We start from the raw sequence: 237666 nt of genomic DNA, 5'->3' as shown, positions 1-237666 counted from the left end.
GCCACTGCTGACTGGCAGCATCAGAGACTGCTGAGAACTAGACCTCCTTGCTCTGGTGGCCAGGCTTGAAGAAATCAACGTCCAGGAGTTCAGGCCACACCCAACGACATTCGTCTCCCTGTCACTTCTGACCTTGACTTGGAGGATGCAGTCAGGAAGGCTGTGGCCAGCAAGGCAAAGAAGTCTTTTCTTTCTTTCTAATCCACTGGGGATAGAAGTCTCCATTCCTAGGAAAAGGGATAGTTATCATTAGGGAAGAAAGTAATCCCAGAGACTATGCATTTATCTTAATAAAGCAAACACATCCCCCCCCACCCCTATTTTGGAAGGGTGAGTTGGTAGTGTACTTTTAATAAATAACATGAATAGATTTATGAGTAGATAGGTAAGTAGATGGATGAGTGGATAGATGGAGGGGAGGAAAGGATGTTGAATGAGTAACATGGGTAAAGCATTCATCTGTCCAGAATTTTCTGAGACTATCCACATTTCAAATATTTACTCTCATTGTCAAATTGTATTTCAAATGATGTGTCAGGTTTTTTCCCCCACAGAAAAGATGTTAACTGGCAGCATCAAAGACTGCTGAGAACATATATGGAGACATTTATCCTACTAATTTAATATGAAAACTAAAAAAGATTAAGATTATTGTAACATTGTCTTTATTCAGTGCTTACTGAGTGGGTTGTGATGTTATAAAGGAAAATAATGTGGAGCCTGACCTCAAAAAGCTCACAGTCTATTAGCAGAAAGGTTACAGGAACAAATAAATTTAATGCAAGAGAGTGTTACACTGGGGATGCACAGATTTCTGATGGGAGCCCACTAGGAAGAGTGTCTGTGATATATTTTTCTTTAGTATGCCCAGAAGTATCCTACACACAATGAAAATATTCCACCGAGGAGTATGTCTCCTCTTGGCACAGTGACTTGTCAGTACAGTGCCTTGTCACTCACCCAGTACAGGTATGCAGGTCATGTCAAAGTCTGTTGCTTTACATTTCATGCACCACGTGTTTAAGTGTATTACATAGTTACAATGTAAGAACAGCCTGCAGTGATGTGCCCTTGAAAGTTTGACTTTTCAGCTCCTGAAATTCCGCATAACAGCCAGGCTTAAAGTACCTATTCTTTCTTTTGTTACTGTAGAAAGGGCATTTCTTCTATGAAGCATCTTGAAAACTAAAAAATATTATTTCTATATTCACAATCCATTAACTTCCTTCACTACAACAAGACACATTTCTAGGGGAGATTCCACATATTCAGGTCCTAAAAATTAATCATAGCTCAAGGATAATAATAAGAACAACTGAAGATCATAAAAAAATAATGATGAAAATAACATACCTCCACATTGCTCCCACTGTGTATCAGGCACTGTCGTAAGCACTTTACACATTAATTCAACGGAAACGACATGGGGGCTCTCACAAGTCTCTGACTTCAATTTCCTTGGTCTTGGGAATAAAGGAGATGAGAAATTGTGTTTGAATGTGTGAGAGGATAAAGTCCTCTGTCAAAATCCCCCTTTTATTTGCTAGATCACTTCAGCCAGTTTTTCCTTAGAGCAAGTATAGAAGGAGCTGTGATGGATGGCAGAATTATCAACAAATATTAAAGGCAGAGGAGCAGCCGATATCTGGGAGAACTTTTGAGGCTCAGAAGCCACAAGAAGGTGAAATAGTGTCCTTTTATTTATAACATCTACCCTTTTATGAAACTAAAAAGTTAAATAGAACAGGATTCAATTATATTTTTCCTGTTCTGCTCTCATCTCTAGATTTAAGGGCTGAGTGGCTAGGATGCCTCCTCTATTGACGTAGACAAGTACCCAAAAATAAGAAAGTAGCGGAAAAGCATTCAAGAGAAAAAGAAAAATTCCACCAGCAGTGCCATCATGCTTTCAGCATCCCAATGTAGAGTCAGCTTCAGGTGAAGAAAGTGAGTCACAAAATTATCCACAAATGTTGTTTTGTTTCTCTCATTAAAATGGCAGAAAAACCCACTAGTTGCTGGTAGCTCAATTCTAGTGGAATTTAATTTATAATTCTGTGATTATGTTATGAGCATGAACTGAAGACTTTTTCTTCTGCAAGTGAAGAATTTGGAAAGATGCCCTGGTCGGTTTCTCAGTGGTTAGCGCGTCTGCCCATGGACTGAAGGGTCCAATGTCTGGTTAAGGGCATGTACCTTGATTGCAGGTTCCTCAGCCCTGGTAGGAGCGTGGGAAGTAACCAATCTATATATCTCTCTCATGTCAATGTTTTGTTTTGGGTTTTTCTCTCTCCTCATCCCTTCCACTCTCTCTAGAAATCAATGGAAAAAATATCCTCAGGTGAGGTTTAAAAAAAAAAAGAATGTGCTAAGAAATTTCTGGTACACCTAGTTATATGAAGAGTACCATCAAAACTGTGCGTGGGCTTTACATTCTAATTGAAACTGATTTTCAGGGAATGGGAGGAATACCTGGAACAGTAGTTTTGCCTAAGAATCACTTGTGTAACCATTTTCCAAAAAAACATGCCAAAACAGGTCCTAGGACGAGTGACTCAGAATCCTCGGGGATTTTGAATTTCTCCCAGGTGATTCTAATATACACAGCTGATCAAGAACCACACAGGAATAAGCCAAGGTCTAAAAAACATCAACTGCAGCTCATTTGTTTCATATTTTATTATACTCCTGCAATAAAATAATAAAATTTGTATGTTGCTTTCGTCTGAACCTTCTAAACAGGCCTATTGTGAATATACTACGTTGTGATTATTTCCCTTCTTTGCCTAATAGGCCCTAAGTGAACCTAGTGCTTTACTAGCACAACAGCAAGAGTATTTACTAGCCACTCCACAGAGGGAGTGCTTGCCACTCACACGTATCAGTCTGTGGTCGGCATGGTAGGACCACAAGGAACTGGGCCAATTCATTTACAAAGGAACATGATGTAGCAGATAGTGATGGGGCAAAGCTCTTAAGGCAAAACATTTTTAAGAATAACAGCCAACATTTACAGAGCCTTCTTTGTGTCAGGCCTGATGCCGAACACTTTACTTGCATTATCTCATTTCATCCTCCCAACAGCCCTAAAGGTGGATTCTGTTATTATCTCCACTTTAAAGATGAGAGACCTGAGACGGAGAGGTCAAGGTCACCAAGCTAGTAATGACGGTCACAAAGCTCTCATGATTCCAGGCAGTCGGGCTGCAGGGCCCACATTGGAACTATTATGGAATACTGTGTCTCAAAGTCATAGTAATTGGCTACTATTTGGTGAGAAGGAATAGAGTGCACGTTTTATTGTTTTGTTTTTTACTAGATTGTTAGTCAAAAGCAGCCCTGTGCATAGTGGCAACTGGGATGTATTTTAAAGAAGGGGAAGAGGAGTGGATATCACCATACGCCGAGAACAGACACACCTCCCTCCTCTTTCATCCTCTTGCTCTCCCTCTCTCCTTTTATCTTTTCTTTTCCCTTTCTTCTCCTCCATCACTTCTCCTTCTCCATTGCTTAGGTCATTGGTCTAAAGACATCATCCACAGAAATTTCTCAGTGTTCTTGGGAAAGAAACCTCAGGTATAATAGACCGGGGAGGGGTACAGGGTGGGGCGGGCGGGCGGAGAGCCAAACATTATACCAGGTGAAGAAGGAATGGTAAGAAGTCTGAAGTGAGAATGCTATGAGGAGAAAAGCCAAAAACAACCTAGGGATGTATCCAAGCTGAGGGAGGAGGGGTGTCCCAGGTGGCTCTCCCAACAAACAGGACACAAGTTAGGTTCGTAGAATACTGGAGGAAAGGGAGAAGATGGCACATTTGAAATGACTGAGCTGAGAAGTTCCAAAGAGGTATGCAGTTAGACACAAACAACACAGCTATCTTTATTTCCTCTTTGCCAAAGTGGGAGATGCCACCAGAGGCTGGTGAGGGCAAAGGGTCACCCAGTTTTTAAACTGGGAGGGGCTATTACTTAATAAGACACTTGTCCCATGTAAATGTCAATGGAATTACAAAACTGACATCTAACCACTGTTTTATGCCTGAAGCAAATATAATATTGAATGTCAACTGTAATTGAAAAGTAAAAAAAGTTTTAAAAAATACGTATTATGTGTGAAAAGCAGTAAAAATGGAATTTCAAAATCATGTGATGTTATAATGAAATGGAGTTTTGAAATATTTGAATCGGGTAATTTATTTATTTTTAAAAATAGGTTCTTATTTATTTTAGAGAGAAAGAGGGAGGAAGGGAGGAAGGAAGAGAGATGAAACATCGCTCTCAACCAAGCGGTCATGGACCAGCGTCCCTCTCCCCTCCCCACTCCCACAGTGAATAGCAACTATTTGAGGCATCTCTAAGAAACCCAACAGCTTAAAGAAACACAATTTAAGAACCAACATTTTGGTCCCACTGCCACATTTTACAGAGAAGCAACTGAGGTGCAGAGAGGTGACAAGAAGGAAATACCCCTTGCCTCTATCCGGTGTAGTGTGTTCTCTGTAGGGCCATGCTTTTAAACCAGGGAACAGAATAAATCAACAAATATATATGTATTAGCACTATTTATGTGCAGTTCTTGATCCTGGTTGCTATAGTACACATACAAAAGTATGGGTTTCAAAGAGTTTATGGCTTAATTAGAAAAAGCTGAATTAACAATATAAGTTGACTGGTTGATAGAGACTAGGAGGTGGGACCTAACTGGCCACTGTGGGAGTGGGATACATCAGGCCCCACAGGTCTGTTCCCGAGGGTTTGTTTTTTCCCAACAGTGAGAACCTTTTGAGCACATCTGGAGTCCCTTGACTTCTCATCTGTAGGATCAAACCTGCTCCAGCTGCCCCCCAGGAAGAATTTAAAGCCCCCACAGGCCACCTTCCTGCCTCTCAGTCTCAGGGTTAGTCTACTAGAATGAGCTCTTTGGAAGTGCTTTCTGCCCACTACTTAGGAGCCCGTCATGGGAACTTGCCTTGCCTGAGAAGTGAGACCATGCTTTGCTTCTGCGAGTTCTTCTCCTGCCCTGAACTCTGGTGACTGGGGCCTTTTATCTCCTGGGACTTCCCTGAAGATGCTTGCTGGAATTACAAGAATTGCCTGCTGTTGGACCTCTCTTACTCTTTGTCAACGTGTTTGTGATGACTTTGTTACCTTATGTTGCTTGCACGTCAAGTCCTAGTCTGTTCTGCTTCCTGGCTGTACTGTTTTCTGGCAACAGTGGTGGATTGGTTTTATGTGTAGTTCTGCATCTTCCCTTTGGGTTCACACAGACTGAAGAGGTCATGACTCTTTCTGGTGACTTCTCCTGGTCTTGGCTGCCATCAGACACACTGAATATATTCTGTTCTTATCTAAGTGCATATGTCTCTTTCAGGCCTTTCTGTCCACTAAGGAGGTGGGTTGGAGAGTTATTGTTTGTTTGTTTTTTCTTCCTCTCAATGTTTTTATTGAATTCAGAGAGGAAGGCAGAGGAAAAGAGAGATAGAAACATCAATGATGAGAGAGAATCATTGATTGGCTGCTGCCTCCTGCACCCCCCCTACCAGGATCGAGCCCACAACCTGGGTATGTGCCCTGACTGGGAATCGAACTGTGACCTCCCGGTCCACAGGTGGACACTCTACACTGAGCCACACCGGCCGGGCTAGAGAGTTGTTTTTGACAACCTGACTTGCAAATGGGAACATGAGTGAACTAACAACCTCCCTGCACCTCCTAGGCCCTGACTTCGCCCTGGTACTGCTGTGTCTCTATGGCATCTAGACCAGGAGCTGCTGGAGGAGAATGTTGCTCTGAGACCTTGAGGAGGGCCCACTCTTGAAGACCTAGTATGTGGGATATGTCATACTGTGGGGCCCACCTCACTGACAGTTTGACATGTGTGGAGGAGTTACAGAAGTTCTGCTTAGTTATCTGATGTGGACTTACCTTTTACTAGTTTTCTAGAGCCTAAAACCTAGTCATGATCTCTTCTATTGATCACGCGAAAATCAAGATGAAGATCATTCGACTTAAGGAGTAAGCAACCTGCTGTGTAAGGCCCCCACGACAGCATTGATGGACAAGCCCTGACAAATCTGTGTGGAGGAAAACAGTGGTGGCGTGAGAGGGAAGCAGTAAACCATTTTTCAATTCCAGGATAGAAGTCTTTTTCCAGTGGAAAGTGAAGTGCATCACAGCAGAGAGGCGCCACACCCTAGCCATTTACTGCAGACCTGTCGATTGTGGCAATATGAGAACTTCCCAGCTGTGTCCCCGGGTACACCGAGGGTGGGATGGCTCAATTCCATATTAAAGGCTGCTTTATGTTGGCGCCCCCAGCACCTGCACATGGCCTGCAGCTCTGACTTCCTGACCAGTGCTTGGTATGGAAACCACCTTATTTAGAGAAATAGGGGTTGCGCTTTTCAGGCCCCAGTAGGGCTGAGTTTTTATCAATCTTGACTAACTGTTCAGTGATAGGACTATTGATTGGCTGTAGCCTCAATCACCTGCAGTTACTTCTGTCCATCACACTCGCTAGAGCTTATTTGGAGTGGCATAGCTAACCTGATATACCTGAGCACTGGGCTTTCCTTAATGCTGCCTCTTCCATGGTCTGGGGCCGTGGTCGGCAAACTGCGGCTCGCAAGCCACATGTGGCTCTTTGGCCCCTTGAATGTGGCTCTTCCACAAAATACCACGGCCTGGGCGAGTCTATTTTGAAGAAGTGGGGTTAGAAGAAGTTTAAGTTTTAAAAATTTGGCTCTCAAAAGGAATTTCGATCGTTGTACTGTTGATATTTGGCTCTGTTGACTAATGAGTTTGCCGACCACTGGTCTAGGGCCTTTGAGTGTGGCGACCAGCATTCCATAGCTAATGGACAATATTCTCAGTCTCCCACTCAGAGTTTTGGGAGCAAGGAGTCAAAGTCTGAAACCCAAGTCCTTTAGGAATTCCTTCTTATAAGACTGTGCCATTTGTGTCAGAAAAAAAAATCAGGGTATTTGGCTGTGGGGAACTCTGATTTTGCCTGCTTGCCACCCCTTAACTTGGGACAGTCTCTGCCAAACACTTGTTCCAAACCTGATCTGACCAGGAGAGTACAAGCTGGGTCCTAAGAGGACGAGGACTGTCGTGGACCGAGCAGGCGCTCTCTGAGCCTGTGCTGTGCATCTGATGCTGAGTCCTAGACCTTGAAACCTAGCCTTACTTTAAAAAACGGCACAGCCAAGAATGCAAGCACTGTACTAGACGTGAACTCCTTACTGTAATACCTCTCCTTGTGGTGATTAGGTCTGATTCCTCCCCTCCAACCAGCTCTTTAATATATTGGGAAAATCATTCATTGAACTTCTTTTATCTGACTAATTGACACCCTGGTTTCAGTCTTCATCACTGTGTTCACGTTAACAGCTAATGAAAAGGAAGGGGGCATTAGTGACCGACAGCCTTCCATTTTAGCTGTTCTCCTAAACACCTTCCGTGTGGCCCAAGGACTGCCCTCCAATACATGATAGCTCCCCATTGCCAAAAAACCTCCTAGCCTAGACCCCAGCCCCCCTAGGGAGGCCTGCTCCCCACCACTACTTTATTAATAGGCAGAACCAGGGACCCAGCTTAGATCTTTGGCATTGGCCACTGTGTCAACATTTTTTGTTTCCACTCAATTTATTTGCTCTGTGACTTTGTGGCTCCTTTAAAGCCCGTTCAACTTTCTGTGTCCTATTGTAGTGCTTTGGATCCTGTAATTTCTAATTTTTCTTGGTGTAAAATGGACTGATTTCTGAGTGATCCTTTGTTATCAAGGCTTGGTAACATGTGCTCAGTACTTCCCCCCTTGATTTTAGTTTTAGACTCCTGTTTGGACTCTGATTGGGAGAAGCCTGGAATGACGTCAGTGATGTGGTACCCTCAGGGCTTCCACATCAGCCAGCCGCCTCTGGTGATTCAAAGCTCTTTAGGCAGAATTCTGATTTTCCCGTTTTGGTACTTGCCCAGGATGCCTTTTTCTGGAAGTTCCTGCTTCCACTGCTGCCACCTCCTGGTCCAAGGTGCCTGCTACATGGAAAGGAATGTGCCTAGGAACTTACTGTGTTTCTTTAGGTCCTAGACCCCCATTTCTTATCAGTTTATCCCTAATACTTGTTGTTTTCTGAATTCTCAGGCAAGGCTTGTCTAATTGCCTCACCCCTCCCCAGTCGCCTTGGTTAGATCAGAGTCAATGAACACAAAACCAGTGTCACAGTAACATTTGTACTCAATGAACTGAAAGAGCATTTAAAACTATGGAGGAATTTATAATAAAGGGGATGACATAAGGAATCTGTCAGAGACTCAGAAATCCAACCAATTATTTTGATAGACATAGAAAATAGTTTTTTAACTTGAGATCATGGTCTACCTTTATCACCACCTCAATAATTCAACTTCACCAAGTTTCTTGTTTCAAATGATTTTTCAAAGCTATCTATTTCCATTATGGTGTGTTAAATTTCATGAAGAGTTCCATAATCGATGCTAATTAATTGTTAATTCCTCATCCTGAGAATGTCAACAGGCTTCCTAGAGATGTTGAAAAGTAAATTCTAGGTGTAGTTAGCTTCCTTTAACTGCTCTGACTCCTATGCCAGCGTTTTCAATCTTTTCATCTCACGGCACACATAATCTAATTACTAAAATTCTGCATCGCACCAAAACACAAATTTTTTGCCGATCTGACAAAAGATAGGAATATTTGCTCCAAAGTGACTTTTAAAAAATCAGGTGCCACTCTGGCCGGTGTTCTAACGTGCAGCATAGACGACTTGGGTATCTGGAAAAAATATGTTGGAATTAATCTCCACTCACATTTAGTGTACTGGAGGCTCATTAAGTCTGCATGTCTGATTGTCACATGTCACAGACTAGGAGAGGACTTCTAAAAGAAGAGTGGAGTGGGAGTACGTAGGCAGGGGAACGCCTCTGGCATCCTCCCTCCTTTGCTTCAAGTAAGCCATTTTTGTGTCTGGTAAATGCTTATATAATAAAAAACTATTTTTGCAAGAAGGATGAGTAGGTTAGGAAATTCTAAATTCCCTACAGTGAAGATGAATAAAGATAATAATTCAAGTACAAATGACCAATAGAAAATGGCAAAATTGATGCTCCTCGAATGAGGTCTTAGCCATAATGTAAGTACTAGTAAAAGCTAAGACCATCTAATCAGATCTAACTCCCCAAATTAGAGAAGATCATGAAGATATGAAATAAGAATGGGCATCCAGTATAGTTAGGAGCTTGCCTCTTTGGGCAAGTATCTTTGTGTATTTTTTAATTTAATTTTTTCCATCACCATTTATTCCCTCTATTCCCTCTTCCACCTCCTCCCATCCATTTCCTGCCTGTTATCACCACACTGTTTCCTTGGATTTTGGGATCTTTGAGAGATTAAAGACAGTATGAAGCCATCAAAGTAGTTAGACATTTTTTTTTTTTTTTTAATCCTCACTGGAGGGCATGCTTTCATCAATTTTCAGAGAGAAGGGGTGGGGGTGAGAGGGAGCGGGGTGGGGAGAGAGGGAGAGAGAGAGAGAGAGAGAGAGAAGAGAGAGAGAGAGAGAGAGAGAGAGAGAGAGAGAGAGAGAGAGAGAGAGCGCCCCAACAGGGGAGCAAACCTGGGTATGTGCCCTGACCAGAAATTGAACCCATGAACTTTTGGTGTACCAGATGACGTTCCAATCAACAGCCACACTAGCCAGGGCTTAATGAATTGTTTATAAATTTTTAATAGATTTTTTCTTGTAGAGTTAAAGAAAACATTTTTTAAAAATTGTTCTATTTCATCATAACCTTTAAAAATCCACAAATCCCACTCCTCTGGCCACCCCAAAGATTTACCTGCATCCTGAGTTGTCTCTTTATTCACTTCTACTTGAAAGTATGTTGCAGAAAAAATTATTGTGAAGTAAGCAGGTCTTCAGCCTCAAGAATGAATAAACCATTTTGAGGGAGGGGTTAATGATTTACAGCTAAATCTTGTTTTGGAACTGACCAAAACAAAATCTTCAAAGCAGAGTTTTTTATATTTTGTATTACAAATTATAAGGCTGGCCCCTTTTCTTTTTTCATGTATACATTTGGTTACTTTGCCTCAAATTACTGCATAGGACTACTTTTACCATATGGCTAGTAAAACTGCAACTTTTTAACTGAATTTTTATCACCAAAGCATGAATAATACATTGAGTCTTGAAATGTCGCAGTGAACATCAATTGGTTTTACACAATGCATTCCTGTTAGTTTTAGAAGCTCAACAACCCAGGAAAGCAGCAGAGAAGACAAAACTTTGAAAAGGAAATCTAATACTAGTTTTCATTTACCCAGGAGGGATAAAATAAGTAGCAAAATAATAAGTGGAGATGAAAAACTGAGAAATCAAAATGTTTTATTTTTAAACTATAAATAGAAAAAAAAAAAAAAAGCAAAATTAGTACACTTGCCACTGGGGACAAGTGGGGGAAAAAACAGAAGGTAGCCAAAAGCAAACATGATCTGGGTTGAGAAGGGAAGGGAAATTAGAAACCTCATGAGTGTAGGAATTGAATTGAAACTGCAGTGCCAAGGTATCACACTTTGGAACCAGAGTAAAAATATAAGTTTTTAAGGGTTGTTGGGAACATTTTGGATCTTTCCTGATGGACGAATCTTGAAGTAGAAATATAGTGGCTATTGGAATTCTCGCTTTGAATGCTTTGTTAGTTATGGGAGTGCTCATCCTTCTAGAATCCTTCTCTTAGGTTTTGAGATCATATTATGATAATCCAGACACATGTTGTTCAACCCCCTTATGAAACATTGTTAATTATCTACCCAATAACTATTCTCCCATTTTTCTTGCTAACAGAACCCTAATTTTATTTTTCTGCAGATAGAATGTAGGCTATCAAAGTATTTTGATCTCAGGGATCGGCCTCAGCCCAGACCTGTGGAATTAATGATTGTCCTAAGCAGTCGCAGCAATTCTACTCTCTTTAGCGAGTGACTGGTCTAGAGTAAGCATGTGTAGTAGTTTTCTATTGCTGCTGTAACAAATTAGCACCAATTTATTTCAGTTCTGTTGGTCACTGGTTTGGGTTGGCTGGCTTGGTTTCTCAGCTTTGAGTTTCATAAGGACAGAATCAAGGTGTTCGCTGGCCTGGCTCTTACCAAGATGCTCTGGGAAGGATCTGCTTCCAAGCTTTTTCAGGTTGCTGGCAGAATCTAGTTCTTTGTGGTTGCAAGACAGAGGTCCCCATTTCCTTGCTGGCTATCAGCTGGAGGCTGCCCTAGCTCACAGAAGCCTTTCTCCAGTCCTTGCACATGGACTTTGCATAACCGTGTGCTGAATCCTTCACACCTGGAATCTCTCTGCTTGATCTCTCTTGCTCCAGCCAGAGTAAATGTTCTGCTCTTAAAAAATTGTGTGGTTGTACTGTGCCCCTAGAAAATATTTGCAGTCTTAATTATACCATTATCTGCATAGTCACAGGCTCCAAGGATTAGAGTGTGAATATCTTTGGGGACCCATTATTCTGCCTATAATGGTATGCAATCCATGTGTGATCAACGTAACAAGGTGCGGGTGTCCATCTGGAGCTTCATCTTTTGGATGAAAAGATGGAGACTCTGCTGCTTTGTTCTAGTTAGAGATCCTAGTGCAAAAGCCACCTCATAACCAGCAGACATCAAGAATGAGGATAAAAAGTTAATATACCAAGGATGGTGGAACAGGAGACTAGAAATGTATTGATGACGTTTTTGAACAGCAAAACCAAGGCCAGTGATTACTTTTGCCTGATAGCTGGTCATTTGAGGAAAAATAGCTATTTATTTAAATAATCAGATCAATTTTCCATCACTGGTAACCAAAAGCAATTCTAAATGACATGCTGATCCTAGCCTTAATTTCTAGGACTCCACTGTGGGACAGACCTCAGCTTTTCCATGCTTTAAAATGTAGTGTTAGCTAATCCAATTAAATTCATTTATACTGTAATCCTATATAATAGAAGGCTAATATGTAAATTGTCCCTTTGACCGGGAGTTCGACCAGGAGCCAGCTGGCCAACTGCCCGCAATCCCTCCTCCCCAGACAGCCCCTCCCCTCATCGGCCCGATTAGGGAGGGCTGGCCAGACCCTACCCGTGTACAAATTCGTGCACCAGGCCTCTAGTTCATAAATGTCTTCAGTGGTGGTGCTAATCTTAGCTTTACCTTGACACTGTGCTCAAGATTATAGGGTTCAGAGGTCACCAAACTAGAGCCCATGAGCCAAATCTTGCTTGCATATATATGCCAAGGGAACTAAGAAAGCTATAATTTTACATTTTTAAAGGGTTGTTAAAAAAATAAAAAAGGAAAACCAAAACAGACTACGTGACCAGAGACCATGTCTGACTACAAAGCTGAAAATGTTATCTGTTTCTTCATAGAAAAATCTTGCCAACTCTGCAATAGTTGCATAGAGGACTGAAGCAGAGACCAGGGTTTTCCTAAGAAAAGTTATTAGGTGAGCATGTAATACCTTTCAAAAATTATTATAGATCACCATGTAAAGCTTGAGGCACAGGTGAAGATACATCCTATCTTCAAATTAAATTTCTTTTCAGTTCAATATTTATTGAATTCCTATTATTACAAGACTATGGAAGACACTGGAATTAAATAATGAATCAAACAGGATCTTAATGTAACTGGAAATTGCTTCAGGGAGTCATCTTCTTTGAGAGAAAAGATAAAGACTTGTATAAAAAGAATTGCATGCAAAATTATACAAGTATCCACCTTTTCCTAAGGTCACAAAGGCAGGGCTAGACAGCAGGTTGTTGGAAACTTGGGCCTGTAACTCAGAAATGAACAACCATTTAACAGCTACTTTATGAGTGGTAATTATTACATCAATCCCTAAAGGTAAATGCTGTTTTGCAGTTTCTACTTCAGGTCATATTCTAATGCCCATATTGTTTTCACTAAACCAAACTGCCTCTTAAATGGAAGCCAGGGCTGAACAAAGAGAAGTCAGGCCTGAAAATAAAGATTAGGGAATGATTCACAAATCTCTTTAAACCTCCAGGAGGCACACAGGGAAAAGACTGTAGAATAAGAGAAAGGGTCAAACACAAAACCTGAAGCATTGCCTGCATTTAATTGTGGAAAGAGGGAGGGAAGCTAGTGAAAAACTCTGAAAACAAGTGATGAGAATGTGTGAAGAGAGTTAATGATAGGGGGGATCTATAACCTGATAGATAGAGCCCCGGAATTAATCTGAAAAGTAATCACATTATTTTAAATCTTAGAACACAATTACTTATGTGAATAGGGGGTTACGTTTTTCTTAAGTTTATTTTTCAAGGCCTGTGCAAAGCTATTGAGGAGGTGACTCAGCTGTGAATCCAGTAAGCAGAACCAATAAGCAGGGTCAGACTGACCCACCAGGAGTCAAAACATTATCTCATCAACATCATCTCATTGCCTGATGCAGTAGTCGGCAAACCGAGGCTCGTGAGCGACATGTGGCTCTTTGGCCCCATGAGCGTGGCTCTTCCACAAAATACTATGTGCAGGTGTGCACGTACAGTACAATTGAAACTTCGTGGCCCATGCGCAGAAGTCGGTTTCGGCCTGGGCAAGTCTATTTTGAAGAAGTGGCGTTAGAAGAAGTGGGGGTGTCAGTCGGTAGGGCGACGGGAGACGCGGCGCAGGCGGGCCGTGGGATACACAGCACCGGGGAGGTGCGCGCGATTCATACACGAGTTGAGTGAGCCAGTCAGTCAGCAGTCTCATGTGCAGTGGTTAGTGCTAGTCGCATCCGCAAATCACGCGCGGGTGACAAAAGTACCTACTCGAAGCATAAAGTTACCTGTATTTTTCCAACCAGCTGCAAATCCTACAGGTATTTTTGTCATCAATTTAAGAATTGTAATTATTTTGTGTTGGTGGCTTTATTATTATAAAATGAAACTTATTTTTAGGTGCCCTGTTTGACATGGCTGCAAAGAAGAAGCAAAGAAAAATGGAAGACGAAAACTGTGAATTTAAAGTTGAATGGACCGAGATTTTCGCGTTTATTCAAAACTTAAATGGCCTTCCGACCTGTCTTATTTGTCAGGAAAAATTGGCACATAACAAGAAATCAAAATTGGAGAGACACTTTACAACTAAACACGTGTCATTTAGTACTAAATATCCTGTCGGTGATGCAAGGAAGAAAGCAGTTGAGGAACTTCAGAAGAGTCGAGAAAAATCAAGTTCTGTATTTAATTACTGGATGCAATCTTCCAACAATGTTAATATTGCAAGTTTTACGGTTAGTCAAGAGATTGCTAAGAGAGGAAAACCATATACAGACGGTGAATACATAAAAAGTTGTTTTATAAATGCATCTGAAGAGCTATTTCAGGATTTTAAGAACAAAGCAGATATTCTAAAAAAAAATTAAAGAGTTACCATTGTCTGCTAAAACAGTGAAAGATAGAACAGTCAAAATGTCTTCGAATATAACCGACCAGCAAGTCGAAGATCTTAAATTGGTTTCAGCTTTATCAATAGCAGTTGACGAGTCTTGTGACATAAATGATACAGCTCAAGTTTCACTTTTTGTACGATTTATTTCATCTACAGGTCCTAAAGAAGAAATTTTAGGATTATTGCCACTCAAAGGTCAAACACGTGGAAAGGATATAGCAAATGCTGTAATTGAGTGCATTGAAAAACATCATATTCCACTCGATAAAATTTTCTCAATTTCAATAGATGGGGAGAAAAGTATGACCGGCATAAGAAACGGGTTTGTTGCAATTTTGAAAGAAAAAATTAATCACGAGCTACTTACTTACCATTGCATCATTCATCAAGAAGCGCTTTGTGCGCAGACATTTCCAGAAGAAATTTGCAAAGTTATGGAATTGGTGATTAACATTATCAACTCCATTATAGCTAAAGCTCTTAATCATCGCCAATTTAAAGAATTTTTAGTTGAAATGGAAGGTGAGTACGCAGATCTTCTGCTGCATAACAAGGTACGTTGGTTATCAAGAGGAAACGTTTTGAAATGTTTCGCTTCCTTATTAACAGAAATTAAAGCATTTCTCCTTGTGAAGGGTGTTCACTATTCAGAACTAACGAACGATCAGTGGATCCAAAATTTTATAGACGTTACGTCTCATCTAAATCAGCTTAATCGTAAACTACAGGGGAAAGAAAACACAATTTTTTCGATGTTAGAAGTTATTTCATTCGAAAACAAATTATCTTTTTGCTCAAAATTTTGAAAGAGAAACTTTGATTCACTTTCCAAGCCTGTTGAAACATTGCCAAGAAAATAATTCTGATATTGACATTTGCTATTTCAAAACAACTTTTAAATATGAGGGAAGCTTTTCTCAACAGGTTTCTGTAATTCAGAAACAGCAAAGTGACGTTAGCCTTTGTTAAAAAACCTCTTAATGCTACTGTAACAGAATTAAATTTTTCTCCCTATAATATTGACATCAGCAACTTTGAAATGCAATTGCTTTGAAATGCAAATGCAAACACATTAGTGTTTGTCAGTCATTGTCATGATTTAATTTTATGGATATTTTAAGGTAAACTGTAAGGAATTTAATTTTATCAATAAATAATATCGTTATTAAGTATATCAAGTTTTATTCAACGTACCTGTAGTTTAACTAAGACTTAAAACTTTAAGTAAAGTTTATTAAGTTAATTAGGGAACGTTGTGGAGTGAAAGAAGATGTAGTGTCGAGGATTGAGAAAGGTATGTTGAGATGGTGTGGACATATAGAGAGGATGAACGAAAGGAGATAGACGAAACAAGTATACAAGACGAGTGTGGATGGGAGAGTTGGAAGAGGTCGACCTCGGCGAATGTACCTCAATCAGATTGAGGACGTTTTTAGCAAAGGCCAGCTTAGGAGTACCCTAATTAAGTTAATAACAATGTACCTATCTATATAGTTTAAGTTTAAAAAATTTGGCTCTCAAAAGAAATTTCAATTGTTGTACTGTTGATATTTGGCTCTGTTGACTAATGAGTTTGCTGACCACTGGCCTGATGACTGAAGGACAATAGCTGAGGTCTGTTCCTAGCCTCACCCTAGCTCCTTCCCCTAAATAATCCTGTCCCCTGCACCTTGCTGGAAGACAGGATTTGATGCTTGTAAGCGCCCTGTCTCCTTGATTGGCTAGACTTCACAATAAACGCCTAATACGATTCAACCCTGCCTTCATTATTGGACACAGTCTCAGGCGCAGGGGTCCTTAAACTTTTTAAACAGGGGGCCAGTTCACTGTCTCTCAGACCGTTGGAGGGCCGGACTATAGTTTAAAAAAAAACTATGAACAAATTCCTGTGCGCACTGCGGGCCCTGCGCTGCTAAGCAGGACAGGCAGCGGCACCCTGCGGGCCGAATAAATGTCCTCAGCGGGCCACATGTGGCCCGAGGGGCCGTAGTTTGAGGACGCCTGGTAGAGGCTTCCCAGTAACTTAATTAAGAGACAGTAGTTTCAAGAACTCTAAGGATTTTGAAAGTTTTAAAAGTACCTTCAAGTAGGATGGATACAGAAATAAAATAATTGAATTTGTCCAATAGGAGATAAGGGGATATTTAATATTGTTCAATTTGGTAGACACTAGCCACATGAAGCTATTTAAATTTTTAAAATTCAAACTTCAGTTTCTTAATTGTATTCGCCATACTTGAAATGCTCAAGTGCTACATGTGCCTATGGCTACCATATTGGACAACTCATATTATAAAACATTCCCATCATCACAGGAAGTCCTACCAGAGTGTTTTTGAAAGCATCTAGTAGTGTAGGAGCAAGACCATGATGGGTGAACGTGTTCCCTCTTTGCCCTCTTCAGAAGTTTGCAAAGTCTGGTGGATCTGACCTCTCTAGTTTGCATTTGCCTCTTCACTTCTGCTATTCAGTTTTAACCTCACTGCTCTTTCCTGGACTACTGCAATGGCTGCCTATCTGCCTCCCAACTTCTGTTCTTTACTACTTCTAACCTGTTTTTCATACAAATCATTCCTCCAAACAGCAGTCTCTTTTCAGTGCCACTAATGGCACTGACTGGCCAGCCGGCCCTAACTTTTACTGGTAGTCCACTGTTGTGGGGGTGTGAATAGGGGTATTGTATCAACATACAGGGAACTATTTCCTCTCCACTCCCAAGTTTCCTTCCCTGCACTTATGTACTAGTAGCTCATAATTCAATGTAGGCACAATGATTATATTTATACCACACAAGTAACAGTAGAGCAGGATCAATGGCTAACCATCACCCTCTCCTGCGTCTTTTTATTTCAAATGTTTTTCCTTTCTGTCTGCCACTGCTGTGTCCCAGTTAATAATTTATTACTTTTCACTTTACCATTGCAACAGCCTGTTAAATGGCCTCCTTACTTTTATTTTTTTTTTAAAAATATTTTTATTGATTTCAGAGAGAAAGGGAGAGGGAGAGAGAGCTAGAAACATCAATGATGAGAGAGAATAATTGATGGGCTGCCTCCTGCACGCCCCACACTGGGGACCGAGGCACAACCAGGGCATGTGCCCGGAGCGGAATGAGCCACTCGGGCGGGGTTGGTCTCTTTACTTGTAGTCTCTCCTTCCACCTTCCACGAGAAGCTCCGGTCCTATTACTCCATTCCTTTCAGGGAGCCCCTTAGCCTACAGAGTAACGATATGCGAAGTCTTCTATAATCTGGCACAGCCCACCTTTCCTGTCCCACCTGTGTCCACATTCTTCCACACATCCTCCATCACTCTGCAGTACTCACCATTCCCCTGGCGCGTTCAAGCATCTCCTGTCCATCCGTCCCCTCCTTCCCTCCCTCCCTCACTCCCTCCCTCCCTCACTCCCTCCCTCCCTCACTCCCTCCCTCCCTCACTCCCTCCCTCATGCGATGTCATCTTTCAGACCCCAGGGCCCGAGGGACACAAACCTGCTTGACCGTGCCCATTTGGGAGCTACCCCAAATAAGCGGCTCTCCCAACCCTTACTATTTCCCCAAATAAGAATTTTCACTGTAAAGGAGAAAGATTTACTGGCCAAAGCCTCTTTGCAGAGAAAGACAAGATCGGGAGCTCAGGGAGGCGAAGGGGATTGTGGGAGCGCCCTGCGTCGCCCGCAGGCTCATGGGAAATGTAGTGCGGTCGTCTCCAGCATGGCTGCGCCCAGGTGAGGTGAGGCGCGAGTACTCGCCGCACTTTCTGGGCCAGATGGGAGGGGCGGGCGAAAGGGAGAGCACTCGTGGGGCGGGAGCCCTGCCGGAGCCGAGGCGGAGGTTTGTGGCCCTTGTTACTGGCGGGCACGATGACTGCAATCGTCGCTTTCGCTGGTCGGCCTGTGCAGGTCTTTTTCGGCCTCTCCGCGCTGGGCTGAGAACCCGGGGAGAGGAGGGCTGTCCCCAGCGTTTCCGGGTGCGGTCCCTGGGCAGTAGGTTGTACCGTTGGTGGCCCTGTCGGTGTTTGAAGGGCCTGTGTTTGTGTTTGGCGCAGACGCTCACGTGATGTCTGTGTCAGTCTTAGGTTTCCTTTGGCAACTGACGGTTGTAGCCTGGGGAATGTTAGTTCGGCGCTTCTTGGGGTTTCTGACCCGTGCCAATCCTGCAACGGAAAGACATTGCTGGAGGTCTGGTCACTCTCACAGCTGCATCTTACTGTGCTCTTTTTTTTTTTTAAATTATTGTCTAAAGTTTTACATATGTCTCCTCCCCCCATCCATTGACCCTCTCCCCCGCCCCCTCCCCCGCTTCTCCCCCCTCCCAAACCCACCCCGGGCAAGCCCCCACCGCGCCAGTGTCTCTGTCTATTGGTTATGCTAATATGCGTGCATACAAGTCCTTTGGTTGCTCTCGAACCTCCCCTCCCCTGCCATTTGTCTCTGGATCTATTCTTGTTCATCAAATTATGTTGTTCATTATATCCCACATATGAGTGAGATCATGTGATATTCATCTTTCTCTGACTGCTTATTTCCCTTAGCATAATGCTCTCCAGTTCCATCCATGCTGTTGCAAATGGTAAAAGTTCCTTCTTTTTTCATAGCGGCATAGTATTCCATTGTGTAGATGTACCACCGTTTTTTAATCCACTCATCTGCTGATGGGCACTTAGGCTGTTTTCAAATCTTAGCTATGGTGAATTGTGCTGCTATGAACATAGGGGTGCATATATCCTTTCTGATTGGTGTTTCTGGTTTTTTTTAGGGATTTAGTCCTAGAAATGGGATTACTGAGTCAAATGGGAGTTACATTTTTAACTTTTTGAGGAAACTCCATACTGTCCTCCACAGTGGCTGCACCAGTCTGCATTCCCACCAGCAGTGCACGAGGGTTCTTTTTTCTCCACATCCTCTCCAGCACTTGTCATTTGTTGATGACAGCCATTCTGACAGGTGTGAGATGGTACCTCATTGTCCCTTTGATATGCAGCTCTCAGATGATTAGTGACTTTGAGCATCCTATCTAATAAAGAGGGAATATGCTAATTGACCATCACTCCATCACAAAGATGGCTGCACCCACAACTGTGTTGGAAGCCGCCCATTGCCTTCACTAGTAGAGAGGTGTGAACAAGGAACCCGGAAGGCTGGTCAACCTTGAAGCTCTGAAAGGTCAGAGCCAACCACCCACTGTTTAGTTGAGACAATGGTAGCTAAAGCAACATCCACCTTTCAGTCTTATGTAAATTCTTGCTGATTGGCTATTATTGGAATTGCCTACCTAAAGGCTATGGGTGTATCCCATAGTCTTAATAAAAGGGATAGCAAGGCCAGAGCAGGGTGGAGTCCTTCCCCTTGAGTTGGGCTCCTGCCTGGCCCCCAATATTTCCAAATTAATATTTTCTAGTCTCTTTCATTTGCGTGCGGCCTCCTCCAGAGCCCAAACCCTGAACCTGAACCCTGAACCACACAGGGCGTGAAAGGGGTTCACTACAAGCTGAGGCCAGGTTCCTGTAAGGAGCCTTAACGAGCAATCAGAAGGGACCTGAGGCTACTCCTGCACCCGTGGGGCTTGACAGGGACCTCAGGCCTCGCCCTCCGCCCCGGTGCCAGGCCAGGGGACCTGAGGCCATGCCCCCCTGCCCAGCAGGCTTGATGGGGGATGTTGCTTCCCATCCTGGTGCTGGGCTAGGGGACCTCAGGCTGCTCCCCCCACCCCAGCGCCAGGCTGGGGGACCTGAGGCCACGCCACCCACCAGGTGGGGCTTGACAGGGGACTTCAGGCCATGCCCCCCACACGGCACCAGGCCGGGGGACCTCAGGCCGCACCCCCCGTCCCAGCACCAGGCCAGGGGACCTGAGGCTGCAACCCCCTGCCTGGCGGGGCTTGACAGGGGACCTCAGGCCATGCTCCCCACCCAGCAGGGCTTGACGGGGACCTCAAGGTGCACACCCAGTGCTGGGTCAGGGGAACTCAGGCTGCGCCTCCCGCCCAGTGCAGCTTGACGGGGGACCTGAGGCTGCACCCCCCTACCGGTGGGGCTTGATGGGGGACCTGAGGCTTTGCCCCCCTCCCGGTGGGGCTTGACGGGGGACCTCAGGCCATGCCCCCCACCCATCGGGGCTTGACAGGGGATCTCAGGCCGTGTCCCCCACCTGGCGGGGCTTGTCGGGTGACCTCAAGGTACACCCCCCTGCCCTGGCACCAGGCCAGCGGACCTCAGACTGCACCCCCCGCCTGGCGGGGCTTGACAGGGGACCTCAAGGTGCACCCCCAGTGCTGGGTTGGGGGAACTCAGGCCGTGCCCCCCACCAGGTGGGGCTTGACAGGGGACTTCAGGCCGTGCCCTCCACCTCAGCACCAGGCCAGGGGACCTCAGACTGTACACCCTGCCCCAGCACTGGGCCAGGGGACCTGTGGCTGCGCCCCCCTGTCTGACTGGGTTTGACAGGGGACCTCAAGCCATGCCCCCACCCAGCGGGGCTTGACAGGGGACCTCAAGGTGCACCCCCAGTGCTGGGTCAGGGGAACTCAGGCTGCGCCCCTCGCCCAGTGGGGCTTGACAGGGTACCTGAGTCTGCACCCCCCTGCCGGTGGGGCTTGTTGGGGGACCTGAGGCTGTGCCCTCCCTCCCGGTGCTGGGCCAGGGGACCTGAGGCTGCATCCCCCCGCCTGGTGGGGCTTGATGGGGGACCTCAGACCATGGCCCCCACCCAGCGGGGCTTGATGGGGGACCTTGAGGCACCCCCCCCCCATCCCGGTCTGGCCTGGGGGACCTCAGGCCACACGCCCCGTCCTGGCGCCAGGCCAGGGGACCTGAGGCTATGCCCCTTGCCCGGCAGGGCTTGACAAGGGTGGGACTGGCTGGGTCTAAATCTAGCCCAATGGGGGAGGCAGCCAGGTCTGGGTCTCATGTAATTTTGAGGTGCATGTGGGTGGGCGGAGACTTGACTCTGGGTCCCGTGGTATGCCCCAGACTCTGACAGGAGGAAGGTTTTCATATACATTTTACTAACTTTCTTTCAACTCTGACACTTCTATTATAGAGAAAGGGCAAATAGCAATATTAAATTATTTCCTCTAATTAATCCCCTTTTAATGTGCACGAATTTCGTGCACCAGGCCACTAGTGTTTTCATATGTCTCTTGGCCTTCTGTATGTCCACTTTTGAAAGTGTCTATTTAGGTCCTTTGCCCATTTTTTTTACTTGATCGTTTTTCTTCCTTTTGTTAAGTTGTATGAGTTCTCTGTAAATTTTGGAGATTAAACCTTATTTGAAATATCATTGGCAAATATGCTCTCCCATGCAGTGGGCTTTCTTGTTGTTTTGTTGATGGTTTCTTTTGCTGTGCAGAAGCTTTTTATTTTGATGTAGTCCCATTTGTTTATTTTCTCCTTGGTCTCCATTGCCTTAGGAGCTGTGTCGGTAAAGATATTGCTATGACATATGCTATTTTGCTGCCTATGGAGTCTTGTAGGATTTTTATGGTTTCCCATACATTTAAGTCCTTTAGCCATTTTGAGTTTGTTTTTGTTTATGGTGTAAGTTGGTGATCTAGTTTCATTTTTTCGCATGTATCTGACCAAATTTCCCAGCACCATTTATTGAAGAGACTGTTTTGACTTCATTGTATGCTCTTGCCTCCTTTGTCAAATACTAATTGAGTATAATGGCTTGGATCGATTTCTGGGTTCTTTGTTCTGTTCCATTGCTCTATATGTCTGTTCTTGTGCCAGTACCAGGCTGTTTTGAGAACCGTGCCTTGGAAATATAGCTTGATATCTGGTATTGTGATCCCTCCAACTTTGTTCTTCTTTCTCAGGATTGCTGTGGCTATTCGGGGTCTTTTTTTAAATTCCAGATGAATTTTTGGAGAGTTTGTTCTAGATCTTTGAAATATGCTGTTGGTATTTTAATGGGGATTGCATTGAATCTGTAGATTGCTTTGGGTAGTATGGACATTTTAATGATGTTGCTTCTACCAATCCATGAACATGGTATGTTCTTCCATTTGTTTATGTCTTCCTCTATCTCTTTTTTCAGTGTCCTGTAGTTTTCTGAGTACAGGTCTTTTACCTCCTTAGTTAAGTTTATTCCTAGGTATCTTAATTTTTTTGGTGCAGTGGTAAATGGGATTGTTTTTTTCGTTTCTCTCTCTGTGAGTTCATTATTGGTGTATAAAAAGGCCATAGATTTCTGGGTGTTAATTTTGTATCCTGCTACATTGCCAAATTCATTTATTAGGTCTAGTAGTTTTTTGATGGAGTCTTTAGGGTTTTCTATGTATAGTATCATGTCGTCTGCGAATAAAGACAGTTTTACTTCTTCTTTTCCAGTGTGGATGCCTTTTATTTCTTCTTGTCTGATCGCTATGGCTAGCACTTCCAGTATATTGAATAGGAGTGGTGAGAGTGGGCATCCCTGTCTTGTTCCTGTTCTTAGGGGAAACAAGTTTAGTTTTTGCCCATTGAGTATGCTGTTGGCTGTAGGTTTGTCATATAAGGCTTTTATTATGTTGAGGTATGATCCCTCTATTCCAGCGGTGGGCAAACTTTTTGACTCGAGGGCCACAATGGGTTCTTAAACTGGACCGGAGGGCCAGAACAAAAGCATGGATGGAGTATTTGTGTGAACTAATATAAATTCAAAGTAAAGGAGCGGAGGGGAGAGCAAGAGAACCGGATAGAACAGCCGGATCCGGCCCGCTGGCCGTAGTTTGCCCACGGCTGCTCTATTCCCACTTTGTTGAGAGTTTTTAATCAAGAAAGGTGTTGGATTTTGTCAAATGCTTTTTCTGCATCGATTGATATGATTATGTGATTTTTGTCTCAATTTGTTTGTGTGATGTATCATATTTATTGACTTGCGAATATTGTACCATCCTTGCATCCCCAGAATAAATCCCACTTGGTCGGGTGTATGATCTTTCTAATGTAATGCTGAATCCGATTTGCTAGAATTTTGTTGAGGATTTTGGCATCTATGTTCAAGAGGGATATTGGCCTGTATTCTCTTTTTTTGTGGTGTTTTTATCTGGTTTTGGGATTAGGGTGATGCTGGCTTCATAGAAAGAGCTTGGAAGTGTGCCTTCCTCTTGAATTTTTTGGAATAGTCTGAGGAGGATAGGTTTTAGTTCTTCTTTGAATGCTTGGTAGAACTCCCCTGTAAAGCTGTCTGGACCAGGGCTTTTGTTTGCTGGAAGATTTTTGATCACTGCTTCAATTTCTTCAGTAGTTATCGGCCTATTCAGGTTTTTTTATTCTTCCTGAGTGAGTTTTGGGAACTTGTATTTTTCTAAGAATATGTCCATTTCGTCTAGGTTGTCCATTTTGTTGGAGTAGAGTTGTTCATAGTATTTTTTCATAATCCTTCGTATTTCTGTGGGATCGGTTGTTACTTCACCTCTTTCATTTCTGATTTTGTTTATTTGGGTCCTCTCTTCCTGTGCTCTTACTTGAGTAATCCGAGACCATTGGGCCAGTGATTTCAGTTCTGCTATATGCCAGGCATGCAAGTCTGTGCCCTCAAGTAGATGTCAGCCTTAGGGATGAGTGCAGCACACAAACAGGTAAAATTATGCCATGGTGTGACAAGGGATGCACACCAAGTATTAGTGAAAACATTAACCAAACCCAAAATTCTGAAGAAGTGGTCTAGGAGGTAAGATGGCAGGGTTAGTAAGTTTAATAAGTTTAGGTTTACTCAACAAATCTTCATTAGGTGCTAGATCCTGTTCTTGGTGCTAAGTACTACAAGGTGAAAAACCCAGACAGAATTTCTACTTTCATAGAGCTAACTTTGTAATCAATTAAAGAAATAAGATGGAGAATAAACAAATTAATGAAGGCATAAAAATATAGCATAGGTGTTCAAAGAATTAAAATGGGGTGATATGAAAAGTATGGGGTCAGTTATTTTTTCTAATTTTAAATTTTAAAGAATTTTAATAGGTAATACAATTTGAATAGCCACTAAATTAAAAAGTTACAGCCCTAGCCAGTTTGGCTCAGTGGATAGAGTGTCAGCCTGCGGATTGAAGGGTCCCAGGTTCGATTCCAGTCAAGGGCAAATGCCCAAGTTGTGGGTTCAAACCCCAATAGGGGGCATGCAGGAGGCAGCTGATCATTGATTCTTTCTCATCACTGATGTTTCTATCTCTCTCTCCCCCTATCCCTTCCTCTCTGAAATCAATAAAAATATATTAAAAAATATATAAATAAATTAAAAAGTTACAAAAGAGGAGAGCTCTCTTTCATTGCCATGCCGTTCTACCCATTTCCCCTTCCTGGAGGCAACCTGTATCACTAATTACTTGTATGTCCTAGAGATTTATATGTAAACCCTGTATTTCTTTGCTATACTTCATAATCAGGCCTCATTTGATAGGAATTTTAGTTCTTTCTAATCTTTGCTATTAATTAAGTATAATTTATATATAAGCACAGGAACATTTGTTTACAGTGCTTGTTCATTATAGGTATTCTATTATTTAAGAATGGTATGGACACACATACTACTATTAGCATACTACTATTACACATACTACTATTGCCCTATTACCATTTATTAGGGCAATATCCAATTGGATATATTGGGGTTTAACTTACTATCAGAGCATGTATGGTCTCTAAACTTTTGTTATCCTCCAGGGAGTGTGCGTAGGCTGAACATGATTAGACTTGACTCTCATGGCTAGTATTCCAACAAAGTGACCTCACTTCTGTAACATCCCATAGCACTCCTATAACATGGCAAGGAGCATCCAAGCCTTTGTGCAGTAGTGGAAATTCCTTGGCCAGGGAAGTGGCCTTGTTAGAAAGGGAGCACCTCTAAACCTCAACAACTGGTAGCAGCCTATTCCTTGTTGAGGTGACAGGCCTGCTGGGCCAGTCCATTGCCAGGTCACTGGAATGGGGAACAAATGAGCATCCAGAGCTATCTGGCTTTGTTTCTTCACATGTGATAGCAACATTGCATGACTGAGTAAGGAGAAGGGAAAGGGAATGATAGAAATGTGATTATGAAGCTCCCTCTGCTGGTGCTGGACTCTTAATGTCAGACTTTTAAAAATATATGCAACATCTTTCTCATTTCTTCCACTTTGCAGTTTTGCTCATGTGAAAAAATTCTCAGCTCATTTATCCCCTGTTCTCCACTGTGTACCGCAAAGATGCCATTCCAAAGGTGATGACCTTGGAATGGAATGACAGTAAGATAGTTCCTTTGAAGGTCCTCGCCTTTTCTTTTCTTCTTAAATTATTCTAACCTGGTTCTTCTGGAAATTGACAGTGATTTAATAATAGACTTATTTAATCCTTGTAACAAAGTTATAAGATAGTGTCAAAAATTAACACAGCCAGACATTAGTGACAGTGAAAACATTTTATGTAGTAACTACTGACAGTAGGGTTGTTTTAAAGGGAGGATGGGGTTGGGATAGAAAGGGGTGCTCAATAGAGTCAGACAAGTGAAAATACACAAAAGGTTGGTCAGTGCACATGCATCTAGGCCAGCTTTGTTTGCTACTTGCAGTTATCTGGTTTGGATTCTGTCTTGCCACAGAGACTGGGAGACAGGCCCTATCTCTCCTAATGATTACATTTCAAAGCAATGGCTCTCAGAGATACATAGTCACAATTGTAAGCCCTTTTTATAGTAAGTGCTCTAAGAAAGGGAGGTCAGGGGCCTATAGTCAGGTGTTGCTAGAGTAAATAGTAAAATGTCCAGGCAGCATTTTGAGTTTTCTCAGGCATTTAAATGTGTCATCCTAGGGACATGGCTTTATGCTGCTAGAAACCACACTACAGTTTGGTGAAATTTTTTAGTCCAGGATTTGGATGGAGTTATGTGCCAAGAATAGGCGCTATTCCTATTTTATATGTGAAGAAACCTAAGCACAGAAATAAATAATTAACTCACACAGGGTCAGCTTAAGTGATAGAGCTGAAATTTGAACCTAGAACCTAGACCCCTAAACACTGTCTCATAGCACTGGGTGCTGGGGAAACAGACAAAAATATACAATTTAATCCCTGTTTCAAGAGCTCATAGTTCAATGGAAGGGGACAAATATTAGAATAAACCATTATAATTAGTATAATGTTAAAAATATTGATTTAGCTATCATCCCCTTCCTGTCTAATGATGACTCCTAAAACTTTCTAACCTCATTCCCTCTCCTTTTTAAAAAATTTATCTTTATTATTGAAACCCTCTCCTTTTTATTTTTAGAGAGAGGAAGGGGAGAGAGGGAGAGAAACATCAATGTTGCCTCCCACACATGCCCGACCAGGGATTGAACCCACAGTTTGGGTCTATGCTTTGACTGGAAATGGAACTCGCCACCTTTTGGTATACAGTACAGTGCACCAACGAACTGAGCTGCATTGGCCAGCATGTCCTCCTTTTAACACTACATAGCTTACAAAATACCACTGATAACTTTATATGTCCCTTTCACATCACATTCCTCTCTTCCCTCCCAGAAAAACTTATTTCCTGAACTTTGTGTTAATCATTTTCTTGCCTTTATTTGCATTTTGCTATGTATTTCTAAACAATATATGCCTTACTTTTGGATTTTGAACTGTATGTAAATGGAATCATACTGTATATTCTTCTTTGAAATCTTTGTTTTGTTTCTCCTTTTTTCTTTCCTAACATTATGTTTGTGAAATTTGTTTATGGAACATTTTACCTAGAACTTCGTAAGTAAAGGGATACATTACCTATAGTGAAAAAGCTTACTTAACAGAGGTAGAGTATTGGGATGTTTTGTAGAATCCCAAGACATGCTATTAGATGTTCTTGCTTCTTTGTAAGCTTCTTAAGTATTTCTTTATTGTCCATGTACCTGTTTATTCTCACTTCTGTTGGTTGGTAAAAGGTCAAGTAAGAATTTAAAAGAATTGTCACATAGAACTATTTATAAACTATAGAATATATGAATAATATCTTTATAACTATCCCTTTAGGACTCTTAAAGTTGACTTTTTTTCTTTTTTTTCAGTATTGCCATGGATAGCAACCATCAAAGTAATGGCAAACTCAGTAAAACTGAGAAGAAGTTCTTAAGGAAACAGATTAAAGCCAGGCATACTTTGCTGAGACATGAAGGCATTGAAACAGTATCCTATGCCACTCAGGTGACCTAAAACTATTATCATCATTTGAATGTAAACGTATTGTTATGTTAACGTGCTAGAGTAATATTTGCTAAAAATTGCTCAGAGAAGAGGGCTGTTATTGTTCAGTCATGTATTACATCTGTATTAAATATACTTGCTAACTTTCTATTTTTGGACATAGCCTTAGTGTAGTTTGAATCTCCATTGATTGTGTTGGTTGAACTAGAGGAAATTGTGGGTATATATTAACTGTACAATTATATATAGTTTATATAGCATACTTACATTCATTATTTTATTTAATTCCCTAAAAAAACCCTTATGAAATAGATGAGAAAACAAAGGTTTCAAGTGGTTGTGATATGTCCATTCATATTTTGGTAGCTGAACCTAAAGCTAGATTTTTTTGTAGTCTTCTTTCTTAACTTCATTTGTATTATAAAGTATTTTGATTATATGCTATAAGACATTTTTTATTTATTAGATTTTATTTACAACACCTTTTCATTATCTTATGGCAATAATTATATATATGGGACTGTGAGACTTCCTGGCCTATGAATTAGGAAAAACCTTACTTTGATTCTTAGATTCTCCACTTATTTGGACATGAGCAGCATCCTTTGATCTTAGCTTTCATCATTTGTAAGGACATAGCATTGCATACTTTTTTATCCCACTGGATTGTTAGTCAGTACTTATTAGTCATTGAAGTACCATATGGATAGGAAGTATTCTTATGATATAAGAGTAGGAAGGAAGCTTAGCCATCATTTAACTGAGGGCTAAAGACAAATAATTGAGAAGGTGAAGCTGGGATTAAAATGTAGGTCTCTTGACTCTCAGACCAATACTCTTCCCTTATATCACGAATATGCTATCTTCTGTGCTGCACCATAGTTTAGGAATGACTACTCTGTTGAGGGAGATTGAAATTTAGCAGGGAAAGACCCTTATTTAGATTTTGTTACATATTAATGACTTCAGAGAATTTAAATCAAATACCTTTAAAAAGATTGGGATAGATCATATATCAGGGTTAATATGTCTGCATACACTTCATGCCAAGAGCCACAGAGGCTGTGCAACATTTGGAAAATTATACCCTTTTCTCATTTCTTCCCAAGTGTAATTTGCTTTCTTTTCCTTGCATGGAACACAAAGAGAAGTGGTAAGAAAAGAAATGGGATCCCTCTGAAGCATGTTTTTTGTTTGGGTCTCCCTTTTCATTTGGATCTCTAGAAGTTTTATTCTTACCTTTGTGTCTTCCAAAGTGCCATCTTATTTAGGCTTGATATTTTTCTCCACAATAATTTTAAGGAAAAGGAATAAAATTATAGATGGACCTCTAATTATATATTATCTATCCCTGGGAGAACAAATGCTCTTTTCACCAGGTGTTATAAATATGGGTGCTTTGTGCAAATCTATAGCCACTGTGAGATTTTTCTAGAGTAGTGATCCTCAAATTGTCAGAATTGAAGATAACTTTAAAAAATTTTTCGAATTCTCTACTTCATATCATTGGGAAAATTGCTTAGCTGGAAATTATAAATAAAACAATTATTACATTTAATTATATTGTATAACTCACATGTAATAGGAAATAAATTCCTCCCTTCCATCCCCCACTGAACTTAGCATTTTGAGGACCACTAATATTCTTCAAGTCACACCTCACATCTTCCTCAGTTCCTCAGTGGACCCTGGCCATTTATAAAACCTTTGCAGTTCCTTAGATTTGAGAATATGGAAATGTTTTTATAACTATGGCTGCATATAACCAAACTGGAGGCCCAGCGCACGATTGAAATCACGCGAGGAGGCGCCCGCCTTCTGCCTCCCGCCGCTGCGAGGAGTGCTAAGGATGTCCGACTGCCAGCTTAGGCTCACTCACTGAGGGCTCCCAGACTGCGAGAGGGCGCAGGCCAGGCTGAGGGACCCCGCCCGCCGAGGGCACGAATTTCGTGCACCGGGCCTCTAGTTTTATTATATGTTTTTTAAAAACAAGGTTCTAGATAGCCCCATTTTGTGTATATGAAACTAGTACATTATGTTCCAATCTCCAGTTTAGTATAAATCAGACATTGGCAAACTACTATTCTCTGGCTTGTGAGGCAAGAGTGAGTTTTACATTTTTAAAGGTTGTTAAATAAAAATAAGACTATGTGACAGAGTCTTGTATGACCTGTGGAGCCTAAAATATTTACTATCTGACCATTTTCAGAAGTTTGCCAATATCTGCTATAAGTGATGAGACTGATGAAAGTATGCCATCAGTGGTTTACTTTCATTATGCTATAAAATTTTTAGGAGTCATGAATCAAAGATCTTAACACTATGTAGAATGTTTTTAAGTACAAAGACTAGAATCATCAGAATTCCTTGAATAAAATTGTGTGCAGGACTGTAAATGACAGGAGTCAGCATGAAACTTAAAAAGAAAAAAAATTTACAAAATGAATGAATTACTCAGGCACAGAGGAAAAAAAATTTTCCTATTTTATATTTAAGGAATCTGTAATTGGTTTTCTGAGTCATTGTCTTTACTTTTAGTTTTTAGTAAACACTGTATGGTGGTGATACCAAAAGTGAATTCTGAAAACGGACAGAAATAAGTTTGAGGCCCAGCTCCTCCTAAACACTACCTTCACCTAATACTGTATTTCTCATCTTCAGTTTCTTCCTTGATGAAGTGAGGCTAATATTATCCACTTTATAGAATTGTTGTGAAGATTATGTTAATGAGGATTAAGTAGGTAAAAGCATGTAGCCAGTGTCTGGAAAAAAGCAAGTATCAGTAACTCCTTGTTCCTTCTCCTTTCTCCCTTTTCTTTCTCTTTCATTATGTTTAATTATATTTATGAACAGTAAAAGTTATATTTTAATTTGTATGTAGGTTATTAAGAAATGAATATTTTACTGAAATGACTATTTCAAAATCAATATTATTTACAACATAGGAATAATTTTTAATTCCCAAATACTGTATTTAGTAAATTGATTTACATTGAAATTAGAAAACGAAATAACAACTATAAGGAGACCCTTTTTTCTTTCATAATTACACCTTTGTAGAAATGTTATTTAAAAATAATCTTATTTAAAAAGATATTTTAAAAAGAAACAGGTTGATATCAACTGTTCATGTTAACTTTCTTTTTGTTTTTTTAAGATCCTGGTTGTTGCCAATGGTGGTTTGGGTAATGGTGTGAGTAGGAACCAACTGCTTCCGGAATTAGAGAAACTCGGACAGGTGGATGCTCTCTTAATGCCACCTAATAAGCCCTACTCATTTGTAACGTACAAAACTATAGAGGAATCCAAGAAAGCCTATGTTACCCTCAATGGACAAAAAATAGTGGATGATTTAGGACAAAAGATCATTCTGTACTTGAATTTTGTGGAAAAAGGTATTATCATACAGGTATATTTTTCAAACTAGTTCTTGCTTTTGTTTGAGTTTACTTTTCACATCGAAGTTGGGATTTTAATTTGTACAGACAATCTGACTTGTTTATAGAGGGGCATATTGTAGATATTATGAGAAAAACTTGTTTCTTTTTTTTTTTACTTTCAATAATTTTTTTCAGTTATGGTTGATGTACAATATTATATTAGTTTCAGGTTATATAAATGTCTAATCACAACCCAGTGATTAGACATTTATATAACTTACTAAGTGATCGCCCTAATAAATCTGGTACCCATCTGATACCATACACAAAAACATAGTTATATGTTTTTATTGATTTTTAGAGAAGAAGGGAGAGGGATAGAGAGATAGAAACATCCATGAGAGAGAAATATCATAGATTGGTTGCCTCCTGCACACTCCCTACTGGGGATTGAGCCCCCAACCTGGGCATGTGCCCTGATGGGGAATCAAACCATGACCTCTTGGTGTCTGGATTGATGCTCAACCACTGAGCCATACAAGCCGGGCTAGAATATTATTGACTATATTCCCTATGCTGTACTTTACATCCTCATGACTATACTGTAACTACCAATTTGTACATCTTAATTAAGCCCTATACTTTTTTTACCCATCCCTTCAACCTCCTTTCCATCTGGCAACCATCAAAATGTTCTCTGTATCTAACAGTCTGTTTCTCTTCTGCTTGTTCATTTAGTTTGTTTTTTTAGATTCCACATGTAAGTGAAATTATCTGGCATTTGTTTTTCTTTTTTTTTTTTTAATATATTTTATTGATTTTTTACAGAGAGGAAGGGAGAGGGATAGAGAGTTAGAAACATCAATGAGAGAGAAACATCAATTCAGCTCTCAACCAATGTACATGCCCTTGACCGGAATCAAACCTGGGACCCTTCAGTCCACAGGCCAATGCTCTATCCACTGAGCCAAACCAGTTAGGGCGGCATTTGTTTTTCTTTGTCTGACTTATTTCACTCAGCATGATACCTTCTAGGTCCATCCATTGTTGTTGCATATGGCAAGACATTCTTTTTTATGGCTGCCATATTCCATTGTATATATGCACCACTTTTTTATCCATTAATCTATTGATGTACACTTATGTTGCTTCCTTATCTTGACTACTGTAAATGCTGCATTGAGTATATATCTTTTTCAATTTAGTGTTTCAGGTTTCTTCAGATAAATACCCAGAAGTGTAATTGCTGGGTCCTTCTTTGTCTCTTGATATAGCCTTTGTTTTAAAGTCTATTTTGTATGGTATAAGTATTGCTACCCTACCTTTTTTTTTTGTTTGCTTGTTTCCATTTTCATGAAATTCTTTTTCCATCCCTTTACTTTCAGTCTGTGTGTGTCTTTTGATCTGAAGTGAGTCTCTTATAGACAGCATATGTAAAGGTCTTGTTTTGTTATGCATTCAGCCTTCATATGCCTTTTGATTAGAGCATGTAAACCATTTGCATTTAAAGTAATTGTTGGTAGATATGTATTTATTGCCATTTTATTTTTCATAATTTTAATCATTTTTTCTTCTTTAACATTTCTTGTAAAAAGGGATTGGTGGTAATGAACTCTTTTAGCTTTTTCTTGTCTGGGAGGCTCTTTATCTGTCTTTTGATTTTAAGTAATAGTTTTGCGGGGTAGTGTAATCTTGGTTGTAGGTCCTTGCTTTTCACCACTTTAAATATTTCTTGCCAGTCTGCAAAGTTTCTGTTGAGAAATCAGATGACAGTCTAATGGGAGCTCCCTTGTAGATAACTGATTACTTTTCTTTTGCTGCTTTTAAGATTTCCTTTTTCTTTAACCATTGTCATTTTAATTATGATGTGTCTTGGTTTAGGCCTCTTTGGGTTCATCTTATTTGAGATTCTTTGTGCTTTCTGAACTTGTATGTCTTGTTTCCTTCACCAGGTTAGGAAAGGTTTCCATAATTATTTTTTTCACATAGGTTTTCAATTTCTTGCTCTCTCTCTCCTCCTTCTGGCATGCCCATGATGTGAATGTTGGTACACTTGAAGTTGTCCCAGAGGTTCCTTACACTATCTTCATATTTTTGTATTCTTTTTTCTTTGTGCTGTTTTGAATGAGTGTTTTCTGCTTTCTTATCTTCCAAATCTCTGATTTGATTATCTGCTTAATCTATTCCACTGTTTATTCCCTATAATGTATTCTTCATTTCCGTTCATGTACTTTTCATTTCTGACTGGTTCTTTTTTATGTTTTCTGTCTCTGTTTTTATGCATCTTTGTAGAAGTTCTTATTAAGTTCATCTACTCTCATTCTGAGTTCATTGAGCATCCTTATAACCAGTGTTTTGAACTCTGCATTTGGTAGATTGCTGGAGGGAGAGAGAGATAGAAATATCCATGAGAGAGAAACACAGATCAGCTGCCTCCTGCATACCCCCTCCTGGGGATCAAGTCCACAACCTGGGCATGTGCTCTGACTGGGAATTGAACTGGCAATTTCTTGGTGCATGGGACGATGCTCAACCAATTGAACTACACTGGCTGGGCTGCTTGTCTCCATTTTGTTAGGTTCTTTTTCTGGAGTTTAGTTCTTTTCTTTCATTTGGGATGTGTTTCTTTGTCTTCTCATTTTGGCAGCCTTCCTGTGTTTATTTCTGTTAGGTAGAGCTGCTACATCTTTCGTGCTTGGTAGAGTGGTCTTGTATAGTAGGTGTCCTATAGGGTCCAATGGCACAACCTCCTCGATCACCCGAGCTGGGCACTCCAGGTGCGGCCCCCACCATATGGGCTGTCTACACACTCCTTTTATAGTTGAGTCGTGATTGCTGTTAGCATCTCAATGGGAGGAATTTAGCTGTGATTGAGGATCAACTGTGCAGGGGCCCACTCCACAGAATAGGAATTACTTCAGTGGGGATCTAGTGCCTGCTGAGTTCCCCCCTTGAGTGTGTTGCTCATGGAGGTGGCTGGGTATTGCTTCAACATAGTCTGAAGCCATCCATTGGGTCACTGGGTCTGGAGCCTCCTGAGTGGTGCAGGCCAACGTTAGCTGCCACCTGTGCTCTCCCTGGAGCCATCTGGCATGAGCTATAAAGTGATCTGCAGATGGCTGCTGCTTGTGCTGGCTTGGAGGTGCCCAGAGAATCCAAGCTGAGAACCAAGGCCAACTGTTGCTTGTGTCAGGCCTGGGGTAACTTAGCGAGAGGTATAGGGTATGCTAAGGCCAGATGCTGCTAGTTTTAGGAAAGTCTGGAGCATAAGCCAAGATAGGTTATTTGTATAAAAAAGCCCCTGGAAAGGGCTTGCATGGGCCTGCATATTTGGTGGGGTAGGGCAGTGGTCGGCAAACTCATTAGTCAACAGAGTGCCAAACCGCAGCTCGCAAGCCGCATGTGGCTCGCGAGCCGCAGTTTGCTGACCACTGGGGTAGGATATCAGGGAATCTCTAGGGTGGGGCCAACAGTGTTAGCCAGGTTGATGGAGACTCAGATATGGTGCCTATCTACCAGCTCTGTTGGGGGAGGGCTCAGAAAAGGAACAATGGCTTCTGCCAGCACTTCTTACTGGGTGAAAGCTGCCACTCTAGCTCTTGCCCTGATGCCGGACAATTCACTTCCTCCCCGTATTTCTCTGTTGCCTTTTGAGTGCTGCCCCAGCAGTGAACTCAAGCCAGTGAGTCTGAGTAAGTCTATATGTGGGCTCTATGAGAGTAACACCTGGGACTCCAGCAGCCCTCCATTCACTCATCCACAATCCCCACTGGTTTTCACAACCAGAAGTTATGGGCCCTTCTCTCTCTCTCACTGGAAACCTGAGCTGGGGGCCTGGTGTGAAGGTGGGACCCCTTGCTCCTCAGCTCAGGTGGGACCTCTGCAGCCAAGATATCCTTCCCAATTTTTTTTTTTTTTTTTTTTGGTGTGTGTCCATGGATTATGCATATATGCATATTAATTCTTTGGTTAATGACTTCCTATTCTGCGCTCCTTCCTCTTCCTCCCCCCCCCCCCCCCCCCCCGTTCCCTCAGATTCTCAGTCCCTCCCAGTTTTAACTACCACTGTGGGTGTAGGACCAGCTCGTTCCATGACTATGCCCCTTCTACCAGTCTTGATGTAGCTTCTTACTTATATCCTTAGTGGTAGGACTTCTGTTTAGCTAGATTTTGTCAGTTCTGAGTGATGGTTATTCTGAGGGTTAGTTATAATTTTGATGTGGTTGTAGGAAGATTCAAGTACCACATTCACCTATGCCTCCATCTTGACTGGAACTGAAAAACATTTTCTTAGTGAGATTTAAAAAAATTACTCCATTATGTTCAAACAGAATATTTAAGTAAATACTATTCTATTTGCTGTTGGTAATTGCAGTGGATAAAACGTATCATAATTTTTATCTTGGTTTTTGTTTTGCACTTTTAGTATGTTGTGCCTTTTGGCATTCTTATTTCATAAAATGAGGATTGGGGGTGTTTTGAACTGATAAATGGCTATTGGGCAGAGTTATGTATATATAGGAACTTTAAGTTTTGTATGTGACTATTTTAATTTGGTTTTCCACAGCACAGTGGAAAGAGTTGGGGCTTCAAGCCTTACCTCCAGGCCTCAAAGTAGTAGAAGAAATTATTTCTTCTGAGGATGAGAAACTGCTTTTGGAAAGTGTGAACTGGACAGAAGATTCAGACAATCCAAATTGTAAGTAAAAACTTTAAAATTTGATTTTCAAAAGTGTCTGCAAAATGCTATGTTACTGATCCTTCTTTTCTTCTCCCCATTTGGCTTATTAAAACTGATAATTCCTCAAAATTACTTAGAAGTAGCCTGGATCCAATATTAGGCAAGCCACACTGACAAATCTTAGTAGTATTAATAATAAATAATATTTATATAGCTATTAATTTTAAACTCCAAACTGGTTAATATTGATTAGCCCACATTTGTAGACCTAACATTTATAAGCCCTTTTACATATATCATCTTATATGATCCTCTCCTCCATAAGGCAGATTTCCTCTGAGGAATCAGCAGTTCATTGTCATACCATCATCATGTCTTGAGAGCCTCCTGGAGATATTTGCAAATTAGTTACTGTGACTCTTTCCAGGTCATTAGCTGTCTGTGAGTGGCAATGTACGTGTTTAGTTAGCTCTCTCAGATTGATTTGAAACTTTTTAAGTGTTTGTTGCTACTTTAGACTTAAAAGAACAGCAGATATGAGGTAGAATGTTGATGTCATTAAAGACAATGACTTAGCAGTTAACAAAAGTTACTATTACTAATGTAATCCTTACTCATAATGTTAATTTTGAAATACCTGAAGGAATGAAATTCTTTTTTACCCAAATAGTTTACTTTATTCTCTTCATACAGTTCAAAAATCCTTAAAACACAGAAGAGTAAAGCATTTTGGTTATGAATTCCACTATGAGAATAACAATGTACATAAAGACAAGCCATTACCTGGAGGTAAGTAATTGTTAATAAATGCTGATTCAGAAAAAAAGATTTAATGTATTAGAAGTAAATCATAGTTGAGGCTGTTTCATTGTCATTTTTAGATAAACTTTCAAAACATTTTAATTAGCTAAATAGTGCAATTTTGTGTTAAAAAACTTCATAAAAACAGATAAAGCTAAAGTTTTTCTTGAACACTATCTGTATTTCCATACTTCTTAGAAGTAGTACCAATAACAGTTTAGAATATATTATTCCAAACCTTTACTATATGAGTTTACATCCAAATTTAAGAGTGTATAGTTGTTAATATGAGTATTATATTGTTTAGTATATTCCATGTATTACTCCAACTTGTTCTTGTCTTTTTAGAGACCTTATATAGTTTTTCATTTTTTAAATGATGATAATAGCTTATTCAGTTAGTTCCCTTTTGATAGACATTTAAGTTATTTCTAGTTTTAGCTTTTATAAGTAGTGCTTCAGTGAAAACCATTGTACATGCCTCTTCATGCACAAAGCAAGAGTTTCTAAAGGGTGATTAACACATTAGAATTGTATAAAGTTATGTTTATTTAGAGCAACTATACCATGATGTTCTTACCAAGTGTGTACAGCTTTCCCCTACCCTGACCAACATGTGGTAATTGTAAAATTTTTAACCTTATAATTACCTGATTAGCAGTGAGGTTGGCCATTTGTATTTCTTTTCCTGTGAATTATTTTTCATATCCTTTATCAGTTTTTTCTAATGGTTGTCTATATATATATAAAAGCCTAAGCGATGGTTACAACCGAACGACCGGTTGACTGGTCACTATGACATGCACTGACCACCAGGGGGCAGATGCTCAATGCAGGAGCTGCCCCCTGGTGGTCAGTGTGATCCCACAGCCAACCTCCCCGAGCCAGCCAACCTCCCACAGTCCCTTCCCTTCCGGCCAGCTGGCCCCAATTGGGACTGGGTCAGACAGGCCCCAATCAGCCCCGATCACCAGCCAGGCTGAGGGACCCCACCCATGCATGAATTCATGCACTGGGCCTTTAGTTTATTAGTAAGAACTTACTATGTAATATAGATATTAATCCTTTGGTAAAATTCTTTGTTGAGTTTATTTTATCTATATTTTTATGACTTTTGTCCTTTTTAAGTGTTTCTTCCAGTGAAAGTAAGTTAGTCCCACTTTTAAAAGTGTGTGTGTGTTTTGTTTTTTTTAAGAAAAATAATGTAACATAATTAGATTTAAAATAAATTGAAAAATTTTAAATTAAAGGAAAGTGATCAGGATAATTTCTAGTATAGAATATAGTAAATTTATAATTTTATTGCTATTTTGCAAAATACCAAAATTATGGTTAACAAAAATTGTTATTTTTTGATGTTTAATTTTATAAAATCAATATAATAACTTTGAAAGATTCTTAGGGTTTTTTTATATTTTGCTTTGCTTGTGTGTTTATTGTTATATTTGGATCTGACTACTAAATTAAAAGCTGTATGATTTTTATCACGGTGACTGTTTTTATACTTGGGCAAAACATGCAAAGTAAATACTGTGATATATTTCACCTTTATGAAAAATTACCTCAGGTCTTCCTGACATTTGTGATAGCATGCTGGAGAAATGGTTGAAAGAAGGCTTCATTAGACACAAACCTGATCAGTTGACTGTGAACCAGTATGAACCTGGGCATGGTGAGTATTTCTTCTTTTAAAATTACAGTCAAATTTCATAACTAAATAGATTATGTAACCCTCTATGATCAAATATATCATTTTTTTTAATATCAGGAATATCAAACTCTTATAGTAACTGCTTATGTTTTGCTGTGTTGACTTTAATCCCTTGCAAATCTACGTCACTCTCTTGAGACACTTGCATCTCAAAGTGTAAACTGACACAATTGCTATTCATGACTCTTTTTTGTTCCCCTCTCAATATTTTATTTAGAGATGGAGAATATTGCATTAAAAACATAGGAGACATGTATAATGGAAGAAACCAAATAATTTGTAAATACAGGCACACCTTGTTTTATTGCGCTTCATTTTATTGCATTGCACATTACAGATGTTGTACTTTGTGCACATTTTTTTGTTTTGTTTTTTGCGTTTTTAAAAAATATATTTTTTTATTGATTTCAGAGAGGAAGAGAGAGGGGGAGAGAGAGAGAAAGAAACGTCGGTGATGAGAGAGAATCATTGGTTGGCTGCCTCCTCCACGCTCCCCACAGGTGATTGAGCCCAAAACATGGACATGTGTCCTGACTGGGAATTGAACCTTGACCTCCTGGTTCATAGGTCAACGCTCAACCACTGAGCCATGCCAGTTGGGCTTGTTTTTTGGGTTTTTAAATTTTATTGTGCACGTATATTCTAAAAAGTACTAACTTTTTTTAAGGGTGGGAATTTAGATTGGACATTTTTGTTATCATAAACACTGTGTAGACTTTTACATAGTTATGAAAAATTTTATAAAATAAATTCCTAGAAGCAGAATTGCCATGGCAAAATTGCACATATTAAATTTCAATAGATAGTGTGAAATGTTCCCCCACCGGCCAAAAGATTATGACTTACTTTATTGTGATACTCACTTTATTGTGCTGGTCTGGAATTGAGCTATGCCTATACAGAGAAGAAGGCTAATTGGTTGGATGATCTTATTCGTTTTTCTCTGTTGAGAATGTAGAAGACAATTCTAGGATGACATGTTATGGAAAAATCTTTAGGTTACTGATTTTTTTTACACTTGTTAGCAGCATCTCCATCTAATATTTGTAATAATTGAATGATCTTAAAAGTGTTATTAATGGCAAGAGTTCTGGATTATTTTTCCTGCATGTATCACCATGTATTACGATTGCCTTTTTACCAATCAATCTTAACATTGATCTATAAGCTCCTTGGGAACAGGAACTGTCTTATTTACTTAATATACTCTCACCATGTAGCAAAGTTCCTTTCACTTAAGACATGCTCAGTTGCCAAAACCGGTTTGGCTCAGTGGATAGAGCGTCGGCCTGCGGACTGAAAGGTCCCAGGTTCGATTCCGGTCAAGGGCATGTAACTTGGTTGCGGGCACATCCCCAATGGGAGGTGTGCAAGAGGCAGCTGATCGATGTTTCTCTCTCATCGATGTTTCTGACTATCTATCACTCTTCCTTCCTCTCTGTAAAAAAATCAATAAAATATTAAAAAAAAAAAAAAGACATGCTCAGTTAACCTAGATTGAGAGATTGGTGGGGGAAACCATATCTTAATTATTTGTATACTTAGTCTTCAACACCTGGCTATTGTTTGTTTTTGGGAATCTAGTGTTTAAGGGGGAACATGACTTTGTTATTTATCTTTCATATCTTTTTCTTGGGCTGGGGTTGAGTAAATGTCCTAATTTAGCAGTGACTTTCAAGTCTTGATTTTAGAATCAAGTCTCAATAGCACTTGAACATGCAGTTGAGAGATTTTTAGTGTAGGTTTAGTTTAATTTTATTTAGTCACATTGACCCTAAATGTTCCCTTTTAACTAAAATGATAGTATATTCCTTATAATCAGACAGTGTTTTCACCATAATAGTGTGAGGCTATATTTAGAGTTGTCTTGAGTCTATTGAAAGGAAAAATGAAGTTACGTGTTTTTCTATCTTCCATCTCAGGAATTCCTGCTCATATTGACACACATTCTGCTTTTGAGGATGAGATCATTTCTCTCAGTTTGGGGTCAGAGGTAAATATTTAGACATTTTTATTAGCTATAAACAAATGTCTTACCTTATACAATGCCTTTTCATAGGATTTCCCACATTGTTGATTCAAATGAATTAAGATTTTTTAAAATGGTAAGTAAAGGCACCATTAGCACTTACATTTCTTGCAGAATGTGAAATTATCACAGCTTCTTTTAGATGTTGAAAGTTTTATCTATAAGCTCATCAAAAGCCAGGAAAAGCCCTGCAATTTAATTTTTTACACATTTATTTTTTATTTTTCTATTTTTAAAGTTTATTTTTATTAATTGAATTTATTGGGGTGACATTGGTTCATAAAACTATAGAGGTTTCACATGTACAATAAAATATCACTATGCAGCCTCTGGCTTCTACAATAAAGACTCATTCTTATACACCCCCCAAAAAAATCATCTGCATACTGCATTGTGCACTAATCGTCCAAAGTAAAGTCTCTTTCTGTCTCCATATATCTCTACTTTGCCCACTTCTGCCTATCCCACCTCTAACATTTTACTTGTATTTTATTTATTTATTTTTAAAATATATTTTTATTGATTGCAGAGAGGAAGGGAGAGGGAGGGAGAGAGATGGAAACACCAATGATGAGAGAGAATCATTAATCGGCTGCTTTACCTGGGCATATGCCTTTGACTGGAATTGAACCCTTCAGTCCACAGGCTGACACTCTCTACTGAGCCAAACTGGCTAGGGCACACACTTTACTTTTAAAAGTTAAATAAAATCTAAACTTCCCTTTGTGCAGTAATTTACTGGAGCAGCATTGCCATCTAGTGGCTAAAGGTAGTAGCTGCAGGCTATAGAAAAAGGAAACAACTAAAATGTGCATGTCCTGAATTTTGATAAACTTTTTCACGTATATTACCTGATCCAGTCCCTTCAAAAACTTTGAGTAGTACAGGGAAATGCCTATTTTTACATATGAAGAGTAAGATGTTCATGTTTATTCACTGACTTGTTTCTGTAGCTGCACTTTACTTGAACTGCTAAAGAAGCTCTAAAAGAGCAAAAATGAACAACAAAAACCAAAAAACTCATAGACAGATAACAGTATGGCAATTAACAGAGGAAAAGGGGGTGGAGGGAGGTAGAAGAGGATAAAGGGGAGATAAATGGTGATGGAAGGAGACTACCCTTGATGTAGAGAACACTACAATACAATATATAGATGATGTATTATAGAATTGTACATCTGAAACCTATATAATTTTATTAACTAATGTCACCCCAATTAAAAAAAAAGACGCTATCAAAAACATGATTTAAAATGATCTATGCAAGCCGCATATACAGTTTTAGATAGAAATCAATTTTAAATCTAGAAGAATCCAATGTGAGATCTTCTAATCTAACTAGAGTTGCTTCAGAATGTGATTTTGTTCCTAGGGGTGAATACTACTTCATTATATATTTTTTGTATTTGTGTAGTTTCCACCAGTAGGCCTTCAGTGCTTTGGCTTTTAACCTTTGCTGAGCTTGTGCGATCATATTGATAATGTAACTAAAGAGTAGTGCTATTTTTTCAATAAGACAAAACTATCTTATTAACTACATGTGTGAATTCTAATTAAGTGCTTTCAAAAATAATGTGGATGGGAAGAAAAAAGAAAGAGCTCTTCTCTGTCTGGTTTATTTGCATTTTACCTCTTGTCCTGGTTTGTAACTTTAAAGGGCCAGTAAAAAAAATCTTTTTTTTTTCTTCTCAAGAAATGAAACAAAAGTTAAATGGAGGTTAGAGTATCAGCTTAACTACATTAAACATGAAAGAGCATGGCTTTAGAACTGTTGCCAAGTGGACTTGTTCATAGCTCACCAATGGCACAGGCAGGCAATGGGAGACTTCCCTCATAGAGTCAGAGGCTGCCCCTACCACACAGGACAGGAGGAAGCATATATGGGCTTCTGCAAACCAGCTGGATCTGAAAAGAAAGAGGAAAGGGCTCAGCCAAGCCAGTTTGGCCTCAGGGTGACCAGTCAGCGAAGGCATGCCTTCTCTTCTGGAAGGAGTGGGGAAAAGTGAGGTGCTCTTGCTATCTATCCTTTCACTCCTAAGGAAATTCTCTCCCCTTCTAGGGACATATGAGGAAAGGGAACTAAGGGTTCCTCCCCCACCCTACAAGGTCATTATGTAGTTTTTAATTAAAAGTTGTACAGAAGGGAAAACTTACCCTTTAGTTGCACTGAAAATCTGCTGTAATCGTGATCTCCATTTGGTGTCTCTAGAGGCATAGAATTTTTAACTGCCAATTTGAATTATGGAGTTTTTTGGTTAAAGCCATCTTTATAATAGCAGGGAAGCATGCATTCTATAAGTTATGACAAGATCAGTAGATTTTCCTATAAAAGAGAGCTTTTGGCCTCAGAACCAAGATGGCGGCGTAAGTAAACACTGATACCAATACTCACTGCCTACCACAACCACTTCAAAATTACAACTAAAATACAGAACAACCATCATTCAGAACCACCTGAAATCTGGCTGAATGGAAGTTCTACAACTAGAGAAGTAAAAAAAAAGTACATTGAGACTGGTAGGAGGGGTGGAGTTGTGGAACGGGCTGGTCTAACACCCATGTGTGGTGTGTTTTTAATTGGGAGGAGTATCTCTGCTGTGAAGGACTCCCGTGTAAGGCAAGGGGGTCCAACTCCACACTAGACCCCCCCATACATCATGCCTGTATGTCCCTGATTCCCCTCCCCTCCAAGTTCAGTTTTCTATAACTTCAGGCTGTAAAAACCAGCGGGATTGTAGCTGAGTGACATGGAGGCTGCTGGAGACCCAGGCAATTCCTCTTAAAAGGGCCAGCGCATGGACTTACTCAGACTCAATCCCTTTGGGCTCCAGCAGTAGGGCAACAGCTTGGGGTGGGGGGAATCAGGGACATACAGGCATGAACTGGATTGTCTGGCATCAGAGCAAGAACTTGGGGGTGGCTTTCTCCCAGACAGGGGTGCTCACAGGAGTCATTGTTCCTATGCTGAGACCTCCCATGTAGCAGAGCTGCCTGGCACCCATATCCCAATTTCCATCACTGTGGCTCACACTGTTCCTTCCACCCTGGTGATTCCCTGAGATCATGCCCCACCCAATTTGCAGCCCCACCCAAACTGTTTGTAGTGGCTTTTCCATATGAATGGCCTGTCCTGGCTCAGGCTTCAGTCATTCCTAAAGTCTCTCAAACAAGCAGGGCTGGAGTCAGCATGCCTCATACCTATCAGCAAGAGGCCCAAGACCTGGCACTAGCTTCAGCTAGCCTTGCTGTACAGCTTGGCCTTGCCTGGGCACTTCCAAGCCCAATACAAACAGCAGCCATCAGATCTCTCTGTAGTTCCTGCCAGGTGGCTGTGTGCAGTGGCTGACTTTGCACCTCCTGAGAGGCCCCAGAGCCAGTGCACCCAGTAAATAGCTTCAGGCCATACCAGATTACAACTCTACATATCCACAAGCAACACACTCGAGGGCAAACTCGGTGAGCACCAAAGCCCCATTGAAGCAAGTCCTGCTCCATAAGGGTGTCTCCTGCACAGCACCTCTCCCACTGTAGTTGCAGCTGGTCTTCACAGCCAATTGGCCTGAAGGTCAATTCCTTCCAGTGACACCAACAGCAGTCAAGCCTCAACTACAGCAAGACTGTGCACACAGCCCACACAGGGGTGTACCTAAAGTGTCCAGCTCAGGTGACTGGGGAGGCTAAGTCTCTGGGCCTTACAGGACACCTACTATACGAGGCCACTCTACCAATTCCAGGAAACATAGCAGCTCTACTTAATACATAGAAACAAACACAAGGAAGCAGCCAAAATGTGGAGAGAAAGAAACATGTCATGAAAGAACAGAAGAAATCTCCAGAAAAAGACCTAAATTAAATGGAAGCAAGCAAACTACTGGATACAGAGTTCAAAACGACAGTTTTAAGGCTGTTCAAGGATCTTAATGAGAGCTTTAAGGGACTTAGTGAGACTTTCAAGGATCTTAGTAAAAATGAAAGACATGAAAAAGGTCCAGTCAGAAATGAAGGATATACTAACTGAAATGAAGAATAATTTATAGGGAATTAACAGTAGAGTAGAGGATGCCATGAATCAAATCAATGATTTGGAATATTAGGAAGCAAAAGAAACCCAATCAGAAGAGCCAAAAGAAAAAACAATGTAAAAATATGAATATAATATAAGGAGCCTGTGATACAACTTCAGGTGTACCAACACTCACATCATGAGGGTGCCTGAAGGAGAAGACAGGGAGCAAGATATTGAAAAGCTATTTGAAAAAATAAGACAGTAAACTTCCCCTACCTGGTGAAAGAAATAGACTTACAAGTCCAGGGATCGCAGAGAGTCCCAAACAAGAGGAACCCAAAGAGGCCCATACCAAGACACACCATAATTGAAATGCCAAGGGTTCAGTGACTGTTGGCCCAGAAAGAAACTCACTACAGACTGATTCATTTGCCTCCCAGCATAACCATTATTGCTTGTCTCATTTTCAGTTCTTACAAGTGTATTTCTAGTATCTCACTCATCTAGGGGAAATAATGAACAACATAAACTGATGAATAAAAACAGACCCCGAGACAGGGAAGCATCGATGAGACTGTCAAACCTCAGAGGGAAGGTAGGGGAGGGTAGGGGTAAGGGGGAGAGATCAACCAAAGGACTTGTATGCATGCATATAAGCCTAACCAGTGGTCACGGACAACAGGGGGGTGGGGGCATGTGTGGGGAGGGGTTTGGGATGGGAATGGGGGGATGAGGACAAATATGTGATACCTTAATCAATAAAGAAATTAATTAAAAAAAATAGGTATGAATGCTCAGAAAGATAGGCCCAATGTTGGAAGAAGCTGTGTTGTCTTCCTGTTAAAATGCCCACTGATTAAACAGGATGCCTTGCCCCAGGTCAATGAAGGTATATTGTTTTATACTACACTGTACAGAGCAAAACAGATTAAGAAATGGTGTTAGGCACTCCTCCTATACATTCCCCCAGGATCCTCTCTATTGTGATTGTCTATTGACCTGTTTCCCAAACTGGACTGCAAATTTCACAGGGGCCAGGGGTATACCTGTCTTATTCATCCCATCGCAAGGATTCAATAAATATTTGGTAAAATAAAAAATAAATAAATAAAAATAAAACAAAAAAAAGAAATGCCAAGGGTTAAAGACAAAGAGAGAACCTTAAAAGAAGCAAGAGGAAAGCAGTAACTTATCTACAAGGGAGCTCCCATGTGACTGTCAGCTGATTTCTCAATAGAAACTTTGTAGGCCAGAAGGGAGTGGCAAGAAATATTGAAAGTGGTGAATAATAAGGACCTACAACCAAGATTACCCAGCAAAGCTATCATTTAGAATGGAAGATCAGATAAAGAGCTTTACAGACAAGAAAAAGCTAAAGGAGTTCATCACCACTAAACCAGTATTACATGAAATGTTGAAGCGTATTCTTTAAAAATTTTTTTTTAATTCTTTATTGATTAAAGTATTCCATGTGTCTCCTTTTTCCCCCATTGACCTCTCCCTGGCCACTCCCACCCCCCAGCACATGCCCTCACCCCTCTAGTGTCTGTGTCCATTGGTTATGCTTATATGCATGCATACAAGTCCTTTGGTTGATCTGTTACCTCCCACCCTTCCCTGCCTTCTCTCTGAGGTTAGACAGTCAGTTCAATGCTTCTCTGTCTCTGGATCTATTTTTGTTCATCAGTTTATGTTGTTCCTTATATTCCACAAATGAGTGAGATCATGTGATATTTATCTTTCTCCAACTGGCTTATTTCGCTTATTGTAATGCTTCCAGGTCCGTCAATGCTGTTGCAAATGGTAAGAGTTCCTTCTTTTTTACAGCAGCATAGTATTCCATTGTGTAGATGTACCACAGTTTTTTAATCCATTCGTCTGCTGATGGGCACTTAGGCTGTTTCTAAATCTTAGCTATTGTAAATAGTGCTGCTATGAACATAGGGATACATATATCCTTTCTGATTGGTGTTTCTGATTTCTTGGTATATATTCCTAGAAGTGGGATTACGGGGTCAAATGGGAAGGGTATTCTACAGGGGTCCTCAAACTTTTTAAACAGGGGGCCAGTTCACTGTCCCTCAGACTGTTGGAGGGCCGGACTATAGTTTAAAAAAAAAACTATGAACTAATTCCTATGCACACTGCGGGCCCGAGACGAGTCGGCTGCTAAAGGAGGAGGAAGAAGAAGGAAGGAGGAAGACGAGGATAAAAAATATGAACAATAAAATGGCAATAAATATGTATCTATCAACAATTGTATCTAAAAATCAAAATGAACAAGGAATCTAATGATCAAAATAAATTAATGAATAAAATAGAACTAGAGGCATGGAAATGGAACAGACTGAAGAATCTGAGAGGGAAGCGGGGAGGAGGGGGGAAGATATTAACCAAAGATCTTATAGGCATCTGTGCATTACCTGTGGACACAGACAATAGGGTGGTGAAGGCCTGGGATGGGGCAGGAACCTGTTGGACGGGGGACATCTGTAATACTCTCAACAATAAAGTTAAAAAAAAACCCACAACTTTCTAAACAACAAAAAACACCAAAATAAGATTGCAGTACACTATATCAGCAATTTTAAACGACTGTGCCACAAGAATTTTTTAAACATGCAATACCTGTCTTTTTAGTTGAGGCACTGATATCTTTTCCATTAGATTGTCAAATAAAAAAATGACAGCAAAAATAAAATAAAAGAGCTTTTAAGTGGAAGTGAATCTTTTTCAATTTTGAAAAAATATTTACTAAACTTTTAAATTTATTATACTATTTAAAACAGTCTGTTATATTTGGGACCCTTTATTCCATCTGTAAAGTGGCATTAATAATACCTCTTGCCTGGCTGAAGGATTGTGATGGGGATAAAATGAGTGAATGAATGTTAAAATGTTTTTCAAAGTCAGAGCAATCCATACATGTAAAGGCTTATTGAAGTCTGCTCTTCTTGGGCTCTTTACTTGAAGGCTTCACGTCCATAACAAAGGGAAGCTCATGTTCCCATGGCCTTGAAATTGGATTTCAGAGAGTTACCAGAAAGGTGGCTTTCCTGTTTTCTTCTTGCATTTACCCACAGTTGCAGCTTGTGCTATTCTGATTTGTTCTGATGCTGTGTAATTACTTTCTCTCCTAGCTTTTTGCCCCAGATCTAGAATCTGGGTCTCATACTTTTATCCCCTTTTCTTTATTTTTTCTCATCCTTGACCCCCTTAATTATTTTAAGAAATTTACGATAGTATCTACTCTGGCTTCCAGTTCATTGTAATATTTTTTCAGTTGCATCATTGTTTTGTTTTGTTATTAGTGTTTGTTTTGTTTTTTTTCTCCATGGCTGAAATCCTTGAGGTTATGTTTATTTACTTTTTCAGCAAAATTTCTAAGATCTTCTAACTCTTAAATGCTCTGATATAAGGTATATCCATGTAGTATTCTTAACTTTTAGATAAATATTACTTGAATGCCTTATCTTTTTAACTACTTGAGCATATTCTTCTTAATACACTTATAGTTCATCTAAAATATACTGTACATTTGACTTTCAAGTTTATTAGTTTTCCTCTACAATTAGATTATAATCTTATATAATGCTTTTGTGCCTCCAAAAGTATTACCATTACATGTGTATATGTTATACTAGAGGCCCGGTGTATGAAAATTCATGCACTGGAGGTGGGGGGTGTCCCTCAGCCCGGCCTACCCCCTCTCACAGTCCGGGAGCCCTCAGGAGCGGGAGGCGACCCGGCGATCAGGGGAAGGCAACGCTCCCATCACACCTCTGCTGCTGCCACTGCCGGCAGTGCAAGCCTCGGCCGGCCCTGGTTACCTGAGCTTTGGGTGGCCCTGGGTGGCTGGGCAGCCACCATCCAAGGCTTGCCTGTGCCTCGGGCCGACCCTGGGCGGCTGGGGGGCTGAGGGGACTGGGGGACTCTGGAGGCAGGCGCGCGGCCCCAGTGGGGATGAGGAGACTGGGCGCCGCCATCTTGAGGCTGTAGGCACCTCCATCTTTGAGGGCATGGCAGTCAATTAGCATATTCCCTCCTTATTGGCTGTGGGCGCCACCATCTTTGAGGGTGGGGCAGTCAGTTAGCATATTCCCTCCTTATTGGCTGTGGGCGCCACCCTCTTTGAGGGCATGGCAGTCAGTTAGCATATTCCCTCCTTATTGGCTGTGGGTGCCGCTATCTTTGCAATGGTGTGAGGGTCAATTAGCATATTCCCTCTTTATTAGATAGGACTAGAGGCCCAGTGCATGAAATTCGTGCATGGGAGGCAGTGTCCCTCAGCCCAGCCTGCACCCTCTCCAATCTGGGACCCCTCGAGGGATTTTTGACTGCCCATTTACAGGGATCAGGCCATGGGGGTGTGGCCAGCCTGGGTGAGGGGCTGATGGCTGTTTGCAGGCTGGCCAAGCCCCCCAGAGGGGACCCTCACCCCATGGGGGTGTGGCCAGCCTGGGTGAGGGCCTAAGGGCTATTTTCAGGCTGGCCACAGCCCCTTCAGGGTGGGGGGGTCCAGGTGGGGTGCCTGGCCAGCCTGGGTGAGGGGCTGATGGCTGTTTGCAGGCTCGCCACACCCCCTTCAGGGTGGGGGTCCCCATTGGGGTGCCTGGCAAGTGTGGGTGAGGGGCTGATGGCTGTTTGCAGGCTGGCCACACCTCCTGGCGACCCAAGCTCCCAGCCCCTCCTTTTTTTCTTTTTCTTTTTTTTCTTTTCAGCACCTCCTTGAGCAGAGGCCAGGGCCGGCTGGAAGCAGGTATCTAGGATTTATTTATCTTCTATAATTGAAATTTTGTAGCTTTGAGCAGAGGCCAGGGCTGGCCAGGGCGGGCGGGAAGCTTGGCTTCCTACATCACCAGGGGCAGCCCAAGCCTCCTGCTCACTCCAGCTCCGTGGCTTGCGCCATCTTTGTTGGGTTAATTTGCATACACGCTCCTGATTGGCTGGTGGGTGTGGCGGAGTGATGGTCAATTTGCATGTTTCTCTTTTATTAGTGTAGATGGTATGTATATGTTAGGATGCTTTTACCTGCAATACCAGCAAAAAAATCCAAATAAAATGATTATACAACAAAAACAAGTTAATATCTAAAACATATAACAAGATGTTTTAGAGAAGGCTAGTTCCAAAGTTTCAATTTGTTGGCTTAGATAAGTGATTTAATCAAGGAACCAGGTTCTTTCCCTCTCACTGCTTCCCCACTTAAGGACTAGCATAGGGAAATATCCAACCAGGGGTAGGATGCATCAGGATGTGAGAGAATAATGTACATCCTGTGAAGTCAGGTGGGCTTTTGCTGTTAAGTACTCTATCTCCGATAGGTTTGTTCTGCTGTAAAATGCAGCCTGCCTTGCTTGCACATGCATGTCTAGAGATACACCCTTGACATAAACCTCCTTGTGATGGTGAGCTAGTAATGTTATTGGACAAATAATTAGTTCAGCAAGTACCATAAGACTTGGTCAGCTAAGGATGAAATGACTACTTAATGTGCATCTATTTAAAACCAGGAACAAATTTATTGTAAATAAGGAAAAACTTCTTTTGATTAAGACTTATCTGGAAAAATGAATCTAAAAATTATGACGATAGTTTAGATTTTTTTAAATTTAACAACATTTAGATATTTCAAATATGCACTAAGTTTTTGAACAGAGAATGAGTCATCTACCTTTGTTTTAGTATTGTTTTTCTGATAAAATATGATAGTTAACTTTTATGACTTGATTATAAAGAGCCTCTCCCCCACAAAAAAAAATTATTATAGTCTTCATCAGTTTTTCCAAAGTTTCTCTTAATCTTTTAATAATCCAAATTATTTCATTTTGAAGCACCGATAATATGTTGTTTTCTTTACTTCAGTTATAAAAGCCCTGGCTCTGCCAGATCTTCAGATGTTAAGTGCTTCATCAAATTCAGGAAGTCTTCTATCTTTTACAAGAATTGTGATTTCAGTTTTTTTGTGTGTGTTTGCATTGCATTGGCTAATACTTGTAGCATCAAGATTCACCAAAAGACTGACCAAAAGAGTTACCATAACGGGTAGAGATAGCTGGTGGTATTGAACAGAGAAATATTTGGGCAACCACTAATTTTGTAAGTTTGTTCATCAATAAATATTTCTTATGACTTTTGCTACTGAGTGGCCAGGGTAATTAGGTATTTTGCTAATGAAGACTCTTGTCTATTGAATGCCTACTAGAGGGCTACATCTTTCATTATATTACCTGTTCTGTCTCCTAGTCTCATGCCAGTAGTTATTGAGTCCTGCTTGATCTCCCAAAATAGAACATTGAATAAAAGTTCTTTGTGAAATTTCTTGAGCTACCCAGTTTCTCTACTGCCAGGTGAATGGTTTTATAACTTCTTTGGGCTTTTTTGAGCCTGATCTCTGTGTAGTTTACTCCAGAGATGTTCGGATGCACATCTTTCCTATTTGTCAGAAATGACTCACAAAGTACTTCCTGTTTATTTATTTGTTTACTTTTTCTATTAATCCTCATCCAAGGACATTTTTCCATTGAATTTTAGAGAGAGTGGAAGAGAGAGGGAGAGACAGAGAGAAACATCGATGTGAGAGAGACACATCGATTGGTTGCTTCTTGCATGCATCCAGACCAGGGCTGCAGAACCTGCAACCAAGGTATATACCCTTGACCAGAATTGAACCCGGGACCTGTCAGTCTGTGGGCCGATGCTCTATCCACTGAGCCAAACAGGCTTGGGCAGAGTACTTCTCTTTTAGGAGTATATTGCTTTAACAGACAAATGTTTCATTATTTTCTGTTATTCAGCACACACTGGGGGAAAAACTATTTTGTTTATAGAGCTTAAAACAACAAATACGGTCTGGACCCTGGACATACTGACCGCATCTCTAACCTCAGATTCAGCCCTCAAATTTTCATATAAGCAATACAGTGTTTTATAGCCTCTGAAGCCAAGTAACTTTTCCTTCTCATTTTTATCTTGACTCCAGGCCCCAGACTTCAATATTATCTGCTAGTCCTTGGAATATTTACATTTCTGAAATTCTGTCAAATGGATTGTCTTTGCTGTGTAGCTTTGATCTCCCGTCTCTATCCTTTACAGCTTATTTGTGATCATTTCTAACATCTCAGTAGAGCCCTTACCATTAAAATGATAATGATCTGCCCCTCTAGTGGGAATATATTTCTTTTACATTTGTGTGTGTGTGTGCATGCACATGCTTTGTATCTGCCATGGTTATTTCTATGTGGCTGTGTATATTGATGTAGATGTGGAAAGAAAGCATAATTCTGTTATGGGATATTTAGTTGCATCATAATACAATCAACATGGCATTGGGAAAACTCTTTCTTTTTATCCAATAGGTCTCAAAATTTAAACACTCAAAATTTCTGTGGACAAGTAGATCTGTTGGTTTGTGGGCCAGAAATAAATGCTGTACTTTATTTGATCACTAGAGGCCCAGTGCATGAATTCGTGCTGGAGGGAGGGGCCCAGGAGGTTGGCCGGCTGGCCCCGCCCCCCAGTCAAACTCCCAGTCACACTCCCTGTGGAGGGGACAATTTGCATATTAGCTTTTATTATAAAGGATGTTTACTTTTGAACATTGAATTTATTTTCACTCTTCATCATTTTCCCTACCAAGTTATGTTCTGATGATCTGTTTCTGTATAATTTTCTCATCTTTCAAAATCCCTTGGAACCTAAAATTCCCTTTTGTGTAAATTTGACTATTGAGATTCTGCTGGCAGTTCTTACAGTGCCCTCTTTATCTCCTGTATATGGAGTAAGATCTTTATTCATGCTCCTTCAATGAGGATAATGGCAGAGATATTTCAGCCAGCAGTCAGTACAGTCTGTTTCATAGTGTAGCATCATCAGATAGAACATTTTGCTTTATTTGGAGCTTTCAGAGTACCAATTCTTCTGTCAGTTAGAATTTGTGTGTTTACTTGGTAACAAGTCAGCAGCATTGTACCACCCCACCTATACTGTAGAACTAGAATAAAATTTAACATTTGAATGTAGAAAACTACAGTGAAAGCCCATGTAGGAGATGTAGCTAGAACCAGTGGTTGGTTGTTAATTAAAAAGTCACTTGACTTGGGGAATAATAATAATAAAATATATATGCAGATTTCAAACATTTTATGTTAACTTACAATAAACTTACCAGTATTTTGATGTACAGCCTTTCTTTCTATGGGGGTCCACAGTCTGCCCTGTCTTTTCAGTTTTGATTTCTTTAAAGTGAAACAAAAGCTTAAAGACATCCAAATTTTTATTTTTATTTCCAAGATTTTATTATTGAATTGCATCAGTTATAACAGTTTATTAATTTGTTCACTTTCATTGAGTCTTTCAACAACATGCAATTTAGTTTATATAGAAAAAAAACCCTATTTTTTCATACTCAATTTTCATTAGTTTACATAATGTTAAATTAAATTAAATAATTGCAAAAGAAGTGTAGCCAGCACAGAGAGATTGGGAAATGTACACAATTAACTTATGAAGTATATAGCTCAGTGAGAGGAGAAGTGAGAGGAGTAAGTACCTGAACATATTGGAGAGTTGCCTATCCTATCTAATAAAAGAGTAATATGCAAATTGACCATATCTCTGCAACACCCACAAGCCATGCCCCCAGCCACGCGCACCAGCCAATCAGGAGGGAATATGCAAATAAACCCAACCAAGATGGCTGCAGCTACAGAAAGCAGGAGGGAGGCTTGGGTTTCCCTGGCAATGGAGGAAGCCAAGCTTTCCGCCTGCCCATGCCGGCCCAGACCTCCACTCAATGCTACAAAGTTTCAATTATAGAAGATAAATAAAGCCCAACAGAAATGGCGGCAGCCACAGAGCTGGAGAGAGCAGGAGGCTAGGGTTGCCCCCGGTGATGGAGGAAGCCAAGCTTTCCTCACACCCTGGCCAGCCCAGGCCTCCGCTTAAGGCTACAAAGTTTCAATTATAGAAGATACATAAATCCCAACAGAAATGGCTGCTGCCACGGAGGGAGCAGAAGGCTTGGCTCTGCTCCAGGCTACAAAGTTTCAATTGTAGAAGATAAATAAACCCCAGATACCAGGGCCTCCACTTGGGTCACCAGGGGGCGTGGCCGGCCTGCAAACCACCACAGGCCCCTCACCCAGGCCTCCCCATACCCCAAGGGAACCCCCACCCTGATCCGGGACACCCTTCAGGGCAAACCAGCTGGCCCTCATTCATGCACCGGGCCTCTATCCTATCTAATAAAAGAGTAATATGCAGATTGACCACCACTCCAACACACAAGATGGCTGCCCCCATGTGGTCAAAGATCCTGCCCCCATGTGGACACAAGATGGCCACCACAAGATGCCCAGCAAGGGAGGGCAGTTGGGAGGGACCAGGCCTGCAGGGGAGGGCAGTTAGGGGTGACCAGGCCTGCAGGGGAAGGCAGTTAGGGGCAAACAGGCTGGCAGGGGAGCAGTTATGCATCAATCAGGCTAGCAGGGGAGTGGTTAGGGGGTGATCAGGCTGGCAGGCAGAAGTGATTAGGGGCAATCAGGAAGGGAAGCAGGCGAGCAGTTGGGAGCCAGCAGTCCTGGATTGTGAGGGGGATGTCCGACTGCCTGTTTAGGCCCGATCCCAGTGGGATCGGGCCTAAACGGGCAGTCGGACATCCCTCGAGGGGTCCCAGATTGGAGAGGTTGCAGGCTGGGCTGAGGGACACCCCTCCCCGTGCACGAATTTCGTGCACCGGGCCTCTAGTCCTATCTGATAAAAGAGTAATATGCAAATTGACCATCACTCCAACACACAAGATGGCTGCCCCCATGTGGTCAAAGATGGCTGCCCCATGTGGACACAAGAGGAGGGAAGTTGGGGGTGACCTGGTCTGCAGGGAAGGGGAATTGGGGGGGACCCAGGTCTGCAGGGGAGAGCAGTTGGGGGGGACCAGGCCTGCAGGGGAGGGCAGTTAGGGGCAATCAAGCTGGCAGGGGAGTGGTTAGGGGGTGATCAGGCTGGCAGGCAGAAACGGTTAGGAGAAATCAGGAAGGCAGGCAGGTGAGCAGTTGGAAGTCAGCAGTCCTGGATTGTGAGAGGGATGTCCGACTGCCTGTTTAGGCCCAATCCTATTGGGATCAGGCCTAAACGGGCAGTCAGACATCCCTTGAGGAGTCCCAGATTGGAGAGGGTGCAGGCTGGGCTGAGGGACACCCCCTGTCCCCGTGCACGAATTTTGTGCACTGGGCCTCTAATTATCAATAAACATTTAGGGCATGAGTGTGCTCTACAGAAGAAATGGAGTATATGGTTGGTTAAATGGATATTTGTTAAAAGAGCTTTTGTTTATATGACGAGCATTGTCTCAGGCAATGTGGAAATACAAAAATATTTCCAGCCTTGATTATTTTCCTCCTCAGATTTTGGACCTGAGTATGTCCAACTCTCTAAAAGACATTTTCTCTCCTCTAAATCAAACTTATTATCTTTCATTTTCAGCCATTTACCACTCACTTCTATTCTTCCATGCAAAACAAAACAAACTTTTGGTATTCCTGGATTTCCAGCTCTGCCTAAATCTCCAACAGTTGATTAATTTAAAACCTGGGAAATATTCTTGACATGTATTTTGAAGATTATAAATTTTGCTCTCAAGCACTGTTTTAACTACATTATATTCACACCATTTTCTTTTAAAAACAACATTCTAGAGGTATAATTGTCATATTATAAAATAAACTGCACATATTAAATACTTTCTCATTAAATCTTCACTACTCTCAAGACAGTGATATATCCCCTATCTCAAAGGTTTTCTCATCTCCCTCTGTTCCTCAACACCTTAGTATTTCCAGAATTTTTAAATACGGGAATCATACAATATTCTGTGTGGCTTCTTTCATTCAACAAAATTATTTGAGATTCATTTAAAGTTTAAGCTTAATTGTTATCTTTAGTTTTTTGACAAATAATACAAAACTTTAGTACATTTTAACTCTATTGTTCCCTTCTAATTTATATCCTATTGTATATTTGAATTCTCTTAATTTTTAAAGATATTTCTTTGGTTTATATAGTCAATATTTATTTAGACCTATTTATCATCTTCTTTGCTCTTCATTTTTTTAAATTTAATAAATCTTTATTGTTCAGATTATTACAATTGTTCCTCTTTTTTCCCCCATAGCTCCCCTCCACCCGGTTCTTACCTGCCCCCCCCCCCCCGCCCACTGTTCTCATGCATAGGTGTACGATTTTTGTCCAGTCTCCAGTCTCTTCCCACAACCCCCCACACCCCTTTCCCCCTGAGAATTGTCAGTCCATTCCCTTTCTGTGCCCCTGATTCTATTATATTCACCAATTTATTCTGTTCATCAGATTTTTTTATTCACTTGATTTTTAGATTCACTTGTTAATAGATATGTGTTTGTTGTTCATAATTTTTACCTTTACCTTTTTCTTCTTCCTCCTCTTCTTAAGGAATACCTTTCAGCATTTCATATAATACTGGTTTGGTGGTGATGAACTCCTTTAGCTTTTTCTTATCTGTGAAGCTCTTTATCTGCCCTTCAATTCTGAATGATAGCTTTGCTGGGTAGAGTAATCTTGGTTGTAGGTTCTTGCTATTCATCACTTAGAATATTTCTTGCCACTCCCTTCTGGCCTGCATAGTTTCTGTTGAGAAATCAGCTGACAGTCGTATGGGTGCTCCCTTTTAGGTGACTGTTTTTCTCTTGCTGCTTTTAATATTCTCTCTTTGTCTTTTGCTCTTGGCATTTTAATTATGATGTGTCTTGGTGTGGTCCTCTTTGGGTTCCTTTTGTTTGGGGTTCTGTGCACTTCCTGAACTTGTAAGTCTATTTCTTTCACTAGGTGGGGGAAGTTTTCGGTCATTATTTCTTCAAGTAGGTTTTCAGTATCTTGCTCTCTCTCTTCTTCTGGCACCCCCATAATTCTGATGTTGGTATGCTTGAAGTTGTCCCAGAGGCTCCTTACACTATCTTCATATTTTTGGATTCTTTTTTCTTTTTTGCTTTTCTGGTTGAGTGTTTTTTTCTTCTTTGTATTTCAAATATTTGACTTGATTCTTGCAATCCTCTAGTCTGCTGTTAGGTCTCTGTATAATAATATTTTTTATTTCAGTCAGTGTATGCTTAATTTCTAGTTGGTTCTTTTTCATATCCTCGAGTGTCTCGCTAAATTTATCGGCCTTTTCTAGAAAATTCTTGAAAAACCTTATAAGCGTGGTTTTGAACTCTATATCCAGTCATTTGCTTTCCTCCATTTCTTTCATTTGTGATCTGTTTCTTTGTCTCTGCATTTTAGTTGCTTCCCTGAGTTGCTAGAGTGGCTTTGTGTGCGAGGTGTCCAATAGGGCCCAGTGGCTCAGCCTCCCCAGTTACCTGAGGTGGACACTCTTGGTGCACCCCTTTGTGGGCTGTGTGCACAGTCATGTTGTAGTTAAGCCTTGATTGTTGTTGGTATCACTGGGAGGAATTGACCTCCAGGCCAATTGGCTGTGAGGATCAGCTGTGTCTACACTGGGAGAACTTCTGTGCTGGAGACACCCTTATGAGACTAGACTTGCAAAAGCCTCTGTGCTCAGCTTGGATGGGGCGGAGTCTCAGGACGGAGCAGACAGCATTGGTTTCCTGTCAGCCCTGCCCTAATAGGCCCCTGTTTCTCAGTGTCCTGTGGTAATTGCTGCAAGCACTACTGAGAGAAAGCTGCCCTCGAGTTCCGTCCGCTGACAGACAGTCCAGTTTCTCCCTGAATGAGTCTGGGTCCCCAGAATCTCGCCTGGAACTGGAGTTCAGTGCATTCGGGAGCTTTTGTCTCCCTCCTGCTTGAGAAAGACAGCCGTGTACTCAGTTGCCCGCCCTCTCCATGCGCGCGACACGGTACCTCTGCCTTCTGCTGTTCCTCTGAGTCTCAGTGTGCTTTTCTCTTTCCTGAAAGTCCAGTTTCACCCCGTATGAGTCTGGGTCCCCAGAGTCTCGCCTGGAACTGGAGTTCATCGCAGTCGGGAGCTTTTGTCTCCCTCGCGCTTGAGAAAGCCAGCCGCGCACTCAGTTGCCAGCCCTCTCTACGTGCGCGTCTCAGTACCTCTGCCTCCTGCAGCTCCTCTGAGTCTCAGTGTGCTTTTCTCTTTCCTTCTAGTTGTAGAATTTCCACTCAGCCAGCCTTCCTGTGGTTCTGGATGATGTCCGTTTTGTCTTTTAGTTGTAGTTTTGAAATTGTTGTGCAAGGCAGCAGTTTAAGTGTTTACCAATGCCGCCATCTTGGTTTCTCCTGCTCTTCTTTTTTGTATCTCACACCTTCCATCTGTACATTTTCCTTTTGTATAATGTACAGCATTTAAATCTCCCTCAGTTTAGGTCTGCAGTTGGCTCAATGTTGTTTTTGGTCTGTGAGTGTCTTTATTTCACCTTTATTCTTCAAGGCTATTTTCACAGGGTATATAATTTGAGGTTTGCAGTTATTTTCTTTCAGTGCACTATTTTGGATTACATTATTGCCCTTGTTACCTTTGATGGTGGCCTTTATTTATCTGGCTTTTTTAAATATTGTTTATCTATTGTTTTCCATAGTTTTATTTTGATGTTCTGTGTTATTTTGCATATTTTGATGAGTTTGTTTATTCTGTTTAGGATTTATTGGATTTCTTGAATCAATGGATTGTTTTTTTCCATCAGTTTTGGAAAATTCTCATCCATTATCGCTGTAGATTTTGCCTCTGTCTCATTCTCACTCTTCATTTACCTTTTCTCTGTATTTTTTTTTTCAAATTGTTTATTTAAAATATTTGTTGAGTATAATCTACTAGACAGAATCTAACAAGTAAATAAGAATTAAATCTAAAAAAAATTTAAGTGAAAGTGTTTCAATCTCTGTAGCATTATCATAGACAAAGTAAAACTTTAATTTTACTGAAGTGGTTTGTGATTGACTTTTGAGAGTCCATTTTTTGAATGATGGTGGATTTCACTTCACAGGTCCTACAAACAAATGAAACTACATTGTGATAAATAAGAGCTGATAGCAAGTCTCTGAGTGCAAACACATGAGCATGATAGTATTATCTCATAGGCATTTAAGCTTAGCTTTCTACATATGAATATTGAGTATTTAGTGGTGGCTAAAGTGTCTCCAATTTAGCATCTTTTCTTTACCAGCTTACTTTTCTGTTATACAATGTTTATTTTTCTCTCTATTGTGCCATTTGGCATGTGTTTAGACTCAAACTAAAAGATGCCTTCTCTTTTTATTTTATAACTAGAGGCCTGATACACGAAATTTGTGCAAGGGCTTTGGCCCTGGCCCCTGCCCGCCGCCGCATTGGCTGTGGCCCCGCCCACCACTGCTGTGGCTTTGTCCAGAAGGAAGGACGTCCGGGAGGACATCTGGTCTAATTAGCATATTATGCTTTTATTATTATAGATTTACTTGAGCTCAGCCAGATAAAGCAGTTCAAAATCATCTATTCATTCAGCAGCTAGGACCTATTTTTGTTAGGTGGAGTTCTGTTTGAAAGGTAGAATTTGCTGACATGTGCTATACAGTAGATTTGTTTGTGATGTTTTCTTTTTAAACTTTTAGCCTAATCTAATTTTGCTTGTTTCACATATGCAGTACTATAGACAAGTTCCCAGGTGTGCCCTAAATATGCTCATGGTACCTGATTAACTAGGAAAGTTTTCACACCCGAAACACAAAATAGTGATCTGCTTCTCACATCCTCTCAGAAGCAATGGAAAATAAGTTTCTTTGGGCTACAGTGGTATTTAGCTGCTGCAGTTAATACTTGCTTGATCACTCTTCTGTGTCATAAGGTACCATCTCATCTTCATGTTCTAATGTGAGACTTTTTCCCCTTCATGATAAGACTATTAAGGCCTCTACTTTACGAAAGCGCTTCTCACTGCAGAACAAGGGAACAGAGCTTGTTTTGTCATTTCAAATGGGAGGTCTTGTGTCCTGTATGTTGATTTCAGGGTGTGTTGCTGCCATTGTCTCCTTCCTTTGAGTTTCACAAGATTCCATTTTGAGAAATTTAGCAAATGGATTCAAGACTCTTGTTTTTGTTGTTGTTTTAAAACATACTTTGTTAGAAGTGAGGGAAGGGATATTGGCTAGTAGTTTTTTATTTTTGTGTTTCTTCAAGGATAGAAACTAAGCAGGCTTATATGGGATAGGCAGATTTAAGGGTCACTGACATTAGCCATTGGTCTCCAAGGTATCCTAGGCAAAATTTATATTAATTCCTCTCTCAGAAAAATATGGCATACCAGCAAGCTTGTCTTCCAGCTACTTGTCAACTTAGCAAATGTGCTTCTAGGAGTATCATCTTTTGTAGAGAAAGAAAACTATATTTGTCTTACTAAAAATGTTCAGAGTTCCTCTTCTCCCCCACAATAGACTAATTATCTCATGACATGGTAGGATTCTACATTTGTAAAACCAGAGAAAGTATATAAACAGACATTGTTCACATTGCTGTATTTATTCTTAAATGTTGTGTAGCTTCACTCTTGTGTCCTTGCAATTGTGAATCTGTCTCCCTTTTTCCTTCTTTCTTTTCCCACTTTTTCAAACATAGTAGACATGGCCATGATGAGGTATGTGGAATCATTTGTTTGCTTTTTAACATAAACTCAATTCATTTGAGACCAGTGAAGGCATTAGTGCAACAGCAAATCATTTATATTTGGCAGGCTATGGGAAACAGGTGGACATCTGTCTATTCTGCTAAATTCTTAGCTATGAAATATTTTCTGCATTATCGTCACTTCTGTCCTCTCAGCTTTCATCATTCTCTATGAATCACATACCATTCTTCTCATTATATGGTCTCTTGCCTATATCCTCTTTGGGATTTCGAAAGGTTAATGATCGCAGCCTACTTCTAAGCAAATAGGTTCAGGATTAAGTTTGTCTTCTTTCTCAGAAGTGTTCCTAGGAGCAATACATTCTTCGATTTCCTGTTCAGCCAACATGGAGATTGTTATGAATCTTATCTTTATTTGAGTGATAGAGTGATAGCTGTGTCTGGGGCTTTATTCTATTGTATTTTGGATGTGTAAAGGTTTTATAAGATCAGAAGTCTGGAGTTTTATGTTTGTTTGCTTTGAACTGAACATTATCCTCAGTCATGCCCCATGAACTTTCTGTAAACTTGATCTTTATTGACTCTGCCACCCCAGAAAATAAAGAAAATAGGTAAAGCCAAAACAAATAATTGGAAAAAACTCCTGTGGAGCAGGGCTAGCACATGGCAGAATGAGTCAGCAGTTGCAGCAGAGCATTACTGATTATGAATCTTTAGTGAATTTTCTTTTAATCTCCTTTTTTTTGTTTATTTTTTAACTATCATTATTTAAGATACAGATACTTTAAGTATGATGATACTGATAATTCTTTATTTTTGTGATGGGATATTTTAAGAAAACTTTCATAGAAAATGTATATGTAATTTCATAAGTAAAACTTATTTTCTAAATTAAAAATTATACTCTCACATTATATAGCTGTGAGATAATAGAAAAAACATATATTAGTCTTTGCCCAGGTTCTTGGCACAGATCTTCTAAAACCATATGATTTCCTAAGTGTTTAGAGCCTAGTAGCATCTTTTGTTCTAATATTTTTGTTTTTCACTCCAGTTCCTAACACGGAATTCTTTCTAAGTCCCCTTGAATTTCCTGGGTAATAGCAGTGTCCTTTTTGTAATGAAATGACTCTTGTTGGGCTTCTGGCTGGGGGCTGGTCACCAGAAAACCCAAGCAGTGATTAGCAGCTTAGAATTTTCAGCCCTGCCCCTCATTTTTCAGATAGGGGAATGGAGTTAATAATTGGTTAACGTGATGAAGCCTCCATAAACATCCCAATAGTATGGGGTTTGGAGAGCTTCCAGGTGGATGACCACTTGGAGGTGCTGGGAGAGTGGTGTGCTCAGAGCAGCATGGAAGCTCTGAGCTCCTTCCCACATACCTTGCCCTGTGCACCTCATTCATCTGGATGTTTATTTTATCCATTGTGGTATCCTGTCATAATAAACTGGTAAACGGTAAGTAAAGAGCTTCCAGATTAATTAGTGTCTTGTTCACACTTCCGTGTCAGTTCTGATCATTTATTGAAGCTGAGATTTTCCTATTTTGAAATTACTACTCTCTGTTGATAGGAGAGAATGTATTTGAATTTAACAAATATGTAGGAATTGTGTATCTGTAAAACATGTTGACTATTAATTAGCCAGAAACTGTAATCTCTAAGTGGGCAGAGAACATGTCTCTTATTCACTATTGCAGCCTTTGATGCCTCACACAATATATACAGCATGGGCAAAAGTAGGTTTACAGTTGTAATACAAATAAATAATACAGTAATTAAGAAATAATAATACAAGAATAAACTCTGTGTTTCACATATTCACAACTCTAAGCCTACTTTTGCCCTGTATTTGTATACTGAATGAATTAGAGTCTAGTCTTTCAGAATATTTTTCTCATCAACAATTTTCATCCCTTTAAGCCACAAATGATTGTCTTTAATAAAATAATTAATAAATATGCTCATTATTCTTTCCTATATGTAGACCTCAACATCTATTCAGAAAATTTAGACCTATATATATTGGTTTAAAAATGGGCTACAGGCCTTGGTTAGTGTGGCTCAGTTAGCTGGGCATTGTCCTGTGCATCGAGAGGTTGCTGGTTTGATTCCTGGTCAGGATACATGCCCCCTTTGGAGCTCATTCTCTAGTAAAGATGAGGTGTGCAGAAAGCAGCCAATTGATGTTCCATTCTTACATCAGTGTTTCTCTTTTCTCCCTTCCTCTGTCTCTAAAAATCAATAAATTATTCTTTTTAAAAATGATTTAAAATATTGGGCCACATTTGATTTTTATTCCCAATATTTCATTATGAACATTTTCATACAGAATATATCTACCACTGGGATTCTACACTTACTTAACATTTTAACATTTATGCTTTATCAAATATCTGTCCTATCAGTATTTATCTTCTTTTGTTCATACACTTGGGCAAGTTGCAGGCATCAGTATACTTACCCCAAAACTTCAGACTTCAGCTACAACATTTATAAATAGAATTCTGTTGGAGTAAGACTATTTGAAATCATATGTGGTCATTTGGAACAGATAATTGTTGGAAGATTAAAGTCTATCATCTTGCTTTCTTTTCTTTTTTTTTTTTAAATTTATCTTTATTGTTGAAAGTATTATAGATGTCCCCTTTTTCTCTCCACTAAGAAAAGTGTAAACCAGCTTAGACCTGTATAATTCTTTATATTTCAAAAAAATTCATGTGCATTATCTAATTTGATATAGCATTATTATTATTAACGAGAGGCCCAATGCACAAAATTCGTGCAAGGGCTTGGCCTCGCAGCCGCAGTGGTTTGCTTCAGCCCTCGCAGTTCCAGCTTCGTCAGGAATGTCATCTGGAAGGTCGTTCAGCTGCCAGGTCTAATTAGCATATTACGCTTTTATTATTATACTAGTTAAGTTATTGAATGCTTACTTCATGCAAGGTATTGTGTTATATTTACCTTTAACAAAAGTACTGTGCTAAATTCTCTTCATCCCACTGATATTTTTCAAATGACTGATTTATTCACTTAATAACATATTTATACCCTGTGGCATGCCTTTTAAATTCACATTTATCGCCCTGACTGGTTTGGCTCAGTGGATAGAGCGTCGGCCTGCGGACTAAAGGGTCCCGGGTTCGATTCCAGTCAGGGGCATGTACCTTGGTTGCGGGCATATCTCCAGTAGGGGGTGTGCAGGAGGCAGCTGATCGATGTTTCTCTCTCATGGATGTTTCTAACTCTCTAGCCCTCTCCCTTCCTCTCTAAAAAATCAATAAGAAATTAAAAAAAAAATTCACAGCTACCTGCTGCTGTTTTGTTTAGACTGAATTCGTTTGGTGTTGGGTGCTGAGAACAAAAACATTTTCTTGAGTATTGTCTCCTTATAAGTTGCTATTCATAATAATACTTGAGCACACCTGTGAAGAATGATTGAAAATGTTCATGTGTTCTTTGATTATCTCTTGTAAATTAGCCTCTAATATTCAAAATGGTGCATGACTTTAAAGGCAAAATGGATATGAGAATCTGTAACTATTACTGATTTCTCCTTGGATTATTAATTATTATAATTCTATTAATAATGGTCACTAAAAATAATAATGGCCAGTATTTTTTGTATTTACTGTATGCTGGTATATTTATATTTATATCATTATATATTTAATTTATTATATAATTTATTAAAAATTGAGGCACAGAGGGATTAAAGGGCTTGCTTGTCCCTTAGGTCACATGGCTAGTAAAGGGAAGAACCTGGATATGAATGTTCAGCTCCACATTCCTTGCATTGGACCACTTACCGTAGTGTTTTGTGTAGTATGTATGATCCTCGGACCACCTGAATCATAATTTTCTGGGGTGCTTGCTAGAAATGCCAACTCCTGAGCCTCTCACCCTAGACCTGCTGAGTCTCTATGGATGAAATATGTTTTTTAGTCATTCAGTTGATTTTTATGTGCACCAAAGTTTGAGTGCACATAAATTCTCTAAGCATTGTCATGTTTTAATCTCCGTTAGCCTAGAAAGATAGTCAGAATCAGTGAATATTCTTCTCCTTGGAGTGCATCTTGGGTTAATCTTTATGCTTTTTCCTTTACTTCAAGATCGTCATGGATTTTAAGCACCCAGATGGTGTCACAGTGCCAGTCATGTTGCCTCGTCGGAGTTTGCTGGTGATGACAGGAGAATCTAGATACCTTTGGACCCATGGGTATGTATTGAAATGACCTTGACCACTGATACCCTTTGCTTTCTGAGAGTTCTCATTCTTTCCTGTGAGCCACCAGAACCATGCCCCAGGCCTGCACATTGAATCCTCTGGGTTTAAAACCCCAGGGACATCTATTGCTTTTTATAATATTAACCTTTTCTTTGAAAAGAATTAAAATTTAAAGAAAATTGCAAGCCTAGTCCTGTGAACTATCTTCACCTTTCACCTAGATTTATCAAATATGAACATTTTGCCTTGTGTTTTGTTTGTCCCTCACATGTTATCATTATTATTGTTGTTGCTGAATCTTATGAAGGAAAGTTACTTCATTTTATATTTCCTAAGAGCAAGACATTTTCTGTATTAGAGGTTGACAGACTATGGTTTATAGGCCAAATTCAGACCTCAGTCTGTTTTATATAGCCCTTTAGCTAAAAATGGCTTTTACATTTTAAAGGGTTGTAATGAACCAAAACAAAAACCAAGAATATGCAACAGAGACTGTATGTGGACCCCTGTGCCTAAAATATTTACTGTCTGGCCCTGTTACAGGCAAAGTTTGCTAACCCCTGTTCTTTAAAACTACAATGCAATCTTTAAATTCAGGAAATTCAATATTGATAAAATACTCTTATGCAGTCAATTTTTAACTTTTGCTAGTTGTACTTTATAGTCCTATCACAGACAAACCAGAGCCTATCAGGAGTTAGAGCAGCAAAACCAGATTTTACTCAGGAACTATTGCAACATGGAGGAGAGAACTGAACTCAAATCTAAATATGACAAGGAAGAGTGGGGTTTATAGCCAGGAAGCCCAGGGTTGGGGATGGGGCTTGATGGATGGAAGTGGGTATTCTGTCCAAATAACCATAGGATTCGTGCTGAAGGCAAGTCAGGGTGACCAGATAGTGAGGGGTAATGGGGAATGAGGACTTTGGTCAGCCATCAAAGATGGGGGATTGTGGCTAAAACACTTAGCAGGAATCTCATTAAAATTGGGCTCTTGGAGGACAGGCCCAAATATGGAGCCTAGTCAGGCTCAGAGGAGTCTGACTAAACTTTGGTCAAGCAGAGAATCATTGTCGGTAGTTCATGGTTAGTTTTCCCTCTCTTCTAGGATTCTGTCCATGATCCTGCATTACCTTTGGTTGTCAGTTCTCTTTAGTCTTCTTTAATTTGAAGTAATTCCTCAGCTGTTCTTTGTCTCTCGTGACATTGACACTTTTAAGGAGGCCAATTGTTTTTTAGAATGCCCCTGAATTTGAGTTTATTTGATTGAATCTAATCCGAAAGAAATGGATTATGCACTTTTGGCAAAAATACATCTTTAGCCTTTTGAGAAGGAAGCATCGCACTGCTAAAATTTACATATATTATACTTTATTTTCATTTTTAAAATCTTTATTGTTGAAAGTATTACAGATGTCCCTTTATTTCCCCGCCACTGGCCACTTCACCAGGTTCCCACCCCACCCCAGGCCTTCCCCATCCTATTGTCTGTGACCATTGGTAATGCATATATGCACATAGGTTATTTGGTTAATCTTTCCCCCCCTCCCCTCCCCACTTCCCTGTGAGATTTGTCAGTTTGTTCCATGTTTCCATGCCTCTGGTTCTATTTTATTCATCATTTTATTCATCAGGTTCCTTGTTTGTTTATTTTGATTTTTAGATTCAACTGTTGATAAATATATATTTATTGCCATTTTATTGTTCATATATTTGATCTTTTTTTCTTCTTCTTACTAACTGCTTTTCTCTTGCTGCTTTAAATACTGCTGAATTCTTTGCTTATAATCTGATGTATTTATAAGAATTCTGGGAAATGAGCATGTAAATGAATTTGTAACCTGTCCTAAATGTGAACCATAAAAACAAATTTTGTGCACTGAGGCTTAAATCTGCCTCATTCTTTTTCATGGCCATTTAAAAGAGAATACTTATATTTTCTCTTTTTAGGATCAAGCATAGTAACATTTAAACTTAAGAATAATGATATTATAGCAGATACAAAATAACCAATTACTTTTTATAGGCCTATGTTTTGAAAATATTTTAGTTTATTCTGGGTAATGGTACAAATTAGTTTTCCTGAATCTCATTTTGATCACACTATTCTCCTGTTTAAAGCATGCTGTGAGTAGTATCTCTATAAGATTGAATTGCAGGTAATTTTTATTTTTAAATCTCTCACTTGAATCAATATTATCTACATTAGTTTCAGGGGGGAAAACCCTCAGTATTCCATTAATACTCAATGCCTGTAATGTGAGTGAGTGTGCGTGTGTGTGTGTGTGTGTGTGTGTGTGTGTGTGTGAAGAGAGCAAGGAGGAGGAGGAGGAGGAGGAGTGTAAGGGTGGATGGGGCACAGATAGAGAGATAGGAACAGAGAGCGACTGACCACACAAATGATATACTAATTATTGAGCTCTTCACCAGTGTGGAGAGGAGAATAAATTGAAAAAAACACACATTTAATACACTTAAAAATACATAGGGTGGGGCAAAAGTAGGTTTACAGTTGTGAGTATATGAAACAGTTTATTCTTGTACTATTATTTATTATTGTATTATTTTCCATATGAACAACTGTAAACATACTTTGCCTAACCTTGTATGTATGAACTATAAGAAATAAGTTTTGATAAGAATATTTTTATCTCACCCTAGCCAGCTTGGCTCAGTGGATAGAGCATCGGCCTGCGGACTGAAGGGTCACAGGTTCAATTCTGGTCAAGGGCATATGCCTGGGTTGCGGGCTCGAGCCCCAGTAGGAGGCATGCAGGAGGCAGCCGATCAATAATTCTCTCTCATCATTGATGTTTCTATCTCTCTCTCTCCCTCTTCCTTCCTCTCTGAAATCAATAAAAATATTTTTTAAAAAGAATATTTTTATCTCTGTACTATAAAAAACATCAGAAAGCACTGTTGATGGATATGAATTGAAGAAGGTTGATTAACATGGCCCTATAATATTCCCAACACTTTTAATTTGACCTAGTTCTAGTTTAGTATTCTAGCCTCTGTGCCCTAAATCAAGGGTGGAAAACTGGAAACACATGGGTCAGATGCAGCAGTCAGACTATTTGGCAGGGGCAGTGGTGGTCCACGTGGTAGCATTTTTTTAAAAAAATTGCCTACATATAAAAATAAGGAACAGTTACATAAAAATCTGAATGTCTTGCTTCTTTTCAAAATTGGAAAGGTCTGACAACATGGCCACAGTATCATGGCAGCAGTAGCCAAGACTACCAATGACCGTCTTTTGATGAGGCCAACATTTTCAAGTTCTCTACAGTTCCTACCACTTTCTATGACTCCCTGAACTAAGGCTCAGTATAATTTGTCACTTATCACTGTGCTTGTACTATTGTTTTTCTCTTATAATGGAGTTAAATGGAAAATTAAATATTTCTTGAACTCATGTTGGTATTAAAAGTAGGAAAAGGAAAGCTAGAATGAGCGAGAATGTGTATTTTAAGAAAAAAAGAAGAGAACACTATGTGTGTTTTTTTAAATGACGACTATCCCTATGTGTTTAATGGCAAACAATATATTTCTAAATAGGTCCATCTGCTTCACTCATTTATGTTATTTGGCCTTGGGAGGCATTATTTCATGAATTTATGTGGATTCTCCTTTTAAGTTATTTTTGGGGCGTTTTCTTTGTGCCAGGCATTGTTGTAAAAGCTTTACCTATATTAAACTCTTTTAACTCACAGAGTAGAAAGTTTCTTCCATGACTTATCCCCATTTTTTAAAGGAAATTGGTCCATAAAGAGGTTACATAACTTGTACAAAGTCACAAACCAGTAAGTGGCAGAACCAATCTGGAGGCCAGGCAGTCTGGCTTCAGAGTCTGTCCTCTTAACCATATTATAGCTAACCTCATTTGCTCCCTTTCCTCTGAATTTATATGTGCCTCTAGCCTTCACACTTTTGACAGCTCTTAATGCAGTAAATTTCCTTTTTCTTTCCATTTACTTTTTTAAAGATACTATACAGCTTAACTTTTACTTTCTTTATAATTTATAAAACTTTTTCTGACTACATTAGCCTGAAATTTCTCCTGTTTCTTAACTCCTAAGACTAATTTCTCATACTACCTTGCAATGTCTTTTATATGAAACTATAATTTGATTTATAAAAAATGTTTTTATTTATTTAATATTTTCCTAACTAGATTATAATTTGAGTGCGGGGGTCGGGGGGAGGAAGGATATTCAGAAATGTGTAAAGAATTCATTATTATTGTTATTTTAATGTTTGTTTTTTTTTATTGATTTCAGATTGGAAGGGAAAGGGAGAGAGAGAGAAACAATGATGAGAGAGAATCATTGATCAGCTGCCTCCTGCACACCCCCACTGGGGATCTAGCCCACAGCCTGAGCATGTGCCCTGACTGGGAATCAAACTGTGACTCCTGGTTCATAGGACAATGTTCAACCACTGAGCCAAGCCCACTGGGCAAGAATTCATTATTCTTAACATGGATTTACCTATTCCTAAACATCTGAGATTGGTGTCAAAAGTAGTTTCATACTGTTTGACCTTTAACTCTAGGTAAGTGAAGTAATTGACTTCAGAGAACAATCATAGAGAACTAGTCCCAAAGAGAGAAATTTGTTTGGTAATAAGAGGTTCAAGATACTCATTGTTCTGAAATATCTTGGCTTTGTTCAGCACTGTAGTATTAATCATTTTAAGCTATCAAGCATATAAATTCAGACAATAATTGCTTGCTTTTACTTCTAAAAAAATTCCTTTAGTGCAAGTTCTTTTAAAAAAGCCATTCTCATAACTTGTTTTATGAGGTCGGCATTACCCTGACACCAAACATGTCAGGAACATTACAACAACAAAAAATTATAGACCAGTTTCTCTCAGAGAGGCAAAAATTATTTAACAAAATGTTAGAAAATGCAGTCCTATGATATATGGAAAAATATATCAAGACTGAATGGAGGTTATCCCAGGATTGCAAGATTGCTTTAACAACTGGAAACCAAACAATGTGATTCACCACATTAAAAGAACAAAGGAGAAAAATATATAATCATCTTGATTGATGCAGAAAATGTTTTTGACAGAACTTAGCATCCTTCATGATAGAAAATTGGAAGACTAAGATAAGAAGGAAATTTCTTCAATCTGATAAAAGGGCTTCTGTGAAAAACCTACAGCTAACATCAGACTTCATGGTGCAATATTGAATGCTTTTTCCTAAGATATTGAAGTAAGCAGGAATGTCTGCTCTCACCACTTCTATTTAATATTATGTTGGATGTCTTAGCCAGCATAAGTCAAGAAAAGGAAATAAAAATCATACGGATTTGAAAGGAAGAAGTAAAACTCTTCATGATTATCTATAATAATAAAAGTGTAATATGCTAATTAGACCCGACAGCTGAGTGACCTTCTGGACAAACCTTCCGTGGTGAGGGCCAAGGTAGAGGCAGTTAGGGGCGATGAGGCAGGCAGGTTAGTGGTTAGGGGCAATCAGGCAGACTGGCAGAGTGGTTAGGGGCGATCAGGCAGGCAGGGGCAATCAGGCAGGCAGGCAGAGACAGGGGCGATCAGCAGGCAGGCGAGCAGTTAGGGATGATCAGGCAGGCTGGCAGAGTGGTTAGGGGCGATCAGACAGGCAGGCAGGCAGGTGAGCAGTCCCTAATAGCGAGAGGGTGCAGGCTGGGCTGAGGGACTGCCCTCCCTTCCCCCCCCCCCCCCCCCGTGCACGAATTTCGTGCACTGGGCCTCTAGTAGATATAGAAAATCCTAGGAAATCTACAAAATAAGTGCTAGAACTAATAAGTGAACATAGCATGGTGGTGGCATACAAGGTCAATATTCAACATTTAATTTTTGGAAAATGAAAAAAATGCTTTTTAAAATAACATCAAGACTTGTAAAATACTTCTTTTCACTACTCTGAATTAATTAGGTAGCTGTGGCATGGTTTAAAAAGCTATCAGTCTGGGAACTCTGATTCTTAAATTGAGAATTAATTCTTACACAAACACACACATATAACATTGTATTAGTCTCAGATGCACAACTTAATACTTTCTGTGTATGTATTGTGAAATGACCATCACAGTAAGTCTATTTAATACCATCAGTTACAGTTTCTTTTCTTGTGATGAGAACTTTTAAGATTTATTTTCTTAGCAACATTCAAATATACAATACAGTATTATCCTATATAATAAAAGCCCAGCGACCGAAACGATGCAACGACCAGAATGACCACGACTCCTAATCTCTAGCGCAGGACAATGTCAGATGCTGTTTGTGACTGGCCCTGATTACCCTTTAGGAGCTATCAGCAATCCACGGCTTGTGGCTCCCTCTGCCGGGGCTGGGTGCCTTTGGGAAAGACCAAGATGTGCACCAATGTCTGCCTTTCCTAGCCCGGACCCAGAAGGAGATCAGGCAAAGACTCCAGAGATCCATCTCTTCCTGAAGACTGATTGTTTTTTTCTTTTCTTTTCTTTTCTTTTTTCAGTTTTGATTAGCCTCAGGCTATCAACTACAGGGTGGGATGAGTTTTCCAACAGGGTGGGGCAATTGCTTTCCCCCCTGTCTAAAGCTGCCTGGATGGTAAAGGTCTGCTGGAGAAATATGCCCTCTGCAGTATGAGGGAATGACTCAGCAAAGGAAACTGGGGTGGCTGCCTTTCTAACAAGCCCCCAATTCTGGGTTTTGTTCACACAGCTCTAACCCACTCTGCTCTCCCTCTGCTAGAACCCAAGGTGAGTGACTGCACATGAAATTTTGTGCATTGGCTCTTTAAGAGGGTGCCTGCATTACCAGCTGTCTCTCCCTGGCAGACAGCAACTCTGTTGCTTTTCACAGCCAGATGTTATTGGGCACCTTTCTCAGTTCTGGTGCTCTGGGCTGGGGAGCCCAGCTTGAGGTTTAGACCCCAGAGTTCTCAGTGGGAGCCCCCACAGCTGAGATAACCCTCCGGAACTTCAGCTGCTGTGTGAGCCTTTCATGCCTCTACACTTTCTACTAGTCTCTATGCAGTCTCCACTTTCCATCCTTGGTTATCATGGTTATCTCCAGCTAGTCTTCACTTGATTATTCAGGACGGTTTTTCTGTATTTTAGTTGTAATTCCAGTTTGGTCCTGGGAGAGTGACCAGTGTAGCTTCCACTTACCCCACCACCATTTTGGAACTCCTATTTTTAATTTTTTAATCCTCACCCAAGGATATGTTTTTTATTGATTCTAGAGAGAGAGGAAGGGAAAGTGAGAAAGAGAGAAATAAACGTCAGTGTGAGAGAGAAACATTGATAGATTGCCTTCCATACGTGCCCTGACCAGGGATTGAACCTGTAACTGGATATGTGCCCTGAGGACTGAACTCGTGACCCTTCTGTGCATGGTACAATGCTCTAACCAACTGAGCCACACCAGCCAAGGCTATACATTATTATAATATGATTACCTTGAAGATAACCTCTTAAAAGACATAGACTTCTATTTCTTTGTTTTTTTCTGCTTGTGCTTAACAATTCAGGGAATCCATAGATATTTTCAATACATTCTTCTAGATTTACTCTATCTTCTTTAATGTTTTTAAAGGACCTGAAATGTTTTTATGAATGCCGTGTTAAATAAATTATTTCGACTGTTCTTTTTAGAATAACACCAAGAAAATTTGATACTGTTCAAGCATCCAAGGGTCAAAAAAGTGGAATTATCACTGGTGATGTTGGAGACTTAACTTTAAGCAAGAGGGGAATACGGACATCATTTACATTTAGGAAAGTGAGGCAAACACCTTGTGACTGTAGTAAGTATATAATTTTGATTTTATTGTGAAATGGAATAAAATCTAGTATGAAAATTTCTTAAAGTCCAAACAGAGCCAAGGAGAGCTTTGCTTTAACCTTATTAATGGCATTTCCACATTTTGCCTACTATTTACATATATTTTTAAAATATAAAATATATTTACATATATTTTTCTTGACAACCCTCATTAAAATGAGTTTATATTCTTTGAACATAGGGACTCCACCTAATTCATGTTTATTTTGTACAAATAGTCTTGAGCATAGTTCGATGCCAAATAAATATTTTTTATTAAAGTCACAGTAAGCATGCTATAATTATAGCACATTAAAATAACCATAAAATTAGATTTTGTTGGAAATAGCTTGTGAAGCTTTTAAATTACTCCTCATCAATCCAAAGGGGGAATTGGATATGAGAAACTGGAGATAACTGTAGGAGGGCAAACAGTGGTTTATGTAAATTTGGAAATCTATTAAAGAATAAAAGAAGTACTCAAAAAGCCTGGCCAGCGTGGCTCACTGGTTGAGCATCGACCTAGGAACCAGGAGGTCACAGTTCAATTCCTGGTCAGGGCACATGCCCAGGTTGCAGGTTCCATCCCCAGTGGGGAATGTGCAAGAGGCAGCCAATCAGTGATTCTCTCTCATCATTGATGTTTCTATCTCTCTCTCCCTCTCCTATCCTCTCTAAAATCAATAAAAACATATTTTTTTTAAAAGGTACTCAAAAACCTTGTCAAGAGGATGCTATTTTGAGCTGTCTTTACAAGTATGCCATGACCTCTATTTCTTAGAGTCAAGAGCTATAAACCTTTTTCATTTTATAAATAATATTTTTAATGACAGTGATATAAGATCTTATTTATATCCTGCGGGGTTTAATTATGGGAGTTATCTAGGATTTGCTTTTGGATCTAGTCATAATCTTAAAAACATTTAAAATGAAAAACCTTTATTATATCTACAAGTTTTCCTATTAGAAAACTTGAAATGTCTACTATGGCACCTGTTCTAAAGGAACTTAAAGTCTAGTTAGACAGACAAGCTAGTTTTCTTATGCAAATGTTTCTTTGTTATGGGCATTAATTCAATGTAAGGGATCCTATAAAAAGCTCTGATTGTATAGTTAATTCACAGATTTTTTTTTTAAGTTCAAGGCCATTTTTAGATACTTTTGGTACAAATTTATAGATTTTTAAAGATAAGGGTTGCTATTCCCTTTCGACAACTTAGATCTTCATAATTTCCAAGAGAGTGAAATTTTACTAAGACCAATTTAGAATAACTATAATGTATATTGTAGAGTGATTGCAATTCTGATGTAACCAACATAATGTAACCTATCTGTTTCCACATATATGTTTTGGAGTCCTCAAGCTTTCTGGGGCCACCCTTTTCTTAAATGTCCACTTAAAATGTTTAGAGCTTCACTTTACACATTGGTAAGGACTAGATGCTCCCACCCCCATTTTAGGCTTTCTCAAGGTTTGGCATACTCTAGTTATATCTAGGGAAAATATCTGAAGCCATCAGTGCTATAGCCCAATGCTGTTTCTAATTATTGTCTTAGTCTTGTCTCCTTCTTTCACTCTCTAGAATACTACCCTTAAAAAAATGTGTGTCACAAACTTTGGCTGAAGACAAAGGAGAATTATAGCATAGTACAGAATGGGCAAGGATTTAAAATGAGTATTAGACTATTGCAGAGGACAGGGGACAACTTCAAAATTAATTTGAGACATTGTATCCTAAATTTCCTCTGTCATGTCCTCTACTTGATTTTGCTCATTCTGTTGAAGAAGGCGATCTATTAAAGAAGTGTAGTCATTTAGAATATGGACTCTAGAGTCTCCACTGCTTGGGTTCAAATCCTGGCTCTATGACCTACTGTCTTTGTCACTTTGGGATTATTATTTAACATTCTGTGCTTCAGCTTCTCATCTATAAAATGGGTGTAATAGTACCTATTTTATAGTGTGAGAATTGAGACGAGACATATATAAACTGCTTCAGATAGTGTTTATTAAATACTTGTGATTATTACCAAATGACATTTTGCTTCTAGGTTTCATTCTTCTAAGAGTCTTAGTGCCCCCAGAACTCCTATCACTTTCACCCTAAATCTTGTTAATGTAGCTAAATATCTTCTGCTTAGGCCTGGCCCATCAAGATGCTTTCCTGAATGAGGACCTTTAATCCAAAGGTGAAATAGGCATCTTCATTTTAAGACATGCAGAATTGCAGTCATGTCTTGTTGCAAATGGGTTTTCCTCCTTCTGTTTTTTAACTGATAATCAGAGGCTTCTTATCCCTAGTCACCAAATTCGAACTGATTTACTTTTTCCTTTTAAGAAAGCATAAGACCTTATGAATCATTTGGATAAAAAGAAAAGGTTTATATTACCTTATTTTTTCATTAGGTTACCCTTTGGTCTGTGACAGCCAAATGAAGGAACCTCCTCCATCATTTCCAGAGAGTGATAAAGAAGCCTCGCAGTTGGAGCAAAAATATGTCCATCAAGTGTATGAAGAGATCGCTGGGCACTTCAGCAGCACGAGACATACTCCTTGGCCACACATTGTGGAGTTTTTGAAAGCCTTGCCAAGTGGTTCCTTAGTGGCCGATGTTGGATGTGGAAATGGAAAGTATCTTGGCATAAATAAGGAGTTATATATGGCAAGTAATTGTTGCTTCTGGCTTTCTCTCCACTTTATTTGTAAGGATATTATCACCTTCTTCCCCGTGATACAATGATTTTTTTTTTTTTTAGGTTGCAGAAAAATTATAACCAGTCCTCACAGAGAAAAGTGTACATGAATATTTGCAACAATGCTCTGGTGCAGGGAGCACTTCCTACTTCCTAGCACAGGGGAAAAAAAAAAAAGTGGTCCATAGAAAAGGAAGTTATAGCTACTGAAAACAGAAAACTCTAGCATCAGGCAAGATGTGGGTGCATATCTTGGGTCTAGCCCTGCAGTCTTAGTCATGTATCCCCTCCTGTCTGCATATATTCCTTCCTGTCTATTGTTCCTGGAGCCTACTTGTCTGTTTGTAGTTCTCATTTTTATTTTACCAGAAATTGAATTATTTATGATAAAAGGGAAGCTTGTTTGTTTGTTTTTTAATCCTCACCTGAGGATATTTTTCCCATTGATTTTTAAAGAGTGGAAGGGAGGGAGGAGAAGAGGGGTGAGAAAGAGAGCGAGAGAAAGAGATCAATTGGTTACCTCCTGCAAGAGAGACGCATTGATTGGTTGCCTCCCACATGTGCCCCAATTGGGGATCGAACCTGCAGCTGAGGTATGTGCCCTTGTCCAGGGATTGAACCCGCCTGAGGGTGGACACTGACCACAAAACCAAATTAACCAGGGCGTGAAGCCTGCTTTTTTAAGCTGCTGAGGCTTCAACTTGGATGTAGCCATAATACCTGAGTATTTTGAACAGCCTTCTTCAAATGTGAAAATATGTGCATTTGATATTCAGGGGATGTGACCTGAGATAGTCATTCTGGGTATTCAAATGTAGGATAATCATAGAATCAAAAAAATTACAAATTTACTTTATATATAATTTCTTTAACAAATGCATTTTTAAAATACCAGGTTGGGCTTTCATGGAAATAGTTTTATGAACTGCTTTCCATTTCTGTAAGAAGTTTATGTGGTGAATTTGTTCTTATCTGATCTCAACCATGCCTGAGCTTACTCTTTTCTTTAATCAAAATTTTTACATTCTGACTAAGAACCATTTCTTTTTTAGACTTCTTCAGTTACTCTTTATTTCTATCTAACTAACTTTTGGCTTTATTTTCAGAGGTAAATTTTATAAGCAAAGATTTTATACTTTCAAGGCACTTACTCCCTTTATAGTAGCACCCATAATAGATGAGACATATGTAGCCAGCCTCATTCTCTAAGTGATTGTTCTGTGCATTGATCTCAAAACACATTCAGTCCAAATGTGTTTCTTAGACAGTTACTTAATATGTGGTATAGACTTTCTCGGTTGCTGTAAATAGTTGAGATTACAAACATAATAATATTGTCAGGAATCTATTTATAATTGTAAGAATTGGAGATGTGTTAATATTGTACATTTCTGTTGTGTGCGTGTGTGTGTGTTTTAATTGTTGACTATCCCAGTAAAGGAAAGGACAGAAAGGAAGCTAACAATGTCAAGTACCTGCTGTGTGCTAGTGCTGTGCTGTGTTTTCTCACATAGATAGTCCCTGAGATTGGTGTTACTGCCTCCATTCTGCAGGTAGGAAAACTGATGTTCAGGTTTGACATGCCCAAGGTTAAATGGTATCAGGGCAAATATTAGAATCTTGTCTCCAACTCCCAAGGCCATACTCTCTGGCGCTGTGCCAAGACAGACTCTAAAGGCTAGCTGTGGCGACAGAGAACACACAGGCTGTGACCTCAGATTGGCAGGAATCGTGTCTGTTTCATTATCCACTTACTCGGCAAATAATAGAAGTCTGTTTATTAATTGTTGAATGGTGAGGAGCAAACCTGTAAGTTTATCTTTAGTTTCTTACATGAAATCGCAATATGCACAGTGCTGTGCTCTGCAACTTTGAAGGAGATGTGACAACCTCAAATGGGTGGGCCTTCACTCAAGGTAAGGAACCTTTGGGTTCCTTTGGGTTCATGGATTTCTCTTCATATCTAGACTGCAGGACAAGGGTTTGGGGCCACCCCTTCTTCATGTACTAATAATAACTAACATTTGCATAACACTTTTATGGTTAGTGAAATATTATACATCATTTTTATTTGATTCTCATATTAACCCTGAGAAGTAGGTATTTTTATGATGAAGAAAAAGAGGCTCTCAGATAATTAAGTAGCTTTCCTTTGTGGTTCAGCCAGTAATTGTTAAAGCCGGAATTAAATCTGTATTTTAGTATGCTCTTTTTACTGTACTTTACTGTCTTTGCATATTTCTCTATACTTTAAACTATATGCTACCAGTCTGATTTCTTATAATTGCATATTTGTTAATAGTTTAAAAATATAACTTTTAAGGAATAAAAATAATATAGCAACAATACAGAAAATGAATGTGACAAAAAGGAAGAATATGAATTTTTGGAGTGAGAAAGACTTAGGTTTTAATTCCTGCTCTACCACTTAACTACTGTTCAACTTGGAACAAAGTACTTATTTGAGTAGTACTTATTTGAGTAGAACTACTCAAAGTAGTTCTTTGGGATGAAGTCTCCGCATCTGTAATATGGTGGTAATAAAACCTGAGGATTAGTAATTCCTACAAAGAAACCACTTTAATACATAATGGTGTGTTATGAGGATTAGTAATTCCTACAAAGAAACCACTTTAATACATAATGGTATTCAGTAAAAGGCAATTATACTAGCCTGTTTAGCTTTCTCCATATTTTGGACTGTCTTCTTAGGATAAATTTTTAGAAGAATAATTATTGGGTCAAAAGTTGTGAAGATTTTTTTATCTTCCTTTAAAAATCGTTTGCCAAATTGCTTTTTAAAATTGGGTGAGCCAATTTGTATAGTCACCAACACTTTGAGAGTAATTTTTATCACATTGTTATCACTGTAGTGTACCTAGGTTTTAAATGTTTTTATACTTGACTAGAGGCCCGGTGCACGAAATTCGTGCACGGGGGTGTGTGTCTCTCAGCCCAGCCTGCACCCTCTCCAATCTGGGACTGCTGGCTCCCAACCGCTCGCCTGCCTGCCTGCCTGATTGCCCATAACCGCTTCTGCCTGCCAGCCTAATCACCCCCTAACCATTCCCCTGCCAGCCTGATTGATGCCTAACTGCTCCCCTGCCGGCCCGATTGCCCCTAACTGCCCTCCCTTGCCAGCCTGGTCACCCCTAACTTCCCTCCCCTTGCCAGCCTGGTCACCCCCAACTGCCCTCCCCTACTGGCCTGGTAACCTCCTGCCGCCACTGTGCTCGCCAGCCATGAGCCCAGCTTCTGGCTGAGTGGCGCTCCCCCTGTGGGAGCGCACTGACCACCAGGGGGCAGCTCCTGCGTTGAGCATCTGCCCCCTGGTGGTCATTGTGCGTCATAGCGACAGATCATTCTGCTGTTCGGTCGATTTGCATATTAGGCTTTTATTATATAGGATTTTTACCTGTACTTTCAGAATTACATATCTATGTTTTATATAAATTATATAGGAATATAATTATCCATTTAAAGCCCATCTACTATGTGTTTTTATGTTATTGATCTCCATCCAACATACAGAAGTGTGAGTCTTTTTATATCTGTGAATATTTATAAATAAGACATTTTCACCTTAGCCGGTTTGGTTCAGTGGATAGAGCATCAGCCTGCAGACTAAAGGGTCCCAGATTTGACTCTGGCCAAGGACACATGCCCAGGTTGTGGGCTCAATCTCCTCCCACCCCGAGTAGGGGGCGTGCAGAAGGCAGCCAATCAGTGATTCTCTCTCATCATTGATGTTTCTATCTCTCTATCTCTCTCCCTTCCTCTCTGAAATCAATAAAAATATTTAAAATAAATAAGACATTTTCTGTCCTGTTGTTGACATTATACAGTATTTTAGGGAGATTTAACACGTTAAGCACCAAGCCTGTTTTGTCTTCCTTTCTGTTTAGCCCGTGATATCCGATTTCACCGTTATGCTGGCAGCACCAATGACTGATGAGGTCCGGACGGAAAGTACAGTGTCAGTCACCAGTGACTGACATGGTGCTTAACATGTTAAAGTACATGGCATTGTCCTTGGTAAAAAAAAAAAACAAAACTTAGGGAAATTTAAAAACAGGGAAGAGAAGAAAATAGCGATGCTTTAACTATTATACATTGAAGACTCAGTTAAAATAAGTGGGAGATGGCCCTAGCCAGTTTGGCTCAGTGGATAGAACATCGGCCTACAGACAGTATGGTCCCGGGTTTGACTCGAGTCAAGGGCACATGCGGTTGTGGGCTCAATCCCCAGTAGGGGGTGTGTAGAAGGCAGCCAATCAATGGTCCTCTTTCATCATTCCTCTCTGAAATAAATAAAAATAAAATAAGTGGGAGATGAAAGCCCAGAGTCAGGCATGGCCAGGTCATCAGTCAGTGGGACCTTCAGTAGACCTGGTGCTTTATGACTAAAATTGCCCCTGCTCTCCTGTTGGTGACAAGGGGTGAAGAGAAAGGACATTTTCTCTGATTTTGTTTGGCTGCTGTTCTCCTAGTTCTGTTTTATCTGTGGTTCTCAATAGTAACTTTCCTCCTTTGAGTAACTATGCAGCTCTATCCCTGGGGACTTGTTTTATAGGCAAGTTGGATTTCTTCCTGTTTGACTTTTAGCAAAGTACAGCCATCTGTCAGAATTGGGCATACTTGAAACTTCTATTCCCATCAACTGAATTTTATTGTCACAAAAGCTAGCAAGCACCAAAATCTAATGTACATGTTACTTGAGTAGTAGTGTTACCTTGATGATGTGACTATTGGCTCAGTGGCACAAAATATGGATGGAAGTAAATAAAAGTAATAAGTCAGTTATATACCTTACACTGGTAAAGGGAGCAATTAGTTGGGAATCATGCCACTGTTGTCATTAATGGGCCCTTAGTACTTTTTCATCTTAAAACATCCAAGGGAAATTGCTATACTTTAGCTTGGTACATGGTATACCTCAGAAACGAATGCAGCTCTGGGTTAGAGTAAGTAGCTGTTTAATGCCATTTAGATATTGAGCATATTCATATTAAGTATGACTCATGGCAGTGTGATTTAACTCAGTAAGAATTGCTTTGACATGAAGATTCATATTCTTTATTCTGCAAAGGATTGAGGGAACCCAAATACTACATCACAAATTCAAGTGAAGAACTAGAAGCTTGAGGTGGCTACTTCTGTTTTCTCTAATGTAGAGGTTGGGTTAAGAAGAAATATTTGGGCATAATTATTAATTAATGTTTTAAAATTTCTTAAATCCTCCCATTCTTTCCTCAGTTTACACGTGCTCAGGCATATTCCCCCCCCCCTCTCTCTCTCTCTCTCTCTCTCTCTCTTCCTCTCTCCCCCACACAACACCACACAAGCACACACAGGATTGTTAGTATTAAACAGAAAAGCTCTGTCCAACAATATCAAAAATAGAAAATAGCCAGTCCCAACCCCCAAACACTTCCCACAGAACATGCACTAAGTATGTTAGACCTCACCTGCTGGGGAAGATGAAAGAATGCTGCCAGCTGCCTTCAGTGTTGTCATTCCCATGGGATTGTTTGGTTATACTGAAAGGTTTAATTAAATATCATTTATAAATTTTGAATTCCGTGCTTCATTCTTATATATAGACTAGTATCCTGGTGCATGAAATTCTGCTTGCCTGCCTGATCTGCCACGGAGGCTGCAGATCAGACCCTGCCTCTCTCTCTGGGCCTCTCTCCGTGCCTGATCTGCAGCCCCCTCAGCAGTTAGTGCTGCAGGACTGACTTCTGGTGTTCGGTCAAGCCTTTAGTCATTTTGGACGTTATGGACCCTGGGTTTTTATATATTAGGATTAGGTGTTTACCAGAACAAAAATCAATAACTAATTAATCAGCCCAGACTGCACCCTCTCCAATCAGGGACCCCTTGGGGGATGTCCGACTGCCTGTTTAGGCCTGAATCCCACTGGAATCAGGCCTAAACTGGGAGTCGGACATCCCTCTAGCAATCTGGGACCGCTGGCTCCTAACCGCTCACCTGCCTACCTGCCTGATCACCCCTAACTGCCTCTGCCTGCCTGCCTGATTGCCCCTAACCCCTCTGCCTGCCTGCCTGATCACCCCTAACTTCTCTGCCTGCCTGCCTGATTGCCCCTAACTGCCCTCTCCTGCCGGCCTGATCTTGTCCCCAACTGCTCTACTGCTGGCCTGATCGCCCCTAACTGCCTATGCCTGCCTGCCTGATCACCCCTAACTGCCCTCCCCTGCCGGCCTGCTCTTGCCCCCCAACTGCCCTCCCCTGCTGGCCAATTTGGTTCTGATTGGTCGGTTTCTATGCCAGTCAGCGTCAAAAGCTCTGCCTCCTAGGCAGCCATTGGCTCCTCACAATTCACCCAGATTTGGTTCTGATTGGTTGGTTTCTATGCCAGTCAGTGTCAAAAGCTCTGCCTCCTAGGCAGCAGTTAGCTTTGGTTCTGATTGGTTGGTTTCTATGCCAGTCAGCATCAAAAGCTCCACCTCCTAGGCAGCCATTGGCTCCTCACAGTTGACCCAGATTTGGTTCTGATTGGTCGTTTTCTATGCCAGTCAGCGTCTCCGGGCCTATCTCCAGGCCTGATCAGAGAGGTGGGGCTGATCAGCAGCCCCTGCAGAGGCCTGGAGAGAAACAGGCGTGGCTGCTGGCGAATCCTGGAGAGAAAGGGAGAGGCAATGGCTGATCAACAGCTGCCATGGAGGCTGCAGATCAGACCCTGCCTCTCTCTCTGGGCATCTCTCTGTGCCTGATCCGCAGCCCCCTCAGCAGTCAGTGCTGGGTTGCCGCGCCCGCCACTGACTGCAGGGACTGACTTCCAGTGTTCGGTCAAGCCTTCAGTCATTTTGGACATTATGGACCCTGGGTTTTTATATATTAGGATCAGGTGTTTACCAGAACAAAAATCAATAACTAAAAAAATGAAATTACTTTTTTATTATTTGGGGATTTTATTTTCTGATTACACAAGTAAGTATAAAGCAGGAAAAAAATCAGCTATTTTTCTACTCTCTGGGCCATCAGAGTATAGTTTATTAGTAATGACAGATACCTTAGATCCTCTTATTTGTAGCTCCCCTCAAAAGACTGACGGTCTCTGTTTATGGGATAGTTTTCATTTTTAAGTGTGTGATATTACAAAGAGATCTAGATTATGAATGGTGATCACTTAGGTACCCATTAGGGCCTCACATACCCACTGCTGTCATTTTTATTCTAGTCATTTGTTTACATTCACTAATTTGAGTTCTGTTTGATACTTGTTAAGGTAATAAATGCTGTCCAGTGAATTATATATTCTGACGTTGTACTGGCTGTAAAAACTGATAATATCATGCTCTTAGACCATTTCACCATATGAAATCTGTCTCATAACTTTATGGTAAGGAGTAAATCCATTGCTCTTAATTTCTCATGCCATTTAAGTAAGATGTTGTGACTTTCTCTATTATAGATTGGCTGTGATCGTAGCCAAAACCTTGTGGACATTTGTCGAGAGAAGCAGTTTCAGGCCTTTGTCTGTGACGCATTGGCAGTGCCAGTCCGCAGTGGGTCTTGTGATGCCTGCATCTCCATCGCTGTTATTCACCATTTTGCGACAGCAGTAAGTACTGTCTTTCTCTCTCCCAGAACTTGTAACTAAAGTGGCAGGAAATGTTCATGGATTTTACTAGTTGGGACTCGTATTAGCTTTTCTTTTCTTTCCATTCTCTTGTCACATTTTGCACCACTTGTTAAGAGAGCATGTGGAAGGGAGATGAGTTACATGGGAGTTGTACTTAGTTAAACAGAAGCCTAATGGACTGTATGTTGTTATTGATGCATGTTTCTGCCTTTTTTCCTACCTTGAGACTTACTCATCTTTAAATTTTTTTCACCATCTGATTATTTTTAATGTCCGAGTTTGTATAGGAGACCCTGTACTTTCTCCTAGCCAGGGGTGGGCAAACTTTTTGACTTGAGGGCCACAATGGGTTCTTAAACTGGACCGGAGGGCCAGAACAAAAGCATGGATGGAGTGTTTGTGTGAACTAATATAAATTCAAAGTAAAGGAGCGGAGGGGAGAGCAAGAGAACCCTCCGCTCTTTCGGCTCCGCGGGCCGGATAGAACAGCCGAATGGGCCGGATCCGGCCCACGGGCCGTAGTTTGCCCACGGCTGTGACCTAGACTCAAGTTTGTAAATTCTCAATTGGCTTGGGAGACCAGTAGGGATGCCTCTTGTCTAGTTTTCAAATCCTCAGTGGTCATCTGATCAAATGGAATTATGTTCTTCATCTTCTCCAGCTCTTTCCCATGTTGCTCAATCCTGGCCGTTAAGAGAGACCAAAACTCAACACAACTTTTCACATCTCCTCTTTCTTCACCATCCACCAGGGTACTATATTTATCCTTTGGCACAGGAACCTTCAGGGCCTTAAGCTTTTCAAAGTCACCTACCAAGCCAGCCTTCGCTACCTTGGCCTTGTAGCAAGTGCTAGCAGGTAGATTCTCAGGTGGAGTGGCCAACTTGGAGGTGAGGGTCTCATTTCAGGAGTTCAAGGAGTTAGCAGTGGCCTTCGGTTTTGGGGTGTGATCTTCCCCAAAAGCTACCCAGTCATTGTCCTTTAGAGCAAGTTTTTGCGCAGCCATCCTAAGATCCTTCAGACCCCAGCGGCCTCGGTCCACAGCAGCCTGCTCATCTTTAAAGTTTAGCTGTAAGATTTTAAGAGAACTCTGTGCATCTTGAGTAGACTCTCTCCTCAGCCTCTGAGCCTCCTCTCTATTTCTGTTTCCATTTTTCTTTCTCCACTCTCACTCATCCCTGACATCAGAATCTCACTTCCTTCCCATTCTATTTTTTTCCCTATTTTTTTCAAAAATAAGGTACTTGCCCTATCTGGTTTGGCTCAGTGGCTAGAGCGTCGGCCTGCAGACTGAAGGGTCCCAGGTTCGATTTCGGTCAAGGGCACATGCCCGGGTTGCGGGCTCGATCCCCAGTAGGGGGCATGCAGGAGGCAGCCGATCAATGATTCTCTCTCATCATTGATGTTTCTATCTCTCTCCCTCTCCCTTCCTCTCTGAAACCAACAAAAATATATATATATAAAAAGTAAGGTACATAACTGGTAGTAGTATGTCACTTATGCCTTTAATTAGTCACATATTTCTAATTTTAAAATAAGCGAATTTTATATTTTTTTATAGGAAAAAAAATCCCCTTTCTTGGGTGTCATTGATTTCTCCCCTGATCTAAGCAGTAACTCTATAGCTCACCCTGTGCTGGAGTCTCCAGCAATTTTAGTTAGTATACCTTATAACCTTAGCTGAATTCAAAACAAAACAAAATGGAAAACACTCTATGCCTCTATTTTATTAACAGAAATAAAAATTTCCTTTTCCTTCTTCAACACTAATTTTTAACCACTCAATAATAGAACAAAATTCCCCTTACCTTTTTTCCCCTTTTTTGTTTTATAGAAGATATTTTGTTAGATTTTCTGGGCTATTTATCTTAATTGAGAGCAGTCCTACAGTCAGTTATATTTTTGTTTTCTCTCTGTCTCCTCCTGGTTCATAAATGGCAACATGTTTTTTGCTAGGAGCGTAGAATGGCAGCTCTTCAAGAACTTGCCCGACTCTTGAGACCTGGTGGGAAGGCACTCGTTTATGTGTGGGCGATGGAACAAGAGTATAAGAAGAAGAAGTCCAAGTATCTCAGAGAAAACAGATCTAATCAAGGAAGGCAAGAGATCAGCAGTGATCCATCAGTGCAGGAGCTGTTTGTGGAGCCAATGCCTGACACGGGCCATCAAGATTCAGCATGTTCCGTCCCCTCCATTAATGACTTTCAGAAAGGAAGATGTAATTCAAGGGAAGATGCTAATTCCAAGCTGCCTATTCACACTAACAGGACTTCTTTTTATTCTCAAGACTTACTGGTTCCCTGGCACCTTAAGGGAAACGCAAGTAAAGAAAAACCTACTGAGCCATTTGGTCCAGCAGGAACCCATGACCCAGGCCCTGTGCTTCATCGTTACTACCATGTGTTCTGTGAGGGAGAATTGGAAGCTGCCTGCCAGACTTTGAATAATGTCAGCATTCTGCAAAGCTACTATGACCAGGGGAACTGGTGTGTGATTCTTCAAAAGGTCTGATTATCTCAATGATCATATCATAGTCAGGAAAGAAATGCTCAGCTTTTTTTTTAAAAAGCAGACTAAATTAGCAGTCTTTTTTTCTTGTTGCTATTGTTAATCCTCACCCAAGAATATTTTTTCCTTTGATTTTTAGGGAGATTGGAAGAGAGAGGAAAAGACAGAGAGAAACATTGATGTGAGAGAAACACATCAATTGGTTGCCTCCTGCACGTGCTCTGACCAGGGCCCAGCTGGGGAGGAGCCTGCAACCAAGGTATGCATCCTTGACCCTTTGGTCCGCAGGCTGACGCTCTATCCACTGAGCCAAACCAGCTAGGGCAGCAGTCTTTTTAAAGAGAAAACTTGTGGTAAAGTATCAAAGGAGTGCACCTGAGAGAAGTTTGAAAGTGGAGATTGGTTGGGAAACATTTAGTCTACTACTATTGCTGACCTTGTTTTATCCATAAATGTAGGCTTCTCCTATAGGGAGGAATAGGGATGGTTTTTTATAAAGTAATTGTAGTTTGTGAAGTATTTGGGATGCTGGGATAAGTGTATAGCATTTTAAAGATAAACTTTTGTTATAAAGTTTTACTAAATGAATTAAATTATGTAGAATCATGTAGAAGAAATTATACACTTTAATAAAGAAAATTTCTGTTTAGTAGAAAGTTATCTGAAATTTTATCTGTGATTTTTTTTTTTAGCTCCATATAGTCATGGACAATAACTACTCTGCCATCACTCCTGACTAGCATAGGGCTTGACACATAGTAGGTGCTCAGTAAATTTTAGTCAGTCAGATGATACCCAGACATTAGTAGGAGCTTCATCCAACAAATACTTGCTGAACCTCTACTGTGCAGCAGTTACTGTTGTAAGTACTGGGAGGGGAGCAGTGGACAGACAACAAAGAACAAAGTCCTTGTCCTCGTGGAGCTTACGCTGTAGAGGGGAAGACAGACAATAAGTAAACACATACATAAATGCGACTGCCAGATAATGATAAATGCCATGGGGAAAGCAAAACAGGACTGGGGGTTACCCAGCAACAAAAGATTAGTTTTAAAGGGCTGAAGTAACTACTAATTCTGCCTGAAGTTTTTTGCCAAGAGTTAATTGGTATTCCTAATGCATTGAACTGGGTGCTGAAGGGAACCCAAATATGCTCCTTTATTTAAATAGCAAAAGTTAGAGTTGTCAATCTGACCTAGTTGTGCCCTTACAGCCAAATCTATGGTGTCATTATTGGGTATTTCTAGTTTATTCATGGTTTGTTCCAGTCCAGGAGCAATAAGGGTTATTTTCCACCTAAAAATATTTCATAGTTACCAAATTAACTTACCAAGTAGTCAAGTTTCCAGGAGGAAACAAGGTTAGAAAGTTAACTGTAGGTCAAATAATCATGCAAAAGAGAAAATCGTGGGTGCAGAGCTTTTATAGTAGAACTACTTAGATTACTTAAAGAAAAATTGCTTTGGTACTAACATTTAGTGATGCTTAATAGACAAATCCACAGTTATAGTTGGAGATTTCAATAATTGATAGAATAACTACATAATAAATCAGTAAGGATAAAAGTAGCCTTAAACATAATTCACTAATTTAACCATATTGACATTTATAGAACATTCTAGCCAATGTCAGCAGAATACACATTCTTATGAAGTACACAAGGAGCATTTACTGAGAAAGACCATCATCTGGGTCATAAAACAAGACTCAATACATTTAAAAGAATTAAAGTCATACAAAATATGCTCTCTGGCAACAATGAAAATAAATGAGAAATTAATAGCAAAAAGATCTCTGGAACAATTCTCAATAATTTTGAATATAAATAACCCATAGATTAAGTAAGTATTCAAAAGGGAAAATAGAAAGTATTTTGAACTGAATGAAAATGAAAGTACAACATATTAGAATTTGTGCAAAAAGAAATTAAAATAGCAAGCCTGACACTGCTATCCTTGGCTAGAATCTGGGAACTTAGATTTTGGGGGCGGAGTAGGGGAGGGGTGTTTCCCACCACCCTAACTACTAGGAGTGGGTCACTGGAATTTGGGTATATGCCAAGCAAAGGGTGCCTACCTGGCCAACCCCCAATAAAAAGCTGGGTGTTTTCTCTAACCGCTTCCCTATTTGGCAACAGTTCACATTTTTTGTTATAACTTCTTGTTGGGGAATTAGGCATATCTTCATGGCTCCACTGGAAGAGGACTCTCAGAAGCTTGTGCCTGGCTTCCTGTGGATCTCACCCCACGTACCCCTGTGCTGACTGTGCTATCCTCCTGCTGTAATAAATCTTAACACTGAGTATGGCTATATGCGGAGTCCTGTGAATCCTAGTGAATCACTGAACCCGGGGGTGGGCTTAGGGCCTCCCAACACACTGCTAAAATAGTACATAGGGAGAAAGTTCTATATAGCACTAAATGCCTATGGTAGGAAAGAAGAAAGATCTCAAATCCAAGGACCTCAGCTTTCTTCTTAAGAAACTAGAAAAAGAAGAGCAAATAAAATGCAAAGCTGCTCTAGCTGGTTTGGCTCAGTGGATAGAGCGTCGGCCTGCAGACTGAAGGGTCCCAGGTTCGATTCCAGTCAAGGGCATGTACCTTGGTTGCGGGCACATCCCCAGTAGGGGGTGTGCAGGAGGCAGCTGATCGATGCTTCTCTCTCATCAATATTTCTAACTTTCTATCCCTCTCCCTTCCTGTCTGTAAAAATCAATAAAATATATTAAAAAAATAAAAATAAAACAAAATAAAATGCAAAGTAGGCAAAAGAAAGGAAACAAGAAAGAGCAGAGATCAATGAAATAGAAAACAGAAAAACAATAGAGAAAATCAATGAACACAAAAGCATATTCTTGGAGAAGACTAATAAATTGATAAACTTCTATCCAGACTGAGTTGACCAGGGACAGAATTCTATGATTTTTATAATTTCAAAATGCAATCAATAAAACATAATGAAGATAGAGTCTCATGGACCGACTTTTCAAGACAACACTTGTTTGAAAAAGGTTTATTATTTAGCAAAATTTTTTTTCATAAATATTTGCAATGGTATTACTCCAAAGGACAACCCAATATAATTACATAATTTTCTATAATAAATGTGTTGAGGAAAATAAGACACTGCTTATATATTAAATAATTATGATTTTAGCCAGTTCCTAAATGTGTAAATATTGTGCTTGAGAACTGAGATTCCAGGTAAAGTCAGTAAGCCATGTTGACTAACTAGAAAGATAAAAATTCTTAACATGTATCTTTCTGCTAATTGGAATGTTTTTCTATTCTCTGACATTTTAAAAAGAAAATTAAGAGAAGTTCTTTCTTTGCATCAGTCCCTTCATTGCTTTTCTGCTTTGAAATAGCAACCTCCACTGTCAGTCAGGAATTCACTGAGCAGTAAGGCCATTGTTCTTGCCAGGGCATTAAGTCAACTCACAGAATGTGTTCCACTCATGGAAGTAGACAGAGAGTATGTTACTTCTCTTTACACTACCCATTTTCAGTGGCTGCCAGATGTCTGGCTCCATCTGTGTAGTTTGTCTGCCCTTGAAGCTGAAGAGGAACTGTCAAGGTACAATCTTTCTGGCCTTCTCTTCTTTAATATGAGTCTTGATTTTGCCATAAAACAATTCTCATGGGAGAACATATTTGGCAATGATACATCTGATAAGGGGTTAATTTCCAAAATATATAAAGAACTCATACAACTTAACAAAAGGAAGACAATCCAATTAAAAAGTGGGCAAAGGACCTAAACAGACACTTCTCCAAAACAGACATAGAGTTGGCCAAGAGACATATGAAAAAATGCTTAGTCACTGGTCATCTGAGAGATACAAATTCAAAGACAATGATGTATCACCTCACACCTGTCAGAATGGCTACCATCAACAAATCAAAAATAAATAAATAAACAAATGACAAGTGCTGGAAAGGATGTGGAGAAAGGGAACCTAGTACACTGTTAGTGGGAATGCAGATTGGTGCAGCCATTATGGAAAACAGTATGGAGTTTCCTCAAAAATTTAGAAATGAAGCTGCCATTTGAACCTGTGATCCCACTTCTAGGAATATGTCCTAAGAATCCTGAAATACCAGTCAGAAAGAACATATGCACCCCTATGTTCATAGCTATGTTATTTACAAAAGCTAAGATCTGGAAACATCCCAAGTGCCCATCAGCAGATGAGTGGATAAAAAAGCTGCAGTACATTTACACTATGGAATACTATGCAGCAGTATAAAAGAAGGATCTCCTACCCTTTGAGACAGCATGGAGGGACCTGGAAAGTATTATGCTAAGCAGAATAAGCCAGTCAGAGAAAGACAAGTATCACATGATCTCACTCATATATGGAATCTAATGAACAAAATAAACTGACAAACAAAATAGATCCAGAGACATAGAAGCATGGAACAGACTGACAAATCTCAGAGGGAAGAGGTCGGGGGCGGGAAGAGATTAATCAAAGAACTTATAAGCATAACCCATGGACACAGACAATAGTGCACTGGAGGCCTAGGGAGGGGGTAGGAGCAGGGTGGAGAGGGTCAATGGGGGGAAGGGGAAAGGACATCTGAAATACTTTCAACAATAAAGATAAATTTAAAAAAAAATTCCCATAAAGGAAGAGAGTATGTAAGATGTGACTTCCAATTAACTTTTGTCAGTTATGACTATAGTTTTGAAGAATTATTCTCTAAGTTAATGAAAGATCTTAAGTTTTAATAGATGGTATTAAAGAACCATGATGTAGTGTGCCTCATAATTCTTCACTCCTCCCCATGAAGAATTCCATATGGTATGATGGAATGTGGTAGAATAGCCAATAAGCCACATGGAACAGACTGACAGCTGTCAGAAGGGAGAAGGTGAAGGAATTAGGGAAAGAACATATGTGCATAACCCATGGACACAGATAACAGTGTAGTGATGGCCCGAGGCAAGGGGGATGGACTGGGTGGAGGTGGGGGAAGTTGGGGGGAGAGGGGATAGGGACATCTGTAATCGTGTCAACAATTAAAGTTAAAAATTATTTTCTTCCAAACTATGGATTTTTCTTTTAATTTTTAATTGTCTTCCAAACACAGCAGTTCTTAATTTTAATGAGACTTAATGTACCAATGTTTTCTTCTGTGAATTGTGCTTTTGTTCTTATATCTAAGAAATCATTGCTTAACGCAAGATCACAAGGATTTTCTTCTATGTTTTCTTTTAGATCTTTCATAGGTTCATGTTTTACACTTATTTCTTTAATTAATTTTGTATAGTCATTTGTTTATATGTGTGTAGATCTATTTCTGGACTATAGTAAATTGATCTATTTTATTTTTATACCAATACAACACTGTCTTCATTACTGTAACTTTATAATAAATCTTGAATTGCAGTAGAAAAAGAAGTAATGGAGCTATGATGACCTGAATCATTATATGCTATAAGAATTATAGCCAAATCTTTGAAAATTAGTTGTGTTTAGCAAAGTATGGTGGCAACTATGTGCCTGCTTTATTTTTTAGCATCTGCCTTGCTAAACACTCTTACCTGATGTACTTCTAACCTGAGGCAAATTAGTCTAGTGGTTCTAGAAAGAATAAAGCGTTTTCAAGTCAAACATGGATTTAAAACTGAACTTTACCATTTACTAGCCTAGGAAACTTGGGGCAATCTGTATCTGTAAAGAGAGGATAATATTACCTTACCATGCAAGTTGTTGGGTGGACTGTGTGAGATAGCATGTAAAATATCAAGATAGCATGTAAATATCAAGTACTTATTACCTAACTAGAGGCCCGGTGCCAACTGCCCCCCCGCCGCCCCCACCAGCTTGGTTGCCCCACGCAACCTGCTGTTCAATCGTTTGGTCATCAATCACTACCCCCCCTGCTGGCCTGGTCGCCCCACTCAGCCTGCTTATTCATTTGTTTGGTTGTCCCTCACTAACCCCCCTGCTGGCCTGGCCATAGGCAGCCATCTTGTGAGGGTGTGAGGGTCAATTTGCATATTACCTCTTTATTATATAGGATAGATGGCCAAAATACCAGTTTGTTCCTTCCCCATCCCCTGCCCTGAGAGCAATCTGGTCTTTTTACCCTCTTGTGAGTGTGTGTGTGTGTGTGTGTGTGTGTGTGTGTGTGTGTTGTAAATTTGACAGGCATTAATGAATTAATTCATTCAATGTATATTTACTGGTTGCTTACTATGTGGGAGGCACTATTTTAAATAATAGATACATTAGTGAACACAAAAAGATCCTACCCCCATGGAGCTTACACTTACTGTGGAGGGAGTGGTATGATGGAATGTGGTAGAATAGACAATAAGCCATAATTATGACCAGTAAAACATCTATAATAATAAAAGAGTAATATGCTAATTAGACCGGACATCCTTCCGGATGAAGCTGGGGCTGCGAGGGAAGCCCTGGTCCCTGGTGCCTGCCAGCAGCCAGAGGGAAGCCTGGGTCCCAGGTGCCAGAGGAAGCCGGTGCCAACAGCCGGGGGAAGGAAGGCCTACTCTTGCACGAATTTCATGCATTGGGCCTCTAGTATATTATGTTGTAAAATGATATATTTTTGTTTGTTTGTTTGTTTTTGTTAATCCTCATCTGAGGATATTTTTGCCATTGATTTTTAGAGGGAGAGAGAGAGAGAGAGAGAAACATCGATGTGAGAGAGACACATCAATTTGCTACCTCCTGCACATGCCCCAACTGGAGCCAGGAATTAAACCTGCCCTTGACCAGGAATCAAACCCGCGACCCTCCGGTGCATTAGCCGATGCTCTAACCACTAATCAGTGCCTGCCAAGACATGATACATTTTTTCTCCGCAGAGAAAAGACGAGGTAGAGCAGGGAAAGAAGTTAAGGGTGGATGGCAGATGGGTTCCAGTCTTTTAAAAGCGTGGGCAGGATGATTCTCTGTGAGAATGTCATTTGAGTGAAGACTTGAAGGTGGAGGAGTTAACTATGTACATATCTGGGAAAGAACATTCCAGACAGAAGAAAAGGTCAATGCAAAGACCTAAGGTGAAAGGCCTAAAATGAAGTACTGACCGCCAGAGGCCAGTTATTGCAGCACAGTGAGTGAGAGTGGTTGGAGATAAGGGGAGAGAGTTATTTGGGAGGTGAGAAAGACCACCGAGACAAGCCAGAAGTCTAGTCTTTGGTTTTCTCTCAGATGGGAGCTGCATGAATGGTTTTGAGTGGACAAGTGACAGCATCCCAGTTCCTTTTTAAAGGGATAGTCTGGCTGGCCTGTGGGGATCAGACAGGAGGGTGATCTACACACCCCAGAGGACAGATGCTGATTGGCTTGCAGCAGGGTGGCAGTGGTTGAAGTGGTGAGCAATCGCATGCTTTTGGATATGTAATTCAAGGGTAGAACTATCAGGGTTTCTAGGGGTTGGATATGGACTGTAGGTGAATAGAAGGCAGCAATGTCCCACTCCTGAGTGTGGAACTTCTCTGCCATTCTTGGGATCTATCCCGTGGGGCTGCTGCTGCCCTTTAGTTCAAATGCAGTTTTGGTTTGCCCTTTTCTTCCTCTCTTGCTTTGAGGCACGAGTCCACCAGGGTGCTGCCCTGTGCAGATCTTCCTGGCCATCCATGCAGATAAACCCAGCAAGTACTGTACTTTGAGCTCAGATCATGCACTGCTGAGCAACTAGATGGTCAGTCAATGTATGAAAATGGAAATAAACAGAATGCAGGATTATGTATCATAGATTTCCTTTGGAGACCATTAGACCAAGACAAACATATCCAGGGATTCCAAATCATTGTAAGCAATGGACAGGCAGGTGATTGCTGGCACTCCATTTTTAGTAAATTACTAAAAAGAAAACATTTCCACAAGAAGAGCCAGCATGCATGAGCATAACCTTCCAATGCTCTTTGCAGAAGCAAGGGGGAAGGGGCAGGGGATGGGAGGATAAGTGGTGATGAAAAGAATGAGTTAGGAGCTTTATTGCTCCTTATCCTCTATTGTGGCTCCACTCCAGGCACTGACCTTCTGTTGCTTATGCTTATGAGACTTAAAGGCAGCCCCAAAGTCTGAGCACCAGAAGCATTGTTACTCTAGCACACAAAGGTGCCCCAGGATTTGTGCATCATAGTGTCCAAATGTGTGATAGGTGTGTGTGTGTGTGTGTGTGTGTGTGCGCGCGCGCACGTGTGTGTGTGTAGGGGGTAGTATATCTGGATGCCTATTACTTGAATTAGTCCTTGATCCAGCCTTTGGATACATATTTGGATCCCATATGGAGGAAAGACTAAGTGAAAACTAAAAAGAGTATGTGGCATATTCTTGAATTTGTGATTGACCTTGGGGCAGGGATAGGAAAGGTGAGATAGGTGTTAAATAGGATACCAGGGATTTTCCTACAGATAACTTACTTCTTTTTTCTCTTGGGCAAAAACAAAAGGAGCCAGACTAAAAGTATCCTTGTCAAATAGAGCAGTTGAACCTGTAGCAATGAAATCCTCACACTTTCAGGCAAACTAATGGAAACATTAAACCACTTTTAAAAACCCATTTCATTTATGTGGAATCTAAAGAACAACATAAACGAACAAATAAAACAGAAACGGACTCATAGATACAGAGAACCGACTGATGGTTGCCAAAAGAGACAGGGATTGGGGACTGGGTGAAAAGGTGAAGTGACTGAGAAGTATACATTGGTAGTTACAAAACAGTCATGGGGATGTACTAGGTATACTGGGTGACCTGGACGTTCTTTGTCTTTTACATTGAAATCATCACTTTAAAGAGTTTAAACCAGCTTTCATAATTATCTTAAGATGGAGCATGTTTACCATAAGCTTCCCGAAATATACGATAACTTTTTTTTTCAAAATAAAGTAATGAATTAAAACTTCCTGCAAATGCTCTTTTTTTGGCACGAAATTTGACATTTTTAAGCATAAAAATATCTATGATGTTAACACCTTCAGAAAATTTGACATATGATGTTTTGAAGCTTTATGTCAATACAACAAAATAGCATACATATCAAATCGCATATATATCAACATATGTGTAACTCCATCTAGTGAAAAAAATCCGCATTATTAACTGGTACACCTAGTAAAGTGCAACATAGGAAATACAGTCAATAATACTGTAATAACTATGTATGGTGCTAGTTGGGTACTTGCAATATCAGGGAGACCACTTTATAAAGTATATGATTGTCTAACCACTATGCTGTACTGAAACTAACACAAAATAATATTAAATGTAAACTATAATTGAAAAAATAAAAAATGTAAACAAAAATATAAAATGTTAATTTAAGTTTAAAAAAATCCGTATCACAGATTATCACTGGTTACTGGACCACATAGTCTTAAGACTAGTATCTAGGATTATCTCTGATCTGTTGTACTATTGCTGTGGCCAGGAGAATGGAGTTCTGAATGGGCTTTGTGCCATACTCTGCACCTAACACTGTGGTCAGAGGAGTGGGATACCTTGTTTGGCTTTAAACAAGCAGGGCCCTCTTGTGTATCTTTTTATTTTTTTAAATATATTTTTATTTATTTCAGAGAGGAATGGAGAGGGAGATAGAGCTAGAAACATCAATGATGAGAGAGAATCTTTGATCGGCTGCCTCCTGCATGCCCTCTACTGGGGATCGAGCCCACAACCCCGGCATGTGTCCTTGACCGGAATCGAACCCAGGGCCTTTCAGTACACAGGCCGACGCTCTATCCACTGAGCCAAACCGGCTGCAGCCGTGGGCAAACTACGGCCCGCGGGCCGGATCTGGCCCGTTCGGCTGTTCTATCCAGCCCGCGGAGCTGAAAGAGCAGAGGGTTCTCTTGCTCTCCCCTCCGCTCCTTTACTTTGAATTTATATTAGTTCACACAAACACTGCATCCATGCTTTTGTTCCGGCCCTCCGGTCCAGTTTAAGAACCCATTGTGGCCCTCGAGTCAAAAAGTTTGCCCACCCCTGGCTAGGGCCTCTTGTGTATCTTTGGGAAGCATTAGTACTACACGAACTGTGGGACTGAGAAGGGGGAAAAGGATTCCCAAAGGAAATCTGGCCTATGCTAACCAGAATTGCAGTGGATACTGGGCTGCAAACACCAGGATTTTGCTGTTGCTCTAGATCCCCTCTAAAAAAAAGGTACAAATGCTTCTGCATCAGATTTGCAGCACTGGCACCACGGGGCATCTAGTAGGGCAGAAAAGATGTAGCAGCATATTCTGGCCGAGACCATTATACCCATGGGATTAATAGGAATGTGGACAGTGATAGGCAGAACATTAGGGACTCTCTTGATTCTAAGTACTTGCCAGAGAGAGACTTCAGTGCCACTTAGCGCCATGGTGCCATTGGGAATAGGGTTGGCAGTCGGGTACCTTCAAGGAGATCTCAAATTTATGAGGAGCTCCTAGGATCCTTGAAGAGCTCTGTGGCCACAGTTCTCTGAAACTGCAGTGGGAACTGCTGCCAACAAACGGAGATTCCAAATGCAATGGGGTAATTAGATTTTTGGGTGGCAGGGCTAAGTGGCTGCATGTTACCATAAAGGCAGGGCAGGTGTGGGTACTGTAAAGGGCAGCAGGGTCAAAGCAGCAGTCAGAACAGTCTGATTCCCAGAGACCAGTGATGCTGGCTGGCTGAGTACGGTGTCCCTAGAAGACAGTTAGATGAGAATCTATTATTTTTTAAAATCAGTATAAGCATAAAAGTTATAGTTCAAGTTTATAACTTGAATCACCAAAACAGTCATGGCCCCTCCATTAATTCCAAGACATAAGCCAGTTTACAGAGGCAGAACCCCTTGAATGAAGGGGAGGCTGGGTCCCTTGAGGAAGGACCCTGGTGCACTGCTAAGAACATGTACTGTGAGTCTCTCCCAGCCTTCCTGAAAGGGACATACAGCCGTAACCAGGTGACTGCACACTGGGGAAAAGGAAGTCATGAGACCTTATGAGGACTCTGGCTGTGAACGGACACTGAGGTCCAACAGGCAGAGCGGGGGCTTCTGGCGGTCAGGTGGTCAGAGGAGTTTTGGCTCAGGTCTGTCTCACTGTGGGCCCGGTGGGTCCTCAAACCCATCTTGTGGTTATGGTTATTTTCCAGTTCCAGAATGAATAATTGGAATAGACATACTCAGCAACCGCCAGAATCCCTGCATTGGTTCCCTGTGGAGTAAGGGCTATTGTAGGAAATGCCACATAGAAACCACTAAACCTGCCTCCCTAAGGAAAACGGTAAGCCAAAGGCAATACCACATTCCTGAAGAGCTTGCAGGACTTGAAGGATGCAAGGGTAGTGATTCTTTATATATATATATATACTAGAGGCCTGGTGCACGAATTTGTGCATGGGTGGAGTCTGGCTGGCCCAGGCTGATGGGGCCTGGCAGGCAGGGGGGAGGGGCTGCAGGCGGTTGGCCAGCGGGCCCTGCCCCCGATGGGGGGGGAACAGGGGCGGGGCTGACCAGGGGAAGGGGCCATGGGCAGTTGGCCGGCTGGCCCCACCCCTGGTCGAACTCCAGGTTGAACTCCTGGTCGAACTCCTGGTCCAGGGGACAATTTGCATATTAGCCTTTTATTATATAGGATTTTTATTGATTTCAGAGAGGAAGGGAGAGGGGGAAAGAGAGAAACATCGATGATGAGAGAGAATCATTGATTAGCTGCCTCCTGCACACCCCTTACTGGGGATGGAGCCTACAACCTAGGCATATGCCCCTGGCCAGAATTGAACCTGGGACCCTTCAGTCCTCAGGCCGACGCTCTATCCAATGAGCCAAACCAGCTAGGGCAACGGTGGCGATTCTTACCATATGCTCATAAATTCACCATTTTGGCTGGTGTAGAAAACATGGATCTTGGAGAATGTGGATTATTGTAAACTTAATCAGATGGTGACTACAATTGCAGCTATTTTATTACTAGTTTTTAATTAAAAAATGTTTAACCACCACAATGGTTTTATCACTGACAAAAGGCATAACACTGTGATTGTGTCACTACTTTATTTGGTGTAAATATCACTTAACTATGCATTAAAAATATATGTTTACATTTTAAAAATGTAACATTAAAAAAGTCCCCTGGATAGTAAATCCTCAATATATTTCCCAGTTTTGTTTCATACATGAATAACTTAATCTACAAAGTCATAAATAAAACTATTAACTCTTATGGCCTAAAAGTATACACAAATTTTGGGGCTTGACAACAATGCCCTATAATTTTATAAATAACAACATGGAGTTATCAAATAAATGACTCATCATCACACATTCTTAATGTCTCCCAACCAGGTCCAATAAGAGACCTTCCAGTGCACTTGGTAAAGATACCATGCATTTAAAAATTCAAAATAGTCTAGATGTTTAAAAAGGACAGAAGGTTGCCGTTTAAATATTACTAAACCTTACTAAAATCACTTCAGTTTGTCTGAAGAACAAAAAATGCTGCTAAAAAATAAATGCTTGCACTATCATTTAAATGGAAGCTAACAACATCTAAAATAAAACAGATTAAATTTGTATTAGTGTTGGGGAAAATATTCCATTGAGACTTTGTTATAGAAACAGAATCAATACTATTTTAAATGTTCTTATATTTATTTTGAACCAAATTTTTATTAGTTAAAAGTTTCAGGGTAAAAATGATGACACAAAAATGATCTTAGACATTATGGAACATTTGATTATTTGGTTCTTCTTTAATGACTGGAAATCTTTACTCCTTCAGAAAATCCTATATAATAAAAGCCTGATATGCTAAGTGTCCAGTCATCCAGTCAGCTGTTTAACCAATCAAAACATAATATGCTAATATGCTAAGGCCACTCAACTGCATGCTATGATGTGCACTGACCACCGGGGGCAGACGCTCAATGCAGGAGCTGCCTCCTGGTGGTCAGTGCCCTCCCACAGGGGGAGTGCTGCTCAGCCAGAAGCTGGGCTCACAGCTGGTGAGCTCAGCGGCTGTGGTGGGAGCTTCTCCCACCTCTGTGGCAGTCAGACATCCCCCAAGGGATCCCAGACTTCGAGAGGGTGTAGGCCGGGCTGAGGGACCCCCTTCCCCCAGCCCCAGTGCATGAATTTTGTTCACTGGGCCTCTAGTAATAACATATTTGTTGAATGACATCTGTTTAGTGCTTAGATAGCCACTAGTTAGCTACTGAGTTATTAGGTAAGCACTCAAGATACATTAGATAAGCACTTAAATTATTTTTATGTAATAAAAATGAAAATAATTGGGCATTTTTTTTCGGCTGCCAATTATAAAGTATAAAACTTAGAAAGAAAAACATTCTTAATATGCTTAAACTTAAATGATTCAAATGACAAATAATACTAAGCACTATCATTACTTTTGAAACCTGAGTTTGTAAAAGTTTAATTTTTCAGTCAATTCAAAATTGACCTGGTTCACACTATTAACTGCCAGACAAACTTTATGTTTAAAAAACTATTCTTTGTTAAGGAAGGTTTTTTGTGCTCTTGTAAGAGACAAGATTCTGGTCTACATAATGAATCTAAATAGAAACTCACAAATGGTGGTTGAAATTCTGTCAACTCTGAGCCCAGTGTAATATAAATCCAGTCATTTTGCATAAACGATTCAACATTAAAGTTTATAATGGAAATGTCAACATGTCATAACTAGTACATCACTGATGGGTTCCACTGTACTGCTGTTACAGAAAACCGGAGAAGAACCAAGCAAAGCTTAGAGAGATGGAGTTACACTTTATTATAGTTACGCGTGGGCCGAGAGAAAACTGTATTTCAAATTCTGGGCCCCAACATGGAGGAACTTTCCCTATTTATATGTTTTTACCTTCTTTGTCTCCCAAATATGGGGTTTTTCCGCTCCCCTTTGCAAGTTCTTAAAGAGCCCCTATGTGCTGGGGCTTTGAGACCTCAACCAAAGGCTTGGCCTGGCGCCAGCACTGATAACTTCGTCTGGGGAAAGTTTATGGCCTCTCTGAAGTGGGAGTAGTCTTATTTCCTTATTATTTAAGCAAGCAAGCATTTACAGAAGCCAAAATAGCAGGGTTAAAATTTCAAACAGCAGTTTTTATATAAGATGGATGCTTCACTGCAGCCACACAGCAGATGTGCACAGTGGCACACAGACTGCTTAGAAAAGTAGAGCTTTCAGCACTGTACATAGGAATGCATAACCATGGACACTGCAGTGCCAAAGCATTCACGATGCTTAAAAAGGAAGACGTGACTTCAACACCTCTGATAGTCCTCTCTGCAGGCCGCTTTTCATTCATTGGTAAAGCCATGGTTTCATCATTCTTTCAAAAAGGGGAGTGTTGCTACACTGCTGCAGGCAATAATTTCATGGATCCTCTTTTATTTTCCAATTTTTTTTATTGATTAAGGTATTACCTATGTGTCCATATCCTCCCATTGCCCCTCATCCCCCACCCCACTCCCATACATGCGCTGGACATCTCGTTAGTTCTCCGGAAAGTCAATTTGTCATATTTCCACAGCCTTGGGAGCTTAAGAACCAGTGATAACGCTTCTGGATTAATTAATTCCTGTTCACAAAGCTGTACACAAAGTCTCCATATCTAAGCCAGTGTTCCACATTCTTAAAACCTTGAGCAGAACGTCCATGGTCTTCCTCAACACACTCAGATTCACCGCAGCCACTACTGGGTTAGGTGTGGTTTAATTCCTTGGGCAAATAACCCATCCCCTGGTACCTGGTTTGTAGCTGGATTAACTACCAACATACATTTCCAACTCGTTTTACTTTTTCATAGATTACTCTAGCTAAATACTGTATTATTTGAGTAGCTCAAAATATTTAATAAATAACGAGGAGCAAGCCAGATTTTGAAGTCTTGATCTGTGCTTGAATGAAAAGCTCAGTTCTTTCACAGGGAAACTGTGATTTACATAGCAAGCAGCAACCTCTCAAGGACTCACAGAAGGCACGACTTCATAACTAGATATTCAAAAATCTTCCCCGCTTCTCAAGCTTTTATAATTATCCCCTGGCCTGAACTCCATTCCACATACAGCCTGCACCTCAGAATTTATCACAGTAAATGATCTGCTTCATGCAGTGCACAATCATTTCTTGCATTTTAGGTCAACAAGTCCTGTTGATGACTGCTTCTAAACGTTTCACACATTGATTTCTTCACCCCTGTCTTAAGCCTCACCTCTGATTTTCTTTTCTTTTTTCTCTTTGAAATCTTTATTGTTCAAAATATTACGTATATCCCCCTTTTACCCCCATTGACCCCTTCTAGCCCACCCTCACCCGCTGCCCCAGACCTTCACCACCCTATTGTCTGTGTTCAGGGTTATGCCTCTATGCATACAAGTTCTTTAGTTGCTCTGTTCCCACCCACGCCTTCCCTCTGAGATTCTGATTTTCTGCACTGCTACCAAAATGAGTTTCATGAAACTTGCAAATTGGTCTCCTTAACTGAATTTCATCAGTGACTTTCAGCAATGAAATCCAGACTCCTGTTCATAGAAGTGTGACTCTTTCAAACTGTTGTCTGCTAGTTCTCTCTTCTCAAATCTCTGTTCCCAACTCACACCCAGGGCACCATTCATACCGAATTATTTGCTCCTTCCATGCATGCTTCACATTTTCTCTGTATTGATCTGTAACCACCTAACTTAAAAATTTTTTTAGTACTCAGAAATTGGAGGCTTACTGGTGTCACCCCCCCTCCCTTTCTCTGTCCCTTCCTTCTAACAGATTAAAGATGTTTGGCACCTTTTAATCGTTTCAAATGCTTCTTACACATTGTTCAGATAATTATACTTCGGAAAACAATGATAACTGAAAATTAAAGGTGAATTTTAAGTGTATTAGTTGATTTTTTAATTGTAAAAACCTACTAAGCTTTTCTTGAAGGGGCAGGGTATTCATGATTCTGAGTTCCATCCATTGTCTTTGTAGTGTTCAATGAACAGTTTATCACAATAGAGATAAAAAATGATTTCAGAAGCATTCCTGAATCTTAAACAGGACAGAAAACTTGTTTGCTTAACTGTCTTTGACAATCTATACTATAATAGGGGAATATGCAAATTGTCTGGGATGCCATCACAGTAACAGTAATGACCAAACAGCAGGTTGCGTGGGGCGACCAGGCTGGCAGGGGGGTTAGTGAGGGATGACCAAATGACTGAACAGAAGGCTGTATGGGGCGACCAGGCCTGCAGGGGAGGCAGTTGGGGGTGACCAGGCCAGTTGGGGGGGGCAGTTGGGGGGAACCAGGTCAGCAGGGGGGCAGTTGGGGGCAACAAGGCCGGCAGGGGAGGCAGTTAGGGGCAATCAGGCAGGCAGGCAGGTGAGCAGTTAGGAGCCAGTGGTCCCAGATTGTGAGAGGGATGTCCGAGGGGTCCTGGATTGGAGAGGGTGCAGGCTGTGCTCAGGGGACCCCGCCCCCCATGCACGAATTTCATGCACCGGGCCTCTAGTGAAATGATAAGAAACTAAAGTGGTTGGGTAGCAATGGGAAGGAAAAGAAAGGAATGGTTATGAAAATCCTCTGAAAGAAGTCCAGATATTTGAAAGAGACGTTAGGTGCCTAGAAAGATAAATCCAGTGTTAGTTACTCCACATGTAGTTAGTTATGCCACCTCCCTTCCTCATTTCCACCTGTGTCTCTTCTTCCTTCTTGAGTCAGATAGAGAAATGAATTTTATTGCCCCATAGGAAAATAACCAGTTTTGTATCTAATTTAGCAATCTTAATTCAGCATTTCTTTCCTAACAGACTAAAATCTCAATTGTTTACATGCTTCTGCAAGCAATGATCTTGTCCCCCTGCTGGTTCTTTCCTTAATGAGTTGAGTAAAACTTTGACATGTGCTAAAAAGTAATTTTGTCTGAGTATTTTGTATTATGGTATCTAACTGTTGGTAAACCCAATCTGTAAGTATAATCACATTTAGAGGACCTGTTTGATGTAAGCCACGCTTTTGTTAATGAGCAGCATCCATGGATCATAAACATACCTAGATGTTTGGCAGCTACTGGTCTCCTTCTGTTCACTGAATGACAGAAAGAAATTGCAAACCATTGTCACCCCCGGTCCTGATCACCATGAGTGACATTGTCATTATTCTTCAATGGGGAGTGCTGTAGAAGCAGTCAGGGAGCTTCCCAGTGGTTCTCTAACACAGATAATTTTTTGAAGTCCCTTGTTCTTTTACAGCAGCATTGTCCAATATGGTAGCTACTTAACCACACGAGCTACTAAAATTTCAATTAATTAAAATGAAATAAGCCCTAGCTGGTTTGGCTCAGTGGATAGAGTGTCAGTCTGTGGACTGAAGGGTTCCGGGTTCAATTCCAATCAAGTTCACTTACCGGTTGTGGCTTGATTCCCTGCCCTGGTAAGGGTGCATGTGGGAGGCAACCAATGATGTGTCTCTCTCACATTGGTGTTTCTCCCTATCTCTCCCCCTCCTTTCCAAGCTCTCTAAAAATCAATGGAAAAATATCCTTGGGTGAGGATTAACCAAAAAAAAAGAAAAAGAAAAAAAGAAGATTTAAAATTCAGTTTCTCAGTTGGACCAGTTGCATTGCAAGTGCTTGGCAGCCACATGTAGCTTTGGCTACCATTTGGGAGAGTGCAGATATGGAACATTTACATCTTTGCAAAAAGTTCAATTGGACAGTGCTGGTATAGGAAATTTCAACCTTAAGTGAAAAATGTACAATAAAGCAGGCTGTCCCAGTCCCAGGAGCACTTCTCTAGAATTCTGGCTTAAGGGATGAAATATTTAAAAAGGCATCGCTATTCTACACCATGCTATGATGTCCTTTTCACATCCTCCCTCCTTTGTTAAATACTATCTTTTCCAGGGACACTTATTCATGAATGCCATCGGATGTCAGCTGCAGCATGAGCTCTGCGTGTGCCCCATAACCACTTCACGTGAGCTGAGGCACTTGGAAGGGAAAATGTGCTCTAACTTAGCAAATAGGATGGGGCTTTCTTTCTTTTTTTTTTTTTTAATATATTTTATTGATTTTTTACAGAGAGGAAGGGAGAGAGAGGGAGAGAGAGTTAGAAACATTGATGAGAGAGAAACATCGATCAGCTGCCTCCTGCACACTCCCTACTGGGTATGTGCCCGCAACCACGGTACATGCCCTTGACCGGAATCGAACCTGGAACCCTTGAGTCCACAGGCCGACGCTCTATCCACTGAGCCAAACCGGTTAGGGCTTTCTACTGATATGATTGTTCTCCTTACATGTATTCTACTTATTTTCTAGAGATACACTGACACTGAATTGTACAGGCTTTTGTGGTCTGTGGGAAATAGTCCCAGAATAACTTAGGTGAAAGGAAAATAATGCAGACCTTTGGGTGTTCCTTCAAGATGATAAGTCATGATGAAAAATTAGCTAGAATTCAAGGAAATAAGCAAAAGCCATAGAGAAGTGGCTGCTCAAACCTCTGCAGCCTAACCCTCCTAGCATATGGCTCTCTATGGCACCATTGATAGCTTTGGAGAATTGCCCCTTTAGATTACAAACTTCCTGGGGGATGACCATGTTTACCTTGTGAGATATTTAGCACCTGATAAATGGCACTCAACTAATATAACCTAATATAAAGTAGAGAATTATAACAGTTGTTGCAGTTTCAGAACAATGAGGAGACTTGCTGCCACTCAGGGCCTCCTACTTGAGGTGGAAGGTATGCTGGTGATGACCTAGGCTTTGGCTTCAGGTTTGCAGGTCCAGAAACTGAATTGTGATAGGGAGGCCAGAGTTGGTCAGGAGCTCAGTACCCAAGGTCGTAAGACAGTGATCTAGTCCCTTTGGTTCCTGTATAATGGAAGACATTTCTTTCCAGAGACTAAACTTTAACAAATAACACTCGTTACATGTTCTTGCTTGCAGTTCCAGGCACTCCTTTGTTAGTATTAAGGCTCTGAGGAGGTAGCATTAGTCCTCAAAGGATTCTGTAGAATCCATAGAATAAAATGCAAATGGTGTCCCCTGGATTTGTGCCATGTGGCAGCCTGGGAATCCTAGCACAGATAATTGAAGAGTTTTGAGGTCTATATTTTTTACTCTGTGATAAGAATTGACAAAACAACAGATCACTTCTCTCTGATGATTGGCTTGTCAAAGTCTTAGTCCTTTCCTCTTTGAGAATGTGGCCAGTGCTTGTTCTTAGCTTTTTCCTTTTCTAGGCTCCCAAAGACTGTTCACTTTCTAGCATCTGATTTTTGCTCAGATGTAGTTCACCTCAGCCCGAGCCGGGACACTTTTAAAAACATAACATGTTTTGCCCTGTCGTTGTAAGTAATCAAGATTGGACTAAAGTGGATGTAGATGTAGAAATATAAATATGTTTTCCACTATCTACCCCTACTTTCCATTTAACATCCCAAGTCATCTTTATCCAAGATTAAAAGGGCTTAATCATTGCAAGAAATGTTTTTTCTTTGATGTTCTATTAAAGTTACACGTAACATCACTGTTTTCTATTGTGAAAGGCAGTAGAAAAGAAAACGTGGGTAATGATATTGTTGAAATCAGATTGCCTGGGGCTCTTATATATCTTAACCTCTCTGTATTGCCCATCTATAAAATGAGAATAACAATAGTGTCTTTTTTTATAGGGTTGTTGCAAGAACTGAAGAGCTATGGCATGTAAGTTGCCTAGAACAGTTCTTGGCATGAATAACACACTCAGTAAATGTGAGCTTTTCTTCTCCCTCTCCCTGTCTTTATCCTCACTCTCCATCCTCTCTCAAAGTTTTGATTAACTATTTTAGTATAAAATTATTTTTACTATGAAATACACAACCATGGCTTCTAAACATGTGAACATTGCATCATGTTGTAACTGAATAAATGTATTCTTGAATTTTTTCCTTTTCAGCCTTGGGCAAACTATGGCCCACGGGCTGGATCCGGCTGTTCTATCCGGTTCTCTTGCTCTCCCCTCCGCTCCTTTACTTTGAATTTATATTAGTTCACACAAACACTCCATCCATGCTTTTGTTCCGGCCCTCCGGTCCAGTTTAAGAACCCATTGTGGCCCTCGAGTCAAAAAGTTTGCCCACCCCTGCTCTAGGTTGTTCTCCTATTAGTGTTTGGTTACCATAACTACATGCATGTTTAATGCCTCACTCCAAATTATACCCCACTTCCACCCTAATCCCACCAAGATCTTGTTATCTGATGTCTAAGCTCACAATGACTGGCTCTTTAACAGATGCATGGGATTTTTCTATAGTAAGTAGCTAGTCAAAATATCTAAGCCAAGACTGACTGGCTCCTGCCACCAGTCTTTTGTGATGTCTCCTCATATGATTATAAGGCACAGTGCTCAGGGAAAGCAGACTCATTTTAATAAAATTATAGGCACAGCATAACTAGCAAAGTAAATCTGCTGGGGAAAATAATTGTGCTCCGAAGAATACGTGATTTAGGACAATGTTGCATAAAAATATGTCATTACTCCCCTCCATTACTATGGATAATTAAGAGTTGATTGCTACTTAAAACACAGTGAACTTTCTGCATGTGAAAACAGGAATTCATAGTTTGTTATTCCCTACTTTCCTTGCTTAGAAAACTAAAAACCAGCCATCCCAGGTCCTGAACCAGTGAAAGCCTCAACTGGCAAAAAAGTGGGGTCTCAAACCTAATGAGATGGGAAGAATCAATTACCTTTTTGTTTTTTAAAAATTTTTATATATTTATTTTAATACTCACCCAAGGACATGCTTAGAGAATGGAACAGAGACAGAAAAAGAGAGAAACACAGATGTGAGAGAAAAACACCGATCAGTTGCCTTTCGTACATTCCCCAACTGGGGATTGAACCCACAACCCAGGTATGTACCCTGACCAGGAACCGAACTGGCACAGGGTAACGCTCAACCAACTGAGCCATTCTGGCCGTGCAGATCAATTATCTTGACCCCTTGCCACACAACATATTAGTGTTTCTACTGAATGGGGAGTGCAAGTCAAATGCTAGCAAGAGCTGGGAGAAACTAACAGGGGCAGAGGATATGGCTACCTCCATGAAGAAACAACACTGTTATGGAGATCAAGGAAGTGTAACCAATTCTTCTCTGGTTAGGGCAGGTGTTACTATTCAAGGGATTCAGGCCAAGGGGAACATGGGGCTTCGTAGTAATCTGGTAGGAATCAGAATCATATAGTTTGGGAGATCCTTTCAAAATAGTGTGAGAGAGAACAAAAGCAGGGCCTCGCCCCAGGAAAGAAGCTGTCAGGTAGGGGAGATTCCAAAGCTCCCTTCCAACTGAGCTGGGGCTCAGGACCAGGTTTCAGCCTTACAATCCAGCCTCAGTTGTACTCCATCGGAGGGAAAACTGGAAACAGGAGAGGACTAGTCATGCAGATAGACCGCAGAGAGTGGGGATGTGAAAGGAGAGCATCCACTGGGCTAGATTCAACCAGAACCACCAGATGCTCCATGAAACAGTGGTCACCTAATTCCTTTGTACACAAAGTGCTTCCAATATCCTCTTATTTATTTAGCCTCACCTGAGAGTATTTTACAAAAATCTTTACTATTGAAAATATTACATATGTCACCGCCCGCCCCCCCTCCATGGACTCCTTGTAGCCAGCCCCAGGCCTTCACCACCCTATTGTCTGTGTCCATGGGTTATGCATATATACATACTAGTTCTTTGGTTGATCTTTTCCCACCCACCCATCCACACACCCACACCTTCCCTCTGAGAGTCATTAGTCTATTTCATGCTTCTATGTCTCTGGACCTATTTTGTTCATCAGTTTAAATTTGGTCATTAGATTCCACATATGAGTGAGATCATGTGATACTTGTTTTTCTCTGACTGGCTTATTTCACTTAGCATGATACTCTCCAATGCCTCCATGCTATCTCAAAGGGTTAAGAGATCCATCGTTTTTACTGCTGCATAGGATTCCATGGTGTAAATGTACCACAGCTTTTTTATTCATTCATCTACTGATGGGCACTTAGGCTGCTTCCAGATCTTAGCTATTGTAAATTATGCTATGAACATAGGATTGAATATATTCTTTCTGATTGGTGTTTCAGGTTTCTTAGGACATATTCCCAGAAATGTGACCACTGGGTCAAAGGGCAGTTACATTTTTAATTTTTTGTTCCATACTGTTTTCCACAGTGGCTGCACCAGTTTGCATTCCCAGCACCAGTGTACTAGGGTTCCCTTTTCTCCACATCCTTTCCAGCACTTGTCACTTGTTGATTTGTTGATCATAGCCATTCTGACGTGTGTGAGGTGATACCTCATTGTAATTTTAATTTGCATCTCTTTGATGATCAGTGTCTTTGGGGATTTTTTTCATGTCTCTTGGACATCTGTATGTTCACTTTGGAGAAATGTCTATTTAAGTCCTTTGCCCCCTTTTAAATTGGATTGTTTTCCTTTTGTTAAGTTGTATGAGTTCCTATACTTTTAGGATATTAACCCTTTATCAGATGTCAAAACCCGTTATCATTGCCAAATATGTTCTTTCATACAGTGGGTTCCCTTTTCATTTTCTTGATGATTTCTTTTGCTGTGCAGAAGCTTTTTATTTTGATGTAGTCCCATTTGTTTATTTTCTCCTTAGTTTCCCTTGCCCTAGGAGATGTATCGGTAAACATATTGCTACAAGAGATGTCTGAGATTTTGCTGTCTATGATCTCTTCTAGGATTTTTATGGTTTCACATTTTACGTTTAAGTCTTTTATCCATTTTGAGTTTATTCTTGTGTATGAAGTAAGTTGGTAGTCTTGCTTCATTTTTTGCATGTATCCATCCAATTTTCCCAACACCATTTATTGAAGAGATTGTCTTGACTCCATTATATGCTCTTACCACCTCTGTCAAATATTAATTGAGCATAATGGCTTGGGTCGATTTTTGGGTTCTCTGTTCTGTTCCATTGATCTATATGCCTGTTTTTGTGCCAGTACCAGGATGTTTTGATTACAGTGGCTTTGTAGTATAACTTGATATCTGGTATTGTGATCCCTCCAAGTTCGTTCTTTTTTCTCAAAATTGCTGCAGCTATTCATGGTCTTTTTTGGTTCCATATAAATTTTTGGAGTATTTGTTTTAGATCTGTGAAATATGCCAAACCTCCAAGGTTGCTACATCAGAAGAAGGGATCATTCTAATTCACTCCTAGATAACTTGTTAGATGGAGGGGCAGTCAGCTCACGTGTCCCCCCACCTCCCACTGAATGTGCCATGTTTTCTCATGCCTCTGCACAGTTAGTCACACTGTGCTCTCTTCCCAGAAGTCCCCCTCCCCATCCCATCTCTTGCCCTGCTAACTCTTAAAGGTGTTCCAAGATTCAGCTTAGGATGACTGCGAATGGGAAACCCTTTCAGAAACCTTAACACTGACCTCGGAGCTTCCCTCACTCTGCCCCACTATCTGCAGTCCTAATCACCCCAGGGATTCATCTGTCAGAGCCTCCACATGCTTTGAAATAAATGCCTTCAACAAAAATGTATTTATTGTAGATACTGTTTTAGGCACTGAAGCAAAAACAGACTAAAATACCTGCTCTAATAGGACTTATTTTTGGTGAGGAAAACAGTCCATACATGAATGAATATATTCTTGTAATAGTATACTATGCTATGAAAGAGGTATGAATCTTGCTATGATTTCCAGGATGTATTATTTGTCCAGTGTAATTCTGGATTCAGTCAATCCCTTTCTTATGATGCTACTTAACCTAGATGGATCTCTAGATTCCATGTTTCTGATAAACTAGTTAGATATAGACATTGAATTGAATTCATAGTGTTTTGTGTTTTGTTTTTGGCAAAAATGCCTTGTCAGTGATGCTATGTACTTCCTATTGTATCACATCATAAAGAATATAATGTCTGGCCCGGATGGCCTGGCTCAGTGGCTGAGCGCTGACCTATGAACCAGAAAGTCACGGTTCAGTTCCTGGTCTGGGCACATACTCGTGTTGCAGGCTCGATCCCCAGTATGGGACATGCAGAAGGCAGCTGACCATTGGAAAATGAGTGAACAGTGGCTGCACCAGTCTGCATTCCCACCAGCAGTACACGAGGGTTCCCTTTTCTCCACATCCTCACCAGCACTTGTCGTTTGTTGATTTGTTGATGATAGCCATTCTGACAGGTGTGAGATGGTACCTCATTGTCATTTTGATTTGCATCTCTTGGATGATTAGTGACTTTGAGCATGTTTTCATATGCCTCTTGGCCTTCTCTATGTCCTCTTTCGAGAAGTGTCTATCTAGGTCCTCTGCCCATTTTTAGATTGGATTTTTTTATCTTCCTTTTGTTCAGTTGTATGAATTCTCTGTAAATTTTGGAGATTAGACCCTTATCAAATATAACATTGGGAAATATGTTCTCCCATGCAGTGGGCTTTCTTATTGTTTTGTTGGTGCTTTCTTTTGCTGTGCAGAAGCTTTTTATTTTGATGTAGTCCCCTTTGTTTATTTTCTCCTTAGTTTCCATTGACCCAGGAGCTGTATCAGTAAAGATAGCCTCGGGTGAGGATTAATCAAAAAAGGAAAAAAAAATTTCATTATATATTACTGGTGGGCTATATTAGGAACAAAAATAATCTTTATATATAAAACCCTAATGTGCAAATAGACCGAAAGGTGGAACTGAACTGGTTACTATGACGTGCACTGACCAGCAGGGGGCATGCGGGGAACATGGTGGGCATCAGCAGCAGGCAGCAGAGCATGGCACATGGTGGGCGTCGGCCGCAGCGGGATGGTAGAGCAGGTGAGTGGGGGTGTGAGACTAAGGTGGGGTGCCAGTCATTGGGGCGAGCCTCTGGTGGTTACTGAAAATTCTTTGCTCCCACATGCTGTGGTCCTGCTGGGTGCTCACATCTGCTGCTGATGCCAGCCCTGCTCGCACCTGCACTCGGCACTGTCGGCAGGTGCAAGCTGCAGCTGCCGGCCCCGATCGCTCCTCAGGGCTTCTCCACCTCACCCTGCTCCTGAGGGGCGATTGGGCAGCAGCTGCTGCTCGGACCCACTGCCAGTGCCAGAGCCACTGCTCGCACCCACTGCTGGCACCGGCCCCATTCACACCCACAGCCGGAGCTGCCGCTTGCTCCTGTTGCCAGAGTCTGGCGCCGGCCCCGGTTGCCCCTGAGGGCTTCTCCACCTCACTCTGCTCCACTGCTGGTGCAGGCCCCAAATGCTCTGTGCTGTCAGTGGGTGTGAGCAGGGCTGGCGCCTCAGCACCCACTGAGTGCTGAGTAGGAGCGGGGTTACTGGCAGAAAGGAGACTGGGGGCTGCGGAGGATGGGCCAAGACCTGCCCCTGTGCCCACTGCAGCCTCACAGCCCAGTTCCTTTCAAGGTGCACGAATTTGTGCACTGGGCCCCCACTCATAAATAAATATCAAATTGCATTTAGTTGTGTTGTTGGCAACATTATTTTTTAAATATATTTTTGATTTCAGAGAGGAAGGGAGAGGGAGGGAGACATAGAAACATCAATGATGAGAGAGAATCATTGATCGACTGCCTCCTACATGCCTTCTACTGGGGATTAGGCACACCTGACCTGAATCAAACCCTGATCTCCTGGTTCCTGGGATGATGGTCAAACATTGAACCACACTGACCAGGCGTTAGAAACATTGATAAATATATTTCAAAATATAGATATAAGGATAAAACAAAGTTATGCTAATAACATTATGAACCAGAATTTTAATGAGTAATAACACAAATAAAAAATCAAAGATAAATAAAAATCAAATTGGAAGTACCTGTATGAATTCATAACATTTTTTCTTAGAAAACATACATATTTACTAGCTTTGTCCATTTTAATTGCCTAAGAATAATGACCACCTCTTAGCAAGGACACCATTAGTGCCAAAATTGTATCCAGATATGATTTTCCACATGACTGATTCCAAATCTGGAATAGAAAATGTAAAAGATGAGAGCCAGCGAAGGGGCTCTCACTGGTCAAACCTGGACAGACAGTTTAAGCATCAAGATAAATATTGATCATAACATATATCCCTCTGAATAAAAATGACTCTACTGAATAAAATAGAAATGAGTCCATACTGATATTAAAAATGAATAATTTGAAAGTTTGATGAGGAATTTGTATAGTTTTAAGAACTGCTTCAAAAAATACTTAATTACAAAATGAAAAAGAGTAACTTTGTAGTGGAGAAGCTTGGCAGACACACTTTATTTAATTATCAGAGTTAACATCACTAGCATTGGAACGAATGTATACTGTGTTGATAGGATGCAATGAGAGCAGTCACACTTGTGTAGTAGTTCTGCACAAGATGCCTAACCTGAGTCTAATCACAAAGAAACCTCAGACAAACACTCCTACTTGAGTGTTATTCTGTAAGGTAACTGTCCTGGAATCTTCATGACTCTTTTATAGTTAGTTGTGGTCAGGTGATCTACTTCTGGTTTATAAGATTTAAATGGAAGAAACTGGACTAGGTGTTAGGAAAAGTCATGATTTTTCTAATAAAAATCAGGGAGGCTTAATTGGCCCGATTCTGCCCTTTGTTATACCCTCTTATTTCTACAGTTTTTGTCTTTATAGATGCAATGCATAAATGTGGAAAAACGCAGTGCATTCCTTGTGACTATGAAGACTTAAGTCACAGATGAATGTTACAAAGCAGAAAAGAAGAAACAATCCAATTCCTTCAGCAACTGCAACAAACCCGAACCAGCTACCTGCAGGCTCCTTATTACAATATCCCTCATTTAATTAACCATGGATTTCTATCAGGTGTGGCCACATGCAAACTAGTCAAAACAACTCGCTGTTCCCCCATTTTTCTTTGTCAACCTGTCTAGTTCCATTCCCAGACCCCAACGTTTTTTGTTGGTATTGCATTATACTTAGAAATTAATTTATGGGCAACTGATTTTTTTATGATGTTGAGCCTTCTTCAAGCACATGGTATATGTCTTCATTTGTTCTAGTCTTTTTGCCTTGAGTAGGATTTAAAAGTTTTTGTCATATACTTTTGCATGTTCTGCTATAATTGCCATTTATTTTTATTTGCCTCATAATAATTGATGCAAGGGGCGAACAGATGTTTTTCTGAACGCCCCCCCCCAAAAAAAAAATCTGAAAAAGATTTTTAATATCACTTGAGTTATAAAAATCAGTCAATGTAGTTAGTGGATTAAATATTCCAAGGTCAATTAGTAAATTAAAATTCACTTTTCTATAACAAAAATACGAGTACATTCTATTTTATATATCAAGCAAATAAAGATTACATGTTCAAGGTTAAGATTGCCATAGATAGTGAAGTAGAAACTCCTGAGAAAGTTTTTTTGTAAACACAAATTCAATTTTACAAAACCTGGAAAAAAGTCTACTTACCTAATCTGGATTATCTTTATATTTGTAATATCTTTCAGGTATCTACTTTATAATTATTCTCCAGCTTTCTTTACCTTTACGATTATAAATATAATCTCAAAGCCTTTGATCAATATTTCAGAATGTCTTCTTAATGCAACTTAAAAGTTTGGGAGACACAAACATAAAACCACAAATACTGCACAAATAAATAGGTAATGCCCACTGTAATGAAAAATGCTGGATGAATAAGTGTGAGCAAATAATATGAGGTCAGAGAAAAAAATAGTGTAAAATTTATAACGGCTTAGTTTAAAAAAGCAGCGATAAATTATGGAATGCAATGCAAAGTTCACATGACTTTTTCAGCCCTCACCAAAGCAAAATACCGAATCTTCAAAGTAATTGTGCCCGACCAGCTACCTTTCAGGCCAGTCTCCCTGCAGCCAGGGAAATTCTTTGGCGAGAAGGGCGCTTTTGTGGAAAGTTGAGAGATGAACGGATTTAACCTCTGTGAGTTTCTACCTTACTCCGGTGATTTTAAGAGGAAATAGATTAGAATGCTGTTGGTATCGTGCATGTACAGTGACATTAATCCTGGCCAGGGGACCCCAATAAGCGAAGGAGAGCAGTTCCTCAGTGCAGTCTTCTCGTCCCCCCTGAAATCCTGTGCGGGAGTTCCCATCGGAGCCGCAGGCGTCACTCTGACCCGCGCATGCTCTCTCGGTGGAGCACGCCCGTTCCTTCCCAGGTAGGAAGTCCTGTTTGTTTATTAAATTACGACAGCCGTAAACTGAGCCTTTGCGACGGCTTCCTAACTTTACGACGTCAACAACTATGGCGGCTGCCGGGGGTCGATTTGAAAGTGCGAGGAGTATCGAAGAACGTAAGGAGCAGACCCGGATCGCCAGGGCCGAGGTGTTGCGCCAGGTACTTCGGTTTTTCGGCTTTTAGAACCATTTAGAGTTGAGGGAATGGAGGTCTCTGGGAGCTAAGGCCTGGCCCTCCTCCCACTCTAACGCCTCTCACCACCTCAGTGTCATCTATCTGGGCGGAAGGGGTACTCCCTGTGGGATGCGCGCAAGCTTTTGGGCATCTCCCGTCTCCTAGATGCGCTGGCTGGCTCCGGTTGTTCATTTTCTTTCTAGGAAGCCCTGTTTCTGTCCTCTTGAGTTTCCTTACCTTTTACATGGTTCTTCCTTGACATTTCTGGCACCTTGCCTGCGCACTTTCCAGGGACTCCGCTGCTGGAGACGAGTCTCCCCGGCGTATTTCACAGCCCCATTCCTCGCTCCTGATGTGAAATGAAAATTTCCATTTTCAGGAACACATGTAAGACGCATTGGAGTAAATTGTGTTTGACCGTTTCATGCTGTCTTACTATTGGTATCAATTCCTGGCTTATTATATATCCTTACTGATCCCAACGAGGGTTGACAGTAGAGACCCAGAAAATTTAGCTCCTGGAAAAACGTTGAGGAACACTGTATTTCTCATTAAGATGGAGAGAATGGAGGAAGTAAATTGTATTGAATTATCCGAAAAGAGGTAAGAAATGTGGCAATGAAGGGGAGATCATCACAGAGTACAAGTGAGGGTTTTTATTTTTATTTGTTTGGAGATAGAAGATTTTAAACGGCTTTAAGTGCTGATGAGAAGGAGCAGGTAGAGGAAACAGGAAGAGAAGGCATAATAGCCAGATTTGAAAGGGAGGTGAGGAAGAAGAGTGGATGGTTAATCTTGGACAAGTGAAAGGTCAGTGTTCTTTGGTTTCAGCATATGTAACAGATAGGAATAATAAAATATTTTTTACCCTTGTCTCTGGTATTTCAGGCAGTTTTTGGAGGGAGTAGTGTTTGTAAGCTCTGATAAATTTTATAGTAGAGAGATACTTAGAGATTGAGAAGGACAAGCCCAGATTTGGAATTTGGGGAGAGAATCGAAGGGCAGGAATAACCTCCCAGGAAGAACTTACTTTATTTGACTATTGTTGAAGGATGAATAAAAATTAGCAATCTGATCATTTGTTTTTAGAAAGATGATTCTTCCTGAAGTATTTTGGGGTTGTGGGTAGAGGGTTATGGGCATTGCAGATAGAAGTTGGGAAGTCAGTCACTTCTCAGTGACAGAAGTCTCAGGCAGTAGCACTTGGATGGTGAAAGGGAAAGAGATTCAAGCCAGACTTTAGATTGGGAGCTTAAGGAAAGGGAGGGTCTAGAATAGGTCCCAGGATTCTGTCTTTGATTGGTAGCTCAATTCACTAGAAATTGGTAATTTGATTGGTAATGTGGAAAGGGAGGTGTTTTTTTTTTACTAAAATGTTTCCTACATTTTGATAGAAGCAAATTCCTGGCAAGGGACAGTTGATTCATGAGAACATGTATGAAAGTGAGAGAAGATTTTGTTTTACTTTTTTTATGAAAAGCAGTTGACTCAGTGTTAATCCCCGCCCCTCCCCCCCCTTCCCGCCCCATCATTTTAGGCTAAGGCCAATTTTGAGAAGGAAGAAAGGCGTAAAGAACTTAAACGACTTCGGGGTGAGGACACATGGATGCTACCTGATGTGAATGATCGGATTGAACACTTCTCACAGGTGAATACTAACAGGTTTATTTGATGTAAACCTGTTACATGTCTGACTTTTTTTGCATTTACTAAAATTAATATTGGAGGAGCAGCTTTATAGACTATTTCAAAAGTTGCAGAATGAATATCACATAGTGGGCATTACAGAATAGTTTTGTCTCTGGAAGAAATAATACATTTTAATATTTTGGACATTATGACATTGGACAGATTTTGTTACTTGAATTGGCTGATAGAAAGCTTAGCTTCAAATTTCTGACCCACTTGTAGCAAGCAGATGCATTTTAAACTTAATGTCATGTGTTGTGTGTTTTTTTTTTTTTCTTTCAATACTTGTTTTCTCTTTCCATAATTTTAATTTATGCCATCTTGTTATATTTTAAATGACCTAATAATCTTCTATAAATTCTTTGGGGCCATAGAAGGATATTTGCATACCTATGCATACATACATAGATATGTTTGCATATATATGTTTATTTGATTATATGTGTGAAATGAATCTGCAAATAAATTAAAACTTTACTTATTTTTGATAAGATATCTCAGCTCTATGATTTACTAGTACTGCATATATTATAGAAGCGTGTTAAGGTTTCTTTGAATATTTTACTCATTTTTGTCATGTTTCTTGTCTCATTTTCTGAAAAATTTAAAGTTTTTTAGAACAGAATTTTTTTCCCTTAAAATACTTCCTTTTAAGGTAAGATAAAATTTATTTCCCTATTTACTTTTTAAAAATGATTATTTAAAGGAACACTCTGTGAAGAAAAAGAAGAAAAAAGACAAGCATTCAAAAAAAGTAAAGAAAGAGAAGAAAAAAAAGAGCAAGGAACAGAAGTATGAAAAGAACAATGAGTCATCTGATAGTTCATCAGTAAGTATATGCTAAAACTAATCAAGCATCTACTTGAGAAAATTTTCTTTAAAGAAATAATATATGAAAACTTAAACTATATGAGAACTTAAAAAAAAAATACTACTAGTTAGGATATAAAAATGCCTGAGAAACATCTACTTGGAAATATTCAGGAGATAGGAAGGTAAGAAGATGGAGATAAGATTTGGGAGTCGTTGCTTATTGAAGCCATTAGAATAAATGAATTGCATAGGGAAACTGAAAAGAAAGAAGAACACCAGCACTGAGGAGCCAAGAAAGGACACTAAGCAGAAACGGTTGGAAAGTTAGGAGAAGCAGGGGAGTACTGTACAAGTAAGGGAAAGGAGTTCCGAGGCATTGGAGTCTGTTATCCCTATTTGTTTTTTCATAGAAATTAATACTTAAGTCTTTAAAGTATAATATCCTATATAATAAAAGCCTAGGTGGTGTCGCACGAGGGTATCGTGCGACATTGTCACAAGATGGCCACCACAAGATGGCTGCCCTCACGTCGTCACAAGTTGGCCACTACAAGATGGCTGCCACAAGATGGCTGTAACAAGATGGCTGTCAGGAGAGGGCAATTGGGGGCGAGATCAGGCTGATAGGGGAGGGCAGTTGGGTGCGACCAGGCCTACAGGGGAGGGCAATTGGGTGTGACCAAGCCTATCTTACATGAGAATGTGGTACATTGCATAGTGAGCAATACAACTGAATAGTTTTGTCAAGTAGCCAGTATATCCTCCTATATAATAAAGACCTAATATGCAAATGGTCATCATGCCCTCATGCCATAATAGCTCAGACTCTCAACACTGGGGAGAGAGGAATGGGGACCAGTCAGGCACAAATGAGCTCGTGAGATGGGAATGGGGATAAGCCAGGCTGCAGACCGGGAGAGGAACAAGCCTCCCGCCCTGTGGTCCTGGGCGCCAGTGGCTGCACCTACACCTGTGGCCCAGGAGAGGGACAAGCCGCCTGCCCTGTGGTCCTGGGAACCAGCAGCGACCGTGGCTGCGGCCTGGGAGAGGGACAAGCCGCCCACCCCTCGGTCCCGGCGCCTGTGGCTGCAGCTGGCCCGGGTCCTGGGTGCCTGTGGCTGGCCAGAGAGAGGGAAGCTTGGGTCCCGGGTGCCTGGGACCGGCTGGAGGAGGGAATCCTGGGTCCCAGGTGTGGGGTGAGGCAGAGGCGGTTAGGGACGATCAGTCCAGCAAGGGAGCAGTTAGGGGTGATCAGGCTGGTAGGAGAGCAGTTAGGGGCGATTAGGCAGGCAAGCAGAGGTGGTTAGGGACAATTAGGAAGGCAGGCAGAGGGGTTAGGGGCGATCAGGCAGGCAGGCAGGCGAGTGATTAGGAGCCAGCAGTCCTGGATTGTGAGAAGAGTTGGACATCCCCCGAGGGGTCCCGGATTGGAGAGGGTGCAGTCCGGGCTGAGGGACCCCCTCCCATGCACGAATTTCGTGTACCGGGCCTCTAGTTGGTATATAAAATGCCATTGATTTCTGGGTGTTAATTTCGTATCCTGTTAACGTTGCCAAATTCATTTATTAAATCTAGCAGGTTTTTGGTGGAGTCTTTAGGGTTTTCTTTGTACAATATCATGTCTGCAATTAGTGAGAGTTTTACTTCCTTCTTTCCCAGTTGGATACCTTTTTTTTTTCTTCTTATCTGATCGCTGTGGCTAGGGCTTCTAGTACTATGTTGAAGAAGAGTGATGAAAGCAGACATCCCTGTCTTTTTCCTATTTTTGGAGGAATTGGTTTTAGCTTTTGTCCATTGAGTGTGATGTTGACTGTAGGTTTGTCATATATGGACTTTATTATGTTGAGGTATGATCCCTCTATTCCAACTTTGCTGAGAGTTTTTAAGAAAAACAGGTGTTGTAATTTGTCGAATGCTTTTTCATTGATTTGATCAATTAGTTTATGTTAAACTCTCTTTTTAATGGCTAACACAAAGCGGTAAGAACCAGGTCTTTGTAAATTGATTTGACAATCTAAATATGAGTAGACCTAAATATGAGAGAAATATATTTATAGTGATTATCCTAAAACATTGTAACTGTGTGTGTGTGTGTGTGTGTGTGTGTGTGTGTATGTGTATACTAGAGGCCTGGTGCACGAAATTCGTGCACTGGAGGGTGGGGGTGGCAATCCCTCAGCCCAGCCTACGCCCTCTCTCAGTCTGGGATCCCTCTCGCAGTCTGGGACCCCTTGCTCCTTAATACCCGCCTACTCGCTGCTCCTTAAGCACTGCCGTGGAGGTGGGAGAGGCTCCCGCCACTGCCACTGTGCTCGCCAGCCCTGAGCCCAGCTTCTGGCTGGGTGGCGCTCCCCCGTGGGAGCACACTGACCACCAGGGAGCAGCTCCTGCGTTGAGTGTCTGCACCCTGGTGGTCAGTGCGCATTATAGCAACTGGTCTTCCTGGTCGTTCTGCCATAATGGTCGCTTAGGCTTTCATTATATAGATTACTAGAGGCCTGGTGCACGAAATTCGTGCACGGGGGAGGGGTGTCCCTCAGCCCAGCCTGCACCCTCTCCAATCTGGGACCCCTTGAGGGATGTCCAACTGCCCGTTTAGGATCCTACTGGGATCAGGCAGTCGGACATCCCTCTCACAATCCAGGACTGCTGTCTACCAACTGCTCGCCTGCCTGCCTTCCTGATTGCCCCTAACCACTTCTGCCTGCCAGCCTGATCACCCCCTAACCACTCCACTGGCAGCCTGATTGATGCCTAACTGCTCCCCTGCAAGCCTGATTGCCCCCAACTCCCTCCCCTGCAGGCCTGGTCACCCCTAACTGTACTCCCCTGCAGGCCTGGTCACCCCTAACTGCCCTCCCCTGCAGGCCTGCCCCCCCCCCAACTGCTCTCCCCTGCAGGCCTGGGTCCCCTGCAACTGCCCTTCCCTGCAGGCCTGGGATCCCTGCAACTGCCCTTCCCTGCAGGCCCGGTCGCCCCCTACTTCCCTCCTCTGCCAGCCTGGTCACCACCAACTGCCCTCCCTTGCAGGCCTGGTCCCTCCCAACTGCCTTCCCCTGCTGGCATGATCCCTCCCAACTGCCCTCCCCTGCGGGCCATCTTTGGCGGCCATCTTGTGTCCACATGGGGGCAGGATCTTTGACCACATAGGGGCAGCCATCTTGTGTGTTGGAGTGATGGTCAATTTGCATATTACTCTTTTATTAGATAGGGTAGAGGCCTGGTGCATGGGTGGGGGCCAGCTGGTTTGCCCTGAAGGGTGTCCTGGATCAGGGTGGGGGGTTCCCTTGGGGCATGGGGTGGCTTGGGCGAGGTGGTTGCAGGCTGGCTACGCCCCCCGCAACCCAAGTGGAGGCCCTGGTATCTGGGATTTATCTTCTATATTGAAACTTTGGAGCCTTGAGTGGAGCCAAGCCTCCTGCTTGCTCCGTGGCTGTAGCCATTTTTGTTGGGATTTATTTATCTTCTATAATTGAAACTTTGTAGCCTTGAGTGGAGGCCTGGGCCATGCAGGGTGTGCAGGAACCTTGGCTTCCTCCATTGTCGGGGAAACCCAAGCCTCCTGCTCGCTCTGTGGCCATAACCATCTTGTTTGGGTTAATTTGCATACTCACTCCTGATTGGCTGGTGGGCGTGGCTTGTGGGTGTAGCAGAGGTACAGTCAATTTGCATATTACTCTTTTATCAGATAGGATATATATTTACACACACACATATATATGTGTGTATGTGTGTGTGTATATATGTGTGTGTGTGTGTGTGTGTGTAGTTTCTCTCTAAATCGAAAACAATACATAAAAGAATAAATGAATAAAATCTACTCTGCTTTGGGAAACTGTTGGCAGTTGAAATGCCAGAGACATATATGTTTGCACCATGTGGATTTTACCTTTTACAAGACATATTTTCTGTTCTCTAGTTAGGTAGTTTTTAGAAACTTTGTGGAATGAAGGAATACTGGTTTAATTCAGGAAACCCACTTTTTCCTCATTGGCTTCAGAGTTTCTCTGCTGTGTACTAACAAGCAGTTTGCAGTGGGTGATTTCCAGGATCTTTCCTACACTTGAGTTGTACAGCTCTAAAGAATGGATTTTAGAGCCAGACAGACTTACATTTCTATCCTGGTTTTCCTATTTGGATGCCATTAACCTGGGAAAGTTATTTAATTTCTTTTTTTAAAAATATATTTTATTGATTTTTTACAGAGAGGAAGGAAGAGGGATAGAGAGTTAGAAACATCGATGAGAGAGAAACATTGATTCAGCTGCCTCCTGCACACTTCCTACTGGGGATGTGCCCACAACCAAGGTACATTCCCTTGACCGGAATTGAACCTGGGACCCTTCAGTCTGCAGGCCGACGCTCTATCCACTGAGCCAAACCGGTTAGGGCTAATTTCTTATCTGTAATACCAAAATAATATTTCATGTCAGGTTGTTTTAAGGAGTCAACATGATAGCATATGTAAAAACACTTATTCTGGTACTTAACATAGAAGAGTTGGTGGATATATTTGTTGAAAACAAAACTCAAAACCTGTTGAGCACATAGGTGATGTTGACTGACTGCCACTTTGTTGATTTAACAATCTGTTATTTAAACTCAGTAACTCTAGCTGTTAACTGAGATTTGTGCATTTTTGGATCTAGAAAACTCTCAACACTTGAAACTTTGAGCCAAACTCATTTAGTTGGATGTTGATTCCTTTGTTCTAGTTAAGCAAAGATGTTAGTAACACTTGATGTGCGTAGGAACTGCAGTTCAGGGTTGAAGTGAGTTCTCTATCCAGCATTCTGATCTCTGTGTTTGCCTTCCTTTGGCTTGCTAATATACTACTAAGAACTTATAAGTGATTTGATTGGTGCTTCATGAGCACATTCCTAAATAGTTAACATGTTCTTTCTTCAAATATTCAATGTATTTGTTTAAAGGGGAATTACAGTATATGAATTTTCTCTAGGAAGTTGAATTTCTGCTATTTAACAGCACACAATTTTCATATGAAAGTATGCAAATTTGAAAATTTACTTATATGCTAAATATTCTTAGAGCTCTGAAGATGAGTGGGTTGAGGCTGTTCCACCCCAGACTTCTGGCAAGGAAAAGGCCTGGAAACGGAAAGGTGAAAAGTCAGAAAAAGAAGACAACCAAGGTATTCAGGTAAGCCACCTGATTTTAAACAAAGAAGTGTGAACTTGTAAGAATAGATTAATACTAAATGAAAGATGATTATAATTTATTAGGTAGAAAAATTAGACTTTGAAAACCATTCACTTTTATATGGTTTGGCAGTAATGCTGTTTGCTGAGCCTTTAGACTCCCCTCCTCCTCCTGTGAGAAAGTAAGTGCTTATCTCTGTTCTAGTTCCTCTAGAAAGTTTCCTGCCTCTGGTTCTTGATAGAGCAGGGGCACTTTCTCCTGTGTACTTGAGGCCTGTAGTATTATCTTTATCTGTCCTTTCTATCATGCGTAGCGTTTCATCACAGTTTTCCTTCTCCTCATGTTATAATTCTCATAGCAATACTTAGAATTGCCTAGTTCACAGATTTTGGGTTATTGTTCATTTGCTTGAGGAAGAATGCTGCTTATGCACTATCAGCCACAGGGAAGAAAGAATGGTGAAAAGCAACTAATGTTGGAGTGTCTGTTGTGTGTCAGACTCTGATCTGGATGCCTTAAACTTGTTTTCTTGTTTATGCCTAAAACAGTCCTGAAAAGTAGGGGTTTTATTCTATTTTACAGGGGAGAGAATAAGGCTTAGAGAGACTAAGAAATTTGCTTTAAGTTAAATAGTCATGTAGGATTTAATCTAGGTTCAGCTGCCTCCAAAGTGCCTACTCTTTCTAAGTGTTTAGTATTAACTTTTAATTAATTTAGATCAAAATGACTTTTTTTTAACAGAGGGATGAGTGGATGACTGTTGATTTTATGTCTGTTAAAACTGTGTCATCATCATCACTCAAAGCTGAGAAAGAAACAAAAAAGAAAATAGAGCAAGCAAAAACCCTAGCACTTGAACAGGTAAGATACTTAAAATACTTTAACTTTCTAATTTGCCTCAATAAATCGATAAAATATTTATACGAATGCAGTTTTACTTGTAAGATATTATTTTTTTGTGGTATTTTATAAAAATTAGTGGGAGCAACTGTGAATTATAAGTTCTTTTAAAGTAAGTTTTCTGTAGGAAGTAAGTTTAAAAGTATACTAGATTTATAAATCTGGGCTTATTTAGTTGAGTAATAATTGAGTTTGATTTATGGCTTGGATTCATAAAGATTTAGGGCTTGAACTGTGCTACCTTTCAGGTGAGAATTTATTTTAAAGTATTCTTGAGTTGGTAGTGCCTTGAAGTGCTTGGCAGAAGTAACCACCAGTCCTTTCTGGAGGAGGATCACACTGTCAATTTACACATCATATGTTTCCCAGAAATAAGTTCTATGGATTGTATGCTCACAATCCAAAATCATAAAATACATGAAAATACAAGGATTGTCCATGAATAAGAGTTAATCTAAAACAGTAAACAGCAGAAACCTTTATCTGTTGGAATATTGAAGAGCTTTATATAATAACAGGTACAGAAAATATGAATGAAAGATTAGGAGACAGATTTGAGAGTCAATAAGAGCTTATAGAAATGAAAATTATTACCGTTCAAATAAAAAAGTCAGTAAATGGTTAAACAACATATTGAATACAGCCAAAGAGAGAATTAGTGAAAAAGAGGAGTCTAAGAATTTACTCGGGGTGCAGCAAAGAGGGACTAATAAAGGAAAAATATAAAAGAGTGATAATAAAATATGATCAGTGATGTTTTTTTCCAGTTTAATTTTCATTCTGAAAATGTAGGTGTGGTTAATTGTATTGACTGATAATTAAGCAGCTATCCATAAGGAACATTGGAAGCTAAGGGTTTTTGGAATACTTTGACTAAGTTCTGTACAATGTCTTTATCTCTGAGTTAGACCTGAAGGTGTCGGACTTCCTGTACAAAAAGGAAAAGGGAAAGTACAATAGGGGGATAATCAGTGAATAGTGGAGCAAGAAAGGGGAGCAGTGTAAAATATGGAAGTTGATCTTACCCATTGCCATTACATACGTACTTCTGAAATAATGCTGTGCTACTTGAGAGCGCTGATAGTCTGCTTTGCTAGTCTTTTTTTGACTTGTGGTCTGATGTTTTGCTGATATTCAGGCCTATTCTCCATATCAAACAATAGAACATAGTAAACTCTTGAATATCTTTAATAGATTTAAATAGTGATTAGATTTTCTTAGAAAGACTTTTAATAAAAGTGCTTTCACTTTCCTAAGAATCTAATACTTTTGTTGTAATAATTCTTTATTGTTGAAAGTATTACATATGTCCCTGTTTTTAACCCATTGACCCCCTCCAGCCTGCCTCTGCCCCTCACACAAGGCCTTCAGCACCCTATTGTTTGTGTCCATGGGTTATGCAGATATGCATACAAGGTCTTTGGTTGATTGCCCCCTCCCCTGCCCCTGAGATTCTGCACTCTGTTCCATACTCCCATGTCTCTGGATTCATTCCATTCATCAGTTTATTTTGTTACTTAGATTCTATATATGAGTGCGATCATGTGTTACTTGTCTTTCTCTGACTGATTAACCAGTTAACCAGGTGTACCGGTTAATAATACAGATTTTGTAATCAAAGAAAACACGATAATTTCAAGAGAAACATCAACAGTGCTTTATTCAAAGTAATGTCCGTTTCTAGCTACACATTTCCCCATCTTTCAGGTAATTTGTGAATATCGTCCCAATAGAACTTTTCTTGTTTTGAGGCAAACCATTCAGAGACCCAATTTTCCACTTCTTCGTATATTTTGAAGTGCTGCTCAGAAAGTGCCTGTGCCATCGATCAGAACAAGTGGTAATCTGAAGGAGCAAGGTCTGGTGAATACAGAGGGTGGGTTAATACTTCCCAGGCAAGATCTTTTAACGTGTCTTTAACTGGTTTTGAAGTGTGTGATGAAGCGTTACCATGAAGCAAAATTACTTTGCCGTGTCTTCTGGCCCATTCTGGTCGTTTCATGATCAAAGCCTGGTTCAAATTGATTATTTGTTGTCAGTAGCGATCAGTATTAATGGTTTCATGTGGTTTTAGAAGCTCATAATACACCACACCTTCCTGATCCCACCAAACGCAGAGCATTGTCTTCTTTCCAAAGCGATTTGGCTTTGCAGTTGATGTTGATGGTTGACCTGGATTAACCCATGATTTTGTGCATTTGGGATTCTCAAAATAAATCCACTTTTCATCGCCAGTCACAATTCCATGCAAAAAAGACTCTTGTGCCGTTGAAGCAACATTTTACTGATGACTTTTCCGTTTTCCATTTGTCTTTCGTTCAGTTCATGTGGCACGGCACCCATTTTCCTTCCTTTAAAATCTTCCCCATTGTTTGTAAATGATCTGAAATTGTTTGCTGAGCAACATTTAATCTTTCTGCAAGTTGTTTTTGAGTTTGACAGGCATCTTTATCCAATAATGCTTGTAATTGTTGGACTTCAAACTTTTTCAGTTAACCTGGACATTCTTTGTCTTTCACATTGAAATCATCACTTTTAAAGCATTTAAACCAGTGTTCACAAATATCTTGAGATGGAGCATATTTACCATAAGCTTCCTGAGTTTATGATAACTTTTTCTTCAAAATAAAGTAATGAATTAAAATTTCCTGCAAATGCTCTTTTTTTTGGCACAAAATTCGACATTTTTAAGTGTAAAAATATCTTATTTGTTAACACCTTCAGCAAATTTGACATGAAGTTTTGAAACTTGCTGTCAATACAGCAAAATAGCATACATATCAAATTGCATATATATCAACATATGTGTAACTCCATCTATTGAAAAAAATCTGCATTATTAACTGGTACACCCAGTATTTCACTTAGCATAATACTTTCCAAGTCCCTTCATGGTGTCTCAAAGGGTAAGAGATTCTTCTTTTTTACTGCTGCATAGTATTCCACGGTGTAAAGGCACTGCAGCTTTTTTATCCACTCGTGTATTGATGGGCACTTGGGCTGTTTCCAGTTAGCTATTATAAACTGTGCTGCTATGAACATAGGGGTGCATATATCCTTTCTGATGGTGTTTCTGATTTCTTGGGATATATACCTAGAAGTGAGTTTACTGAGTCAAATGGGAGTTCCATTTTTAAATTTTTGAGGAAACTCCATACTGTTTCCACAGTGGCTGCACCAGTTTGCATTCCCATCAGTAGTGCACGAGGGTTCCTTTTTCTCCACATCCTCACTAGCACTTGTCATTTGTTGATTTGTTGATGATAGACATTCTGACAGGTGTGAGGTGGTACCTCGTTGTCGTTTTGATTTGTATCTCTCAGATGATTAGTGACTTTGAGTATGTTTTCATATGTCTCTTGGCCTTCTGTATGTCCACTTTCAAAAAGTGTCTATTTAGGACACTAAAATGGTCCTTTGCCCATTTTTTGATTGGATTGTTTATCTCCCTTTTGTTAAGCTGTGTGAGTTCCCTATAAATTGTGGAGATTAGTGCCTTATTGGATATAACATTGGCAAATATGTTCTCTCATGCAGTGGGCTCTTTTGTTGTTTTATTGATGGCTTCTTTTGCTGTGCAGAAGCTTTTTATTTTGATGTAGTCCCATTTGTTTATTTTCTCCTTAGTTTCCATTGTATTGGTAAAGATATTGCTATGACATATGTCTGGTATTTTGCTGCCTATGGATTCTTCTAAGATATTTATGGTTTCCCGTCTTATGTTTAAGTCCTTTATCCATTTTGAGTTTATTTTTGTGTATGGTGTAAGTTGGTGGTCTAGTTTCATTTTTTTGTATGTATCTGTCTGATTTTCCCAACACCATTTATTGAAGAGACTGTCTTGACTCCATTGTATGCTCTTGTCTCTTTTGTCAAATATTAATTGAGCATAATGGCTTGGGTTGATTTCTGGATTCTCTGTTCTGTTCCACTTGTCTTTATGTCTGTACTTGTGCCAGTACTAGGCAGTTTTGAGAACAGTGGCTTTGTAATATAACTTGATATGTGGTATTGTGATCCCTCCAACTTTTTTTATCTTTCTCAGGATTGCTGTGGCTATTTGGGGTCTTTTTTTATTTCATACTAGAGGCCCGGTGCATGAAAATTCTTGCACTGGAGACGGGGGGTCCCTCAGCCCTGCCTGCATCCTCTCACAGTCCGGGAGCCCTCAGGGGCGGGAGGCGACCTGGGGATCAGGGGAAGGCGACGCCCCATCACACCTCTGCACCTGCCACTGCCGGCAGCACAAGCCTTGGCCGGATCTGGTTACCTGAGCCTCGGGCGGCCCTGGGCGACTGGGCAGCTGCCATCCGAGGCTTGCCTGTGCATTGGGCTGGCCCTGGGTGGCTGGGGGCTGAGGGGACTGGAGGACTCCAGAGGCAGATGCTTGGAGCAGCCAGGACTGCCTGGGGGTGGGCCTGGCCTTGCCGCAAGTACTGCCCTGGCGGGGCTGAGGGGACTGGGCGCCACCATCTTGTGGCTATCAGCACCGCCATCTTTGAGGGCGTGGCAGCCAGTTAGCATATTCCCTACTTATTGGCTGTGAGCGCCGCCATCTTTGAGGGCGGGGCAGTTAATATTCCCTCCTTATTGGCTGTCAGCACCACCATTTTTGCGATGGCGTGAGGGTCAATTAGCATATCCCCTCTTTATTAGATAGGATGAATTTTGGAGAGTTTGTTCTAGGTCTGTGAAATATGCCGTTTGTATTTTAATGGGGATTGCATTGAATCTATAGATTTCTCTGGGTAGTATGGACATTTTAATGATGTTGATTCTACCAATCCATGAGCACGGTATATTCTTCCATTTGTTCAATGTCCTCTATCTCTTTTTTCAACGTCCTGTAGTTTTCCAAGTACAGGTCTTTTACCTCCTTAGTTAAGTTTATTCCTAGGTATCTTAATTTTTTTTGTTGCAATGGTAAATGGGATTGTTTTTTTACTTTCTCTTTCTATGAGTTCATTATCCTAATATATAAAAACCTTGGGTCCATCACATCCACCGTGATCTGGGTCAACTGTGAGGAGCCAATGGATGCCTAGGAGGCAGAGATTTTGATGCTGACTGGCATAGAAACTGACCAATCAGAACCAAATCTGCATCAACTGTGAGGAGCCAATGGCTGCTTAGGAGGCGAAGCTTTTGATGCTGACTGGCATAGAAACCGACCAATCAGAACCAAATCTGGGTCAACTGTGAGGAGCCAATGGCTGCCTAGGAGGCGGAGCTTTTGACGCTGACTGGCATAGAAACCGACCAATCAGAACAAAATTGGCCGGCAGAGGAGGCAGTTGGGGGCGAGATCAGGCCTGCAGGGGAGGGCAGTTGGGGGCGAGATCAGGGCGGCAGGGGAGGCAGTTAGGGATGATCAGGCAGGCAGAGGCAATTAGGGGCAATCAGGTCGGTAGGGAAGGTCATTTGGGGGTGAGATCAGGCCATCAGAGGAAGGCAGTTGGGGCTATTAGTCCGGCAGGGGAGAGCAGTTGGGGGCGAGATCAGGCCATCAAGGGAGGGCCGCTGGGGGTAAGATCAGGCTGGCAGGGGAGGGCAGTTGGGAGGGACCAGGCCTGCAGGGGAGGGCAGTTGGGGGGGGACCAGGCTTACAGGGGAGGGCAGTTGGGTGCGACCAGGCCAACAGGGGAGGGCATTTGGGGGCGAGATCAGGCCAGCAGGGGAAGGCAGTTGGGGGCAACCAGGCTGGCAGGGGAGGGCAGTTGGGGGCAATCTGATTGGCAGGGGAGCAGTTAGGTGTTAATCAAGTCAGCAGGGGAACAGTTAGGGGGTGATCAGGCTGGAAGGCAGAAGCGGTTAGGGGCAATCAGGCAGGCAGGCAGGCAGGCGGCGAGTGGTTAGGAGCCAGCAGTCCCGGATTGTGAGGGGGATGTCTGACTGCTGGTTTAGGCCCAATCCCACAGGGATCGGCAGTCAGACATCCCCCAAGGGGTCCTAGATTGGAGAGGGTGCAGCTGGGCTTAAGGACACCTCCCCCTCCAGTGCATGAATTTCGTGCACCGGGACTCTAGTTGGTGTATAAAAAAGCCATAGATATCTGGGTGTTAATTTTGTATCCTGCTACATTGCCAAATTCATTTATTAAGTCTAGTAGTTTTTTGATGGATTCTTTAGGGTCTTCTATTTACAATATCATGTCAACTGTGAATAATGACAGTTTTACTTTTTTTTTTTTTCTGATTGGGATGCCTTTTATTTCTTCTTGTCTGATCGCTATGGCTAGCACTTCCAGTACTATGTCGAAGAGGTGTGGTGAAAGTGGGCATCCCTATCTTGTTCCTGTTCTTAGGAGAAATGGTTTTAGTTTTTGCCCATTGAGTATGATGTTGGCTGTAGGTTTGTCATATATGGCCTTTATCATGTTGAGATATCTCCCTTGATTTCCACTTTGCTGAGAGTTTTTATCCAAAATGGGTGTTGGATTTTGTCGAATGCTTTTTCTGCGTCTTGATATGATCATGTGATTTTTTGTCTTTCAATTTGATTATGTGACGTATCTTGTTTATTGATTTACAAATATTGTACCAGCCTTGCATCCTGGAATAAATCCTACTTGGTCATGGAGTATGATATTTTTAATATATTGCTGAATCCAATTTGCTGATATTTTGTTGAGGATTTTAGTATCTATTTTCATCAGGGATATTGGCCTGTAATTCTCTTTCTTTGTAGTTTCTTTATCTGATTTTGGAATTAGGATAATGCTGGCCTCATAAAAAGAGTTTGGAAGTGTTCTTTCCTCTTGGATTTTTTTGAAATACTAGTTTGAGGAGGATAGGTGTTAGTTCTTTGAATGTTTGGTAAAACTCCACTGGGAAGCCATCTGGATCAAGGCTTTTGTTTGCTGGGAGTTTTTTGACTACTGCTTCTATTTCATCATTTTGCTATTGGCCTATTCAGGTTTTCTGCTTCTTCCTGATTCAGTTTTGGGAGATTGTATTTTTCTAGGAATTTGTTTCATCCACATTGTCTAGCTGTTGGCATATGGTTGTTCCTAGTATTTTCCTTTGTATTTCTGTGGTGTCAGTTACTTGTCTGCTTTCACTTCTGATTTTATTTATTTGGGTCCTCTCTCTTTGTTTCTTGATGAGTCTGGCTAATGGCTCATCACTCTTGTTTATCTTTCAAAGAACCAGCTCTTGGTTTCATTTGTTGTGCTTATTGTACCAATTTTCCAGCTTTGAGTTTCAGGTTTTCTAAATTAACATATCTTTTTCTTATAAATTCTTTTATAAACTTTCCTGATTTAATTAAAGCAGCTTCTGTGGGAACCCCTTTCACGTCCCGCGTGGTTCAGGGTTCCTGTTCAGGGTTCGGGTTCTGGAGAAGGCCGCACACAAATGAAAAGAGACTCGGAAAAGTATTAATTTGGAAATATTGGGGGCCAGGCGGGAGCCCAACTCTAGTGGAAGGACTACCCTTTGCTCTGGCCTTGCAATCCCTTTTATTGAGACTATGGGATACGCCCATAACCTTTAGGCAGGAAATTCCAATAACAGAAATTTACATAGGAGAAACAGAGTTGGAGGCTGCTTCAGCTAACAATGTTTCAACTAAACAGTGAGTGATTAAAACAATTAAGGTTGTTGACCAGCCTTCCCAGTTTCCTGTCCACATCCTTCCATCAGTGGTAGAATGATTGGCCTCCGGCATCTCCCCCGTTTCTTTCCTTAAAAAAAATTTACATCTCCAGACCAGAAATAAACACATAAGAACAAAAATGTTTGAGTCCCAATTTCAATGTCCAACAGTTCTGAGTTCCAGTTTCAATGTCCAACAGTTCTTTATATGTACATGTCAGCAATGACATCTGGATAGTGAACAAATGGTGGTAAGGCAGGTCTGACCCTCTCTGGTTTGGTCCTGGGCAACCTGCTGCGTCACACAGCTGCTTACTGCTAGCATGGCAAGGCATCATCAGCGTCTTCCGTCTCTAGATTGTTTCTCCTCTTTGTCTTCATGGCTGGAGGATTACTGTCAATTCCTCTCTGTTGTAGGAATCCACATGGTCTTGGAGTTGTTTTCTGAAAATATACAAACATACTCTCGACCAAAAGTTAATAAAGGAATCTTTTCTATAAATTTTACTTGGGATCCTTTTTATTTTTTGCCCAGACGATTTTCCTTTGGCCTATTTTGATACCATGTATGTTTTTCATTGGTGTCTTGCTGTTAGCATTACAAATGAAAATGAAAATTTTTTAAAGTAAAGATTTTCTAGATGTAATTTTCTTGCAGAATATTTTTCCTTACATGCTATTTTTCCACTACATTATCCCCCCTTTTTTTGATTAATGGAGGCTTTTGGAAATTTTTTTTTTTTTTATAAATTTTGGTTAATACTTTAGGAACAGCCTCTTGTACAATTAAATTTTCTGTCAAATTTAATACTTTAACAACAATTTTAGTTTACTCTGTAAAAATTAATGGAAAGAATTATATGCATCCTTGAGAAAGCCCTGAGCACTCCTAGATTTAGGTTAGATTTAGATATAGGGCAGTCACCATTAGCCACTTCTCTGTTGCTTGGGTCTCAATATGAGCTGGGCCAAGTCTCTTGTTTGTAGCTGGATCTCAATCTGAGCTGGGCTCTGTTACCTGGGTCCCGATCTTGAGCTGGGCATGGGAAGCGCAAAGCAGCCATGGGGGCAGGAGACGTCCCTCAGAAGGGGCGAGGATTCAAGCCCCTGCAAGGCTGGGGGGGTGAGGGACTATGCCCCACCTCTGTTGATCCCCAAGTTCTCTCCTGATGGCCCCCTGCGACTGTGCCTGTCTTAGGTTGCCCCTCCCTTGAGGAGTCTTACCCGTCATTGACTAACCAGCCATCCTCCGGGGCCAAGCAGGGTGATGTGAGGTTCAGTTCTGTCTCCTTGGTAGCCTATGCCCCTATGGCCTCCACGCCCAGCACTTGCCTTGGGATCCCCTCGCCTGCTGGCGGGGCCCCAGCATTGATCACATATCTTGGGGAACCCAGGTTTATTCTCCAGAGAGGGCCCAGCTCACGCCATTGTGCGAGAGACAGATCCATGGTGCCAGCCACCATGAGGCTTCAACTTCAGCATGAACTGAAAACTCAAGCAACAGCTATGGGCAATTGGATTGTGAGGAGAGGGTCCCTCTTTGCAAATAAGGCAAGAAAGGCCAATATAGGATGCTCAAGTGCCTTCCCAGTGAGGCTTTCCACACAGTGGAAGGGATTAAATCCTTTCATGTCCTTTTAAATTGCTGCCATACATAAAAAAAAATTTTAGATTTTTAAGTTTGGATTAATTGTACAATATGCTGTTGTAAAATATCAAAAACTATAATGACATTGTAGAATAATACCATGCAATTTTCAAGTATATTAGATCTGTTTTTAAAAGGATTTCCTTTAAGAAGAGAGAATAATTTTCTTGTATCACTCTGGGCCCTTGGAGTTTTACAAGAATCATCTCTGTTAAGGCCTTGAAATTTTAACAACCATCAAACAAATATTTATATCCATATATGATTTACTAGTTTTTGCATCAGCCATTCATATGCAAACTTGTTATCTACTTCCTGCTGGTTATTTGCCTTAGGGCGGGAATTTCAAAAAGGGGCTGCTTAAAATGCCTTGGTAAACTAGCTTTAATTTGTCTCCTGGTTCATCTTTGCCATCTTTAAAGCTAAACATCTCTAGGGTTTTTATTCTGTACACAGAAAAGTGTCAAGCCCAGCTCAAAAACTATGCGCACTCGTTTTTTAAACTGGCCCTTTCACTTTACATGAGCACAGAAATCCCCGATGCATCATGAATTTGTAAAAGCTTTAAGTCATTAGCTGGAAAAAGGAAAAATGGCTAATATGAGGAAAAATACCATGTAAGGATATTCTTTGCTCTAAGCCAATGGCAATTCAAATTTAAACTGTACATTCTCTGCACCTCTCCCAGGAGCAAGTAGTGATAGTCCCCTACTTCCTTGCCCCACCCATGTTCCTCCTGGATATTACATTAGGCAGGGAATCAGCACACATAAGGGTTCTTACCCATGAAGGGTCAGGAAACATAAGTCCAAAATACTTCCCATTTTGCCCCAGGTAATATTACCGTACAGCTGATTACTGCTAGTATGGTAAGAAAGACGTTCTCAGGCATCTGTACCGTCCTCTTTACCATGCTCCAGGTGGTCTCCGGGCTGTTTGTTGTTCGGCTTGTCCTCCTCCTGCTCCTCATCTTTAGTGGATTGCTTGGAGTTGCTGTTCTCTGTAGCTGAAGTAGTTGATTTTCTGCGGCTGCATGGTGTGGCTCCAGGCGCAAGGTCTTCATTTGTCTGGCTAATTTCTCTCGTGGATTCCTGTTGCAGTTTAATATTTCTAGCAGGAATCCACACGGGCTTGGAAAAATTCTCTGGGAATATACAAGCATACCCTCTGCCAAAGGTTAGTAATGGATCGGGTCCCTTCCATAAACCAGATTCGGGATCTTTCCATTTAACTAGACCATTTTCTTTTGTTTTATTCTGATGCCAATGTATTTCCATAGGCGTCCTTCCTTCATCATCACAAGTGAAAAAATTTAAAGTAATTAAGGCTTGGTGCAGTCTACCTGTAGGTGATTTCTCCATCATCCCACCTTTTTGTTTTTCAAGTTGGGATTTTAGCCGCTGATGCTGTCGTTCAATAATGGCCTGTCCTTGGGAATTATATGGTATTCCTGTAATATGCTGAATTTTCCACCTTTTACAAAATTCCTGGAATTGACAGCTCGTGTAAGCAGGCCCATTATCAGTTTTAATAATTTTTGGAACTCCCATGACGGCAAAAGCAGCTAGGCAATGATTAATAACCTGTTTTACTGTTTCTCCTGTAGATGCAGTAGCCCATAGGACTTTTGAAAAGGTATCTACGGAGACATGTAATGCCCCAAGGCGTCCAAAGGAATTATAATGCGTTACATCCATTTGCCAGATATGGTCTCTTAGCAAACTTCTGGGGTTGACTCCTGTGTTAGGCCCTTGAGGTAGATGTAACATGCAAGTTGGACATTCCTTAATAATCTGTTTTGCCTGTTGTCGAGTGATTGAGAATTGTTTAGACAACATTTTGGCAGGCTGATGTAAAAGCTGATGAGATTCTAAGGCTTCTTTTAATAAAGCAACCAGTTGATCAGCCTGTGCATTTCCTTTTGTTAAAGGACCAGGTAAGACACTATGAGCCCTGATATGGGTGATATAAAAAGGATATTGTCTCTGTTGTACAATCTGCTGAACTTGTTTGAATAGTAAAAATAAACTTTGGTCACTAAGCCATTTCAACCGGGCAGTTTCAATTCTATTCACTAAGTTTGCAGCATAAAAGGAATCAGAGACAATATTAAGAGGCTCTTGGAAATCCTGCAATGCAGCCTTAATAGCTTCTAGTTCAATTCTTTGTACAGAAGTATGACTGGTCAGTATGACTCAGTCTGAATTTATTGTATGATAGGCAGCTTTCCCATTTGATGACCCATCAGTAAAAACAGTTAAAGCTCCAGGAATAGGTTCCTGCCTAGTATTTTTTGGTATAATGATGGAGGTATTATATAAAAATTGTAGTAATTTATCTTTTAATAGATGACAGCTAAGTTTCCCTGAATATCCACTTAACCCAATTTGCCAATTTATATCAGTCTGAAATAAAATTTCTACTTGCTTACCAGTGAGGGGGAGGTAGATACACTGGGGCTCTTCCCCTCTAAGCTGTTTACAACGTTTTCTAATTTGAAATATTAATTGGGCCAATAGTTCTACATAAGTAACTGCAGTTTTAGAGGATTGATGTCCTAGGTAGACCCATTCAATAATGGCGGGAGAATTTTTATTTTGAAAGATGACTCCAGTGGGACTATTTGCAGTAGGGTTAATTTGTCCCAATAAAGGTAATTCGGGCTGTACCCGTGCTACTTGGGCTGAGGAAATTGCCTGCTCAACCCTTAGCAACTCATTTCTAGCTTCATCTGTTAAAGTTCGGGGAGAAGAAAGATTAGAGTCACCTCTAAGTAAACTAAATAAATTTGTCATTTCTCCTGTAGAGATCTTCAGATAAGGTCTTAACCAGTTAATGTCTCCTAATAATTTCTGAAAGTCATTTAAGGTTTTAAGACAATCTTTTCTTATCTCCACCTTCTGAGGCCTAATGCTTTGGTTTTCAATTATGGTTCCCAGATATTGGAAAGGCGTTTCTTTCTGTACCTTCTCTGGAGCAATTCTTAAACCCCATTTAGGGAGCTCCTCTTCTAATTGGGAAAACATGGCCAAGGTCTGTTCTTCCCATGGGCTTGCTAAGAGCAAGTCATCCATGTAATGAATAATGTAAGATTGGGAATATTTGTCCCTTAAAGGCTGAACAGCTTGAGCCACATATTTTTGACACAAAGTAGGGCTATTGGCCATTCCTTGAGGTAAAACCTTCCATTGATATCTTTTCATAGGCTCTATATTATTAATAGATGGCACTGAAAATGCAAATCTCTTTTTATCTTGAGGTGCCAAGGGAATGGTGAAAAAACAATCCTTAAGATCTACTACTATGAGGGACCAATTTAAAGGGATTTGTGAAGGCGCTGGGAGTCCAGGTTGTAAAGCTCCCATGGTATGCATAGTAGCATTAACTGCTCTAAGATCATGTAACAATCGCCATTTTCCTGTCGCCTTTTTAGGGATTGTAAATATAGGCGTATTCCAAGGACTATTGGAAGGTTCTATGTGACCAGCTTCTATTTGTTCTTGTATTAATTCACGAATATGACTTAATTTCTCCTTGGTTAATGGCCACTGATCCACCCATAGAGGTCTATCATCTTTCCATTGTATAGGATCAGCATGAGGGTGAGGAGACTGAGCAGTGACCACTCCTAAAAAGGTTGATATCCTATCTGAGTCATTAACTGCCTTCCTTTACCGGTAATAATATATGCCTGTAAACCTTCTAAAACATCCCGGCCCCATAAGTTGACTGCAATTCCAGAGATGACGTAGGGCTGAAACCATCCTGTCTGTCCTTCCTCATCTTGCCACCTTAACACTGCAGCACTACATTGTGTGTCATCTGGAACTCCCACCCCCTTAACTGAGCCCATAGCTTCTGCTGTGGACCAACTTGGAGGCCAGAATTCTTTGCTGATAACACTAACATCCGCTCCAGTGTCCACTAGACCCCTAAATTGTTTTCCCTCTATTCTTAAATTAATCATAGGACGGGTTTTGCTAATTTCATGTATCCAATAGATGTCCGAGCGTCCAAATCCTTGCATTTCTCTTTTCCTACTTATAACCTCACCTTGCTGAACATAAGGTAGAAGTAGTATCTGAGCAATTCTTTGTCCTGGAGTAATTTGCATAACATGATTACATTCTAATATAACTTTAATTTCTCCTTCATAATTTGAATCAATGACACCAGGCAGAACAGTTAGTCCTTTCAGAGTGTTTCCACTCCTCCCTAAGATTAATCCTAAAGTTCCCAGTGGAACAGGTCCCCAAATTCCTGTAGGAATAGCTTGCCGAGCAATATCAGGGGTCAAAGTGACCGCTATAGTGCTGTTAAGATCCAGGCTTGCACTTTTTGGAGTTGCTCGGATGAGGGAATCCACTGTGGGCCTTGCAGGGCAGATTTCCCCTATTGATGACGGGGCTGGGGGGCGCCCCTCTGGCCGTTTCCCGGCGATTGACCATGCCCTCCATCTTGATCTAGAAGTTGCCCGTTTCTATGAAATCTCGATCTACACAGACTGGCCCAATGGTTCCCTTTCTGACATCTAGGACACCGAGGGATTGAATCTCTCAGCGGCTGAGTGTTTACACCTCTCCCTAGAGCGCTACCTTGTGCCCTTCTTAATTGCCTACATTCCTTTTGGAAATGTCCTGCCTTTCCACACTTAAAACACCTCTTATTTCCCACTGTTACTGCAGCAGCGAGTAAATTTGCTTGAAAAGTGCCTGATCCCACATTCTGACATGCTCGAATCATCTCTGTAATGGTACTATTTCTTCTCAGAGATGTCAGGCATTTCTTACAATCAGCATTGGCATTTTCATAAGCCAATTGCTGAATTAAAATATCTCCTGCTGCCTCATGTTGAATCTGTCGTCTCACTGCTCGAGTGAGACGAGCCACAAAGTCAGAAAATGACTCTGTAGGTCCCTGCATACATTTACTAAAAGCTCCCTGAGGGTCCCCTTTTGTTGGTAAAGCCCACCAAGCTTTCCTTCCACAAAGTCTAATTTGCTCATACGCCTGTTGCACATAATGTAGCTGATTTTGTACATCCATATACTGCCCCAGTCCTGCCAGCATTTCATAAGTTATTTGAGCATTTGGCCCTCCGTTTGCGCGGGCTTGCTCTTGACATCTCTCCAAATATTCTCCCTTCCATAGTAAATAATCTCCTCCATCCAGAGTTGCACGAGCCAGAGAATACCAATCATAAGGAGCTAAGAATGCTTCAGAAATATTGTTCATAATTTCTCCTGTAAAAGGAGCCGTTGGGCCGTTTTGAACAACACTTTCTCGCAAAGCTTTTATCATTTTAAAATCTATTTTTTCATGTTGTCTTATTATCTGATTTGGGAGCTGTGGGTCAGCTACTTGTATAATAGGAAAAGCAAGCCTTTCTTCCACCGACATGTCCTTCATTCCTTCTCTGATGGCTCTGTGTATAGATGATTCTATTGGTGGTGAATTAAATGTTTCAGGATTAGGACATGGAGGTGGAGGGGGCCATAAAGGCCATTCCTCCAATTTTTCTTCCTGCTCCTCTCTAGGAGGAGCGGAGGGAACCAGGGGAGAAGGCTCCTCCTCAGCCTTTCTAAAAGGCTCTAGCAAACGCAATATTATGTTCCCCATGGAGAAACAGTTTTTTGAGGTGAGTTTTTTTTTTTTTTTTCTGCTGCTGAGCTTTTTTTTTTTTTCTTTCAACTTTTGACCAACTTTTTGCCAAACACTCAAGATCTAATGTACCTTCTTCAAGAAACCAAGGGTTATATTCTAAAACAAAAACTATAAAAGAATACCTTCTGAAACTTTTGATACCTTAAGCATACAAACCAAAATTCTAATAATAAAGTTTATTTTATATTTATAGCCTAATTCTTCCCCATTAGCCTGGCTGAAAAAGACGTTCCCACCCTACTTACAGTTCGCGACTCTGCAGCTAGTCCGTGGGCTTTGTGTACGGTGAACCTCCCTCACCTTTTTCTAGGTGAATTTTTTCCTTTCCTTCGCTCTTAGGCGAAAAATATCATCTCCTCCAGAAGCCCCGAGTTCAGGCGCCAGATGTGGGAACCCCTTTCACGTCCCGCGTGGTTCAGGGTTCCTGTTCAGGGTTCGGGTTCTGGAGAAGGCCGCACACAAATGAAAAGAGACTCGGAAAAGTATTAATTTGGAAATATTGGGGGCCAGGCGGGAGCCCAACTCTAGTGGAAGGACTACCCTTTGCTCTGGCCTTGCAATCCCTTTTATTGAGACTATGGGATACGCCCATAACCTTTAGGCAGGAAATTCCAATAACAGAAATTTACATAGGAGAAACAGAGTTGGAGGCTGCTTCAGCTAACAATGTTTCAACTAAACAGTGAGTGATCAAAACAATTAAGGTTGTTGACCAGCCTTCCCAGTTTCCTGTCCACATCCTTCCATCAGTGGTAGAATGATTGGCCTCCGGCAGCTTCTATTGATCTAATTTGCTGTGTATTTTTTGTCTTTTGCATCTGTGTCATCTTTTTAATTTCTGTTGCTACTGCTGTAGTTTGAATGCCACTTTTTAGATGTATGTCTTCCCTCTCTGATCCTCATTTATGTCATCCATACTGGAGTTGAGTTAATATCTGTAGTGAACTGAGGACAGTCCCTGGAACTAAGAACCGTTTAAGGTTAGATATTATGGTTCAGTCTCTAATTCACTCTTGCCTGGGCAATTACAATAATCTCTTTGTTTTTCAGCATCTTGCAGCTGATGTCAGGTTAACTTTTTCAAAGTACAGCTTTGATTATGGCATTCTTTTTAGATGTCTTCAGGGATTCAGTTAAAAAAAATTGTCTTTGCCATTTCTAATGTTTCCTTCTGATGGAACAAGCTCCACTAGTGGTATTTCATGCCACCCCTTTTTCTCATTCTGTCCTTGACAATATGGAGTAAATTATCTATTTTGAATTTGGAAAGAATAACTGGGCATACTTTGCTTAGTTCTGCCTTTTCTGCTTGTGGGACAGGCTGCCTACAGAGAACATGTAGGGATTGTTCAGTGCTGTCAATACTTGGGAAGTCTGCCGGGGTCAGTTAACAGACCTATTTGGCTTTCATGGAAAGAAAAATTCTCTTCCAATTTAGCCTTTATCAACAATAAAGGTAATTTTTTTATTGTAATTTTTAACTTGTTCAGGGCCTGGATATAAATAAAAAAAAGGTGCTGCAGTTTTTTTTGTTCTCTTTTAAAACCCTCCCCAAAAGCTGCCTGCAAATAGAGTCCAAACATATTAGTTTGAGCTCTTTCTCTTAGGTAATTTGTACCTCAACCAAACTAGGTTAATGACTTTCCTTCATTTCTCTGCAAATTCCTGTCTCTGAATTTTTATTCATCTGATTCTTTCTAAGTCAGTTCCCTCTGTCTCTGAATGTCTACATCTTGTTTATCCTTCAGTATCCTATATAATGAAGAACTAATATGCAAATGGTCATCATGCCCTCACGTCATCACGCCTAATGGCTCAGATACTCAACACTGGGGAGAGAGGAATGGGGACCAGCCAGGCACAAATGAGCTCGTGAGAGAGGAATAGGGACCAGCCAGGCTGCGGCCCCAGAGAGGGACAAGCCACTTACCCCGCGGTCCCTGGTTCCAGCGCCAATGCCTGTGGCTGTGGCCTGGGAGAGGGACAAGTTGCCTGCCCTGTGTTCCCAGGTGCCTGCAGTTGCAGCCTGGGCAAAGCTGCATGCCCATGGTCCCCTGTGGCTTCGGCTGGCCCGGGCGAAGCTGGCCTGGGTCCTGGGTGCCTGTGGCTGACCAGAGGAAGGGAAGCCCGAGTCCTGGGTGCCTGCAACCGGCCGAAGGAGGGAATCCTGAGTCCCGGGTGCAGGGAGAGGCAGAGGCAGTTAGGGGCGATTAGGCCAGCAGGGAGCAGCTAGGGGCGATCAGGCAGGCAGGTAGAGGTGGTTAGGGGCGATTAGTCAGGCAGAGGTGGGTAGGGGCGATCAGGCAGGCAGGCAGAGGGGTTAGGGGCAATCAGGCAGGCAGGCAGGCAAGTGGTTAGGAGCCAGCGGTCCCAGATTGCGAGAGGCAGTCGGACATCCCCCGAGGGGTCCTAGATTGGAGAGGATGCAGGCTGGGCTGAGGGACCCCCCTCCCGTGCATGAATTTCATGCACCGGGCCTCTAGTATACTATGAAATTCTTCCTATTTTTCTTCACTGATATCAATTTCTTCTTTCTTTATATTTCCATAGCACTGTATTTACACCTTTCTTTTAAAATACTTGTAGTTTTCTGTAATTTAATAGTCTTAATCCTTTTTCCCTCCTGAGATTATAAGATTTTTGAGAATCTGTTTTGTTTATATTGTATCTTCCTTAGCAGCTAGTATAGAACTCTGTAGATAGTAGGTGCTATTTTACTTTTTGTACTTTTGAAATTGTAGAAGACTTATTCTTTTCCCCATGATTTTACCTTGTTGCTCTTTAAATCCCTGGATTTAGTTCTGAAGATCATAATCTGTAGTAATTTTTTATTTTTGTTTCAGTAAGAATTCAGGTTATTGTGTGCAGAAGTAAACCATTGAGACTAGTGACTGAGACTAGCCAATTGTCAAATATCTGCACATCAGTTTGAGTGTGTTGGTTTTTGCACATCATCATATTCTTAACATTTAGCCCTAGCCTACGATGATGGCCCTTAGCTGAAGCTTTGATGTGAAGCATGTTGATTTTATATCTCTTCTTGATTTTGAGTATATCATTTCTTTGGTTTTCTAGGCTAGTGTTTTTCAAAATGTGTATGGTGAAATTAATTTATTGCAGTCAATATTTAGCAATATAAGGTATCAGTATGTATTGATATAATAACGATACATTTTGTTTCCTTAGTTCTGGAGATAGACAGATGCGGCACACACACACACAATCTCTCTCTGGGTAAAGGTCACAAAAAAGTTTGAAAACCAATGCTCATGGTTGCGTCTGTGTCCTCTGGGCTTCTTATGCCCACATTGTGCGGTAGGTTATAGACCTGTAGCGCATACCTATAGACCCTGTCTAGCATTAAAGAAATGCATACCAACTTTTCAGTCTTCTTTTACAAGCAGGAGATCACCCCACCCCAGGCCTTGGCTTTGGTGGTGAGACTAGCTTCATTTTCCTGTTTTAGCAGGAGCACATTTAGTGTTTACCTTATACTAGTGCAGCCGTGGGCAAACCCGTTAGGCTGTTCTATCCGGCCTGCGGAGCCGAAAGAGCGGAGGGTTCTCTTGCTCTCCCCTCCGCTCCTTTACTTTGAATTTATATTAGTTCACACAAACACTCCATCCATGCTTTTGTTCCGGCCCTCCGGTCCAGTTTAAGAACCCATTGTGGCCCTTGAGTCAAAAAGTTTGCCCACCCCTGGTCTAGACCAAAATTTCTTTGATGGCAAGGGCTATGCCTGGCTTATTCATTATAGCCCCAGTGCCCAGACTAGTGTTGGGAACACAGGAGGCCCCAGAATTGTGACTAGACTACCAGCATGTCTTTCCTAATTTTTGCTACTATCATCTGACTGAATTCCTACCTCTAATCTTTTTTCTTTTTAAATTTAAATTTTGTATTGTTTAAAGTATTACATAAGTCTCCTTTTTCCCCCATTGACCTCTCTTTGGCCACTCCTAGCCCCCAGCACATACCTGTTCCCCCCCCTCCCCCCGCCCCCGCCATGTCCATTGGTTATGCTCATATGCATGCATACAAGACCTTTGGTTGATCTCTTACCCCTTCACCCCTCACCCCCCACCTTCCCTCATAGGTTGGACAGTCTGTTCGATGCTTCCATGACTCTGGTTCTATTTTTGTTCATCAGTTTATATTGTCCATTATATTCCACAAATTAGTGAGATCATGTGATATTTTATCTTTTTCTGACTGGCTTATTTCACTCAGCATAATGCTCTCTAGTTCCATCCATGCTGTTGCAAATGATAAGAATTCCTTCTTTTTTATAGCAGTGTAGTATTCCATTGTGTAGATGTACCACAATTTTCTAATCCACTCATTTGCTGATGGACACTTAGGCTGTTTCCAAATCTTAGCTATTTTAGATTGTGCTGCTGTGAACATAGGGTTGCATGTATCTTTTCTGATTGGTGTTTCTGTTTTCTTGGGATATATTTCTAGAAGTGGGATTACTGAGTCAAATGGAATTTCCACTTTTAATTTTTTGAGGAAACACCATACTGTTTTCCACGGTGGCTGCACCAGCAGTGCAAGAGGTTTCCTTTTTCTCCGCATCCTCTCCAGCACTTGTCATTTGTTGATTTGTTGATGATAGCTATTCTGACAGGTGTGAGATGCTACCTCTAATCTTGCTCTTCACTCTCTCCTCTGCTCTGAAATGAGTTTGTTCTTTGTGTAATACGAAGCCAGTCTTCTTCATGGCTCACTGTTGCCCCAGCATAAAACCTTAATAGCAGTTTAAAATGGTTTATGTGGCCTGGTCCCTGATTATTGTACAACCTAATCTCTTAACCATTGTTTGTTTATGCTTCTCAATTTCAGTCAGTCTGAATTACCTTAAGTTCCCTCAAAGTGCTATATTTTCCTTTTCTCTGGGGTTTTGTGAGCATGCTGTTGTTCCTTTTATCTGGAGTGTCTTCTGTGCCGTTTCCTCCCACAAAAGAAAATTTGGCTTATTTCTGCTCATCCTTAGTCTAAGATTGCACATACAAACTTTCTAGGAAGTCTCTAATCCTTCATTGTGAAAGGTGTTTTAATTATGTGTGGCTTTAGTGCTCTGTATTTTTAGCTTAAAAGCATTTGGCAGTTACTTGTTCATTGTCTGTATTCCTATTTTATAAGCTAGCAAGGGCAGAGTTAGGCATATTGATTGTTATATCGTCTGTTTCCAGCACAGTTCTAATTCATAGTAGGCTCTTTTTTTTTCATCTTCACCCAAGGATATGTTTTTATTGATTTTTAGAGCGAGGAAGGGGCAGAGAAAGAGGAGAGAGCGAGAGAATCAGAGAGAGAAACTTAGATGTAGGAGAAACACCGACTGGTTGCTTCCAATATATGCATTGGTCGGGGATCAAACCTGCAACATTTTGCTGTATAGGATGACGCTCCAACCAACTGAGCCACCCAATCAGGGCCAAAGGAGGCATTTAATAGTAGCATTGGGTAAATATTACTTTAGACATTATTTCCTAAAATATGCAGAAGAGTGTCTTAAGAATGTTTTAAATATTTGTCCAAGGTTGCAACTGAGTCTCAGATATGTTATTTATGGTGGGATTATTTTTAAATTATGACCTCTGAAAATATTTTGTTTTAGTCCAGGCTGCTGGAAAGAGAATTGAATCCATACTGGAAAGATGGTGGGACAGGTCTTCCACCAGAAGACTATACTACATCATCAGTTACTAAAGGTATGTATATTTTTGTAATAGCCACACAGGCATTTCTTATAACTTAGTATTCCTGGGTTGATACAAAGTATGATTCTCTGAGGAAATAATGCTTTGGTTTGCTACATTCTATAACAAAATATAAAAAGTGTTAACTTTCATGAAAATAATGCGTAAATATTAAAGATGTGATTTCAGTCCAGCTGGTGTGATTCAGTGGTTGAGCATCAACCTATGAACTAGGAGGTGATGGTTCAATTCCTTGTCAGGACACATGTCTGGGTAGTGGGCTCGATCGCCAGTGTGGGGCGTGAGGGAGGCAGCTGGTCAATGATTATCTCATAAAGCTTTTGAAGGGCCTTTCTTTCCTCCCCTTCATAACATGCCTTCAACACTTCCCTCTTCCATATTGTACTTACTTAGAAAGGAAAGATGACAGAAAACTATGTCCGTCAGAAGTTCAGATCCCAAAGTTGAAATTAAGTTTTAAGAAATGATCTGCAGATTTTACCGCATATACAGATAGTGTGGTCACCAATGGTAGAGTTGAAATGGTTAGGCACCAAAAAGTTTATAAGTTTAGTATTGAGGTATGTAGAGGTCACATACTGTTACAGGTGAGGACTCAGACTTTGGGGTTAGGATACTTGGGATTAGAACTTTGTATTTCCACTGACTAGTTTCATGAATTTGGGAAAATTTCCTGATCTCTCTGAGTCCATTTTACTCATGTGTAAATACCTATCATATGGTTATTGTGAGGATTAAATGAGAAAATCTGTTAGCATAGTATCTGGAATATAGTAAATATTCAATAATGACAATGTTAAATAGTAGTTTTCCTTACGATTAAATGTTCTGGGAAGGTCTTATCAACAGTATTTTTGTAACCATTGAGGTGCAATGTTTTTAATAATAATGAGTTAATCTTTATTTTTCTTTTTTTGGACAAAATTAAGTGGAAAGTATTTTTTTTAAACATTTATTGATTTCAGATAGGAAGGGAGAGGGGAAAGAGATAGAAACATCAATGATGAGAAGGAATTATTGATCGGCTGCCTCCTGCACGCCCCCTACTGGGAATCGAGCCCTTAAGTGGAAAAATAAGTAAACTTTCAGTATCCATACAATATTATTTTAAATCATATTTTAGTAACGGGAATATCTGTACATTTTAAAGTTTACATGGCACATTTACATATCAGCTTATTTTCATAGCAACCATGTGAAGATAGCAAAGTAGATGTTATTGCCCACTTCTGTAGTCAGGGAACTAAAGCTTAAAGTGACCAGTTCTAGTTCTGTGAGCTGTAGTAGAACCCAGGTTTCTGATTTCTAGTCCAGAGTTAGTTACTCTAGATTCTTCATTAGAAGACTATACTTGTTACTATGTAGTTAGTAGAAAACTAGCTTACAAAAACTTGCTTATAAAACTCTTCTGATATTTTCTGTTCTTACAGATTTTCTCCTTCTTTTTTTTGGATTCTCTTTTAGAATCTTTTGAATTGGAAGAAATGTCAAAGTTGGTTTAAATCAGGTGCCTTTATATTACAGATAAAGAAACAAAGGTCCAAAGAAGTCAATGACTTGCTTATGATTGTAGCAGCAGCAAGACTAAATATCTAGGTTCTCCTGATCTTTAGTTTATTGCTATTTTAATATTATCCTGTCTTCTAAGCAAAATGGGGAATGCAGCACAGAGTCATTTGGTTATATTTGGTCTATAACAATATAACTTAATTATGATGGAAGCATACATTTTTTTTCAGTCTCCTAATTTTTGACTTAAAATTTCAGATACAGGTATAAAGTGCTGCATACCAATGAACTTATTATAACTATTGATACATTTTTATCTCAGCATAGAGGACAGGGGCTTTGACTTATTTATATTTTTATTCCCAACTGTGCAACAAATTTTCATATTCATAGTAAATTTCACTAAATATTTGTTAGATTGAATTTCAAGATCGATGGTGCTATAAATTGGTATTTTTTATTTGCTTTTTAAATTCTGAATTTGGTAATTTTCTCTTTTTAAAATATTGTGATTTTGCCATCTCTAATCATAAGATTAATAAGACTATTGAAATAGAATATATAATCGACTGAAGGTGACATTACTATAAAAATATTTCTAAAATTGTGGATTTGACTAATTACTGAATTGAATGAAAATTATTATTCCTGTTAGTTTTCATAATTGTCAACATAGAGGAATTAAAGCAGTCTTACTTTTTCTCTGAGATTTTTTTTCCTCTGAAAACTGTTCAGGAAGTTTTTATTGTGTCCATCAGTATTTTGTCAGTTTCACAATAAATCTTTGGAATAAGCAATTTAATTACATAGTTGGGACATTAACATAAGTTTAATTACAAGATGTTTCTCTTATCACTGTATAAATTGCAGATTTAGACTAACTTTCTGAGTACATTGTTAATTTTGAGCTCATAGACTAGATAAATTAGAAAAGAAAGAGCAAGAGCAAAATAAACTTGAATAAAAAGTGAATCATTGAGTTAACTAGAGATCTAGGTTTTGAAGTACAAAGTATTTTGGACCTGTAAAGAAAGACCCGTTATCTTACAAGTAAAGATAAACTCAGATTTGAATGAGGAACTCGAATTTGAGGGTTGAAAATTTATTTTTTCTTTAAGAAACCTTTTTTATTGACATTTAACACTTACAGAAAAGTACACAACCCTTAAGTATACAGACTGATCATTTTCACAAAGTGAAAACATGTGTTATTGGCACACAGTTTGAGAAACAGAACATTATTAGCATCCCCAAAGCTCCTTTTGTGGTCATTCTAGTCCCTATGCTATTACCAGAAGAGTGACTACTATTCTGATTTCTAGCACCAAAAATCAGTTTTTCCTGGAATCATACACTATTGCCCTCTTTTGTTTCCTGTTCTTTGTCCATATTTTTATTTTTATTTTATTTATTTATTTATTTATTTATTTATTTATTTATTTAAAATATGTTTTATTGATATTTTACAGAGAGGAAGGGAGAGGGATAGAGAGTTAGAAACATCGATGAGAGAGAAACATCGATCAGCTGCCTTCTGCACACCCCCCACTGGGGATGTGCCCGCAACCAAGGTACATGCCCTTGACTGGAATCGAACCTGGGACCTTTCAGTCCGCAGGCCGACGCTCTATCCACTGAGCCAAACCGGCTAGGGCTCTTTGTCCATATTTTTAGATTCATCCATGTTTGTATAGTTGTAGTCACTTATTCTTATTGCTATATATTATCTATTTTAGAAATATATCATAATTTAAGGGGACATCTGTAATGCTTTCAACAATAAAGATTAAAAAAGATATATCATAATTTATAATATATATCCATTTAATGAGAAACATATGGGTTATTTTCTAGGCTGAGATTATGGCAGATTCTTAATGATTCTTGTACATGTCTTTTGGGATCTGTGTTGTATGCAATTTATTTGGCTATAGAACTGGGGCAATATAAAGTAATCGATATTTGGACGAGAAAAATCAGGAACAGAATTTTGACTTTAATAATTGATTAGATTTCTTTTTTAAAAAAATATATTTTTATTGATTTCAGAGAGGTAAGGAGAGGAGGAGAGGGATAGAAACATCAATGATGAGAGAGAATCGTTGATTGGCTGCCTCCTGCATGCCCCTGGGGATCTAGCCCACAACCTGAGCATGTGCCCTGACTGGGAATTGAACCATGACGTCCTGGTTCATAGGTTGACACTCAACCACTGAGCCATGCTGGCTGGGTTAGATTTCTTCTTTATGTATATCAAAGTGTGATGTGTATAGAAGGAAATATAAGTGGCTTAATAAAATTCATTGAAGGCATTCAGATTTTCATAGTGGTAATTGTTAGTAATGTAGAATAATCTGATTTAATATACATTTAAGCATTATCATCTATAATTTCCATATTTGCTTTTGTGGTGTATTAGAGGTACTTTTCCCCCTCTATGTCTGTACCTTTGTTCCTTATTTATTTCTGGGAATTCCATGCCTATTCTTAACTCTGTTTGAAGAAATCCAACTTTTTTTTTGAGCTTGGTTTGTGAAATATTTCCTTACTTTCCATTTAAAAATACTCCTTCTCTTTCCTAATTTTTCTATAATTCTTTGTCTCTTTGTATTATTTAGCCAATATTATCTTTATTGTTATTATATTCCTTTATTCTCATTTCTTAGATTGCAGTTTTTTGAGGATAGTTTTATTTATTTATTTTTTTCCTCATAGTCACAAACTCTGTACTTTGCATATATAGGCACACAAATATATGGTAAATTTGAAATGCACTTATGATTTTTATGTTCAAAAATGTTTAATTTTATTTTTTAAGTGATTTAGAAGTAATATTAATTCTGTTATACTACTTGGAAAGTATAACTGACATTTAATATTGAAATTTAGTTTCAGTAATAGAAGATGGTGGATTAAGCTGGCTAAGGAAGTCTTACCAAAGAATGAAGGAACAAGCTGAGAAACAGAATAGAAATTTTGAAGACATTGTAGCTGAAAGATATGGGGTGAGTATTCATATTAAGGACATATGTGTTATTTTTAGAGTTATGTGGGAAATTAAGTTCTTTAATTTTGTCAGTGTTTTGTGCCATGAAACACTTTTGAATTGACTTGGTATTAAAGTTTAAATTTATATACTGTTGAAGCCATTTTCTGCTTTTCATTATTATATAAACTTATGTACCATTTTTATTGACATAATGAATATAAAACATAAGTACCTAAAATTTAAGTGTATGCGAGTTTAATGTAAAAATAACATTTTCTCATTATGAAGGAAAATGTAAATAATATAGGAAAGCCTCCATAGTATACCTTTGGAGATGACCATTGTTGAAATTTTGGTATATTTCAGATTTGCCCCCTAGAGTTTTTACTATATTTCAGAATTTTGGAATATAATTGTTTTTTAAAAGTACATATATATGTATATGTGTATGTATGTGTGTATACAGGGGTGGGCAAATGTAGGTTAACAATTGTGAGTACACAAAACACAGTTTATTCTTGTATTATTTTTAATTATTGATTTATTTTTCATAGGAACAACTGTCCTTTTTTCTTAATGTTTCCTTAATTTCTGAAAAACAGCAGGTTTAGATAGTTGTAAGATTTCAAAAATATAGGCTAGCAAAAAGAAAAAAGGAGAGAAAAGTTATTCTTTGTTTAAAATACATAATCTTTGTTAATATTTTGACACATACCCTTTTCGAGATAAAATAAATTATTTTATTAAATTAGGCTTATCGTTTTATTAAACAGCCTTACATAATATATCCTGCGTTTTTCACTTACTAATATAGACATAATTGGATGTCAGTAAATATATTCATTTTAATGACTTCTTATTTCTTAAATATATTTAAATGATTTTACCTTATTTAATTGTCAGTGAAGAGACATATATATGTTTTTATTTTTTTCTCCTGTTAAATAACACTGTGCTGACCATCTTTGTACAATCCATTTTGCATACTTATCTGGATATCTTCTTAAGATGAATGACTGAAAATCAATTGCTGTCCTTAAAGGATATAGACACTTAAAGTGAGATATAGGTAATAGCTAAATTTCTCTGCCAAAAGATTGATCAAATTATACTTTTATTATAATGACATGGTAAACAGATTTCTCTTTGCTTTTATTTTTATACATTTATTAGTGAATTGAAATACTTTAAAATACATTTTCTGGCTATTAGTATTTTTAAGTGAATTGATTATTGGTAGTATTTACCAATTTTGCCTTTGGGATATTGTTTCATTTAAGACTTTGAAAAATTTGTTTATATTTCTTTCTCTTAGTTTCATTTTTTTAATGTATTTCTTTAATCTGTCTGTAATATATATTTGCATATGGTGTAAAGTAGACATCTAACTTTCCATAAATCTTTAGTTAGTTGTTTACAATATGTTGAATGAATTATTCTTTTCCACTAATTTGAAATGACATATTTATTATATATTAAATTGTCTTTTATAAATTAGGTCTGTTCTTTTACTCTCAAATCTATTCTATTGATTTTTCTGTGATTTCCTTGAATCAGTACCATCCTATATAATAAACACTAATATGCAAATTGACCGAATGGTGGAACAACCGGCTGAATGACCAGTTGCTATGACACGCACTGACCACCAGAGGGCAGACACTCAATGCAGGAGCTGCCCTGGACCTGCATTGAGCGTCTGCCCCCTGAGAGGGAGGCAACCGGTGGTGGCGATCGGGGGGCGGGGCCAGCCAGCGGGTGGCGCCAGGCCGCCAGCCAAGGTGGGTGCCAGCGGGAGCCCCTGATCACCCCGCCCGCCAGTCACCCCGCAGATGGCCTTGATCTCCGGCCAGGCCTAGGGACCTTACCCTATATATTGGGAACAGTCTCTTAGATTTAAAAATTAAAACCTGGCAAGGCTACTCTAACACTGACAAAACAGGATGATGCAGCGATGACATGCATGGACTCTGGCTTGCACATTTTGTGGTCAGCCCTGATTCTGACACTTATAACTGTGTGACAAAGCCAATTACTTTTCTCTGCTTCAGTTTTTCCACCCATCAGATGGGGAAAATGGTACTACTGCCTCAGAAGGATTATGTTATGTACTACTTTTTATAATCAGGGCAAAAAATGTAGCTGCCCGTACAATAGCAAGATGCCTTTCACCTGTATGAAAAGTATTGCCACTGGTTCATGCAGTGTCCTAGATTGCGAGAGGGATGTCCGACTGCCAGTTTAGACCCGACATGCCCCAAGGGGTCCCTGATTGTGAGAGGATGCAGGCTGGGCTGAGGGGGCCCCCAACCCCCCGTGCATGAATTCCATGCACTGGGCCTCTAGTACTGTTATAATTATTATAGTTTTTAGTAATCAGTGCAGATAGCAAATAATTAGTGAGAATTTACTATGTAGCAAGGTCTTTTTTTATTCATCATTCAAAAATTAGCTTTTCATTTATAGTTGACATTCAATATTATATTAGTTTCAGGTGCTCAATATTGTGATTAGACATTTATACAATTTATGACGTGATCTCTTTATAAGGCTAGTAGCCACCTGGTGCCATACATCGTTATTACAGTACTAGAGGCCTGATGCATGAAATTCCTGCAATAGTAGGCCTTCCTTTCCCCTGGCTGCCGGCACTGGCTTCCTCTGTCACTCAGGACTTGGGCTTCCCTCTGGCTGTCGGCAGGCAACTGGGACCCGGGCTTCCCTCGCAGACCCGGCTTCGTCTGGAAGGTCGTCTGGAAAGACGTCCGGTCTAATTAGCATTATTATGCTTTTATTAGTATAGATTGCTGACTGTATTCCCTGTGCTGTACTTTGCATCCCTGTGACTATTTTTATAACTGCATATTTGTACTTCTTAATCCCTTTACCTTTTTCACCCATCTGGCAACCATCAATTTGTTCTCTGTATCTATGAGTTTATTTTTATTTTGTTTGTTCATTTATTTTGTGTTTAGATACCACACATAAGTTAAATCATATGGTATTTGTCTTTCTCTTTTTGGCTTATTTCTCTTAGCATGATACCCTCTAGGTCCACCCATGCTGTCAGATATGGCAAGATTTCATTCTCCTGTTTGATCATGGCATTTCCTTTAATTAGCGAATTTATATTTTTATGTCCTTTAGTTTTCTTTTTATGTTATTTTTATTAAGTTTTGATAGTAGGGATAATTATTATTGGATTGTGACATTTTATATAATTTCTTAATTCTTTAGAACAGTTAATAATCATAGAATGAGGCATTTTGACATAGTAAAAAACTTTGGCTTTGTAGTCATATGGTTCTGAATCTCATTATCAGGTTTGTTACTTTATTGCTTTGTGACCTTAGCATCATTTCCCCCCCCCCCCCCCCATTTTAAAAACATGACTATTATTATCATTGTCATAGATTGTTGGAAACATTAATAATTATTTTAGTGCTTTTCATGTGCTAGGCATTGTTAAAATACTATGTGTGTAATTCACTTATTTAATACAACAGTATTATTCTTGTTTTATGAGGAAATTGAGACAGACACAGGTTAAATAACCAAGATTACATGGTCAATACGTAGATTTGAACTTAGGTATTGAACTTAGAGCCTACTTAAATTATGCAAACAATCCTATCTAATAAAAGAGTAATATGCAAATTGACCATCACTCCAACACACAAGATGGCTGCCCCATGTGGTCAAAGTTCCTGCCCCCATGTGGACACAAGATGGCCTCCACAAGATGTCCAGCAGGGGAGGGCAGTTGGGAGGGACCAGGCCTGCAAGGAAGGGCAGTTGGGGGCGATCAAGCCTGCAGGGAAGGGCAGTTAGGGGTGACCAGGCCGGCAGAGGAGGGAAGTTGGGGGTGACTGGGCCTGCAGGGAAGGGCAGTTGTGGGGGGACCCAGGCCTGCAGGGGAGAGCAGTTGGGGGGGACCAGGCCTGCCGGGGAGGGCAGTTAGGGGTGACCAGGCATGCAGGGGAGGTCAGTTAGGGGCAAACAGGCTGGCAGGGGAGCAGTTAGGCATCAATCAGGCTGGCAGGGGAGTGGTTAGGGGGTGATCAGCCTGGCAGGCAGAAGCAGTTAGGGGCAATCAGGAAGGCAGGCAGGCGAGCAGTTGGGAGCCTGCAGTCCTGGATTGTGAGAGGGATGTCCGACTGCCCGTTTAGGCCCAATCCTACCGGGATCGGGCCTAAACGGGCAGTCGGACATCCCTCGAGGGGTCCCAGATTGGAGAGGGTGCAGGCTGGGCTGAGGGACACCGCCCCCCCCCCCTAGTGTAATATAATAAGCATTGGATAAATTGTGGTAATTGCTGTTTTGTTGTCTTTATCATATTTTATTGACTCTTAAGAAGCCACTAATTGTAGCTGCCAATGAGGAGGTGCTTTCATTATGAAAACATTTCCCCTACCTTACTGCCAGAATTTCTATTTTGTTTATTTTGTCATTGAATTTAAGGAATAGGTTAAATCTGTATTTTAAAAATAATAATTAAAAAAGTTATGGATTATCTCTGCTTCATGCAAGGTAACAACTTCAGCGTGTTTTGGTTTCCCATCTCACCTCTCAGAAATAATTTCAAATTTTTATTCCAGTTATAAATTTAAAAATATGCACCTTATTCTTGACAATTGCATTATACCTCACAACTACAAGAAGAATTATTTAGACTTACTTGTTACATTTGCCATTTGGTTTATAGCATGCCTTCTTTTTTGCAGTGATTCTTACCCTAATTCATTTATGGTTTCGCTTACTGATCCTGAGTAATTTCCCGCCCACCCCCCTAGAATTAGTAAGTGATTTGCATTCTGATATTTTTGGCAGTTTTTGGAAATGATTTTTTTTGGTCAATACCAGGGTAGATAGTTTGTGAATTGAATTCTGTACATAGAATTATTGCCTTATAATTATTTTTAAAATTGATCTTTATTCCATTATTTATAGCATTTGTAGATGAGAAGTTAACAGTCTTACTTTCTTTCCTTTGTAGGTAATGTGTTACTTATTTACCTACTCCCATCAGTTTACATGCCTATGCTTACTCCTTCCTTCCTCTTATCTAGTCTTTTTTAAGAATCCTTTTTTATGTGAATTTTGAGACTCAGGAATTAGCGTTTTTAATGCACGAGTCTTTTTTTAAAAAAATTCTTTATTGAAAGTATTACATATGTCACGTTTTTCCCCCATTGACCTCTCCCAGCCCGCCCCTGCCTCTGCGCCCCAATATAGGTCTTCACCCTCCTATTGTCTGTGCCCATTGGTTATGCTTATATGCATACATAGAAGTCCTTTGGTAGATCTCTGACCCTCCCCCACCCTTGCCTTCCCTCTGAGGTTTGATGGAATGCATGAGTCTTTTTATGCTTCACTTTTCGTCCCTCTCTTATGGATATCGGATGAGTACTTTGGAACTGGAAAATTAGCTAGGGAAATTTTCTTATGTTATTACATTTTGTTAGTGGGTTTTTTCCTATCTTTGCTCTTTCTTTCTGCAAGTATTAGTACATGCATGTTAAATTACCTTAGAAATAAGTGTCCATGTTTCTTTTCCCCTTATAACATATTTATTTACCATCTTTTCCTAACTGTAGAGAATTCCCAGGCTAGTGTTGAATTCACTAATTTGGATTCCATGCTTTCTATTCCTCCATGCACTGTTTCTGCATGTTTATAGACACAGTTTTTATTTTCAATTCTTTCTTGTTCTTGAACTCTGCTTTTCACATAGTTTGTATGTTTTAGCAGTGTAGCAACCTCTTGAATCTCAGTAACAGTTAGGAATTTTAAAAAATTATTTCTTAACTATTTCCTGTATTATGTATTTTACTGACTCCTTTTCAGTTCCAAGATTTCTTTTTAATTTGGTAATTTTTCATTGATTAATCATATTTTAAAAGTATTTATTTTGGGGTAGTGTATTAGTTTGCTAAGGCTGCCATAACAAAGTTCTACCGATGGCATGACTTAAATAACAAGTTTATTTTCTCACAGTCTAGGACAGGTTTGGGAATGTCTTGTCCGTGGGTTGTATTAAGGCCTGTGAAATCATTTGGTCTGGCCCTTCCAAGGCATTAGGAATGAGTTAATTAAATGTTTGACCAAATATAGCAGGCTAATTTTTAAGCTGATAATTTTGTAGGGCCCACGAAAGACCTTATAAATATCCAAACGGCCCTTGGCAGAAAATGTTCCCTCACCCTTGGTTTAGGAGCATGGAAGTCCAAGATGTAGATGTCAGCAGGTTTGGTTTCTTCTGAGGCCTCTCTTCTTGGCATGCCTTCTAGCTGTATCTCACAAAGTATTTTCTCTTTGTGTGCATTCTTGTTATCTCTGTGCGTCCAAATTCCTTCTTATACGGACATCAGTCAGATTGGACTAGGGCTTAACCTAATGACCTCATTTTTAATTAGTCATCTTTTTAAAGGCTGTTTCCAGGTGCGGTCACATTCGGAGGCACTCCTGGTTAGAACTTCAACAAGTGACTTTGGGTTGGGGGGGGGGTCCACAATTCAGCCCACATCAGGTAGGATGACCATATATGTTGTGTGTTGTTGTTTTTTAACCTCTTTGTTGGATTTTTCTTTCATTGTGCTAAATAACAGTGCATCATGGCCCAGTAGAATATGGGGTACAAATCATTGAACCTTTTAAAATTTTTTATATCTTGTTTACTTTTTCTCCTTTTTAGTCAATGGAAATATTTCAGTCGAAATTAGAAGAAGCTGAAAAAGCTGCATCCACAAAAGAAGACTGTAGACGAGAACGCTGGAGGAAGCCAACGTATTCAGATAAAGCACTAAGTAGTCAAGAAAATAGAAAATCAGACCTGACAAAATATAATAAAAGTTCAAGGGATAGACATAGTTCAACAGATATTACAAAAAATAAAGATAGGTTTTGTGGTGATGAAAAAAATAATAGAACTGGGTCTTCAGAAACATATAGAAGAGACTCCAGTTCAAGGCAAAGTCAAGAGTTTTCTTCTCTTGGAAATCTGAGACCTAAATTCATAAGGCCCCCTGATGATGAACTGTCATTTCATCACATGGGCAGGAATGTTGAATCATCCAGTTCACCCTCAGCACTGGCTACTCAGGGTTCTGTGCATTTTGGTTTTCGAAAACCGACAAAGAACAGCAAAGAAAGTTTATCATCATGGAGTCAATCTGATGAGAGAGAAGGAGAGAGGAAACATTCAAATCGAAATCCATTGGAAACCAGTCACAGTGTTGATGATCAACATATCTCAGAAGATGCAAGCCAGAAATCACACGATGAAAGCTCGAGGGATGACTCACTGAGAAAAGAACATCTACAGGACACAGAGTCTTCATTTTCTGGGTATTTTGTCATTTGTTTTTAAACCAATAAATTAATATTAAGGTCCAGAGGATTCAACAGACTGAACTGTATTTTTAGAACATCAGTTATTAATTAGATGTGAATTGCGATCTCCTGTTTCTTAAATTTGATGGATGAGATATGGACATTTAACAATTCAGTAGTTTCGTTTAATGGATTGCATTTCATTTCACAGTTTTATTTAACAAAAAAAGCTGGAAGGGAGTGGGGTGGGAGGGGCCAATGGTAAGATATGTACACATATAATACCTTAATAAAAATTTGAAAAAAAAAAAAAAAGCTGGAAAAATTCAATAGCTATATTTGCTTAAAATTTGTTGCTTTTTTGCAACCTAAAAAACTGAATGAATTAATCTTCTTTTTAAATGGATATGCTACAGGAAATACTTCCGTGTATTTTGTTACTGTTTCCATATTACTTTCAAAGGAAATTATTCCATTGTTAAGAATAATTATAATTCTAAATATCGCATGCCTGTTGGAGGTCTGGGAGACTAAAGGAAACTATATTGCTATAGCCCAAATAAGAAGTGACAAAGGAATATGAAGGATCCTGCACAGGGAAGCATGACTGTATGGTGGTGGTTTTGCAGAGAAAAAAAATAATCCACTTTTGATACTTGACAGGTTTTAATACGAATGTTAGAGTTTTCAGAGCGAAATACAGGTAAGATAGTGGTTGTATCTGTAATAATTAGGGAAATAAGTAGTATTTACTGGTTTTATTATTATTGTACATATTATGCTTACATATAGGGCTGGGTTAGTAGAATAGGAAACCCAGGTAGAGTATAATCAGACTTGGGAAAACTTGATTTAGCATAGTGGTAGGCTTGTAGGAGATAACCATAAATAGAAAATGAATATCCAAAAATAGTGACTTAATTATACTCGAATGATCATCAAAATATGTTTAAAAATACCACCAAATGAATGTGACACTGAAAGAAGAGGTTTTAGGCAATAAAAGAATTCAGTGGTGGCAGTAGTAGGTTTAAGCATTGTGTTCAGGGTCATGAGTGGTAAATCATTTTTGTTAATGGCTCCATCTGAAGCTGTGGATTTAAAGCACAGTGTTGCTTTAGTGGGAGTAAGCTGTCAGAATCTGGACTGATGGGAGGCCAGTCGGATGGGCTCTGGTTCAAGTCAGAGCTTTGCTCCCAGGAACCAAAGGAGGAATCTAGTTGTGTTGACTTTATAAATATGGCAGGGATAGAGAATGTCTAAGGTTGTATATAATTGTCCAGGCTTTACTCCAGGTTCTCAAGAGGGTAGACGACTCCAGTTTCCAGTTCCTAAGAGGTACATAAATGCGAAGCTACTTACAAGTATAGGTAGTTAACTGTTATAGTATTTACATAAAAGAAGGAGTGATTGACTCTTCTGGGATAAGATTAGGAGGAATGGAGTCCTGGAAAGTTGGGTAGGGAAAGGTAGTGAACTCTTGAAGGAAAACCCCTTAGGCAGTAAGTGGGAAAGGGCAACCAACATGGGGGTGGGGTGGGGAACCCATGGACAGAGATGGAGTGGTATAGTTCAGGATTTGCAAATAGTGTTTTGGAGGGTGGATGCAGTATCTCCCTGAGAGGAGGGTATAACTCTTTTTAGTCTTTGCATCTTTAAATCCTGTTAGAATGCTTAGCACATATTGGCCTCTCTATTGAATGAGAGGAAAATGATAAGCAGATGTTGCAAATATTGCCTGTTTATCCTGTAAATGGCTTCAGAAGCATGTTTATGAATTGGGCAGTATCCTATAGTGATAGGGAAGAAGTATCTCAAGGATTTGAAATAGGTGAGATTTGGATTTTATAAAGATTCCAAGGTGGTGTGAAGGTTAGTTTGGGAAATGGAACAGATTTAAGGCTGATAGGCTGGTGAGGAGGCTGTAGCTGAGAGACAAGCATTCATGAACCAGAGGAGTGAATGTGGAGGAGAGGAGAAGCTTGACTCAGTGATGAAGCTTTTCATTCTGTGGCCCCTTGAAAGGATTTGATTACGTATCTGTGCACCAGCTCAAGACATTCTTTGTTAAGCTGTTCTTGAAGAGACTTCACAATTGGATTTGAAGCATGATGGACCAGGAACTGATTGGAGGATTTCTCTTTGACTCAGTGTTTGGTTTTCATTGGCAAAGGAAACTAACCATTCTTGAGCACCAGTTTAAGTGCTGTGTTTGGACTGTTTGTTTCTTTTACTCAATCAAATTTGAAAAAAAGCATCTAGTCTGAAGGGGAGGTTATTTTTGTATTCGAGATGTCCCTTGGAACTTAAATTAGATAAATTTACAATTTTTTCTGCTGTTATATTTCTGTAATTATATTACTGCAATTACCATAATTTATACATTATTGCATTTAATTCCAATAATGTGAAGGTAAATATTAATCATTTTCTCAATCAATAGCCTCTGAGAGGTTCAGACACATGCCTGATCATAAAGCTAGTAAATGGCAGAATCCATGTGAATCTGACTGCAGAACTTCTTTTCTCATAATACTAAGAGGGATTTCCCATTTCTTGAAGAGATGATGGTGCAAGATAACGATTAGTGTTATAAAGAAAAAGCTTTTAGTGCTTCATGAAAAGCTTGCATTAGGAACTCTTAGAATTTAGTAATCTGTTTTTAGGTATTTATACTTTTATTTTGACCCATATCTATTAGTAGGCATGAATATCTTCACATTTGATATAGTTTATTAACATCCTAAGATCTTGGTCTTCAAAAGATGGACAGATGGATGCCTTTTGGCCTTCATTCTTCTGATCTTATCAAACTTAAGCTTGTTTGCAGGATGGCTTATTTTGGAAATAACTGAACTCATTAAGAAATCCTATATGTGAGCATCTACTGTATTAATAGAAAGGGTTAGAGAAATATTGAGGAAACCACCCCCTTACTCATTTTATTTTTCCTCCATTTTTTAATTTTCTCAGTTGGCTGGTATTGAGATGAAAATTAGTGAACTAGAACATAACTTTGTAGGGGGAAAACAAAACAAAGTACCTGGTCAGGTACTTAAGTACTTTGCAGTGAATAAAGGCAGGAAAAAGAAGGAAAAATATCCAGGAAGTTTCTCACTTAGGAACCTAGGCAGTTACAGCAGACGCTGGAGCCAGCTGACTTCATGGGGGAATAATTACACTGATACTCTTTAGAAAGGGCATGACTGTTGTCATTTAATTTGTTTTATATTATACATACATGCAAAAATTTCAAATTTCATAAAGGACAGCAATAGTAAATTTTCAAAGCAGAGAATTTTGGAAAATTAATTGAATGGGAAAGAGTGCAAATTGAGAAAAGTGTTTATAAGTAAGTCAAAATTTTTATTGAAATATGATTGGGTTGCCTGAAATGCAAATAAATTACATTCACAATACAATAGAAATGACATGTACCTCAGAATTTAATTTAAAAAAGTGATTGAAAACTTTTTTCCATACAAAAAAGTACAACTAATAATACAAATAGTACCTCAGTCCTATAAAAAGTGATAAAGTTCTCCTGCTTACACAATGTAGTGCCCCTGCTGTTTGTCTTAATTGCTTTTTGAAATGTGGACTGAAGGAACTTTAGGGGAACAAAACTATGTTATTTTCTAATGGTGCTTTACGTGAAGTATTTTAGATTTCTTAGTCTAAGCACCAGAGTATTGCCTTTCCTCTCACCACTATGAGAAGAAATGGCTCACACAGAATTTCTGCAGAGATTAATACCTTTAAAAAAACACAAAACCTCAAGTGTTGTCTATTAAAATATTTTATTTTTTGCCCCAAAGGAATAATTTTTATATATGGTTGTTAGGTCAAATTTTAACTTGGAGGTCTTTTCTATTACTTGTTCAGAGTGTATGTTGAAGATTCAGGTTAATTTCACTAGAGTATGATGAAATCTAGGATTTCGGGGAAACTAGTAATCCATAGATATGCTCTTTATATTTGAGATTTATGACAGATACTTTTCTGCTTTTTAAATTTGTTATCACAGCCCTTAGAGGGTTTTTAAAAACAACTCTACTGAGGTAAATTGACATATATACTACAAAGTGTACAATTTGGTGAGTTTTGAAATATGTATATTCTAATGAAACCATCATTCTAAAAGATTTCTTGGTACCCTTTCATAATCCCTCTCTCCCTATACCTCCCAACCCCCTTAGCCAACCATTCATCTTCTTTATTTCATTAAAGACTTGTTTGCATTTTCTGAAGTCTTATATACATGGTATCATATGTCATGCACTCTTAGTTTTGTCTGTCTTTTTTTAAAAAAATATTTTTATTGATTTCAGAGAGGAAAGGAGAGGGAGAGAGAGAGATAGAAATATGAATGATGAGAGAATCATTGATCCGCTGCCTCCCGTGCACCCCATACTGGGGATCGAGTCTACAACCTGGGCATGTGTCCTGACCAGGAATTGAACCGTGACCTCCTGATTCATAGGTCGATGCTCAACCACTGAGCCATGCTGGCCTGGCTGTCTAGCTATTTTCAATCAGCATAATTTTGAGTTTCATCCATGTTGTTGTATAGTTTGTCATACCCCCTTCCCCCTTTTTTTATGAATAGTGTACCACTGATAGATATACTACAATTTGTTTTGCCATTTACCTATGGTGAACATTTAGAATGTTTCCAGTTTTGGGCTATTATAAATAAAGTTTTTTTTTTAGGTACAGGTCTTTGATGTACTGATGCTTTCATTCCTCTTGAGTAAATACTTAGGAGAGGAATGGCTAGATCATATGGTAACCATATGTTAAATTGCCAAACTGTTTCACCAAGTAGTTGTGTCATTTTACATTATCACCACAGTATATGAAACTCCCAGTTCCTCCACATCCTTCTAGGAACTTGGAATGGTCAGTCTTTTTTAATTTTAACTATTTAGTGGTTATGTAGCAGGATCTTGTTATGGCTTTAGTTTGCATCCCCCTAATTACTGCTGATGTTGAGTATCTCTTCTTGTGCTTATTTGCCATCTGGATATCTTTTTGTAAGGTGCTTAGATTATGTAGTAATTTTGTTTCATTTCTTTATTGATAATTTGTATCTTCCCCCCCCCCCCAATCAATAAGGCTAGAAGTTTATCAATTTCATTGATTGTGGTAACAAGTTTTGGTTTCATTGAATGTCTTTATTGTTCTTTTTCATTATTATATTATTATTTATTTCTACTCTGATCTTTATTTTTTCTTGTATTTTGCTTATTTTGGGTTTAATCAGTTGTTTTACTTACTTACTTTCTTAGTTGTAAGTTGAGATGATTAATTTGTCATCTTCCTTTCTGACAGAAGTATTTAGTGCTATAAATTTTCTCCTAAGTAATACTTTAGCTGCATCTTACAAATTCTGATATGTCGTTTTTCTTTGCTATTCAGTTCAAAATACTTTGAAATTTTTCTTTGATATTGTTCTTGACCCATGGGTTATTTACTGGTATGCTATTTAGTTTCCGAATAATTGAAGATTTTCCAGTGATATTTGTTGATGATTTCTAATTTAATTGTGGTCAGAGAACATACTTTGTATGACTTGAATTCCTTTAATTTGTTGAGCCTTGTTTTGTGACTCAGAATGTGGTTTATCTTGGTAAATCTTTGGTATGCACTTGGAAAGAATGTGTATTCTGTTTTGGGGTGGAGTGTTCTATGAATGTCTGTTAGGTTATGTTAGTTGATAGTGTTATTCACGTCTTCCATATCCTTGCTGACTTTCTGTTTACTTATTCTATCAAATATTGAGAGTTGGGTCTTGAAATCAACTATAATTGTAGATTTGTCTATTTCTCTAGGCAGTTTTGAAGCTCTTTTATTAGGTGCATAAATGTTTAGAGACTCTTCTGTACTCTTGATGTCTTAACCTCTTTTTCATATGAAATGACTTTTTTTTTCCTGTCCCTGGTGATATTGTTACTCTGTAATTTAATTTGTCTGCTATTAAGCCATTTCAACTTTCTTTTGACTAGTGTTAAAACACAATATATTATTTCCCATTCTTCTATGTTTAACATATTTATGTTTTTATAGTGCATTTTTGTAGTTGAGTTTTGCTTTTTTATCCATCTGACAATTTTTGCTTTTTAATTCAGGTGTTTAGATGATCTATATATATAAAAGTCTAAGCGACCATTCGGCCATTCGACCATTCGACCGGTAGCTATGACGCGCACTGACCACCAGGGGGCAGATGCTCAATGCACAGGCATGGAATCATGGAACAGACTGATGAATCTCAGAGGGAATGGGGGAGGAGGGTGGGAAGGAAGAGATTAACCAAAGATCTTATATGCATACTAGAGGCATATAATCTGTGCACCGGTGGGGTCCCTTGGCCTGGCCTGTAGGGGTTGGGCCGAAACCAGCCCAGTGCACGGGTTTGTGCACCGGTGGGTGCTCTCGGCCTGGCCTGTGGGGATCAGGCTGAAACCGGCCCAGTGCATAGATTTGTCCACTGGTGGGGTCCCTCAGTCTGGCCTGTGGGGACCAGACTGAAACCAGCAGTCTGACATCCCATGAGAGGTCCTGGATTGCGAGAGGGCGCAAGCTAGGCCAAGGGACCCCACCAGTGCATGAATCCGTGCACCAGGCCTCTAGTTCATATATAATGTGGTATAATTAGGTTCAAATCTGTAATTTTATTTGTTTTCTATTTTCCTGTCCTTTCCCCCCCCCCCCCCCTTATTGAACTTCTTCTGGATTATTGTTATGATTCGATTTCAATTCTCTTATTGTTACTTGTATTTTTTTGTTATTTTAGTGGTTTCCTTAGCTTTGAATAGAATATATCTTTAACTTAATTAATATCTTTTAATATCTAGTGATATTAGACCACTCCTGTATGGTATAGGAACTTTACAATAGTTTGTTTATATTTCTCTTCTCCTGTCCTTTCTGTTACTATTGTCATACATTTTAGTTCATAACCCCCTCATATATAATTATTTTTGTTTAATAGTTACCTTAAGGAGATTTAAGTAAGAAGAAGAAAAGTATTTTATATCTACTCTTATAGTCATGATTTCTGTTGCTCTTCCTTCCTTTGGGTTGATCCATATTTCAGTCTGGTATAATTTTTCTTCTGCCTGAAGGCTTTTCTCTTTAACATTTTTTTTTTTTAAATATATTTTATTGATATTTTACAGAGAGGAAGGGAGAGGGATAGAGAGCTAGAAACATCGATGAGAGAGAAACATCGATCAGCTGCCTCCTGCACACCTCCCACTGGGGATGTGCCCGCAACCAAGGTACATGCCCTTGACCGGAATCGAACCCGGGACCCTTCAGTTCGCAGGCCGACGCTCTATCCACTGAGCCAAACCAGTTTCGGCATCTTTATTCTTTCAGCTTGTTATGTCTGAAAAAGTCTTTATTTCACTTTTGTTTTTGAAAGGTATTTTCACTTGACATAGAATTCTAGGTTGACAATTTAAAGTACTTTTAAGATGTTGTTGTTGTCTTGCTTACGTTGTTCCTGATGAGAAATCTGCTGTCATACTTACCTTTGTTTTTATGTGTATAAATTGGTCTGTTTTTTTTTTTCCCCTCTCTATGCCTGCTTTCAAAATGCTCTAGTGTGTGTGTGTGTGTGTGTGTGTGTGTGTGTGTGTGTTTTGTACTTGGGATTCCTTGAGCTTCTTAGATATGTAAGTTTTTAACAAATTTGGAAAGTTTTGGCCTTTGTTTCTTCTGTCTCCCTTTCCTTTCGTTCAGGACACTAATGGCTTGTATATTAGGGTATTTAAGATTGTCCCACAGCTCTCTGATGCTATTTTCATTTTTAAATAGTTTTTTTCCTCTATGTGTTTCTAATGTTTAGGCTTACTAATTTTTTTTAAAATATATTTTTTATTGATTTTTTACAGAGAGGAAGGGAGAGGGATAGAGAGTTAGAAACATCGATGAGAGAGAAACATCGATCAGCTGCCTCCTGCACACCCCCCACTGGGGATGTGCCCGCAACCAAGGTACATGCCCTTGACTGGAATCGAACCTGGGACCTTTCAGTCCGCAGGCCGATGCTCTATCCACTGAGCCAAACCAGTTAGGGCAGGTTTACTAATTTTTTCTTTTGCAGTCTAACGTTCCATTAATCTTATCCAGTGTATTTTTTAAAAATCTCAGACATTGTAATATTCATAGAAATTCAGTTTAATCTATTTTACATCTTAGTTGTTTCTAACATTTTGAACATATGGAATAGTTACAATAATTTTAGTGCCCTTGTTTGCTGTTTCTTTCATCTGTGTCAGTTCTTGGTTGGTTTTGATTGATAGCTTTTTCTACTAATTTTCTGTCTTTGTATACCTGGTAATTTTGATTGGATACTAGATAATTATGAATTTTATTTTATTGAGTGCTGATTATTTTTGCATTTCTATAAATATTGTTGAGCTTTGTTTGATGACATGGTTAAGTTAATTGGAAACAGTTTGATCCTTTGATTCTTGTTTTAACATTTGTGAGGTGAGCCCAATGCAGCATATTCTAAGGCTTATTTTCCACTAAAGAAGCAAAACCCTTGCCAAAACCGGTTTGGCTCAGTGGATAGAGCGTCAGCCTGCGGACTGAAAGGTCCCAGGTTCGATTCCGGTCAAGGGCACGTAACTTGGTTGCGGGCACATCTCCGGTGGGAGGTGTGCAAGAGGCAGCTGATCGATGTTTCTCTCTCATCGATGTTTCTAGCTCTCTATCCCTCTTCCTTCCTCTCTGTAAAAAATCAATAAAATATATTTAAAAAAAAAAAAAAGAAGAAGCAAAACCCTTCTCTTAATACTCTACCTTATGCTTTGTGAATTGTGAATTTTTCCTAGTCTGACAAGTTGTGTGACTAGTTCTGGGTTGACTTTGCAAAAGAGCACATTATCATTGTTCTTATTCTTTCAATGAGTTAAATATGTCATTTCCTTGGGTTATTAATAATATCACATTGAATGAAAAGTTTCAGATGTGTAGAATTATGGCCTGATTCTAGTGTTTTTATTAATTTTTGTTTGTTTCATTGTTTTAGAACGAGTATGGGAATAATAAATAATGAAGAATAGTTGACTTCTATATTATTTTACCTCATTGGTAGTAGGACTTTGTTCAGTTATTATTATAACTGCCATAGGCTATCATGGCAATGTAACACAGAACCTTAAACCAGCGTTTGCCAACCTTTCGGACTTCATGGACCACCAGTGGTCTGCGGACCACCTGTTGGCGACCACTGCCTTAAACTATTAATTTTTGGTGTGACGTTACATTGATATATATATCTGTACATCATGACATATTGGTTGAAACTTTGGTGAGGTCAATTAAAGTAACATTTGCGTCTTGATGCTGTTATTTTCAGTGTACTTAATATGTCATATGCTCTTAATCTGCCCTGTTCAAACAGAAGTCGCTTTGAGGATGAGTCCATCCACATCCTGAGTGTTGATGAGAAGAACAAGTTGGGAGCCAAGATTATAAAGGCAGAGATGATGGGAAATATGGTAAGACTTATATGTGGTTCTTTTGGAGAACAGTAATTAAATATTTAACTCCTGATGAGCAATTGTTATATGTTGTTCTTTTGGAGAACAGTAATTAATATTTAACTTCTGATGAGTAATTTTGGATTTTTCCTTAGCAATGTGGACATAGCACATTTTGAGGGTAATTGCTGCTTATTGATTCTTTAAAGATATTGAACACTTCTAAAAACAGTACTGTTTGTCTACTTCTAAATAAATTACCTACTTTTCTCTGTCAGGTTTCTGCAATTTAAGATCTTAGGGAACTAAATGCTTTTTAATTTCTTTTCTACTTTGCTATGTACTTTATTCTTGCATTTCTAACTTACTGAGCTCAGATCTGAGGGAAATAAAGATATCACTGACTTTCCCCTGTTTTTTAGTCATACATTATTAAGGACATGTATTACTTTCTTAATAGTTTTTTACATAGGAACCTAAAATATGAACTCTTCTAGAGGATGGTTAATTAATTTATTCAAATTTTAAGGCAATGTGTTTGTGCCTAATAGTGTTTTAGTTACTCTGTATAGGCTGGCTCAGTGGTCGGTTTGCCGCTCTGTTGACTAATGAGTTTGCCGACCACTGGGATAGGGGCTTAATCACAAGGAACAACAACAGCCTGTAATTATTGGAATCGAGAGTCTAGGTCAGTGGTCAGCAAACTCATTAGTCAACAGAGCAGCAAACCACGGCTCGCGAGCCGCAGTTTGCCGACCACTGGGTTAGCTTATTTAACTCCTGTAATGTTGTGATTTAAGACTCATTTACCTCAAAATGGAATAGAAATAGGGATGATTTGGTAAGAGCTGCATCTATCTATCTATCTATCTATCTATCTATCTATCTATCTATCTATCTATTATATTGCCACATTTCTGTTATACTAATACATGTTATATTGCACATGGCAGATTAGCAAAGTCGGGTAGCTTTTTATGTCTTGACAGAGTAGATTCCCTCATGGTCATATATATGTACTCATCTCAAACGCAAATATAGTCTCTGTGCTTATGTATTTCCTTCATATTCCTATTTTCCCTAAAATATGTCCTTGGTATACTATCAGTTCAGCACTCTGTAGTAGAAGTAAAGGTGGCCAAACAAGACACATATTTTTATTCATATTGATTGATTTGTTTAGAAGTAATGTACTTGTATGTCTGATAAAAGGCATATTTTATGTATGCTGCTTCCCCACTTTGAATCTGGTCCTTGGTAACACTGAACTTCAACTCAGAACTTTACCAGAAATTGAAAAGAGACAAACCAACAATAACAATAGCAAAAAAAATAAAGTTTGAGTTTTGAAAGCACAAAGAATCAGTTAAAATAATGAAGGAGAGGTCACCAAGTTAGGAGGTTAACATGCTAAAGGAATTGTTCCTGTGTTTATGGAACCACTGCAGCAGAGTTTTATTTTTTGCTTGTCATATAAATTTGTTTATTTCTTTGTGATTTATTGCTTTGTATGTCAGCTATCTACATATATAAAAGCCCAAGCAACTGTTATGACCGAACGACCGGAACGACTGGTTGACCAGTCGCTATGATGCACACTGACCACCAGGGGACAGATGCTCAGTGCAGGAGCTGCCCCCTGGTGGTCAGTGCTCTCCCACAGCCAACTTCCTGCGGCCCTCCCCCTGGCCAGCTGGCTCCCCCATTAGCTCCCATCAGGGGGGCCAGCCGGCCAACCTCCCACAGCCCTTCCCCCTGGCCGGCCAACCTCCCGTGATCCTTCCTCCTTGCCCCCGGATAGGCTCTGATCAGGGGGGCTGGCTGACCAACCTTCTGGGGTCCCTCTCCCAAGCCGGCTGGCCCCCCTATAGGCCTTGATCGCTGGCCAGGCTGAGGGACCCCACACGTGCACGAATTCGTGCACTGGGCCTTTAGTTTTATATAAATTCCTATATACTTTCTAGAGTAAAAATGAAATATATTCAGAGTTTTTATCTAAATTACTTATCAACAATAAAGAAGGTAATATTTTAAGTTGTGTGATGTCTCCCTTCTTACAAATAGATGAGAGTTTGAGGATTAGAAGTTGATAATATCTAAGAAACTATAAAAATGTCATTCTTAAAGTTACGTATTTCCTTCATCTTCCTATCTTCCCTAAAATATATGTCCTTGTAATTATTTATTTTCAAAGCATAAATAAGTGCTGCAGGTATTTGAAAAGTTTGTCACTGAGACTGATTTGTTTAGAAGTAATGTACTAGGCTATGATTTGGTAACTGTTTTTGTTGATGGCTACATGGCTGTTTACTATGATGTTTTTCTTTCTATTGTATAGATTTGAAATATGACACAATGAGGGATTTAAGTATATATTCACACGTATTTTTCTTATTTTTCTGTTTGAAGGAATTAGCTGAGCAACTTAAAGCCCAACTTGAAAAGGCAAATAAATTCAAAGAAACTATATCATCAAAAAAATCTGGGATAGAGGTAAGTATTAAAAGTTAGGTTTGTAGGTATATGATTACTTTGTATAATACTACTTGGCAATGGTAATATCATATGTAATAAAGAGGTAATATGCAAATTAACCCTCATGCCATCACAAGATGGCTGCGCCCACAGTGGAGGGCGGTTCCCGTAACACAAGATGGCTGCACCTACAGTGGAGGCAGAGTTCTCATAACGAGCGATCAGCAGGGACCTGAGGCTGCATGGTGCTGGGGCGGGTGGGGCACCTCAGGCTGCACCTCCTGCCTGGCGGGGCTTGATGGGGGACCTCAAGGCATGCCCCCCACCACAGTGCTGGGCCAGGGGACCTCAAGGTGCACCCTTTGCCCCAGGCCAGGGGACGTGAGGCTGTACCCCCCGCCTTGGCGCTGGGCTGGGGGACCTCAGGCCACGTTCTCCCGCCCTGGCGCTGGGCCGGGGGACCTGAGGGTGCGCCGGGGGACCTGAGGCTGTGCCCCCCGCCTGGCATGCACCGGGGGACCTGAGGTTACACCCCTCGCCTCGCGGGGCTTGTTGGGGGACCTGAGGCTGCGTCCCACACCTGGCTGGAGGACCTGAGGTTGTGCCCACTGCCCGGTGGGTTTGATGGGGGTGGGGCCGGCCAGGTCTGGATCTCGTGCAATTTTGAGGCGCGTGCACGTGGGTGGGGACTTGACTCTGGTTCCCGTGGTGCGCCCCAGACTCTGACAGGAGGAAGATTTTCATATACATTTTACTAATTTTCTTTCATCTCTGACACTTCAATTATAGAGAAAGGGCAAATAGCAATATTAAAATATTTCCTCTAATTAATTCCCTTTTAATGTGCATGAATTACACCGGGCCACTAGTTTTAATATAAAATGTATCTCTAACTCTATTTCTTTTGTGTGTGTGTGTGTGTGTGTGTGTGTGTGTGTGTGTGTGTGTGTATGCATGCTTGTTTGCTTGTTTTTAAAATTTATTTTCATATGAATTGCCTTACATTCCACTAGTGTGCCTGATGGACAAAAGGCTAGGCCAAGGAGACCTGGTTTTATGGTGGACTCTGTTTTACTGACTGTTTGATTTTGTGCAAGTCAGACTGGTTTTTAAGTTCTTCCCCTACAGAATGAGAGACATAAGTTTGGTGTCTGTTTTATGTAAAACAAGTTATTTTGTTCCTGATTCATTCATCCAGCTATTAGTGAACAAAACACATAAAAACACCTGCCTGCATGGAGTTTCATGTGGGTAGGGAGAGAGAGAGACAATAAACAATAAAAATAATAAGTTAGCATATAGAAAGTTATACATCCCAGGGAAAAGTAGTGGGGGTCTTGAGTACCTGGTGTGCTGACTAAGCTTGGGGTATACAGCCTAAGGTCATTTGAAAAGTGACATCCAGACAGAGACTTAAGTGAAGAGTGAATCTCTGTGTTTGAGTGAAGAGCATTTTGGGCATAAGGAATTTTTAAAGGTCCAAAGATGGTAATGTGTACGATGTGTAGGAAGAACCGTAGGGAGATCAGTATTGTTGGAGTTGAATGAATGAAAGTGAAGTAGGAGATCTAAATCAGAGAGACTATGGGAGGCCAGTTCATGTTAAACTTGAAAGTCAGAGTAAGTAAATGGCTTTTTATTCTAGGTGAAATGAAAGCTATTAAGGGTTTTGAGCAAATAATATATTTTGACAGGACCAACTTGGCTTCTTTGTTAAAAATAAATTGAAGGAGAATACGGGCAGAAATTGGAGTCTAGTTACGCTTCTGCAATAATACTCATAAGAAATTATACTGTCTTTGACCAAGATAGTAGCTGAGAAGATTGCCAGAAGTGATAAATTTTTGCATATGTGTCAATGTTTTCTGTATATGTTTTGAAAGGAGAGCTGACAGGATTTATGATGGTTTTGATGGAAGGGGGAGTATGAGATAAAGAGAGGAGGCACAGTGGACTCCACAGTTTTTATCCTGAGCAGCTGGAAGAACACAGTAGCCATTATTTAAGATGTGGAAGAAAGGAGGATTAGAAGTTCTATTTTTTATATACTGAGTTTAGATATCTTTTAGATGTGCAACAAGTGAAAATGTCAAGTGGGCAGGTGAATATATGTAGTTGGGAGTTGGGAGAAGCCTAGGCTGGAAATAGAAATTATGTAATTACTAGAGGCCCGGTGCACGAAATTCATGCACAGTGGTGGGGGGGGATGTCCCCTCAGCCTGGCCTGCACCTTCACATTCCAGGACCCCTTGGGGGATGTCCACCTGGCTTAGGCCCGATGTCCCCAGGGATCAGGACTAAGCTGGCACTCAGACATCCCTCTCGCATTCTGGGGCTCTCGCAGTCCAGGACCCCTTCTCTCAACCAGAAGCCAGGCTCGCTGCTCCTTAGTCCTGGCCCCGCCCCCCACCCACAGGTGGGCTGGTGCGGGGGGAGGGGGAGGGATTGAGGGCTGGGCCAGCTAGGGGAGGGGCTGTGGGAGGTTGAGACACCACAGTCGCGCCCTGTCCCACCTCTGTGGAGGCGCTAGGACTGCATCACCCCCTCTGCAGAAGGGGCGGTGCCAGGACCAGGACCGTGCCTCTGCCTCTCCTGCCTCTACGGAAGCTGGGCCACCAGGTCCAACCACCATGGCTGGCTGGCCTGGCAGCGTAGGCTCACTGGCCCCGCCCCCCGCCCACTGGTCGTTCCGGAAGGTCGTTCCACCATCCGGTCTAATTAGCATATTAGCTCTTTGTTATATAGGATTTGCATATAGATGCTATTTAAACCACATACTGCATGAAGTCACCATGACAGTAAATGTAGATAGAAAAAGTAGAAGGGCTGCCTTGGGTGCATTACAATGTTGAGAAGTTTATAGTGAGGTTTATAGCTAATTTTAAAGGGCTGTTCTAGAGATTAATTTACATCATTTAATGTCAGTGTGAGAGGAGAGGAGAATGTATGAAGTCAAGTTCCATAGAATTTTCTTCAAACTAACTTTATTAATGACTTAGGTAATAGTGTAGAGAGTATATTTATGAAATTCGCTGTTTTTACTATATTGTTCTAGCTAATGTTTTTAAAAAGTGGATAATTGAGAATTTCTTACACAAAGTAAGGAATTGAGAATGAAAAACCATTTATAAGATTAAAAAGTAGGGACTAAAGGAAAAAGCTAAAACTAGGTGTCTGTATAGTTTATCGAATACTTTTGCCAAATTTATTTTTCCAGTTGTTTTTGTGGTCATAATACTTTTGTGTTCTGAAACTTTTATGTGGTTTCTATATTAAATACTAGATCTTCCTGCAGTATGTAGCTTCCTACAGTATTGTTCCACTTTTCAGCCTTACCTTCAAGCCTCTTTTATACCCTACATGTCTCTTGGACATTTACATGTGCTGTTATCTGTGTCAAATACCACCCTCTTGAAGCTTGTCCACTTTCCAGTTTCTCTTTGCCTCCTTTATGAAGCCTAAGTATTCTCAAGGGAATTTTTCTTTTCAAATTATATATATTTATATTCTTGTCATCACCCTCTAATCCAGGGTTGGGGAACCTTTTTTCTGCCAAGGGCCATTTGGATATTATAACATCATTTGCAGGCCATACAAAATTATCAACTTAAAAATTAGCCTGCTATATTTGGTCAAACATTTAATTAACTCACCCCTAATGCCTTGGCAGGGCCAGACCAAATGATTTTGCCGGCCTTACACGGCCCGGGGGCCAGACATTCCCTACTCCTGCTCTCAGCTATACCTATCTCTTTCCTTATACTTGTCGATATATGTGAAAGGGTTCTAAAGCTGTGGCTGGACTTCAGGGTAATCTTGAAATCAAAAGCAGTTCAATGGAAAGAATTGAAGCAGGTCTTCTGTTTAACATTTCTTCTTCTGTTTAAGGACATCATAGAATAATTGACAGGTAGTATCTCATCCCTTGAGCATTTAACTCTATATTATTACTGATGTCTTTATGTATTTTAGCTCCACCTAGCTTTTGAACATTGGACCTCTAACTCAGTTGAATAAAATTCAAAGTTGTGTTAAAAGTAGTGTAGAAAGTAGAATTTCTATTTGTCAGCCTCTTTTGGAAACTGTGTAGTTCTTTGAAGCTATCAAAGAAAGGTTTGTATCCTAATGATTCGTTGACAAGAAATAAAATGTATCTTCTTTGCAAAGATGGGATGCTTCCACAGGCTTTACCATGCATATCTTAAAGCAAACCTCTGTAACAATTCTGAAACAATTTCCTATTGCCATTAAAGTGATTTTTCCATCAGGGTCAGGGCCTAGTGACTTACCTACCTTTCCAAGTAGTTTTGTTAAGACATGAGAATAGAATTCAAATTTATTTACTACACCACAGAAATGTGCTGACTTTTTAGAGGAATATCCTGCAATACTTCTGATAGAAATTTTGTCCTTTAGAGAAAAGAAAATCCCATTCACAGAACAGTTGAACAAGAAGAATCCTTTCATTTTTTTAAGCTTATTTGTTAGAAATGTTAGGTCCTATGAATAAGGTAAATCTCTTGATTCAATGATCTATGAATATTGTTTGGCTTTAGTGAAAAATCATCAACACTTGCACTTTTTGATTTGCTTATTTCTCTTCCCCTTTAGAGGGTGAACTATTTAGTATTTAGGGCAAGGTCTCTTTCTTTCAGTTCATATCTAGTGCCTAGTGTAATGCTTGACACATTGTAAATAACCAAGAAATACTTGGAATATTTGTTGTCTGAGTGTCTTCAATTTATTTTCTTCCCTATAGTTTTCTAGTGTAAATCTTAAAAATGATTCATGAACTTCTAAATCCTCTAGTCTGGCCTTCCTACAAGTATAGCTTCCTAATTTAAAGAATAACCCATTTATGTAGTATCTCCATTTAACTTGTGCTTGGACACTGAGTGGTGAGATCCATTGAGTTTGGGAAGATTGCAGGACAAACCTAATCGTCATTCTTTAATATATTAGATGGTAATCTGCCCGTCTACAACTTCTGCCAGTTAACAGTCCTTCAGTGGAGTCACAGCATGGCCACATTTAATCTAAGGGAATTCGACTCTACATTTTTTTTTTAATAGTGCTGGAAATTCAGCTTACTATTTACAGTAAATAATGAAATAGTCACTGCATAATGGTGCAGGGGCTTTAATATTTAGTTCACACTGCTGGCAAAGAAGAGAAATACATTATTAAAATCCCCAGGCAGCTGTGTGGAGAGGGTTTCATAGACATTCTCTTGAAAGAAATTGAGGAACTAACTGAAGGCCTTTAAGAGTCATAGAGGAACATTAACTAAAAACTAATTAAAGAAATAGATAAACTCATCTGTGGCAGTTTTTACATAAAGCCAGGTACTTGAAAGTATTTCCAGTTGTTTGACCATAATTTATTATTACATTATTATTATTATTATTATTATTATTATTATTATTATTATTATTACTGTCTTTGGAATCTGATTCTTAGATACATTTTAAGTTCACTGTGTTACCATTGCTGTGATTCCTAGAATATGTGTATGTCTAGACTATTTTTCTTTGTTTTGGCATACCAGTCGCTGCAACTGTTACCCATAAAGACAATAAAACAGAAAAAAATTAATTACAAGATTAAAAAAAACTATGGTGTTGATGATTTGCCTTTCATTTTTAAGCAGTGAGGTTTGATCTTTATTCAACAAATATTTTTTAGTTCCTTCTTTGTAGAAGTCACCTACATTCTCAATTTTCCAAATCAAATATTTCAAATTTAAAATAAACATTGTGGCTTGGCATTTATGGCACTGTTTACTACATCTTATTACCGTAGGCACACTTCACTTGATCTTATAGCATTTCCTGATACAGTGTTAATGCACAAAACTATTGCCTCCTTTTAGTCATTAAGCTAGTTTCTTCCCCAGCCAAGCAAAATAGCTCAGTGAATTACCTACTTTGTATACAGTTGAAGCAGTTTTTTTACCCTCCTGAGAGTATCCCTCATATCTGTGACCTACAATTAGAAATAATAGTGTCTTAAATATTTCTAGAGGGCTTATTTCTTTAAATAGACTATTACTAAAGAGTAAACATTTTAAGCTAAATGAAAGCAAAATCCTATCTAATAAAAGAGTAATATGCAAATTAATCATCACTCCACTACACACACACAAGCCACACCCACCAGCCAATCAGGAGCGAGTATGCAGATTAACCCAACCAAGATGGCTGTGGCCACGGAGAGAGCAGGAGGCTTGGGTTTCCCAGGCAATGGAGGAAGCCAAGCTTTCCGCCTGCCCTGGCTGGCCCTGGTCCCCGCTCAAGGCTACAAAGTTTCAATTATAGAAGATAAATAAATCCCAACAAAAAGGGCAGCAGCCAGGGAGCTGGAGAGAGCAGGAGGCTTGAGTTGCCCCCGGCAATGGAGGAAGCCAAGCTTCCCCAGCCCTGGCCTGCCTTGGCCTCCGCTTAAGGCTACAAAGTTTCAATTATAGAAGATAAATAAATCCCAACAAAAATGGCTGCAGCCTCGGATAGAGCAGGAGGCTTGGCTCCACTCAAGGCTATAAAGTTTCAATTATAGAAGATAAATAAATCCCAGATCCCAGGACCTCCGCTTGGGTCGCTGGAGGGCATGGCCGGCCTGCAAACCACCACAGGCCCCCCGCCCAGGTTGCCCCACACCCCAAGGGAACCCCCACCCTGATCCCAGACACCCTTCAGGGCAAACCAGCTGGCCCCCACCCATGCATCAGGCCTCTATCCTATCTAATAAAAGAGTAATATGCAAATTGACCATCACTCCAACACACAAGATGGCTGCGCCTATGTGATCAAAGATCCTGCCCCCATGTGGACACAAGATGGCCACCACAAGATGCCCAGCAGGGGAGGGCAGTTGGGAGGGACCAGGTCTGCAAGGGAGGACAGTTGTGGGCGATCAGGCCAGCAGGGGAGGGCAGTTGGGAGGAACCAGGCCTGCAAAGGAGGGCAGTTGGGGGTGATCAAGCCTACGGGGGAAGGCAGTTAGGGGTGACCAGGTTGGCAGAGGAGGGAAGTTGGGGGGACCAGGCCTGCAGGGGAGGGCAGTTAGGGGTAACCAGGCCTGCAGGGGAGGGCAGTTAGGGGTGACCAGGCCTGCAGGGGAGGGCAGTTAGGGGTGACCAGGTCTGCAGGGGAGGGCAGTTAGGGGCAATCAGGCTGGCAGGGGAGCAGTTAGGCATCAATCAGGCTGGCAGGGGAGTGGTTAGGGGGTGATCAGGCTGGCAGGCAGAAGTGGTTAGGGGCAATCAGGAAGGCAGGCAGGCGCAGCAGTCCTGGATTGTGAGAGGGATGTGACTGCCCATTTAGGCCCGATCCCAGTAGGATCGGGCCTAAACGGGCAGTCGGACATCCTTCGAGGGGTCCCAGATTGGAGAGGGTGCAGGCTGGGCTGAGGGACACCCCCCCCCCCCCCGTGCACAAATTTTGTGCACTGTGCCTCTCGTAATCTATAATAATAAAAGCGTAATATGCAAATCGACCGAACGGCCGAACAGCAGAATGACCGTCCTGACAACCATGCTATGACACGCACTGGCGCCAGGCCAGCCAAGGTGGGTGAGATGTGAGTGGTTGGGGGACCCCCACCATTGCCCCATGATTGCCCCACAGAGGGAGGCCCAGAGACTACTGCTGAATCCTTATATATTCAGAGACTACTGCTGAATCCTTATATATTCAGCAGTAGTCTCTCTCCACCTCTGTTCCACTGGTCGGCAGGGCGAACAATGGGGGATGGCAGCTCCATGATTGCCCCAAAGAGGACAGCGCTGTGGTGGGCAGGGCCTCCGTCTACCAGGTATTGATCTGGGAGCCCTGCTGGGTGGGCATGGCCTACCTCTTCGCCGTCAATCGCAGGACTCCCGGACTGCGAGAGAGCGCAGGCCAGGCTGAGTGAATCCCCTCTCCCCCAAATGCACGAATTTCGTGCACGGGGTCTCTAGTTTCATAGATAATATAGAAATGCAAGTACATTTTACAGTAACATACAGTGGTTGGCAAAAGTAGGTTTACAGTTGTGAGTATGTGAAACAGTTTATTCTTGTGTTATTTCTGAATTATTGCTTTATTTCCCATACTAACAAATGTATACCCACTTTTGTCCATCACCGTATAATCCTATATCTGTGCACTTTTGTCATACTTCACATCCAATCATCATAAAATAGTGTAAGTTATTCCTGCTAAATCTTAAATTTGCAGTTCATTTTCTTATCTACTATATTAAGATGACCATTATATCTTCATCATCATCATCATCTGAACCTCAGAAGTAGCTACTTCCCTTCCTTCCTCAGTGCTTTTGCACAAAGTCTTTTCTTTGTTATGAATATTATCCTCCTTTCCCATTCTTTTCTTAGCCTCTTCATCCTTTAGATCTTAACATATTGCGCACCAGTAGTTTTATTGCTACCTTTACCCAGTGGCCAGATAAGTTTCTATTGAATGAGTACAAAAGACGTTTTACAAAGTATCATACTTTAAAAAGATATTAGCTTGTAAGAACATGTAATAAATAACTTCAAAATGCAATGGATATTTAATTTTAAGGCGTGTCTTTAACATTTATGTAAAACACTGTGTAATATGAAAACATGAGAATGCTTGTGATCCATCCGCAATATATTAACTCAGGGTATCATAATTATCTTTGCAAAACATTCTCTCTGGAAATAGAACATATAAATAAGATTAATTATACTAATTACAGCTTTGATGGTACTTCAAAGGAAAAGTATAAAAATATGGGGTTAGTGAAAAGGGCCCAGTGCAATTTGAGCATCCAAAGAATGTTTTGAGGCTATAGCCATAGGCTCGTCACAATTTTTTTAGTGTTGCCAAAGGAAAAGCTGTTTCCTTTATGACTACTATATGATTTATTTCTATGCCACAGACGTAATCTTTAACATGGTTGCCAACTAAGATAGGAGGGATGACCCATACCCGTCATGGACTAGGAAGCACCCACTCATGGGACTGTTGACCATATTTGATGGTTAATGCCGTCGGGATCAGTTTTTTATTTTGTTTTGTGAAAAGTATTCTCTCAAGTATAATGACTTAGAGAAACTTGGTAATTATTTTTGATAGTTGCGGTTTTATATTTATTAGATTGAATTTTGAGGTGAAGACTTGTTTTGTGGACTGTCTCAAATTTTGAACCAGGACTCTCCAACAGATACTGAAACGTTAAATAGTTGGTTTTCTTAGAGAAGGAAGACTGACTCAGCAGTAGTCTCTCTCCACCTCTGTTCCCCCAAGTGCATATTAGTTTTTTTCTTATAAAGCCTACTATCATCAGCATTTCATTTCTTTTTCTATTATATATGTAAATGTAAGGGAAAAATGAAATGTTATTCCGTATGGGAAATAGTTCTTATAGTATTCAGTAGCATTTGAGACTTTTATGTTTTCTTGAAGGGTTTGATTCTTATATGTTCTGTTTCCAGATTTATTTATTTATTTTTTTTTGTGGAAGGAGAGGAATGATGTCACATACTTATATTACATTTTTGCAATTTAAGGGGAAAACATTTTAAGTGAAACAAATCAACCCTGAAGTAAATTTTATCCTTATATATTCAGAAATTACTTTAATAATATTGTAGAATGCATAACAAGTTGTTGAAGGTCAGGTATAGAAATCAAATTTAATGTGTTTTTAGGAAAGCTAAAAATATAGTTTTAATTTTTATAGTACATAGTAAGTATGCAGGTACCAAACAAGTTCTGACTAGAATAATTGTAATAGACTGTTGTTAGTAACGATTTATGAGGAAGAGAAAGAAAAATTAGTTGAGTGAAACAGAATAACAGCAAAAACCGCCCCAAAAAACAAACGAAAAACAACTGAAATAACACAGTGAATCAGAAAAAAATTATGGTATTTTTAAGTTCCTGTCTACCCAGAAGTACCAAGTAAATATCCATGTGAGATTCTTTGAATTAAGTCTAAAAATTGTCATAAAATATGGAGTGGTTTAGAAATCTGTATCATCTCAGCATTCATTATAGGATATGTTGAATAAAGAATTATTGCCTTCAAAAAACCTATTTGCTTTTAATTCTCTTTAAGGATTGTTTTTATTTTAAATTGTTTTTTATTGTTGACAGTATTTCAGATGTTCTCCTTTCTCCCTTTTCCCCCCTCCGCTAGCCCTTCTCCTCCCTCCGCAGGCCTTCACCCATTATTGTCTGTGTCCTTGGGCTGTGCATAGATGCAGTTGCGTTTTTGGTTTATCTCTTCCTGACCCCCCTCCCCTCTGAGATATGTCAGTCCGTTCCATGCCTCTATGCTTCTAGACATATTTTATTGGCCATTTTATTTTATTCATTAGATTCCAGAAATTTCTTGAGGAAACTCCTTACTGTTTTCTATTTTTATAATTTATTTTTTACTTAGGTTTTATTTCTAAATTTATTTAATTGAATTTTATTTTTCAAGACAGTGATGTTAATTGACATGTATAGATAGTACTACTACTCCAGGTATCATTATTATAATAAATGATACTTTTTGAAGGCCTACTGTGCCAAGACTTGTTTTAAACACTATATGTAAAAATATTTTTAATACTCATTAAAATTCTATGAGTTCATTCTCATTTTTTGAATAAATTAAGGCAGAATGAACTGAGCTTCAATTAAGTTTTAATTTGGTGGCAAGAAATATGGTTAGGTGTGTGTGAAATTTAAAATTATTTAAAGTAAATAAAAATTATTTAGAATAATTGCTTTCACTGATGTTTGAAATATAAAAAGACAATTCTTCCTAGATGTTGAAATTAATTTGATATGCGACAGTTATGTAAGCTTTAAACACAAAAATTTAAGTTGTCTGGAATTGTTCACATAATTAAATAATTAAAATTTTCATTGAAGTGATTTTGTATATGTGCTTAAAAAAATAAATTGAAGTATATTTTTCTTTATTTTTTCAGTCTTAGGTGACTTCTAATTATAACTATATTATACATTCTTTGTCAAATATGGAAAATGAAAAAAACACACAAAAACAACCATAAAGGAGAAAGTGAAAATCAGCCCAAATCCTACCATTCAAGGATAACCCATTGATAAATATTTTAATTATTTCCCTCTAGATACCCCCCCCCCGCCCCAATGACATGTTAAATATTTTTGCATACTTAACACTTCCAGGAATGAATGGATGGCTATGAATGCTTGAATGTCAACCTTTCTGTGTCTCTCATCTGGCAGCGAGACAGTGTTCTCCTCTTCTTTAAAGCCATGTTCTTTCCAGTGCTCTTAATTTCATTTCTTTTCTGTCCTCTGTAACCTGTTCCCACCTGTTATCTCTTTTCATGTATAGAATCTTCAGTTTCTTTTTTTCTATTGGTCCCTTTCCCATTACTTGCAAATATTTTTAAGTCTCTATGTCTTTAAAAACAAACAAGAAACAACTTTCTTTTCCCTGAGTAACTTTACCATCATCTCCGGCAAAGCAACAGGAAAGGGTGGCCAGGCAGGGCAGCATGGGTAAGTGTGCAAAGGTGATAGCAAGATGGTGTGTTTTAAAGATGGTATGTTGTTCTGAATGGTTATAGAGTAAGGTATGAGTTAAGGGTACAGGAAAAAGAGGTTGGATAGTAGACAAGCATCAAATCTCCATTCTCATCCAGACTATAATATCTCCAGTTTGAAGGTTTCAGTTAACATCTTTATGAGAAATGTGGATCTCAAATCTGTAATTCTAGCTCCGAACTGTATGCTGAGTTTTAGACTAGTATTTTCAGTTGTCAGCTAGACTTTTATGGGTATGCCATAACTTCAGAATACATAAAACCATCTCTTTATATGTAATTTTCCTTCTTTTAATTGAATGATCATCTTGTTGTTATTTTTTTTTTTAATTAAAAACCACAGAGAAGTCCTCAATGACTTCTTCCAGCTGCACATTCTGGTTGTCACTGCAATGACTTCTTCCAGCTGCACATTCTGGTTGTCACTGCCCAAGTATTACAGTAACATCCTAAATGATCTTCTTGACACTATTTCTTTGCTCATCACAGTACCCTTTCTATTGCCACCAGAATTAACCTAAATACATTTTTGATATAGTTGAAAGAACTTTGTATTTGGGGAGTTAGAACCTCAGTTTATGTCTCCCTTTCTTTGCTCCTTTGGCTAAGTTATTTACCTTGAAACAAGGTCTAGTCAAATATTATTGAGAACTTTAAAATATAATATGTAATATAAATTTAAAAATTTTCTAAAACATGAATATGGCTTTCCTTAGAAATTTTTAAGCCCTACTGGATCTTTGTGCTTTTATTCAGTCCCCACCCCTTTAATTTTAAGCCCTTTACCTGTCCATCTTTTTTTGTTTGTTTGGTTTTTGTTTTTTTTTTTTAATAAATCTTTATTGTTCAGATTATTACAGTTGTTCCTCTTTCCCCCGCTCCCCCCATAGCTCCCCTCCACCTGGTTCCCACCCCACCTTCTGCCCTTACCCCCCCGCCACTGTCCTCATCCATAGGTGTACCATTTTTGTCCAGTCTCTTCCTGCACCCCCCACACGCCCTTCCCCCCGAGAATTGTCAGTCCACTCCCTTTCTATGCCCCTGATTCTATTATATTCACCAGTTTATTCTGTTCATCAGATTTTTTATTCACTTGATTTTTAGATTCACTTGTTGATAGATATGTATTTGTTGTTCATAATTTTTATCTTTACCTTTTTCTTCTTCTTCCTCTTCTTAAAGAATACCCTTCAGCATTTCATATAATACTGGTTTGGCGGTGATGAACTCCTTTAGCTTTTTCTTATCTGTGAAGCTCTTTATCTGACCTTCAATTCTGAATGATAGCTTTGCTGGGTAGAGTAATCTTGGTTGTAGGTTCTTGCTATTCATCACTTTGAATATTTCTTGCCACTCCCTTCTGGACTGCATAGTTTCTGTTGAGAAATCAGGTGACAGTCGTATGGGTGCTCCCTTGTAGGTAACTAACTGTTTTTCTCTTGCTGCTTTTAATATTCTCTCTTTGTCTTTGCTCTTGGCATTTTAATTATGATGTGTCTTAGTGTGGTCCTCTTTGGATTCCTCTTCTTTGAGGTTCTCTGTGCCTCCTGGACTTGTAAGTCTATTTCTTTCACCAGGTGGGGGAAGTTTTCTGTCATTATTTCTTCAAATAGGTTTTCAATTCTTGCTCTCTCTCTTCTTCTGGCACCCCCATAATTCTGATGTTGGTACGCTTGAAGTTGTCCCAGAGGCTTCTTACACTATCTTCATATTTTTGGATTCTTTTTTCTTTTCTGGTTGGGTGTTTTTTGCTTCTTCATATTTCAAATCTTTGACTTTATTCTTGCGATCCTCTAGACTGCTGTTGGATCTCTGTATATTACTCTTTATTTCAGTCAGTGTATGCTTAATTTCTAGTTGGTCCTTTTTCATATCCTCGAGGGACTCACTAAACTTATCGGCAGTTTCTAGAAGATTCTTGAAAAACCTTATAACCGTGGTTTTGAACTCTATATCCAGTCCTTTGCTTTCCTCCATTTCTTTCATTTGTGACCTGGTTCTTTGTCTCCGCATTTTGGCTGCTTCCCTGTGTTGATAGAGTGGCTTTGTGTGGTAGGTGTCCTCTAGGGCTCAGTGGCTCAGCCTCCCCAGTTACCTAAGGTAGACACTCTTGGTGCACCCCTTTGTGTGCTGTGTGCACAGTCTTGTTGTAGTTAAGCCTTGATTGTTGTTGGTATCACTGGAAGGAATTGACCTCCAGGCCAAGTGGCTGTGAGGATCAGCTGTGTCTATGCTGGGAGAACTTCGGTGCTGGAGTCACCCTTATGGGGCAGGACTTGTTTCAGTGGGGCTTTGGTGCTCACTGAGTCTGCCCCCTGAGTGTGTCCCTTGTGGATCAGAGGAGTTGTAATCTGGATGGTCCTACTCTGACCACTGGGTACACTGGCTCTTGGATCTCCAAGGAGGTGCAAATTCAGCTCTGCCTGAGGCCACCCAGCAGGAGCTTTGGAGAGATCTGCAGATTCCTCTTCTTTGTTTGGGATTTGGAGGTGCCCAGATGAGGCCCAGCTGTGAAACAGTGCAAGCTGCTATGGAGCCTTGGGCCTTTTTTTGGAAGTTCTGGGGCTCTCTGACCCAGCTGCAGTTTGTTAGGTAATTTTTGATTGCAAAGGGTCAGGCCATTCGTATGCAAAAGCCTCTGTGCACAGCTGGGGTGGGGTTGTAAATTGGGTGGGGCGGGTCTCAGGGAATCAACAGGGCGGAGCAAACAGCAATGGCTGACCTTCAGCCCTGCCCTAAGAGGCCCCTGGGTCTCAGTGTCCCGCGGTAATCGCTGCAAGCACCTCTGAGAAAAAGCCGCCCTCGAGTTCCGCCAGATGCCATACAGTCCAGTTTCTCCCCGTATCAGTCTGTGTCCCCAGAGTCTTGCCCAGAACTGGACTTCAGAGCAATTGGTAGCTTGTGTCTCCCTCCCCATTGAAAAAGACAACCGTGTCCTCATTTGCCAGCCCTCTCCGCGTGCGAGCCTCGTACCTCTGCACTTTACTTCCGCACCTCCTCTGAGTCTCAGTGTGCTTTTCTCTTCCCTTCTAGTTGCAGAATTTCCACTCAGCCAGCCTTCCTGTGGTTCTGGATGATGTCCGTTTTGTCTTTTAGTTGTAGTTTTGAAGTGGTTGTGCGAGGCAGCAAGTTCAGGTGTTTACCTATGCCACCATCATGGTTTCTCTCTTTTTTTTATTTTTTAAAAAACATATCTTTATTGATTTCAGAGAAGGAGAGAGATATATAGAAACATGATGAGAGAATCATTAATCGGCTGCATGCCCCCCTACTGGGGATCGAGCCTGCAACCTGGGCATGTGCCCTTGGCTGGAATCAAATCTTGGACCCTTCAGTCCGCAGGCCGACGTTCTATCCACTTAGCAAAATGGGCTAGGGCTGTCCATCATTGTTTTTGAAGACCTATTTCATTTGTACTCAAGGATAGATCCATTTCTCCATCCCTTGTGATCCAGTACTACTTGATTTAAACTTTCTCTTACTTAGTGGTCTAATAAAGATTTGTATAAACCCCTATTTCCTCCTCCTCCCCATTCTCTGCTATTTATGAATTTCTTAACAATTGGAACCCATATCTTATCCATCTTTTTAGACACATGTATGCCTTTGGATTATATAACATAAAAATAATTCTGAGTGTTATGAATTCATTGGTTAAATAGAATGAAATGGCTATTAAAAAAATGAAAAATCTGTGGTTTTTTTATTTTCTATTTATAGCAGTTATGGACATATCTTTTTAGATTGCTCACAGCTTCATTGCAAAGCCAGATAATCTTATAATCTATATTAAATTAGCAGTTAAAATTTGGCTTTTTTTGTTGGGTCCTTAATAAGATCCTCAGGCATTCTCAGTTAAAAGGTGGGCAAATTTTTATTTATGTGAAAGATATTTTCACCCGTTCACCAGTGAAAGAAGCATTGTCAACTTGCTAGTTCCTATCAAAAAGTGACAGTGTTCGGTAAAATGACATTTTTACTAATTCATTTTATTAGAGACATGGAGTAATAGAAGGAGCATATAGTGGAAAGAGTATAGGGATAGAAATTGCATGCGATTTTGAAGCCAAAGATCTAGAATTGGGCTTGGAGCTTTGTCACTTTTTTTATGTGATCCTTAGTATCCTCATTAGTAAAATGTGGCTTAAAAATACCTGTGTTACAGGGTTGTTAAAATTTAATGAAGTATATTTTAGAACTTCATACAATTATAATTATATCAATATTAACTTCTATCAGGAAAAATTATCTTGGTTTGTTTTTGATTAGGAAAAATACTCGGTACCTTTGGGAGCATAATCAATCTGTCTGAGGCAGATAATTCCAATTCTCTGTAAGCATTTGTTTACTCCCCACTGTTTTTTAACACTGTGCCAGGTGCTGCAGATAACCAGGTAGTATATTGCTTGGTCTTTGGCCTAGAAAAGTTGCAGAGACATGCCATTGTAAACAGATAATTAGTTACTTAAAAGACTTATGTTCTAGCAATATAAGTATGCCTAAACTTATTTAGGAAGTAAAATGTCCAATAAGTTTACAAAAAGTATGAAGAGCTAGAGAAAAAGTGAATTTGAAGAGGGTCTTAGTATTTGAATTTGAAGGGCTATCTATACTAATAATAGAGGAATATGCAAATTGTCCGGGATGCTGTCACAGTAACAGTAACGACCAAACAGCAGGCTGCGTGGGGCGACAAGGCCAGCAGGGGGGGTTAGTGAGGGATGATCAAACAACTGAACAATAGGCTGCGTGGGGCGACCAGGCTGGCAAGAGGGTTAGTGAGGGACAACCAAATGACTAAACAGCAGGCTGCTTGGGGCAACCAGGCCAGCAGGGGGATTAATGAGGGATGACCAAAAGACTGAACAGCAGACTGTGTGGGGTGACCAGGCCAGCAGGGGGCCCAGTGAGGGGCCACCAGGCCGGCAGGGGGCAGTAAGGGGTGACTAGGCTGGCGGGGGGGGGGCAGTTAGGGGCGACCAGGCCAGCAGAGGGGGGCATTTCGGGGCAACCAGGCTGACGGGGGGCAATTAGGGGCAATCAGGCAGGCAGGCAGGTGAGTAATTAGGAGCCAGCAGTCCCAGATTGTGAGAGGGATGTCCGATTGCCGGTCCCAGATTGGAGAGGGTGCAGGCTGGGCTGAGGGACCCTCCCACCCTCCGTGCAGGAATTTTGTGCACCGGGCCTCTAGTATACTATATTAAGGTGCTTGGCCTTTATTCCATTATCTAGTACAGTGTTTGCCAGAACTGTGGTGCAGGATGAGATGTTTTGTGATTTTTAAATTTTCAAGTCCATCGTGGACTGTTTTGTGAAACAAAATTTTAGAAAAACTAAATAAAGATATAAAATATATGTCCACATTTTATTTATATTAAACCAACATAAGATTACTCTTTAAGGTTGTTGTAAAAATTTTAAACACTCATTTTTGTGGTTAATTCTTTCTGGCTGGTAATTCTCAGATTGGCACTGGTCAGTGGACCACACTTTGAGTGGTCTTGATTTCCTTGGTGATACAGGGTTTTCAACAAAGAATGGCATATTTATATTTGTGTTTAACATGATTATTTTTGACAGTATAAGTGATAATTAGGTTTCAGGCTAGAAGGCTGGAAGCCAAGGAACCCTGGAATCATCCTCATTGAATGGTAGCTTGAAATGGAACAGAAAGTGAAATTGACTTTCTTTATATTGATAATTCATGTAGAGAATAAGTCTTTCAAAAGGCTATAAGCTTATAGACAGGGTCTATATTTCTTTATTTACTACATAAAGTAGGTACTTTTAAAAAATGAATGAATGGGTCAGAGAGGTAAGGCAGAACCAGGAAAGTAATGTTTAAAACTGTCATCTTTTATGAAAACTTTATTTGAAGTTCACTTCTGTGATTGCTTTAAAAAACAATAAAATAAACTTTGGATATTTTTCCCCACCTTTTTCCTGTAAAGATTATGGTCATTTTACATTATAGTGGGTAATGAAAGTCCAGGAGACTTAAGATAATCCATAATATTATGTGAAAACTAGAATCATTTTTATACTTTTATATCCTTGTTGTTATTAAATATAAACATTCAACACTCTTTTCAATAATTTTGAAAGTTATCTCTAAATTTTCCCATAGAATGAAGACCAGCAAGAAGTGATTCTTGTCAGAACAGATCAATCTGGAAGAGTTTGGCCTGTGAACACACCAGAGAAACCTCTGGAATCTAAAGGAGGAAGAAGGAAGAGACAGATGGTATGTTTCAGATACTTTTTAAAATTCAGAATTTCTTTTTTCCCCTTGGGGCTTTCTTTGCATCAGACTACACACTTCAAAATATTTTATGAAATGTCACTGTATAATGCAAATATTAGAAGGCAATAAATTATGTTATTAACTTAAATCCCTTTGCCTTTTATAAAATGGAATCTAATTCAACTACAGTTTTCTAATAACTGGTGAGCATTGGCTGTTTAAGGCAATTTTAACTTTAGTGTACATTGCTTTGACATTGTTTCTAGCTTCTTTTTATATACTTACCATAGCTTTTAGGGAAAACCTTGGTCTCTCAGACCTGTTATCTGTATTAGCTAATTTGAGACCTGGTGGTGGGATATCCATGTACAGTAATGTATTAATTATGTAGTTGCTGTGATCCTTTATAAACCTAATTTTCTTTTCCATCTTTCACCTCTAGCAATTAGTTTTTAGCACTACATTAAGGCGCTTGAGATGGCAGAGCAATGTATCTAGTTTTCCCAAACTAGGTTTTTGTTTTAAATTTGTAAGATTATACAAATGGTGATTGGGTCTGCAGAAGATTAGTTCATTCAGAATTTTTCTGTCAGGTGTTTATTATTTGCTTGTTGAGTGTCTATGTTGCTAGAGATAGTAATGGACTCATTCAGCAAATAGGCCTGGAATAGATAGCTCTTCTAATGAAATGTGAGTTCTAGGGGTTTGAAGGGGTATGTGGCAGGAGAGTAGTCAAGGTTTGAATTATATTGAAATTTCAGGACTGGCTAGGGGTTCACAGATACATTGCCAGATAGCATCAAGGGCTCTTTTTGAGTTGCCTGCTACCAGGCAATCTAGGTATAGGAATAAAGAGGGTAGACATACTCATTCAGGACTGAGGTTTGCTCTTTGGGTATAATGAAAGGATATCAGAGCCAGAAATTAAGGCTTTGGAGCTAGAGAGTGACTGAAGTCATGGATATGAGATTTAAGCTGGTGAAGACAGGAATAGTTGGGAAAAAATACTGGGAATGTGGTTCCAAGATTTCAAAGAAGTTAAAGAGCAGGTTTTATTTGTATAAGGGAATGTGAAATTAGTATTGGGGAGGGGGGTTGATTTTTGGAGAAAATGAATATCACTTTTATTTTTCACATGTACGTATAGAAACAACTGATATGAAAAACTCAGGATTGATTCAGATAAGAATCAGAATACCAGCTTGTTTCTGATAGAGCTGTTTGAAGTGGGTTTGCTAATACTTCACCTCTGTTTTAAATATGCTTACTTGAAATCTGGGTAACGGCAGACTTTCCTTCACAGGGGTAGGGAGTTGCTACTACAGGGAGGAGAAGAGCAGAGAAGAGAGAAGGGATAAAACAATTCTGCCTTTTCCCCCAAACTCAGAAATCAGAGAAGGTCATGCCTCTATTCCTAGGGAAGAGGAAAGGGAAGGGGCAGAAAAGTAGGGATTATTTTTCTAATGGAAATTCTTCCACATGGAGGCAAATAGACTAGGGATTAACTGGAAGGAAAGATTGTGATACATAATGGGATTTGTACATTTAATATCAGATTTATAGGCAATTCATTAAAATACTTGAGAAACTTATGTTTTCACTAAGTTAATAATGTTCATTTTGTCATAGGCTTCAACCCATGAGGAAAAAGAAAGGGTCAGATACTTTCATGATGATGATAATTTAAGTCTAAATGATTTAGTCAAGAATGAGAAGATGGGAACAGCAGAAAATCAGAACAGACTTTTTATGAGAATGGCATCTAAGGTAAGATATATTCCTAGGATACCTTTGAATTTTGAGAAGCTGGTTACTCAGTAATGATCTATGTTTTAGGCTGAGCTAGTTCTTTGTAATCTTGATTTATTACATTAAAACCTGTGTAAAACATATTAGGGACATGCATTTTGGAATTGATTTGATTGGGAAATATATATTTAGGATTTAATTTGTTTTTAATTAATAAACTCTGATTTAGTTTTTTAATATATTCCATGAAAATTTTAATTATATATTTGATCTACCATTTTAAGGGAAAGTTTTGGGCCAGAATTTTATGTGCAGCTAGCCTGTTTTATCTTTTTTTTTAAAAAAATATATATTTTATTGATTTTATTACAGAGAGGAAGGGAGAGGGATAGAGAGTTAGAAACATCGATGAGAGAGAAACATCGATCAGCTGCCTCTTGCACACTCCCTACTGGGTATGTGCCTGCAAGCAAGGTACATGCCCTTGACCAGAATCGAACCTGGGACCCTTGAGTCCACAGGCTGACACTCTATCCACTGAGCCAAACCGGTCAGGGCTAGCCTGTTTTATCTTAATGTTCCTCCAATTCTTCATAATTGTGCCAGAGGAGTATATTTGGTGTAATATATTATAGATTATAGAGAAGACATCTTGGAATAATCTTGTCTATTTATATGAAAATTTTCTATTTACATGAAAACGTATATTAGTACATAATTATGGGTAGTAGGATAAATTTTTGTTTCAAGTAGTGTCTTTTTGTTGCAGTTTCTTGTATTATAATTATTACCAAACACTACCATTAAAATTCTTACATAAAAGAGAAGCATAACCCTGGCTGGGTTGCTCCGTTGGTTGAAGCACCGTCGCATACACCAAAACATTTCTGGTTTGATTTACGGCCAGGGTGTATACTTAGGTTGTGGGTTCATTCCCCATGTCAGGGTGGGTATGGGAGGAAACCCATTGGTGTTTCTCTATCACATCGATATTTCTTTTTCTCTCTCTCTTCCTCTCGCTTAAAAAAAAAATTTAGTAAAAACATATCCTCTGGTGAGGATTGAAAAATAAAGAGAGAAATATTTAAACTTAGCTCTATAACAGGGTTTGACCCCACTGGAAAAATTCAGTTCACTGCCTATATTTGCAAATAAAGTTTTATTGTAACACAACTATGCACATTTGTTTATACATAGTCTACATTTGTTTACACTCTATAATGGCCCGGTTGAATAGCTGTGACAGACACTTTAATAGCAGACAAAGCTGGTAATATTTACTATCTGGTCCTTTACAGAAAAAATTTGCTCATCCCTGCTTTCTGATACCTGTGCTTTGTGATGTTAGAAGTTTGAACTAGGTATTTAAAGGACATGAGGGAGACTTTGTACTATACCTTTTCAGACTTAAAAAAAAAGATTGAACATATTACCTGGTGAAAAAAAGTAACTTAATGAAAACTAGAGTGGAGGTAACCAAGGTATCTGAGTGTGTACTGTATATGTCTGTGTGTGTGTGTGTGTGTGGGGGTGTGTAAAACAAACTAGGGTTTAAATAGAAATGGTCATTCTTCCCATTACCAAGAATTGTGTGGGGAGCTTACATTTAGCACATGAGGATCATTTTCTCTTTATTTTGGAGTAAGTACTAGAAATCGTATAGGATCTGGAAATTCAGTGTGTAAAGAAGGATATAAAACTAAAGAATATTCAGTTCTAGAAAGGGACTTGACTAATCTTGCTTAACCTTTCACAAATTTCCCTGATGGTGAAACTAAGACTCTGAGATAATGAAATGGCTTATGCAAAGCTAAGTAACTTTTCCAAGTTCCCATAACTAATGATTTGCAAAAGCCGGCACCATAAGCCTCAACTGTTAACTCCAGGGTCAGCTTTTTTTCATTAAACAGTACTGCCTTTCAAATGACTCAGGTTAATAAATGGTTGTTGATTGTTGCCTAAATTTAATTGTTTTTGTACAATTTCCATGTGTCATTTGTTGGTATTTGGGGATAAGTGGTATGTGCTTTGCTCTTTCTTAAAATACATTCCTTGACTTCAACATTCTTTAAATATAAACTTTTCCATTTAAAATCTAATATGTCAGTGTTTCCTTGGCAACGTAAACTTGGGCACATCTTCGTGAGATCTATATACATCTTTCCTCATTAATTTTGTTAGCACTGTGGGCAGTAATTTTATACTTTTTGTACTGATAGTGCGGTAAAAATGGACTGGAGGGGAAGGAAAATGGAAGGTACAAGAAAAGGAAGAGAAAGACTTAAAGTAATTAGGGTTTTATCTTAAACTGTAAGAAAACAAGATTTTACTTTCTAATAAAAGATGGCTTGTATTTCTATTGATAGTTTTATTTTTCTGAATTTGTGTCATTCAAGGCTTGATATATTTTCTTATGGAAGTAGTCTTTAAAATTTACAAACTACATATTTTCATAAAGAACCTAAATCCTTTATTTTCAATTAACTGAAATATTAATAACAAATCTTGAGAGATTAAGTGACACACCTTTCTTGAAAGCATAATTACACAAAAGTAAGGAATTTCAAAATTGCCATCTTCTTTCGTTGCTTCAATTCTCTTATAACCATTCTATTCTCAGAATTTGAGGGGTTGGAATTAGAAGGACAGTTTCAGTTTCGATAAAAATTTTGAGTAAAAAATTGTTATAAAAGTTGAAATACTTTTGTAAGAATTGGACTACAATTTCTATTTCATTGTTGGCACTCTTTGTGTAATAATGCAATATTCCTTAACTAGATTTGTTACAAATCATTGTTCTGCATAATGCTAAAAAAGCTTTCAATTTTCATATAATGTTTCTTTTAAAAATATGTTTTTATTGAATTTTAGGGAGAGAAAGAGAAACATTGATGAGAGAGAAACATCGTCAATTGATTGCCTCCTGCATGCCTCCTTTTGGGGATTGAGCCCGAAACCCAAGTATGTGCCCTGACTGGGAATCAAATCTTGATCTCTTGATTCCTGGGTCGACACTCAACCATTGAGCCACACTAGCTTGGCTAATTTTTCTTAGTATCGTATTATTTTTTTTTTATAAGATGCCAGTTATAATTCAGGTGTTTTTTTTTACTTAGACATCAGAATAGGAAAACAAATTAGTTTTCATGGTTAGAAGACATTTAACATTTTTGTATACTTGGCATTTAACCATTAATTCACTAACATCTTCAGTTTCCAAACTTTCATTTGGAAACTGCTAAATTAAACGGAATCCAAGTAATGATATAACTTCCTAATTCACATGATCGTCATTATAATTAATGAATACAAAAGAACTTTCTTTGGTGTGATAATGTGATCATAATCCCTCTGGGACAGAGTTTCTCAGCTGTGACATTATGGGTATTTTGGGCTGGCTAACTCTGTTGTGGGAGGACTCTGTCTATTGTAGAATATTTAGCAACATCCCTGGCCTCTACCCAGTAGATACCAGTAGCATCCACATCCACCCCACATTGTGACAACCAAAAATGTCTCCAGGTATTTCCAGATGTCCCCCCAGTGGAGAATACTACTCTAACAGAGAATAATAACTACTGTTTTTTGAGGTCTTGGTATATGTCAGGCTCTTTATATACATTAATGCTTATAATTATCTGACAGCATTGGTATTAACCCCATTTAATAAACAAAAACAGATGCTCAGAGATATTCAGTAGTTTGCCTTACCCCTTTCCTGAACCTGGTTCATTTTCCAAGTTTTTCCTTTATCAGTAGATGGTGCTACTATCTAGCCTACGTCAGAAAGTTAAGATGTTTCAGCGATGCCTCTCTTTCCCTCATTTTTCACATCAAATCTGTCACCAATCTTGTCCTCCCCCTACTCCTAATCACTCTGCTTCTCTTCATTCCCACTGCTACACCAGGTCTATGAAAAGAGCCTGGTAACTGGTTTGCTGGCATTTCTTCTTATCTTTTACTAGTTCTTTCTTAACTGTACCTCACTCACTAAAGGCAGACTAAACCTCCACCCCCCCACAACTCCCCAATGTATATCTGATCCTTTGGCCTCTATGTTAAGACATTTCGAATGGCATTTGGTTGCAATAAGGTTAAAGACCAGATCCTTGTTAAAGGCCTAACAAGACCTTGAATGGTCTGCTCTCTTCCTCTCCAGCCTCATCTTGAACTTTGTTTTCTTTGCTTTGCTTCCTCTGTTCCAGCCATGCTTTCACTCAGTTCCTCAAATATGCTTTATTTTCCGCTGCCACAAACAGGTTACACATGCTGTTTCTGCTATACCACCTTCTATCTAGTTGACTCTATTCATATATATCTCACCTTTATCATTATTCTTTCAGGGAAGCCTTTTTCATCTCTCTGCATATATCATTCCCTCTATTAGGATCTCAAATTGCCATCACCGCTCTAACTCGACTTTTCTACTGAGCAACCCTTTAGTAAGTCTGTCTTCCCACTACTGTATAGGTTCTATATTTTTGGGACTATGTCTGCTTTTGCTTACTATTGTAACTTAGCTATCACAGCGGTTCTCAACCTTTTTAATGCTGTGACCCTTTAATATAGTTCCTCATGTTGTGGTGACCCCCAACCATAAAATTATTTACATTGCTACTTCATAACTGTAATTTTGCTACCGTTATGAATCGTAATGTAAATATCTGTGCTTTCCGATGGTCTTAGGCGACCCTGCTAGTGGTTTTCAACTTGTGGGTTGCGACCCACAGGTTGAGAACCACTGCTGTAGAGCCTAAGACCATCAGAAAACAGATATTTACATTACGATTCATAACGGTAGCAAAATTACAGTTATGAAGTAGCAACGTAAATAATTTTATGGTTGGGGGTCACCACAACATGAGGAACTGTATTAAAGGGTTGGGGCATTGCGAAGGTTGAGAACCACTGCATTAGAGTCCTTAGCATTTAAGAGCATTAAATAAATATTTGCTGTCCAGAATCACATACTTGAGACTTGAAGTTGAAGACAAAATTACTTTTTTCACTACTGTACTAACTTGCATAGAAAATTAAGATATTTTCTGTTTCTCTCAATACTTCCTGTTGTTTTGATTTTGCAACAATATTACTTTAAAAACGAGCACAATCTTTTATCTCTTAACATTGTTGACCTTTTAATTCTCAACCTTTTCCACATTTCTAGAACTTTCAATGTGGTTATAACACTGAACTGCTGAGAAAAAGTTATTCAGGTCTTATCAGAGGGTATGGTCATAGGGATAGTCAGATGATGGGACAACTTTCTGGAATGTGTGGGTAATTTATAGTACACAGAATCAAGAATTGATATATATGTTTTTAAATTTCAAAATTAGTGATGATATTTTTGGAAGCTCAAATGCTTAATAGCCTGATGAGAATATCCTATACAATAAAAGCCCAGCGACTGAAACGGCGGAACAGCCAGAATGACCAGAGACCAGAATGACCACGGCCCCTCACCCTGGCAGGCCGTCCCCCAGCGAGCAGTTAGGGGCGATCAGGCAGGCAGGTGAGCAGTTAGGGGCGATCAGGGAGGCAGGCAGAGGCGGTTAGGGGCGATCAGGGAGGCAGGCAGAGGCGGTTAGGGGTGATTAGGCAGGCACAGTGCCTAGGGGTGATCAGGCAGGCAGAGGCAGTTAGGGGTGATCAGGCAGGCAGAGGGAGTTAGGGGTGATCAGGCAGGCAGGCAGAGTGGTTAGGGGCGATTAGGCAGGCCGAGGCGGTTAGGGGCAGGCAGGCAGAGCAGTTAGGGGTGATCAGGCAGGAAGGCGAGCAGTTAGGGGCATCAGGCAGGCAAACACAGTGGTTGGATCTAACCTCTAAGAGAAGGTAATGGGGAAAATGCATATAATTAGAGGGTGAAGATTCAGTTACATTAAAAAGTGCATATTCTTCTCCTACTAATATATTTTTAGATAAGTACCTATTAGATATTTATGCTCTCTTGGATAAGTATCTTAACACAATTTGGTTATGATTATGCTGGATGAAATTTAAGTTTTCTTCAAATTCTCTATTCTGCTTCAAAGACTATTATAAGTATACCTTTGCTGGGTTTTAAAGATGGGTTTCTTAAGTGAGAGAGGCACGCTTCAGTTTTAGAATTTGATTCACCTATGTTTGGTTCCTCTCTCTATCCATTAATATGTGTGTGACTTTGATTGTTACTTAGTCTCTCTCAGGCTCAGCTTTGTATGACAATACAAAGGAGAATGACAATTCTCTGTTGCAGGGATGTTTGGATGGGCGAGTACTCAAAGTTTTTATTAATACCTAGCACATAGTTGATCATTGTTATGAAAAAGATCAGTTCCGATATTTTTCAAAATGTATGTTATGGTGGAGATATAGTCTGAAGTTAAAATAATAATTTGTAAGTTAGGGCAGTTTACATAAATAGGTAAACCTGAAAGAATAAAGAGACATACAAGGATTAATATGGAGAAAAAGAGATAAAAATAAGTTCCTGGTATGGACAAGAAAGCTAATGTGCTCTGGGAAATACCTAACTAATAATCGTTTTGCCTGATTCTCTCAATGACATTTTAGAAATTTTCTCCTGTTTATATTTTGTTTCATTTTCTCTAGTTTTTAAGGTAGAAGTTGACATCATTGATTTGAGGCCTTTTTTGTTTTCTAATATAGGTGTTTAGTGCTTTAATTGTCCCTGGGAATCCTGCTTTAGCAACATCCCACATATTCTCATATGTTGTATTTTTTTCCAGTTTAAAATACTTTCTAGTTTTCTTTTTGTTGTTGTTGTTGATCAGTGGGTTATTCAGAAGTATGCTATTTAGTGTCCAAATAGTTGGCAATTTTCCAAAAATCTTTGTTACGAATTCTAATTTAACTCCATTGTGTTCAGTGTACATATTTTATGTTACTTGAATCCTTTTAAATTTATTGAGACCGTGTTACAGCCAAGAATGTTATCAGTCTTGGTAAATGTTCTTTGTGCACTTGAATGTGTATCCTGCTGATGTTTGATAGAATTTCTATCAGTGTCAGGTTTATAGTTTATTCAAGTTGGTAGTTTAGTTAAGTCTTCAATATGCTTAGTGATTTTCTACTTGTTCCATAAATTTTTGAAACAGTGGTATTTAAATTTCTAACTATAGTTATGGATTTTTCTATTTCTCCTGCAGTTCTATCAAGTTTTGCTTCATATATTTTGAAACTGTTATTAGGTTCATGCACTTCAGGATTATTGTGTCCTCTTGATGGTCTGACTCTTTTATCACCATGAAATGCCCTTTATCCTTCACAATGTTGTTTGCTTTGAAATCTACTTTCTCTGACATGAATAGAGCCACTTCAGCTTTCTTCAAATCTTTTTTTTTTTTTTTAGATATGTTTTTATTGACTTCAGAGAGAGGAAGGGAGTAGGAGAGATAGAAACATCAGTGATGAGAGAGAATCATTGATCAGCTGTCTCCTGCACTTCCCCTACTAGGGATATAGCCTGAAACCCAGGCATGTGCCCTGACAGGGAATGGAATGGTGTCCTCCATGTTCATGGGTTGACACTCAACCACTGAACCACACCGACCAGGCTTATATCTTTTAAAATACCTGCTGAGATTCAAGCATCTTGCAATTGGTTTGAGTTGATAAAAGGTGGTTCTCTTTTTGGTACTTAGTAGACTAAGTAGAACTTAGAACTGAGTCTAAGGGAAGTAAAACTACAAGTTAATGAGCAATTATGATACAGTGTGGTCATCATAAGACTGATGGGAGTACAGTACTGGAGTTGCTTAGAAGATCTAGGAAAGTAATTACATGGAGGTGACAACGACATCTAAGCCTCAGATTGAAATATGAGTAGGAGTACAGTGGCAAAACTGGTCAGAGAGTGATCCGTGCAAAGCCTGAACACAGCAGGACTTTGCAGACTGAAATTAGAGTGGCTAGCAGGGGTCCTCAAACTTTTTAAACAGGGGGCCAGTTCACTGTCCCTCAGACCGTTGGAGGGCCGGACTATAGTTTTTAAAAAAAACTATGAACAAATTCCTATGCGCACTGCGGGCCCGGGACGAGTCGGCTGCTAAGCAGGACAGGCAGCGGCACCCGCCGGGCCGGATAAATGTCCTCGGCGGGCCGGGGCCGTAGTTTGAGGACCCCTGGGCTAGAGCATAGAGTTTGCGTAGGGATGTGATCAGATGTGACTGGAGAGGTTATCAATTCCATATCACAGAGGTTTGTAATGGTAATGGTGGCTCACTTTTATGAGTCCTTACTGTGTACTAGGCATGTATTGTGAAGATTAAGTGAGGTAAACCTACTAGATAGATAATATTGTTACAACCATTGTAAAAAGGAAATAACGCATAGACAGAGCAAAGACAGGCAGTAGAATTTTACTATGGTCATTCTGACTGTAGAGGTCAAGCTTTTAACCATTGTGCCTTTCTGTGTCTATGATTTAGTACGCCAAACCAGAGTTTGAACTTGATTTTGTTCACAGTGCAGAGCACTTGGAGGATTTTAATCAGGGACATAAGTAAAATTTGTGTTTTGTGTTAAAAGCATCACCCTGGGTACAGTTTATGTTAGGGGAGATGTGGAGAAGGCACCTAGAGATATAGTTGAAAAATGTTTTATGTTCTATATAGATTATATGCTAATTTTAAAGTGAAAGTGGTTCTCTGTGGTTCAGTTTCTTCATTTATTAAATAGAAATGAGAATGGTTCCCTCTTCATCCTATCTAATAAAGAGGGAATATGCTAATTGACCATCACTCTGTCACAAAGATGGCTGCACCCACAGCTGAGGCCAAGTTCCCATAAGGAGCCTTAACGAGCAATCAGCAGGGACCTGAGGCTACACCCTCCCCCACCCCCGTGGCTCTTGACAGGGGACCTCAGGCCATGCCCCCCACCCAGCGGGCCTTGACAGGGGACCTCAAGGTGCACCCCCAGTGCTGGGGTGGGGGAACTCAGGCCACGCCCCTGCTCAGTGGGGCTTGACAGGGCACCTGAGGCTGTGCCCCCCTGCCGGTGGGGCTTGATGGGGGACCTGAGGCTATGCCCCCCTCCCGGTGCTGGACCGGGGGACCTGAGGCTGTGCCCCCCCACCTGGCGGGGCTTGATGGGGGACCTCAGGCCATGCCCACCACCCAGCGGGACTTGACAGGGGATCTCAGGCCATGCCCCCCCGTCCTGGTGCTAGACCAGGGGACCTGAGGCTACGCCCCCTGCCCAGCAGGGCTTGACAAGGGTGGGACTGGCCGGGTCTGGATCTAGCCCAATGTGGGGGGCCGGCTGGGTCTGGGTCTCACGTGATTTTGAGGCGCATGTGGGTGGGCAGGGACTTCACTCTGGGTCCCGTGGTGAGCCCCAGTCTCTGACAGGAGGAAAGTTTTCATATACATTTTACTAATTTTCTTTCATCTCTGACACTTCTATTATAGAGAAAGGGCAAATAGCAATATTAAATTATTTATAATTAATCCCCTTTTAATGTGCATGAATTTCGTGCACCGGGCCACTAGTAGGAGTACAAAACAATGAAATTCATAGAATTGCACATAGTAATTATTCAGTAAACTTTAGCTGTGATGATGATATGATGATGATGATGGATTGACCCTTGAAGGTCAAGCTTAAATTTTAATCATTTTTTTTTTTCTCCTTTTTAAAAAAATGTGTTTTATCATAGAACTTGATAAAACACTTACATTGTTTTATCATAGAACAAATATGACTTAAGTATGCTCCAGTACAATAAAATCTTAACTACAACCTTCTACTTCCCACTACTGTTGTTTTGGTTTTTCAGTTTATGGGAAAAACAGATGGAGACTATTATACTCTGGATGATATGTTTGTCTCCAAAGCAGCTGAAAAAGAGCATTTTGGTGAAGAAGCAGAGAACCAGAGGAAAAAAGCTATTGCTGAACACCGGAGTCTTGCTGCACAAATGGAAAGGTGTCTGTATTGTTTTGACAGCTCTCAGTTTCCCAAGCACCTTATTGTTGCAATAGGTATTAAGGTAAGAAATATACAATTTATTGTTCTAAGGAAATGATTTAGTGGTATATGTAGATTGCCTCTTTCTTCATACTCTTATAAGATTCCTAAGGAATCTGTCTTCTCTTATTCTATGTTTCAGATATTTTTCTTTTCTAGGGTCCCATGACCCGTGATTTTTAAAGTCTTTTTTACAACAAGTGTAAATATTTAAATGACATGAAACTTGCATTTTGCATGATTCTGCTCTTTAGAGAGGCAGCATTGGGTAGTGGTTAAGGCCCTAGACCAGGGGTGGGCAAACTTTTTGACTCGAGGGCCACAATGGGTTCTTAAACTGGACCGGAGGGCCGGAACAAAAGCATGGATGGAGTGTTTGTGTGAACTAATATAAATTCAAAGTAAAGGAGCGGAGGGGAGAGCAAGAGAACCCTCCGCTCTTTCGGCTCCGCAGGCCGGATAGAACAGCCAAACGGGCCGGATCCGGCCCGCGGGCCGTAGTTTGCCCATGGCTGCCCTGGACTGTGGAGCTAGACTATGTGAATTCAAATTCTGGCTCTGCCATTATCTTGTGTCTGACTTTGTTTTTATGATTGACACTTGGTTCTCCGTATTAAAATCCACCTCAGAGATAATCTAAAATAGCTTCTTCTTTCCTTTCTCATAGAACCCATTTATTTCTTCATAGAATATCTCATAATTTGAAGAAGTTTACTGTATTTTGTTTTATTTGTTTATTGAATATCTTCCCCAAGAGTCTGTAAGTTCCATGAGGATATAGATAATTTATTCATCATTGTATGCCAAGCATGCCTATTTACAGCCACTTATTTCAATAAATTTAATAATCACTTATTTAATAGTAACTAATAAGAGTCGCTTATTTCAATAAATATTTGGTGGTTTAATTCTTATATTAAGTAAATCATTATTATATACCTGATATATGTATGCCAGATCCTAATTACTCACTGGGGAAAATTGAGACTCAGATATATTATGGAGCTTGTTTTTCTAGTGAAATAGGAAAGAAAATAAAGTAATAATTTCCCTGATTTAAGAAAGTATTATCATGTAGCAGATTAAGTGAGAAAATGGGATAAAATTATGGGAAGTATTTTTTGAGAAGGTGGTCTAGAAGGCTTCTCTGAGGAGGTATTTTGTAAAGATATGAAAGATGAGAAGTTGCAAGCAACATGAAAATACATAAGAGTGAATACTGCTTCAGGAAGGGGCATCGGTGAGTGCAAGCTTTGCGGAAGAAATGAATTTCACATTCATGAAACAGAAAGCCTAGTGTAGCTAGAGTGGAGTGAGTGAGAGAAGGCGATGGGAGAGGAAGTTGAATGGATGAATGCTAGTTTTAGGAAATTCTAGTTTGGGGAACATACATACACATTTTTCTTAATTAATTTGTTTATTTTGTAAACACACACACACAAACACATACACACAAACACACTCCTGTGTATCCAATGGCTTTTCCATTCCAACTCTAGTCTTTAATATCTTTAGATCATTAAGACAGTCAATGTATCCTTCTTTTTCTTCTCCTTTCTTTCCCTCCATACTTTATGGGAAAGGTAAATGTAAAAGTTCCATTCAAAATTTAGTCAATTAAAAATATCCACTTTAACCAGTTACTGGTATTAATTTTTCTAAGTTCTTTTCCAGACTTTTACCTAAGCATTTACATTTTTAAATTATGACATTGTGTACAAATTTTTTATTCTCCTTTAGTCTTATCCCTACCTTTAAAAAATGTAAGCATAAATTAAACATGGAGTACCATTTAACTCCTTCCTCCAGTGTTTTAGGGGAACTTGGGTTTGTTTTCAGTGACTTCATTTCCTGCTGCATGAAGACAGGCTGGGCCCAGGGAAGCACAGTGTGCAGACCTTAACAGTTACTTTGCTCTTAAGCAGAAATGCTAAATAGTATTTCAAAGCAATTCAGTAATTCTCACTCAGCTTGAATTTCTAATATTTAAAGTTAATGTCTTATATCCAACTATATTAATTAAACTATATTGGTACTCTTAGACTCAGACAGTTAGATAATGATCTGGTCATCCACTGTCCCTGCCTTCTCTTTCCTTTTTGTAAAATAAAAGTCCTCTAGCCACCTTTCTCTCTTAACACTTTGCTTTACTTTTTAAAAAAAATCGACTTTATTTTTTTATTTTATTTTACTTTCTACTGTTGTTGTTTTGCAATTTTAGAGTGATAGAAAAACTGAAAAGGTAGTACAGAGTTCCATATAATTCATACCCAGTTTTCTCTGTTAATACATCTTATGTCAGTATAGTAAATTTTTTAGAATTAATGAATCACTACTGATACTGATTTTAATTGTGAATATGGTCCTTTCTCAGCAGTTTTAACAATTTGCATTATTTTATTAAAGAAAACAAACAATGAATAAATATTGTCTGCCATACAAAATATTTCTAGCTAAAGCCTAACAAAAAATAACAGAAAAATGTGATCAAGCGACTATGCAGAATATTATTGATGCTCCTCATGAATACCTTTTGCTCACTATTATACATACTCATTGACCTTTTATTTTTATTATTGTTTTTATCCTCACCTGAGGATCTGTTTATTGATTTTATAGAGAGGGAGAGGGAGAGGGAGAGAGAGACAGAGAGAGAAATGTGAGAGAGAAACATGGATTAGTTGCCTCCTGTCCTAGGAATCAAACTCGCAACCTAGGTATGTGCCCTGACCAGGAATCGAACTTGCAACCTTTCTGGTGTATGGGGAGCAATGCTTCAACCAACTGAGCCACTTGGCCGGGGCCTATTAACCCTTTCTAAAAAATGATAGTTTATAATGGAAAAGTAGCTCCAGCTTGTAGCTAATACATGTATGTAAATAAATAGAACTTAGCCAGAGAAGTACAGCCACTCAGGGGCTATTTCCATTCTCTCTTAGTTGGGTGAATTCTCCTTTCTCAGCCAATGAGAGAAAGGCCTAAATTAGTAAGTGTTAGTTAGACATTTCTGCTATTACCAGGCCTGTATTTTTTTTTTTTTGCAAAATTATACCAAGGTCTTTTTCAGATCAAGGATAAAGTGTCTTTCATTCTACCCTTGGGTAAGCTTAATCTTTGATGTATAACAGTTAAAACTGAGACTTATGCTATTAATTTCCAGTTAATTAAAAGCTATCTTGCCATTTGACTCAGTGATCCCACTTCTAGGAATATATCCTAAGAAACCCAAACACCAATCGGAAAGAATATATGCACCCTCTGTTCATAGCAGCACAATCTATAATAGCTAAGATCTGGAAATAGCCCAAGTGCCCATCAGTAGATGTGTGGATAAAAAAGCTGTGATACATTTATACTATGGAATACTATGCAGCAGTAAAAAAAAGAGACAGCATGAAGGGACCTGGAGAGTATTATGCTAAGTGAAATAAGCCAGTCAGAGAAAGACAAGTATCACATGATCTCACTCATATGTGGAATCTAATGAACAAAATAAACTGATGAACAAAATAGATCCAGAGACAAAGAAGCATAGGACATACTGCTGAATATCAGAGGGAAGGTGGAGGAGTATGGGACGGTGGGCAGTGATCAACCAAAGAACTTGGATGCATATATGCATAACTCATGGACACAGACAATAGGGGGTAAAAGCCTGGGGTAGGGAGGCGGGGGCAGGCTAGAAGGGGTCAATGGAGGAAAAAAGCAGACATATGTAATACTTTCAATAATAAAGATTTAGTTTTAAAAACAAAAGCCATCTTTGTGGCTTTTAAAATATTTTAAAAATATTAAATGTTTTAAAAAATATTAAATATATTGCTTATAGGCAAGTATACTTTATTAAATGTTAGCTGTATTTCCCTAGTAAGGGTCCATCTGTTGCAACTGAGAATAGATAGCAATAACATTTCATGTTTGCAATTTTTCCCCCCATAGGTTTATTTATGTTTACCCAACTTTCGATCTCTTACGGAGGGTCACTGCCTGATAGTCCCTCTGCAGCACCACAGAGCCGCTACCTTATTGGATGAAGACATCTGGGAGGAAATTCAGGTCAGCATGATAATGTTCATTATCATTGTAATACTTATGAACAATTTTTACAAACTATTCTGATAAATCTCAACAAGTTTTATACCTTCATCCAATGATTTTTAACTTTCTGATCTTGTGCATATTCCTTATGTAATACATACTTTGGAAGCTTTTTACCTTCTTAAAATTTATTTATTGATTTGAGAGAGAGAGAGGAAGGGAGAGACAGAGAGAAAGAAACATCAATTTGTTGTTCTACTTATTGATGCATTCATTAGTTGATTTTTGTATGAGCCCTGACCTGGGATTGAATCTGCAACCTGGTGTATTAGGATGGCATTCTAATCAACTGAGCTATCCAGCCAGGGCCATATTTTAAAAGTTAAAAAAAAAATTTTTTTAATTGAGATACATTGACATATAACATTAGTTTCAGGTGTTCAACTGATTTTTACTTTAAAAAAGTCAGTGTAAGGTTTTTAGTTTGTGCATTTGTAAAACATGAGATAATCATGCTTACCACAGTAAGCTAATAAATTATAGCCAAAAGGAAAGATATTCTTAGATAATGAAAAATAAATTTTGAAAGTTAGGTGCTTATATTCAGCAGTTGTTTTATTTTTCTGTAATGGAACTGTCTGTCTCTGCTGTTGTGATTTTTGTGGGGATTTGTTACCAGCTTTAATTTTTGCACTTTTCCCTTTATAACCTGGCCCAGAGTTTGGATTCAGGGACGCTGTGTATGCGTCATGGGACTTTAAGAAATTGAAAGGCACAATAGTATGGTTGAAATTACTGCTGAATTATTTCAAGACCTCATAATCGCCAAGAAAGAAAGAATGAAAACTCTTGTCTTCTTAATACCTAACCACTGTCTAGGGATACAGGGACTTGTACTTAGAAAAATGTGAAAATGGTTAGTCTTCAAAAGAGACTATATACTAGTCTAGTCTTTCGTGATGCCAGTAAAGATGCCAAAAGAGGAGATATTTTAACTGCATTGAATGAAATTCAAGTCTCTTTCTCCCTGGAATATTTAAGTTTATGCTGGGAAAGTTAAAGGACAGACTGTTTTAATGCATCTATGGCCAAGCAAGGCTAAGAATGTAGACTAACATATTTGATGTGGAAATTTATTTGTTTTCCTAGTAGTGGATGCCAATGCAATAAATAATTTCAAGTGAAAAGTATGCAAATTCAGTTTTCAGAATTATTTTGGGACTTTTATGAAGTGCTTTTAAAAAGTATATATATTTCTCAGCCCATGTGGCTCAGGGGATTGAGCGTTGTCCCATGCACGAAGAGGTCGCCGGTTCAATTCCTGGCCATGGCACATGCCCAGGTTATGGGCTCCAGCCCCAGTGGAGCTTTATAGGAGGGAGCTGATGGATGTTTCTCTGTCATCGATGTTTCTATCTCTCTCTCCATCTCCCTTCCTCTCTCTCTAAAATCAATTTTTTAAAAAAAAAGAATGAAAAAAGTGGTACTCATATAAAACAAAACAATTATATATCAAAACTGATTTTATTTAGAACAAAATACAGTGCCAGAAAGATTTTAGGTAATACAGGAATCAAGTCTGTGTGTTTTATATTTCTGTAAGAAATTAAGCTACTTTATGAAACACATTGAGGTAGATAAAGAAGGAATTTATTCAGTACAACATATACTGAGTACATGAGTATAAGATAATCCCAAGTGTCATGAGAAATGCAGAGACAAATGCATTCATTAATTCTGCCCAAAGGTATGGCATATTCTAGTACAGGTTACATTATAGTTTAGCAGATTTTGTAAGCCATGTGAATTACAGAATATTGAGTGAGGGAAGAAAAACCAAATTGTTTCATACAAATAATGTGTGTGTGTGTGTGATAAAAAGAAAAATTGTTAAAAGTTGGAAATTGCTGTAAGATAGTAAATGAATAAAATACCTGAATTCTAGCTTATTTAAAGAAATGTAGCTTTTTAATATTTTTTTACTTCCAAATATGTATAAAAACTCAAATTATACCCTGGTGAATATTCATATGGCCATTCACCTCTTTTAGAGAATATATTTTAAAAAATGATTAGACCTAGCAAAATATATTGTTTGCAGCCCAGCCTGCATGGCTCAGTGGTTGAGCATCAATCTATGAACCAGGAGGTCAAGGTTTGATTCCCGGTCAGGGCACATGCCCAGGTTGTGGGCTCCATCCCCAGTGTGGGGTGTGCAGGAAGCAACTGATCAATGATTCTCTCTCATATTGATGTTTCTCTCTCTCTCCCCCCCCCTTTCCCTTCTTCTCTGAAATCAGTAAAAATATTAAAAAATATATATGTATATATATTGTTTGCAAATACAGGAGCCATTTCTTTCAAGTAACTTTTTCACCATCCTCTAGTAACATTTAAATTTAATCTTAGATTTTATATTTAATAAAAATGCAAAGATAAGTTTCAGCGAAACATATGGGAATAATCACAAATTTCGAATGAATAATCACAAATTTCGAATGAATAAGTTACAGATTTTTAGTTTTATTAAATACATAGTGAAATTCTGTCCCCTTTAAATTTATTTTTACCAGTTTGACAAATATGTTTGAACATATGTTATAAGTCCATTTTTTAAATATCCCAAATCAGCAGTATGGTGGTTGAGTCCTTGATTCTCATCTGCAGTGGACTTCACTGTGGAGTGATATAATGGGGCCATTTCATTGGGAAACCTCCAGTGTGGATACCTTTAGGTCTTTTTCTTGGGACCAATCAGAATCTCTAGAAAGACCCTTTTAATCTCTTGCCTAGAGCATTAAAGCCAGCTGGCCAGTGTTCTGGGAGCTGAGTCAGGGAAGAGGCTGGAGTGCCAAAACGTTGAACATTTAAGAACATTAAGTAACACTTCCTATAATGCCTCTGTTTTCAGACTGTAGAATCTCAACTATCTGGTTTTCTTAGCCCAGCCGCCTTCTACAAAGGATAATCCTTTAGTATTCTGCTGGTGTGGAGGAGGGCCTCTGGTGTCTTAAAGACTTTCACCTATGCCAGTGGTCGGCAAACTCATTAGTCAACAGAGCAGCAAACCGCGGCTCGCGAGCCGCATGTGGCTCGCAAGCCGCGGTTTGCCGACCACTGACCTATGCCATCTGGGTTGTTTGTTTTAATTCTGCCTGGAGGATATATTTATTGATTATCTGAGGGAAAGAGGAAGGGAAAGAGTGAGAGAGAAACATCAATTGGTTGAGTCTCCTACACACCCTAACCAGGGATCAGACCCACAACCAAGGTATGTGCCCTGACTGGGATCCTTCAGAGAGATATAGAAATCCGATGTTATGGAGATAACATTAAATTTACATATTCCTAGTAGAAAAATACTTCACTTTTAAGGAACCCACAGCTTTTTGGTGTATGGGACACCACTCCAACCAACTGAACCGCCCAGCCAGGGCACCGTCTGTTTTTCACCACACCTTCACTTCTACTTCCACAATTGGTGCTGCCAGGTCCTGAGCCTTTTGAGGATCCTGCAGCCTGGCTCTCTTCTTTACTGTCCCTGCTAAGCTCCTCCCCCCACACCACCCAGGTGTGAACCCGCTTCTAGTGTTTAAGTCAGATAATCCTGGGTGATCTGACCTTTAGTGTTTTCTCTCATTCTTTGTTCTAGTAATTTTGAGCTGTTTTAAAAATTAATGTCATTTTTGAGGGGTCACTCTGTGAAGGGTATAGAGTTAAATGTGTATGTTCTGTTCTATCTCATAACATTTATCTTTGGATAACTTTACCTTTAGAACTTTAAGTTCTATTAAAAAACTTGAATAAATAATAGGATTAATATTGTATGATAGCTTTGATATTTTTAAGGAAAATACTTTCATTTTCATTTCAAAATTGTTTACTCATACCTACTTGATTTTTGTGTGATGTGACTTGATACATATTAAGGATTATATCACCCTGTAGTGTTGTTTACTTAAGTATATTGTAAGGAATTTTAGTACAGGTGTGTTAACTAAATGAGAAAATTAGGTGAATAATCGTAGCTTAGAAATGTGGAAAATAGTGATTACCCAAAGGGTGAAGTAATTTCTACTAGGAATATGGAAATTTTATGTTATCCCCATAACATGGGATCTCTATATCTCTCTGAAGCATAAAATAGTTTTGGTATCTTATAATGAACTAAAGAACTTTCTTCACTGTTTAGTTTTCATATAACTATAAAAAATGAATATTACTTAAATATGTATAGTATATTCATTATATTGAACTCCAGGGGCGGAATCCTGCTTTAATGGAATTGGTAACCTCAAATTACACCATTAAATTCATATTTTAAAATTAAAATCTTTTATATTCATAGAGCAGAAGTACTTACAATAGTATGTGTCCTCCTTGAAGCTATTAGCATGTTTATATATTTTATAATATCAAGGTATTCTTTTATCACTACTCATTTAGTACTTTTGAGTTTTCTTTTACAATTTATGACATCTTGAGTCTGTCTTCACTATTTCCAACAGTTAAACCAGGGAAGGATTATGAACAAACAGGAAGGAAGGAAGTTTGTGAGATAATTTGGATTGCCTAAATTTTTATTGTTGTTGTTGCTGCTTTTTATTCACTTTTTCCCTTCTTCAAAAATGTTTGGTTTTCAAATATATAGTTCCACTTATATAGAAAATAATTTTCCTTTTTCTAGTATATAAAATTATTTTCTCTCTACATAATTAAAAAATGAAGTAAATAACAATTAATTGAAAATATGTATAATAAATAAAAATTTACAAACATAGTAACAGTTAACAAAATAGAGATGACCTAATAAACTATATTCTAAAGCCAAATGTGCATATTTTCTCATTTGATTTTGTTTTTTAGTTGTTTTGTGCATATAGTATGAGGCATAGGAAGGTAACTATTTGGACATACAGTTCAGCAGAGGGAACAGCAGGATTAACTATTGTCACTGTCTGGTTCAGCAGCAGCTTCAGTCATAGCCCTGATGTCAGTGAATTGCCCATCCTGTCATTCTTCAGTTAGGTTGCAAATAAAACCTAACTCACAGTACTTGGAGACAGCAAAAGTTAATTTCTTATATCATAGTCCAGAGTGGATTGGACAGACATTTCTCTAAGGCAGATCGCCTGTAAGCAGTAATTCAGGCATTCGGGCTCCTTCCCTATAAGGCTGTTCTGTGGTGGAGTCCTTCTCTTTCAGCACCTGGGATGGAAGACAGTGAACATGAGAAGGCACACTGCTTCTGAGCAACATCAACACCCAGGCCATACATATCATTTCTACCTGCATTCATTGCTCAGAGCTAAATGTGGCCCCACCTAAGCCCCAGAGAGGCTGGGAAATTTGGTTTTCTTGTATGCCCAGGAAGAGGGAAGGTGGGGGGTAGGAGGTGGGAATAGATTAACTAAATTTATATGCATATATGCATAGCCCTTAGACAGACAGTAGTGTGGGTAAGGCCTGGGGAGGGGGTGGGAGTTGGGTGGAGGAGGTCAGTGGGGGAAAGATGGGGGACATCTGTAATACTTTCAACAATAAAGATAAAAAAAGAGACTATGTTCAACTTAATATTGCTGCAGTCAGAAATGAAAAGTGAATCCCATGCTTGTTGCTTACTAGGTACCTTTTTAGTTCACCTCAAATTATAATTATTTGACCCCTCCCTCCCTCCCTCCCTTTCCTACTTGCTCTTACTTCATAAAATGAGTGGAAGATGGAAAAGTGATGAGTGACAATAATAGATGATCAACGGAGACCTGGCTGGGACCAGACTGTTCTTCCCCTACCCACAGTAATAAGTAGCCTCTTCTCCTTTTGGGTGTCAACAGAGGCTGAGTGGGGAACCTGAACTTCTAGACAATGTCTGAGCAGCAAACTGGTCAGATCTCCAAAGAATTATGCTAAGTGAAAACACCAACCCCAAAATATTATGTGATTCAATTTATATAATTTTCTTGAAATGACAAAATTAAAGAAATTAGAACAAAGTGGTTGTTGCCAGGATTTAAGAAAGGAGATGGGGGTTGGAGTGAGTGTGACTAGAAAAGGGCAACAGGAGACATCCTCATAGTATGGGAGTCGCTCTGTATCTTGACTGCATCAATATTACTATCTTGGTTGTATGTGCTTTTGTAAAACGTTACCATTGGAGGAAGCTGGGTTAAGAGCACATGGGATTGCTCTGTATTATTTCTACATGTGATCTATATAATAATAAAATAATTTTAATTAAGATACTTAAAAGTTATAAATCTAAATAAAACGTGTTTCAAATATACTTGCATCACGCTACTAGGCCAAGTTTGAATTTGTAATTCTCAGACACCCTGGGGGTCTGCACATGGTGCTGTGGGGAGAGTTGGCTCCTGGTCTTCAGCCTGCTCCCCTTTCTTCTTCTAATCCCTGCTCCCTCCTATACTATGAGGGGTGTCCTGTGAATACATGTTAAAGTCATGGACTCCCATGTCTAAGCTCCTTTACGAACAACTGTCCCTCAGGTCAAGGAGTGTGAAATGTGAATAAAATAAATAAGTAAAAAAAAAAAATAGGGATTTTGTAATAATGATGAGCTATTTAGGAAAAGAAAGTACTCTTTTCATCTTTAGTATATTTGATTTTCATATTCTTGGTAGGACTGGAATACACAAGGTTACAAGTGAAGGGTCAGCAGACATATGAGGGAACCAACAAATGAAGATGCTATGAGCATAGGGAAACAATTAGAAGTGAATTCTGCTTGTCTGTTACTGAATTAAAGGATGCCTGCCTTTTTTGGCATATGGATGTTTTTCTATATTTTACTGTAATTTCTGCATATTTTACCACCTGAATTTGATTTGATCTCGTTCCTTATTTTAGTTTATTGGAACCATTTCATATATACATAAAACTATGCAGTGTGAATTTCAGTTTAAAAAAATGATGCTTAAATATGTGAAATTATGTAGTGGATTTAGAAAGTAAAGCAGCTACAAAGTAACATTACCGAGTTCTGATATAGTTTACAATTTGTCTTTTAATTTAAAAGGATTCATTGTACTTTTAATTATTTTCATATTTTGAATCTTCTGTAAGTGCTTTTTTACCTTTCTTTACATTTCCCTTCAGATGTTTAGAAAATCATTGGTAAAGATGTTTGAAGATAAAGGGTTGGATTGCATCTTTTTAGAAACTAACATGAGCATGAAGAAACAGTATCATATGGTTTATGAATGCATTCCTCTCCCAAAGGAAGTGGGTGATATGGCTCCCATCTATTTTAAGGTATTTATAGATAGCCTTTACATGTGTACTTGTATTTTGCTACAGTGCAGTTTTATGAATACAGTTATCTTTATTTTGTATTTTTTTCTCCAGTGTACTTAAATAAAATTTTATGTTATATAAAGACATAAAGTAAATCACAAAAAGTCCTTTATAAATTTCTATGGAAAGAAATTTTGGATTTTGGCCTTGAAAAGCATGCTTTTTATAAGTGTGCATATAATATCAAATGATAATTTATAATTGCTATTCCAATTTCTCATTTCTCAAATGAAAAATAGTTTTACCTTGAGTACTTCCAAGTCAAAATTATAGTCATAACTCTAGAAGACTTATCATTGAAATTCATGAGAGCCATAGACAGTTACATACAAACAGTACAAATAGCAATTGCTGAAGGAAGTTATTGCTGTAAGTTTTAGTATTTCATACTTCATTATGCTATTTATAAAGAGAAACTGATATCTTACTTTGACATACATTTTTGGATATATAGTAAATGACTACAGTTCCTGGTTAAATGTTATAATATTCAAGAAACTTACTAAATAGCATGTGTTTGATGCTGACCTGAGTACAGTATAGTTTAATAGACTAATATAAATACATAAATGTAGAACCATACATGAAATAGTAACATGTGCAATAAAAAAAGGAGGTAATGTTTTGTGAGAGACTGTTGGAAGACTTGCAAATGCAATGTTTAGTCGGTATAGGATGGCAATGTAAATCCTATGTTAAAGAAAATCAGTTGAGAGATTATTGTACTGTTCTTCAGTGGGTTTTGTTTGTTTGTTTGTTGTTTTAAACTTCCTCGGTATAGTCATGATTGATTGTGACTATAGGCATGGAGGTGTGGGGCACACCATATGATCATTAAAGATGCGTTTATTGGATTTGGCTTAAATTTTTGTTGTTGTTGTTAATCCTCACCCGAGGATATTTTCCCATTGATTTTTAGGGAGAGTGGAAGAGAGAGGGAAAGAGAGAAACATAGATGTGAGAGAAACACATCGATTGGTTGCCTCCTGCATGAGCCCTGATCAGGGTCTGGGCTGAGGAGGAGCCTGCAACCAAGGTATGTGCCCTTGACTGGAATTGAACCCAGGACCCTTTGGTCCACAGGCTGACCACTGAGCCAAACTGGTAGGGCAGATTTGGCTTAAATTTTATACAGAATGTGTTACATTATAGTGCCAACACAAGTAACCCATGCCTTTTATTTTTTAATGTATTTTTATTGATTTCAGAGGAAGGGAGAGGGAGAGAGAAATAGAAACATCAGTGATGAGAGAGAAACATTGAGTAGCTGCCTCCTGCATGCCCCCCCACTGAGGATGGAGCCTACAATCCACTGAGCCAAACTAGCTAGGGCAACCCATGCCTTTTAAATAGGGAGAAGCAGTATATCTGCTGTATTTAAATTGTGCTTATGTGAATGTTAATTTCATCATTAGAAGTTGCTTCATTAATTACAATCCTATATAATGAAAGGCTAATATGCAAATTGTCCCTTCAACCGCAAGTTCGAGCAGGAGTTCAACCAGGGGGCGGGGCCAGCTGGCCAACTGCCTGCAGCCCCTTTCCCCGCCTGATCCACCCTGGTTGGGGCAGGCCAGCCGGAACCCACCTGTGCACGAATTCGTGCACTGGGTCTCTAGTGCTGTATAAAAAAGAGATTATTTTATACTCATCACTCTAGCCTTTCTTTCTATTAAACATTTCTTTACCATAAATTTTAGTCTATTGCTTAGATTAGAAAGTATTATATTGCCATTTCTATGTTTTTTCCCCCCTGCATTTTTACTTCTTTGTTATATGGCCAGAAATAGTTTTAACTACTTGGTTGCTAGAAGGCATAGAAATTACTCTTTTCATATTTGAAAAAAGAGCAATAAAACTAAGTGTATTTGTAGTAGCTGTCTATGAATGGAGGAAGGAATTTGTGACCTTTTATGTTCACAATTTTGTGCAATAGTAAATTGGTTGGTTGTATTAAAGATGTTTTTTTTTTTCATGTAAAGTTGAGATGAACTTAACTATAGTACAAGAGTTAAGAATGAGAAAACTCTCTTGACTAAAAGTAGGACTTTTAAAAAAGTCAAGAAGTTCCAATTTTAAGTAACTCAAATTAAAGCCTGTCCACTCAAAATAATGACTTACCACGTATAATATACCCTGTAATTCATTTATTGTATTTGAGTTTTTAAACTGTCTTACTGTATTTGCATATATATTATTTTTCATTAACAAATGGCTGTTTCTTAGAAAGCCATAATGGAATCTGATGAGGAGTGGTCTATGAACAAGAAATTGATTGATCTGTCTTCCAAAGATATCAGAAAATCTGTAAGTATTTTTTTTCCAATATAAGGAATTACCCTAGTGTTAAGGATCTTCATTAATTTCCACATCTTATTTGAGGAAGGAACTGTTTGGCTGAGTGACCAAATGTGAAGTAACTGATTCTATAGGTGAAGAAATTCTTTTCATTCTGCCTGATCTAGCAAATGCATATTTGTTCAGATGCTTATTGGAATGTTTATTCCTGCCCCTCCTGCCCTCTGCCATTATAGTCAGCCATCAGACCCTGCCACAAGAATTCCTGTCCTGGGCTTCTCGGCCACAGTGGTACAGTGGTGAGCGAGGCTTTTTTGTCACAGAAATGCAATGAGAGACATTTTCCTAAAGGCTCTATTTTGAATTTGGAACTCGTTTTTCATTGTGGTTTTAAGTGATTTTTTAGAGAGAGAAGAAAAGAGAGAGAAAGAGAGAGAATTATTGATTTTGTTGTTCCACTTATTTATGCATTCATTGGTTTCTTCTTGTGTGTGCCCTGACCTGGGATGGAACCTGTAACCTTGGCATATGGGGATGCCCTAACCACCTGAGCTACCCACCTGGACTCATTTCTTTTTTTGTTGCTGTTTTCATATACAAAGGTTTCCTGTTATGTCCCTTTCAAGTAGTTGAGTTAGATTACAGGTTTATTATGGGGAGTTTCCCCACCATTTTTCATAGTTTAATACTGATTTACAGATCAACTTTTTAAAATTTTGATTTTGAGAATGTACTTATTAAAGCTAGGGACAGTGAAATAAGGAAGGGCTTGAGATAGAAGAAGCAACAGGAGAGAGCCTAGGCTGGGCTGCTTTGGCTCACTGAAAAGTCAAAGAAATGGGGGCCTTGGAGGCAGATTCAGGGTTTAGCCTGGGACAAGCTGCTGCTGCCCAGTGCTCCCCTGGTTGCAAGTCTCGTGGGGTCCCTCAGAGTGTAGGAGACAGACACGTGTGGGAGCAGAGGGGAAGGGGAAGGGAAAGGCACTGGCGTGCTTCTGGGACGGGGAGCACTCCCAGATCAACTTTTAGATGTAAGGTTCATAGAAGTTGAGTAATTTTTTAATGACCTTTCTCTTTTTAGAAATAGAAATGAAACAAAATATAGACTTGTGAATTCCATTTTGTTTTTCTATTAAAAATGTAATTTAGTCTACAGATGTTTATTGAGTGCCTCCTATTCACCAGGCACTATTTAGGTGCTTTTCAGACATAGTGGAACAAAACAGAGATGATCCCTGACTTGATGGAGCTTATATTTAGGGCAGGATTTGGGAACCTCAGGCTGTGTGCTAAATCCAGCCTGCCGCCTGTTCGTGTGGAGCACAGCTACACCCATTTGTTTATGTATTATCTTTGGCAGGTTTCATGCTACAAGGGCAGAGTTGAGTGTTATGACAGAAACTATGATCTGCAAAGCCTCCAAATAGTTTATTTAAATGGAAACTTTTATAAGTTTCTTAAGTTTGCCGACCCTGTTCTAATAGTAGATATCACTAGAATATTTTTCTCCCATTTCTTCTTTTGGAAAGCTGGACTCCTGGTACATGTGAATGATAGGATTCCTTACTACATGTATTATATCCCAGTCAGAATATTCAAATTTCATGCATTATCAAAGATAGTTTTAATTCAGAGGCAAAATATTCTCTACGATCTTTTTCTTTTCCCTTGCTAGTGAATTGAGCTAGACAGTATACTTAAAAACAATACATAAAAACTCTCCTAAAAGTACCCAGAGGGCTTTAAAATTTTAACTTAACCAATATGGAAAATTAGAAACAGATTCCCAATCCTTAGTAGTTGTATATTCAACTTTGAAGTGTTTCAAATATAGCATCAATTGCTTTTTCTAAGTCCTACATATTGCTGCATCTGAGAGTCACAGCAGGTGAGGAAGGAGCCAGATGAGTTTTTGAGGTCCATCTTAGCTTTAGGATTTAGCAATTATGTGATAGAACTGTGAAGAGAACTTGAGTATAAGAATAATTACAAAGCAGGTCAATTATTAGGTTAACAAGCTTTCCAGTATCAATTTAAAATGATAAAAGTGTTTTGAGCATGAAGTGAACAATCTTGAGTTATTTTGACATTATTTTTATTCTGAAAAAGAAACACAAAAAAACCCTCATTATACATGTTTTAAGAGCTTTTTGTCCTTGGTAATTTCATAAAGTATTTGAACTGCCTTATTGGAGCTTTTATCCATTATATGTCAACATATTCATGGCAAATAATGGATAATTGTTTTTTTTTCATGGTAGATTCTTGGCTTTTAATAGAGATTCACATATTTGTAATTCATTCTGATTCTTTGTTGATTTATATTTTTCCTTGCTGTGTGAGTATAAGTTTCTCTTTGTATGCCCATCTTGTTTATTCTCTCTTGGGTCTTTTAATATCTTTGCAGTGTAGTGTGAAGTTTATAGAAATATACAAGGGAAACAGTTCTGAATGTTCATTGCAGAGGAGTTGACATGGTATTAAATAACTTGTCAAGAAAAGTGGTCATTTTTTCCCAAGGCTATTTTATTGAGATTTCATAAGAATTCTTTATTAACTTTTAAATGTGACTTTTAAGGTAGTTTTGTGAAAAAACATCAAACACATTTAGGGACTGATTTTTTAAGGAAAATTGTAATTTACTCAGAGACCTTCAGGCTCAAGGACAATTATAAGAAGTCAGGAGTAATATCTGGAATATTAAAAGGAAAAAATTCAAATACTACTGTTTTTCTACCATAAATAAAATTGTTTTGCAATTGTAGTAAGTGTAAAAAACAGATAACTGTCAGTACTTTTCAAGAATGGTACCAAGGTTTTAACTTTTTTCTCTCTGGCTGGTTAAGGCAAGGAAAGATAAATGCTAAATGTGCATATATTTTGATACTAGAGCCTTCCCAATGCCTGCTGACTAACAGCTCGGTAGCAAGGCTGTAGCTGTTCCTTCGGCAGCCTCAGCGAGAGCACAGAGGAGGAGCTGTGCAGCAGCTGTTCTTCGTTAAACATAGTAGAGAGCTGGCTGTGCCATCTTGGCAGTTATGCCATAGATTGTTAGGATTTGGTGTGTTTATTAATTTCCTATTGCTGATGTGATAGATTACCACAAACTTAGTGGTTTAAAACAACACAGATTTATTATTATCTTAGAGTTTTGGAGGTCACAATTAGAAGATGAGTTTCACTGGGCTGAAGTCAAGGTGTTCAGCAGGCCTGCATTCTTTCTGGAGGCTCCAGTGGAGAATCCATTCCTTTGCTTTTTCCAGTTTCTATAAGTCACCTACATGCCATGGTCTGTGGTCCCTTCCTTCATTTTTAAAGCCAGCAGTGTAGGATCTTCCAGTCTTTCTCTGAGTCTCTCCCTCTTGTTTCTCTCTCAGAAGTACTATTTTGATTACATTGGACCCACTGGATAACCTAGGATAATCTCCCCATTTCAAGATTCATAACTTATTTGCATCTGCGAAGTCCCTTTTTCCATATAAGACAACATATTCATGGCACATAATGGATTAAATTATTGGCATATTTAGGGGGCCATTATTCTGCCAAACACAGTATAATTCAAACAAAAGGCATGGGCATTGTCATCATAAATTGCTTCCTGAAGTTCTCTCTCCCTCCAAGGATTGTCCTTTAGTTGATGTATTTCTATAACATTGTTTTAGCCATTCAGATTCATGTTTCGCACATGATCTGCTTCAGGTAGCAAAAATATTTTAAGAGAGCCTTCCATCCTTTTTTCTTTAACCACCAGTTTTGCACAAAGTACTGTTGTTTGAGAAACAGAAAAGAAAGTAAAATTTGAGTAATCTTGTCTGTGCCACTTAATGTGCATTTTCCTTTTATTTTTTATTTTTTAAAAATATATATTTTATTGATTTTTTTACAGAGAGGAAGGGAGAGGGATAGAGAGATAGAAACATCGATGAGAGAGAAACATCGATCAGCTGCCTCCTGCACGCCCCCTACTGGGGATGTGCCCGCAACCAAGGTACATGCCCTTGACCGGAATCGAACCCGGGACCCTTCAGTCCCCAGGCCGACGCTTTATCCACTGAGCCAAACCAGCTAGGGCTGCATTTTCCTTTTTGATCCTCCCAGCAAACCTCTGAGCTCTTCACAGTTCTCATGAGACTCAGATGCTGAATAACTTGCCTGTTATAAGAATCAGTACTGTGATTAGAGCCATATCGTATCTTTATTTTTTTCTTAAAATTCTAGTTCATACATGTTTATATTTTTAAAATGTGAAAATATAAAAGAACACAAAGTCATAAAACTGTAACCCATTTTTCTGCATATTTTGTAAACTGAGTTGTTTTTACTTATACTTTTTCTATAACATGAAAAACTCTATTAGCCCTAATTTTAATTGCTTTGTATTATTTCAAGATGACCACTTTCTTTCCACTATACTGTACTGTCAACCCTCAAGTTATCCATTCTTTATTTTTTTTTAATTTTTATTATTTTTTATTTTTTAAATGTATTCTTTATTGTTGATACCTCCCATTTTCCCTCTCTTTGCCCCTCCTCTCAGCCCCTACCAACTCCCCAGGTCTTTACTATCCTATTGCTTGTGTCCATGGGCTGTATATATAAGTACTGGTATATAAGTTCTTTGGTTTATCTCTTCTTGTTTCCACCAACCCCACATCAAGGTATGTTAGTCTGTTCCATGCCTCACTGCTTGGGGTCTTATTTTGTTGGTCAGTACATTAGATTCCACCAATACATGAGAACATGTGACATTTTTCTTTCTCAGTTTGGCCTATTTCACTTAGTATAGTATTTTCCAGGACCATCCATGCTGTCTCAAAGGGTAAGATATCCCTCTTTTTTATAGCTGCATAGTATTCCAGTGTATAAATGTACCACAGCCTTTTTATCCATTCATCTACTGATGGGCAGTTGGGCTGTTTCCAAATCTTAGCTATTGTAAATAACTCTGCTATGAACATAGGGGTGCATATGTTCTTTCCAGTTGGTGTTTTGGGGTTTTTAGGATATATTCACAGATGTGGGATCGCTGGGTAAAATGGAAGTTCCATTTTTAATTTTTTGAGAAAATTCCATACTGTTTTCCAGAGTGGCTGCACCAGCAGTGAACTAGTGTTCCCTTTTCTCCAAATCCTCACCAGCACTTGTTGTTGGTTGATTTTTTTTATGATAGCCATTCTGACAGGTGTGAGATGATATCTCATTGTGGTTTTAATTTGCATTTCTCTAACGATTAGTGACTTTGAGCAGTTTTTTATGTGTCTCCTGGCCATTTGTATGTCCTCTTTGGAGAAATGTCTATTCAGGTATTCTGCCCATTTTTAAATTGGATTGTTCGTCTTCTTTTTGTTGATTTGTATGAGTACTTTATAAATTTTGGATATTTACCCCTTATCAGATGTATTATTGGCAAATATGTTCTCCCATCCAGTGGGTTTCCTTTTCAATTTGATGGTGGTTTCTTTTGCTGTGCAGAAGCATTTTATTTTTACGTAGTCCCATTTGTTTATTTCCTCCTTACTTTCCTTTGCCCTAGAAGATGTATCCATAAACATATTGCTACATAAGATGTCTGAGATTTTACTGCTTATGTTTTCTTCTAAGAATTTTATGGTTTCATGCCTTACATTTGAATCTTTTATCCACCTTGAATTTATTCTTGTGTATGGTGTAAGTTGGTGGTCTAGTTTCATCTTTTTTCAAGTGTCCAGTTTTCTCAGCACCATTTGTTGAAGAGACTGTCTTTACTCCATTGTATGTTCTTGCCTCCTTTGACAAATATTAATTGACTGTAATGATGTGGGTCAATTTTGGGGGTATCTGTTCTGATCCATTGGTCTATATGCCTGTTCTTCGTTACGAGGCTGTTTTGGTTACAATGGCTTTGTAGAGCAGTTTGATATCCGATATTGTGATCCCTCCTACTTCGTTCTTCTTTCTCAAGATTGCTGCAGCTATTCAAGGTCCTTTATGGTTCCATACATTTTTAGAGTATTTGTTCTAACTCTGTGAAGTATGCCATTGGCATTTTAAAGGGATTGCATTGAATCTGTAGATTAATTTGGGTGGTATAGACATATTAATGATATTAATTCTTCCAGTCCATGAACATGGTATATATACTTGCATTTCTTTGTATCTTCCTCTATTTCTGTTTTCAATGTCCTATAGTTTTCCAAGTATAGGTCTTTTACCTCATTGGTTAAATTTATTCCTAGATAATCTTATTTTTCTTTTGTTGCAATGGTAAATGGGATTGCTGTTTTTTTATATTTTTATTTTTTAATATCTATATTTTTTATTTCAGAGAGGAAAGGAGAGAGAGAGAGAGAGAGAGACATCAATGACAAGAGAGAATCATTGATTGGCTGCCTCCTGCACACCCCCTACTGGGGATTGAGCCTGCAACCTGGGCATGTGCCCTTTACTGGAATTGAACCCAGGACCCTTCAGTCCCCAGGCTGATGCTCTATCCACTGAGCCAAACTGGCAAGGACAATGGGATTGCTGTTTTAGTTTCTCTTTCTGAGAGTTCATTATTGGTGTATAAAAATGCCATAGATTTGTGGATGTTGATTTTGTATATACCTTTGCTAAATTCATTTATTAAGTCTAGTAGTTTCCTGGTGGAGACTTTAGGGTTAACTATGTGCAATATCATGTCATCTGCAAATAATGACAGTTTTATTTCCTCCTTTCTAGTTTGGATGCCATTTTTCTCTTCTTCTTGTCTGATTGCTGTGGCTAGGACTTCCAGTGCTATGTTTAATAAGAGTGGTGAAAGCGAGCATCCTTGTCTTGTGCCTATTCTGAAGGGAAATGCTTTTAGTTTTTGCCCATTGAGTATTATGATGGCTGTAGGTTTTTCATATATGACCTTTATTATGTTGAGGTATGATCCCTCTATTCCCACTTTACTGAGAGTTTTTATCAAAAAAGAGTGCTGTATTCTGTTGAATATTTCTTTCTGAATTTATTGATATGATCATGTGGTTTTTAACTTTCAGTTTGTTTATGTGATGTGTCACATTTATTGATTTGTAAATATTGTACCAGCCTTGCATCCCTGGAATAAATCCCACTTGATCATGGTGTATGATCTTTTTAATATATTGCTGGATCCTATTTGCTAATATTTTGTTAAAGATTTTAGCATCTTTGTTCATCAGGGATATTGGCCTGTAATTTTATTTCTTTGTAGTGTCTTTATCTGGTTTGGAATTAGGATAATGCTGGCCTCATAAAAAGAGCTTGGAAGTGTTCCTTCCTCTTGAATTTTTTGGAATAGTTTGAGGAGGATAGGCGTTAGTTGTTTTTGAATGTTTGGTAAAATTTATCTGTAAATCCATCCAGTCCAAGACTTTTGTTTGCTGGAAGTTTTTTAATTACTGCTTCAATTTCATCAGCTGTTATTGGCCTATTCAGGTTTTCTGATTTTTCCTGATTGAGTTTTCGAAGATTGTATGTTTCTAGGAACTTGTCCATTTCACCCAGATGGTTCAGTTTGTTTGCATACAATCCTTTGTATTTCTGTGGTGTCTATTGTTATATTACCTCTTTCATCTCTATTTATATTTATTTGTTTCTTGATGATTCTGGCTAAAGGTTCATCAATCTTGTTTTATCTTTTCAAAGAACCAACTCTTGTATTTGTTGATCTTTTGTACTGTTTTCTTAGTCTCTATGTCATTTATTTCTGTTTTAATCTTTATTATTTCCTTCTACTTCCTCTGGGCTCTTCTTGCTGTTCTCTTTCTAGTTCATTTAGTTGTAGGGTTAGATAGTTTATTACTCCTTTTTCTTGTTTCTTGAGGTAGGCCTAAAGTGCTATGAACTTACTTCTCAGGACTGCTTTCACCATGTCCCATAGGTTTTGGGTGGTTGTGTGTTCATTTTCACTTGTTTCCAGGAAGTGTTTTATTTCTTGCTTGATCTCATTGGTTACCCATTCATTGTTTAATAACATGCTATTAGCCTGCATGTGTTTGAATGTTTTTGAGTGTTTTTATTTTAGTTGATTTCTAAGTTCATACCATTGTGATCTGATAAGATTCTTGGTATTATATCCATCTTCTTGAATTTGTATAGACTTGTTTTGTGCCCTTATATGTGGTCTATCTTTGAGAATGTTCCATGTGCACTTGAGAAGAATGCATATTCTATTGCTTTGGTGTGGCATGTTCTATAAATATCGCTTAGATCCATGTGATCTAGTGTCATTTAAGGTCTCTGTTTCCTTGTTAATTTTTTGTCTGGAAGACTTATCCAGTGATGTCAGTGGAGTGTTCAAGTCCCCCATTATGACTGTATTGCTGTTAATCTCTCCTTTAAGGTCCATCAAGAGTTGTTTAATGTACTTGGGTGCTCCTATATTGAATGCATATATGTTTACAAGGGTTGTATTTTCTTGTTGAATCATTACCTTTAGTATTATGAAGTGGCCTTCTTTGTCTCTTATGATGGTCTTCATTTTGAAGTCTATTTTGTCAGATACGAGTATTGCTACCCCAGCTTTTTTTTTCATTTCCATTTGCCTTGGAAATTTTTTCCCCATCCCTTCACTCTCATCCTGTATGAGTATTTTGTTTTGAGGTGGGTCTCTTGTGGACAGCATATATTTGTGACATGTTTTCGTATCCATTCTATGTCTTTTGATTAGAGCATTTAATCCATTTCCATTTAAGATTATTATTGATAGGTACTTATTTATTGCCATTTTAATTCTATATGCCTATGTTTCTCTCTATGTATTTCTTCTTCTCATTACAGCAGTTCCTTTAGCATTTATTGCAGTACTGGTTTGGTGGTAATAAACTCCTTTAACTTTTTTTTTTTTTTTTTTTTTTTTTTTTGCCTTGGAAGCTCTTTATTTCACCATCTATTTTGAATGATAGCCTTGCTGGATATAGTAACCTTGGTTTCAGAATCTTGCTTTTCATTACCTTGAGCCCTTCATGCCATTCCCTTCTGGCTTGTAGAGTTTATGATAAAAAATAAGCTGTCAGCCTTATGGGAGCTCCTTTGTAGGTAACAATTGCTTTTCATTTGCTTCCTCTAAGATTCTCTCTTTGTCTTTAATTTTTGGCATTTTAATTATGATGTGTCTGGGTATGTGCCTGTTTGGGTTCTCCTTGCTTGGGACTCTCTGTGCCTTCTGAACTTGTGTGACTTTTTTCTTCACCAGGTTAGGGAAGTTTTCTATCATTAATTCTTCAAATAAGTTCTCTATCCCTTGCTCATTTTCTTCACCTTCTGAAACTCCTATGTGAGTATTGTTACGTTTCACATTGTCCCACAACTCCCTTAAGCTGTCCTTTTTTTGTTTGTTTGTTTCTCTGATTGATTTTTTTTTTTACCCTGTCTTCTAATTCACCAATTTATCTGATCCTAGGCTTCCCCTAATTTTCTGCTTATTCTTTCCATTGTGTTCTTTATTAGTGCTATGCCATTCTTCATTTCCGACTAGTGTTTTTTCATAGTTTCTGTATCTTTTCTCATGCAATTGTGCATCCTTGCAATCATTATTCTGAACTCTTTATCCTGATAATAGTTAGATATCCATTTTATTTAGCTCTTCTTCTGGAGAATTCTCTTGTTCTTTCATTTGGGGCTTTTTTTTTTTTTTTTTTTTTTTTTTTTTTTTGTGTGTGTGTGTGTGTGTGTGTGTGTGTTTTCTCTCCTCATTTGGCTGCCTGTTTGGGTTTGTGTCTGTGTATTAGGTAGAGCTGCTATGACCCTCAATCTCTAGCGCAGGACAATGTCAGACACTGTTGGTGACTGGCGCTGGGCACCCTGTTTGGAGCTATCAGCAATGCACAGCTTGTGGCTTCCTCTGCTGGTGCTCACTGCCTTTGAAAAGGACCAAGATGTGCGCCAAGGTCTGCTTTCCCTAGCTCCAGGCTATGAATTAGATCAGGCAAGGACTAAAAACCACCAGAGACCCCACTTCTGCCTACAGTCTGATTGTTATTCAGTCTCAATTAGCCTCAGGCTTTCAGTCACAACAAGATGTAGGGTCGGGTGAGAGGTTTTCCAACAGGGTGGGGTAGTTGCTGCCCCCACAGGCAAAAGCTGCCTAGATAATAAAGATCTACCTGAGAAAGATGTCTTCCACAGCTTGAGGTAATGACTCAGCACAGGAAATCGGGGTGGCTGCCTTCCGATCTCTAAACCCAGGGTCCCCAACCTTAGAACTTCCTCAAACAGCTCTAGTTCACTCTGCCCTCTCTTTGTCAGAGCCCAAGGTGAGTGGCTATACATGAAAATGTGCATTGGCCCTTTAAGAGGGTTCCTGCATTTCCAGCTGTCTCTCCCTGGCAGGCAGCAACCCTGCTGCTTTTCACAGCCGGATGTTATGTGGGTACCTTTCTCAGTTCTGGTACTCGCTGCTGGGTGGCCCTAGTTCTCAGTGGGAACCCCCTGCAGCTGAGATATCCCTCCAGAATTTCATCTGCTGCCTGTGGGAGCCCAGCCAGCCCTTTCGTGCATCCACCCTTCCTACAGCCACTATGGGATCTCCACTTTCCAACCTTGGTTATCAGGATTCTCTCTAGCCAGTCTTCAGTTGATTATTCAGGATGGTTTTCCTGTATTTTAGCTGTATTCCAGTTTGGTCCTGGGAGAGTGTCATTGTAGTTTCCACTTACTCTGCTGCTATTTTGGATTCCTAAAAATAATTGGTTTTGATGAAATTGTTGGATTATGAAGAGCTATCTGGCTGAAAGACTACCAAATGAAATATGTTTCTTCGAGGGTTAGGTCATTGCCTCAGTATTTCTAAATTAGAAATTCAACTTTTTTTTTTTTTCTTTTCTTGAGGGATACTTAGTTACTGACATGCCAGATAGCAAAAAGAGGGATTAAGCATGACTTCCTGATTTCCTGTTGTATTTACATGTGATTTATTTATTTATTTAGGTGCCTAAAGGCTTACCTTACTTCTCTGTGGATTTTGGTCTCCAAGGAGGATTTGCTCATGTCATTGAAGATCAACACAAATTCCCTCATTACTTTGGAAAGGTATGCTCACAAGTTTAATAACATTCGAGTGTTTAGCCATTTAGTAGCACTTTTCTTTTGAAGGGAAGTCAAAACTTTAGTCACAGTATACAGTGAGGTTGGTGAGTACTGTTCCACCCAGTTTTTAGAGGGACATTCTAGCATCTATTAATAACATTAACCCAGAATATTTGTTACAGTCAGGAATGTCGCTTTGGAACCAAAGATATGTTGGCAGTGTTAACAATGACTGTAGTGTTTTCCTGTGGAATCAGCCAGCCTCGTGCTGAGAATGGTAGTTGCTAACATTTACTGAGGGTTTACACTGACACAGGTGTTGTTCTGAGCACTCACTTAATTCTCACAATAACATTATTATATAGATATTACTTTCATTTTACAGATGAAGAAACTGAGCTTCAGAAAGGTTATATAACTTGCCCAACATAATTTGCTAATAACTGGCAGAACCAGGGGTACATGCACTCATGATTGAACTAGAGAGCAAATGGTCTTACCTCTTCTCATTTATAAGAAAGCACCATATATTGCAAGAATCTTACATTTTATACATAGTTTCTGGGAAGATATTGGAGTGTAGATCTTCTATGGCCAGTAGGTTCTTTTCATTACTACAGATTGCCTTCTAGGGGTATAGTCTTCCCATGTGTCTGCTGAGATTCTGGGTGGTGGGTAAGCCTGCGTTAGGGATTAGAATAAAATTAACATAACCACTTAGGCAGTCTAAGGAAGTCGTTTCATTCCTATTTTCAGTATTTATACATACATGTGTCTGTATTTTTCTCATTCTTTAAAAGGAAATCATTGGTGGAATGCTGGATATAGAGCCTCGACTTTGGAGGAAAGGGGTCCGAGAAAGCTTTGAGGATCAGAGGAAGAAAGCACTGCAATTTGCTCAGTGGTGGAAACCATTTGACTTCACAAAAAGTAAAAAATGTTGAATCATACCTTCCAGGGTTTATTTCCTCTTCAGATTCCTTTCCATTTTATTTCCATTGTACCTAATAAATAGCTGACCCTCAGGTCCTAGGGGAGTTGTGCTCTGGGTCTCTCACCACAGTGCATCACTGGATCGTGTCGTGTCCTCCCCTCCTGCTCCTGTGGACCTCATGGCAGTAACCCAGCGTAAGGCCAGCTGTGTCAGGTGACCTGCTCATGTTCCTGTTCTGTGCCTACGTCTTGGTGTTGAACTATTCTGTGAATATATGGAAAGACTTTTCTGAAGGATTAGCCAGGAAGCATAACAAACCATTGGTTCAGAAGGACTTGGGTCAATGTCAAGGTTAAGTCTATCGATTGACTTCTTTTGCACTTTTTAAATTAAGAGTTGGCATATTCAGTAATAATTGAAATTTCTTTTCATAGCATTTTATAGAAAATCTCTTAATTTTCTACCAGTAGCATTTCTACCACTGCTATTCTTTTTATTAAAGGAAAAAGAATATTCCAAATGTAATAAAGAATTAAATGGATTATAGCATGTTCATAATTTGTTTTTATTTCTAGAATTTTTAAATAGTGTCTGAATTTTGGTGAGTTTAAAAGTAATTGTTCTAAGTAACACAATTTACAGTTTTTTGGGATTTGTATGAAAGTTAAAAATTGCAGCCAAATAATTGTTTTTGTGTTGTTGGTTACTACAAACCTTAAGTAATTAGAGCATGCTAAATGTCAGGAGCACATTCCCTTGTCCCCCACTTGATCTAAGGCTCTTCATTTTCCTTTGTTCTTATACTTGGTGTCTAGAGAAAACTATATGCTTATAAAATATGGCCATGGTGTAAAAAGTCTACTTTTTTTTTTAACATGGAAGATATTTTTGTAGTAAATCCTTCTTGGAAGATGTTGGTTTTTTGGTGCTAAATTGGACATTTTGTCATGAAATGTCAAATACCTAGGATTAGTGTGACATGTACTCTAGATTAACTCATAATTCTACATAGCTGTTTTAATTATTATTACATAGTTATTTTTAATATTGACATGTTATTTCATTAATATGTTACAAAAGAGAAATGTTTATGTTCTATCTCTAGTTCTTAAATTTCATAATAAGTTGAAGTTTAATGGGTTCAGTTTCTTAATATTTGCAATTTATTATGAAATAGATACTTGATAGTATTTTATTTATTGCAGTTTCAAACTTCAGGCTTTGCTGCGATGTCTTAGAGGAGGCTGTAACATTCATTTATTCTGTGTCAGTGAATTAACAAACAATTATTTGTAGGGCATTTTGTTACTTGCTGGTAGTGCAAAAATAAAAAACTACTTACCTACTTTGAATACTTTTAGTTTAGTGGAGAAAGAGACATGTTCATAAATAATTATAGCACATTGTACAAGCTCTAAAATGAGATATGCACCAAGTATGTGCAAGTACAGTGCTAAAGGACTGTTTCCCATCCCCTCTGTCTTCATTCTTAGCTGATGACCTTGTCCTGTTTTCCTGAGGAAATACAACCAAACAGAAGGGAGTTTGTACCGTATCTATCAGTAGATTGTACCATATCTATCAATAGATTGGCCTCTGTACCCATGTACCCAGGGGTCCTCAAACTACGGCCCGCTGGCCACATGCGGCCCGCCGAGGACATTTTTCTGGCCCGCCGGGTGCCGCTGCCTGTCCTGCTTAGCAGCCAACTCGTCCCGGGCCCGCAGTGCGCATAGGAATTTGTTCATAGTTTATTTTTAAAACTATAGTCCGGCCCTCCAACAGTCTGAGGGACAGTGAACTGGCCCCCTGTTTAAAAAGTTTGAGGACCCCTGTACACGTTCCCTCTTGCTAACTGTAGATAAATTATTTTGTTATTCTTAATCTAGGGCTAATCCACTCACACACTGGATTTCATCCTTTTTCACCTATTCAATTGCCCCTATTTTCTTGGTGTTGTTAGGTTTTTCCCTCTACATAAGATTACTCCTAGTTAGCATACAAATTATTGTATAATATGTCAACACAATCATATCCCCCTCAGCCATTTCTCGTCTCCAGTTGACAGCAAAATCCATTTTTAAAAATCTGTTTCTTCTACTAAAACTAATTATTTTAAGGTCCTCGGTGAACTTCCTACAGGGGCAACTTGAGTAACTAATGCTCAGTGCTCGTGTTACTCTACCATCAGCATCACTGACCTACTCAGTCACTCCCCTTCTTGAGACACTTTCTGTACTTTGCTTCGAGAGCACCATCTCTTATTCATCCTCCTTCCTGACTGGCTGCATCCTCTCAATCTCCTTGCTGGTTCCTCTAATATCGCTAAGTGTTGAAATGTGCGTTCTCAAACCTATCTTTTCTCTAACCTATCTTTTCTCTAATATACTCACTCCCTCCCAAAGGAATCTCATCACTAAAAAGGTCTTTAAGTACCATTTTTAAGTTGGTTCATTTATTCAACAAATATTTGAGTGTCTCTTTCTATATGTCAATCACTGTTGTGTGTGCAGGGGATATGTTAGTGAATAAAACAAAAATCCTTTGCGCTGTTCACACTGTATAGGGGAAGACAGACAGAAGACATTATACATAATAAATAATCTAGAAAATGTCAGAGGTGATAAGCACTATGGAAAAAGGAACAGTAGAATAGAACAGGAGATTCTCCCAAGTTTATGTCTTCACCCTGGACCTCTTCACTGAACTCCAGAACGTATATCCAGACACCAACATGACATCTCCGCTGTGTGTGTGTCTGTAACAGGGATATCAAGACTGAACTCCATTTTTTCTGTTTGCTACTCATAACAACCACTGTATCTTGTGGTTTTAGGCCTGAGGAGTTTGATCGGGGCTCAGCTAGATGATTTGTTTGCTTCAGGATGTCTGGGGCCTCTGCTGAAGTGGCTCAAACATCTGGAGATGATTGGGGCTGTATGCGTAGGTCCTCTGTTCATAGGTCTGGTGTCCGCACGGGAATGATGAGCAGCTAGCGTAGGGCTGATCATACCATACTCTTCTTTATGGACTTGCTGTGTGGCTTCTGCCTGCCTCCAGAGAAACCATCCCAAAGACAGTTCCAAGAGAGAAGTGGAAGGTGTCACTTTTTTTTTTTTAGGAATGGGGCCTTTTTAGCAATGGGGCCCAGGAGTCAGCACAGCTTCATTTCTGCTGTATTCTAATTGTTGAAGTTGTCGCCTACTTTGTAGTTGTCAGAGCCCACCTACATTCAAGAAGAGGGGTCATAACCCTACCTGTCAATGGAAGTAGTGTCAAATAATTTGTGGCCATCTATCATCTACCACAATCTACCCACTGGCCACAAATTTACACTCCCCTCCCTTCCCACCCCATGACAGATATATCCAAATCCTTCCAGAAGTCTGATCCTAGAAGGCATTGAGGCTCGGGATTCAGGATCCCATCTAAAGCAGCCCAGTTGGAGAGGAGGCTGCTCAGTGCTTCAATCTGAAGATCTGTGGACTTGGGAGACAGATTATCTGCAAAACAAAACACACACACACACACACACACACACACACACGCACGCACGCACATCATACAATAGTAGGAGAAGCATACAACAATAGCAGTGGACACATTCATTGAAAAAGACCAGAAACGTAAGGCACATTGCAATCACTGTTCACTAGTGATTCTAAAATTAAGTGGAGCCTATGTTGCCAGTTGCTTGATTAGGGTTTAGTGCTGCTTCTTGAGAATTATTCTATGGGGGCTCCTTGCTGTGCCCTGTCTACCCTTGGTTCAACTCTAAGTCAACCTTTCTTTTTCATAAGAAATAGCTCAATACTTAACGCTTCTTGCTGACTGAAACAACCTAAAAATAGATAATATCTATGAAATGATGGTTTTTGAGACCTGGGATATCAGCCTAGAAAGTACAGTGATCCCTAGAGATGGGAAATGATGAGATGAACCCTGAGATTGCCCCGTCTTACTGTGTTCAGAACATCCCTTCTTGTGGTGCCAGGTCGGTGGGGTCTGGGCAGAGCCTATTCAACTAACTGAGTGGAGGAAATGGAGCTATGCCAGTCTGGGGAGATCAAGACAATGGGTCAGGTCACTGGAGAGAGGATTACCGCCTAGAGAGAGAACTCTAGAAGTCTTCAGAAGGTCCAGTCTAGTGTCTGCACTGACCAGTGCACCCTTGTGCAGAGACTACCTGAGAGGCAGAGTTCACCTACCTGAGCCGAGCAGAGCTAACGTTTCCCACGAGCGGGAATGGAAAGGTCAGGACTGACCAGGAATTGGGGAGAGCACACAGAATGGTAATGTGTAGTGAAGAATAATCTAAAGACTTAACACTGATCTAGTCTTGACAAGTCTTAAAAGCAAGAAGCAAAAGGGATCAAACTCTTTCTAGCCTGGCTGGAGTGGCTCAGTTGGTTGAGTGTTGCACCAAAAGTTTGCCAGTTCGATTCCTGGTCAGGGCTCTTAATGGCAGGCAACCAGTTGATCTCCCTCCCTCCTTCCCTCCTTCCCTCCTTCTCTCCCTCCCTGCCACCTTTTCTCCTTCCCTCCATCCTCTAAGCATGTCCTTGGTAAGGATAAAAAAAAAAGAAGAAAAGACAAACTGTTTCTAAGTAATTAAAATGTATCCCAGAACAAAGCTCAAAAATATTTATAGGAATAAAAATATATCCAGTAGTCACAACATACAATTCAGTGTCTGGCATCCAGTAAAAAATGATCAAGCATACAAAACACTGGAATGCCTGGGTAAATATATGGGCTTTTTATTATTATTTATTTTTTTATTATTGTCTAAAGTTTTACATATGTCTCCTTTTTCCCCAATTGACTCTCCCTCCCTCCCCCAGCCATTCCCACCCCGGGCAAGCCCCCACCACTCCAGTGTCTGTGTCCATTAGTTATGCTAATATGCATGCATACAAGTCCTTTGGTTGTATATGGGCTTTTTTTCTTTGATTTCTTTAAAGGATATTTTACTATTTAAGCAAAATACAATTAGTGTGAAGTTTATAACATGTAAAAGCAAAATAAATGGCAATAATAACACAAAGGTGGAAAGGGAGAAATGGAAGTACATTATTATAAGGTTGTTACATACACTTGAAGCAGTGTAATATAACTTGAATTTAGACGTGATAAACATGTGTAGTCATGAACTCTAAAGCAAACCCTAAAGTAAAAAAAACAGGCACATAAAAATTTATAACAGCCAAGAAAGAAGATAAATTGGAACATAAAATAATCTCAATCCAAATGAAGGCAGAAACAGAGGAAAAGGGCAATAAAGTACAGATGGAACAAATAGAAAACACAATGCAGATAAATGATAGATTTAAACCCAAATGTTATAGTCATAATAGTTTTTTATTGCTGCATGGCAACCACAAATGTAGCAGCCTAAAGCAACACACATTCCTTATCTCACCACTTCTGTGGGTCAGAGGTCAGGCACACCTTGCCTGGGTCCTTTGCTGAGGGTCTCACAACTGTATCGGAGGTGTTGCCAGGGCAGGGGTCTCATCTGGAGGCTGAACTGGGGAAAGGTGCGCTCCCCCAGTTATGGTGTTCTTTGCAGCATTTAGTTCCTCTCGACTAGGACTAAAAGCTTCAGGGTTTTTGTTTTGTTTTGCCACCTGTTGGCCAGAGGCTGCCCTCTGGTCCTATTCAGCATCAGCACTTCCTTAACGCACTGGGTCCCCCAGGGGAGAAGGAGACTCCAGCGAGATGGCCACTGAAATCTCTCAGGGTGCAAGCACGTAATCATACAAAATCACGTTCATCTGTTACCATTTACTGTTGGTCAGAGACGTGTCACAGGACCTGCCCACTCTCAAGGGGATGGGATCACGCAAGGATGTGAACACCAGGCTCAGAACATAATGGAGACCACCTAAGAGTTTGTCCACCAAAAGTACGCCCCTTTACATTTTATGGTGTAACCTTAAAACTTGCTTTCATTTCTCTGACCTTGTCCTTTGTTGTCCTACGTTTTACTTCTGTATCCGAATTCACAGAATACATTACTGTTATAGCTTTAAATACCTAATTCTATTTCAAAGCAACTTTTAATGAGAAAAAAATCTTCTGTTGATTCAAATGCTTGCTGTTCCCAGCTCTGCATTCCTTTGAGCTGCTCCAGATTCACATTTGGCATCACCTGCATAAATGGGCACAAAGCCAGTCTGATTATTTGTCAGCCTGGCCTATTCTGTTTGGTGCTGTTCCTAATTTGTTAATTTATTATGTAGTGATGTTTGTTCAATTTTTGCTTGCTCATTTTTTATAGTTCAGTGATTGTCCGGATTCTTTTGTGTTAAATCATCTTGTTTCTGAGCTTTTGCTTATTACATTCAAATTTTCTTCAAGTTCCTTAAGAAGCAATTTATAGAAATTTATTTCTTTTATGTGAGTTTTCTTCAGATCATGATCTTTGTAGTTTGCATGCTTTGTCCCAGTTTATTTATATATTCACTCTTTCATTCATTAGTTGTCACCGTGTGTATGCAGTTACCAGGATGTTTCTTTTCATCTTGCTCATCCTTGGAGGTCTGTGATTAACATTCTATAAAAACTGGTATCACTTGACTTTCTTCACACTTTAACATGATCCATTGTTTTCCAGTTAGTCCTATAGTTTAAGACCTGGATATTTTATATTATCTACTTTTTTTTTTTTTTTTTTGTAGACATAGGGAATTGTGGGGCAAGGTGGAGAGTGGAGGTGTGGTTGAGATGGTTTCTTGTTTTGTGAGGATTACTGATCTCTAAACTCTTTCTCTGAGATAGTAAATATTTTGTGTCAGAGTTTATATTATCTAGTTAGGAATCTTTCCCATGGGGGAAGACCTGTGGGATTTAAATTACTTCCCAATTGAGTGTCTAGCACTGCAACATTCACTTCAAAAGGCCAGTTCCATTGTTCATAGATTAGCCTGTTTATCTCCAGCCATTTGCACTGTTTTCTCCAGTAGCTACTTATATTTGGAACCTACAATAGCAATGTTGATTCACTTGCCCAATTCAAAGCAAATTAACCCAGAACACTTTTTTTCTTTTCCAGTCTTCATCTTAGTTGTTTTCTCTGTAGGAATGGGCATTGTTGAATGTTACTTGAAACTCCTCTTCTTACTTCATTGGTAGTCTTGTCTCTATTTTCTTATTCTCTAGTTGTTTCTTACAGGTATCGTTTCTGTTTCCTTTTTCTTTGTACACTCCTTAAATGAGTTATCTACCTAAATTCTCCATAAGGTACTTCAGAATCAACATATCCCAAAGAAAACACATTTTACTCTTTTCCAAAATTTTTCTTCCTCCCACAGTTCCAGATTTGGTGAATAAATCCACCAGCCCATACTCAAGAGTTATCTTTTGCATCTCCCACATTTAATCAGCAATCATGTCCCGAACAATATACTCTCTTAACATCTCTCACGTAGCCTCTTAATTTCCATTCAGTGTGACCTCTTCATCCCCCTTCTGGATTACTGTAATAGTTGTTTCCCTTCAGCTTTGCTCTCTCTTCCAATGTCAGAATTATTTCTCTAAAAGATCACGTCACACCTCTTCAAGGGTTCCCTACTGTAGGATGATGTCCTCATTCCTCAACATGAGAGGAATGTTCTTCATAATGTGATTCTATTCTACCTTTCTATTGTCACTTCTTCCTTTTTTTGCCCATCTCACTCCTTCCAGACAAATCATATTAAATAAACCAATTGCACCTGCTTGAAGGTACAGAAGAATGCACCAGGCAGTGTCAGTCTAGGAGAGATGAACATCAGAGAAGTCCGGCACTGGGTATCACCTCTGAGGTTACTCACTGATTCCAGAAGCCACGCAGCATTACATATGTAGCATCTTTTTATTTAGGCAGCCACACAGGTCTTCCCAGTTGCATGGGGAGGAGAAATAACTCCTTTTGCTAGGGGAATGGCAAGTTACTGGAAGAGCATGCAGAATAAAAAATGTTAGAAACATTTTTGGAAAATACAATTTGTTATGGGAGGTAAATGGAGCTAAAGAGTTCAAAGTCTGCATTGAAGAAGACAAAGTACCCACTAACATTAGACTTCGACAAGTCAAGGATGCGTGGTGTAATGGTAATTTAACAACTATAAGAACAGTTAAAGAGGGCTAGATGGGGAATACGGAATAATAAAAGAAGGTAAGAAAGGAGAGAGGAAACATAGAACCTAAATATACCAACAGGGAAGATTATCAATCTGTTTAAAAAGATCAAATTTAACCAATTTTCTGTGAAATGTAAAGCTAAGAAGGAGCATCATGGTTTCTGCTCTGCAATCTGGCCTTCCATTTTCTGCAATTCATTAGTTAAATAAGGGTAGAGTAAAATCGGCAAATATTTACTGAATGCCCACTATAAACAACTGTTTGGCACAGTGAAAATGTGGAAAGGAGTGAGATGGGCTTTTTATCTTCAAGGAGGTTAAAGTCTAAGCTATTATAAAAAGTTTAACCATGTTAAAATATTCAATTAATATTTTTTGCATTTCTTTCTTTAAAATTTTTATTGTTTAAAGTATTACATGAGTCTCCTCTGGTCCCATGGTATGCATAAAGAGCAGCAGTTAAATGAAATGGCATCACTTACAGTTTTTCCTCTTATCGTTTGTATTTTTATATCATTAGAACAGGCTAATTTATAGTATTTGAGAGAGAATCTCTGAGCTATTGACCGCAACACAGCTGTGGAGAGTCTGCTTTTGGACAGAGAAGGTGATTCCTTCCCTGAGTTTAATATACCCACACACTTCTGGTCTCCTAAACATCTTGATAAAAGTTGATAAAACTTTGGAGTCTTTCAAATATCACAAACGCTACTAGTAAAAAGGGCATTTCTTTCTTGATGATTTATCTGTATCTCTAGGCTCCAGAATGATCATCCTGGATTTATCTCTATGAAATATGTGGTAACAGAATTTATTGCATAGTTAATGCTTTTCATCAATCTTTCAAATTAGTCTCGACTCAAACATTTTAATGATAACAGTAAGGCATGCCAACCTTCCTATTATCTTTTATTTACTGCATATTAAGATATTGCTCATCATTTACACAACTGTCATATTTCATTATAGGTAGTGTTATCTGGTGCAGCTCATGTCAGACTGCCCACTGGATGCTCTATACAAGTCAGCTATCACAATGAACTCATGTATTTTGGGGTCTTAAATGAAAGTGTGTAGCAACACAGTAAATGCAACTTGCTTCAATTTATTTAGATTTTCCCACTAATATCTGATGTCTTATTTGGAATCATTGTAAAGAGCATGGATTTTTTTTTCTTCTTTAGAATGTTTCTTTAGGCTTGTTTTTCTGCAGAGTGTAACTCAAGGGAGTGAGGAATAAGGCATCATTGAGAAGTATTAAATTATTAGCTGGTATAATTTTTGAGGATTTCTGTGCAGCTATGCAAGGTGATCATAATATTCAAAGGAGCTTACTTTTCTAGAAAGTAGTTTTCTAGACCTTACTTGAATATTTCAAGCGATTCATCTTTAAACACTGTAAAGAAGATCCAAATGGGCCATATTGGCAAATCAGTGATCAGGGACTTTGATCATGGTAATATATTCTATTAGAAGACAAAATCTGTTTTTTTCTCAAGGGGTTTACTATAATTAAATCTTACGAACTGTTCTTTGAATTCAAAGATCTGCTTCTAATGAGGCATGTTATCTGAAGAGATTTGACATAGCAGTGATGAGAGTCTGCTCATCTAGCTGATCACTAATCTGACACTTGGACTTAAAATGTGCATGGCTCAGAAGGAGTTAGACATACAGCAGACAATGACGAAAAGACACAAAGGACTGATGAACTGATTAGATTGGAGGAGACTAAAAAGAAAAAATAATTAAATACTATGTGCATTTCCTGATTAATTTCTGGATTAGAAAAAGAAAAAAGAACTTCAAAGGAGCAGTTGGCAAAATTTGATTGGAGCAAATGGCAAAAGTTGAAAAGGGATTGTATCTTAGGTACTTCTATTTTATTCATGTTAAATTTCCTGAGTATAATCATGGCATTGAGTTATGGATGAGAATGCTTTTGTTCTTTGGAGATGCACGCTGAAGTAGTTAGGGATGAAGTGGCAGAGTCTGCAAGTAGTTTCAAATGGTTGATGGGGAAATAGATAGGAGAAAGCAAATGTTAAAACTGGTGAATCTGCCAAAACCGGTTTGGCTCAGTGGATGGAGCGTCGGCCTGCGGACTCAAGGGTCCCGGGTTCGATTCCGGTCAAGGGCATGTACCTTGGTTGCGGGCACATCCCCAGTGGGGGGCGTGCAGGAGGCAGCTGATCGATGTTTCTCTCTCATCGATGTTTCTGGCTCTCTATCCCTCCCCCTTCCTCTCTTCCTCTCTGTAAAAAAATCAATAAAATATATTAAAAAAAAACAAAAACTGGTGAATCTAAGAGACAATCAAACAGGTATTCAATGTAGTACTATTCTTACAAATCTTTAATGTGTGAAATTTTTTAAAATAAATTTGGAAATGCTCATACAAATCATAGAAAAATTAGATTGTTTTCCAGTTATCAAGCATATCATACTCAGTTCTCATTTTTATAATAAATACTAGAGGCCCAGTGCATGAATTCGTGCACGGGTGGGGTCCGGCTGACCTGCCCTGATGGGGGCTGATTGGGGCCGGGCCAGCAGTGGGTGGAGACATGGGAGGTTGGGTGGGCCGGCTAGCCCGCCGGCCCCGCCCTGATGTGGGGGGCGATAGGGGACGGGGCTGACTGAGGGGAGGGTTTGCGTGCAGTTGGCTGGCCAGCCCCGCCTCCGATAGGGGTAGGGGGGCCAATTGGGGGCTGGGCCAGTGGGGGTGGGACCCCGGGAGGTTGGGGGGGGGCAACCTGTCCCCAATTGGGCTAGTTCGCTGCCGTAGTGCCTGTCATAGCGACCGGTCGTTCTGGTCATTCCAGTCATTCCATCGTTCCAGTCGCTTGGCTTCTATACACTGGGTGGCCAGATTATTATGATCTCTGAATGCATAATAATCTGGCCACTCAGTGTATATCCTATATAATAAAAGGCTAATATTCAAATTGTGCCCTCAACCAGGAGTTTGACCAGCAGGCAGGCCGGCCAACTGCCATGTCCACTCCCCCTGGCCAGGCTGGCCGGACCCCACCCATGCATGAATTCATGCACTGGGCCTCTAATATATATATGTATATATATGTGTGTGTGTGTGTGTGTGTGTGTGTGTGTGTGTGTGTGTGTGGTCTTTCCTTACTAATGTCCAGACAATATATATATATATATATATATATATATATATATATATATGTATATGTATATGTATATGTATATACACACACACACACACACACACACACACACACACACACTAGAGGCCCGGTGCATGAAATTCACGTATGGGGGGGTGTGTCCCTCAGCCCAGCCTGCACCCTCTCCAATCTGGGACCCCTTGAGGGATGTCCAACTGTCCGTTTAGGCCTGATCCCGACATCCATCTCACAATCCAGGACTGCTGACTCCCAACCGCTCACCTGCCTGCCTGCCTGCCTGCCTGCCTGATTTCCCCTAACCACTTCTGCCTGACAGCCTGATTGATGCATAACTGCTTCCCTGCTGGCCCAATTGCCCCTAACTGCCCTCCCCTACCAGCCTGGTTGCCCCTAACTGTCCTCCCCTGCAAGCCTGGTTGCCCCCAACTGCCATCCTCTGCCAGCCTGGTCACACCCAACTGCCCTCCTCTTTAGGCCTGGTCCCCCCCAACTGCCCTCCCCTACAGGCCTGGTCCCCCCCAACTGCCCTCCTCTGTAGGCTTGGTCCTCCCCAACTGCCCTCCCCTGCCAGCCTGGTTGCCCCTAACTGTCCTCCCCTGCAGGCCTGGTTGCCCCCAACTGCCCTCCTCTGCTGGCCTGGTCTCCCCCAACTGCCCTCCTCTGCCAGCCTGGTCACCCCCAACTGCCCTCCTCTGCCAGCCTGGTCACCTCTAACTGCCCTCCCCTGCTGGCCTGATAGCCCCCAACTGCCCTCCTCTGTAGGCCTGGTCCCCCCCAACTGCCCTCCCCTACAGGCCTGGGTTCCCCTCCTCAACTGTCCTCCCTTGCAGGCTTGGTCCCTCCCAACTGCCCTCCTCTGCTGGCCCAGTCCCCTCTAACTGCCCTCCCCTGCTGGCCATCTTGTGGTGGCCATCTTGTGTCCACATGGGGGCAGCCATCTTTGACCACATGGGGCGGCCATCTTGTGTGTTAGAGTGACGGTCAATTTGCATATTACTATTCTATTAAATAGGACATATACACTGAGTGGCCAGATTATTATGCATTCAGAGATTATAATAATCTGGTCACTCAGTGTATATATAGATTTTAATGCCATCTTTACTATCTGGGTGAAATTCATAATAATAAAACCTACTTAAACATAAAATCTTAAAAATTGATAAAATTTCCTATTGTAACATAAAAGAGAACAAACGATCATAGAAAATTGTTCTCCAATGGTTTAATTCTTGAGTACAGCTGCTGTTAGGATAATGTCTCCATAAGTTTCCAGAGCTTCCCCTAGGGGGTGGGAGTGCCCCTGTTGTGAATAACTGAGCTATCTATTTGCTGGTGCAGCAGCGATACTACCCCAAGACATCACTGCAATAAATCGTGACCATATGTGTTTATTAGTGGGTGGGAAGGCCCAGGAGACAGCAATCTGTATGCACTACTTTGCCTGAAGGTCTTGTGTTTTGGCTACACTGGGAAGGAGAGTAAGTGGGTGCCTGAGTTACAGGTGAAAGTACTGTAGGGTGTCCATTTTCCCACTTGGTTCCCATAGATTATATTTAAGCTCCATGGAGGATTAACATTCTATGTGAAGTTGAAGAAACTTTTTTTAAAGGTTTCTGGGGGAGAAGTAGGCACCAATGTGTTATTTCTGAATTGATACGTTTACAACACTGCTGAATGCAAATTCTTTTAGTCTCCCTTAGTTTTTTAAATTTATACAAAGAAGGAAGTTTTCCTCACACCCCTGGATGAAATTTGGGCAGGCTCCTAGTCTTCCTGAGTAGTGTGAGGTAATGTTACCTAATAGTAGGTAACTCTGAGTTGGTTCAAAATGCTCAGCTTGATGTATTAGAACACTCTTCATTCCAAGGTACAGACTTCCTACTCTCTACTTGGGGCCTTTGGTGGGTGGACCCCAGCCCTCTCTGGAAGAGGTTGTGGTTGACATCTTGACCTTTTCCCTCCCTCCTTTCTAGCCACTCTTATTACTGACAGCAGCTCCAGATGGAGCTGGAATGCTGAATGGGGAGGGGAGGGAGACCAGAGAGTTGCACTAAGTCTTAAGGTAACTTCCAGCTCCCTGGGGCTGGCAGATGTGGGCAGTTGACTAACCTGTGGCTGCACTCATGGCATTTTGAGGGTTCCCTGCTGGGCTGTGCTGACTGCCCTGTGATGGCCTCTCTTTCATTGTCACCTGCTCTCAGCCCTAGTTTTTGGCAGGCTCCAGTCTGGCTAATCTGCCACTGGGGCCACTTATGGTCCATGGAAAACATTCATGAGTCCTTTGACACATAAAGCTGAGGAGGGCAGGGCAGCCCCAGCACAGCTGCCTCTACTTTGACCATTGGACACCAGCTGGTCACACTGTAGTGGAGAAGCCATTAGGTCTCTTAGGTGTGAGATTTTAGTCCATTGCTTCTTCCAGACTTTAGAAGCTACCTGACAAGCTTTCCGAGTGACCACCCAGAAAGTCATCTCTGCAGACCAGAGGGGAGGAAGCAGAGCTGCGTTGTTAGAAGGAAGCAGGACTGTGTTAGAAGGAAGCAGAGCTGTGTCTTTGCCCCACCCCTTTGGGGAGTGGGTGGTTCTCATAGTACTCAGTTGCTCTCTCCAAATATTTTCACACCTCCTCTCTACTACACTCCTCTACCTTGATTCTCTTACATCCTTGACGTGACTTCAGAGTTGTCCAGCCTCCTTTCAAAGTCTGCACCTTAGAACAAATCACTGTGGAATTTTATGTCTATTCTATGGTGGAGCCTCGGTGGAAGCTCCCAATTTAACATGTCACTCTCCTTAGGATCCCAGGTGGGCAAGGGGGCTAGAGGTGGTGGGTTAAATTTAAATTTGACTTTGGATTTCTCCACTAGCTTTGTGATCTTGGACAAGTTACCTAACCTGTTTGTAAAATAAAGGTAATGTATTAGTAGGAGTGTTGTAGGAAGTAGACCATTTAGACTGGGGCATAGTAAGTGCTTAATAACATCATTATTATCCTCTCCATGTCTACATATAGCAAAGTGCTGCTCTGCTGCCTCTGAGCTGGCAGATTTGGGAACATTATAACAAGGTATTTTCTGGAAATGTATATCAGAGTTCTTATGGTAGGCAACCCAGAGCAACGATGAGGTTCCCTCTGTGGTTTCATGGGCAGCAGACACCAACCAGGGGGCCGGAGCAGTAGAAATGATAAGCTGGACTGTAAGTATCTGTGAGACACCCCTGGAGGTGCCTCGGTATAACCTGGTGAGGTTCAGCAGGAACAGAAGCCCTGCATGACCTTTCCATGGGAATTACAGTGAATCTGTTATGACTGATAAGGATCCCATCAGCCAAGTGTCCCACAGTAAAGAGCAGAGCTTAGCAGGTGTACTTTTAAAAATTTTTATTAAATTTGCCCTGACTGGTTTGGCTCAGTGGATAGAGCGTCGGCCTGCGGACTGAAAGGTCTCAGGTTTGATTCCGGTCAAGGGCACGTACCTTGGTTTTGGGCACATCCCCAGTGGGGGGTGTGCAGGAGGCAGCTGATTGATGTTTCTCTCCCATCGATGTTTTTAACCCTCTCTCCCTCTCCCTGGCTCTCTGTAAAAAAACATAAAACATATTTTAAAAATGTTTTTAAATTAAATTTATTGGGGTGACATTGGTTAATAAGATTATATGTTTCGAGTGTACAATTCTATAATACATCACCTGTATATTGTATTGTGTGTTCACACCCACAGTCAAGTCTCCTTCTGTCACCATTTATCCTTCCTTTACCCTCTCCTACCTCCCCTTATCCCCTTTCCCTCTGGTAACCACCGAGTTTTTGTTTGTTTTGTTTATTTGTTGCTTTCTGTTTTATATCCCACATATGAGTGAAATCTGTGGTTCTTGATTTTTTTTTTTTGTCTGACTCATGTCGCTTAGCATGACACCCAATTTGTTAAGGCCTGGAATAATATTTCTTTTGTTAAGAGACAAACACTGAAATAGTTAGAATGTGTTAGCTGCAACTAGAATACCTAAGGGAAGTAAAACTTAATTTTCTCATATAACAGCAAGTCTGGGAGTAGGCAACGACTTGTGTTGGTTAGCTGACTCCAAATTATCATGGCCAGCTCTCTGCAATTCTTTCAGCCTTCCATCCTGATCACAAAATGCTTTCTGCCTGTCCCAGCACCAGCCAGTTGAAGGCACCCCGAGGCTCACATATGACCCAGCTCACATAGCCCAGGAGGCGGCACCCTGGAGCTGAGCAGTGCACACTTTGCACAGTTATCCTGTTGGGAGTGTGCAGGGCTAACACTCAAGTTCTCATCTCTTTTGACTCCAGAGACCACGTGTTCTCCCTGCTTACTTATCATTGGGGTTGTGGGCCCAGCCAGAAGGGGCAAGCACAGTTCTTAACTCTAGAAAAGCAAGTTCTGTTACCAAGTCTCAGCCTAGGATCTGAAAGGAGATTGTATTTGAAAGGTATGGAGTGGGCCAGGGTCACGCACCTATGACATGAGGCCGTAATGTATCAAAGGAACTTTTATTCCAAGCGTCTGGGTGCAGTCAGGCTGAATCCATAAAAAAAAGGAGTCAGCCTCGATTGAAGGGGGGAAGGCTTTTATCAGCTATTGCTGGCTGCAGGCAGTTTCTGCTGACATAAGGGTCCGGTCCTTCGTTCCTGTCGCCAGGTGTCCTCTGGTTATCGGGCTCTGTGGTGCTCAAGGCTGCAAGCTTTCTGCAAGATATCTGCTAAACACAGTAAGTTTCCTCAGCCCCATTTTATTCTCTTTAACCCTTTCAGTATTATCTCAGGATCTTCCGATTTGGAAGTGAAAATTATCACACCCACGCTTTTCCTGTGATGCAGGTGCTGGTGAGTACACACACATTTCCCTAGCAGCCTTCAGAGCTGAATGCCAGGGCTGTAATGCAGGTGTGAGTGCTCAGGTGAATTCCTATAAACTCTCTGAGTTCATGACCAACGCGACGCCTGCTTAATCCCATGTTGTTAAGAGAAAAGGCTAGAGAATATCCCATGTTTGGTTTTCCAACAGTGGCAAATGCTAGGATTTTAAATTTGCGTCCTTCATATCACATCTTTGGTTGAAGACTATTGAACCTTGCATGCACTATTGACCGGAAGCACGCACTGTGCTGTGTTCTTACTTAGTTATTACATTTCCTGCTTCGCTACCTAAATCTTTCGTCATTTGACTTTCACGTTTGACAAAATAGTTTACACGTTGCTAAACAGCATTCATTGTCTTTCAAAGCTAAGACTAGACAATAAATAGTCTGGCATTTTAATGGGATACTT

At 39.7% G+C, this 237666-nt stretch overlaps 2 protein-coding genes across 2 annotated transcripts; both read left to right on the top strand.

Annotated features, from left to right (window-relative positions):
• Nucleotides 1–18143: 18143 nt before the first annotated feature.
• On the top strand, nucleotides 18144–85309 carry ALKBH8 (alkB homolog 8, tRNA methyltransferase). Its single transcript, XM_080688469.1, has 12 exons — nucleotides 18144–18187; nucleotides 27465–27600; nucleotides 30758–30995; nucleotides 35548–35679; nucleotides 36355–36450; nucleotides 38030–38134; nucleotides 40096–40166; nucleotides 63912–64018; nucleotides 71668–71819; nucleotides 74244–74500; nucleotides 81973–82122; nucleotides 84100–85309. Exons 1-12 carry the CDS (start codon nucleotides 18174–18176, stop codon nucleotides 84652–84654), a joined length of 2013 nt encoding a protein of 670 aa, XP_080544595.1. The 5' UTR covers nucleotides 18144–18173; the 3' UTR covers nucleotides 84655–85309.
• A 27523-nt stretch (nucleotides 85310–112832) lies between these two features.
• On the top strand, nucleotides 112833–222439 carry CWF19L2 (CWF19 like cell cycle control factor 2). Its single transcript, XM_080687708.1, has 18 exons — nucleotides 112833–112953; nucleotides 114506–114616; nucleotides 115364–115486; nucleotides 120520–120630; nucleotides 121372–121491; nucleotides 142058–142151; nucleotides 146559–146674; nucleotides 153353–154005; nucleotides 163415–163511; nucleotides 165903–165986; nucleotides 183653–183769; nucleotides 185399–185536; nucleotides 195303–195515; nucleotides 199433–199549; nucleotides 206645–206800; nucleotides 209069–209149; nucleotides 220057–220158; nucleotides 220956–222439. The coding sequence occupies exons 1-18, from the start codon at nucleotides 112861–112863 to the stop codon at nucleotides 221097–221099; spliced, it is 2670 nt and encodes an 889-aa protein (XP_080543834.1). The 5' UTR covers nucleotides 112833–112860; the 3' UTR covers nucleotides 221100–222439.
• The last annotated feature ends 15227 nt before the right edge of the window (nucleotides 222440–237666 follow it).

The sequence above is a fragment of the Plecotus auritus genome, assembly GCF_963455305.1.
Source record: "Plecotus auritus genome assembly, chromosome: 9".
Taxonomy (NCBI): Eukaryota; Metazoa; Chordata; class Mammalia; order Chiroptera; family Vespertilionidae; genus Plecotus; species Plecotus auritus.
The sequence above is the reverse complement of the archived record's forward strand: the minus strand, read 5'-3'. Positions and strand labels throughout refer to the sequence as shown.

What these genes read in the sequence shown, in the direction of transcription:
- ALKBH8 (XM_080688469.1), top strand. An exon ending in CCAGTATGAACCTGGGCATG is followed by an intron (nt 38,135 to 40,095) that starts GTGAGTATTTCT and finishes CTTCCATCTCAG; the next exon opens with GAATTCCTGCTCATATTGAC. An exon ending in CTCTCAGTTTGGGGTCAGAG is followed by an intron (nt 40,167 to 63,911) that starts GTAAATATTTAG and finishes CTTTACTTCAAG; the next exon opens with ATCGTCATGGATTTTAAGCA.
- CWF19L2 (XM_080687708.1), top strand. Translation starts at nt 112,861, where the DNA reads ATGGCGGCTGCCGGGGGTCGATTTGAAAGTGCGAGGAGTATCGAAGAA. An exon ending in GGATTGAACACTTCTCACAG is followed by an intron (nt 114,617 to 115,363) that starts GTGAATACTAAC and finishes GATTATTTAAAG; the next exon opens with GAACACTCTGTGAAGAAAAA. An exon ending in ACAGAGTCTTCATTTTCTGG is followed by an intron (nt 154,006 to 163,414) that starts GTATTTTGTCAT and finishes CTGTTCAAACAG; the next exon opens with AAGTCGCTTTGAGGATGAGT.